The 220614-nt window shown below is 42.0% G+C and overlaps 1 protein-coding gene across 1 annotated transcript; it reads left to right on the forward strand.

Moving 5' to 3' along the window:
- Positions 1-6779: 6779 nt before the first annotated feature.
- ADAMTS17 (ADAM metallopeptidase with thrombospondin type 1 motif 17) lies at positions 6780-206317 on the forward strand. The gene is made up of 23 exons (XM_075044993.1): positions 6780-6892; positions 7614-7978; positions 18077-18242; positions 34265-34437; positions 45886-45969; positions 46567-46724; positions 53009-53052; positions 82566-82671; positions 103343-103483; positions 104806-104956; positions 119295-119396; positions 121032-121177; positions 126328-126494; positions 129713-129840; positions 140475-140595; positions 148726-148806; positions 158101-158258; positions 162549-162708; positions 164711-164846; positions 177860-178064; positions 182487-182639; positions 198342-198519; positions 201707-206317. The coding sequence occupies exons 1-23, from the start codon at positions 6823-6825 to the stop codon at positions 201856-201858; spliced, it is 3345 nt and encodes a 1114-aa protein (XP_074901094.1). The 5' UTR covers positions 6780-6822; the 3' UTR covers positions 201859-206317.
- The last annotated feature ends 14297 nt before the right edge of the window (positions 206318-220614 follow it).

The following is a 220614-nucleotide window of genomic DNA, read 5'->3' on the forward strand; positions in this document are numbered from 1 at the left end:
CCCTGCTCCTTTGTCTCCTGAGAACAAAGATGATTTTGGTGCTTGAGGTCAGCTCAAGAGCCCAAAATGTGGGGCTGTTTCCCCAGGTAGGTGCTCCAAGTGACCCTTGGCTAGACAACTAACATAGATATGCAACATCAGTTGATCAAACATCCCAGTTTGCATCTCCAGACTGTGGAGCTCATACTAAAGGCTGTGGGACAGCATATGCTGGAGGCTGAGTGGCCACAGCTCCCTTCCTGCTGGGGGTGTTTGTCCTCCTGGGACAGCACTGGGGAATTTGCTGACTCTGTTGGGGGTGATGGGAGGGAGTGTGAAGACTGAGTAGTTCGGAGAGCGGGAACTGCAGAGCAGCCAAGTCTGGGGAGAAGGCTAGCAAAACTGTACTGTTAATTTTTAAAAGCTCCAGGCAGACAGAGGGTTTGGGCTGTGAACTCTGTACTGCTTCTGACAGCAGCATTACAGTAATGCTTCTGCACAGCTTTGCATCCAAAATTGGAGCAACCAGGAAAATGTGCACAAATTTGAGTAAAGGATTGGTCCTGTGGGGAAAAGTAACTCTGAATACTGTTGCATTGTTGGTCCTATCACTGCTTATGGATAAAAGGTTGAGGTTTTTGATTGATGAATTTGTGTAAAAGGTAGTTCAAATGGTTTGACAAAGCTTTGAGGGCAGCTTGGGAACAGCTTGAATATGAGACAAAAGAAGGGTTAGACAACAAAAGTCCAGAGCAACGATTACCTGAGCACATGGGCTTGGGGCTGTTTCACTTCCACAAGAGAAAATGGGTGTTTACAGACCCCGGCTGGGGGGCCCAGTGGGGCTTGGCCTTGTTGGGACACAGTCCTTCCTCAGCTCTGCGCCACCATCCAGTGGTGCTTGTGCTTGGAGGACAGCCCTTTCCACTTCGGTGCAACCCCCCTGCCCCCACTCAGTCACGGCCCTGCAGCTCTGGTGGGCAGCAAGGAGGGGCACCCCAGCCCTGCAGTGCCTCTTTGTGGCCCCCCCTCTCTGGAGATGGGAAAGTGCCTTGCTGGCTGGAGAAGTGCAGGCTCCTGTGCCGTGACCCACCTTGCAGCCCCCACCACAGCGCTTGATGAGGGCCCCTGACCCCCGGCAATCCCTGCTCGTGGGGATATTGAGTTTTCTGTTTGCTTTGCAAGTGTAATTGGCCAAGACGCTGTGAAGGGAGGAGAGAGTGCTCAAGGGAGAGGTGTTAAAGAAATAGGAAAACATTATTAAGTGTGTTTTAAGTCAGCAGCTTCCCTTATTAGTACTTTCATGATGGAAAGAAGCCACTTTAGGTCTGTGCAGTTGCACTGGGCCACCACATCCAGGCCCCTGTAGACATGCACACAGACAGCTGTACTGTCTTATGCAACCCCTCAGTGTCACCTCTCTCTCTCTTCCAAGCCATGCACCACCTTCGTGGCTTACAAATCTCTTCCTCTGGCTTCTTGTGCCCTGTTGCAAAGAATATGCAGAGGAGGAGCCTTATATGAAATATTTGGTTTAGGGAGGTTATCCTTGTCCAAGGCAGGTGTTGGATGCAAAGGGAGATGTCTGAGAAAGAGAAGGGGAACACCAGATATGGGATATGACCAGCTGAAGGACAGTGTCAGGGAAAGAGGGAGATGGTGCCTGCACGAAGGGCTCTGCTGTTGTAAACTACAAGCATTCAGAACATCTGCCTCCACGCCAAAAAAGAAATCAACAGCATCATTTTTTTGAGAAAGGACTATTTTAAACAATCCTATCGTTGGGAACTTCATCATTTGCTCCTGGGCAATAAGTCTCTAGGCTTCGCGCAGCTTGCAATTCCCAGCCTGTCATGGGGTCAAACATGGAGTGATGGAGTTAAATGAGAAATCAGTCTCATGATTGCAGAAGCCAAGGCCCAGAAAGGAAAAACCCAAACAAACCATAAAACAGAACAAAAGAAAGTGCCAGCTATTCCCAGGTTCCTGATAACATCATCAAAGGTGGCAACTTTGGACTTCATAAAAAGCCTCACTGAACTTTAGGGTCAGCCTCAAACAACGACAGTTCTTTCCTTTGTCCATTTGTTCCTGCATGCCTGGGGAGTGACGTGTGACTGATTATTATTGCCTCGGTGATGGCTATCTATGTGCAGCTCTCAGATACCAAACAGACCTGGGACTAGCCTTGTCTGTGTTTAAAAATCACAGCATGGTCTGGATGGAGGTGGTGGTACATTTAATGCTTCTGATCTCTCTACACCATAGTGCTGCCTGCACTGGACAGAGCGGATTCTCCTGGCACCCTGCAGCTGTGTTATTCAATTGGGAGCATGTTCTTTTATATTCCTGGTTTTTCTCACCCACAGCAGCATGCGTGCGATGTCATCTTCTGTCCTGACAGTGTTGCAGCCTGATCTCCCCAAACACCTGCGCCAAGGCAGCAAGATACCTGGGAAAATTTGTACAGACAGTAGTGGCACGAGTGTGGGATTGTAGCCAGACCTCCACTCTCATGGGGGCAGGTGTGAAGTGACCTGGAATTTCAGGAGTCCATTCCTCGGCCCCTGTCCCACAGGAGTGTTTTTCTTCTCTTTCCTCTGTATTCCATGGAAATAGGATGTTTTTCCCCATTGCAGCTGGGTGAAGCTGTGAGGCCCCTGGAGATAGGCAAAGGGAAGTGTTTGGAGGGAAGATCTCTAGGGAAAGCCTCATGCAGTGCACTTGCTGTTTGTGAGACGCATCTCAACCAAAGCAAACTCCCTCTGACAAAAGGGAAAGCTTGTCAGCCCATGAATAAAGCTCCCTGCTAGGAGAAAGAAAGGGATAGGTCTCCTGCCATGGACTTACCTTAACTGAAGCAGGCTGTATGTTCCCTTGAGGACTCAGGTGCTGCTGGCTCGGCTCTGTCCCTGGATACCTCCAGTATCACAGTTGCTTTTCTTTCTGCTCCTTATCCCCAGGAGCTCAGGAACAGGCTGTCCATTTTCAGCCAGACCTGACAGAGATGTCCCAGAGGGAGTTTTTCTCTTGCAAGCTTGGGACAATTCAGGCTGCTGGAAGGAAAAAAACTTGTAAATGTCTCTGCTGTGGGCTGCCTCAATGGTACTAGACACTGGAGCTTCCATGTGAAGGAGCAAACCCTTAAACACCCTCTATCCAGGGAAGAAGCTTTAATCAAACCTCTGGCTCATTGTGAAAGACCAATTGGTAGGAAACCCACTTCTGGCACCTATAGAACTACTTATATTTACTTGGTTGATTGTTTTAAATGACAAAAGAGCTTTTCTTGGTACCTATTTGTCATTAAGCTGTCTCTGGCTTCTTTGGGGGAGCATTTGCATGAGTTAACCGCAACACCCACCAGGTCTGTGCCTGACCAGCCTGGCCAAACTCTGCAGCATTAGGGCAGGTGCAGCCTGCAGCAGGGAAGGAAATCCCGGCTGCCCAAAGATCACAGTGAGGCGAGGAGCTGCAGAGAGAGCAAGGAAGGCATCTGAGTGTCCTGGACAGGAGAGCATCACCTGTGAAGTTAGGATTGCCTGCTTAGGACCAGGACAGGAAGAGTTTGGAGAAGGGTGGTTGGAGAGAAGGGAGAAGGCTGAGTAATGGCCAAGTTAACCCTTTGCATGCTGGCATTTTCCAGGTGGTGAGCCAAATGACTGCACAGGAAGATGTATATAACACATGTCTGCAGTCTCCAAAGGGTTATTAAGTGTGCAATAATGGCCATGAAACTTGGCTTCCTCGACTTATATTTAAAATTGAAAAAAAAACCCCACAAGTTTCAGAGGGGGAGAGGGCTTGTTTCCTAGAAACTGCAGGGCCAAATCCACTCTCTGTGATGGTGAGACAAGGAGAAACAGCCCCCCCCATGGGCTGGGGGCAGGGGAGAAATGCAATCACCACAACAGGACCACAGCCCCCTCCTGCCACATGCATTATGCTTATCAGTAAAAACTTCAAGGCATTTCTGAAAAGCCCATGGTGTTAAATTAATAAAGAAAGCCCGTGTCTCACTGGAGCTTCGGGATTTGGATTCAATAAAAACACTGCTGGTCCTAGGACAGTTTCCTCTTGTTGTGTGGGTACCTCTTGGGGGATTGTCCCTTGCTCCTGGCTCCAGCCCTTGCCAACACCAAGGCCTGCCTGTGATGTTGCCCCTGTTGTGGGGTGTTGCAGCCTCTTGGGCCCCTGCCCAGATGCTCTGCAATTCTGCGATGCTCAGCAGGGACTAGCCCTACCCTGATGCAGTCCGTGCCGGCCAGCTCAGTCACTGAGAGAGTCCTTCCATGCAGTTAGACTTCTCTTTATTAGTGCCCATCTTCCCCCTCACTATTAAATTTATTCTTTCTCTGTATTGTTATTATTTTTTTTGGCAGAGGACTTTGGAAGGTGGGAGAAAGGATCTACTAAAAAGTTAAGCAAATCTAAGCCCCCTCATCAAACCTTTTTGGGGGAAGAGACGAGGCACCACCTTTGATCCCTTAGCAAATGAAGACGGCTGGTGGTCTGGGTTTAAACATGACTGTTTGGGGCTCAGGCCAGATTTGGCAGTCCACAAATCAAACTGACTCTTGGTTCTCAGGAGTGGAGGATTGCCACGGGTGGAAGATGTGTGGGGGAGCTGCTCCCCAGAGCTGCTGTGCCAGCCAGGGCCCTGGCCTTGGAGGAAGGCACTGAAATTTTTGGTTCACAACAGGTTCAGGAGAGAAATTCAGGATCTGAGGTTTTGTTTTAACCATGTAATGTTACACTATTGACATACAGCAAGGCAGTCAGTTCCAAACTGAGTTTTTGTCTCACTTGAATGGGTTCTAGGCCTGTCCTTTTGCTTTGGTAACTTACTTCTTGTTAGAGAGCAGACTGAGCCTTGAAAGAGACAGGAAAACACAGAGCTGTTAAATCTCACCTGATCTCATGTTAAGAAAGCAAATTTGAGCTATGGGTCCTGGCTTTGCCCAGACTTTGTCTGCTGGGAGCTGATTGCAGGTCCTCAGTTTCACTCTTGCTGCTGACTGCTGGTGACATCCTCCAAGTGCCACTGTACTGCAGAGACAAAGAGCTTCACTGAGACCGCAGTAGGAGGTGGAACATCTGCGTGTGCTCATGCTTGTATGGTGTTGCAGGGGCCCTGTGTAGGGTAGGTCTTTCCGAGGTGCTACACCAGCCTGCCATGTGCCACAGGGTGTACCTCGATGCCCAGGAAGAGCACAGCCAGCAGGGTGACGGGCTGGAGGCAGCCCTAATATTCCAGCTCTCAAACAGCCTCTTTACTTGTTCACAGGAGCAGATCTCAAAGAAAACATGGTTCTTGTTGCCTGTCCAATGCCTGAAAGTGAGAAAATGGTGTTAACCCACTCATCTCTCTTACCAGTCCTCTTCCTAGATTCAGTCAGCCCTTTTCTTAGCACTACCCCAGTTGCCTGCCCTCTCAGGGATGAGCATCCAAATCTAATTCCCCTTGCTTGCGACTTGGAGCCATTACCACTGTCAGTACAACTCCGGACAATTCTTGTGTAAGTGCTGCACTGAGATCTGCCGGAGTCATTCACACTGTTTTATGGGTCTTCCTTTGAATTCTTATACAATTTCAGTAACAAAGTTGCAGATTTTTGCAGAAGTTTAAACTCTAGGACACTGCTCTGTTGGGCAACAGCAATTTAAAGCTGCTAACGCATTGGGTCTTTACTGCTTTCTGTGACTCAAGCCATGCCAGGAGCACAGGATCTGATCCAAAGCCCACCGAAGACAGCGGAAATCTTTCTGCTCTTGGAAATCACCCTACTGCTCTCAATAACCCCTGGACCAAGCTGACTTTTCCTGACCCCTGGGCAGCTGAAGACATGCAGGATGAGACCCAACCATCAGGTAGGAAGGAGCTCTTGCAGCTGCAGGATCTCAGTGAAAATGGGAATTGGTTGCACCTGGGTGAGGATGTGAGTGTCCTCGGCACACAGAGGGAAAGGGAGCTGGCAGGTAGTTTCCTCCTTTCTCTCCCAAACAGCCCTCTTAACTAGCTTGAACAACCTGTCCTCCCTGCTTTAAGTTAGCATCCCCTTCTTGTCCTCCACTGTAAAAATAATTTTTTATATCTCCTGAGCTTTATGCACTCATTTCTTGTTTTCATCCATGTGATGAGTGCTTCCAGGAATATGCAAAAGCATTGCCTAAAATCTTTGTGTGCTCATATATTGCCAACCCCATTTTTTCCTGGTCTTCTGAGTCCTGGGATCAGTATTTCAGATGGGGGTGGCAAAGGCTTCAGGAAATGAAGGAATGGGTGAATTTTTCAAGACAGCTTTTGCAGCAGTGTCTAAATTCTTTTAGTAATGAAGAAAAGGATATGCAGAAAACGGGATGGAGATGACCACCAGTTGGCTGCTTTTTGTCAGCCCTCCCATGCCTCAAGCTAGGGTATATCCAACGGCTTCCTGGGCACCAAACCAGTTGCAGGCCTGGGAGAACTGGTTGCAGAAATGCCCACCGCAGGGCGCGGAGAAGTTGGGTACCGGCTCTGGCGGGGGGCGTCTGCCCGCCTGCGGGGCAGGAGAGGGCGCCCCCTGCCGGCCGCCCCCACCCACGTGCACCCCTCCCCGCGCAGCCCAGCCCTCCGCCCAGCGCGTTCAGCTCGCAGCCAATGGGGAAGCGAGGGGCGTGGCCCGGTGAGTGCCCGCGCCAATGAGAGCGCGGGGCCGCGGGGAGGGGCGTGGCCGGGCGCCCACCACGCCGGGGCTGTCGGCGGCGCTGATTACTTTTTCCGAGGGCGGGGAGGGCTCACTCCGGCCCGGGCTCCCGCCGCCGCCGCCTCCGCTCCGCGCTGGGCCCCGCCGCTGCCATAAAATGTTTGACGGCTGCCTCCTGCCTCTCGTGTTTCCCTGCCTGCTGCTTTGGGGACTGGACGCCGGCACAGGTAGCTCTTCCCTCCCCTGGCTCCCCGCGCCCGGCATCCCCTTCCCCGGCGGCGCTGACAGCCCTCGCCGCGGGCAGCCGCGGGTCCGGCGGGGCGGGCGGTGGGCGCCGGCCCTGGGCGGCAGCATGCCGGCGCAGACCACAGGGCATGCACCGGATCCCCTGCGTGGCCGCGGTCCCAGTCTGCAGGATGAATTGCTCCAGGCTTTTGTATTTTCTTTTCCTGTCCTCTCGCTGCTGCTGCTGTAACGTTTCATGTGGAAAGCTGCTGACTGTCCTTGGCTGCGGCTTCGGCTTGCTCTGCTTTTCCCCTTCTCCCTGCAGATTTTTATTGGGGTTGGTGAAATGCGATGCTTGTGTCTGAGCTATATATTTTTTTAATGATACAAGTAGCTTTAGCATTTGCTTTATTCCTCTCTTCCCTGCACATTTTTGTCTCTAATATATGCGTGTATATATATATAGAGAGAGAGAGAAATAAATCCCTTTCCTCCGCTGGCTCCATTGTCTCTGCAGCCTGTTCACAATTTCCAGTGCATGAGTATCTGCGCTGAAATCCGAGCGCAGGGCTGTCCTCGCCCCGGCAGGACGGGGCGTCCCCGCGGGGACGGGAGGGGGGGGACGGGGGCTGGCGGGGCGCAGCGCCCCCGGCCGCCCCGTCGGGCCGCGGGACCGGCCCGCGGGGGTGCGAGCGCCTGAGCCTCTCTCCTTCTCGCCTGCAGCTGGCGGAGCGGAGCTGGAAGTGGTGATCCCGGAGCGAGTGGTGCTGGAGAAGATCCACCTGCTGCCGCCCGCCCTGCGAGGTGATCGCGGCGGCCCCCGGCGCCGGCGGGCGCTGCCGCGGCAGCGGGCGGCGGCGGCGGAGGCCCTGCTGCTCCGCCTGCCCGCCGCCGGCGCCGAACTCTACCTGCACCTCCGCCGCGACCTGCGCTTCCTCGCCCGGGGCTTCGTGGTGGAGCAGCGGCGCGGGGAGGCGCGGCGGGCGCCCAGCCCCCGGCGGCCCCCGGAGGAGCGGCTCTGCTTCTACACGGGACACGTGTTGAACCGCAGCGACTCCTTCGCCTCCCTCAGCACCTGCGCCGGGCTGGTACTGCCACCCCGACCCGCCTCCCCTCAGCGCGGGCCGCCTCCCCGACCGTCCCCCCGGGCTGCGGCGAGTTTCTGCGCCGCCCCCGCGAGGCTTTTCCTGTCAGCCGCGGCTCCGCTCCCTGCCCGACCCACCCCCACCCCCCGCCCCGCTCCCTGCCCGGCGGAGGCGGGAAGCGGCCCTTGGGCCGTGCCCACACCTCACCTCAGCGCCGCGCACCTCCTGCTCGCTGTCCTGCCTGTCCCCTCGCCTCCCCGGGCCCTGGCGAGCCTCTCCGGTGTCCCCCGTGAAGACTTTCCTGTCAGCCCTGGCTCCGTGCGCCGGGAGCTGCCCCCAGCCGCCCTGCCCGGCGGAGGCGGGAAGCGGCCGTTGAGCCGTGCCCACACCTCACCTCAGCGCGGTGCACCTCCTGCCTGCTTCCCCGCTGTCCTGCCCGTCCCCTCACCTTCCGGGCCCTGGCGAGCACCGATGCTGTCCCAGTGTGGGTTTTCTGTCTGCCCCGGCTCTCCGCTGGGGGAGCTGCCCCAGCTTCAGCCATGCCTGAGGGGCTGAGGGCCTCAGCTACAGCATGTCCGCTGTGGGTGGGTGGCGAGGGCTGAGGATGCTGTGGAGGAGCATCCTGGCTGATGGACCGTCCTCTTGTCACTATACCCCTGCATCTATCTGGCTGGTGGCTGGGTCCCACTGGGAGAGATTTGGTCACCTGCCTGCCTGGCTCACTCCGCCAGCAGCTGTGCGTGGCCTCAGCAGTGCAGCCTGGGACAGCAGGCTCTTCTTCAGCTGGCCCTTTCCACTCAGCTCCTGCAATTGGTGTTGGTGTGTGAGGGTGTTTTGTGGGAGCTGTGGTGTAGGGACACCTGGTACTCTGGCATGGTTGGAGGAACCATCCCTCTCAGGGATACTTTTCACACCTCAGGTGTCAGGATTTCTCTACCTGAGGTTGTAGTGTTTTCAGGTGGCTTCACAGGGCCAGGGCTCTCCTCTGAGCGTCCTGGTAAGAAGAGGTGGTCTTGCGTGGAACATCCTTTCTGTTTCTCAGTGGTCAAGACTTAGACACTTAAGATGATGGCTAGTTTGTAATTATTGTTGATAACCTGAAACTACTTCAGAAAGTCACTGAGGTGTTAAGCATAGACTCCCAGTACATGGTCCTGGGATGTGTGCTTACCTTCTCAATACAGACCTTGTGATGGAGATTTAGTCTTAAACTTCGCAGTAGGAAGCGCTGCATGTGCTCTGCAGTTGGGGCTCCGGCCTTCAACCCTGAACCATATGAGGGCGCTGTGCCTCAGGTTTAAAAAAAACCAAAAAAAAAAAGGCTCTGAGATGCTGAGTGCTTGAGTGGCACTGTAAATTGAGCTGTATACCACTGACGGCTTTCTCAGAGTTTAAAACTGATATCTCTGGTTCAAGCTTTAAATCACTAACAGCTCTATGCTTTTGTCACTAGGCACGTTTTGTTAATCCTGTTCATGAAGTGCTGGGCTTCCAAAGCTACCTACTCCAGGAGAGCTGAAAAGCACAAACAGGCAGAGAAGGAACCTTTTTAAAAAGAGGAATGTAGTTGTAGGCACAGTATTAACTGCCTGAGATCAGGGAATGGAGGAGGGGGAGTGAAAAAGATTGGCGATATTCCCAGTAGAAAAGTTGGAAAAGAAACAGGACTTGTTAGTCTTTGTTCATTACTCCTCAAATATAAGCTGCAATATTGCAATATTTGTTTGTATCACATGAATTCTGAGCAACAACTAAACTGACCTAACTGAGCTAGATGAACTTGGGATCAAAAAGTGATCGGTGTCAAAGCTACTCGTTTGTGGCACCTTTTGGGGACCATAGCCCATACTGCCACATGCGTAAGTGGCAGTGTTGGTAAAGCTCGGTTTGCCTTTGCCTGTGGATCTGATCCTGGGAGTGATGAGAGTGGTGTGGGCAGATGTGTTGAGAGATATATTTCTGCGTGTTGGGGTACTCTTTTTGTATTAGAGGAATCCATTCATTTACTCTTCATTCAGATAATCACCAGGAACAGGAAAAGGGCTAAGAGCAGGCACATGATACATGTGAGCGAGTTAAGGTTTATAATGCCCTTGTGAACTGAAAACTAGAGAACAGAAGACTCAAGTGTCTTTAGGATCAACCCAAACTTAAGATGAACCTCGTTAAGTTTTGAAATGGTTTCATTAAATTGATCCACATCACCATGTAGATAGACCTTCTTATTCTAGCTAAATGGACATTTTGGCTTCTTAAATCTATTCTTAAACATGAAACGTATCGGATTTTAGCCCACTTACAGTGTTTATGCAGCCTTTTGCAGTGGTGGTGCTAAATCAGCATACTTGCAGTGAAAGCTGTGCAATTTAGTAGGAAGATGTTTTCTGGGATCAGAGGAATTAAGAGTTTGCTTCAAATTATCTCGGAATTCTTGAATCTGCTATGAGTGGAACTGAGATCAGGTGACTCCAGAGCCCAAATTTTTTGCCTCCTAGTCTGGCAATTTAAAATACCAAGACCATCACTACAGTGGGTTTTGTATTTTCCCACTGCTTCCTTAAGCCCTATTTGCAGCGGAAGGAATAAGACTGCCCTCAGCAGCAGCAGCACAGCCTCACGGGTGGGGATATGGACAAGGCCTGTACACTGAGCTAAAGACCTTGGTAGTGGAAACCTTGCAGCCTGTTTATCCTGGCATTTTTCTCCTGAGTAGTGCTAGTGCTGCAGTGGGAGATTTCCTGAAAACTCCAGTGTGGGAGTGCTTGTTGGACTTGAACTGGATGATCAGGACATCTCATTCAGAAAAGCTGGTTGCTAAGAAGTAGAGTAAGTAATAATACTGTATCCTGATCTCCAGCTGACTTAGACTTTGTGTAATCGTATTCCTCAACTATGCCATAAATCACACAAAAAGTGATATAAAATGATCAGGGCAAGTGGAGTTCTAATAAAAACAAAATCCCTGACACAGTGGCATGAAAACTGAGCTACAACCAGACCAACCAATTGCTTCCTGGTAATGATATCAGATTCCCAGTGTGGCATCTAAAGGTTATGTTTTGTTTTTTAAACTCTGCTCGCAGATGCTGCTGTTAACCAGTATGTGGTCTGTTGTAGTTTCCTCCTAAGCTTGCGATTGCATCAAGAAGGGTGGCCATACTCTTGTAGCTACATCAGGCCATAGCATGTTTAGGACTGGTGTACCTAAGGTCTCATCTGCACAGTTAAAGTACTGCATGTGAGGATATTCCAATTTGTTCCTCTTGACAACCTGGGAACTGCAGTGTAGACAAGAGGTACTGTGTTCCTGGAAAGTGCAACTGCCTTCAACTTGGTAGGACTGCATCCTATCTGGGGAATGCAGTTGTGTAAGCACTTGGATTCTGACCACACCGCAGGACTGAACTGTCCTTTCCTGGTGCTGGGAGACACAGGCAGGAGCAAAGTTCTGTAACTCTTCTGGCCAATGCTAGAAGACAGTAGGCAATACAGGAAGTTGCCTCTTCTTTGGAAAGTTCCAGCTTTGTAAGGCCATGGTGTGTGTTACCTTGAGTTGAGTTGCGTAGTAGACTAAAGTCTCTGCTTTTGAGATCAGTTCCTAGATGATGTATGTTAGGTCTCTCTCCAGCAAGGAAATTCCAGTTTGCTTGATACATCTCAGAACTACTTATCCATTGCTTTCAGGTGCAATTTCACAGTTACATTTTGACTATTGCTCTCAGTGTGCTGCCCTTACCCTCTCTAGCAAAGTTTGGCAGAGCAGTTTTACCTTCTGTAGAGCTTTTTCAATTGAAGCCTGGAGAGCACAGTAGAGGAGGCCCTTTCAGCACCACGTATTTGTGCTGTGACTGCAATGATGCTTTTTCTGAGTCCTAGCAGGGCTTTTCAGTCCTGCGGACCCAAGGTAAGAGAGATAGGCAGGGTCCTGTGCCGTTTGAGAAGACTTCTTCCCTGGTTGTACATGGCAAAATGCTGCCTCAAGCTTTCTGCAAAATTTGGGACTCCCAAAGGCTTCATTTAATATATTAATTTTTTACTTTTTTTTGGTACTAGGATCACTTTCACATGTTGAAGTGCTGGACTGCTATGCAGTCAGTTGGACTGCAACATCTGTACCTTAAAACTGTTGTAGGCTTTTCATATTTCTTGTACCTAAATTTTTGAAACAGTTACAGTTTTAAGAGGGTCACAGGTTCATGTTAAAATGAGCATTAGGTTTTGACTTACAAATGAACTTGAAAACTCTTGTCTGTTCAGGAACCATATCTGAAAGCTGAAAATCACTGGGATGCCTTTAGAGGCAGAGGTTTAATTCTAAGTAACTTCTCTTCCGTTTTGAAATCTGGAATCTTTGATTTTGGGTTCAGGACTGCTCTTTGGCCTGTCTCTAGTTAAAGTGGATTGTTCTTCTTGGTTGAGGTAAGAGAAGAGCTTGTGGATCCCTCCTGTTCAGGCTTGTTCATATAAAGTTTTCACACTACACCCTAAGAAATGCATGCTGAAAGTTGGGAAACCTTAAACATTTTGCAGTGCTGTCTCATACAATCTATGCAGAGAAGAAAAGGGCTTCTTTTCTTCCAAGCTTCATGTACATTTACCTTTGTTAAACCTCATGCAACTCCTGGTGGACAAATCTTCCAGCTTGTTAAAATATTTCTGAATGGTGGCTCTTCATTATGGTGTGTCCCCTTCACTTGGTACCATCCACAAACTTTGTGAAGGTGTAGATATAGACAAGCTTTGGCAAGTATGGGCAAGGAGAGATGATAGAGCATCCATCTGAACTCTGTGTCAGCCAAGTGTTTCCTTTTTTCAGGAAGGTTGGGCAGAGGTGCTGTAAGTCTGCTGGAGGTGATAAGGGAAAATGCTGATTTTTATAAAGTCCTGAGTGTGCATTTGGGTACTAAAGGTTAAATGCCAGAAATTTATTTCCTAGTTAGCTGCAGTACCTGGGAAATTCTGCCCCTGCTATTGCCCACATTGCTGTTCACAAGTGATGTTGTGGTGCCAGATACAAACACTGTTTGGATGCATAGCTTCTTCTAGGGTCTCTGAACCCCCACTGATTTTCAGGTGGGTGTAAGTGCCTATGCAGGAACTGGATGTCTGAGTGTGGTTTTGGATCCAATATGGAAGGCCAGTCAGGGCAAAGAGAACTGAGTAGGTTGAACTGCAGCCTCCAGGGAATGAGCAATCTCAGAGGACTCCTAGTGCAATGGTAAATCTGCACTGTCCTTGGGAAAAGAGGAAGAAGAATACAGAAGAGGCCATAGTCTGTTGGTTTTAAGCCTGACTGTAGTTACCTAGGGGAGAGCGAGTGATAAAGATGGGCACTTCCCCTGATGGTTTGTCCTGTTTCTTAGGTACTTTAAATTGGTGAATTGTCACTTTGAAGGTGATGGCCTTTCTTCGTTGACTGTAGAGAGAGATGATGCCTGGTTTAGAGCAGATGCCTGAAGCTTGGTGAGCTCAATCTCTGTCCAGTGGTAGTGAGTGTTTTCTGTGTGCAACAAGGCGGTGCTGCCCTTCAGGTGACTGCAAGAGCCTCTGCTGTTATGTGAAGCAGGGCAGTGGAGGCATGCTAGGATTATAAGAAGATACAATTTCCCCTGAGGAAAACTTCAGCTCTGCTGAATTCTCTTGTCTGGGAGAGGAGCTGTCTGGCATTCATCCATAGCTGGTCCATGAGCTGAAAAGTTAAATCTCTTAAAATTACTGTGCTGGGTTTCTTTGTGGTGAGATTTTTCTTTCCCCTTCCACAGTGGACAAAAGGGAGAGCACGTTGTGGTTTCCTTGTTTTAGCAGACTCAGAGGCTGGGGCAGGCTGGGACAGAGGTGCAGTCAGACATTCCTGGGTATGATCTGCTTTCATAACTGAGTGTAAACCTGAAATGACACTAGAGCAAGACCTAATTTAAAGCTCTTGTTTTAAATTTGCTTGAATTGCACTTGTAAATAATAACTAACTTAAAGCTGAAGCTTGGTTAATAAGGACAGGACTAAAAGCCACGTGTAGTTTATTAAACTGTATTTGTGTTGTTTTTTGTTCATCACTTCAAATATTAACTTCCTTTTAACTTTGAGGAAATGGTTAAACTAAGATTTACAGTGTAATGATTGAGAAATTGGGAAGGGGATGGAATTTGTCAGATGTTTAAAACTGTTCTCTTTTCAGCATGTTCATATGTATGTAACTAATGAACACATAGGAGCGAAAGAAAAATCTGTTAAAGATTCAGCATTTCGCAGATCTCGTTCAAAGATGTTGTGAAAATAAAAAGGGCTGGAAAATCAGTGTCACTGTTGGAGAGTATTAATGTGTGGGAAGGTCCAGAACCACGTGCAGACAACGCTGAAGATTTGGATTCCTGTCCCGAGTTAGCCCTCGAGCTGTTGTAGCTCCACCAGTACTACCAGGGGACAGAGACAGAATAGTGAAGCCAGCGAAGCAGGGCGATGTGATTACAAATGCTATTTGAGTGCCAGCACTAACAGTCCCGTTGTTACGGTTGTAATTTCAGTGATACGGTGTGAGGATCTTTCTCCTTTCCCTGCTGTCATTTAGCCTAAGAAAAGCTCCAGTGGCAGGGAAGATAATGTGTGGAAGAAGAGTGAACCACTGGTAGTACAAGAGTAGATTAGAGAGTGAGCAGATTGCTTGAGTGACCAATGTATGTGTAAAACTCTGGATAAAAGCATGTGAGAGTATTTTGGTGGTTTGAAGAACAGGGCCTTTTTTGCTAGTGAGCAATGTTGAGCTGACTTCTAAATTAAGGATATGAAATATCTGTAATATGAAAGATATAGCTACCATTAAGCACAGTGGTGAGTGGGGCTGTAGTGGGAAGTGTGGATTATTGTTTATTTTAATAAACTTGTCAGTTTGGTTGTCTGCCTTTTGAGGCCGAAATCATTTCAGCCTTTCCTTGTTAGCTGAGCTGCATGATTCTGTCAGCTATATGGCCCTGTCATACTAACTGTAAAATCCAGGTTAGATTAATAATGCAGATGATGATGAACTTCTGTGCCCCTATGAATTTTTGGGCTCTTGATGACTCCTGTGTCTCGGGTGCTCTGGGATGATGGGGCTGGGCAGCAGCTGCTTTCCTGGACACTAAGTGATACTGGGGTCTGGCACAGCGGCAGGTTCTGTTCATATGGGCTCTCACAGTGAAAGAAGGATGAGAGGGAGTATCCCAGCTTTTGATATGCATCTCCCCAGGCAAATGTGAATTGGCAGATCCAAAGCATTTTATTTAATTGGAATGATTTCCAGAGATGTGGGAAAAATAGCTCTGACAGTTACATGGTCTTCTGTTTTACTTCTTTGTCTTCAAAATCCAGCTTTCTGCAGTCCCTGAACATCATACAGACTAGAGAAGAAAAGCATAGAGTATCTGTCTAGTGCTGATGTCTGATATCTCATGCTGAGATTAGCACAGTATAGTATCTGGTAGTTGGAGGGTTTGAGGGAAGCAACATGAGGAATGCATTTCTTACAGAAAAAGCAAAATAATGACCAGAGTATTCAAGTTACCAGGTCCAAAAGATCTCATCTGGGCCAATAGGTTTGAGAACTCTTTAGAAACCAACTGGCAAGTTTGGGGAAAATTTTAACTCCCTAGGAATACTTTACAGGCCTGATCCTGCAAATCCTTCCTGCTTGAAACTCTACTTGGCTTGTCAGATTAAACTGGAGATTGCTTCTTAACCTATTCCAGGGTGAAGACGCATGGCTCTTTCCCTCCATAGGTTTCACAATTCCAAACCAAATGTGAAACATAAGTCCTTTCCAATGGTTTAAATTATTTTCACACTTGATGCCAGAAAGTTGGGATAATGTCGGGTGGTGATGAAACTGACTACTTCTTACATATTTTTGGCACCAACAAAAATGGTTGGCAGTCTTTCAGGAGCTCTGGTGTGGCTTTTAGTACCATGGTACCAGATTTACAACCCTTCTTCTAAATAATTAAAACCTGTATTAAAAAAGGGGGCTGGGGCTACCTCCCAGCTGGAAGATTGGAACAAGGAGGGGAAGTAGAGAGCATCGTAAAGGAAACTGGAAGAATAAGTCACTAGAGCTTTTGCTGTCTCTGAAACAATTCTAACAAAGCCCAACTTGTAATTTAAATGAAGAGGCAGCCCTTTTGGAAACTCCAGGGCAGAGTGGGTCTTGTAAACTGGTATGCATTCTGTGGGGCCAAGAAATAATGTCAATTTTTCTTAAAAAATGGGAGCCCTTCTGGGAGGTATCAAGGCATTTTATACTTAATCAGTATTGATCTTGGGGCAAGGTTTCTTTTGAAAGACCCCAAAAGAGGTGTCTCCTGTCCCTTTAGAGACAGGGGACTAATTGTTACTGTCGTGCTTTGCAGCCATGGCAAATAGAGAGACTGGGTTTTTTGTTTGTGGTTTTTTTTTTTTTCCTCCAAGTGCACTTTTGAAATTGGTGACCCTTTCTGAGAGATTCTGGTTTCCCTTGAATGTTGTTCAGTTAGTATGGCTGTCAAAAGAGGAGAGCTCTCATTTCTATTAGCAGAAATTTCTCTTGCTGGAAATACTAGGCCAAAGGGATTTCCTGGGTGTACGTGAAGACTGAATTTGGCAGGGAGGTGTGGAAATGTACAATATACAGTATGTATGTAATGTATATTATAAATCATATTAGTACAGTCAGCTGTTGGATATATAGTATTTGCATGTACGTGCAGAGCATTTATTTGGATGGTTGCCTGGCTGGCACAGAACATGGGGTGGGGAGTGGGGGGGAAGTCTGGTCTCTCTTTATATGTATAGAATGGGTGTTGTAGGCATGCAACCTAGCAGGACCACTTTGTAAGCTCCTTTACCTATAAGATGTACCATAGGCACAATCTGATGCCTCCTGGCAGGCCAAATGAGGCCTTCTGTTGCTAGCAGAAATTGGATCAGACCTAGAGAGTTTTCTCGGGGCTGTATGGTAAAGAGCTGTATTTCAAGACTTTTAATTGCAATACAAATAATCATTGGGTTAGTACAATGAAAAGTAAGTAAGAAACCCTCATTGTACATACTCACTTTCTCCAATGTGTTATAACCTCAGTGTTGATTACTAAACCTGGAGGCTTTGTTAAGTTTTAAGGTGATATCTTTGCTTTCACTGTCTTCGTGCCAGAAAAGGAGTGGAAAAGGCATAAAAGAACCTTAAAAACCCTGGGTTGCAAGCAGAGGAGGGCTTTCCTGTGGCAGAAGCTGCCTTCCAAAGATGTTCTTGCCAGCCCTGGTGTAAGGTCTGGACTTGGTGCAAGAAAGGTAGGGGTTTAGTGCTCTGACCTGTAGCCTATGGAGTCTACTGTTATTTAGACAGGGTCTTTGCCTTCCTTGTGTTTTACTTGTTCCAGGGATGGTGGAAAATCTCGTGACTGGGAAGGTACAACTGTCCATTCCCAGCTTGAGCTCTGAAACCCAACCCATGGCTTGCAGGGAGAGCAGTGCTTACTATGTGACCCCTATTGTAGTCAAGAAGAGGTATTTGATCCCCACACCAAAAAAATTAGGTGTCTCTACAAGTCATACTTAGGACATCAATTCACTTAGTGTTGTCTGCAACACTGATACACACAGGCGGTGTCCTGTTTGCAGGCAATCTCACCTCTTTGCTCTACTGAGATAGTAAATGCCATTTAATAACAATGCAATTCCAGCTGGCAATTAGAAAGGTGATTACGAATGCATTTTTGTTAATAGAATTTATTCGTCCTCATGTGAGCTGAGCATCTCAAGACATATGTACTTAGGCTTCCAGCTAGAGTGATGCTCTTGCTGGAGGGAGAGAAAAAAGGGAAAGGAAAGGTGTTGACAAGAACCCCCACCTTTTCTTTGTACATGTGCAGTGCACAATGTTTCTAAATAGTGCTCAGTGATACAAAAAATAAATATGAGAAGCAGATGAAGTTCTTCAGTCTGCATGATGCAGACTGAACACAATCATAATCACTTTTCATTTCCTCACACTGTAAATAATGATTGCAGTGAAATGGTCTAGGTTCAGACTGGGTTGATAGACAAGGTTAGGATACCAAACTGATGGGGTATTTTTTTGTTCTTTTTTGTGGACAGGTTGGCTATATCCAAATTGGATCAGAGCACATGCTAATACAACCAGTGAATACATCAGAGACCTCATTTAGTGGAAAAGAACACTTCATCAGGCGAAGACGATCCACTAAATCAAGCCATCCCATGAAGTCGCACATTCCTGATGAGCACTGCAAGGTTGTAGCAGGTGAGCTTGAAGTGGCTCAAGAGAGCAGCCATGAATATGCAATTATATTTTTAACTGTTGTTCTGCCAGATATGTCTGTATTTTGTAATTCAAGCATTCAGGCAGCTGGAGCTAGTGAAAAATGACATGCATTAATGAATCCTTCTGCTACTTCAAGCAGGAGTCACATCACAAGTATAAAAATTGTTAGGATATATGCTGTAACATTCAATTTGTGAGAACATAAACTGGATGATGGGTCAGAGTAAACTTCTGCTTTAACCATGCAATGTGACCACTGCTCAGGAAGGTATTCGCAATGTTTTTAGCAAAGGCCCAAATTTTGAAACTGTAGTCAGTGGTGAGGTGTGCTCTTTCATCTCGCCTTTCCACTAGGGTTGTGCCAAGTCAGCATGGATAGAATGCTGATACTTGCATTTCAGAATGTGGAAAGCGTCAATGCGGATACTTTCTTATAATTTAATCAGAAGTATCATCTGTGGAGTCCATTTCCAGGGATCCAGCTCATAACAGGATGAAAAGATATCTGGAGAGGGGAAGAGATGCACAGTTTCTTTTGTAAAACAACTTTCTTTCTTTTTCAGCTTCTCACATGTCCTCATTTTTACTTCTGTCTAGCAGAGCACACGATCCATAATAGAGTGTATCAGGGTACACAGTCAACTGGGCAGACTTTGTATTATTTTTTTTTTATTGCTTTTATATGGCCTTATATGCATTTGAAACTGCCAGATGTAGTTCCGAAAGGTAATTTTTTTTAACTAGGGACTTGATTTTGCTTTTTCTTTCTGGAGTTTGACCTGTCAAACTTAAGCTCTAGCTATCATGCTATAGGGCTTTTTGTTTCTTTCACTGGCAACTTTTAAACTGTTTGCTTTAAGGTTTTGTGAGATAAATGGAACTTTTTTTTCCCCCCCTCTTGCCTTGAGTTAGAGGGAATGAGCTCATAGAGATCGCAAAGAAACTTTTAAGGTGTTTGGCTTTCCTTGGAGATCTGTGAACCCAGGCTTGAGGTCTGGGAGTCCAAAATGTGATAGCAACTCATATAGGTATCCCTAGGTTAACTTTAATTTAGCTAGATTGGATATTGAAGGAGCTACAGCTGTGACAGCAGGGATCCTGTGTAAGTTAGGTGGTTGAGTGCTTGAGCAGTTTTTGTCTGCCATCCTGTTACACTGGCTGTGGATACAGATATGCCTCGTGTGTGAAGCTATTCTGGACCGAACAACAACCTCTCAAGCAATTTCTAGTGCTTTTCTGCTTAAATAATTTAGCAATATGAGATATATTGTTTCAGTGGGGTTTCTGTAATATAACAAGAGTTGGGAGATGAACCAACTTCCTGAGAAATGGCAATGATTTAGATTTTAATTGCATGTCTAGCAGTTGATAGTAGACATTCTCTAACGCTCTGGATTCAGTTCCCAGTGTCATGCTGACACACCTTGCCAGTGTTAGGATCCTGGACTTAACTCCTATGGGTCTCCATAGGTATGTGAGATGCTAGTGGTGTGTTCCAAATTGTCAGTCTTCAGTTGTGACCCAGCATGACAACGTTGAAGTTGGTTTTTAAATAAAATAAAAAAAAAAGTAATGATTGTGGATCTGATTTTAAGCCCTAGAGTCTCCATTGGAATGGGAGACTAACAGTAAGGAGATCCGGTTCTTTGGTGATGGTCCTCCTGGCAATATTTTTCTCCTGTCTTTCACCTTCCTCCAGCCAAGGCACAACAGAATGTCAGTAGCTTTACTATAATTTTGCACTTAGAGTGTGTGCCTGTGAACTGCTGCAAACCTTGCTGGTGTTCTAATGCTTACCACCTGAAATGCTGAAAAGATGCAGCTGTCTTCAGCCTTTTCATTTGAGTGGGGTTTTTTTTGTTTGTTTGGTGTTAATACTAAAACAGATGTTGATATTGTTATTTCCTATCACTTTTCAAGAGAAAATGGCTAACTGTATTCACTGATCATAGCAAGGCATCTATGCTGTCTTCTACTGGGCTGCCAAAGGGACAAAATGGGAAGCAGGACTGGCAGGTTTAATTGGTACAAGAGTAAGACTCGCTAGTATGGGAACAGTTAAGTGGTCAGGAACAAATGCTGTTGTGGGACGTAAAGGGACATGGCAGCAGCGGGAGGCACAAAAGTCTTCCTTATTGGGAACAGCAGTGGAAGAAGAGGTCTGAAGGAACTGACTGGAATAGGCAGCCATGAACTTAAAGTTTGCCTGTATCTCTCAGTTTTTGTATCTATCTTTTTTTTTTTTTTTTTTTTTTTTTATTTAACCAAGCCTATGTACCAGCAGAGATGACCTGTGCTGGCTCATAAGTTTGCCTTGTAGCTGGCACTGCCTATTGGTAAATCCTGTAGCCAGGACCTTTATTTTCTCCTCTGTGGAGTTGAGCTCTTAGTAGTTCAGCAGGTTTATCATTCTCATGGGTTCAGACTAAGCCAATCTTCTTGATTCTCTGAGTATGAAATCTTGGTTCTGGTTAGAGTTACAGATCCCCTATGTCTCTTTTTAGAGGAAACATCAGAATTCAGCACCACTCTGATTTCCTAGCCAAGTACTGTAGGTGTTGCAGCACTGTGTTCATAGAAAATGCATTCCAGAATTCTTACACTGTAAAATAAGACAGCCATTAGTTAAAAGCTGAACTGAACCAAAACCAGTCCAGGAAATCTGCCTCATCCTTTTGCCACTGAACCCTCTGACCTTCTGTCTAGAGGCAGGGTGCTGCCTGTCCTTGGCAGAACTGAAATTTCCTCCCTGAGAAGAGGGACTAAAGGAAAGGAAATTGGGGAGACACTGGGTAGTTATATGGGATCATAAATGGAAAGAGGAGGTGAGTGAGTACCAAGGTATCAGAACTGTAAAAATAAGACATTAAAAGGGGACACTGAAAAAAAGTGTTTCCGGTAGCACCTACTGCTTCCTAAAGGCTTCTGGGGACCCACTACATGCTGCTCTTCTCTGCTTTGTCCAAAAGGGAATATGAATAGACCCCACAGTTGCTGGGATCCTCCCTGCAAGCTTTGTCCTCCTCATATTGGCCCAGAGGTGATTGACAGGCAGGTCCTGAGCTTGGGGGACCTCATGGCACAGGCTAGGTGGACCCTTGGTCTTACATGATGTGATTGCACTTAACTCTGTGTGTCAGCAAAATTAATTACATATCTGTTAGGTTCCTAATCCATGGACAGCCTGAGGAACTAGAGTCCCTACTGCAAGGAAAGTCATTGAAGTTCTTATTTGTTGTGCTAAGAGCACACACATGCACACATGCACACACATTACTACCATAGCTCAGCTCAGGCAAACGTGGTGGCCAGGCCACATGGGCTGAGTGTGTTTCTGGGTTGAGGCAGAGGGAGATTAATAGTCTGATGTAAAATTTATTTAAGGCTATGGATCTTGTTCTGTGACTGGACTTTTTTCTAACTGGTGTTACTTGAGGGGCTAAGCTAGGACTGGGTTTGGGGAGAATGTGGGCTTCTCTCACTCTTGCGGGAGACCAGGATAGCCTTAGTCCCTCCCCCAGCAGGTAGGTGAGGAAAATCTGGGACTGTGTGATTCCCTGCCCTGCCCCAGGATCACACAGAAGTTTGCAGAACAGCTGAGAACAGAATTTGTATCCCTTGGGTGCTTATTCTTTGTGTTGACTGCAGGCTGGCTATGCTAAAAAAGGGAGGAAAGCACCTGACTGCTGCACAGTGGGGAGTGCTGCTTGCTCGTGCAAACAGCCACCGCTTCAAGTAGCCGTGTCATAAAATAATGAAATTGCTCATGGGCCTTGCCACTTAAAGGCAGACTCCTGAATGTTTTTCATTGTTGCGGGAAAGAAATGTAAGTCCTGGCTGTTAATAGGCTTAGCACGTTAATGACCTAATTGACTCCTGTCTGGTTTGGATTAACTTTTGTGCAGAAGGAGTTTAGAAACAAAAAAATTAATCCTCTCTGACACACAAAAGGTCCATTCCTAATGAAATTGTGTGGAAATGATGATCTAGGGGCATGCTTCCAGAGTTTCTCCTGGAAAAAGGTCTCTTTACTATGGTACGCACCAGCTGGCAGTGTGAAGGACTGTTCAGATTTGTACTAGAGGTTGTTTTTCAGTGGCTTGTAATTTGGGTCATCCAGGCTAAAACTTGGCAGGAAAGAATGGAGGTTGTAAATACGTGGGAAATATTCGCATGCTAGACATTTTAGATACACATCCTGTATTGTGCAACAACAGAAAAATACATGTCTGTGTAAATACAATATAAAATTAGTATTTTTCAAAGCTGCAGAATTGCAATGCTTGGGCATTTTCCAGTCCTTTGCTGTTCTTTTTGTATTTTCTGAACAGACAAGAATCACCTCTAAAGGTATTTTCTTCTTAAAATTTTGTAATTCAGCAGTAACTGGCATGATCTGGGGTTATTTGGAATTCATATAAAATACAAAGCATCAGATGCTGAATTTTTAATGTTAATTATTGATCTTGCCTTAAGAATTTAGACAGGGCTAAATTGCTCAATCACAAATTTCTGTTGTCAGTAGTGGTCCTGTGATATATGAACTTAATTGATTGTAAAAAAAGATGCATGGTGATATAATGACTTGTGTGAATATGTGTAGGGGGAGGAAGCAAGCATTTCAAGAAAGCAAAATGAACCTAATCAGTGTCAGTGCTACTGAGGCGATAGAGAGCACAGCTTTCCAAGGGCATTCCTCTTGCGTTCCACCCAGAAGCATGCTACTTACCTTGCAGACCCCAGCCATGGGAGAGGGAAACTGAGCTGAACAGTTCCTTGGGGCTAGGTAATGCTAGCAGTCTGGTTTGTAAGTGGTTGTTTAAATCTCTAAAACAACTCCTTTAGTCTAAGTGGCGTAACATGTCCTACAGCACTCGAAATTATTTTTAGAGCTGCAGGAGAACTTTGTAGGAGCCAAATTTCTCCTGGAATAATCTGTTTAAGAGGATTAATCTGGCTGTAGTCAGGAATGGGAAAGTACTTAGGGTCTTGCATGACTGGATCTTTGAGATTTGAATCTGAAAGTGCCTACTAATGGGTTAAAAAAAAATCCCAGATCTGTGGATTCAGGGCTGATGTTTTAATTCTTTTGTTTAAATTCTGAAGTGCTCCATCAGCAAAGGACAGATCCCATCACTGTGGGCCAGGTGCTATTGTTAGTCATATGATATGTGTATAAGTATTTTTTTATCACCTCTCATCCAGCAGGAGAAAGAGTTCAAGTCACAATGCACATTTCCACTCAGACATGAACATGAGCCCCTGTGAGGTAAACAGAAAACCTATTAAAAGGTTTCCAGGTGCATGTGCCGTGAGGGGGAAGGAAGGAATGGTTGGGTTTCATTTGCTCTGAAGCATGGCATCATTAGGAACATGGGAAATAGCTTCACACTAGTGATGTGAAACACTTCTTTGGTTCTCATCTCTAGACACTGGGCTGCATCTGGGGCACAAACCTGCTATCACACACTGTTCTGATTTTAAAGAACAAGTTTGATGACTTTCTTGTCGAAGGTCCTAGACTAGTGGTCTTTCTGGAGAGAGAATGGAGTCATAGGGAGTTTTGTTTGTAGGTTTTAATACATATAAATAAGAATTTCTCTACAGATAAGCCAGGTGGGAGAGAAAGAGATCTCTCTTAATGCATCATACATGATTTTTGCAGTGCCATCGGGTTTGGCCTAGACCTCCATGAATAGACTTCTCTATTTGTAGGGACAAGAGGTAGCTGCAGGGCTAATCTGTGTTTTGGCAGTATATGTGACTCCCACCAATCTCTGACCCCATAGGAATAGCTTAGGGTAGACATGAAATGGGCGGACCAGAGAGGACTGCAAGGGAGCTGTACTGTCTCCTTTATTAGCCACCTGTAGCTAAGAATGGGGGTAGAAAACACCTGAGATGATAGGGCTTCTTTCATTGCCCTGTCTCTCTGTGACCTTGTAATATAGTTATGTTAACTATCATGGAACAACAGTAGTTCAACTAATTTGCTGAGATCTGGTCACATATTTTGCATGTTTCCTACGCCATCAAAGTCTCTGGATGGGGAAAATTTTTCAGTTTTCCGTGGTGAGAGAAAATATTAATGTTAAAGACAGTATCAAACCATGTTATGAAAGCATAGGAATCTCTTCTAACCATGTCATAAAACTTTCTGTTTCTCTGGGAAATGTAAGTTCTGTTATAACTTTTCCAAAGGTCTCCAGTGATGTATTAAAGTCCCCTTACATAGAAGGGATTTGATATAAAATACAGTCCAGGAGCATGAGAGAGAGCAGCTTGTCTTTGGAGGGAAGGTTGTTATTTCATGTTTATGATATAGACCTCACAAATTACTCTTAAATGTGGGTTTGTTTTAAACCCTTTTGTCAGTTTAAATGAACCAGTTTTCATTTAATGCAAATGTCCTGCATGGAGAGAAGCATATAGTGAAAAAACAGTAAGATCAACCTTTTAATTCACAAAATAACAATGCATTGCTTCTTTGTATAGTTACTTCTCAATCTGTTTTAACAATTAATCAAAGCTGGTAATAATTTAAATAAGTGCTAATATGCAGGTATCAAATGTAGGGAACGCTATTCCCGAACAGGTATAAATCCTAAACACATGTTACTGCTATGTTGCATTTCCCCATCTTTAATCATTGTCTCTTAGCTGTGTTTTCTCTGCAGGTTTGACTTGGCCTGAAATAGCAGTTGTTATGGCCAAAAAACATGTGCACTAAAAATAGAAAGATGTAATGCAACCTGTATTAGTCCATATTAGGAAGCATCTGTTGAAGAATTAAACCAAGGATTTCAGCAATGGGCTAGTCAGGAGATGTAATGTGATTAAGTGTTTGCAAGCATAGAAGTATTCCTTGTATCAGAAATTCAGCACTTTACCCATGAGAGTATGTCTTACTTGTGTGGATAAATCCCTTGGTTTCTCCAGCTCCGTGGTCTTCCAAACAGGGAGTCTGGATTTTCCCTGTAAGTGTGTGATTGTTTCCTTATGGCTGGTAAATAGCAGCCTTTTAGAGCAGTCTACCATTCAGAAGTTGTCTTTTTCCATCACATGTGGCAAGTGAAGTTTTACTGCTGGTCTGTTCTGGTTGCAGCCCTCAGCATGAGGGCAGCATGGATAATGTGAAGCAGGAGGGAGTCCAGTTTCTTCTTCCTTCACTGTCAAGGTGCAACAGAGACCAAAAAAAAGGAGATGCAGATATGTGTAATGCATGGATTTCTTCCCCTTCCAGAGCAGCTGCACGCAGTAGAGCTGTATTACTCCTTCACTTGGTTCCTAATAAAACATAGTGCTAGTTCCCATTGGAACTTAATGAAATCTAAACTGGCAGGTGGTAGTGAGCTAGGTTGTCTGGTGTATGCCGTCCTTGTCTCATGATGTTCATGTGTATTCAAGTGGTCATTCTGGCTAGAAAGGCAGACAGGTGGCTCCAAGGAGACTAAGGTACATCAGTTACCTTTTAGCTGTCTCTGGTTTTTTTCCATATCATCATAAATCATATCTCGGGGTTAGAGCCAAGAGTTGGGAATTGGGCCTCTGTTGGTCTCAACTCCCAATTTATTTGACCTTTGAGCTTCAGTAGGTCCCTTGGGATCTTTCTTATAAAAGCTACCAAGTGTTGGGCACCTACATGTTTGTGTGGCCAAGATGGGAACACTTGGGGGCAGGTTTTGCCTCCATTCAAAACTCTAAGCTTCCTTTGAGGTAGTTTGTAATTATGAGTGATCAGTCATAGATGTCCCAGACTGTGAACCCAAGACTGAAGGCCCAGAAATTTAGAGGCCATTTAGACTGTAACCTCTAACTCTCAAACAGCTTCTTTATTTGCAAATTAGGGCTACTAACTCTGAGCTGGCAGTGGTACCAAGAGCCTTTGGACCTGAAAGTTGCTCTAAACTGCCAGTTTCTTTCTCAGCTGATCTGTTCCCTGTGTAGTTTGACATATCTGTAGACATTAGGGATTAAAAATAACTACTATGATGCTTTTTACTTCACTTTGACCTGCTGAGTCAGCGCCATTATGGGAGATGAACCTGTATTCTTCACTGGCTTTTGCAAATCACCAGAAGTAAATTGCCCGGCTTTCAAGGAGGTCTGTGCCACCTCTCTCAAGGTATAGGTGTAATGGTGAGGTCAGACTGTAGGTGGGGAGCCCTGGGTTTGGTGAGTCCCGGAGCTCTTCCAGCCTCAGCAGAAGCAATTGGAGTTCAGCTGCCAAAGCCCAGGATGGGTTGGTAAGGCTGGCAGTTGTAAAAACATTCTTTGCAAACTAAGCACGTTCACTAAAGACTCATTAAAATAAAATAAACCTGGAGGCCAATGATGCCATTTTTCACAGTATAACTGCAGCCAAGCATTTCGTAGTCTCTAAAGCCCTGAAGTGGGTTAGGGCTGTGCTTTGTGATTGGTCTCACATCTGCTGAGTTTAAGTGATCAAAACTGAGGAGTCTGAGTTCAGAGTCTTATGTACATCACTCCTTATCACTTGGACCAAGCAAGTTGGGATCATTGTGTGTCTGTCACAAACAAAGGAAGTCAATTCAGCTTCAGAGAATTTACAGCTACTAACAGAGAAAATCAAATACAGGATGAGAAATGGAGGCACAGAGGCTAAGAGGGGGTGACAGAGCAGATATTTCCATTCCCACTTTAACAGTATTACCATTAAGCCGTGCTCACTGTGCCTGCTTTCTGTAACATTAAATTGTCTTCTCTGTCTTACATCAGTGAGTCCTTGTTTCTAGCTGGATGGAAAGCCTACAATGAAGGTGTCCTTTTAAAAGGAGATGAGCGCACATAGTTCGGGAGGTGGCAATCTTTGAAATTCAGCTGACAATTTGAACCAGTGAGCAGACAGAGATCATAGTGCTTATCCTGTGCTGTCTTACAGGCCTGACATTAAAGACAAAGTCCTGATGCGTTATGTTGACGACTGAGCATGCTTTGCAGAAGAAAAAGGTTTTAACTGATGTGTCCAAGCCACAGACTAATTTGGATAACAATCTTTGCAATAAAAACTCTGGTGTTTTGAGATGCAGCACAGAGTTCATGACTTCTGTCTGAAATTCTTGTTTGCTGCTGTGCCAGACAAATAGTCATGAACTTGTGATTTGGTAAAAAACAAAAGAAACAAAAAAAAACCCCAAAACCAACCAAAACAAACAAAAAAACCAACCCAAACCCCCCAAACCAAAACAACAACAACAACAAACCCAAAACAAACAAAAACCCATCTAAATGTTTTTGGGAGGTGGATTAGGGAGCAATGGCTCATTCTGCTACACAATGATTTTTCCTACCAGTTGACACATGATTTTGTCTGCCATTCTAGTCAGAAAGAGATCGGGGGTGCATAATCATTTTGTAGGACAAGGCATTAAAAATGAGAGGACAGCTCTCAGTCTGTTATCAGCTGTGATTTGAATGAGCAATCATTTTTTAATCCCTGAACTTCAGACTACCCACTGGCATCAGCTAGCTGTGGTAAATCTGAAATCTCAAGCTTTTAATGGAGGTATAAAAGACCAGTGCACAGGGACAATTTTGTGCTGTGTCCTGGCAGAGGTGAAGGGGGCTCCATGTTCCCATGGCTGGAAATAGATTGGGTAGTGCTGGCTGTGGCAGAAACTCCAATGGTGTCTATTCTTCTTAGCTTCCTTCTTCAATCCTTGCTTGTGTCTACTCTGAGGTGGATGCTACAGGACAGATGTAAAGGAAGCAGCTGTGTGGAGCAAGGGCCCTGGAGCTGAAGTGTGGTGGGTTTTTTGGGTTTGTTTTGTTGTTTTTTTTTTTCTTCAGGAGATCAGTGTTTTGAAAAGAATCTCTCTGTTGTTGTATGGATGAAAGCGGCAGCTGCAAGGTAACCAATGCACAGAGCTGTGGGTGTAAAGACCACAGGAGGCAGTGAAGGGATGTTTCTGGTTGTGTTCATGAATTTTGAACTGGTCCCCTTTATGTGCCTGTGGTGATCTCACAGCTCTGAGCTCTCCCGTGATCTGTGGTTGCTCTTTCAGCTCAGGCTGTGTTAGCACATGTCCTTCAGTGGGCTGACTGCTGCAGCAAATGTTTTGTCATCCTGGAAGTCTCAAATCTCTAAGCCTGTTCAAATTTGTCTTGATTATAACCATGAGCAACTTGATCCTCAGGCTGAGCAAACAAGGTTGCTGACTTGTACAGCTTGTGGGCATCCACCATGGTGATGCCGTGCAGTCAGTCTTTTGAAGAAGCTGTTCAATACACAGTTTTGAAGCAGCTCTGCTGTCAGATTCAAAGAAGAGTAGTAGACTGATTTAACAGTAGCATATTTCTCTTGATGTGTTTTTAAATAATAAACACTCTTCTGTGTGTTTCAAACCACCACACTTTGATCTTAATTCAAACTAAAAAAGAAGCCTGCCTGTATTTTGTTCAGGTTTTTCTTTTGGTCTGGTCCTGGGATATAAATGCTGCTGCTGACTTCCAGTTTCTGTTTCACTTCCTTCCTGGGCTCCATTTACACCTTGTCTTCTGGATTTGCAGTGAAATCAAGTCATTATGCTAGATTTGAAAACTTCTTTGGAATTAGTGCAGTCTAGGTTAAATAGCAATGCCCAAGAGACACAGATGCAGTATAATGATCTTTTTAACACAGAATTGATAGCCTTTTGAGAGGTCTTTGTATCCTACTACTGGTACCAGAGAAACTTTGTGGCATCCTGTCCTTCTAATAATTCAGGAAACTTGTCCTTCCTCTGAGTGACATATTGTTTTAGGTTAACTAGTAAGCATATACCTCAAGAACTTGCTTTCTTTCATTTCTAGGCTTGGTTTGTGTGCAAGATCTCCTTTTTCTTCCCTCTGCTTTGCTTTGGAGAGGTGGTGATTTTTACTTCTAAGTGAAACTAATAAAGCTTGCCTAATGGGAGTACCAGTGAAAGATTCTCTAGAAACTCCTGGGAGAGCTAATGTTAGCTGTTTGCCCCACTTGCATACTCTCTCCTCCTTTTTATGTTGCTGAAGTAACAGCGTAAAGGAAAACAGAGATAGCTTTCCATGTGAGGGTATAGAGATGTTAAAGGGGTCATGGGTGGAGGGAAGTTAGCAGAGGGCTTCCTGAGGAAGAACTGGAGAGGATTTTTAAGGCAGCAATAGAGAAGAGCTTCTAGGGAGAAATCTGGCCTAGCAGAAAGGACTCTGCAATTTTACTTTTATTTGTGGCTTTTGTTGAACTGCATCCAGAAACTCTCAGTAGGTTTAACTAGAATGAGGTAGCTAAAATTACAAAGGGAAAGATTAGGGAGAAAAAAAGTGGAAGGCTATAGGAGGAGAAGTTGCTTTTCAGATGAGTCTGGGAAATACTGTTGGAAGGGAGGTAGGAGGAGCAGGACAGCACTCTGCAGTTACAGCAAGAATGTGCCAAAAACCAGACAGTGCTAGACAGGGCTTTTGGTGTGTAGTAGGAAAAGGTCATTTGGGGCGGTTCCATTGGAATTGTACATCTGTTGGGTTGCCATAAAAAGCACTGAACATAAGGAGTTTTCTACTGAGGCTTCAGAAGAACTCTGTTGTGCTCCTGATCGCAGTAGGGACTATGTTTTTTTGCCATTCTGAGGAAGATTTCAAAGACTGCTGGACAGCAGAAAGTGATATGATCATGTTGCTTTGCAGGTGACTAGCCAAGGAAAGGTAAGACCCTGTAAATAAAAGCCAGCTAATGAGCTTGTGCGATGTTACATCCCTTTTATACTGAAGATCTCGGAGTGTATCGTGCTTCTCCCATCACCTAACAGTTCTGAATTTTGTGGAATATTTGGCCAGATAGACTGTGTAACACACTGTCAAAGTGGCTGGCAAAAGAGTAATGTCCCTTGTGCCTAGTCACCCGCAGCATATACGTGGTGTGTTGTAGATTGACTGTTTCAGCTCATATTTCACATGAAATTCTCTGACCTCTTAAGCAGGGAACACCTGACTCCTAAAATAGCGTGCAGTTTGGTTATGTATGCTCCCCACAATGTAAACTCCTCTGACAGGCTCCTGCCCATGTTTTATGGCCTCTTATGCCTTCACAGTAACACTTAACATCTGCACCACAAAATTTGTAACATCAGTTTGTTCAAATAAAGAATCCACCGAGCATTTAATCCTTGTTTTAATGGCTGATGTTTATTTTAGTTTGGGGTTTCATGTACTCATGGAGAGATTCTCTGCCCATAGCCCATAAATCATGCAGGGCAGGAGTGAGACTTCTCCGTGCTGGCTTGTTGCTGAAGTGAGGCTCTAGAGATGGGGTTTTTCTGATTGACCTCCATAAAGTTGACTCACCTCAGGTATGAGTTGTGGATGTGTTTAAAGAGGGTTTTTACTATTGGTTTTGGATCTTTTTCTCCTCTTCATCAAATGTCTGTGATATGGGACGTGTGTATTTCCTTTGTTCTGTTTGGGATGGTTCGTACATGCAAAATGATAGTTACATTTTCGCCATGAGCTTGATTATCCTGGAAAATTGTTTGCATGTGTGGCAGGAAGGAAGGTGCAAATAGAGACCACTCTGAAAGTAGCCCTCTGCAAGGACAAAAAGGACAGAAAGAACAAAGAAAAATTATCCTGTAGAGGATCTACAAACTTGAAAACAGAAATCCAAAAGAAAAAAAAAGAGACACACACTCAGTCTTCTGTTCAAGTAGCTTGTGTTGCTTTGCCTTACTTCTTCTGTAGTGTATCATCGGTGACCAGCTGAGCTCTTTGTAGGCTCCCTTGAGTCCATTACATGTTGCCTGTTTTAAGTGCTTGGTAAGCTTACACTTGGACAATGTGAGGGAGAGGATGAGAGTAAGAGCCCAGATTCTCTAAGTTAGGTCAGTTTGGCTGTGTTTCTAGGCAAGTCTGTGGGGTGGTAGTTTTCCACACACAACCTCTAATCCCTACCACCCAGTGGAAAGCAGCCAATCCACAGCTTCAAGTAAAACTCATGGAGGAATGGGGGCCAGAGGCTTTGTGTGAACCAAGACTACCCAGCAATTTGCCAGGAGTCCCTTTACACTGCTGCTATCCAGAAATCACACCTTTCAGAGTTTTGTACAGCTGCCTTCTGCAAAGAGGGGCCGAGTGGAATCAGCAAAGCCTCGCCAATTCCTTCATCTGCCTCTGGAGAAGGGACCACGCTGGGCAAATGGCAAATGACCATGATGTGACCTCTTCTCCCTGGAGCGCAAGCTACAGTCTAGCAAATGACCATGATGTGACCTCTTCTCTCTGGAGCGCAAGCTACAGTCTAGCATCGTGGGTTCCTCCTCTGACACAAGTGGCTTCTTTTCCACCAGAAAGGAGTTTGTTTTTTTTTTTAAAAGTGAAAACCCAGAGTACTCCAGATTTATTTTCTTCCACTTAAGCGTTTTTACACAGCTCATTCAATGTCAGGCCCAGATTTCTGTGAGTCTAGGCCTAGCCCCCCAATAAGAGCAACTTTTCTATAGGCAGGAGATTTACACTAGCTGAAAACTTTTAATTTATCAGGGAATTACCAAAATAAGAATTTGATGGGGAATTGCTGTTACTTCTAGGAAGGTTCTGATTGCTAGCAGCAAGACCCAAAAAGTCAATGTTCTTACTGGAATGATTTACCTTCTCTTCCTTTTTCTCCGCTTTCTCCCCTGGCATTTAAATGATAACCTTCAAAGTACCACAGCTAAAGATGCGTGGCTATGCAGAGGGAGGGATGGGTAGTTGAATGGAATGAAATGGAATAAACAAACAGACAAACATAAGAGCTTTTTCACAGAAGTTTGGTGAAGTCATCTCCATTTCATAGTTGGCAAATCAAAGGTGCATTCATCTTTTGTTCCTTCTGGTATAGTCACTCCATTTTATTTCATTGCCTTTCTAAAGCACTTAGAAATATAGAGATCCCCTGCTCTGTGGCAGCTTTGTCGTGATTGCACACTTTTCTGCAGCCGTCCTGCAGTCCATGCGAAAACAAGCCTTGAAACTTGGTTATTTTCATCTTTGCTGCTGGCATGTAGCTTTCATTATTTATGAGCACCCCAAGTTTTCATTTTTTGCTTGTCCATGGGCTCCTGCCTGTCTTTTTAGACCCAGAGGGATATTTCCAAACTCTTAAAAAAGATTCAAATCAAATTTCATGGTTGTTTTCTCAGTTTAAAATATGAACCGAGTGTTTACAGTCAATGCCTTAGGCAGAAAAGCATGTGCAGAGCTATACTGGATGACTGCTAGACTACTCAGAATAGGAATATGGGATGGACATCTGCAAATATGCATATTGACAAGACAGAAAATGTATGAATGAGCAGAAGGCAAGGAGTCCATTTCAGGTGGGCTTTGGGGGACTTACAGCTGATGGAGTTTATCACCCTGAATACAAGAGGGTCAGTCAGGAAAACTGGTGATCTGGGTCTGAGTGCATTTACCAGCCTGGGAAAGAAGGGAAAGTCATGATGAATTATGTAAGGGAGCTGGTAAACAGTGTGGAAAAACAGGATGAGTGAATGCTAACTCAGATCTGCCTGCTGCAGAATGGTCCTTTGCTACGAGAGGGTCTCAAGTTTAAATCTACAGAAAATTAAAATGTGATTCTCTGCTCTGGGAAATGAGCAGCATGTGTAGTGTGATGTAAGAGGTATCTGTCTGATCATCCATTATGGTCTATCCCATGTCACTTTTGCATTGAATGTTGTGTTTAAGCTGTTTTGGGACCTGTTGTGTGTTTGGCTCCCTTCTTCATTGGAAGAAATCAGCATTAATACCAGTGTCAGTATCTTATGCATAGTATATTGCAGGCTGAGCAGTAAGTAGATGTAATTTCAGTGAATCTTGGCAGTTTGTTTCTTATTGGAAAATAAATTTGTTTTAATGACTTCATTTGCTTTTCTTTCACTTTACAATTGAAAACATGAATACATTTTTTGTGACTGCAACAAAGTGAGTAGATTCAATTTCAGATCTGAACTTAATTTTTCCTTTGTTCATGCCTCAGCTGCTTTGCACATCTGCCTTTGAGCTGTGAAACACATTTCACCTTTCAGTTTAGAAGAGGACAAATTACTAATACATTAGATCCTTAGTTTGGAAGAAGGAAGGTTTAACTTCTGTGTTTTATTTTTTGTGTTAATGGTAGCTGACCACTGCTTCACTTTCTAGTCCTTAGAATGGGTCCTTTTCACAGGTTCTTGTAACTTAAGTTCATTAAGGATCAGCTGGTCTAGGGAGTCCCCTGCTTTTGGTACACGTACCACAATAAAGAGGCATGTGAGCTCTGCATGTAGGTGGCCGGTGACTGCAGCTGCTGGTGCTGATGCTCATGCCAACAGCAATAAATGAGCAAAGAAAGCTTGAGAAGGACTTATCTACCCTGACCTTCTGCACTTCTGGGTTTCATCCAGAGACTTCTGCAGTTGGCAAATAATGCATGTTCCAAAACAGTCTGACTTAGCTTAAAATTTTTCAGACTCTATCTTGTGTTCTGTTACATTGCTCTAATAATGCTGGTAGCAAGTGAAAATGCAACTGATGGAAATACTGACTCCAGGAATATCTTACAACTTCCATGGCTAAGGAGAACCTGCAGAGTCTAGAGTGTACATTGCATCCCAAAGCATGGTCTTCTATCCTAAAGTTTTCTTCAACAGATTTTTCCTTAATTTGCATGTGTTTCATTATAGTGGAATGTTACTCCTTTCACAAGTCAGATTTCCAATTTCTGAGATTTTTGCAAAAGCATGACTTCTTGGTTTGAATTACAGTTAATCTTTTGCTTTTCTTGACTTCTCTTTTCCCATCCTTTTTCCTATTTGCATGTAATCTGGTGGTCTCATGAATCTGCACACAGAGGTACAGATGTATTTGCAATGGAACTTCTTGGTTGCTTCTTTTAATTGGCAAAGAACACTTTAAAGGTCATTGCAATCTGAATGTGCACAAGAATGTTTGTTGAAAAGAGTATAAATGTTTTATTATGATCTGCCAGCCTTAATAAGTATTTTGACTTTTAGAAAAGAAGAGACAAAAGAAAATGAAATCAACCAGTGACTGGAGGGAGAGAAGAAACGCCATTAGACTTACCAATGAGTACACAGTAGAAACTCTGGTGGTGGCAGATGCTGATATGGTCCAATACCATGGTGCAGAGGCTGCCCAAAGATTCATCCTCACAGTTATGAATATGGTAAGTAGGCACTTTACTCTCAAAAGAAGAAGCAAGAGTAAACAGATCATATCCAGTGTAGGTTAAAGCTGACTTCTTTGACAGCTGAAATGGGTAACTCTTTTGACCTTGAGGTGTGAGGAAAGGTTTTGGTTTTCTTGTGTTATGTGTTTCTTCTCCCCCATCTTTGTGATTCTCTGTATTTGCCTAAGGACATCACAATAAAAAGCTTCTTTGAAATTCAAATTGCAAGTTTTCAGTTAGGAAACATTCCATAATTGTTCTGGAGTAGTGTTTTCTACCATGTTTTTTGTACTGCTATGGTTTACCTTGGAAGAGAGTATCCTGGAATGGATAGGTGGTCTTGTCTGACATGATGTTTCTTGGGTTCCTAAAGATTTCCATGGCACACCTATTTCATAAGAGAGATGAATCTGTGGGTCATTGTAATAGGGGGCAGTCCAAGTGTTACTGAAGACAGGAGTCATGCTGATTTCCAGCAGAAAACCTGGCTTTAAGTCAGTTAGAAACACTTTTTATCTTTGATTTTTATATAATGAAAATGGCTGCCTTGCTTGCTGTAGAAAACATGGCAAACTTATCACCAAACTGCTAGCAGATCCCATCCTCTTTACCCCAGGACCTCTTGTGCTACATGAAGTGGCACTGATCATACCTCTGAATAGTTGATGGAGTGGGCCTTTAGAAGCATTCTAGAAATTCTGCAGACAATCTGCCAGGAGTGAGGAGAGCCTTTTGAAATTGCAAGCTCATATGAAGTGTGGGTGTTAATTTGTTAGCTGTCCTGGTAGTTAAGACTTCTGTCTCAGTTGATAAGGGAACACAAAGCCTCTCACAATGAATGCTCAATCACTCACTTGTTGGCAGTGCAATTAAAGAGATAATGGCTAAATTGGATGTGGACACTGAAAGCTCTGCTCAGAGATGGCAGGGGTTCTTCCAGAGGCATTTGCACAAGGAAGTCTTGGAGGAAGCTTGTATTCCTCTGCCCATGCTATTGTAATATCCAGGAACAGTTCATTCTGACTGCTGCTCTGTTGTTGTTCATGAGCAGCAAATTGGCTTGGAAAAAAATAACAGTTCTTAATGGTAATTGACTGGTCATGCTTCCCAGTGAAGAGCTGAGTGAGGGATGCTCAGTGCATAATCCGGCTATGGGACAACAGCTTTTTAAGAGGTCTTGTATTCCTTTGTCAAGCACTGGTGTGAGGGAGCTCTCCTGTAGTGAAATGCTTTGCTGATTAAGCAGGGAGTTTGTTTAACCAGTCTTTCCCATTAACAAGCTGCTTTTCTGTGTCCCTTCCTCTACCTTTTATTTTGCCTTCTGGCATGCTGTGACAATAGTCACTTAACAGGGCTTCATTGTGTCTCTACATTTATTTGGATTGGTTTGTAGGAAATGTCTTCCTTCAACAAAGCCATTCATGTCACCATCACTTCAGGGTCTACTTACTGGCTTTCCTGCATTTAAGGATGTGTTTGTTGGGGGCACCGAGAGCCTTTTTCTTCTCAAAGCTACACTCCTCTAACTTTAAATTCACATACCAGTTTTACAGTGAGCAAGCAGAACGTAAGTTCAGCTCTGAACGAATCTGCTTCTCAAGTCACTTTTTGAACTGACAGAAATGCATATTCAGATGTCAAGGCTGAGTTTCTTCCTTATGTCAGATGCTTGGGACCTCAAGAGGGGTGATTGATGCTTTTTGTTTGCAGTGGCAGCCCAGGGGTCCTCCTAAAATCTGTTCTGCACTGATTGATCAGTGAGATAATAAAAACCTGCCATTGTGCCCCACAGTTCTGCTGGGGCTGGGACAGGGCATTATGGTTGTGAGAGCTTTTAAAACACATGTCTAATGATCTGTCTTGATGATCCTCATCCCAAAAGGTCAATTATTTCAGTGTAGCCATTAGTGCATCTCTATGTTGTGTAGCTTTATCAGCCTGTGAAGATTGTTAGGGTTGAGTACACTGATAGACCAAGTCCTAAGCAAAAGATGACTGTGAATACTGTTGTCTGTCCAGGCTGAGGAGTACTGCAGAACATCTCGGCAACATCAGCTTGCCAGGTGTGAATATATATGTTTGGAGAGGTGCTGATAGATAGGTTGGGTTTTCTAAACTCATTTACTAAACGAATATTGAAGCTTAGTTTCCAGTGGATTTGGCTGATGGACTTTTAAGCTAGGTTCTGATGCTGTAGTGTGAGCTCACCCCCTTATTAGACACTAGAGAGTGCACATGGAAGTGGACTCTTGGCTGAGGAACACATCTGACATCTCTTAAGGTGTGAAGTCCAGCTGAAATGCTTCCCACTGTTAAGTCATTGCTCCTAGGGGCTCACCCATGTGGTTTTTCTGATTTCTGATGGGATTTGAATTTATGTTTCAGCTTTTCAGCCTTCAGAGGAGCACTGACAGAGTGTCTCTCCTTTGTCTGGCCACCTACATTCCCACACTTGTAGGAACATAATATTGTTCAGGCCTCTGCCTCCCTGAGGAAACTGGTTGTGAGTGGCTGGCAAGATCAGAAGATAACTGAGGAATAATAATAGGCAAACATATAGATGGCATCATTGCATAAATCCTTTATTCTGAAGCTATAAAACAAGGTGAAATTCACGGAAATCAAAGGGGATTTTAACATTCCATTTGCCATAATGAAAGCTGATCTTCATCCCAGCAAAAGAGGCTGAAGAATAATTCAGAAAATGTAGTCCAGGAAGAGAGATAGGATAATCATGTGGTTTTGGTCGGCCTTAGCTGAACTCTTCGCTTAGCCACTCTTTGGGTAGTGCCTGAACCAGCCACGGTGAATCTTTGTGTGGTAGTTTCTCATCTGTAAAACTGTGGTATGAGGAATAGCACAGCCCTAAGTCCTTTGGGCAACATCTGTTACATCCTTCTCTGATGCAGGATCAGTTGTGCTCTATGTAACCATGCAAATGAAGGCCTCCTGGCTGCTTGGGATGTTTGTTTCCTGCCTGCCTCGATACGACTTCTGTAAGTCTTCTGTGACTGTTAGTTGGGGGACAGGATTTGCCCCATGATATGAGGCAGTGCTTATTCAGCTACACTGCAGGATGGCGGGCTGCCTCTAAAAGAAACCAGAATGTTAATTTTGGCTTGGATGCTTGCATTTAAGCAAATAGAACGTTACTGGTCAGGGGTATATTAACTTAACTCCTCTCTGTAAGCCATTAAGTTTACTGTCAAACCACAAAACAAGCATTAAGAGGTCTTATTAATGCTTTTTATATTTATAGACATTTTAAATAAAGTGATCTGCCTTAAAGTATTTAATATCTATTTATGTTACAAGAATTTCTGAAGGGAAAAAAGTCAGCATTGCAAAATACCGGTTTATTGCTCCCTTGGTAAATGAGAATCTTAGAGAAAAAAAACCCACCACCGTCCTCTAGAGTAACAGCTAAGAAACACAGCAAACCCCTTTTGCAACCCAGAAATAACAGGTAGTACTTCATAATGCAAATGCTGTGTTTTTAATGATATTCAGTAGTTCTGACCATCCCCCTGAACAGAGAGTAGATTCACATTAAAGGTACGTATTTTTTCTGAATGTCATTGTAGAGGTGCTCTACAGCTATTCCATTTACTAATAGCTCAAGCTATTTCATTTACTAAACTAATATTTGAAGTTGTAAGACAGATTTTTCCAAGATCATGGAAGAATTTCCCTTTAAGGTACTCTATAATGTATGACTAGGAACAAGCATGGCTCCAGGACTTTTGAGTTGACTTTTTTTAAGTCACCACCTCTAAAATGAAATCTTTTCTTGTTTTCTGGCAAGGTATTTGATTCAGTATGATTTTCCTAACAGCCGATTCCTGATGGCTTTGTGATAATGTTAAAAAAACCAAGCTGATAAAGAACTTGTCAAATGCCACCATGTACATCTGCAGCCTTAGCAAGGCAGTGAGTTTATGGGCATGCTGGATATAATAAGGGCATGGACAGGAAGAGATATCAGCAGAATTATAGAAATGCAAAACCAGCTACTTAAATATAGGTGCTGATTTATTTTTTCTAAGTTAAACTCCCTTGTTATTGAGCTTTTGCACATTGCTGCAGTGTTTGCATATCAGTACTTGTCTCCCCTTTGCATACTTTGCCTTGAGTGCATCTATTCATACCCTTCTTCAGAAGCTGCCAGTGTTTAGAACTTCCTCTAAATTCCAAAACAAAGTGTTTTTGTGGTAAGACATGCTTATTTTGCTCACCCATTCTGTTAGTCTGCATCTGGCAACTATAATTTCTCATTGCATTTCATCCATGTGGAGGCTGTTTGGATGAATGTTCTGTTTCTTATGAAGTCCTGTGTTGCTCTTGTGACACTTCATGGCTTCATTTAAACTGAACTTCAGGTTTCTCAACCAGCAACTAGAAGACCAGTGGATTGGCTTTCTCTTTTCCTTTTCCCTGCGTATCTGCTTACGATAGCTGCCATTTTGGGCTTGGTTCAGGAGCAGGTACTAAAGCATGATGCATGCAGTGCTTTCTTGCAGGAGTTTCATGCTTTTGTTTCCTCTCGTGTTTTCTTTTCATCTGAGAGAAATGGCCAATAAGACAAAAAAGAGATTCCCTGTCCTCATAGAGAGGCAAACTGCACTGGCCTCTACTGTGGCTCATTTTCATGACTTATGCTTTCAGCTTCCTGGAGAAAACTCTGATTGAAATAATTCTGAAGCATATGATAAATGAGGTATGAGACCCTTTGGAGAGTTCTGTCTGTGGCCATAGTGTTTTTAATGACGAGGAGTGACTTGTTTCACCTAGTACCTGAACAGCAAGCTATGAATGTTGGCTCCTTGAATTGTGCAGAGCTTACTTTGCAAACCAAGTCCCACTCAGACTGACCCTCTGAGAATTTAGGGAAAGAGATGTCTGAATTTCCAAGACCACAATGTAGTGATTTAAAAGCTTCTTTCTCTGGGTTTGAAAACCTAAAAAAAGTTGTTTGGGGTTTTTTTCTCCCCTAAGTGCATTGGGGGTGTGTGTGTGTGTGTGGAATAAATTACAACTTACAGGCTTGGTTTTGAGCTTGCCTTTTTCTGAGAGAATACAGCATGCAGGGGTAAGTTACTGTAGTACATGTTAGTTCTCCTGCATCTGTTGTTAAGCCGTGCGATTAGTGTGGAAGCTCTTTGCAGCAGCAAGCAGTAACTTGAAGTTAGTGATCTTTTGGATGTCGTTAAGAGGGAAAAATTTTATGTTGTTCTTTAGGAATAATACTGGTTTACTCTCTGAAGCCTTATTTTACACTCTGCAGATCGTTTTTCATTTTGGGTTTTCCCTGTGAGAGTTTTTTCTATGTTAAAGAAGCAGATAAAATTATTTATATCATGCATGCATTGATGGATTTATACCTCTGTGCTCTTAGGGGCTGGCACATAAAGGCTCCAGAGCTGCCACTGATAATTGGCTCCCTTATCCTGATTTGGAATTTTCATGGTGGGAACAGGGACATAAGGGAAAAGGATATAAGTACTTGACCACTGTCTACAGATTTCTCTTTTCTCTCCAGCAGCCGCAGGAGAAAGAGTTATGTCAACTGTATCTTACAAAGAGCCATGAATATGTTCTTTTTCATAATGTTTAATGGGGTAATTTGAAAGCTTGGCTTTAGGTGGGCGTTAGAAATCCTATAGCACTTTTCAAAACAAGTGAAAGACAACCTCAGTAACCTGACTAATGCTTCTGCTGTCCAAACGTCGCCCAGCAGCCAAGGCAATGGGAAGGCCCTTGCTCAAGTTTAACACTTAGGGAAGAAAAAAGAAAAAAAAGTCAATTTGCCCTCAGGGTTGCTGTTCTGAACTCCAAAACATCTGAAACACACACGTCTCCCTCCTACCGTCCACCTGCAGAGGAAGCTCTTGAGAATTAAAAAAAATTAAACTGATGTAGTTTAGTTCCTCTCTTAGCCCAATTCCTCATGCGTAGGTTGTGCTTTCTGCATGCTGGGGCAGGCCTGGACAGCTCATGCCAAAGCTGCATTTATTCTGTCCCTTCCATGTCAAAGCTATAAGGAGAAAGAAAGGCAGGAGGAATGCAAACAGAGGAGGAGGAGAAGGATGGTTCAGGCTTCAAGCTTTTCTTTTTTCTCTAGGGCAGTCTGTGTAGTAAAGCTCTGTCAAGAAAATGCAGACGAAGAAGGGAGATGTCAGAGACAGGCTTTATTCTTCTTGTTCTTCTGCACTTCCTCTTCCATTTTTCTGTCTGTTTTGTATGACTCTTTACCATTTACTCTTTGTGTTTCCAAAGCTCAGTCTCTACTTTTGGTGACTTCTCACAGAATAGAAGTCAATACAGCATAGAAGTTTACCTGCAACAGGGCAACCAGTGATCATAACCACACTTCAGCCACATTGACAACTTTTCACAACCCTTTCGTTCAGCCTAGTGACCAAGAACCTACATTGCTTTTCCAGCCAAGCTGCTTTCTTGACACTGTGGTGATGTCCTAATACCTTTGCATTTTGTTCCACGGCAGCGTGTTAGCGGGTTTCCTGCGTCTGATGCTTATGTTCCCAGCTGCCGTATATTATTAAAAGGTTCTAAAATACCCCAAATAGTTTTATGTTTCCCCTGTTGAAGTGGTCACAGCAGCCTCAAGGGTGTGATGCAATTGCAGGCTTGGGGTAGAGTGGCCAACGGTATTGCAAGTGGGAAGGGAGGTGTCTCTGAGTCAGTCTCTCTATTAATGCATGCTGTCCATGCAGCAGGAAATCTGAGAACATCTGCACTAGGAAATCCCATTCCTCCTCCCCGTACCAATTATCTCAGCCACCTCACTTGGCACTGGTAGCTCATGTGCCGATGATAGCCAGTTGGACATGGTGTCTGAACAGCTTTGACACACCAAATCTATGGGTGATGGTTTCCTTGTAGGCTGGATGAGAAGGGCAGAAGGTGGTTGCTGCCATGATGGAATCCAAATCCTAGTGGGAAAGATCTATGGATTTGAATTCTTTTCTTTTAAGGACACGTGGGTTCCATGATAATGCTTCCTTTGGGTGCAACCTACCTTGCACAGTCTGGTTTAACAGTGGCTGTGTGCTGCCAAAATGGCTGTGAATAACCTGTGCTGAACTCAATCTCATATTTTTTTCACCAAGGCTTTTAAGGTCTGGTTGTCTTCTCACTGGGGTTCCTTCTAGCCTTAAAGACCATGATTTGAGACAGTTTGGGTTTTCATTTTAAAGGATAGTGTATTGGGTGCAGCTGGCAGTGGAGGGCTCCTGGGGCCTCTCTCAGGAGACACCCGGAGCTGCCCCATGCTGGACACAGCTGGTTCCAGACGGCACTGCAGTGGCCCCACCACAGGACACAGCAGAGCCCATCAGAAAAGCTCTTGGCACCTCTGTGAAAATGTATTCAAGAAAGGGCAAAAGGCTGCATTGGCAGTGAGGAAAAAAGTGTGAGGAAAAAATCTGTGTGGGCACCCAGGTCAGAGCAGGAGGAGGAGGTGCTGCAGGTGCCGGAGCAGAGGTTGCCCTGCAGCCTGTGGAGGGACCATGGCGGGGCAGGTGGCTATTCTCTGAAGAATATTGCGGCCTGTGGAGAGGAGCCGGCACTGGAGCAGGTTCTCCTGACAGGAGCTGTGGCCCATGGAGGGGATGCATGCTGCAGCAGGGGAAAATTGTGAGGAGGAAGGAGCAGCAGAGAGGAGCTGTTATAGACAGACTGCAATGCCCATTCCCCATCCCCCTGCACGGCTTGGGGTAAGGGGAAAGGAGGTAGAGGAGTCAGGAATGGAGGAGTGAAGTGGACCCTAGGAAAAAGTGGTGGGATGAGGTGAGGGGAAGGCATTGCTTTAACTTATCTTTGTTTCTCTATATACAAATTATTTTAATTGGCAGTAAATTAAATTTTCCCCAAGCCAAGTATGTTTTGCTTATGACAAATTGGTAAGTGATCTCCCTCTCTTTATCTCAACCCACAAACTTTTTCATCTTATTTTGTCCCCCTGTGCTGCTGAGGAGGGGTTGTGAGAGAGCAGCTGGGTGGGGTCTGGCAGGCATTTAGTCAGAGAAGCTCAAGTGCCATATGGCTGGTTGCCTCTCAATTTCAAACTCTGTGTCTCCATTTCACAGTCCTATGTCTGGGCTAAATGCAAGGGCAAATCGTTTGTGCAGAACTGTCTTGCACTCTTTTTAAATTGAGAAGGTCCTCTCAGTATAGTGATGAGAGTATACATCCTGTAGACACTTGGTTAATGAATAAGAGCTGTTTGGGTGGTGATGTTTGTTTGTGCAGACCAATTTGCAGGCACACTTTTAGGTCTGTTTTCTTGCTAATTTTCCTGCAGATCTTAGCTCATTTTGAAAGACAAGTTTATTTGTGGGTGGGTTGTGAACAGTTCCCAGCTAAATCTGTGTAGGCCTTACTGTATAATACAGGGGGCTTTTTGCTAACAGGGAAAGAAGTAGAAGAATCAGTGGAGGCAGATGAAGCTGGAGATGTCTCTTCACTCTTCAAATTGGTTCATGAAAGACGATGGGAAATTGTACATATAGTATTTTGACAGTGTCCTGCGGTTCTGGTGCTGGACCATCTTAAATCACAGTGCTAATGTCTTCTTCAGCTGAGCTTATTATGATCACACTTTAAATTCTGAGGAACAGTGCAGAGCTGTATGAGACAAACAAAAAATTACTGTTACTCTGGCAACTGTCTATCCACCTCTGAGAAAACTTTTTGAAATTTCATTAAGAAATTATTTACCTCAACATGTGGGTATTGTCAGCTATCGTACTTTCTTGCCTTTTGCCAGCAATAAATCATCTACTTAGAGATTTGTTCATGTAGTTAAACTCGTAAGCATGGTCAGAATATGTGCTGCTGCTTTTGCTTGCACCACATCTTCAAAATTCAGCACACTGTCTATCCTAAAACACCAGGAGAAACACTTCTTGCTAATACACCTGGATTTGTGCCACAGTGATAATCAGCAACCTGTCATTATCAGTCTGGTAGGCCAGCACTGTGGTGTCAGGCAAGTTACAGTATGTTTACCTGTACACACATTAAAGTACTGATTGCAGCGCAAAGGAACCGGTCTAACTGCATTGAAGCAAGCGTCTACCTTTTAATCCAGTCGGAGCTCATGGACTGAAAAGTCTGGTTCAGCCTCTGAGGCAGTCGCAGTGGGGGATGGAAGCAGAGCTAACTGGAGCAGATCTCTGATGAGAAGAGGTCTGTCTCTTCTCTAGGTGGGTTGTGTTTGAATGCTTTAGTTGTGCTGAAGTAGAACAGCCACTTGTACCAGTCAGGCTTATTTAGCAGAGAGAAAGGTTATTGTTCCTTCTAGGCAACACAAACTACCATCAATCTGGGGCTTCTTTGGGCTCCATTTAAGAAAATAAGCTAGCAAAGTAAAGCCTCTTTTGCATGCCTAGTGTCTTTTTGGATTAGTATCCAATTGTGGCTGTTGCTACCTAGGTTGAGCTCTTCTGAGGTGACTGACGGTTGCAAATACAAATGCAAAAATTGTTGCTGCTGCTGCTAGCTAGGTTGAGCTCTTCTGAGATGACTGATGGATGTAAATACAAGGACAGAGAGCACAAGAGAAAAGAAAGAAGGGCTGACAGCCTTCAAAAATGGTATGCTAAATTCTCCAGCAGCTGGCTCTTTCTATGCAAGTTTTGCCAGTGAAAACTACCTTTTCAAGTCAGTGGTGTTTGGATCTCTCTGTGCTGGGTCTGGAGGCAGGCAGCTTGTCTGCTCTGATAGAAAGGCAAGCACTATCATCCATTAGACTTAATGATAAGAACCTATTTGTTGTGCTCTCATTATATGAGTAGAAACTTTATGGGATGGTCAGAGCTAGCAGCGAGCTAGGCAAATCAAAGGCATTCGTTACAGGCAAATGTTCGTTAATGTCTATAATGGTACATGAGAGATTGACTTGATTAGCATGATGCCCCGTTGACCCTCTCAGCTGAATGTCCAGGTCTCCATTTACACATAGGTCAACTGTCAGAGCTCTTCTCTGCAAGTGTCAAGTTTATCCCCCCAGGTCTGTAGTGAGAGGCCTTAACTACTCTACCAACATACCCTGGAGCTAACCAAATAGTACCAGCACTTGTATGCATTTGTATACCAGCAGCAGGGAAGATAAATGGCTTATTGTGCTCATAGTGAAGGTCAGTAGGTCAAATACTGAGTAGCGTCTGTTTTGCAATCTGTGCCTAAATTATAGGAAACATTTACGTGTGTGCTTAAATCCAACCCCAAACACTAAAGAGCTTAAGAACACTCTTACATTGAGCACATTCCTGAATATTTGCACAAATAGGAAAAATACCAAGCATTGAAAACATGATATCCAAAATGTGTTCATGTCTTGGGTTTGTTGTAGGAAGTTAGCTGAGCCTGGGTGATATTTCTAGCCAAACGAACTGTGAGTAAGGAATATAGCTTACCTGGAGCCAAATCCTGCCTCCCATTAGTCAAGAGTCTCTCTTCAGTGGTCTTGATTTTATTTTTTTGACTGGGTAGGGAATACAGTATTCATCCAAAGGTTATTATGTGGTATTTTACACCTTTTTAAAATAAACCACTCCCTCACCTTTTTTGATATAGTCTAGTTAAAGCATTTGTACACAGAGAAATGAATGGAATAAAATTCTGGCATCAATTGAGTTCTTATGTTCTAACCTATAAAAATGAGGTGAAGTATCTGAGCTGGAATGCAAAATCTGGAGAAAGTAGTAAGGTAGTTTCCGGTGCTATTTTTGTATTTCCTGAGGCTTGTGTCATTATGTGCTGCCTTATTACTATTCTCTTATATAAGATATGAAAATAACAGAGGGAAATTGCTTTTCCATTCTATTTCCTGAAGTCTAAAACACACCATTATTTCATCTTGCATTCAGATACCTCTGATATTTAAATGCTGAAGATCCATATTAGATGGATGCTTCATAACGTATGTCCATGTTCCTGAGACTTTGGTTTATGTTTAGAGTTCCTTGGAAAATTTCTCTCCTTCCCTTTGTTGCTCCTTTGTTGTTTCTCTTGTTTACTACAGTTAAAAGTATTTTTCTTTCTCCAACTAGCTTGTGTATTTTTTATTTTGTTTTGTTTTCTAGTGTTTTCTGTCCCTGAATACTGAACCTAGCTCAGATTAGTCTGTGACAAATTGGTTACGTGGTGAAGCCCAGGGCCGTATGGTAGGAGCAAACCTACTCTGGTTTTGCAAGTATTTTAGCTACACTGTAGTATGTGGAACTCTTAGAGTGGTAACACAGTAGCTCTTAAAAATTCTTTGTTTTATTGAGTATAGTAGCGTAACTCATTTGAGTTTGTTTTGGGACAGTTTTTTGAAGGACAAATGTCTAACTTCAGTCACAATTAGTTCCTTCAACTATTACTAGGTCTTGGTGTTGTTATTGATGTACTATGGATGTTTTTGTTGCATTTTGACAGGTGTACAATATGTTTCAACATCAAAGTCTTGGAATTAAAGTCAGCATTCGAGTGACCAAACTAGTCCTCCTTCGCAACCGACCTGTGAGTTCCAACTCATTTTTACCTTGCTGCTGTGATTGTACTGTGGTAGTCTCACAAGCAGGGCAGGATCCCTGTGCTGGGGTGAGAGGCGGAAATGGGGCATGCCTGGCCACATGATCACAAACAAGTTGTAAGTAGTGCCTGCCACACTTCACCAGGCAGTATTAAATATGAAAAGTATAGAGGGCTGTGGGAGTGAAAGGAGCTACAGTCCTTTCATTTACCCTTCCTGGTAAATTTTCATCTGCTTATAGTTGCAAACCAGTCTCAAGAGTTAACTGTTACAAAAGTTAAATATTATATGGCTCTGGTATCAAATATATAACTTCCAGACTTACAAGACTTTTGAATGTAGTGCTGTATTAGAAGCTTATGACTGCTGCCAGGTGATGGAGTTTGTTCTGTAGATCAAATGACAGGAGTCAGTGTGGATTCCAAAGTCCCTAGTTTACCTGCTCAGATGAAGCTGGTTTTGCACTTTTTGTTCTATCACATCTATATCTTTGAGCCTCTGATTTTTCATCGGAGGTCTGATGCTTTATGTAGACTGTGACTGATATTTCTTCTTTTGTATCTGTTTGGTTTTTTTTCCAAAAGGCGAAGTTGTCTATTGGGCATCATGGAGAGAGGTCTCTGGAGAGCTTTTGTCAATGGCAAAATGAAGAATATGGTGGGGCAAAATACCTTGGTAACAACCAGGTTCCAGGCGCGAGGGATGACACCCCTCCTGTGGATGCTGCTGTTTTTGTAACCAGGTATAGTAAGGTCTGGTTTATCAGTTTACTTCAACCAATAATGGCCCATAGTCAATGATGGGGTTATCCGGTCTAGTAGTAATCTAAGAAAAAGATCTGTTGATTATGGTACATCTGCTACCTACATGCTGTTCAGATGCCTCAGATGAAAGTGATTTTTCTTGTTTCTGTTTATACTTAAAAAGGTTGTGCAAAAGCATCTCTCCTTTTGAACCAGAGCATTGTTGTAGCCATGGTCACTATATCATGTCGTAGTCAGGGTACAGGCAAGACATGGCTGTAGCACAGGTGATACTTTTTTCTCACACCAGTGGGTATAAATGGAAAAAAAATAGATGAGGTTTTAGAGCATAAGGCCTTCTTCCTAGAAGAAAGAAGCTGTGGAATTGAGAACGCAGATGAGAACAAGTGCTCTGTGTGTAAGTAGGTATGAATCAGCTGAACAGTCTGAGAGGAGCAGACAGTGTGTCAGTAGTGGGGAGGTCATGAGGGATTTATCTCCTAAAGAAAGTGAGAGATGAATACCATAAACTAAATTAATTTTCTCTCTTTTTGCCGCAGGAAATAGCCATTTTAACACCCCTCCTCTATCACAACTGAGATAGAGGAGGAGTGCCATTCTTAATTTGTTTGTATGTTTGAAAACTGCTGCATTTATTTCAGACGTGAAATGATTTGTGTATGAATACTTCAGCAAAATTCCTTGCAGCCTGCAGCTCTGTACCTATTGATGTATTAAACACATCAGGGTATGGCCCAGATAAATTAAGCAAAAAGGGTGTTGTCCCTATTAACCTGTAGTCCTTTTTCCTCTAAGTTTACACCACCTGAGCTCAACCTCACAATACAAGTCCCATGTTCCTCACAGTTACCATAAATTTTGAGTAGCAAATTCATGGTCTTTCAAATTGATTGCATATTTTAAGATGTCAATGAAGAATGCATTGTTATAGAAATGATCTCTAAATATGTAAAGTGAGCACAAAAATATAGTGTAAAATGGATGCTGTACGTGCTAGAAAAACACTACTTCCTACCCCCTTCTTCCCCAATTTGAGAAAAGAAATGTCTGTACTGCAGTTCAGTACTGCTCACCTCTTTCACCTTTTTTCTCTGCCAACAATGTAAGTAGAAATATATGTTTTTGCATAAACTGCCATTCTGATTGTAATAATCTATTGTGTTAATAGTCACATTGCAAACTCTCCATGGGATTTTGGTGAGTGTTCAGTAAAATAGCTGGTGAGGCGGGCATACGGCCAGCAAAGTGCCTAAGAATGCACCTTCACAGACATGTGTGCAGTTCCCCCAAATCCTTCCCTCTCATCTGTATTCAGTGTAGTCCAACCAAGCACTTAAGCAGATACTTAACATTTTAGACAGGGTGAATAGTTCTTTTGAAGTCAATGGGCTGCACATCCTGGTTATAGTTAAGCATGTGCTTCATTGGATCAGGGCCTAAATAAATAACTAACATTTTTGTTAAACTCATCTGGGCATCCAGTTGTCCTGCATGACAAGTGAAGCATACAGAATCTCTTCTGATGTGCTCTAAGCACAGGGTGGAGGGAATGAGCGGAGCATTTAATCTGTGCAGTCTCTCCGCAGCTTATAAAACTGAATGCATAATGTCAGGCTAAATGAGTTGGACTCAGGCATCTGAGGAAGAATTTGTAGGGTTTTGCAGTCAGAGTAGCTGGAGAAGTACAGGTTCAGTTGGGTTAGAAACTAGATTCAGATTTTGTGAGAAAGACTCAGGCCAGGGAGCATGCTACTGTGCATAAGAGCAGAGTTTTTCCTGTTTGATAGGCCAGCGTGTGTACTTGTAATCTTTTTCCTTCCTTCTTGCTATGTCTTGTCATCCTTAACCCATCCCGCTTCTGCTGCATAGAGGATGTCGCATTGCTTGGAAGACTTCTGGCCCAGCAGCCCGATTCCTGCATCAGGGAAATGAGGTTTTCTACTCTTGGCTTTGGATGGGGGTGTGTGTGTGTGTGTCCCTGGACCCTCCCCAGACTGTACAGATAGACCAGTGGTAGAGGATATGGGAGCAAGAGCATGTCCAGCAGAAGCAATTGCGCCAGAAAAAGCAGAAGCTGAATTTTCAGCAGCTGCAGCTGCTTTAGGAATAGAAACAGATTCTTTGGGGTCAACCTCTGAAGAAATCCCTCTGGTTCCAATCTGGCTGTGTTCATTTAAAACACCAAGGCATGCTTGCCTTTTGAAACTTCACCTCTAACTGATGTTCCCCATATACTCATTTGTATGCAAAAGTAGATTACCTAGGTGGCAAATATCCCCTCTGTTGGATTTTAATAGTATCCAGCCTATTGAGTTCCAGGTAAGAGGCATTCCGTGTCTGTGAAATAAGACGTACAATTGTCCAGTAAATAAATGAGACAGTGGGAATAATCTATTAAGAGCCCTGAAGGTCTGAGTATAGCGTTGTGGTCTCTATAGTCATCAGACTTTTCTTGTTCAAGTTCTGCTTTTGAACTTGCAGAAATTCAGATCTCTGGCATCTATGGATAATGTACTTCATGTTTTAATGGGCAGCTGACCAGAATAACTTCTGTCTGCAGAATCTGTATCTTAGTGATCTTAGAAGCATGTCTTATTTGAAACACATTCCCCCTCTTGATCTTCTGTCTTTTGCATTCCCTAGGAAATCTTCAGACATACTGATGTTCTCCCCACCTCCTGGCTGTAGGTGTTTGGGTCACTTTATAGGTAATGTGATAGTAGAGTGAAGAATGACAAAAAAGCTGATAGGAACAGAATTCAGAGCTGTCATTAAGCAAAGACTTGTTTTTTTCCTGACATACTGGTGTGGTTATTCCATTTGCAGCCTGCTCCTCCCTTCCACATCTCTCCAGCCCTTTGCCTTCCCATTAAATGGGCAAATGAAGCAATTCAATTTGCATCGAGGAAACTGGGCACATAGTGCTACTAAATGTATATATGGATGTGGAAAGTTTTTTTTGGCAGGTTTTTGACTGTACCAGTTTTCTCTGTCCTTTAGCTTTATGACCCTACAGGGTTAAACTGGTCAAAAGATGTCATTTGAAGGATGCTGGGAAGTGTCCATTAAACAGAATACTTCTTATTCATGTTGCACAGTTCAACTACTGTCCTCCTTTCTTACAGGAAGGACTTGAATTGCAGAATTTAGCTTAGCACCATTAGGTATTTTTTTCCAGTTCATGTGAGCCAGATGGAGGAGTGACTGTAGGAGGAGTTCTGAGCTCTTCTTTTCTGGCTATTTTTATTGAACAAAAGCAATTGACTTGTTGTCATTTTTTAAGAAGAATTGTTTAAGTCTGCTAATAGAAACACTCTGTTCAGTACCACAAGTGATAATGACAGAGAATTTCAAAGGTCCCTAGAAGGTGAGAACACATGTCCTGCTTGATTCAGTCAGTGGCTAAAAGTGAAGAGTAAAATTGCTTCACAGCTACAGCGTGTGATTTCAATATATTATCCAAGACTTAGTGTGATAAGGTCAGATCTTGGATTTGAACTGCAGCTCCTGGAGTAAGAGTTTTATTCCAACATAGCTCTATAAAGGATTCTGCTAACAAAACTATGTCTCTGTGGTAAGAGACCTCTGCACATGCAGTGAATATTAAGATATCATTTTTATATTCTTGGAGTGTCATTATAGTATCATCCATGTCAAGCTGTCCCTTCAAAAATACAGATGCAGTTAAGCTCAAAAACGTGCCAGAGACCTGTGATTGAAACCTTTGTAAAAGCAGATCAGTTTCAATGCCATGATGGGGCCATCTTACCTCACTGGTGTGACTGCTCCACAGGTGAGATAGATCTTTCTTACTGCCTTTTCAGTCTTTGGCTCCCCTCTGATTGCCAGGAAAGGACTGTAGGAGTTTCAGTATATAGGTTTTGTGATGGGGTGGCTGCTTGCCTTTGGAAGAAGACTGAGACCCACCAAGTTAATTTGTGCCTAAAGGTTTGGATGTGCTTTTCTGTTTGGCCACAGATTTGGGGGGTAAAAAGTTTACAATAGGTCTGGATGATTTAAATCCTAGCATTTTGGTATCCAATCTTTAAATAGAAGGATGGTGTTTCTTGGACTCGTGTTTATGACAGTTTAAAGGATGGGCTGAGGAGGTTTCATACATGCAGGCCTGCATGCTGTGAATTGGGCAGCTGCATTCAGTTCTTCTTGTTGACTTGTTTCAAGTCTTCCCTGACTAGATAGCATCACAACACTCTCTTTATAGACGAAGATTGTTCTACCTCTGTACGAGAGTCTGCAAGTTGTGCTGGATCATTTACGAGACCCCTCATTTTATGGCATGGTGGTAATTTCTCCAGGGAGCTGCCTGGAAGTGCCAGACAGCTTTCAGTGTACAACAGTGCAAGGAGCAAAATTGCTGTGCTTTATTTGCAGAGCTGGCCAGCCCCTGAAGAGAGATGCTTTTCTAGCAATGGCCTCCTGCCATTTACTAATAGTTTGGCTATCTGTTGTCACAAGAAAAGCATCTGTTTGATTTACCAGTTTATATAACATAATAAGTCCTTAAATAAACCTCTGTCAAGTTGGCTCTGGGAACTCAAGCAGGCATGCTTGTGCCAGCTCCGTCAGGAGACTGTCATTAGTCTTCTTTGGAAAGGCTGGAATGCCGAGGTGTCGAGACACAGTAAGGCTGTGGTGAAAAATGAAAGCTGGGGCTGGTGTGTGGTCGTAGCTTCCGATTTTGTTTTGTTCCTATCTGATTTTTTAACACTTTGATGGTTCTAATGGTTTTTTTCTGCATTGAAGTATGGTTAGTTTTCAGTGTCTGCTTAACAAGAGCTGGTAAATAGCTGCTGTTCCTCTCCTTTTAAGCCCTTGACAACTTGATTTGTGACTTTCAAAGGAGTTTGGTGTGAAGGATTTGGGTTCATCAGCTACAGTCCTGGGCCTTAAATCCCTTTTCCTATAAACCCTAGTTTCATATTTTTTCTTCAAGAAGAAAGTATTTTTAATATTTCTCTATTTTTATCTTTTTCTTAGTATTTATCTTTCTCTAAGTATTATCTTTCTCTAAGTATTTTTAATCTTCCCCTGCCAAACTCTTAACCTCAAAATCCCACTGGGGACTCAGGCATTTTAAATGACACACTCCAAATGTACTAATATGATTCTCTCACTAACCTCCCCACAGGGTGAGGAAAGCCATAAAGATAGAGATTATGGTTCCTCAGCTTCCCTTGGGTTAAGGAACTTCTGAAATGTTTTAGCACATGTGATGCTTTTCTCTAGCTCCTCTTCATAGCAGATTGCACTGCAAAGTAGGTCTGGTAAAGACAGCTCCTAAAAGTTTAGGTCTCAGTGCTTATTGAAATGTATTCAAACCATTAATTTAGTTATAAAATACTTTTCCTCCCCCACCTCTTTTTCTGTCATGAGGAATCTCATTTACAAAATCTTCTCACATAAAGTGTCATTGCTTAGATGGTGAGCTTCAAGGGTTTTTATTCTGTTTCTGTTTAATACAGCTCCATGGATCCCTGGTTGATTTGTGGGTGCCAGTGGCATATGTAGTATCTTTTCCTGCCTTGATGAGATCTGGGGAGACTGGATGAGATTTGGGGGAGTAACAGAGACCAAATGAAGTCTCTTGAACCTGTGTTGGATTCAAATCATAAAATGGCAAATCTGACTGTAATAAGTTTAGCTGAAGCCAATTCACCTAGCTGTTACCTGGCAAATCCTGAAAATCTCTTTCTTCTTCTTTGTCAACATCTGTTTTTCTCTGTTTAGTCCTGCTTCTTTCTTGTCCTTTTCTATTCTAGTGGAAGAAGAAAAAAACTGAAGAACTGAGAATTTCTGGGTATACCTGATCAGTTCTGTGTCTCCAGGCAGTGTCCCCACATATCTCCTCCTCCCACTTTTGATGGTGCTGTTGCATCACAGGGTGTCTGCTCCTTTTTGTTACAGTTCCCTTGTGAAAATAAGAGATACAGTTTTAATCCAGTGGCTGAAGAAGTCTGACATCATAGAGTGAGGCAGTACTCTTTTGCATGCTAAATCTTAAGTCTGTTAAATTGGACTGTAGTATGTGCAGCTGATTCACATAATTGCTTGTAATCTTGCAGTAGCAATCAATGCTGCTATCTGTGTTGTCATCGGGTAGACTGCACAGCAGTTTAAAAAAAACAAAACAAACCCCAAACCTCAATACCCATGATACGTGAGTCATGCATCACTGCTTTTTCCTAGCCTGAAGTCTGGAGGCACAGGATACATTTCACTTCTGTTCTCTTTTTCTTTTTAGGACAGATTTCTGCGTACACAAAGACGAGCCTTGTGACACTGTGGGTAAGTCAAAGAAGTAAGGGAGAGTATTTTGATAGCCAACTCTATGCTAAGAGGAGGTTTCTGTGCAATCTTTCATTTTTTGGTTTGCTGTGATGTTACTTTTGCTATTCTGTATAACTCTGTGATGCAAATATGGATTAGTTAAGCAAGGTATGAACTATAAATAAGCCATTAAATATTAACCCCTTCTAAGCACTGGAGGTCTCTGAGTTCAGGAAGTAATCTTAGTATTTCTACTTTGGAGCGGATGTAGAATTAGATAAGTGGAGGTTAAGAAACTGTCTTTCGGTGTGTCTGTACGATGCTCCTTTCAGTGTTCTCTCACCTAAACCAAGAATTTGCTAACTAATGAATGTATTTCCCATTGTAAGAACCTGTCTAACACTCCCATATCAAACTGGCACTCAGACGTCAGAGAAGAATACCTCATTGTAGGATAGCCAAGTTAAATCTGCTTTTCTGCCTCCTACTCCTCCTACTTCCTAACTGCTTTTAGTCTTATTGAAACCCTGGATACACACGGTCCTTACATCCCACAAATTAAATACTTTTTTTATTTATGTATTTAACTTAGGTTAGCAGTTACCTTCACTGTATCTGTTCTCCTGGTATTTTTTTTTTTAATCACCACAGTAGCAGCAGTGTTTGGAGGCATAGCTCATCATCCTCTCTATGATGATTACGTGATTTTTTTTTTTAGGCTTGCCTCAAAGTCAAGTGGCCCCTTTACATTCTATGTAAACTTGGAATGGATCCTGGTTTTCAGCTGATCTTACACTCCAGTGTTCAGGGAGACACTTGCAGACCAGGGGTTGCTATGCTGACAATAGTGGATGATGAGGAAAGAGCATGGGAGAAAGTGCCTTCAGTAGGAGCTCTGAAACTACCTACAGAAGTCTCATCTCAGAATGCAGGTCCTTCCCTCTCTGTGTTGTGGAGACTGATCAGGTGAAAGGAGGAAATACAGAGCTGAAAAATACATACATTTTGTTTTCAAACATGAACAAGGACAGGCCTCTATGTCCAAGTTTTCTTTCCAGTCGGAATCCCTCACAATGCATTTATTCTGTGTCCAATGGAAAGCACACTTGCACTGAGGAAAGTTTTTATACTGTGTACCTGCATCTGAACATGACTGTGGTAAGATACAATAAAGAAGTTTAAAAAAAAAAAAAAAAAAAAAAGCTGATGGAAGACACATGCTGACTAAGGTCAGAGCTCTTTCCATTTTTAAAGACAGTATTGTTGAAGAACTCTATTCAGGGAATTATATTACCATAGACAGCATGACTAAGGAAATATTTTTATGACTTCTCTTCTGTTCTTACAATACCCAAGTACTTTCCTGTGCTGCAACTTGCTGCAGGCTGTGGCTGCAGTGGAGAAAGTGGAAGATCAGAGCAATAAAGATTAAACTTATTTGTTAGTCTTTTCAGTGTAGTTTTTCCAAGATATTTAGAAGGTGATTGTTCCTGGGATAAAACCAGTCTGGCCTCTTCGCTCTCTTCAATCCTACTTTTCCTTTCTTCTCCCCTGACAGTTTCATTATGTGGCAGCAAAGCACTAGCATCTTCACTTATGCATTTTCTATGCCCCACTGTTTCTGTTGCCTGAACCCAGAGGCAGCGTGCCTTATCCCTGAGTACAGATGAAATACTCCATCATATGATACCATCTTTTCTTAAATACTGTTGAAATAAGTAAATATTTTCATAACATCAATTTTCAAGCATTATTGCCTGTACCCAAGCTGGCAAGTTACTGCAGTTGTTTCAGATCATCTACAATTTAGGCCATTAACTCTGTGTTGTATATACTGTTAGCATATTTTGTAAGTTTTCTTCAAAACCATAAAACAAGGAACTATTCCGCTAGGGCTGCAATCTGAATGAAGTCCACTCAAGTTATACTGCACTCTGATATCTCATCTGTCCCTGCCTTGAGAAATACTTCTTATGCATAGTGGCTGGAGGTAGAGCCTGAAAAAGAGAACCAATTCCTTTGTTCATCAGCTTGCTAAGGAGTAATGCGATGGTGCAGTATGAAATTGGAATGCTGGATTTTAATGGATTCCTATCCATAAACCAGATATTTCATGTTTCTGCGTCCTTATGTGTGACCTAAGCCCAGAGGACAGTATCTGTTAATTATGGACAATGTGTCTGATGCCTTGAATATATTATATACTTGTGATTTATATAGAGATCATTGCCTTCTGTGGATGAATGTAGCACTGTATTAGCTTCATTCTTCTTTCTCTGCCAAAGGTATTGTATTGGTGATATAACTGTGATTTTTCTTTACTGATGAAAGTTAGCCCATATGTAATCCATTCATATTACAGATATTAGATCAGAAGGGAATTTGGCGTTGTTGTGTCATTTGCATATGTCTCACAGCAGAGGAAGAATAAATTAAGGAATGTACATCTGTGGCATGCATCTGGTTTGAGAAAGTCGTTGGTGTTGGTAGTACTAAATTTTAACTGTGTGAAAGATCCTCCGGTTTTCTTCCTTAGTCAGAACAGGGAAAAAGAGGTGTCGGTTGTAGAAAAGTAGGTTTTTAGTAGCCAGCATTCTGTGCCCTATATATATGCAATGTAACATGGCCTTTACTTGGGCTTAATATCAGTGCAACAATCGAAGTAGGCTGATGCCCATTCGTATACCATACTGGTTTATGAAGAATTATGTTGATGTTTCAGCCATCTCTATTGTTGCCAAATTCCTGTTCCTCACTCCAGCTGCCAGATTGTCCCCTCCAAATCAGCAAGACCGCCTGCAAAAGCAAGAAGCTAGTCCAAAGAGTGACATTCATTTGGTCTTGATGGTGATGCTGAGGTTATAGCACTCCCCAAAATTCTCTAGAACAGCAACTTGCTTTCATTTCTCGTCTTATACTTCGCCTTTATAGATGAAGAACATGGTCTCAGCAGATGCATATCTGTTTTCATACCTGCTTATGGATAAAGTTGGCCATTGCAATGTGGTACACTGCCATCCTGTAAAGGAAGAAACATCTTTCTGGTGAGCAGGCACTCTCCTAAACTAGGAGACTGGGGCTACTGCGCTATATAAGGCAGAGAATCTGGACTCTAGACTCCTGATTTCTATTCCCAGCTCTGGCATTGACTCATTGTGTGTCATTTGGCAAGTCACTTACATACTGAATGCTTCTGTCTTCCTCTGTGAAATGAGGATTTTGAGTGCAAAGCTACAGGAGATTGCATGGCTTAAGAAGTTCTCATACAAAGCAGTGTGATGTCCTTGAGTATATGATGCAATACAAGTCCAGAATCTAATGTTGCTTAGTCATGTTTAAGAGACTATAAAGAATCTGTTAGATTATGTGTACTGAAATAAGAGGACTCAGAATGCTGTAGGTAATGTTTTTTTTTAGTGACAGTGCCTTGATTTTCTTTATCTTGTAAGAAATATGGAAGCAAAACTTTCCCTGGTGGAAGTATTGAGGCCCAGCTGTTGTTCGGAAGTGAGATTATGAAGTTTAAATGGCTTATAAGAGGTGTTCATTTGTGCTCAAAAAGATCCATATTGAAAAACCTGTCTGGAATCTTTGCCTGCCATGCAGACACAGAGAGAAAACAGCAGCAGGAGGTTTGTATTTGTATTCTGGCAGGGGCCCCTCACTGAAACCAGTTGCTCTGGGGACTTCGTTCAAATTTTCTTGGCCCAGCTGCCAAGGTAGTGTGGAAGGTTACATAATGGCTGAAACAAGCTCAAAAATGGTGAAAATATGTAGGTATGTCTTTGTGGGGTGATACCCCACTGGCTGCATCAAGAAACAGAACCACATTTGTTTAAGAAATAATTTGTTAATGCTTATTGCCCCATTTGGTTGTCTAAGTTAAGAACGAATGAATTCAAAAGGAGGTGGACAGAAGGAAAACAATATGCCTGTGTGCAATACATTAGCAACAACTGTGTTTCAACAGCCTCAGTTGCGGCACCTCCAATATGCTGTGCAGTTTGAACAGGGTTGGTTTGCTTTGCGGGACACAGCCTTGTCACATGCTGGTCAAAAAGTTTGCAGTCTGCTGCTGCTTCAGACTCATCTCTCGTGATGTGACTCTAACCAGATCTGCCGTTTCCTGCAGAAAAATCTTTGTTCCAATTGAGCTGCATCTAAGCCAGCCAAATTGAGAGTTTAATGTCTAGCTATTAATATCAGGCTGCAGCTTGGAGCCTTGCACGTTGTCAGAATCCAACCTTTCTGTGACATAAGCAGATTGAGAATGCCCCTTTCGTTCAATATTTCCACTGCTAGTGCCAAATAAGCAGCTTTATGGTTAGTTAGGAATGATCCTGCATATTTCAAGGCAAAGCTTGGCCTTGATTCCTCAGTGTACATGTTACCCCAGATGCAAGCTGAAGCTTCCCTGTATTCAGCTAATAATAAAAGTGGGGGCAGTGTGGAATTGGGAAATGGAAAATGAGAATGTGTCTTAAATATCCTTAAATTGCCCTGGTTAAAAATGTCTTTACCTCTGCTGCAGTCACATGTGCTTTTCTGTGTCTTGATGTTGGGGAAGAGAAAGCAGAGTATAGTGTACATACTGCAGATGGGCAGGTTTAGTAGAAGGAATAGCTGCCTGGAGAAAACTGAGCATCAGAGCGGAGGTGATTGAGAAACATAGTTTTCCAGACTGTTTCCACAAGTGAATCAATGTTTTGTGAAAAACATTCCCATCTCCTGGCTGGCTTTAATTAAAGGGCTCAGAGATAACTTACTGAGAGTCCTGAAGATTATAAATCCTTCCATAATTTGTGTCCTTTTTCTTGAGCCTTCCAAACACTGATACGTGAATGGGGAAGTTGGGTTTTGGTTCTGCCACTGCACTGCTGGATGACTGCAAAGATGACATCCTTCTGCTGTACCAGTGTGTTCATTTCTTAGTCCTTTCCTTCTTTCAAGTGTGTAGAGAGCTATGGGTGAAAAGTACCATAGAGAGCAGTATATTATGATGCTATTAGCCAATTTCCCTCCCTTTGTAGCTACACCCTGCTTTCTTCTTATGAGTTTATCATAGTAAAGTGTTTCCAAATATGCCGACATTTTGCAAACAAAGCATTTGGTCTATGTCTCCAAGTAGATTTCAACCCTTTTTTATTCCACATAGAACACCTGAATAAAGGACTGCATATTTTTACCTTTTCCTTGGCCATTTGCTTCTGCAGTTGGGTGGTGTCCTGTCCACAGCAAGTAACTGGTCGGTCCTGCCTGTAATGTGTACTGTTCATTTAAATCTTCCTCCCTATGTAATATTGATTCCAGTCTCCTAACAGTGTCACAACAAAGAATTAATCCCCAAGGAAAGGGAAAAGACTAGCTGGTTTGCTGTGAGTGGAAAAGAAAAGGAATTTTCTCACATTAAAAACATTTTCCATAGTGGTTCGTGTTGAATGTTTCTGTATATTCCAGGGCGGGTTTTTACTTGATGCCAGAATAAATAGAAATACCTGCTGCTTAAAACAATTCATTAGAGAAGCAGTGCCTGGCTTTAGCAAAAGCCTTGCTGGGACTGTCCTTCAGACTAAAATCAAACACACTTTAATGCATTGAAATGAACATACTGTAGGTTAAAATGTCCCTTAAAGAAACACTGTCATGTTGATTTGGTGTTTGTGAAAGGAAGGGACCTCGCAGCATTGCAAATTTTTATGTCACTTGTGGCTGTGTAGGGCAATGGAGACTCAGGCTGCTAGCTTTATGAAACTAAAGGGAGCCATGGTACAGTGCAGTGGAAGACTTTTTCCCTTGCCTTTTGGTTGCTAGGGAATAAATGCTCGTCTGCACAACCCAGACAGTGCAGAACTGTGCTATTGGGCATATTCATCACTACCATCTCTCAGGCCCCACCCTACCCACAACGGCCTTCCAATTTCTTTTCACCAGCTAGCAATCTCTCCTCTTCCAAATTCCCACTAAAAAAATTTGTCTGCCAAGTGAGTGTAATATAAGATTGCATAAATTTTAATAGAAGCACTGGGATGAGCACAGCCACTCAAGTAATCAGGAATTCCTGCTGCCGTAACCCTTGCTCTTCCTCACTTCAGTGTCCTGTGTGCGCCTTTTCCTTCTTGTTTCAGGGACATGGCTTCAGCCAGGCTGCTTCACGTTTGCCCAGCTGTTCGCAGGCTCACAGCTAAAGAGTTTTGTTAGTGATTTCAGTGGGGTCAGGATCCCGGTCTTGTTCTTACATGTTGTCTGAGACATGCAACCCTCCTTTAGGCCTTTGTCAAAAAACTGGCTGAGGTTTTTTCTAGAGAGACTAGTTGGTTTGGGGTACCTGAGACAACTTTGGAAAGCCTGATATCCTGAGGATGGTCCTTTGTACTTTCTGAAAATCAGTTGACATGTCTATTAAGCTATTTGAGCATTCAAAATCACTGAAATATTTTAAAATCTTGCAAAGAAACAATAGTCTGTGATAGTCAGAAAACGAAACCCAGTAGAAACTACGGTGAAGCTGACCAGTTTGCTTTTGGAAAGACAAGTAAAACAGAAAATACAAACAAAGGCCATATATACACAATCCATTCCCTTCCATCCAGTCTGTAAAAAATAAAAAAGCTGGGCATGCCAGTTTTAACAGACTACATATTTATTTTTAAATACATCAACTTTCTCACTGATTTATGTGAAAACTTAAAATGTGTGCAATGTAGTTGGTTGAGCGAAGTGCTGATATTGTTTTATAGAGACTTATTTTCTGTTTATTGTTATGGAAAGTAGAACATTGAATTTCATTTGCCTTTGGGTTTGTTTTGCAGCTCAGTAGTCTTGTTTAGGTTTGTCTTTATTCATTCCATATAGTAAGGACAGTGGTGGAGTCTTGGTCTCCTTAGCTGAAAAATGACTGTCTTTCTGGAAGAGACGCAGTAGCCAAACACAAGATACTGTCCTTAGTTCGGAGCTTATATGGTCCCTTTGCAAGGCCTTTTTGTAGAAAAGAAGAGATTGATCAGTCTGTTCTGTTCTTAAAATTTATTAAACTGTGAGAGTTATGGACTGAATTTCTAGTTATCTCAACACATTGTTTTGTGTCTTGGGGGCAAGAATTAACTTGCATAATTTAAATAAATGAAAGTGTTTAGTGGAGGGAGGGTTAGTGACAGATGTTCTGTATGTTTGTCATTGTTCTCTCTTCCATGTGTTTCCAGTCCCTAGCTCTAAAGTATCACAGACCCTCAGTTGCTCTCATGATTAACCCCCTTCCCTTGCCTTTTTGCCAAGGGTCTATTTCTATTTGGTAGTAGTTCAGAGCTCTTAGAAGCTCTTGCTCAATTTTGTTCCTTCATCTTCTCTTTGTTCAGCTGGGCCTGGACACCAAGAGGCTGCTCTCCCTGGAGAAGCCTGGATGGTCTGTCTTCCATCACGCTAACCGCATGGCTTGCCCACTGAGGTCATAGAATTTCCCTACGTTTACTACACTTTGTTCTTCGTAAACCTCCAGCAGTTCCTTATTAGTTCCCCTCCATACATCATTCTCCTTTTGTAGCCCCAAAATGTGTTTCAAGCACTTTTATTTTCCAATTATTTATCTGTCTGACATGTTAGTAAGCACCCATCCCACAAGATAAAACAATGGGCCTCACAGTGGTGGTGTATGTTTGAAGCTAGCTTGTTCTTAGTAATTTGGAACTAAACACTGCCGGGGGGGAGGACTAACACACTCCTGTACCTGGCCTTTCATTTCCTCCACCATCAAACTGCTATTGGTAATTAATGCTCATAGATATTTAAGCTGGCTTGCTGAAATGTGTACATAGTCTTTGTCAGCTGTAAGGCAGCATGTCCAAAATCTTCTTATCAGTTTACCACCCTGCTTTTGTTTGTTTGCATATCTTCGCTGATCTTAAATCTTGGTTTGCTGATCTTAAATCTTGCTTTTCTGTTTTCTTGACCCTCCAGTAAGGCTTTAAGCCAGAGTTTTTGTCTTCCTTATTGTGACTTGACCCAAAGTTGGTGCAGGATGTTTGAGCTTATCTTAGCTTGAAAACTTTACCTTCTCCCATGGTTTTATTAATGGCTCATGGTAATGAACAAGAGAACAACTGTCTAAAACGCTGTGGAAAGGAACCATAGTATTGCTTTACTGCGCAACATTTTTTCTGAGTAAATATCCTTCAGGCCATCACATCTTGTCGTTGTACAAGGTGGGTGCTGATTACTATTTGAATGAAAGATATCTTCAGAAAACACACTGGCTACAAGAATTTTGTTATGGTACTTTCCCATCAGGCACCCAGGACTCCAAACCAAATCTTAGCGTAATGTCAAATTGGTGTGTAACTAAGCTCCTCTCTGTTGCCTTTATTAAAAGGAGTATGTCACAAGGGAAAATATTTGCCACAACTTTGTTGATATTTATTCTGATACTCTGACTTTATTCTTTCATTTCAACTCCATGTCATAACTCACTTTATGTGCTAAATCATTGTGCAGTTTGACTGGTACGGGTGCAAACATGTGCTGCATTCCACTCCAGGGCCATTTATGTCTGTGTGAAATTACATTGACATGTACACAAAGCACCTGGGAATTTCAGTCTCCTGGCTTAAAGGGCAGATACCTGCATAAGACATTCCCTTCCCCATCTTTTTACCCCTCACCCCCTTCCTACATCTGGGGCTTTGACATGCAATCATTGTGGGGAAAAGGACTAGTTATTACTGTTTTAACTAATAGTTCCCAATAAATTTATGTGATAGTGTGCCACAGAAGAAATTCAGTAAATTTTCCTGCTAGCATGGAGTAAAAAACAATCAGAAACATAATTTTTTAGTGTTTCTTTTTCTTTTGCCTGACAGGCAGTTCTTATGGTTTTGGTTTACCTAAATATACTATGCTAGAACTTCTGAATTATAGTTTTATCTCCTAGGCAGTTTTCTGCCCCTATTATTTTCTAAATTAGAGATGATTTGTGACACACTGCCTAAGAACCAAGGCTTTGCTTATGGCTAAATACTATTTAATCACGATCTAAAGGTATCTCCGCTGTTTATCTCTAAAAGTGGTCATTGTGTTTGCAAACAGACAAGCTGACGGCAGAAGCCTAATTGATGTCCAGCTAAGCACACACTGCCAAACAACTGTCAAGAAAAGCTCTGGAACTGCTCCTTGCCACTGTGTGTGTGAAGCTGAGAAGCCTTTGAGGCAGACATGAGCAGAACAATCTCATTATATTAGGTCTGTGGACAGACTATGTCTGTCTTTTGGGGTTTATAGTATTTCTGCTGTTGTCTCTTGCCTCATCCATGTAAATGGAGACTTGCAGATTGCAGATTTTACATACTTTCTGCACTGCTTCACCAGCTTCACACCCCAGTTCCATCACTTCCCCTTGCTGAGGATTTGTTTCTCTGGGGGATTCTCGCAAGAATGAACATAAATAAAATCATCTCTTCTGCTTGCATAGCGCGTCCTGCTTCCTCCTTTCTCTTTTATAATATAAGGCTGTGGAAAGAGAAATAATGTTTGTTTCCTACAGTGTCAAACCTGCTGTCGGTATGTTACAAATAACCCATTGCTTGCTATTGTTATCTGTGCTAGAAATGCCAACCCAAGGTTCTCTGCAGCAGAAAGCAGAATTTGCTGCTGTAACATGTTTCAAACCAGGTGGACAGGGAAAACATGGAAGTCATAAAAGCAGTTGCTCATTGTTTCTTATCCAAGAGCAGGGAACAGATTTTGCACATCCTGACTTCCAATCCAGTGCCGTACCTGTTAATTCACGGTGCCTCCCTGATAGAACTGTGCCATTAAACAATACATTGAGGGTTTTTTGCATTTTATTTTATTTGTAGAAAAGAATTTATTGAGAGGAGAAGGAAATGAGTTTGTAAATAGGGCTTTTCCTCAGTAAAATTCAAAGCTCTTTACCAAAGATTTCAGAACTGTTATCCCCATTGTACTGAGTGAGGAAATGAAGCCTGGAGATGTGAAGGGACATGCCAAAGGACAGAGCTGGCTGGGGGTTAAGCCACAGCTCTTAAGTCTCAGTCCAGGCCCCTCAGCTGGAGGCAATGCTACCTCTTCTCAGGCCTTCCCAGTGGAAGCTCAGCTTCTTTGGGCAGCAGCCAGTTCTTCAGGTCAGTAAAGTAATGATTCAACCCTTCAACAGGCCAGAGGTTTGTGTTTCTTCTTTCCACTGCTTGAGTCTTTATTTTTACTTCTGTTTACACGTTCCAGCCTGGTCAGTTTGCTGCAGACTGCAGCCACATATTGTTTAAGAAAGCTGACGCATTTATAATTGAGAAACCTCTGAGGTTTTTCTTCTCCTCCTGTCAGACATAAGATGGCTTTTATCCAGTTGACTGCTTTACAGTGCCTTTATCCTTTGCTGGCTTGAAAACATTTCAGATAGTTTCTATTGTTTTATAGACCCTGTAGCTAAAAAAACAAGCTGTGTAAAAACATCTGTACATAGCTGTGCAATAGGCTACAGACAAGTAGGGTAATAAGGCATGATTGCATTCATTGTAGCATTTGCTCCACTGGATAATCAAATAGAAGCATTCCAGTTGCACACAGGATATGTAAGAGTAAAGGAAGGAAATGAAGGACAGTTGCCTACTGTACTTCTACATTTCTTTCGTCTTGCAGCTGCCAAGACTAAATGCAATTTTGAGAGCAAATTTTAAATAACATAGAGATGAGATTTTACTAGTGATAACCAAGAAAACAGCACTGACAAGTGTGCATAAAACTTCCCCCCACACTGTCCCCAAGAAGGAAGCTTGACCTGCACTGATTTCCATTTGGTTTTTTTCAACTTTGGTTAACCATCTGGTAACATGACCTAGTATAATACCTAGCCTGTTTTGTGGGGTGTCTGATCCTGGACGGATTTTGCTACACCAAGTTCACTCAGTAGATTGAAAGTCAGTTTTAGTCCTTGGAATATTGTTCGTTTTTATTTAACAGTTCTCCTACTTCTACTGCCTCAGCACAAGCTCCAAGTCTTTCAGTTGTGATTGTGCTACACATAATGCAAATAGGAATTGGGCATGTAACAGGACTTTGCACCACTGAAAATCTTCGCTGTGTTTACCAGCATGCTGAAAATGCAGTAGGAAGTGTGCTCCAGCTATGATCCCATACAAGATCAATGTTAATGGCAGGTGCTGTGGGAGAGGTGATGAAATTTTGAGCTGACCCAAGAATGCACAGACTATGGCTTGCCATCACGTGTTAGAGAGAAGCACCTACACTTTGTTGGTAAAATCAGTATTTTACAGGGACACCCCACTTCATAGTTAATTTGCACTGTATTCACAGTTCAGCAAAATTGAGGGGCTAAAGAAGATGACTGCTTCATGATCTGTGGTCACAGCTGTATTTAAGCATCTAAAAATACAGTCTTATTTTTAGAGGTTCTGTCCCACACTTGAGTAATGGTTCCAATGCAGCAAACTGTAAGTGATATAATTGTATTTAATAGTTTCCTGACTCCAAGCTGATCAGCTGTGACTGTTTTGTGCTATAGTTGTGAATGAAAAAGTGAGCAAATTTCACCTACTTGGAGGTCTCAACTAGGCCGTTAGAAGTGGTATAAATACTCTGTTGCCGACAGTGGAAGTGAATTTAAATGTTAAATGCAAATTTGTCTGGATACCCTACACCTGAAAAATCATGCCATCTAAATAAAAATCCAACATATTTCAGCATTCTCTCTTTTTAATCCTTTATATTTGACTGTTGGACAAGGATTCTGTATTTCAACACTGTGAATCTTGCGGTTTATTAAATAGTAGGTCATAAAAAGTGAGTGATTGAGGAGCTAAACTTCCTTCAGTAGTTGTTGCTTGTAGAAGTGGAAAAGATTTAGAGAAGCACCAAGGAAGCTGAGAAAAACAATGAAGCAGTTAGAGAAGACTAAGATGATTTATCATATAATTTTGCACTAACATGTAGGATTGTGAACCATGGCAGTTCAGGGGGATACAGGATGCATTTGCATTATGGGGATGGCAAATGTCAGGGCCCTGAGTGCTTCCCCAGCCCTCCTGGGAATTTGGCTGCCTGGGCCAACTTAGGTAGTGGTTCAGGTGTCAGCTTTGAGGAAAGCACTTCAAGAAAGCTCTGCTAAGAACCTCTCTGCTCACCTTGCTTGGGTGCAGTGGTACTGCGCCTTTGTCAGTGAGGCCACTGCCTCTACCTGCCTTATCATGCTTGACTTCAGCTCCCCTTCCCTTTTGGAGCAGCACCTGCCTTTGCTGCTCCCTGACAACAAACTCTAGAGAAGGATGATGCAGAAAACAGGCAGTAATCATGTCAGCCATCCCAGCTGATTCTTTTACTCCCCAGTAAACTTATCTGTTTCCAAAGATAAGACGGTAACTTCATAATTTGCTCCGAATTGATGTCTTTTGGATAATTTTGGTCATCTTTTGGCCTCACGTTAGAACATCTGGTGTGGAGATAATGCTCAGCTAAGGATTGGCCTGCTGAATCAGCAAATTTGCATTTTTCTGTTTAATGCCCAGAAAATCCAGAGCAATTCTTTTAACCTCATTTCTTGGGAAAGCTTAAATGAGTAGAGGTGAGCAAATGGGGCTAACAGATAAAAAGAGATAAAAGAAAGCCAACATAGTTTCTGGGAAAGGAAGCAAGATCATGGCTCAGTGACTTGCTGGAATTCTTGAAGACTCCTCCTGCCAGAACAGACAAGAAGGGGGAGATGCAGTGGGCTTCACATTCTTAGCTTTTTCTAAAAGAATATGATGGAGTTTCATTGCAGTAGTTAGTGTCTGACATTTGTGGTCATGGAACGTGAGAAATAATTGGTTTCAGTGGCCTGAAGAGTAAGTAGGGAAAAGTACTGATAAAAGGCCCATTATATTTCTGCCAATTCAAAATTTTTAGTTAGATACTTCAGGGAACAAAGGTTACTTCTGGGCTTGTGTCTTTTGAGAAATGGATAGGCTGATGAGGTCAAAAATAAGATTTTGCATTTTTGCACATCTTAGGGAGAGAGAAGGCATTAATAATCAACAGCACTGGTATACAGTGAAAGATTTAGATTTGTAGGATCTTTTGGCTTTTTGGCTGTCTTGCAGATTGCGTGGGTTTCTAGATGGGAAATTACACCCATCTTCATTAACCCTGAGTGACTAAAACATGGCACTTCTGATCAGTAGCTCTGATAGGCGTAACATTTAGTTTTCTGTTTCCTCTGAGCAATTATCTATTTTGAAGAGGTATAATGATTCTCTGGGTTGGGATACCGATTAGAGAGAAATTGGTCCTCTTTCTTTTTTTATTGTTGCTTCCTGGTTAGATCAATGCAAAAATAAGTAAATATATCTGTGCATGTGTTTGCACTTCTGTATCTATTTGTGTGATTGTATACATCTTTTGATAATGCCCATTCTGGAAAAATATTACTGCCTCTCAGTGCATGGCAGAGTACTTTGAATTTTACATACCTGAATTTGACCAGATCTTCCTTGTAGAAAATACTTGGGTTTCCTTATCAAGTTCTTGCCAATTTAGATAGGAAGGTGACTGTAGGAGATCGTGAAATTTTAGCTTAGTTCTCACTGAGGTGTATATGTGTATATGTATGTGTATATATAAATTGTCCTTTGAACCCCTGGAATTTTAATTGGACATGGGGGTTCAGCTATATACACTTTTAAGTTTCAGGTTCAGAAACCTATAATCTGCAAGGTGTTTATCTGAATTAGTTTGACAAATCTTTTTACCTTTTAGATCAGCTGATAGAAACATGTTGAACTTCTTAAAATAAAAAATAAAAAATAAAAAATCCTAGACCCAACCACTCAAATATCTTTCTCCTTCTGTACTCTTTCAGCATGATTTGCAGAATGCTAAGGATTTCTGTGTTTGCTTAACTTGGAATTAGCCTTGTATTTCTACTTTAGTTAGTGGTCATGAGCAGTCAGCAGGTTGAAGATATTTGTTGGTTTTGTGTAGTTGTGTCATACATTTTTGTGTAGCCATTTTGCCTGATCTGTTTGCATTAAGGCTCTGCCTGACCATAATTAGACTGCTGGGTACACATTAATGTTCTGCTGAGGATTTACTTCTTGGTTTTAATAATGTCATCCATCAAGCTCTAGCAAGTACAGCAATATTTGCACTGTAGTAGACAAACAGAGTAAACACTGCAGTTATTTATAAGAAAACTGGCCGGTAAGTTAAGAAACTCTGTGTGGATGTTTTTATTTGTTGGAACATTAAACTGATGCTCTGCAATGAATCCATCAGTCTAATCAGACTTTGTTGTTCTTGAAATGAGAGAAAAGTAAAAGACTGAAGTTAGATTTCTATTTAGAATTTATATTTTATATCTCTTTTTAAGAAACCTGTAGACTCATGTTTCCTATCTTCTATGCCCTAGTTTGTGTGCTTTTCTAGCTATTGATTTCCTAGTCTGTTGGTCAGAGAGAAAGTACTATCTCCACCTTGGTCTTGTCTGGGTCCAAGTATGGATGAAATTCCTGACTATACCTCTCTTAATGTCTTGACTCCTGATCAGTTCTGGGGAAGTACTGGTGCTCCTTCTAATCCCTTTGATGACCTCTTACAAGTGTCTGTTGACTTGGACTTAAGAAAAGCAGCTTTGTTCACTGGAGTTGCTCTGTCCTTCCAGATGGTTTTCCCTGTGATTCTTGCCTGACCTTTTGTATCTGGACACATACTTAAGCAGCATCTGAAGTAGAGATGCTTTCCTGAACCTGGGCCTCAGATCCTGCAACACAAACATACTGCTTAGGACTATTGAAGTCCTAAGCTTTGTCGTTTTCTTTCAGAGATGTCAGTTACTTCATGACAGTCTGATAGTTATGTTTCAGTTTTGTGTCTCTTCTTCCCTGTGTCTCACTTCCTTCTTCCATAATGTTCTCTGATTTGCCCCAGATTTCTTTCTATGAGTTTATCTGTCTCACTTGGATCTTCCCATTTCCCTTCTCCCTCTGTGGAGCAAAGTGAGGAGACGAGGTTCTTGGCACAGCCCTCTCGCATGTTTGCATTCTCTGGGATGTCTCTTTGAAACTGAGAAATGGAAAAGGGTGCAATGCTCTCAGCTCAGAGCAAAGGTCCTGGATTCTGAGAGCATTTGGTCCCTTCCATGATGGGCCCCAACTCTTGACTGCTGCAGTTTGTGTTGCAGTGCAGACGTGTTTGCTGTGATGGTTAGATCCTTGGGATTTTCTTGTTTGAATGACAGATTTAAAAGAGATAACTTTTGACTGACTGTCTTAGAACAACCCCTCTCTTTTCTATTTTTAACTTTATCTGTGTTGCTTGTTGCATTTTCAAACATGGGAAAACCGTAGTCCATATTTGTTCAATGAACTGGTGTGTTTTCAGAGATGCAGAATATCCACTCAGGCAGCAGTGTCTGTGAGCCACAACATGGTCTAAACACTGAGTCTAAATACAGTTTTTTGGCTTTATACTGAAGTGAAAAAGACAAAGACCAGCCTTCCGGGGGTGGGAACTAAGTAAAAGAAGCCAGGAAATGGCTTAATGTGCCTTTTCCAAAGTCAGTGGTAATACTCCTATTGATTTCAGTAAGATTTTGATCAAGCCCATGGTGATTATGATAGCTGGTACAATTAGATCGGATGTAATACATATTCAGCTTGTTTTCTGTGAATGCCATGAAACTGTTTATGCTGTCATTAATCAGGAGGCTTTGTTGGAAATGCATGTCATTACATGGCAGCTGACAGGAAGCCACTGCCACTGGGCACCAAAGCAAGCTTGTACAAAAATATCCTATCTGTGTAGCTGGAAAGTACAGCTGCTACCGTTGCAAATTCTCTCCACGAGCCACCTACTGACTGGGGCTTGACAGCTGAGAAAACCCCTACAAACCATGGTGCTGACTCAGCACGTAGTTTTCAGTCAGGGACACACAGATTTGATTCAGAACTGGAAATTTCACCTACGCAGCGTACAAGTATATAGGAGCTTCTGCACTTCCCAGGGTTGTTTTATTTAGAAGCACGTGAGACTAGAAGAGGCAGTTCTCCCCTTGTTGGTCCTGATACTTTAGCACAAAGACTTAGAGCAATAACATGAAAATGCATGCATGAAAATGTCCCACTGGCGTCTGCAGGATACTATGACAGTAAGTTTCTTTAGTGCTGCCTGCAGGTGCAGTCCCCCTGTGAGCCTCACGTGCTGTCATTTCTGAATTCAGACTATAAAGGCCTCAGGACTGGGACTGTGCCTTGACTTGTGTCTGTGAGGCACCGGGGACTCTTCTGGCTGCTGTCAGTCATTGCAAGGAGCTCAGTGGTATTCATCCAAATTTGTGTTTTCTTTCACAGAAGCTCAGGTTTGAACCTGAGAGATTTCTTTTTATTAAGTGTGAGAAAAGCTCACACTGGGCTTTTTCTTAGTGAAAATTTCTCTGTAGCTTGTGTTACTTTATATGTGACACTTTATTTTTGAGTAATTTAGAGAAAGAGGTACTAAAGAAAGTAGATTCAGGACATATTAAAATTATCTCCAGCTACATTACCTCTGAAATTAGCCATTACTTATCTTCTGTCAGGCTGGTGCTGTGATTTATTTATGTCTGTGTAAAGTACCATGCGGGTCCTTCCCTTCCTGTGGGGTGGAAGTCAGAACGGACAGCTCTGGGAACCCAGAGGAGGGCCCTTTAGGTTAATAGTCATTTTAACCTGATTTGGTGAGTGTGTGTACGCAATGTGTGTGCTTTGTGCTTATGTCTGTCTACCCCAATGACAGTCTTTCCCTAACAGCTTTTTAACCCATTGGCCAATTTGAGTCAAATTTGAGGGTACAGATCTCAGAAATATTAGGCCTTTGAAAGTTTTCAGAAAACTAGGAAACTGAGTAGAGGAGAAAGCCCTCTCCCTTTGATGCTGCCACTGAGGGAAAAATTGCATCACCCACATTTACATCAGAAAGCCTAAGTGGAAGTGCAAATGCGTAGGAAATCAAGCCACTAATTTTACAGTAAGTTTAGGGTTTGGGTTTTTTTTATTGTCACCTCTCCTTCCGCCATGCTGTCATGCTCTGCCAGAACAAATGTGCTGACTGTGGTACTGCATGAGGAGGGAAACAGAGCCATGGCACTGCCTTAGTCTCCTCTTTCTGCCTGCCGACGTGGAAGGATCATTTTTACTCCCTACTCCTGGCAGCAGAGGTAGTAGCCAGTGCTGAGGTATTGGGGACCAGCTTCATTCTCTTGCATGATACAAGCTTTTCAACCCAAGTTCTGACTTCAACAGAGTAGCTTAACCCTATTAATATTATCAGGCACAAACCCCAGGTTTGTCAGTTTTCTCAAGTCAGGCAGGCTGTGAGGTTAAATCAGCACTCAGCAAAGAATTAAAACAGAACGGCTGAATCAAGAATTGCTAAATAAGTTTATCAGTGCGTGTGTTGGCTGGCAGCTTGACAAAGTGAAGCCAGGAGCTTAGACAGCCCTGTAAGTCAGATGTAGGAGGTGTAATTGAGAAGTATCACAGAAGCAATTTGGAAAAGCATCTGTTCAAAGTTTGATTACTGTGAATCATCCCATTCTGCTGGCCTGCTCTGCTAGTCGCCTGAGCTGCTCTTATTTTGCCAAGAGAACAGCTTGACACACATAACAGTGCCTAAAAATAAAATACACTTTAAATATTAACATGTTTCAAAAGTATAGATTAATTCACTTTTTGGGAGTAAGAATTGCTTAGTCATCCTTTAAGAACATGGAAAGAATTTAATTGAGAGCTGTGGAAGAATGCCATTCATCAGCAGCACAGGTGTTCGGCCATCTCCAAAACTCTCCGGTTCAGCAGCCTGTGCTGAAACTCTCCAGACACTGAAACATTGTTCATTATACATCGCTGAATGTTGTTTAACAATTGCAGGACTGATCCTTGCTCATGAACCCACCCCCGACCAACACCATGGCAGGCTGAGATAGGCATGGCTCAGTAAAGTGTTGCAACTGTTAAAAGAATCTTTTAATTTATTTTAATAGCTTCATGAGTTTCTTAGTGTTTGCAAGTACAAGAAAGAAAAACTGGGAACTGAATGCTGGACCCTGACTGTTTGCTCTTAAAGCAGATGCTGTTTGGTACAGAGACTCCAAATATTTTTTCTGATTTATTGCCAAGTTTGACCTTGTCTCTTCATTCTGGAAGGGAGATACTGGAGGAATTTGAAGGCTCCAGGATCCCTGCTGCTGAATTCCATGTTCCTCTTTGTTTAGCAGTCTCATCAAAAGCTCTGATTTGATCTTTTTTTTCGGTCCCCTTCATTCTCTCTGAACTCAGGCCCTCTGTTGAAGCAGATGGCTCAGATGAGTTGCAGGGACAAACTGACAAATTTAAAACTGGAAGTCACAGAATAACTAATCCGAAAAAGCAAGACGATAATAGTCTCAAAGCTGGTTTTGGAAAGCTACACAGTTTGCCAAGCTGCAGCTATTGCAGGCAATGCCAGGGTTGTATTTCCATTTCTGGGAAGATTACAACCTTCAGATGGGAACCCATCCTGAGAACAGGATGGGTGTTAGCAGACTAACATAGGTATGTGGCAGAATGGTGAACATGGGACATAGTATCCCTCAAGGACTTTCCCTTCTGATGGTAGAGTTGTTTTTTTTTTCTTTTGGTGAGTTATTTATTTCCTGAATGATGCAGCTTAGGGGACACTGAAGCAATTATTGAGTTCAGGCCTATTCCACAAAATATGACCGGTCAAAATGAAAATACTGAAATGTTGAAATAATTTTGATTTTTAATAACATCTGAGAAAGTGAAGGGTGAGATTCATGAAGGCTATTTAGAGAAGGAACAGGTGAAGCTCTCTCCTCTTGTCAAGCCATCTAGCAGGGGAGAGAGGTGGATCAATTTCTATCCTGTGTCTCTCTGCTTCAGCTACTGAAGTGAAAGACAGTTATTCACACAGCTCCACAAATCCTGAATCCAGTGCTGAGTACTCCTGTTGCCTTGGTAGATTGCCTGTCTTTTACATATTATCATGCCAATATTTGCATGCATGTGAGAAGGTAAGATCCTGCTTAATTCTACAACAGTTTGTAGAAAGGACCAGCCAGTTCATCTCTGCAGTGCAGTCTACATCCACTTAACAAAATGAGGCCAAGAGAAGACACTCAAATCCAAGTGTCTTTGAGCCCCAGGCAAAGGTGACTTTCAAGGTCCAGAATCCAAATCCTGATTCACGGTTTGGTTTCACAGTTGTTGGTGATTTCTTTGATTTCACAGTCACATGTTCCTGTAGTCTTTCAAAAGCATCAGATCTCTCCTGAGTTCTGCTGGATCTGATTCCTTTTTGGTGTAAGATACCCTTGAACAACCTGACTGTCTCTTTTTCTTTCAATAGCTTGTATCCCACTGATTTCCATTGCTTGTTTCTATACTAGTTCTAACAGCTGTCCTTTCCTTAAGCTAAGTGCCATTTTTTTGCCCAAACTAGGGCACAGGCCCTCCTGCCTGAATACTTCCATGTTCTCATCACGCCTTGTTGTAGTCCAGCTCCTATCTTTCCTCAGGTGAACCCATGATGCCAGAGACCTATGACCCAGGGCTGTAGATCCACTTTTCTCCAGCAGTAGGTACAGAGAGCTCATCTTCCCTTCTGATCTTATCTCCTGCCCTCCTTGACCCCTGCCTCTCACAGAAGTGACTCCCTGCTGCTTACCGAGATCAAAGTCATGTTTCTTGAAGACTTCTGGAAAACCCATATTATCTCCATTTGCTACATTAATGTCCTTGTCTCTTCTCATTCCCTAATCTCTTCCCATCTGTCTTTCTCCCTTGTTCAATAAATTTGAATTATGTCAGGCTTCTGTATACTTCCCAGCACTATGTGTTGACTCATCCAGTCCATCAGTGCCTCCCCAACTGAATCCAATCTGGATTCTCTCCGATCCACCTAGCTAGCTCTTCCCCTGCCTCTCTTAACAGGATTACAGCTGTTCTAATATATCTTACTTTGAGTAATTAAGCCCATGTATTTCCATGTGTGTGCATGAGCATGGAGACTTTCAGCACTGTGTAATGATGTCTATAAACAGATGGTGAATTAGCTGCCAGGGTCTGGGAGTCTACATTCAGGAATGGTGGTTTGATTTGGACTAAATATCCAAACCTTCATATTTAACTAGAGAAACAGGAATGCAGAGAGGAACTGTGTTTTTGCCTGTTTTGAGATCTGCATTCAGCAGCAGCCTGGGCTCCTGTTGCTGGGGCGTGTTCAGGAGAAGCTCTTTGGAATGTGGCTGTTAGCATATCAAAGTAGAGTAAACATGTAGATGATACCCGGCTTCCTCTGCTCCAGTTAATTAAGCCACTCCTCATGTCAGGTTAGATGGAGAGGATTTATTAATGTGCTGTCATCTAGGGAAGCAATGTTTTGCTGAAAGGGAGGAGCCATGTTAATGGTACAGAAGATGTCACGCTGAACAAAGAGCAGATGTCAAATAAACAGGGTATTTCTTTTTATCTCCTTTGCTGAGGTCTTAGATCACAGTGGTTTATCATAGAAGCTTAGAAAATTCAGGCTAGAAAGAACTTCAGGTGGTCTTTTAATGCATTCCCTTGCTCCAAGGCAAGATCCATGATACCTGTGTCACTCCTGATGGATATCTGCTCTATGAGGCTAACCAGTATACTTGTTTCCAGCTTTCTTTGAATTACTGTGAATGCCATACCTCTCCTCAGGTGTGGTCAGTGTAGTGAATGTTTATGCTTGTGATCACAAATCGTTGTTGAATGGCATCAGAAAGGAATGTGGTTTTCAAAGATGCCCATGCCAAACCTATGAGGTTTTCCAAAGGTGGTCTGCTCTTTGCTGGCATAATGCAGTGTTAATAGCCTGTCTGGCATGTTCTTGTAGGCCTTGGTTAAAGCCTCTTCTAGGCCAAAAAGATGTTAGAACATGTCAGCTTTCTTCATCTCAATGCATTTTCTGTCTGAAGCAACCTTTTACTAGCTTAGGTGAGGACAATTATCCCTAAAGTCATGAGAGGTCTCGATTTCTAGTGCTTTTCAACTGTCTGGGCAGCCCCTTGTACACTGGGAGAGGCTCTGCTTAAATCAGCGAATTAGCACAGTGTAAATCCAACGCAAGTAGCATTAGAATAATTCTCTTGACATCTTGGGGAATGTCTGTGTGTGGGCAAGTTAGTAAAGGAACAGATAAATGATTCATCCATTAAGCTTAGAAAACCACAGGATGGTTCCCAGAAAACATAAAAGCCCTGCAGAAAGACTGAAAACTAAAGCTGAGAGTTGGCCATGCTGGGGAAGGGAAGGGATTCCACATGTTCCATTAATTGCTGTTCTGCAGGGTAATTAAACAAAAGGAAAAAGAAGATAGCAAAAGCACTCCTTTGAGTTCTAATGATTTGCAGAATCATAGAATCATTTAGGTTGGAAAAGACCTTCAAGATCATTGAGTCCAACCATCAAACTTGCCCACTAAACCATGTCCTGGAGTGCCTTGTCTACGCGCTTTTTGAATACCTCCAGGGATTGTGACTCAACCACTTCCCTGAGCAGCCTGTTCCAATACCTGACAACCCTTTCAGTAAAGACATTTTTCCTAATATCCAACCGAAACCTCCCCGGCCGCAACTTGAGGCCATTTCCTTTCGTCCTATCTCCAGCCACCTGACAGAAGAGACCAGCACCCACCTCACTACAGCCTCCTTTCAGGTAGTTGTAGAGTGTGATAAGGTCTCCCCTCAGCCTCCTTTTCTCCGGACTAAACAACCCCAGTTCCCTCAGCTACTCCTCATAAGACTTGTGCTCCAGGCCCCTTGAATCTTGCCTTCTTTGCAGGTTTACAGACATGAAGAGGTCTAGCCTCACAAAAGCCTTTTTATCAGAAAGGTACAGAGTAGGGCAACTTGCATAGACAAACCCTGGTTAGATGTCAGCTAATCTGTTTGAAAATCAGGGCAGTGAATTCCTGCACAGAGTTCAGTGTGGTCTGAAAGAGTCGATGAGAAGTTCTGTTGAGCTTCAGTGGTGCCATGGCTAAGATTTGGGTGTATCTGCATGAATCTGTCATTTCACAAAGACTAAGGCACGTGGTTGAATCTGGCTCTCACAGTTAGAGCCCTGGTCTTGTGAAATGTTATCCAGGGCCAGCCACTAGACCCTTGGGTGCCGTAGCAGTATTTCAGTACCAAGTATCTTTAAGTATTCTCAGTGGTCAGAAAACTATCCCCTATAAAAGGTATTGCGTATTTCATTCATTTGTGCTATTAGGACCTTGTGTTCTGAGGAGTATTACATTTGCTCTAGAAACATCACAGCTAGTATTATGAATATCAGGGAGAGATTTTATTTGTTAGTCTTTCAGGGTGTGTACAATGAAAATCAAGAGATTCAGAAAGTAACTATGCTCTGAGTTTCAGCTATTTATTTTTCTTGCTGGCCTTTTGGGATTCTGACAGCAGTTGTGTATACTGGAAGTGACAGTGTTTTCAGACTTACAAGGAAGAAGAGATTTTATTGGGCACTACAGGGCAACAGTCAGTCCCGTAGGGGAGGTGTCCAGCTGCAGAGTACACTGAGTTCTGGGAAAGCATTCTGCATCTCTGCAGGTCATGCTGGTTTGGAGGCAAAGAACAGAGTTTTATAGGGGTCATGTTGAAATTTGGGATAGGGTAGATTCTCCAAAGTAAGAAAAGGATTCTGTGATGATGGGCACATTTGTAACAAGTTGTCTAGGTACCGAAAGTCAGGGTCTGATGTGTATTCTCAGAAGTAGTGGTGGCTTCTTGTGTGATCTTACCAGTTATTTGAATGTTGTGTCTTAGCTCACTTTTCTGTAAAGTTGGTGTAGTACTTGCCAGTTTCTCAGTGAGACAGGGAGGAATATATATGGGGACTTAGATACCAGTTTGACAACCTTGTATGAAAAAAATGTGTGCTGTGGAGTTGGAGGAGTGAACCTCATGTGCCTTTAGCTAGAGGTTTCTTGGGATTCCCAGGAATCCAGATCATCTTCTGCCTTCAGAAGTGGCATAGGCTTACCAATGCTCAAAAAATTAGTGCTGGAAACTACTTCCACTACTTTCCTCCACCAGCTAAGAGTAGGGGAGTCGTATACACAGTACACCTGCCTGGATGGTGTTCTAGCTTAAATTCTGTGGAATCACAAACTGCTTTTGAGGACTTTTACTTTGACTATTCCCTTGTTACCTGGGTGACTACCCAGTCCTGCGTAGAGGGTTGTATTTGGACCAGTCCTGTGTTGCTTTATTTCCTTGATATGGTTCAACCACCTCCCACCCTGGAGGGAATTTTAAGTCCTCAGCAGGGAGTGGATGTTCTGCCACTCAACAAGGTCAAGTGAATTCTGAACTGATTTATTCCCTGGACTCATTTTTGTCTCTTGCATAGCATCAAGAGAATGAGGCAGACAATGGGCTATATTCTTTGTCCTTTGATTAAGTACAAACAGAGGAAAAATGGTGTCCCTATTGTCAGTGTAGATTTCTTTCTCAGGCACATAAAGATTGAGTTTACTTCATATTTCCCACTCCCTTTAAGGGTAAAGGCATACTTATGGGGAGGCCTATTTGAAGTAGGCTATAGCTGACTTCTTGCAGTGCCTGGGAGCCCTTTCCATCAGATGGTCCGTGGCATCAGAAGCTCTTCCTATAGAAATACTTGAGTTCAAAATATTTTGACTTACACTGGGTACAGCACTTTGCATGATTGTTGACTTGTATTTGTACCTGACTGTAGCTGTCTCTTGTGCATTGGATGGTTGTACTATAATTCCTGTACTTGTGATTCATAATGAGTGTATTGTTTCCAGAGTGGTTTTCATTCAATACAGTGACAATGAAAACTATTGCGAAGGAAAACAGTTTCCATACATGAATATTAAACTTTAATGGAAACCATGTTGTTATTGCAAGATTAACAGAAATTGGCATCTAGATGACTATCCAGCATTAAGCCAAATTAATCTGTGCCACTAAAATTGCTTGTCTGGCTTTGAATTAGCACATTCTCATAAAATGAAGGAACAACTCACCCTGTTAGCTTCTTCTGGATGATCCCTGTTAACTGAACTTGGAACTGGAGGCTCAGTAGGACGGTGATGGTAACAACCTTAGCCTCTCTGTGTTGTACATGCTGGAGAGGGTCCTTCCGTGGATACTGTTCTTTTTCACCACTACTGCTGACTTCTTGGGACCTCTGTTTATTCAGCTGTAGAACAGGGTTTGTGTTTTTACCTATCTTGGAGGCAGTTTAGTGGGTACTTCTTTAATGTTTTTTTAATTTTGGAACCTTTTATATGCAGGCTTTATAAAAAGGAAAAGTATTTTTAATGTGTAAGTATCAAAAGCACTGAAAGATTCCCTTGGTGACAGACTTGATGTGTAAATACAGGCAGGGCTTCTCTGTCAAACATATCATTGCTATTGAACAGAAAGGCAGAACATGAGTCACTTCTAGGGTTTCCTGATTTTACTTATGTAGGATGTTAAGAGAGGCTACAAGAGTGTATTTGATGGCAACGTGTGAGGTGCACAAATTGAAAATCATGGAAGGATGAGAAAAACATCAGCTCAACACCAAACTAGTAATGGTGGGTAATGGGAGGTTTGCTCTGTGCATGTGGATATGCAGTGAGTCTCCATCTGTGCCAAGCAGACTTCAGGACTTCAAGTTTGGCTCACTTCCCAACAGCAAATACATTGAGAAGAGGAAAGCTAGCCAAGTTCTAATCAAGTAAAAGTTCTGTATCCAGAGGTGGCTGGCAAAAGAAGAGATTAAAGTATTAGGAGTGCAAGGAAAACAAGACATTAGAGAGTTGAAAGCTGGAGTACCTGGACAAACCACTTGCTGAGTGAATATTCCACAGTCATCAGAAGGAAGCCCCGGGTGTTTCGAATAGGATGAAATGTGAACCCATGCACCAGAACTTGTCTTCTTCCAGCTTTGGCTATCGCTGTGGCAAGTATGTAATATCCTAATGCCTAGCTGAGCTGGTAGGATAAATGTAATCACTCCCCTTAGAGATATTGCTAGTAGAGGACTCATTAGCTGGCAGAAAGGCCAACAGCTGCAAACTGTTTATGTATGACAACTTTTTGGATAAATCTGAGTTTACACAGTTGCCTGTGTCCTAAGGTTTGCTGTGGAAGTGCAGATAGCTTTGCGTGTTCAAACCCAAGCACACAAGTTATGGATTGTAATTATGCAATTTCTCATGAGAGAAAGGAAAAAACCCTCACACTTGGTAATAGTCAAAATAGTAATTGGCTTTCCTTTCCCTCTACCACTGATGCTCCTGCTTGACCTTTTTTGATATTAAAATAGAATTGTGGTAATTGCTGACAGTTAGTAGTGTATCTGGAATGATAAGAACTTTTTTTCCCTGAAGAAAGCTACTGTCTGTGTATTTGCATGAGCACGGGAGAAGTGTGGGGGTTTTTAAAACAAAATAAAACAAGCCCCCAAAACCCCAAACCAACCAGTTCAACTTTCTTCCCTATTTTTCATTTTCACACACCTGTCTCCCAGACAGGGCCAGAAGCAAAATTACCAAATAAGAGAAGTTCCTCTTATATTATTCCCAGCCTGGTAGAACCACAGCATGCCAGGATTTTCACAAACAAGACTGATTTCATGAAGTTTCTATTCCATTTCCACAGACTTGAAAGGCTCAGGTAAAATTCTGGAATTTTAAGAGGCAAACAGCAGTTTCCATTCATCCCAATGAAGAAAATAAATCATATCAATGCAGCTACCAAGGCATTGTACTACAATCATTGTTGGTTAAAGGTGTATTTTTCTCTGTGTATCAATTATATGGATCATTATATTGGGTTACAAAAAAGTTGCATTTATCTTAAGGGTTCAGATATATTTACTAAAGAACTGTATTATGTTTGCAGATCAATAGCATATTTGCTATTTATATTCTTTCATTAGAATTAATGGTAAAATATATTGGTCCAAAAGAAAATTATAGTCTTAGGAAATAGTTTGATAGAACTATAGTTTGATATTTCAAAAACAAGCATGCTTTTTCAGGCTTAAAATTTGTTGTAACTGGCTTGCTGTTCCAGAATGACTCTTATTAATAACCACTCAGCAGTTCATGAGCTGGAATTCTTACTGGGTTAATTTCATGTACTGCAAAGTTTTCTGCTGTCTGCTCTTCTAGAATTATGAGTTTCTTTGCCCAGTCCACTTCTGTTCCTATACTGTCTGATCCCTGGGCTCCACCGCAACAGAAGTCTTTAGTAATTGTAATAATAAACTAATTTTAGATGTCTACATTTTTAAATGGGTCACTGCAAATATTATAATATGGCCACACAGGATTCACATTAAGCATTGAAAATAACTAATAAAAATAAGGTGACTGGGAGTCTGTAACTGAGCCACAGTCACTTCTTTTTCAGCCACTGATGGATGTACAAGTCTTTAATTGTTAGTTTTCCACCTTTGAATAATGAGGCTTTTAGCACAGACCAGTGTTACTGCCAGTCAGTTTCAGTGGGGGATTAGAACCACTAAACAAAGACTTCAGAAGAATTACCATTTGAGATAATGTATTTGACATTTTAGTTGATATTTAACCTCTTTTAATATGTGGACAGAACTCTAGACTGGTTTGCTATACCACAGCTCCCAAACATGGAAATATTGCCCCCTTCCATCTCCAAGTGACATCAAACATTAACTCAGCCTCATTTTATGAAATTTATCAGAAGGAAATTAGCATGAATCATTTCAAGCTAAACTGGCTTGCCTCATTGACTACTGATCTTGAGATGCAATACTGTTTTGTTGCTTCTCAATTAAAACCTCATGTGTCAGATACAACTGAGATATATACTGGCACTGATTAAATGGAAGATAAAGGCGGAATAATCAGCTTTAGTAGTAGGAATGAAACACTTCCAGTTAGAATCCTGCTGTGGTGTTAGCTCTACCTAAAACTGCTGAAAGGTAACTAAGATATCCCTCCCTATTCAGTAAAAGTGTATTTCAGCCTAGTTGGGTCAGTTGATTACAGAGCTACATTTGCCTCATCCCCAGAAGGCAGAAGGATCTCTGGGAGTGACTTTTGAGTAGATGGTGGTTGTGCCACAGAGTCATAGCACACCGTTGTGGGAAGAGCCTGCGCTGGGCAAGCTAGTGAGTGAAGGTGAACTCAACAGCCCTCACTAGTTTTCCTCTGTCACAGCTGGGGATCAGGATTACCAGCAGCTGACGGGCCATCACAGTTTTGTCTCCTGTGACAGCACAGTATGCTCCAGTGGAGAGGCAGCTACGGAGTGGATTAGCAATTTGGCATGAAGCATTCTTCATGTACGCATGCTGGGAGAGGATTTAAGAATTCAAAAATGTACAAAGGCACAAATCTAAAGAGGGTTTGCTGAGTCCCCTAATTGTTGTAGCTTCTGTGACTCAAATATTCAATTTTTGCTTCCTTTTAACCAAAATCTGGCAGTTCCTCTTAATCTCAGACATTCTGCTGTTGGTTTTACAATAAACTAACATTTTTCCAAACAGTTTTTTTCTTCTGCCAAAAGTATTCCCAGAAATTGCTGATCCCAAATAGGGTTGAAAGCAAAAGACTTATTGGTGAGGGCATTATTGTAAGTCACCATAAGGGTGCATAGTAGCAGATATAAATCAGGAGAAATATCTAATTCCCTTTCAGAAATCAAGCAGAAATGTTTTGTGATCTTTAAAAGAAACAGAAGACATGTTTATAGCCCAAGACACACTGCAGACACCTACAGTTGAAATTCTGTTCTATGACCCATTCATTAGGCCATCAGGTGTGTGGACTGAGGTTGCAATCTCTTTCTCAAAGTAACATATTACTTCCTGAGCAATTCCTTGACATCCTTATGACTATGCTGCGAGTAAAAAGCAAGTCAGTTGAAGAAGAGTACTGAAATCCAGCCTTCTATGGTCATGAATTTAAAAAGATTAAATCTTGATTTCATTTTTTTCCATGTGGTATGAATCTGGCCTTTACACTCAGCACTTTTAAAGTAAGCAAGTGTTAGTGTCTGATTTCTGCACTGCCTTCACTCTCTGCTGCTCGTGCTGAATTAAAAGGCTATTGCCTATCCTTCATTCCATGCAGGATCCCCCGGCAGCAAATATCCATAGCCATATTGTTGTCAAAACTCATAAAACAGAACTGGACTTCTTCCAGGCCTAAAGTTTTATACCATTTGCACCCTGATAAACAGAGCTTTGTCAACTCTGACGGAAGGGCGGAAAAAAAGAGATCATGTCTCCATTGTATAGTTGTGGTCTACTCATTAAAGGCAGCTAGATCCTACCTAACCCTCTGTGAGAACAGCAGTACAGCAAGGAAATAGATTTCTTGTTTTCTGTTAAATGTAAGCAAATTTATCTGCTGTGAAAAAAATTGAAAGGCATTTGTGGAAGGTCTTTACACTTCCCTTTCTTCCAGCATGGCAGAAGGATGTGTGAAGTGGCAGGATGAACTTGGCATTTAGGTTGCTGCATGCTGTCTGGAAATCTTGTTTTGTATGCACACTTGAACTGTTTGTGTGGCTTTTGAGAGGTGCTTATTTAGCAGTGGAGGACTTGTATAAATAGAGACATCCTTAGGTTCTGTCTTTAACTCTTGTGCGTAACTCCCAATGGCTTAACTGTGGTTTCTAGGTGGCAGATGGAACAAAATCTCATCAGCAAATTGCCCTGTGTGTGGCCTGTGATTCCATCACAGCATTTCCAAGTACAATGGCACTTTCTGCAGGGCACAGTCTGGATGCAGGAAGGGCATATGAGGACTATTGTTTTTCCATAGCAGAAGTTTCATGCCATAACTTCTGAATTCCTTTTTTGACTCTGGCCTACAACTGTTTGTGGTGCCCACACAAACAGGCCTAGAGAGTACTGTGCAATTGTCCATGGGATCAAATCCTGAATTCTACTAAGTCATAGAAGACTTCTGCCACCTACGTTGGCTTTGTGAGTCACCATCAGGAGTTTGCCAGCTTTTCTGACTCTTCCACTCTTGCTTTAAGTATGAAAATCAGGGAAAATGTAAGATCTTTTCAGGGAGTTTCTGCTTTTATTGTTTTATTCCTTCTCCCCAGCTTTATTCTGAAAATTGGGAGAACTCCATTTAAATGCTTGTTAAGGCTACTTCACTGCATCTTCTATCATTGTAGTAGAAGGCATTAATAGCCAAGCTTAGATGAATTTTTGAGTCAGTGAAATATATTTTTGAGACAGTGAAATATATTTTCCAATGAAAGCAGTGGTGAGTGTGTTTAACTTGTTTGCTGTCTAACAAAATTCTGGACTGATTTTTCAATAGGATGATGAACAAAATACTCAGATGGTTTTGTGCGCAAACTCTGCACTCAAATGCTCTAGTATTTTGCATACTGGGCACATTTCTTACCATTTTGGTTGAGTTACTGCTGTATATTTTGAGTGAATGAACTGTTTCACTGATTCTGATGGGAGCATTCTCTGTTTCTGTTGCAGGAATTGCTTACCTGGGAGGTGTCTGCAGTGCCAAGAGAAAGTGTGTTCTAGCTGAAGACAATGGTCTCAATCTGGCATTTACAATTGCACATGAACTGGGGCACAAGTAAGAACTTGTCCTTCTGTTTCTTTCTTTACTGATGCCACTGTAGCATACTTCCATTTAAAGCCATACAAGTTAAATTACTAGTGTGGCATGTTTGTTATGATTTCATAAATCTAGCAGATTGATAAATAACTTGATTTTTAGGAGGCTTATGTAAATATTCATTTCAGCACACATAAATCTTTCTATTTGATCTTCCCCTATTTTCCACTCTATGTTTTGATTTTGAGTAGCACAAAGAAGCCTCGTTCTCTTAAATGGTTCATGGTAGTAGAGACAAATTCTGCTTTTGTTTATGCTGTAGAATAGGTCCACAAAAACAACATCAACTGCAAAATCTTTGAACTTGCTCAATTTTCTCGGAAGTCCAGGTGTCTATGTCAAGAATTTTAATAGTTAAATACTTCGGTAATGGTTTCATCTCTGTATGTGAAGTAATCTACTGTGGCAAAATTGTAAACATCAGTATTTTTGAAATGCCTTTAAGCTGTATTTTTTGATCAACAGAAAGAAATTATATAACTTGATTTATCAGCTCAATCACAGCTAACTATTACACTTTGAACACTGACTGGAAAAAACAACAAAGAACGTGATAATTCCTAGTCAGACAGAAATTTGCAGAATGGGATTACTGAGTACTTTCTGCAGGTGACTTTGAAGACTTTTTAAAGCTATCTGTAAATATCCCATGGACAGAAGAAATCAAAATTTACTGGAAGAGCCACCTGCATTGTCTTAGGGAAGTTAATGAGTTAACCCAAAGGTCAGCATCCACATCCACTGCTTTCCAGGCTAAGTGTAATACTCACTTACTCATAATACGTATGAGCTTTTTTCCCTTTCCATTGCCATCACTCTGGTTGCACCGTGTCACAGTTAGACTGTGTAAGGTATAGAATTAGACCAGGAACAAATTTATCCAGGGGCAAGGGCTGTACCTATGGGATTTTCAAGTATTCCTTCCTTTAGCCTCTCTGGATGGAAGGTGCGAAATACCATCATTGTTCCTTTAGTAAGAAGTTGTGCATAAATTTTATCTGCACCCTTCTGGACTCCTACAGTTTATGTGTCTGTTGTATCTTCCTTTCCTACAGTAACAAGTAGTTGACAGCTAAGTCAGAGCCAATGTATCGTGCTCAGATTCTGGCCAGTCTCATTCCATGACAAATAATTATTTTATGGGAATGTGTTTCAAAGTTGCATGGAGGATATTTAGGTTACTACCAAAAATGACAAGACAAAAATGAATCTCCTGTTCACCCTCCAGTGACACCAAAGGCAGCCGAGCCAAACCAAGGGTGGTTTCAGCAGAAATGAAGGACATTTGGTTTTGGTTTTATTTAAATTGCATGCCAAGATGTTAAACTGAGCCTCAACTTAATAACAAATTAACCTGTGGGTAATGTTAAGGGAAATTCAGCACTCATCTTTGGATGGGCCAAGAGCAAGAGGGAAAAATACTTGAGCTGCAGAAAATCCAGCTGTGTAAAAGAGTGAGACTGGTCTGTCCTGGTGCTTGCCAAGTTTCTCAGCAGAGCTGTCAAGCTTCCTTCTAATAATGCCTTGCAAAAAATCCACAACATAAATAGGGGATGTAATGCTTTTGGATACAGCTCTCCATCTGTGCAGAAATTAGCAAACTCCATTTTCTTTTCTGAGTACAATTTTGGTGGTAAGACCATAATGTCCTTTCTCTGCTGGTTGTCTTTCTTTGGCTCCATCTTGGAAAACTATTTCAAGAGGTGGGTATGAGATGTCTAAAGGACTTGACAGAGGGTGGCTTGGGTTCAGTACACTGGAGGATTTGGACAGGAAGTGTGCTATTGTGCAGAGAATCTTCGGCTTCAGAAGAGTCATAGATCCCATTGTGGGGCGAGATGGAGAGCTTAAATGAAGATTGCAGGTGAAGAAGGACAAATGACAAAGGAGACTGCATTTTCTAACAGAGCTGCCTCATGAGCCACTTTACTGAGAGAGAAGAGACTAGAACAGGCTCAGGCAAGAGAGACTGGGAAGAGTACTTGAGTACTCGAGGGGCGTGGAGGGGGTGTGAGAGCTAGTCTAGGGACCAAAGGTGTCTGGGTCTGGGCAATGTAGCTCTCAGAAGGCACGTTAACCAGGAAGGCTCCAACTGAAGCAGCCAGCTGGATTAGGTTAGAGAAGCTGCTGGCAGGATTCTGCTGCCACAGGTGTTTTGGGGACACGTTCCAGGTTAGCCTGTTTCACAATGAGTTGCAATTCTCTATCACACACTGGTGCAAGCCCTCTGGCCCTTCTGCCCCCTCTTCCCTTGCTTAAGCCCAGCTGTAAGCATGCATAATCAAACCCCAGTGTGCCAAATCAAAACAGAGGGGAAAAAATGCCATGTCTCTCTCACCACCCAACCTGAACATCAAAATCATCCCTCTATACTGTCACCCACCAGTGGCCTAGTTACTTATTTCAAAGTCTGGTCAATTTACTGGTGCCCTTCTGGCCTTGAAGTCAACAGGACTCTTTTCATTGACCTTACTAGGTGTCAGGCCTCTCCTTATTCTTCTGGATTTGAACTGCAACAGGATGCTCTGACCAGTCCTGTTTCAGCACTTCTTGTGCCAATAGAAGGACTGTTTGCAGACTTTACCTACAAACTCATAGTTTTTAAGTGAAATGTAAGGAAACCCATTGCAGAGATGAAGACAGAGAAGCTGACATGAGCTTCAGGTTTAAAAATGAAAACCAAGGAAAACTAGGTGCAAGTTTCTTAATTTAAAAAAAAAACCACAAAAAAACCTTACATCCATATTGGCAAAAATATAAATTTTGGAGAGCCATAATTGTGAGCTTTATTGAAGGCTGATTTCCTTATGAGTGTAGAAAAGCTGAGATTTATGACTTCTTGCCCTAAGACTAACAAATGTCTGTGGAGATCACAAGCCCAATTTGGCATTCACAGATAGTTTCTGATGTAGACTTTGGAAAAAGTGAATGGATTACTAATTGATGTGTCAGATTCTAATCTGACACTAATGTCATTTGGACTCACTGCAAGAAACACAATTATGGACAGCTGCACTGTGAAAACATGGAGACATCATTAAATAGGTCCATTAGGGTGACGCTTATAGGTCTTATAAAAGTTCATCTTCAGTTTTAACCTATAGAGTTGTTGTTGCTTGATGATGGGGTGAGTGATATAACTTTTGTCTGTTGTATTTATATCTTCAAATCTGGAATAATAATTTTGATCCATGGACACAAAGGGAGCATCCATTTGTATTTAGATACAATTTTTCCTACAAAGAGTCCAGGAGATGAATTTTGCTGTTACAAACAGGCAACAGGCAAGGTAGAGACCACTGAATATGTCATGAGGCTGCAAATCATAAACTTCTTACTATACAAGTCAGGACCCTCAGCAAGCCTCATTCCTTCATTCAGCATGGTCAGTAGTGGGTGTCTTTTAAACTAACACACTTTAATGTAACCACAGTTGGTTTTTATCCAGGGATTACTGGGTGGAGTACTGTGTTCTGACCTACACAAAAGGGAAGACACAGAGATCACAGTGGTCCCTGAAGTCTTAAAAAGTGTAAGTCCAAGGTCTTCATATTATAAACAACGTAATATGCTGAACACTTTCTTACTCTCATCTTTCCTCAGGCTAGCAGGGCAACTCCATCAGTAAGAGCTTGAAAATGCCCTACTGTTGTCAACAGGTCCAGAATGGTGCTTCCCTCCTCCTCCATGAACCACACCAGTGGGAAGTTGATCTGAGATTCATACCCCAAAGACCACCCTGAACAACTATGACTTTTAGAAAAATAGCACCGCTTCCCACTCCCTTGGTTCTCATTTTGCCTACAGCAGTGACATTGTTACCATTTTCAAGTCATTCTCCAAAGAAAAAGGCAAATAAGTTTTTTAAACAAAAGCTGGGATTCATCCTTATATCCGTTATCCCCTAAATGAAGCGGGTGGGCTGTAGCCAGTGGTTTTTCAGGACAACAATGCCAGCTTTGTTGCCATTCCTGTTTCTTTCAACAGCCTCTGCTTTCCTGTTGTGGGATGGGGGGGCAGGCTTGGGTGCGGAGGGAAGATTCCCATTCATGAGCTAGCGGAACCTGGCACTGCCTAGATGGTGAGAGAATAGCCGGAGGTGGTATGGCTGAAAGCCACGCCGTGTCAGATGCCCTTAAGAAAGTGAATCAAAATCAACTGACAATAAGCAAGATGCAGTCTGTTGCCAGCAGTCTGAAACCGCATGGCCTCAAACTTGAAGCTGAAACAGATGAGGACAAAAATGAGTCCAAAGGTAAAAAGCTTATAGTGCACAAATCAAACAGCTCTGGATTTGGAATCAGACAAGATAAGAGTTTAGAACTGGCAGGTTTCTGTCCAGTATGATTATTTGCTTTAGGTGTTAAGTATTGATAGATGTAGCTTGGTTAAAATTACTTTAGGGTGCATACTTACTTGCTGCATAATTAAGTATGGCCTTTGTGGTGTATCTCAAGCCATAGTGGTGTTGCAGGTGAGGGAAAAGCACTCTCTGGGTGTTCCTTTTGTGGCTTGATATTTATGCTAATAGACTTGTGAATAAACTTACTTCCCTGATCTGTCTAGTGCAGCACCCAGCAGAGAGATTCTGTCATGCGAATAGTTGTAAGGCAGAATGTGAAAATGTTGTATGCTGAAGGGGAACATGTCTTGAGCAGATCCAAAAGGTACAGGATAACGCCATGACAACTTACACTGGCAAAACCAGGTCAGTGTGGTGCAGACATACAAGCTTAATTCCTAAAACAAACAGTAAATTAACAGTCCCCCCTCTTCCCCACCCTGCAATTTATAAAGATTTGGTCATAATGCGTTTTAAAAATGCAAAGTTTCACATGGAAGCTGAGGACCACCACAGTAAATGGGACACAGATCTGAGCAGTCAGGTAGTGCTGCAGAGTGCACACTGTGCTGATATAAAACTACTTTTTTTCTTAAGCAGTCTGTATTGTTTTGTGATTCCAGTCAGCGTAGTGCTGGCAGCAATGCAACCAGCCAGCCAAATCATGGTGGTGGTGTAAGGGGAGTGGTTCTGGAAACAATATAAAAATGGAGGGACCTTTGCTACAAATTCTCTCATTTTATCCTGGGATTGTAACATTTAGGTGCAGGATGTGGGAGCTGAGAAGCTGTTTCGAAAGAAAAAAACCAACCCCCTCTGTCTTTTTTAGAGTGGCTCACTTAGCATTGAATGCACGGCTCTACCAATGTAGGCAGCAGAGTGTAGTTTCTATCCTGGCTGACTTTAAACCCTATTTTTCAAAAAAGCTCCCATCTGAGCTTCTTTTTCTGCTCTGTGTTGCTCTTTTGACCACCTGCATTATAATGATGGCAAATGCAAGGTTTTCTTCATAGCATTTGTAAAGAGCTGGTTTTTAGAAGTATGAGCAAAGCAACCAGTTGGATCCTTGAATGTTATGGTGCTGACAGCAAGATCAATCACAGAAAAGAAGGCAGACCTTGCAACTGCTGTATGAAGAGTAGCAGAGGCATGAGTTAGTCCCACATTTATCAGGTAGGTTCTGCCTGACCTGAATTTCTATGGAATGTTTTTCTTCATTGCTATTGCAAAAGTACACCAATTAATTGCCAGGAAGCAATCTGTCCTCAGATTACTTCTTACATCCCAAAAGGCATTAAAACCAACATTATTAAAGTTGCAGAATCAAACATGTAGAAGCACCAAAGTCTCAGTTTCTGGTTTATCTTAACAACTTCAATTTTCACTCTAGTCCCTCTGTCCTCCAAATGAGGCCAAACTTCTCTGCCTAGGGTAGTATTTCAGCATATAGTTAAAGACTCTAGCTTAACACATGCCCACAGGCATCTTATTCACTCCTGTGCATGAATGTTTTACCATAGAGAGACCTTGCAAAAAGGTGCCCATCTTGTGGGCCTGTAAGGTAGGATCCATTTATGTGATGGCTCAGGGATGCAGCCTGTGGCTGACAGGATCTGTCCTGTGAATGGATAAACCTCTCCAATGGCACTGCTGGCAGTTTGGATGTAGATTCTGTCTTGTGGTGGAGAGCTGTGGCACAGTTCCCTCTGTCCTTCTGTAAAACCCTCTGTGGCTGTTTTGACCATGCTGCAAAAGACAATGTGTTGGAACTCGCATGTCTGCATTTGTAGGGGTTGAAAATCAAGGTCAGTTGGATCCCAATGAGGACTGGAGCCAGAGGCAATCACATGCAAGCTTTACTGTAGCAAGCTCAGGTGCTAGTCACTTTGTTGCTGCACCAAGACTTCCTGCATAGCTGGGTAGTTTGATTCAGGCAGTTACTGCCCCAGCTATATTCTACTAGTGCCAGCACTCTTCATTTTAAATCTCACAGGAGTATGTCGCTGTTACAGTATATTGCAGTCTCAGGATTACTGGGAGTGACTGACTGCCGTGTAGACATACCCTGAGGCTGCCCAAAAATGCTGGCAACAGTCCGTACCCACCCTGGAGTTGCTAATTTTATTTTCTGCCATTTGTGTTGTAAATCTGTTGTGGAATGTCTCTCTCTGTTCCCAGGCTCCCTTTTCTTGTTCCCCTCCTCCCAGGTTTCATTCTTCTTCCGCAGATAATTGCAAGCACATTTTCACAGTTAAGTTGCCCTTCTCTGTACAACTCCAAAAGGACATAATGGAGCACTGCGTATTTCATCATATATGTTTGTACATCAGAATCAGTATGATCTAGTCAAAGCAATTATTTAATAACATATTCTGGTTTTGAGAGAGAACTAGATATAGCCTAACATTTCAGGAGATGCTTCTTCCACTTTTGGTAACACACCAAGGGGTCTGTTTTAGAGAAAAAAAATTATATACCTAAGTAGTTTGATATTAGTGGCTTTGTAACAGCTTTCTGAAAACTGTGTCCTAAATTAGTCAAAAGAAAGCAGAGATCAAAGACAGATATAGATCTAAACATACTTAAATAAAAAAAATCAGGGGAGACTTCTGCAAGCATGGATGGTTTGACCTGAGGAAGAGGTAGTGAGGAGCACCACTAAACAGAAGGTGTGTTTGCCCAACATAATACAGTACATGATACCTGCGTAAGTTAATTTGAATCCCAGAAGTAGAATATCCCTGTTGTATTAACCTTGTTTGGGCAAGTTGTTTTTGCAATGACAGTAGGATATCACATAGAGAAAAATCAGATAAAGAAAATCACATAGAGAAATCACATAGAGAAAAAGAAGATTGGGAAGGAGAAATTGAGATGTTCAAGTAGTATCATGTGCCAGACTCTGGATAATACGCCTGGTTTTAGGTGGGGTTTTTTAGTTTTATGTAAAACTGCAAGATATGTACAGGTGTGGTTACTGAACCTGCTAATCCTAGTGTGGTGGTGGTATACCTTCCCTCTGCCATGCGTATCTTTTCTTACCCTTGTATCTTCCAAGTTTGATAGTTATTTACAGTATTGGACTGTAACCACATTGGAACTGGGCGTGGGAATGTCCGCCTCCCATTGCTTTCTGGACTCTTGTGGCAAGCATTAGTGTGGTTTTGGGCAAGGGTTTCTATGGTTTTACTCTATGCTTTGTGAAGGATCTCTATGTAATCCCTAGTGAAGCAACATTCTCTTGCAGGCCCTCCAATTTCTCTGTTTTTGAGCATCTTGTACAGCTTTACTTAATAAAACTGCACCAAACAGGCAAACGACAGTCATTTAGAAACTCTCAGACAACACAATTTTCGTTTAATCAATAGCTTTGTGGCTTTGCCAGCTATGTCTTTCTTTTTGAAGCCTTATTCTGCTGAGTAAGCCAAGGCCATGTTAAATAGCTGGGCTGTAATGATTTGGCAAATCTTGTATATGCTTCCTGCTACAAGGGTTCTAGTTTCATACTTCATTGGCTTTGCTGGCAACAGCCTCGTGTACCCAGTGACCCAAAACACAGGGACAGTGCAAGTCCCCATTGTGCAACCTCTACAGTACATACCAACACAGGAAATATTAGGTTTGCAAGTGCCATTTACCAAATAATCATTTGTTATTTACTTTTCCACTAGCAGTTGGGTTCCAATAGCCTGTAACCCATGCTGTCTGCCTGGCCAGCTGAGTTCAACAGGTTCCAGGCGAAAATGGCTGCAGAGCTGGGGAAGGTGATAAATCCCAGACTGTAACTTGGAAAAGCCTTCAGTAGTAACTCAGCAGCAGCGACACCACTGGAAATGTTGTTGCCTCTAAAAATGTGGTTCCCTTTACTGTTATGTCAGTGAAAGGCTGCACTGTAGTGGAACAAGGTTGGCTGCCTCTTGGCCAACAGTTGTGTTGGGGAATAAAATTCAGCAAAAAGAGTTTACTAGACAAGTGAAATAGAGGGGCCGCCTTTGTTCTCAATGATCCCTTTCCAGTTGCAAAATCCTCCCCACATCAGATGCTGGGCCTCTTTCCATTGCTGGATCCAACCCAGGAGGGAGTTTTGTCATCTATGTCTTTACTTGAACCCCAGTTTCCAAAACTGAGAAGAATAATCCACAGTTTTCACAGTTTTCTCAGTTTTCTGCCTTTGCTCTTGTTTAGGTAAAACAAAGCAAAGCAAAAGGAGTCTGATCATAATGATTTGTTCTCACTTGCTTGAAAAGTTTCCTTCCTGCTGGGTTCTAATTAGCTTAGGGTGTTGAGCCTTAAAAATGAGTATTTTTTTATTATACCTTCTTTCTCTGCTCCAGAGTCCACTGAGACACTCATTTTGTATGCCAGATCTTATCCACATATGGGACAGTTTGGCCTTTTGGAAATTTCTGATGTCCGCCCACTGGTAGCTGACTCTCACATGCCAGTGAGAGTCCAAAGCCTGCCTGTCTCTTCACCTGCTACCAGCTGAGCTCCCTTCCTGCCACCCTGCTGTTTGCTGGCATCACTTTGGAGATAGCTAATGAAGTGGCATGTTTCTAATCTAGCATTTTAAATATTCATTTTAATTATATACATTAAAACTAGACAGCATAAAGAAATGCTCCTTAGAAACAGTTTGCTTCTTAGTTTAGGTAGTCTTTATTCTTAGGAAAAGTATCTTAACTTCAGAGGAAAAGCACAGCTTCCTTTCTTCCTCTCAAAAACACAGCCACTAGCACCTTTCAATGGGTAAATTCTTTCCTGTCTAGTGCCTCCTTTATCTCAAGTAAAGCTGCTTGCTATGTAATGTGGGATAGATTTAGCCCAAGAGGGCAGAGCTCTTCCCTAGTATCCATCATGAGCCACCGTGGTCATCGATGGTCAATTTTTGATAAAAATGCAGATTGCCTGGGTTTAGTATCTTTAAAGAAATGTGGCAAACTGGGTTTTCCTACAGGATCATTATAATAATGAGTTTATCTTCTGCTTTTCTGCTTGTGTGCACAAGTATCAACTCCCATCTACTCATTTTAAGTGTCATCCTCTCCATTTGGTATATTTTTTTTACGGCTTCCTCCATTATTTCACTCTGTTATTGACATTTTTTCAATACTAATTCAGATATGATCCTGAGGCTTCTCTCCATTTGAAGAAAAAACTTGTTTGTTTAGAAAAATGTATTCATATTTTCTTCTTATACCTTAAGTACTACAATACATACCTTCAGCTCATGCTGATATTTTTATGGTGTTTATTGGAGTAACCTTACACGGTTTGCCAAATGCGTTATTGCAAGCAGCATCTCTGAGTATAATGAACAGAACCACATGAGAAAAACTGCTGTGCGGTCTCCAGAAAGCTGTCATCAGTTAAATGACATGCATGCTGCACCTCTTATCAGCTAAAGACCCTCTAAAGAGTTATCTTCATATGAAGATAACAGACTTTTTTGTTTCTCTGTAATTTGTCTTCACATTAACATGTTCAAGCCAAAGTTATTCAAAGCAAGAGTATCTCTTTTCAAGTTGCTTTTTACTTTTCTTCATATGGCATTCTTAGACAATATGAAAGCAAACTCGGCGGCTTCATTAGCCTTGAGGTTTGTAGGCAACCAGGCACGCCTACTTCCCAAAGAATCCCACTTCAGAATTGGTCTGAACATATCATTTCAAAATTGCTTTGATACCAAGCCATAATTTGCAACGTTCCTGTTTGATATCAAGTCTCTCCCTGCTGATCAAATGAGTGAGACTAAGTGAGATAGCATGCTGAGCTTTTAAAATCATTTATGAACAGCCAAGGCCAGATGGTTCTGGGATTACGAATTATTTTCCCAGCTGCACCACTATGAAAAATCCCAAGAGTTTAGGGAGCTGGTATATAGGAGGAGCATTACCGGAAACAAAGTTTCCGTAAGGATGGGGAGCACTCCTGAGTGATGGAAGTGGCTGTGACAAGGATACCACTGAAAATGCCACGTCCTTATAGCAAATGTCTTCAGCTGAAGCAAATGTCTTCAGCTAAACTACTGGAGACCAATCCATTGCTAGATTATAACTGCAACTAACAGAATTGGATCATGCATTTCCTGTGCAACTTTTTTTCATTCTTGCAAGCAAAAGAGAGCACGCAGGTTTGTTACTGTCCACTACAGTCACCTGTCATTTTGGTGAACCAGTGTAAGAGGGTCACACAGGATGGATTTCTTCTTGCACTGAATCTGCAAGCCCATAGTGATTTGCAACATAAACCAAGAAAGAAGAATAAAGGAAAGAGGCTGAAAAATATTTCTTACTTTGAAAAGGACCTCTGCTGCTCTGGGAACCATAAAGCATGTATCCACTGGCTTGTCTGGTGACTTCAGAAGACTTGATGCTGGTAGAATTATATATATTCCAGTTACTTCACACCTCTTTGTCTTTTGATGTTGGCCTTCTTCTCATTCCCACCTCCAGGAATGGAGAATTCATCCCCCATTGTGGGGAAGGCAGCCAGCATTCCTGACTCCTACAGTGCATTCCCCAGGCTGCCCCACTTCCCCCAGTGCTCGGCAGTGTGTGGCTTCCTGGTGGGGTAGAGTGTGGGACATTTGTGGTTACTTGTGTTGCATATTTGGCAAATATGCTCCACCATCTCTCCCTTCTCCTTGCATTTCTTTTAAGGGTGTCTCATGCTGCATCTCTTCATTCAGGTTTGACTCTCAGTCATTAATGTACTTGACTGGAGGCTTTCACTGGTTTCACAGGAGTTTTGGAAAAGTTCACTCAAATGATTGCATGCAAGAGCTTCCCCTTAGGTTGCTAACATTTTGAGTGACAGACCTGTCAGCCGTTCTTACTAAGCTTTTGTCTTTCTTCCCTAGTGGGTGGGAAATCCCACCCAGCTATCCCAGGGTTGTGTCTTTTTTCCACTCTACAATTTATATTCCCTTTTCATCTTCTGAGGAAATGTATGTCACATTTTCTGAGGCCTTGTTCTCACCCACTTCAGGCAGTGCGGAAAGCAAACAGCTTGTTACCCTTCAGCATGTTACTTCCATGATGCACCAGGGTGCTTTCTGCATACAAGGAGCTACAGATGCAGCACAGCAGCCTCTGCTCACCCAAAAAGAGAAACGAGCGATCTTTCTATGCCCCACCACTGTTTCATTCCTAGTCACTGTGCTCCTTCTGCAACAATTCCCTGTTTTCTGAAACCAGGCTGAAGGAAGTGAGAGAGAGAGCATTTTTTATGTCCAAGAAGTGGATTAAATCTTTTGGAGGGCAAGGAAACAGCTTAGTGCATACATTTTCATGGGGTCGTTATCCATTGGCCCTCAGATAACTTTATTTTTCCTTTGGAGTCACAGCTCAGCTGTGGTCATGTGAAGTAGCCAGTGTGTCTTCACTGATAGCTTGAGAGAAGTGACTCCCAGTAAAGAGTCACTGACGCACGTTTTACAATTAGTGTTTTTTGATATATCTGTGTTCAACTCTTCAACAGGGATTGGACTGTTAAAACAGTCCTTGACTCTTACTGATGTTGTGTCAGAAACCTGTTGCCTCTGTGTGTTGTTGGCACATATCAAAGCATGTGAAAGGGTTTAGAAATGGTAAGCATCTGGTTGGATGAGTGCTGCGGAGATGGGGTAGTGCTCTAGGGATGTGAAGGGGCCAGGAATCTACATGTTGTGTGATGTTAAGGCCCATAGGGCCAAAAAAGAAAGGCTGGAATGGAAGCCTCTGATCAACATGAAAGATAGTGCAATTTTTACTGTAAGTGTGCAGAGCTCCTCATCCTGTTGGGAGGGTGTGAGGGCAGAGAAGGAGCATTTTTAGCCCTGGGCAGTCATTCCCATGTGATGTTGGGCAGTGGTCATGTGATTGGATTCATTGCATGAGCCTTTCCCACATCTCCATTGCCTGTGTAGGTTCAGGTGAGTCCCTGCTGCATCAGCATGATCAGACTGGACCACTACAGCCACTTTTGAGTCCTTATGCAGTATGGGAGTAGGCTGTTTCTTCTATTACACGCTCACCCCTGATAACTGAGAGTTGTACCTTACTTTGCACCTTTAAAAGTCTTCTTTCAGAGAGATGGATTCTAAGCAGGACAGGACCCCGCCTGTGCTGAGAGAGTTGGTACTGAATGGTTTACACTATGCTGTGTCATCACACTCCTTTCTGAGTCTGAATGCATACTGCTGGAACTACTCTGCTTGACAGCTCTCATGTTTAAAGATTTGTATTAGATACTACATGGGACTTGGAAAGGAGTGAGCATTAAGCTCAGAAGGAAGAAAGGTGTTTTCCTGAGGTAATGCTACCTCTTCAGTGTGGAGTTTCTGCCAAGTTTATTTATACATATATCGATCAGCTTTAGCTTTTTCTCGGACTTTGTATTCAGTGGAGCAGTCCTTTTTCTGCCACAAGGTACACTACCCCCTGCAGTCTCAGAACCTGCTGATTCTTACCAGAAACACTGTGAAGCCTTTTCATGAAAATATTGCTATGCTGGGACCACATCCTACAAACTTGATGCAGTGGAGGCAGGCCATCGGAACAGTTAAGTGTTGAGTTGCATCGCAACTGGGTTCCTTCATCTTACCAAATATCTTTGAATACGTCAGGCAATGCCTGCCCTGCTGTGAATCAGCCACTCTGCAAAAGAGGCAAGGATTCTCAAGAGAGAATTGCATGAGCAAATGTCTGCTGGAAAAAGTCATCAATAGTGTGAGCATGTGATAATATTACTGGGTAGAAGATCATAAGATGATTCACCCTGTTCTTCATGGCCTTGGTCTAACTTCAGTCAAACCATATAAAAGGACTGTCGTTGATGTCAGTAGGGTTTGGCCAGCTCTGTTACAGGTATCTAGGACCACGTGGACAGCAAGCTTTTAGATGAAATGCTTGAGCGAGTAAAAGGCCACACTGCCTGCCTGTTCCTGCCATGTCAGTCTCTCATGTGTGCTATCTGTCCCTTGCGGCACAAGCTCATACTTGCTGCCTTCCAGATTCCATGGCAAAAGAACTAATTCTTTTTAAATGAAAACCATATCATAAAGGGCTGGATCTGTCATGCAGCTGAATAAACCACAGCTTTCCACACTGTTATTCACCATAGGCATTCGTGTGTTCTCACTCGCTGTTGTTGACTTCTTGGCTGTTTGATGAGTAGATAACCATACAAAATATCTTGTTATTTCATTATTGGAGAGTGACATAAATTTGGTTATGAAAACGACAGTCCAGTAGTCATGGCTCCCTTTTAATGTTGTCTCTCCTGATTAAAAAAAAAAATCAATAGCTCAGCACCCATCCTGAACACCTCTGTTCTGGATAACATTATGTACACAATGACCATCTTTGATTACTTCAAATGCTTTAAGTAGGGTCATCTTCCTCTCTTCATCACAGCTTCCCAAAATCCCTCCTGACAGCTTCTGAAGTAGTCAAGTTATATTTAAGCGACTGTGTTTACATGTTTGAAAAGCACAAGGTGAAAAATCCTGTTTTCCATTAAGCCAACAAGCTTAGTGACTGTTGTTTTTGTAAGAAGGTTATACAAGCTGTTTCATTGCCTCCTCCCCAGCTCAGCTCACCTCAGCGTTTCCCCAGCATTTGTTAGTTTGCCCTCCATCCAAGCCTCACTTGGACTCCCTTCTGACCCCTCTGGCTGCCTCTGCCTCTCTTCGGTTGCTTTGCAGATGCATCACCTTCCTAGGTCACTCTCTTAAACTTACTGTCCTCATTTTGCACTGTAGCTCCAATTACAATTCCAGCTCTAATGAGCAACCCATTTCACTTCTGCCTCTGTTAAGCCTTTATTCCCAACTGGTTGGAAACCTCATAACTTGCAAGATATCAGCATTTTATATTGAAATGTTAAACATGTTGAACCAGTTCAGAAGTAGGCATCTTTCCAGTGATGCAGCTTCAATTTCAAATGTTAATAAAAATTCCTAACATTGAACTCGATTTGGGACTGGATGGCTCACAGGCTTGATTATGTGATATACTGTCTCCCACTTCTAAGTTACTGGTTCAAATCCAGCCCAAGTCAGTAGCTGCTGAGAACTGTTGACGTACATTCTCTGCTTAGTGACCTATATTGATTTGAGTTTAATGGCCATGTTCAATGTTCTCAGCTGTCAGCCACACACCCTGTATAACCTCCTTCCATACCAGCATCTTCCTTTGTGGCTGAAATTGGATGGACTATAGAGACAGGACTCCCCTCTCAACCATTCATGGAGATACAATAGGAAGTGGGAAGGGAGAGGAATTATGTCCTTCAGTTATGTCCTTCATATGGATTAACAGATGACATTTGTGCCCACAGAGTGTCTAAATAGCAGGCTTTCCATGGGGCACTGTCATCCTGCCCACACTGAAATGCCAGCACAGATAAATTACAGCTCCCCATCTCCCTTCCCTCTCACACTATGCAAGGATGTTTTCCAGTCAGCCCTCCCTTTGCATTTATATTTCTCTAGTGGGGTTTAGAAGGAAGTCTTGTGCTTAATCCTGGCTCTGCACCTAATGCTGGATTACCTCTGGGTGAGTCATGGCAAGCTGGGTCAGAGAATGACTTCTCTCATATGCTCTTTTGAGAAGGTCAGTAGTGACCTACCCTGCTGTGATGTGCAACTCCTGGTACTGCACATAGCTCTTAGCAATTCACTGTTGCCTTGCAGAAACCGAGCCTTTCAGAGAACATCCGCAGACTAAGGCATCTGTTATAAACACAGGTAGAAAAAACAGGCTTTGCAGCAAAGATCAGCCAAGAGTGTAAAAACCTTAGTGGCCCCACTGAGCTTTTCACTTGGAGCAAGAGATATCATTGCCTTTTCCTGTCCCTCTCTGCATTTGAGACATTGCTGGAGCAGGACCTTTGCTCAATTCTTTGAGTCCATGTTGGTCTGCAGGGCAAGTGGCCCCAAGGAGCTTTTCTTTTTAATGTCTTGCCGAGCTTACACAGTTGCAGCTGATAGTGAGTTGTTTCTTCAGGAGGAGAGAGACTCTACCTTGGATTTCTCTGTCTGTAGAAGTGAGAGACAGACCACTGTCCTCATTTCCTCCTTGGTAGCTGGACGGCCTCGCTATCCTTTGGAGAAATGGTGACTTTGAGGTTAGTGCCAGTGGAGAGCAATCAATTGTGTGTTGTGCAGATGTTTAATAAGCAGCTGGGGTGACAGCCAGCTCAACTTGGGTAGCCTTGCTAGTCCTGAGTGTCACTCATTTCTAAAGTGAACCAGCGTTTGACTCACCATGAATTATTTGCAGACAAATGGAATGGCTTGGCTTTCACAGGGAAGCTGTGGAGAAGCTCTTAGTAACAGCCAGCTGAAGTGCTTGCTTGAAACAGAGGGATTGTAGAAGCTCATGGTGTTTCCACTTCTGGGTGTGGTTTTTTCAGGCTTCCCTTCTTCATAATTCTTTCTTTCTCTTGCTACCCTCTCTGCCTTTTTATGAAGAAAACCTCTTCTCTTACTGCTGATGGTATTTTCTATCAAAGTTGCCTCTTGCCCCTACTTCATAATCTCTCCCCACGAGAGGTGGAGTGTATGATAATAATGCTAGGGATTTCTCAAGTGGTCTGTTACCAGCCACAAAGTTGCAGCTGTTGAAAAAATTTAAAGCATCTCCTAAATAAGTTTCCCCTAGCCCTTGGTGTTATCCTTTAACTCAGATTTAGGATGTTTAATAGGAAACCTGTTGAGAGTCATAGTGGTTCTGATGAATATTTGTATACATGACCTTAAGAACTTGGAGGTGCAACACACAGTGTATTGAAGGCAGTAGGAGACTTTCCACAGGCTTTGGTGCGCCTTGGCTCAGTCTTTTAAAGAATAACAGGAAACACTGGAAAACGCACCAAGGGTAAACAGAGCAGTTTAGTTACATTAACTGTCTAAAGGAGAAGCTCCACTAATGACTGAAACAAACAAAGCAAGAGCATTTATTTGGCATTGCTGTGGGAAAACAAATGGCTGTTAATTGCATTTAGCTAAGAAGGGTTACACAAGAAATTGGCCAGCTCAGGCCCAGAGTGTAATTCTGGTGTCCTGACCCAGTTCTGATTGCTGCATAGACTCCGATGGAGAACAGTGTCCTGGAAAGGAGCACAGACTTCAGAGAGGCCAGGGCTTTGAGAGACTGCGTACTATTTTTTATTCATAGCAATGCTACTTTAAAATCTTGTTCTACAAAAAACAGCATCAAAGAGATCTGTTGTTGCTGCCTCCCTGTGACTCCTGATAAAATTTGCCTTGCTGTGATTATGTTAACAGTCAGAACTCAAACTGGTCAGTCAGCTTGTTTCTGGACTCACATATGATAAGCAACAATAAATATGCCGCAGGACTCCTTCAGTGACGCCTTAGTGTCTTTGATAGCCAATGTATTATTTATGTTAGAAAAGAAGCTGGGGTGTGAAACCAGAGTCCTGTTGTGCTTACTCTGAATGAATAGAATGAAAGGAGTTTAAGAGCTGACAGTCTAAGCTGTTCTTGCTTGCCTTTGTGGAATCTCATTGTCTTCAGGACAAGAATGTGATGAACCAAAGGCTGGAATTTACCCTGTGTTTAGAATGGAGCTAGTGACTGTGGTAGTAATAGCACAAAGGGAAATCGAGTCCTGCTCATCTGCAGTGGCTCTGCTGGCTTTGCGGTGTAAAGGATGACAGGCAGCATGTGTTTGTGGCTCCTGATAAAATGGACAGTTATGACTCCTAGAGTACAGAGGGCAGTGGGTTTGCAGGGTAATATAGTGCCGTTTTGACATTCCTACTTCTAATCTAAGAGCCATTTTTATCAGCTCTTTTTTCAAGATCTGTTCATGTAAGAATAGAACTCCTTCTCAGGGCAGAATATTTCAAGAGACTGATTATCTGCTTCTAATTCCATGTGAACTTCTGAATAGCAGGTAAGATTAGGTGATCACAAAGAAAATACAAAGTACTGGATCAGCGCTTGCACTGCTGTTTAGTACAAACACATAATGCTCTGTCCAATTTATTTCTGTAAAAAGGAGAGGGACTATTCATTAGTGAAAAGAATCAGCATGGCATTACATTTACTATGTGTTTAGGAAAAACTGATCCCTTTGATGTAGCTGGAGACCCTTGAACTTCAGAAAAGAATGTGTTAGCATGCTAGGGTATGCCTTAGTCCTGCAGGTCATTTAATCCTTTCCTCAATTGAGTCATTGTAAGGTAAAGTAGATGCTGGGAAAAATTCTGTACTGCCAATTAAAACAGGCTCTAAAGGTGTTGCTGGTTTCATTCTACCAGAAACTCATCACAGAGAGGCCGGCAGAGGTTGCCTGTGTACCTTAAGACCAGATCCCAAGCTAATATAAACCGACATGGTTCTTTTTACTTAGCAGAGCTCCTTTGCTTTATACCAATAGCTCAGGCTCAATTCCTATATGCTTATGACTTTTTAAAGAATTTCTGTTAAGAAATCAGGAATTTTTCAGAAAGGGGCCAATTTCCACACATAAGAATTGCATGAATTTCAGAGGAAGCGTGTAAGTAACTCTGAGATGTGAGTTCTGACTCAGTCTTTATAGAGAATACATTCTATCTGCCTCAAACACCCCTGCAGAATCAAAGCTGAGTAATGAATGTTAGCCTCAGCATTTCTCCTAGGCAGACATCTTTCATGAGGTCAGGTTTAAAATAAAGTTAAGGACAGGAACGTACTAATTAGTAACTGTTGCCCTTGTTGTTTGCCAACAAAAACCATCCCACTTCCAACAAATTTAACAAAGAATAGATGAAGTTAATCAGAAAGCTAATGCATTTCTTAATTAACAACTCTAGGCCAAACACTAGACTTTGGTGGAAGAGGTAAAGTCAGGGAGCCTAAACCACTTGGAAAATCAGGAAGATGGTTTGTTTTCACCCTTTTCAAGTAGAAGAGCTGAGGTGTCTACCAGGAGGTGGTTCAGGAAGCTGCCAGAATGGGATGGCTGCCAAGTCCCATCCCACAGAAGCCCTGGCAGAGTAGAAACCTGAAGGACCCAACTCTGAGTCTCAGCAGTGTGGCAGTGATAAGGCAGGCAAGCTGAAAGAAACCTTGGAAACCTGCCTTGTTTCCATTAGAAAAGTTAACTCAATTGCAGCATGCCCACAAGTGTTCTAAACTGGCATTTCTGGGCAAACTTTCCTCTGGAAGATTTCCAGCAAGTTTACATACCTTGCTTCATGGTACTTAGCTCTTCCTTTCCTAACTGTTAGGAATACGAACTTTAGATAGGCTTATTTGCATTGGAGGAATACTGCTGGAACTTTCTTCCTAGCATGTGAAGAGTTTTCTCTGTGTGTAGAAACAACATGGGTAAAATATTTGGAGTGAAATCCAGGCTCCATTGAAGTCAATGGCAAAACTCCCATTCACTTCAGTGGATCAGGAATTTCACTCTTTATTGTTTTGAAGTTACAGTTACTAATAGACTGTTACATTATTCCTGCGTGCATCAAACAAAATGTGCTTGATGTTAATGTTTCTGCTGTGTTCAAAACCCACAAAGGTTTAAAAACAAGAATAACTATGAACTTCTGAGTCTAAAAATTATGTTAAATGTAGTTTCGCTAGAAATAACAATGTCCCTGGAGATAAACCTAAAATAATAGACTCCACCATATAATCTTCACTTTAAACTAAAAATAGCATAGATGGCAGTTTAATCTAAGCCATAATTATCAAACTTCTGAAGCCGGTTTTGGTTCTTTGCAACTAGAAATATATGTTGTGTTTAGGCTTTGAACAGTTGAGTCCCAAAACTGGAGAGAAGCAAAGCCAAGAGCATAGTCAGAAAGCAAACGGGAGCCTCTGATTTGTAGAGAAATAGCATGCATTAAAGAGTCCAACACCATATTTAAAGGGACTGCTCCTGGCTTGCTCAGTCCAGCCAGCTGGAGACCTAGTGAGTTCCTATTAATCTGTGTTTTCAGCCCCAAATTGGTGACTGTTATTTTGCTAGAAAGTGACACTGGCCATACAAGGCACCTTTTGTCTGAAAGCCATTTTCCATTTCATGTTGGAATTGAAGGAGGAATGTTAACGTTTCAAAATGTTATTATTCCGTATGAGTTTAAAAAATGGTTTTAATGATCATTTCAAAGTAGGATGGAAAACCCTTAACTCACTTTTGCTGAGTTTTGCAGGGAGCATGGTACGATGGACTGAGTGTAGGACTGCCAGTCAGGACTTCTGACATTTCACTGATGTAGCAGGTGAACTTGGTCACATCATTTATCCCTTCTTTGCCACCATGAAGGCTGTTCACAAAGGCTTGCCTCCAGCAGAGGAGCCTCATCTTTCTATAGTGGCAACAGGGATTTATTCTGAACAGTCATTTACTGTAACAGCCCAATGGTAGAGACTCCACTAATGATAGAAGGGTCCTGAGTGGGAAGTTGAATGGAGGATAAAGTAATACTTTTCTGTTTCTGAATACTTTTTGAAATCCTCACAGAATGTGTTTGAATTCCTACATGTATGTTTATACTACACAATCTGCTGTTTGTTTAATGGCTTGTTTTGCTGAGGAGGTCTCATTCTGTTCTTGCTGAGACTGGCATGGGGCAGTCTTGATGCTTGTTTGGACAGTGCTTGCCAAGTGAGGGCTTGGTTCTGCCTCAGGCTCTTATCTGGGCACTGCTGTTATAGAGTCATAGAGTAATTTATGTTGGAAGGGCCGCTGGAGGTCATCTGATCCAACCTACCACTCAAAGAAGTATCAGCTTCAAAGTTAGGTGAGAGAGAGATTGTACAATACCACAAATTTAGAGAGACGTTTTTCCCAACAGTAGAGTTATTTGTCCTGGTTTCAGCTGTTTAAATTCACACTGACACAACAACAGAATTGGTCCATCTCTAGTATTAATTTGTTGACCATTCTGTCAGTATGATTATAGGGACCATAACCACTAGATTTGGGAAAGCAATCCAAAATTTTCAGTAAATACTACCTTTGATACTCTAGCAGATATCGTTCGGCTGTGCTACATCACTTCTCCAGGTTCACATCTCATGAACCCTCAAATAGTTACATTTCCTGGTAGGAAAGTCCGTAAGAAGCACATTTTAAAGTTTCAAACACACAAAGGCAATGGATAAATTAAAGGAACCTACAGTTTATTCATGAAGCAGGTGCCCAGAGCAGTAGGTGAATGATTCTGTGTTATATGTGCAGCCTGTTTTTGACTTGTTAAGAGTATCATTACTAAGTCCAATGAGAAACCCATATCATAACTTGATACGTTTTTCTGTCTTGTTTTGTTTTAATCAAATAGCATGGGAATGAGCCATGATGATGACCATCAACCCTGCGCGGGGAGGTCTCATATTATGTCTGGAGAATGGGTGAAGGGCAGGAACCCAAGTGACCTTTCCTGGTCTTCATGCAGCCGCGATGACCTTGAAAACTTCCTAAAGTAAGGATTGTGCTGATTACCAAAAATCTTATCAGGCAAGAATCCAATATGTTATTTGAAAGTGAAAGTCTAAACAATTTTCCTTAAGAAAAAGTGTGTGCATGTGTCATTAGGGTGTGCAAGTTCGAATCTGTCTCCATTACAGTAGTCCCTTTGAAACTGAGGTTTGCAGAGAGGTAGAAGAATTATGTGCAGTTGTCAGTGTACTGATAGCTTCTTAAAAACAATCCCAGATCACCTTCATTTTACAAAAAATGCCCTTCATGTTTGCAATGATAGAAATCTGTGTGTAGGTGGCCTGAAAAAAGCTCCGCTGAAGGATGCTGCCAGCTTGGTGCTGTAGCTTTTACTGTCATTATTGTTATTAAATAGCTTTTATTTTATGGAAACTTTACTTTGCCCAGAGGTAATGCTGACGTGTTGTCTCACTCCTCAGTAAGTGTTGGTCTTAAACAGTTCACTATGAACTTCTTTCCCACTGCACCCATATTTCAGTTCATCATATTCAACAGCTGAGGAAGGATTTCTGTCCTGCTGCTTGTTAACTCTCATGTACTCTAGCAAGCACTGGAATTGTCTGAACTTTGTAACTGTGGTCTTAAACCTACAGTGCAGCTCTCTGACAAACAGTGTCTGTCACAGTGGCCAGTGTTTTGTTGCTAGAAGTGGGTTCAGCATGGAAAATTCCCCACTCTGGGAATTAGAGGTGGGAGAGAAAGGAAAATAATGAAAGAAAATGGGATATCTACTGTTATGTTAAAAGCATGAAGTTGAAAAAGAAGTTTCATCTGAACTCACTCTGGTCCCTGATAGAGGGGAGATGACAAAGTGATACTCCAATTTGTAAAAGACTGTTGTGAAGGCAAAGGGAAAAATCTTTCCTTTGTGTCTGTGATGGTTAAGAAAAGAAGTCAAGGGCTTAAAATTCAGCTAGGGGGATTCAGGCAAGACATGATAGAAGACTTTCTAGCTGTCATTGTAAGGTTCTTGAAGCTTCGGACTAGATAGCCTAAGGGCAGAATTGAGTCTCCATTAGATTTTTAGGAATAGTTTAGACAAATATTTAAGCCAGAATGATGTGAATAGTCGATTCTGCTTTAAGGCCTGGGGCCAAGGATGAGTTCCCAAGGACCTTTCTATCCATAGTTTTCAATCATTTAGAAGGCTTCCAGATATATACTGGGAAAAATGACCACTGTTTCACATGAGGTCATCAGATTCCCTGTTAAAGAGAGGACAACAGCTTCTCTACAGCAGTGATCTAACACTCGAGTTCAAAGGTGCTTTCCCTTAAAGGCATATTTAATTCTTACACTCCACAGGTCCAAGGTCAGCACCTGTTTGCTGGTAACAGACCCCCGAAGCCAATACGCGGTGCGGCTCCCTCACAAGCTGCCTGGAATGCACTACAGTGCTGATGAACAATGCCAGATACTTTTTGGGACCAATGCTACATTCTGTAAGAATATGGAGGTAAGAGCTCATGGGGTCTACCTGGGAACAAGGTGGGAGGTGGAAATAACGCTGTCAAGCACTGGGGAAGCAAAGGAGTCTGTACTTTCCTCAGAACTAGTCCATGGGATTTTCAGTGTGTTCAGCACTGCTGATACAAAATCAGTAGTCAAACTCCCATTGACCTTTATGTCAACAGCACATACTTAGGCGGTCCTCCTCCTTTCCCCATACTGGTCTTGTTAATCTCCTAGAGCAGACCCAGAAAAACTTTTGTTTGTACTTGGTCTTAATTTAGGGACAGTTCCCTTTTGACACTGTTTTGCTGAAATGCTCAGTAGAGATTGTTTTGCTGGAAGTTCAGCTGAGGTGAAAGTCTCTTCTCACAAGAGTGCTTGCCTACTTCGACAGAGCCAGCTTAAATGACTGTCTGGCTCTTTCAATACACGTCACCTTCAGACCGCTACAATGTTCTTAGGAGCTGACTCTAGCTCTGTGCTAAGGAAATATAAATGACTGCTTGTTTGATGAGGCCATTTAGAGATTTGTGCAGAATTAGGCCCCTTCCTGTGTGTTTTCTAAGCAACATGATATTTTGTCAGGATTTGGGTGCAAAATGGCTTATATCACATGGTTGGTTGGCAAAACGGAAACACTGATTTTTGGTGTCTCTAGAAGTAGGTCATATTTGAGATGAGGCTGTCTGACTTGTCCTCTGGAATTTAGACAGCTAAACTTTTCCTAAGGTCTTACACAATTAGATGTCTTCATTCTGACCTGAGCTTGTCTGCATCCCACTTTAGATAGGGACTGGAGAAATGCTTACTTCCATTGTGGCCTCGGAGATATCCAGAAGAAAGTCATGAGGCGCTGAGTCCTGTCACCAGCACCAGCTGGCAGCATTCTGTCCTATATAAACAGGCATGAAGCAGCCAGCTTTCTTGCTGTCATTAAGTAGCCATTTGTATTTTTTAGTTGTCCTTTGTTCCCATTCTGAACAATCTTGGGATCTTAAATCAGTGTTAACAAAGAAAATAATGATCAGTGATAACTGAGGTTTCTAAGTGCCAAATTACTAAAACTGTTGAACACATGCAAGTCCTGGGAACATGCTCTTAGTTTCACATTTGCTGTTTTATTTACTTTGGATTTGGAAACTAGCTAATATAAAACAATAAGAAAAGAATCTGGGTAGGTCGTATTTTCCAGCTCCATCAAGAAAATGCAGACCACCAGGACTACTGTACTGGAAGCAAAGTTTTAGAATATAGGTCTGTAAAGAAAAGCCCAGATCTACCCAGGATGATTCAAGTTCTTCCACTTGTGTGGGTGTCACCCAGCTTGACTGCTGTTGGAATAGATATTTGCTATTTCCCTTGTTGTGATAAAAAACATTCTGTTTCTGGATTGTCCAGTGCCTAATGAGAATGTCAGCCTACTGGTAGGTGGTCAGCATTTCTCATGCAGAAATTGCATGTCCAGTCTGGAATTGCTTCAGGGACAAGTTGCTTGCCAGAATAACAAGCCAACAGGCACTGTTCTTTTCTGTAAGATACAGACAGCAGGTGTTTGTGTCCCCCAAGATTTTTCACCAGTCTTACTATTTGCCTTTTTTAGAACACAATGAAAACTGTGCTCTTCCTCCATCGCTCCTTTAGTATCTCCCAAAGAAAAGCATATTTTGTGAGGACTTCAGTGCTTTCTAATGAAAAGTCTTGTAGAATTTCAGCAGATTAAAACCAATTTGCAATCACTTATTTAGAAATATTTTTCTGTTACAAATATGTGTTAAGAGTTAGCATTCACACTGTAATAATATTTAAGTAAATATTTGCATCCTGTTATGCTACTCTAAATTGGCGTTTGAAGGCAATGAAAGGAAATTCTTTAGAGGAAATGATCAGCTTTAATTTTTAAACCTTCAAAGTTTGTGTTCTTGTCACCTTCGTGTTTCTGATGCCTCATCTGCAGAATGCTTGTATCGTTAAGTCTCAAAGCTGTCTACAAAAATATGAACCAAAAAAAAAATTGGCACTAGTCACTGGCATTAGCTGTAGAAATTATTGGCAAATATAGCTGTCTCCTCTTTTAGCCAATGGTAATGTGGTATTTTTAATTCAATAAAGTATTAAAAAATCCAAATGTAAAAGTAATAAACATTTGACAGTAAATATTTGTTACAAAAAGGAAATAAACTTCGGGAAATGAGCCTGCTCAATCTTTTTATGATTACATGAATCTACTGTCTATTTTCTTATTTAATAAAAGAGTTACATTATAACATTTCATTGGAGATAGTTGAGCTACATAATTATATCAGGCAAACTAGAGGACCTATATTCAAAAATGCCATACAATTTGGTTGTAGAGCAAATTTCAGAGATTAGATGAATCTAAAATTTTGACATTTTTAGAAACTGCAGAAACTTTCTGTGCAGTAATCTCTTTGAAGGCATCAAAGCCCAAATTTGTCAAGGAATGTAATCTCCTTTGCCTTCAGAGATTCAGGTGCCTAAATGCTTGGCAGTGGCTGGACCTCAGACACTGGTCCAACTAGATAGTTGATGCATGAATATTCAACCTTATCTGGATATTTCAGATTGCATCTCCAACGTTGTTGTCCATGTTTGTTTTTAATAACTCAGATGCCCTAGTACAATATACTAGCTCTTAGAATTGTAAGTTTGCCAAACCAGCTATCCTGCAGCTATTCTGCTGCAAATTTGCAGAACAAAAATGGAAACATATGAGGTAGGCTCAGCTTTACATATACTATACCTCTTGACGTTCCTTTTTAATTTGCTTGGACACTGCGTCTACATTTTAATATACTAAAATTTAAAAATATTAACTAATTAACAGCATGAGTATATGATAATCAGCTTAATTATAGCCTATTGTTGTAATCTATGGCCTCCAAGATGTATAATTTAGGATCTTTATGTAAGATTTACTAGTGCATGTCACCTGTTTAAGGAGCTGTGGAACCAGGCTTTTAGGCTGGATGCTTGTTAGGCAGGGAACGATCAATTTCTATTTATTTGAAAAGCACCGTTTCTGTTATGATACTGTATGAATAATAAATGGCAAGATTACCTGCCAGCCCCCTGAGGGAATGCAAGTCCATTTTGGTGCGTCCTCTGCTCGTAGTTTTATTGGTTTGAGATACATCCAGGTGGCTGCTTTTGGGTTAACTTTAACCTGAGTGTTAGATGGGTGAGTCCTTGCTCATCATCAGGCAAATAAATTTTTTCATGGCTCCATGGAAGAATTAGTTTTGATCTGAGGAACTGAATAAGAAAATAGAAGTTGGACAGTTCTCAAGTGAGATGATTTCACATATGATAATGAATATCTCAAGACCCTTCAGTAGTTCCCCCTTTGTGTCTAAGTTACATAGTTTTCTCTGGTAATATGAAAGAGATCAAAAGTGCTTTCACGTGGTGCTTTCTGTTAATATTTCTCATTGCACATGCTAGGCATTGTCTCATCAATGAGAATGCTTACCTAGCGGGACATACAAATGTGCTTCTAGCATACCAGACATGCTGCCTGTTCTCACGTGGGAGGCTGTACAGTCATGCCCCTTGCAGTGCTGGAAGAGCTTTTGGCCCACCTAAGAGTTTGCACAGTGATCTTTACTTTGAGGGAGATAAGCTGCTTTTAGCAGAAATTAGATTACTGTCATTCTCAATTTCTGAGCAAAATCATATGAGTTGTAGAAAAAACTAAACAGCAATGCACCTTCGACTCTGCATAGTGCATTATCAGTGTACCCCAAACACAGAGATCTTTTGGGATTCTCATTGCTAATGTTGACATGATTCCAGGGCTAACATGCTAGGTTGTGCAAACTACTGGAAATTCAACCTGTCTGACCTCTGTTCTTCAGATCCACACTGTGCTCTGAATCAAGTATTGTGAATTTGCTTGACCCCTACACAAGAGGAAGCAAAAAAGCTTCAACCCCACTCAAGTGATGAAAACTTCTGCAGAGAGCAGACTTTAACTCTTTGCTGTCCCCTTTATTTAGCAGTGCTGTCAGTGAAAGGAAAAGCACAGATGGTTTATGCTTAATCTCTCACAAAGCAGAGATGGTATTTCTCCACCAGAAATGCGTAAAAATGCATTGTTCATAAACTCACATGAAAATATGCTGTGTATTTAATCAGAACACTGGCTTTATTTTTCAGACTGGCATGCCTACTAACAGAGGCTTTTGCACTGAAATTATATTTATGGAAAATATGTGATTTCTATCTCTTGTATCCAGTGTTTGGCTTTTTGTTTTATATGCTTTTTGGCTTATTTATTATTAACACATTTTTGCGGGTTTTTACATAACCACTATCTTTCAGTATTGTTTTGAGTCAAAACTGTGCTTAGGCTAAAATGGCATGTGGAAAGAGATTAGCATTGCTACAAATTGATTTTTTTTCTGAAAAAGGGACACTGTCAAGTCAGAGGTAACTGGGAATGTACATTTTGACATGACACTGCTTTTAGAAAAATTAAAACAGCAGGAATTGGCTCTATTGTTTTTTCATAAGTTCAAGTTGTTTTTTAACAGATATTGGTATCTCCCAGTATCTACAAGCCATGGAGCAGCAGCACAGAACAAGAGGGCAAAGGTGATTGCAAGCCAAAGGAGACAGACTAGATTTCGGGGCTAAAATGAAAAAGGAGAGGAACCACAAAACAAAGTAAAGGAAAAGGAACAATTGTAATAATCAAGTGGATTTTATGTATCCCTTCAGTTTTCATATTTGATGGTATGGTGGTGAATATAATTAAGCAATTGTGAGTCTCTCTGTGGTCTTGATCTTGCACAGAGACTTGTGGAATGGACTCTAGGACTCCATGCATGGGAATCAATGGGCCTCTGTCTGTTTTTTCTTTGCAGAGTCATTTGCAAGATCCAGACAAGGATAGTAAGCCCTATTATTTAGTAATGTATAGAATATTTACAAGAACATGGTAATTAGATTGAGAGCTGATTTATCCTGAAAATAATAGGTTGCATTGTCATTTTGTGTACAACCAGGGACTTTGTCTGCATAATTTTCCATTACACACTTCAACTTGTGTGTAAATATAATAATAATAATAATAGATCTGGAAAAGGATGGGTTTGGTTTTCTTGAGGCTTGCAGGATAAAAGCCTGGCAATTCTAAAATAAAATGAGAATATTTTCTTTTTTAGAGGTAAAGGTAACAATTTACTTAATTGCCATGCTATATTTTATAGTTTTCCTAATGTAGGTTGTTAAAATTCAGACTATTTTCACGTTGCCTGTTTCATATGAAACTGAAGTGTCCTATTTCACTGCTTCTGTATGTTGCAAAAAGACCTTTTTTTCTTTATTTTCAGTGGAAGTACTTTTTGTTTGAGGGAGAGAAAGAAAGAGAGAGAAGCAGAGTTCCTGCCTGGGCAGCACAGCCCAGTTTACAATTATTGGAATGCTTCAGAAATTTTTGTATGTGTTTCAGTTTGGAAGATGGTCAAAACACATTCTGGTGCAGTGGTTTAAAGAAAAATAAAAAGAGAGAGTGGAATCAAAATAAAATTATAAAAATACAATGTGGAAATTTAAGAATATAAAAATAATAAACTCTTTAAAATAATACAGAGTGCCTATTAAGAATCAAGCACTTGAACTTGGAAATCCTACATTTCTTATTAAGACATAAGGGGAGGGAGAAAGAATTAGTGTAGCCTTGTGATGTGGCATCTACAGCTGAAGTTTGAACTTAACAAAATTAGCCAAAATATGATTGAGTATCAGCCTGAAAATAGTGTATAACAAGCTTGAAGGGCATTCAGACCTCTCCCATTGGCCTTCTGGGAACTTCCCATCTGCAAAACGCTTCAAGAGAAAACTCCCATAATCTTCACAACCACATCTGAACAGTGTGTGTACATATCTATATTTATTTTACTGTCCCTTTCTTCTCTTTTCCCATGGCCCAGAAACACAATCTGTGATTTCATTCTTTTAATTTCTCTTTTTTTTTTTTCTTTTTTTTTTAATGGACAACACTGCCTGTTGTTTAAAAGATCAATACTTATCCTGCAATCAGGTGTTAAGGCCTGAGGAGTTCACTGGAAGTTACTGAGTGAACATTACTTTCACTGAAGACAATAAGAGGTGGATGTTGCAAAGTGCAAGGTCAGAATTTCAGGCTTTTAAGTTGCTCTGTGGTTGTGATATAGTTGATTAGCTACAGCTCTTTTAATCATACTGAGGTAGAAATTGATAATAAGTCAAAGTACAAAATTTCTAACATTTAATTCAAAGCAGTGACTCTGTTTCAGTGCCTTGTACCACATGTCTCTACTTCTTCCAGGTTTGACCACATAAAGATGCTTCCATGATTTCTTCTGCTGATGTAACATGTGCAGTTGAATTGTCTCATTTCAGATGGTGAAAATTGGGCTCAGCAGAGCTGAAAAACACATAGAGCAAGAAAGAATTCTGTGTTGGTAGGAAGGTAGATAAAGCTTATCTTCTTCTACTTTAATTTCTATGTGTCTATGAATCATAGACCCACAGGAGCTGGTTTCATGAATGCTGTAAAGGCACTGAAAAGATTAGTATTTAGCATAGGCTGCTTTGCTGTAAAATTAGTTTGTGGTCTCATTAATACTACCTTTCCAATCTCTTTATTTTGACTACTACTTTAATTCCAGGTATATGAAAAAATGAAATAGAACTGGTGCTCTGCAAAGAAATACTTCAGACAGTGGAGAAAGCATTTACTTTGCCTTGAGAGCACCAGAAATTGCTAAAACTGGAGACAGTGTTTTTCTGTTTCATTGTTTGCTTCCCAATGTACAGTTAAAAAGAAGTATTTCTACTCACTTGTGCCTTCTCTGGCAGTATGGGAGTCTTCCACTCCTTGTCTGGCAGGATCCATTTTTGTTTATTGAACTCCTTGTGACCACCTTCATTACTATCCTTTCATACTTGCATTTCTGTGCAGTGACCCTGCCATTGCTGCTTTTGGCAGTTTTTTTTTGATCCTGATGCATGTTCAGGAGGTTCAATCACAGCCTAAATTTTCAAATGAAGTAATGGGTTTGAATGTATCCATTTTTTAGCATCTGATTTTGAGTCTCAGGGAAGCTGCGTGGTTTTCCAGAAGCCCTGCGCTTCTTTCAGCTTTGAAAGGTTGCCCTCCTTGAATATTTCCAGTCACGCATCTCAAACCACTCTTCACTTCTCAAAACACTGCTTTCTTCTATCTCCCCCAGATTGGAACAGTTTCTGGATACAGCATTGCACATTTCCAGTGTCAAAGTAATTAATTCCAGTTTAACTTCCTCACAGGAAAGGGTGAAGAGCTTGCAGTAGGCAAAATGCCTCTCAAAAGAAGAATTTTTACATTTCTCTGTCTCTTATCATCTATCATGAGCCATCAGAGCCATTCATAGAGCCTTAGGAGCAGTTTTACTATGAGAGATGATGGCACACTTGGCAAAAGATCCCTGCTGCATCCACTCTAGAGGGGTCAGGGCTCATCTTCCTGTCTGTAAGTGTGTTTTGGGCAGCTCTTGAACAGCCTGGTTTTCCCTTTGCTAACTTTGTCAAAACATGGGAGTTCTGGATTTTTCTAATCCTTTGGCTTTCATCTGCTGTTAGAAAGGCTGTTTGACTGAAGATTATATCCAGTTAATTTCATTCAGACCTTATACATCCAAATCTGTCTGTGGTGAGCAGTGTGTCACGGTAAGTTACTGTTTTGGGAGCTGACAGATATTTTGTCTTTCTCCCTGAAAGGCAAAGAGGAAACATTCTTGTGTTTTAGTTGTAGATCAGAAAAGCTCTTGGTATCGCTCCATATATATATAAGGGTACATTTCATATGGGATCCATGTGTTGGTAGTTGGAGTGATGCATATCAGGCCATCTAGCTCAGAGAACCAAACCTAGTGTGACACCCTTCATGTTTGCTGGGTTCAGTTTGTTTTGTTTTCTCTGATACAGAACATTAACAAATTTCAGAAATGACTGTTGAATTTTTTGTACTGTTCTACAAGCTAAAGGGTAGCACTGGAAAGCAGTTAACTCTCAAGGACCATTTCCTTAAGAGTTCTTTAACTGTCAGGGACTATTTCCTCAAGAGTTAAACCAGTCTTATTGATTTTATACACTTGTGTCTGATGTTGGTGAGTTTCCACTCACACAAGTTTTGATGAAGAGGCTGTTCATTGAGTTAATGGAGTTACACCAATGAAAAACCTAATATAAAGGGGAATCAACTCTATATTTGTTTGTTGGCTCTAAGCAGGCAGGTTATTGGTCCTGTTCATCCAAAAAGCATAACGTGCACAAGTGTTTCTGTGTGTTCTGAAGAAACAAGGTGATCACTAGGTAGTGAAAATAGGGAAATGTTTTTTAAGAAACCTTTTCTGTTTGTATCTAAGATGATTGTATGATTAGTTTTTATAATACAGTCTGAGATACTTTCTGTCCAACAGTAAATAAATCAATTCTACTTTGTCATTAATGAATAAAATTACACATTATGAATTTGTGGGATTGTTGCCCTGTTTTGTTAAAATGAGAAGTTAGTGGATATTGACCGTTGCCTGAATATTCTAGGATAGTCCTTGTGATTCTTTACCAAGCCTTCCTTTGACTTTTGGATCAGGTCTGTCATTTGGACAGATAGATACTTCCACTGTTGGACGTAGCACTTGTTCCTTGGAATGTAAGCTCTAGAGAAAGGTCAGCAGCTGGCCACTGATAGGTGTATCCAAGCTTCACAGTTACCTTGTCTGGGGCAGCACATGGCTCCTTTTCAAAAGTGCCTTCCAATTTACAGGATTCTGATTTTGAATACTTTTCAGTTAGTTTTCAACAGCAAGAAGCTTGATCTAATAGCAGTGGCAAACACCATTACTCACCTCCCTTGTGATCCATTATAGATTGTCAGTTGTTTATGCACCCAAAATTAAAGGCAGCAACAGTGTAGAAATTGGAGGTATTGTTTTTCTCACCTCGTTGTGTAAAGAATTCCTCCTCAGAAGCATACTGTGAGGCTTCAAGAACATATACATAGTGTTTTGAACAGGAAAACGTGTGTAAATTGTGTGTTTATTGTACTTAATAGGTGTTAATTAGGATTCTGTTTATGAGTATGTTTTCTTTCATGGTTAGCTATATGCCAAGCCAAAACCTTGGCAAAAGAAAAGAGATCTGATACTTCATTGAAAGCCAGCCTATTTATAAGCATGCCTGTGTGTTATGTGGTCTCTTGCTCCTCTTCCTTAAGGATATTTACTCTTTCTAAGTCCTTCTTCATAATCCCCTCATTTTGACAGCAAAATTGGTTTCATGGTGTTTTAACTCTGCTGCTAGAAATAAGAGGTTCCTCTTTCCAGTGGGCTATAGGCATCAGGAACAAATTAATTCTTAGGAGAAATAAGTGTTTCTTTTTTTTGGATTAATCCAAGGTGAGGGAGTGAATCTGTAGGGAATGAACAAGCTTCGGTAGAGTAGTTCCTTGGTGGGAAGGACATCTTTACTCTTTGGATTCTCTTTACGCTTTGGAGGTTTGGAAGCTCCCCCTTTGTAGGTAATAATCTGAGGCTTTGAGACAGGGAAGTATTGTGAGCCCTTTTTTCTCACTGAGACCGTATGAGGTCATTGGGCAGAATCATGCTGATTTTAGTATCAGTGGTGATGCAATAGCTAACCCAGAAACTAGGAGACTCTAGACTTAGTGCCTGTGGGCAAATAGCTGGCTGAATTATTTCTGGCTTCTCATTTCCAGCTGCAGCACTGAGTAAAAGAACCTAAAATAGATTACTTTCCTAGAGCTACATGTGAGTGGTCGTAGCACTTCACACGCTGCAAGTCTGTTCTGGCACACATATGGGATGGAGTTACATGTAAGGTAAACACCATCTTCAGAAACAGTATTTGTTGTGAAAAAGTATGAAAAGCTGTGAAAGGTGGGAAGGCCCACAGGCAGACATGTTGCTGGGAGTATCCCGGGACTTGTTTCTGGTTTTACCCTGAAGTTTAGCTAGATCAGGCAGTGTGAGCCTGTGGCTCTGACACTGAGCGGAGGACTGCAGAGCCCTGAGAAGCGGTTTTGCTTGTGTCCCAGCAGACTTTCAGCAAGACATTTAATCCTTTTCTGTTCCTCATCTTCCCACCTATAACAGAGGGATAAAGCTTCCTTTATTTCCCAGCTCCCAGGAGTCTGTTTAGATTGCAAGTTCTCTGAGGAAGAGAAAACACCTGGCACAGTAAGGCCCCTTTCTCAAATAGATGCCATTATAATACCTGTAATTGGAAGCGTCATTCACCTGCCAAGCAGATAGATAGCTTCTAGTTTGGGAGTTTCCAGACTGTGACCTCTCTCAGGACTGGTTTCTAACAGCTGTGCAGACAAGTTTTCCTATCTTCCAGGATTTTTTGAGAGTCTAAAATTTGCACCTTTATAAAAATTCCATTTTTATTTAGTTTTTAATTTTTTTTTCCTGCCTGTATAAATTCCTTAAGGGTTCAGTTGAACAACCATTTCAATTTAAGAAAAAAAATATTAAATTTTTATTGAAAAATTACTTTTCAGCAGCCAACTCATTTTTTTTTATTTTATTTTGCTCTTGGAAATATTTCAGACTGGGAGCTGATCCAAAGATGACCTTTCCCTACAGACAGTTTCAACAAATCAATATTTTTCCAGTGAAAAATATCTATCATTGGAAAATCCTAACTGGCACTTTTCGAATGCTGTAGGGAAGACTTTGCAGGCAGAGACCTGCTGTCTAAAAGCTGGCTGCTGAATTTACAATTAGCAGTAATACAGCTCTTTTGATGGCTGCTTCTATATCGGTGTAAGCTCTGAACTGCCACTCATATACAAGCAACTTCCTTTCAAGTCCTGCCATTTCTCACTTTGATATTTCCCCACAAAGCTGGCTATTTAACTATTAAAAAGTCAGTCACTGCAACTGGTTAGCTATAGGACTGTTTAATGGGGATTTCTGTTTGGGTTTCTATTGTAGCTGAGGAGGATATATGATCTCTTTTGAAATGAGCTATTAACATAATAATATATCTTGGGAACATATAATACCAAAGCTGATGGTTTAATCTTTGCTGGGGTATCTGAATGCTGTATTACAGGGGACTGCACTAATGAGTGTTTGAGCTTTGTAGTGGTATGGCACTAGAACACAGAGCTGAAGCGCAGTTACCAGATTTTTCTGTAACTGTTTCCTGAAATATAATTGCATTTAGTATTCTGAGTCAAACACAGGGATACTATAAAAATCCTATGCTTTCCATACCTCAAAGATGGGGAATTTCAGAAAGGTTGGTGTTGCTAAGAGGGATTTTTCCTTTTGTTATCTCCCTATAAACATATGTGTGTGTGCGTGGCTGTGTATACATGTATGTATACACAAAAACATATACATATATGTAGACACACATATACATGAATATTTGCACCTGCTGTATCCATAGGCTGGGCTCAGTTCTGTAGTTCTGCTGGTACAGACACACCTGTTGGAGGTTAGCTGTGCCTGTTTTTTCCCCCAGGCCATGGCTCATACCTGGGCATGTTAGCTGGCTTTATCACCTTCCACATTCTTGTGGCCTGTGGAGAAATTCTGGTTGGCAACCAAAATTGTACAGAAAGCTGCTTCATTTTTATGACTTTCTGTTTCTACTCCCCCCCTCCCCCCCTTCCTCCTCCCAGTTTTACATCAAAGAGGAGAATTTAACCCTGACTAATTTACATGCAGCTTAAGATCCAGGGACTTGAAAATGAAGCTTAACAAATACTGGCCTTGCATAATGCACAGATGTTTATCAATGGTGTTCATATGCACCTAGAACAACTTTAGGGATGTAGTTAATTCCATTACATCTTCAGCCAGGATGTCTTTCTGAGAGAAAGCAGAAACAGAGGGTTTCCTTCTGGAACCACAGGGCAAAATGTCTGTCTGGGTCATTCAAGAGATCAGGCTGGAGGGTCTCTCATCACATTCTGCTCTGAAGTTTTGTGGTTATATGTAAGAGAGGGGCTGAAGCCTAGAAAAGTGGAAATACTTGCTATCTGCACTGTTCATCTCTGAAGCTTCCCTTCATCTTACGTATTGGTATTCCCCAGCCACAGTTTGAAAGGAGGCATTGCTCGTAGCGCCTTCACAAGGTCACTGTCCACAATCATCGAGGGAGAGTCCAGATTGTCAGCTAATTCCTGAACTTGGCTTAACAGTAACAACATTTATAGGTCACCAATACAATTATTCGTAATGGCAAAGAAGCTGTTAGTTTAGCAAGTCTATTGTGTTCATAGACTGCATTTAGTTGTGTCCTTAGCTACATGTAGCACGTCCTGCCACCGTGGCTAGAACCTTCTATGATACCTTCCACTTAGGTCTGTGACATGCTTTTAACATATCTTAACCATTTTTTAGTCCTTTTAAATCATTCATATGTGTACTCTTAATACAAAGAATAACCCATCACCTTTAGATCCCAGTGAGTTAAACCAGATGCAAGGGTACTGTAGATTTACAACTAGGAAAACAAGCATCCTCCAGAGCTGTAAGTTTGGTATTTTGGGGAAAAGCTTTTTCAGTTTAAATGGTTTATTGCCTAGATTAGTGTTCTTTCTGTAACACTTATGGACAGTTAATTGATGTACTTTTTGATTTTAGTCCTCTCCAGGGAAGGCAGGGTTTTGAGAATCTGGGAGTTGCAGTGTGGCACAAGTGATTTCTCAGTAAGCTCTGAAAACTCTGGGTTGCCAATTCTTCTGCCTCAGTATACCTATCTGTAAAACAATATGTGATGCTCTTGTGGTTAATTGGTGCTTAAGTGCTTTCAGAGCTGTGGGTAAAGCACTAATTATTCACAGTCATTTAGTCAAAATTACTAAAGTCTGATATTTTCCCATATGCTCTATTAGTTCAGGGAAAATGTCTTGAAAATTCATTGATTTAGGCTTCCCTGGTGTATTTGCTGTTGTTTGTTTGTTTGACAATGACTTTCTGTGTTGTGGTTAATACAGATGTTGCTGAATTGTGCTGTCTGCTTCTAGTTTTTGTGAATGTTCTTTTGATTTAAATAGTGCAAAATCCTTTTTCCAGAAAGAAGTGTGGAAATAAAACAGGATGCAGATACTGCTGCTATTTTGTTTCAGTATGTTCTACATCATCACTCTTGGTATTGGGATTTCTCTCGTCTGCAACCTCTGCCATACAGATCCAGATCTATTTTATATAGACATACCAACATGCATGTACACAAAACACACATGCACCCACAGTCTCTTACATTACGTTGTGAAAGAACCATAAGGTTGAAGTGTGTTGACTCAACTATTTAATGAGGTGCAATAAATCTTGACAAGACCAGCTGGCACTAGAGTCAGGCTTCTCATCTTTTTACCATTACATTGAAATGTGAACAATAGTGGAAAGAAATGTAACTCTTCTTTCTCTTTTTTTGGTACTCAGATCTGTAGAACTGTATTGAAATCATCCACTTTCATAGAATGCAAAGCACAGTGGATGCTGTGGAAAATGTTAACAATGTAAAGCCCCTTTTCCTGGTTCTTTTTCTCAAATTCTGAAAACGTATTGACCTGACAGATCACGCAAGTGTGGTCAGCATTAATATCCTTGCAACACACATTGACTGAGCAGAGCAGCAATGTTGAGTAATGATACCCAGAATGTGTTTCAAGTCTGGTAGCGGGATGTGCCATACCTCTTGCTGTGCTTGCCCTCACATCTCACTTTTCACCTTCTCTAGCACATTGGTCTCTAGCAGCTACTTCTCACCACCAAACCATTACTAATTTTGCCTCTGCCTGTCACCAAGCTCCTCTTCTGCTGCATGGCACACCATGAAATCCTTTCCTGTTTCTCGTTCTGCCTTAAGATCTTCTCTCAAGAGGCATTGTTGGCTGATTATAGCTACCACCAGGTCCAGCAGGGCTGACTGTGTTACTTGAGTAACTTTTTAAAAAATACAAGTAATTGAGCAGCTTGGACATCTAAGCATGTGGCATGGTTCCAAAGCACCCATCTTGGCCTCCCATATAGGATTCTTTTTTAATGGCCCAGATTTATTTTTGTGAAAAGAAATCTGTTTAAAAAATGCACTTCTTGTTTTGGGTGGGTTTTGTTCCTGACAATGGCATCCATCAATCGCTTTTATGTTTCCAACCCCACCACTTAATGCCAATCTATCCTTAAAAATTAATTGCTCCCAAACCAACTAGATGCTTCTGGTTTCACTTGAGAAAGACTGCCTGAGCTTTGAAGTGTATCCCATAATGATAGCTGACATCTCCAAAAGTAATAACTACTTTGTGATTACAGCATTTGATGTGTGCTGGGCTCTGGTGCCTGGTGGAAGGAGATACATCCTGTAAAACAAAGTTGGACCCCCCTCTGGATGGCACTGAATGTGGTGCAGACAAGGTAATCAAAATGCTCAGTAGCAGTCACTTTGTTTTTTCCAGCATTGTCTGTGGAATAATGTTTCCAAGATGTTCAGTATTTGCCATAAACCCATATTTTATACTGATTCTGTTACAGAAACTGCTCAATTAACAGCTGGATTGGGTTAAGTCTTTCTGATTTTGTTACGTGTATTCAGTAGGCTCTGGAGACCTCAGTAGTCAAGTTCTTGTGGTCTAGGCATTCTACAAACACTGCAGGAAAACCCCTGCCTCAGTCTGCTAAGTGCACAGACTGAGTACCCTGTGAGTCATATTAGGTAGTAGCTCACTCCTGTCACTTCTGTTCATTGCTGCCAGTGGTGTTTCATGAGTGAGCGTTCTTTCAGTGTAAGCTAAGGTAGTAGTGTTCTCGGCTATATTTGAGGTAGAAAGTGTGGAGAGAATTTAGGCTGACATTTGGGGAGTGGAGAAAGACAGTGAAAGAAAAAGAAGCTACTTTAAAACTTTATAGTTTCTAAAAGTAGCTCAAAATGTGTTGAGCTCAAATTCAGCGATGTTATATTTGAAGTATCATTTGCTGTACTGTATGTATATACTCAGATGATTAAGGCATATGTGGACTTTCTAGAGTCCAGGTCGATGTAGAAAATTGTTACAAGAAACACAAGATAAATTCTCGGATTAGTGGATCTCCTTCCGGTGAAAATCACCATTCCAGTAACTGGCTTCAGTGCCGTAAGGGTGAGAATTACTGAGACTCAGCTGCTGCCTCCCAGCTGACCTAGAGTGTGAACAGAATTTGACTCAGGTGAGCATGTTTAACCTCTGAGACTGGCTGTGCTAGGTGCTATGTGGTTCACAAATGTATGTGGTTGATTCTCCCAGTGCAGCTGCTAACTTCTTAGGCTACAAAGAAACTTGACTGGTTTCATAACTGCCAGCCCCATACTTACTCGTTTTGGATTCTAATATTTTTTGTATGTTGTATGGTTGGGAAGGTAAGAAAGGGTAAAATTAAAAAGTTTATTGCTAAAATCAAAGATGAGAGACCTTTTCTTTGCTTCCAAATAAAGATAAACAGTGACAAGAAAAGCTGGGCCCTGGAAAGCATGACAAGGAACCTGAGACAGAATATTTTTAGATATATGTTTTTCTAACTACAGGAGTCCTGGTGATTCTTTTGTAAGACTTCTTAGCAGTGCTTACTGTATTATATCCTGGACAGAGCAGAATAGGCCAAGTTTACTTCTTGGTCAGGAGCCAGGGCAACCTAGTAGAATCAAAGGTTGTTTGGGGCTTTAGCCAAGTTAGGTCCAAAATACCTCAATTATTTTGTACATACTGGGAATACTGCTGATGAAGACATTGCTTTGGGGTATAATTTCTTGGACTCAGTTTCTGTGAAGAGTGTGGCTTTAACTCTTAGCACTTAGATTATTATCTGCTTTATAAAGCAAAGGGCTCAATTCTGTGACTATTTTTTTTAATGAGAGAACTCCCTTCAGGGGTTTGTTGAGGGTGACACTTAAATTTCTATGTTTCACTTGTCCCTTTCACCTCCTCCCACCTCCACCTCACTGAAGCCTTGAATCTCTAGGAATGTTTGCAAGATCAGGGCTTCTTTCCAGCCTGTGCTAACACAATTGCATTTCAGTGGTGCCGAGCTGGGGAGTGTGTCAGTAAAACTCCCATCCCTGAGCACGTTGATGGAGACTGGAGCATGTGGAGTCAGTGGAGCATGTGCAGCCGGACGTGTGGCACAGGAGTGCGGTTCAGACAGCGGAAATGCGACAATCCCCCGTAAGTCTTAACATCATGCTGATTTCTTTTTGCATGTAGGACTTAGACAACCCTTGCTGCAAGAGTACAAGGAAGAAACAGGCAGCAGAGCTGTGCAGAGGACATGAGAGGTTTCATATTCACAAGCAGCAAGGACCGGGTCAAAATCCTGGAGTGCCTCAGATTGAAGTAGGTTCTGTGGAAGTGGCTTGAAGGGTTACCATTGGAAGTGCCCCAGTGCAACAATTCAAACATAGATACAATTGAATTAAAAACATGCAGTTTGGCAGAAAAAAATGATACTGTATTTCCTCTCCAGCACTGCAGTCAATGAGGAGGAGTTGATCTCGATCTACAGACCAAACTGAGCCAGTATGTCTTAGAGATCAGTTTTGCAGGGAGTGCTGGCTCTGGGCTTGGGAAGTGAAAGAGTGGCTGACAGTGATCCTAGTGTCATATAGCCGTGTTGGTAAAGCACCTTGAGATATACTGTACATCAAGATGTGCTGCATATGAACAGGAAAGTTCTGCACAGAGAGCTGTTTAGCTCCTGCACAGTGACTACAAATAAGCCTATGATCTCTGCGTGGGCTTGGATTTTTTTCTGATTCAGGAAGAAATTTAAGTGTTATCATCTCCCATGTGCCATCCTTCAGATCAATTGAGGCACATCTGGAAGTCTTTTCTTCTTATGGGAGGCCTGAACAGGTTACCATGGTGGTCATTTAACTGACCACCCCTGTTTGTGTGCATTATAGCTTCTGAGATGAGTGAGGGTGCTCACAGAGAGCAGCCCTCCAAGTTTTGTGGGTGCTCACAGAGAGCAGCCCTCCAAGTTTTGTATCTCTAACTTTATTCATATTTTAAGGTTTTCACCACAAAGCACAGGAAACTTTTTAAATAGAGGCTGAAATTCTGGCTAGCTACATAGTCACTTTGAAGACTGATGATGGATAGGCACACAGTGGCTGCTGCTGAGCTGTATTCATGTGAAAGGGATGTTTTTGTTTATTCCTCTCATTAAATAATGCTGAACTGCAATTGCATGTCTATAATGTCAAGGCTTGATTTTTACCAGCTCATTTCCCTGAACAAGGAACTGAGCTGATTTCTTTGCTGTCAGCTACAAAAAGTCTCTTTAACCACAGTGCTGACCAAACCTAAATCCATTCATCATCATTCCTTAAATTACAGGAAATGCTCCCTCCAAGATTGCACACTGATTTTAAAATTCTCTTGCTCATATACATTCTTGGCTGGGAATACACGCGTGATCTTCTTTTACTTCAAATTCCTGGCATCAGTCCACTTCTGCAGCTGGTTTATTCACTGTCCAAAAATATTGGCTAAGGCATTTATCTTTTATTTTATATATATTTGGTCTTGGGATTATTTTTTTTTAACTGAGGTCTCTATTCCTGCCAGCTGACTTTTGAGCCTGTGGGACTATCAGTATTTTTAAACCAGTTGCTTCACTGTTTGACTTGTTTTTTTCTCTCTATAATTTCTCCGAGTATTTGCATGCATTGCCTCCAAATGATTGTAAGGCAGTGTGTCATGAGCCAGTTTGCACATGCAGACTTTTGAGTTGTACTGCATCGTGTTCTTGTCTAGGCTTTGGACTATTGTTATACAGTGGGATTGAAGAGAAAACCACTGGCTTAAACAGAACACCAGAATGAGATCTCCACCCCTTCTCCAGTCCCCTCTTGTCATGTAAAAGGGTCACAGTAGTATAAATGGGCTTTGATTTCTTCAGTTCCATTAGTGGGTGTATTCTCTTGGCATAAATACAGTGGAAGATGGCCGTGAAGTTGTCTACCAGGAGATCTCGCACGGTCACTGTTTCAGGCATGTGTCATTGATTGAATTATACTGTTTATTGGAAATCCCAGGCAGTGCTAGAGCCCATATTATACAGGGCTTGGGACCTGGGATTACAAGGATCTTTTCCTTTGGATTCTTTGGCAGAATCTGTTAGAGATGATGCCCAAAATCTTGGCCTTAGCATTTGGAGAGGTGGAAGGGACACAAAGATGAAGCTGCAAAAATGGAGTGAAGCAGGAAAAGAAAGGTGTATGAACAAGTGCTATGTAACTGTGGGAGACCAGAGAGAGTGACTGTCATTGGTTGTCTTCATCTTGCATGATGAAAACCCTCAGTATCCTGTTTAAATGTGCCAATAGGCCTGTAATACTGAAATACTATTACATAGGTAGTTAAGTAAAAGATTAGTCAGTAATTCCGCATTCCCTACCCAAACAGTAACAGAGCAGAACATAATTGGCATGGCAGAGCTATGTCTTGTCCATTTCTCTGACTGCCTGTCCATGTCTGTTTATCTGGTTGTTCCTGAACCCCTTGAATAGATGCTGTATATTCTACTAGTGTTTTACTAGAATTAGTTTAGCAGAAAGCAGCAACATACTGTGAAATAAAGTATGATGCTGTTGGACAGAGGGGAGCTGAGGTGGGAAGATCTTGTTGGGTATATTGGTTTTTGTTGGATTACTGGGAGTAGAAACATCCCCCAGATCTGTGGGATGCTCTGTTGTTTTGTGGCTGATGAGATGAGTGCATCCAACTCTTTAAATTTGGGAGAAACTACATCAGGAGGAGGCAGTTCACTTTACTCCTTAATTACAAAGGGAAGACAACTCAGGCTGCTGAAGAGCTGAGCAGAGGAGAGCAGGCCAAAAGGCACTATGTTCTTGCGGCTCCCACTGACTGGGAGTGGTGGGTGCTCAGGAAGTCTGTGTCTCCTAATGGATTTGGCTATTACTTTGGTATTGCCAGTGACCATTATTACCAACAGTGAGAGCTGCTTGCTTCCAGTCTGCAGTGGCAAACTCATAGTAAGTCCCTCACAAGTTAATGACATTTCAAGATTAAAGCCAAAGCAACTGCTGATGAGCACAGTAAATAGTAGTCCTGCTGTGTCTCCTGTTCCATGGCCATCAGCTTGATACCCTGCTCTCAAGAGAGTGCTCTGTTACTCTTTGGGTATTCTGACTTCTTTCTTTTTTTTTTTTTCTCTTCATTTTCCTGTGCATGTACATGCAAACATGCACAGAGTCACTTACGTTCAATGACTACATCTCTTTTGTTGCAGCCAGAGATGGTGCTGAAACCAAAGTTCCTGTATCTAAAGTCTTTATATAAGTGCAGGGTTCATGTGCAAAGAAGCTTGTGTCGTGCTTCTAGTCATATGGACCGAGTGTCTGTCTCATCCAGTCTAAGGCAGCAGACAGAATCCTCCTGAAAGATTTCTGGGTTAGCCTCAGCACATCTGCTGCCTTGCACGTATCCATGGCAGAAAAGAGGTGTTAGCAGTGCAAGCAGGCTTTTGTTCAAGCTGTTCTTCTGGTGACTCTCTGTGATGTTACAGTGTCATTGGAGATCAGCATTTCCATTAAAAAAAAAAAAAAACAAAACCAAAACACTCTGGGATTAATGGAGCTACTGTAAAAATCTGATCTAGGCTGAAATTCAGTGTAAAGCTTTTCTGTGCAGAATCACGTTTCTGTTGCACCGAATGCTGAATTCATCAAGTCCAGAACAGCTAGGAAATCAAAGACCCAGTCCTGCAGCCAGTGTGTAAATGAACAGGGCAAATGATATACAGTGAGGGCCTTGGTTTCTAATTAGCTGAGTGATATAGCCTGATGTTCATTGGTCTTCCGGGAGGGAGGGGGGAAGAAGCTTTTGGAATGAACTGTCATACTGCTAAAATCTGGAATTTGGCTGGAGTTGCTTTTTATAGCCATCTGTTAAAGAAAAGTAAGAACATTACTTTATCCGTCTTTGCTGATTACAGCTGGGGAGATAGGTGTGTGACAAATTCAGGAGAATATGAGCAAGTGGCTAAAGAAATTGTCTGTTAGGATGGCTAAGTCTTTTGCTTACTTGGGTTTTTTGTTTGTGTTTTGTTTTGCAAAGAAAATATAGGCTATTGTTGAGAGTTTGAGTTTTCCTTCTTTAGGGAATCATAAATAAGAATAAATAGATTTTGCAGGTGCTTAATCCTGATGTTGGATTAGTGGCCTTTCCTGCATGTTTAAAAAACAAATGTGTAAAATGGCATGGTTTTCATGGATGGAGTTTATCTGCTGCACAGATTTGTTTCTGGACACCCTACGGCACAAGTTATAGCTACTTCTATGTTATTTTCTTTTCAAACTGTTCAAGGCAGAACCTTAGAGGACGTGTGCTGAAGAGATGTTTGCTGTCTCTCCATTGTTAAGAGTGTTTGAAGCAGGGTCAAAGCAAATGGTGAGAAGAGAAAGGTGAAATATTTTGGGTTGCCTGCCTCTGCCTTGGGTATTTGGTGTGATTCTGGGCACAGTAACATAACCTTGGTGCCTCTAGGTTCCCCATTAAGAATGTAAATACTTAGCTTTGGTATTTGTGATGGAACCACAGATTATCTTCTGAACTGCCTGACTGTGCAAATATAAATAATACTTAGACTTTAGGTGTCATGCTCAGTGCACCTTCCAAAGCCTAACCCTCACAAGTCACCATCAGTTAAGGAACTTGTCCCAGGTCACAGGAAGAGTTAGTCAGAGCTCAGGCCTGATGTCACGGTAGAACCCAAAGTTTGGGAGTGCCTTACTTCAAGTCCTGTTCTGAAACTCCTGGTACACATACACACATTCTTTTCACTCTTTCTCAGTCATTTACCTGCTCCATCTGAAAACAGGCTAGGACAGGAATTGAAGTCAAAGAAGAAATTTAGATCAGCAGTGCAAAATTAGTCACATCCCTTGGTTTGTGACCAGAATACAAACAGTTAAACACTCTGTATCTTCTAAGAAGGCTGCTTAGTCCTCACAGGTGAGTAGCATTTTGGATTACCTCTTATCTGAGGTGTGCAATGTGTAAGCAGCTCCTGTTTATTGATCTGTGTGTAGGTTACTACAAAAGAACATGCTTCTGAAGTACTCCAGAGCATCTGTTATAATAAGCCAATTATAGATCCAGAATGGAACTTGAATAATTTTCTGTCAGAGCCACTGAGAGCAGGATTTGCCCTCCAGCGAGGAACATCTGAGAGGAAGGATCCTTCCTGCTATTTCAAGAGTTGCCTTGGACAGGGAAAATTAGGTGAAGGTGTGCCTGTAAGAAGCTGTGCTGTTCCTGCTGACCCTGGTTTGTCTTTCCTGCGACAGCCCGGGGCCAGGCGGGAAGAACTGCCGGGGAGCCAGTGTGGAGCACACTGTGTGTGAGAACTTGCCCTGCCCTAAAGGTGTGCCAAGCTTCAGGGACCAACAGTGCCAGGCCCATGACAGATACACCAACAAGAAGAAAAGCCTCCTGACAGCTGTCATCATTGATGGTAAGTTTTTTCATCTTCCTCTGTAATTCCTTGCTGTTCTTTCACTGCAGCTTCCCAACCCATCTTGATTTCATCTGCAATACTCCCATTTGTTGGTGAGAAGGCTACAGTATGTTCCGCTTAGCTCGAGCTGAAAGACTAAGTACAATTAGTTGTTCTTGGTGCTGCCCTGCTATCCTTTTAGCATTCTTAACAAAGATAGAGCTGTCAGTTCTTCACTCATCTTTTTGTAATGCTGGGGGAGAAGTGCCTTGACTTGATTCTCAGTCTGAACATGCAGGTATTTGGGAATGGGAATTTAAACATTAGATAGTTCAAAATAATTTGGAACTGAAAAAAAGAAGGATTCCCTGGGACATTTTGGATGTGTTAATTCTGGGCATTTCAGCATGATTTGCCTATCCTACCTACATTCTTTTAATGCTTCCTTAGCTGGATCTTGCTGTTCATCTACTATTCAACCAGATGTTGGGGAGATATGAAAAAGGATCATAATAATGTCCTTTCTGCAGGAACAAACATCTTTTGCTGCACTCTGCTGAAAAACAGATAAGGCTAGTTTCATTTGGTCATCTTGAAGACATGCTTGAACAGAGGAGGGTGGTGTTGGAACTGATACCAGAAGACCAGACACTGGATAAGCCCTTTCCTGTGCTAGCACTGACAAATTAAGTCTGACACCAGGACAAGCGTACAGACAGCATTTCAGTTCCCATAGCAGACCCTCCAAGAGCACAATTCCTTCAGATGCCCCAGGAGACAGGCTGGTTTTGCTTGTTGTTCCCCTCTTCCCGGCTCCCCAGGTAGTTTTGCTGCGTGAATGTATACTGCAGAGCGACTTCCCTGACTAATTTCAGTCACAGAAAACTCTCCCAGTTTTTTCCAGGAGTGAGCTGTTTTACTCCTTTCTCCATTTCCTATCATGAACTATGGGTTGCTGAGGGATCTGTAAACAGGAGAGAAAAGAAAAAAACCCAGATGATTCAGTGATCTTCTCTGATCAGTGCTGCTCGAATTAGTAGCATATTGCAGTGGGAACTTCATTCAGCCACAGAAAGGGAATATGCCATTTTTTGGCCACCTGAAGACTGAACAAGCTATTGCTAAAAGATAGTAGCTAACATTGTTCCTACTGTCTAGCAAAGCCTCACTCACCTGAGCCATGTTGCCCCAGTTTCCGTGAATGCAAAATAGAAACCTCTCCTGCCCTGTTGCAGATCTCACAGCTGCAGAAAGAGAGGCTGTCCAGAGGCAGTCAGACTAGCAGTTTCCTGCACAAGCTGCACTTTCAACAGCTTTCCCAGCTCCTCTGTTCATTCTGCAAATGAAATAAAAATCCAGCCTCTGTGAATTTGCTTTGCATCAGACACATGGCAGGGAGTTTGAACATCCACAGAAAATGCCTGTAGTTCCTCTGTCAAGCAAGACAGATGGACAGAGGGCAGCTCAGCTTCACATCTCAATATCACTGTTTCTTGAAGCATGTTAGAGCACCCATGCAATGTTCTCAAGTACCTTTTTCCAGCATATCAAAGCATGACATCCAGAAGCATTTAAATAGACACAGATCCAAATCAACCTTGAGCTAATCTCCACTGTGCTTGAACTCTACTTACATATATTAGTCAGGTGGGAGCTGACTGCAGGTTTTTGATTGCACTGGAAACTTAGAAAAGGCCTATGCCACTTAGCTTAATGTATTGGCAAGCCTTCTCTCTTTCGTCTGATGAGCGGAGGTACTTGACTATCCAGAACAAAACATGTTTCCATTTGAATGTCTATAGGTTCTTCCTTGGATCAAGTCCGTGAGTAGCAGAGTCAGCTCCAAAGGAAAAACATTACATTGCCTAAATATCTGTTACTTAAACATATGGCAAATGCAGTCAGCAAACCCTGACATCTGCTGTATGCTGCCAGTTAATAAAATAAATATTTGAAAAAGCTTTTTTACTGAACTCCTCTAGTTAAACACAATAGTAGCTTTTCTAAAGTGAGGTCTAAATATATAATATAACTATTGCCATTAACATGGATGAAAAATGCAACTTTACTGATGCATTTCAAATCAGTTTGGGGGTTCTTTCTCTAGATATTCTAGCAGCATAGTTACTGACAGAAATATTGATAGGACCACAAATATCAGTTTAAGGAAATAGCAGGTAACATGTATGCAAGAATGCTTTAAATTTATGTATACAAGTGTTCTTACTGGCAAACTGATGCAAAAAGTCAGTCCATCAAGTGTAGAAATGGACTGGAGAGCTTGCTCTTCTAAAATCACTGGCTGTAGTGTCCTAGTTTCAGCTGGGATAGAGTTAACTGTCTTCCTAATAGCTGGTACAGTGCTATGTTTTGAGTTCAGCATGTGAAAAATGTTGATAACACTGATGTTTTCAGTTGTTGCTAAGTAGTGTTTAGACTAAAGTCAAGGATTTTTCAGCTTCTCATGCCCAGCCAGCGAGAAAGCTGGAGGGGCACAAGAAGTTGGCACAGGACACGGCCAGGGTACCTGACCCAAACTGGCCAACAGGGTATTCCATACCATGGGACGCCCCATCTAGTATAGGAACTGGGAAGTGGGGGCAGGGAATCACCGCTCCGGGACTAACTGGGTGTCGATCAGCGGGTGGTGAGCAATTGCACTGTGCATCATTTGTACATTGCAATCCTTTTATTACTACTGTTGTCATTTTATTAGTGTTGTCATTATCATTATTAGTGTCTTCTTTTCTGTTCTATTAAACCGTTCTTTTCTCAACCCACGAGCTTTACTTCTTTTCCCAATTTTCTCCCCCATCCCACTGGTTGGGGGGGGAGTGAGTGAGTAGCTGCGTGCTGCTTAGTTGCTGGCTGGGGTTAAACCATGACACTAGCCTGAATTTAGTCTGAGATGCTCACACAGTGACTTGGTCATTCATATCAGGCTGCTGAATCTTCCCTGTAATGAACATATCCTGTTCAAAAACAGGTACATAGAAGCATACTGACTAAATGGTTTTCTGTGTCTTAAAAAATCTCATCAGTGTAACCCTTTGAATATTGATATTTTAAAATGGGGAAATGACAGGCCTTAAATTGAAAGGTTCATGTTCCTTTAAAGATGACAATATCAACAGATACCTTTCCAAATCAATTAATGTAGAGACTGCATCACCATTGCCTCAAACACTTGTTTGTCCTGTTCCTAAAGGCAGTTGCTTTTGTATTTCTTTTCCCAGATAAACCATGTGAGCTCTTCTGCTCTCCATTGGGAAAGGATTCCCCCGTGCTGGTGGCAGACAGAGTCCTCGATGGTACTCCATGTGGGCCTTATGAGACCGACCTCTGTGTACATGGCAAGTGCCAGGTGGAGTGACTTTCTCTTGTTTTATTTCTAGTGTTATGTGTAGTCTGGGGCAGCTGTATGTATCCTAGAAGAACACGCATCCATGTGGGTGGCTGGGAGGCTGTCTCTGAGGTGAGAGGGCAACCCTATTTTATAAGACCCATTACAAGCGCTCCACAACCCTGTGTCTTGGTCCAAGAATTATGATAAATGCCCAAGGTATGAGATTATTACTGAACAGCTGGGAATGCTCAATGATCACATTTGCATGTGTGTAGTCATCACATGGCTTGGGTGGGAAGGGACTTCTGTGAGGGGAGCAGATGGGAGTGGAAATCTGGCTTGCTTAACTGCTCCGTTTTGGCTAATAGAGGAATCACTGAAAAAAACAGTAATGCTTCAAACTGGATTACAAATTGTCACTAGCCTGTTACAGAAGTTACATTGCCAGCATCATAATGCTTTTCAGGTTTACCTGGTTCCTGCCTAGAAATATTGAAGAAGCTTTTCAATACCAGTTGCTCCTTGGCTTCTGCAGCTGCATGAGCCAGTAGCTTCCCCTGTGTGATTTTTGTTGGCTGTATTGCTATGTAATGCCAAGGTGAGTTACTGTAGGGGCCCATCAAAACTGTTTGAAAGGCCTGTTTCCCTTGCAGTAAGAAAAGGTTCCCTTCCTCCCACAAACTAGGTTTTAAAGCTCTACACAATAAAGAGTACAGGTTTAAAGGAGCAGATCCTGCAGCCCAGAGCACAGCCCAAGCCAGTTTTCTTCTGCCTCTCATCTGCATTGTCTTGCTTGGGTCACATAAAGAGCAAACCAGAGAGAATGTAGGGTAGGCTTCCTTCTGCTGTACTGCAGTGGGACAGTTAATGTCCCCTTGGTTGTCCCTGGATGGACTGGCCAAACCTTGAACATGCTTGTTTCCTTCTGTCTCTGGTCAGACAAGTAAAGAATGGAAATGAAGATGACTGTTCAAGAGTCTTTGGATTTGATTCCCTTTTCCTGGAGTAAAGGTGTGATGGCCTATACCATTGCAATGATGATTACTTCTCTAGCCAAATTACATATGGAACCAAAATTAGGTGTGGGAGATCTTTGTTACACAACTGTTCATGGTTTGCTGGGCAGTGAGACAGTTCATAATGCAGTACATTGAATGCTTAGGGAGGCCATCTCTTAAAGCTGCTATTTCAGATTCCTTGAAAACTTAGTGGAGTTGTGTAGACCCCTACTAACTGGAGATTTAAGGTTTGGACAAGGGAAAGGAGAGAAGAAAGTGTCTATTTAAAGATCATAAATTACAGGAAGTCATTCGGAATGGGTGCTCCTAGCAATGAGTTGCAGTTGGATTCAAGTCATTTGTCACGGACACTATGTCAGGGCAGACAGACGCTTAGTGGTTTTTCTCTCTCCTAATCATGTAGCGTGTGTTCAGAATTTGCTGCATACACGTTAGTGATGTGAAAGACACTTTAGTTGGCTATGCAACCTTGCCAGTGCTGGATTCTTCCTGGCAGTTCTTCCTCTAAGTTTATCCTCATCTAGATTTGTATTGTATGCTAGGAGTCCCTCTTTTCAGTATTAACCAGCCTGTTGTATCCATCAGAACAGCTTTCTAGCATCACCCTTTACTTCCACTAACTTCAGTGGAGATATGCTGGTTTGCCCTGGGGGCACAAGACACACCAAATTTGGCGTTATTTCTGTTTTCGGTGAGTGGTGATTAAGAACTACCAATTTTTATTGCTTTGAGCCTTCCAGGCAGGGAGATAGATGAACACAATCAATATTCACCTGGGTATAAGAGAGGTTTTGGGGGCATAATGCAGCTTTACTAATAGCAATGTGACGAGATAAGTGAAAAATCTTTGTCCGGATTGAACTTTGCACTGCTGCAGGAGACACTTCCCACTGTTTCCTGCCAAATGCTGCTGAAGAGGCGTTTTTAATTCAGTCCTTCTAATTTATTCAGATGAAGAATCTAAACAGCAGGTTGCTGGGGAGCCAGCATGAGTTTGATTCTTTTTATGCTCTTTAATACAAAGTGCCTTGCATAGAGCCAGGTTCATGGTGCATCCCAAGTTACTTAATTTTTCCCTGTTTTCAGCTGTATCTGAAAAAACTAAAAAATCCATTAATAAACTTTTATAGTAAGGCCAGCTGTGCATCTCCAGCTGTCTGCTGTTGACCATTACACTGGGCTGGCCAGCTTTAGTGCTCCAAACATTCACATCAGCCACAAACGGTACATCAGACTTTATGGCAATGTACGTTTTCTTCTTCCAGTGAGAGGCAGTAGCCAGCTCCCCTCCAAATGAAAACCTTTATGAGCACAGAGCTTTGGAGGTACAACATGAAAAGCAAATTGCACTCTAAGTTGGGTGCAACTGCCTTTAACTATGTAAAGAGGTGATGACAGCTGCAGAACATTCAGTCCATTTGCATGTGGCTGAGAGAAAATGCAAAATGATCAATTCAAGCCGAGCAAATTTGAAAGCCTTGTGAACTCATTTATAATACTCTTCTGCCTTATATGCAGTTTAGCGCTGAGAATTGCCATATGTGTCAGTGTACCCCGTTTGCCGCAGATACTTGTCTAACTAGCTGCCTATTAAACCAATTTAATTGGCATATTTATTTAATTACTCTTCTCCTTATTCCTTTACCCAGTGTAGACAAAGCCTGGCAACAAGCATTGCAGGGGGCCTGGAGAAGAGAATAAGTGCTGAAATCAGAGGGTGGTATTACTGTTATTTATTTTCTTGTGTATTCCTTCTAGTTCAAGTCTCTCAAAGGCAGGAATGACACATTGCCAGTGTAACAGACAAATTAGCAGTAACCATTGCCTGTGAACATCTAGTCAAGAAAATGTAATAGCTCTTTCCCCTTCAGCAGTAGATGCTCTTAAATGAAACTCATGCATCATTGTTCCATGGTGAATGAATGTAGATGAATATGGCAAAGAAAAAAGCTGTTCTTGCGAGTAGAGGGGGGGGGTTGAGAAGGCAAGCAGGAAAAAATATCCTAACTGCATTTGGACACTAAGGGACGAGAGTTTTCCTTCAATTGTACTTTGTGAACTTGCTAGTTTCATTTTAAAAAGCCGTGAGCTGAGCTCCAGTCTAAACAGTGTGAATGAAGCCTTTTGGTGTCAGCCTCACTATCCCTGAAGCAAAATCTTCATAAGCAGCAGCATCCCTGTATTTATCACTTAGACCTGAAGGCAGCTGGAGTAAATAAACCTGGTTAATACTTTGGTCATGCATAGAAGCACCAGAGAGGAAAGTCAGCCCTAAGTTTAGCATAGGGGTTCATGAGTCACCTAGACTTTTTATAATCTTACTCCTTGCCTTTGAGACAAATCGTAAGGCCTTCATTCAATCTTGTCCTGTCCTTGTTTATTAGAGTTGGTTTTGATGCTGAACATTTCATTCTTGATAGTGATAGAATTTTGCCAGAATGAGGATGAAATAAAAGCTATTTAAGAGCTTCAGGAGTTGGTCTCAAAAATTGAAGGGAGTTTTATAAAGTTATGCCTTTAGAAGAAACATTGTAATGACAAACGCACTTATCCTTACCATCTTCTGAGCAAACTAGATGCCTTGTTCAATGTGTATATAGGTCTTTGACCTTTTCTTCTTGAAATGCACATAGTCTCCTAGCAAGGAGAATTTCTTTTCTCCTGAGATTTTTCAGAGACAAAATATCCATAGCAAGCTAGAGAACAAGAGCAGTCTGATGCATCTGAGGAGGAGGAGAGTGAGTGCCCATCTAGTCTTTGCAGCCTGTCCCTCACCTGCTTCTACCGTTTGCTTTCTCTAGCATGAACATAGCGGTCATGGAGTAGGGCAGTGCAACCTGCAACTCAGATTGCTTTTATCTTCTCATATTTCTCTTCAAGTGACAAGTGGCTTTCAAAGAGAAGATTCCCCAAGGGTTTTGTTCTTCCTCAAGACTGTTCAGTGTGTATTTCATGAGTCAACATTCATGGAAGCAGTGCACTTTCTAACCTCTTACAGTTCTTTACTCTGTTTGTGCTGCTAATGTTAATAGAAAACTGCTGGCAGAAGTAGAGCTAAAAAAGGTGTCACATGTCATACAGCAGTGGTGTGGGGAGAAGACAAGGTGCTCAGCCGACTGTTATGATGCACATGACTTTGTGCTGGCTTTTCTCAAAGGAGGATTAGTCTGAGACTCATGATAGCATGAGAACTTTCCAGTGGGGGCTACAGGTTGTACTTCAGCAGGTAATCTAAGGTCTCTTTGAAAAGACAGACCTCCTGTATAGCGGAACCAGGCTAGAGATCAAGGGCAGTCTTTGCCGTGATTTAACAATTTAAGAGGTGAAGAGGTTTTGGCTCTATCTACAGTTTTCTTATGAATGTTTTGTCATGTCATGCCTACTTTTAACTTGCTGGCGAATCCCCAGTACACTCAATGATGACAAGCCACACATTAGGCTGTCCTGGAACAATAAAAATATTATAGAATGACTTCCTTCCAAAAGCAATTGTCATACTGTATGAAAGGAGAGCACAAATTTGAAAACTGACACATTTTCAGAAATAGTTTTTGCTAATTGGATAGGCAGAGTGTCAGGAGAGGACTACAGGTGGCAGAGGATAAATTGCAGTTGTCTACTGGACCTGTTGCTGGCAAACACTTTTCTGCGTAATCAGTACCCAATTTTGGCATTTGATTGATGCATGCAGTTCTGGCTTTGCATCATCACTTGAGTATTTTCCATATATTATTCATATTCCTGCATTACAAACTGTGGTACAAGATGTTCCAGACTGGGTAGATTGTCTCCATAGAACAACTTGGCTTAGCACTGTACTTTGATAAATGAGTTAGTGTATGTGCACAAAATCCAGAAAGACTGTTTGAACTACAGAAACCTGTTGTATAGTTGCCTTTTTTTCAATTTCTGGGTCTGTAGCATTTTCTGTAATCTGAGGCCTAAAAAGAGTATTGGGGCTTTTGGTGAGTAAGGCATAGAGAAAAGAAACAAGACTTTGTTGATATCTTACTACTTTTTTAGTGTACTTTACAGTGGCAAATGAAAAAAAAAATCCTGCTGTTTCCCCCTCTTTTTCTTCTATGTTAACCCACAGAGAGCATATAATAGACAATTCATTGTGTTATCTACCTTGGAGGCTTTAGATTTTGTGTGTGGCTTGAGCAGCCAAGAATTGACCGGAAGGGAGGCTACAGATATATCATATACCGATAAATAAATATTATCTTTAAATCCAGAACCGACATGATAGATGCCTCTTTTAAAGAATAGGCATTTGATATAAAATCCTCTGGTATCTGCAGCCTATTGGCATTTCTACAAACCAGGGCATAGGCAGGGTGGAATCAGGTCAAAGGTGTCAAATCAGATGAAGCTGGTTTGGAAGGATCAGAAAGGGGTAACTACAGAAAGTGAACAAAGAACAGAGGCAAAGGAGTTCCTGGGATGGGAAAAGGTTTTGTATTACTTGCATGTTCGCTCATATAGCCTGCTCTGCTGCCAGAACACAGTGGTTTTGACACATAACCTTCACACTCTATATATGAAAAAGTGGTTATCAAGAATAATTGTATCTAGCAACCCCATGAACTGCTAAGGGATCTAAACACAAAGTCAATGGGCAAGTGTAATTGCGTATCTAATGCAGATAAGATAATGCTCATTTAAAACAGGCGGTGCATATCTCCTGTTCCAGCAGAGCTGCTCCGATTCAGGTAAAATCTGAAGGCTTGGGAAATGACAGGAGGATATTTGCATGGACTTCAATGCATCACACGAAATTTGTTGTGGAACAGAAATAGAAGTAACTTGCAGATGAACTGCTTGATTAGGGATCTAGGCTCACCCTTCTGTACAAGTCCTGACAGACACCCATAATCCTCCACAAGTGCAGTTGTGTTTAAAACAAAGAAATAAGAATTCTCTTACCCTCAGATCTGAATGTCAGTTGCTCACATATGTACATTCCTGTTTCATGTGGTCCCTCCCTGGAGGTATCAATGGACACTGGATATTATGGACAAAAAATTGGCAGTGTAGATGAGTCTGTCATAACCAGCATGCTCTGTACATGATTAATCTGTAAAATGGCACATGTTGCATCAATATTTATATTTGATCCATTGAGACAGCTAGTTAGTTCAGCATATGGGAAGCATTACATTTTTGTGAGCCTACAATGTCATTTCTTACACAGGGTGGGTGTATATAACAAAAATAATTGTGTTTATGTAGCAAAACATACTCACGCAGGCTGTATCAATTGAGGTCTTACACAGCCATTGAAAACACAAATAAAAATATCATTAAAAAATACCGAAGCAATACAGAAAATAGTTCACACAGAAGAATCCAAATGATGTGTATTCAGAAGAGTTTTCCTATGCTGGAGCCAGCAATGACTGAAGCTGGAAATACCACCCAACAAGCAGTATTTTCAGATGTTTAATTATAAAAATGAGAAGAAGAGGGAGGGAGAGAAGGAAGGGTGGACTGAGATATCAGCTCAGAGAGAATGAATTTCAGGCCTTGGCTCAGCAAACATGCAGTTACCTGCCAATTTAAAGGTCAATGAATAGTTCCAAAACATGGTGTCAGAGTAGGAGACTGCCTGGGTTGAAGATCATTAAGAAACCTGTGGATATAGTTGTGACTGTCCATGCTGAGGACTTGAAGCCCCAAAAAACTATCTTTAAGTTTCTTGCCAGCATTTCGATGTTTTAATATGGGTAAAGGACTGGCTTTGGTTAAAATCTGCTTCCTCTTTGTCCAATTGATGCTGTGAATAGCAGTACTGCAGCACTGCAGGCTTTCAACAGCTAGTACAGGCAGGAGGTGGAACTCCTGGGTGGTGTCAACATCAGTACCTTTGCCAAAGTTATGGATATTATTGTCCAAGTCCATGTTGGATGGTGCAGGGAAGCTCCAAGAGTCCAAGAACATGGCTGACAGTGGCAAATGCTCCCACAGACTACTGAACAGATGGTGGTTACAGCAGGCTGGCTTTTTACTTTTTATTCTTCCTTCTGAACACAGATGAGCTCCAAGTGCCCTGCTGACTCCTTAGTTGATCATCTTGGTAAGAATACAAAACTGCTTCCCTTCTTACCAGTCCATTCAAGACTGATGGAACTGAAAGTATCCAGCTATTGCTGGATGGACTGGTTCATGAACTCAGTCTGCTCACCTGCAGGATAACTCTTGGGTCAGAAAACACACAGCATGTTATTTACAAGGTCTGTCTTTCTTCAGAATGTAAAGCTTCCCCTTTCTGCCTTTGTGCTTCTTAATTAAAAAAATCACCTTACCTTGGTGTGCTGACTGTACAGGAAGCAGCGCAAAACAAGTTAGAGGTGGTAAAGATCAAATAAATCCCTTGAACTATTTGGGTTTTAAGGGATTGTTTCTTCACTATGAAAACATGACTTTTCAGCAGTAAAATTTGGGATTTTTCTTTTGCATACAGTTAATTAAGCCCTCACTTTTTGGAAAGATTTCTGCAGGTTGAGGACAGCTCTATCTATTTTAACAATTGACAGTAGTATACAGCATAATGTCAGCAAGTAGCTGATGATGTGCAGATTCCATAAATCTTCCCCCTGGTCTGGTGGGGTTCAGGCGTAAGCCTCTGGTCCCCAGTGCTGGAATCTCAGGAGCTTTCTCACCTTGGAGAAAGCTGGACATATCTCCCAATTAACAGTCCAAGGACTGCTGGCTGATACTTTCCTCCAAGGAAGGGTAATGCTCACTGTGTTTTGCTTCCTCGCCCTTCCAGCTCTGTCTCTTCCCCTTTGCACTTGTTTGAAGAATGGCAGTATTTTCAATGTGGGGAGGTTTCAAAGGATCTAAGTGACCAAGGTGGTCACTGTAATGTGTTTCTAAATGACTTTGCAGCTTTTGGAATCCATTGTCAAATCTTAACAAAAGCTGTTTCATTATGTACTGTTATTAAATGCACTTTTACTTTGGAAATGATTGGAAGGCTTAGGGAGGGAGAAATGGGCTCTAATGTTTATGTTGACAAGACTAAAGTGCTTCCAAGGTATTTTTCCCTCATAAAGTAGCAAGAATGCACCAATTTTCATCTTGAAGCCAAGAAAGAAAACTGTTTTGTTCTCTTAAAGATTTTCCTGTGTAAGAAGCCATTTCCTGGCCCAAATCTGATGGGGGCTTTAATTCTCAAGCCCTGGATTGAAAGGAAAGTCTGTCCTGTCAATGGGAGGGATGGTGCCATTGAAGGGAAGGCTGCAAGGGCTATTCCCGGTTCCTCCACTCACAGGGAATTAGGGTGAAGATGAAAGGTAAAAAACAGCGAAGGTTTTGGGAGGTATATTTGTGGAATCAGTGGGTGCTCTTTCCATGCCTTCAGAGAGGGTCTCTCAAGTCAAAGTGTGTCAGTGACCCAGTAAATGTGGGAGGAAATGCCTTGTCTTGAGCCCCAGTGTCAGAAGAGGGGGGGACTTACTCTTTCAGAGGCTTTACTGGCTTGCACTGGTTTACATTATCTGGGAAACTACAGCGTAAATGCAAAGCATGTGATTGCTAACTCCCCATTCTTTGCCTGCCTCTGTTATAGTCCTACAGACTCCTTGCATAGCACTGGGAATAAGTGTGGTTCAAGACTCAGTATATTCCCTTTATTCATTTGTGTGCTCGCATAGTGCTAATAACAATGCAGTACCATAAAAGATAGCACTAGAGTCTTAAATTAAATGCAGCCTTTCCAGTATCTCAGCAGGGTGGCAGGCAGGCATATATTTCCAACTGCCTTTCAGCAACCCCATTAATAAATCATATTTATTTTCCTGGAGGGAGAATTGCTGGGACATCCTTCTGTTTTGGGGGCAGAATCACATTCAATATCCCAAAATTATTTGTTGGACAGGAGTGTGAAGTTTAGACTTGAGAATTGCAACTGCCAGAAACTCCATGGTCTTCTTCCTACCTTACTTTAACTCCCATTTATATAGTTTTTTTCCTGTAGTTCTTGTCCACCAACTCACATGCTGTTCTAGTTAATAAGCAGCATTTCCCTTGTATGTGTTTAGGATGATCATCCTTTCTCAGCATGTGTCTGTCTCTAATGATTTACCCAGACAAACACTGCATTGGAACACATCTGAACGCTGGCAATCTTTGGTCCCTGCAATACATCTGGACTTCAGCAGTGGCCAGTGTCTTCTGAAACGAGAAACGTTTGAGTTCAGGTCCAAATTACATTGCTTACATGCAGACAGTCTTAGATAAACAGCCCAAGTTCTCTTAATATTTCCCTGCTTACACTATTTTTCAAAATGGTTGTTGTTTTGATTGTTCCCTAAGATATCTCTCCAACTTTCCTCTGGCTTTATTGTAAGGCAAGGAAGGGAGAGACCCAACAGCCTTATTCAAATAAGTATTATTAGTGACAGTCCTGCTAACTCATTTGCCAAGAAACTGTTTATCTACAGAGAATAAATCTTTAACTTATTTTTAATAGTAGAAGCTCTGCTAGTAACTTGCATAATGGCAACTCTTGTTTCAGTAGAATTTTATGTTGTAAGAGTAAATTGCTGACTACTTTGAGGGTCTTACATGGACAGAAAACAATTTACGTAGAGACTAATGACAGCAAGTCTTATCAACCTCAAGATCTACAAATGTGCAGTCTTCACCATCATAACCTGTAAATGGTTTGTGAATAAGGAACATTACCATCACAGTCTCTATAGCTACAGGGAGAACACTGTGATTATTGTAGTAATACCTGTCTGTGGAAGCAAGGCTACAGATTGTTATTCAAAAAAGTTTAGGTAGGTATAGAAAATTATGAAAATACCATTTAAAGTGAAGCTCTAGGTGAAAGTGTTAGGGTTTGGGTGTTTTTTTTTTTACAGTTGAATGTCTAAGCTTAATACAGTGCAAGCATATGGAAAATTTCATAATTGTGTAAGCAATCTTATGGTACGGATTGGCCAAATATGAACTTGACCGGCTTTCATTGAACTACTTTTGCATTGCAGGTATCTTGAGCCATCTGATTAATGAGGTCTTTTTAAAGGTATTGCAAAAGTGTATTCAGAACTGAATGTTACACTCCCTGTTAAGATCTCAATCCGAAGCAGAGCTCATTCAGTGAGCAGCGCACTGGAGCTTGTAACAGCACTCTGAATTTTTGTGTAGTGAAGGGCTATGACCAGGATTCAGGTTACTTGAGTTAATTTTCATTTAAGGAAATCACATTTTTCTCTTCTCTAAACTAATTATCACAGTAGTGGTCCATTTCTCTGGGATGTCTTTGAGCTCCTCAGATGGAAATTGCTATACAAACATGAAACATTGTTTTAATCTGTTGTGTTTGAAGGAAGTTAGAGTGGGTTAGTATGGAATCTGTGATAATATCTGGAATAACTAGTGTTTGTGAAACTCTCTTCAGTTAAATCTTCTGAATCAAAGTTCATGCTCTTAGTGTTAGAGAAGGGGGTTACTGAATAACAAAATCAACACCATTCCAAACAAGTGCTCCCCTGATTCACAGTGTTCTCTTCCCATTCAGGTTTTCAGTCAGATGTCTACCTTAGTTTTGACCTCAATGTTTAGAGATACTTTAACCTTGCAAACAAAATAATGGGGACCTCTGGTTGTTGTCGTTAGAAAATTGGCTGCGATGGAATCATTGGCTCAGCTGCCAAAGAGGATCGCTGTGGAATCTGCAGTGGTGATGGCAAAACCTGTAAAGTGGTGAAAGGCGACTTCAACCACACCAAGGGGATGGGTGAGTAACCCTCAGCAGCATTTTAGTGGAGTGGAGGTTCTCTTAACTGCTTGAGGAGACTTAAAGAGTGGTAGTAATAGCTCTTCTTCTTGGATAGCATTGGACTCATCTGCTCTAGTAAACACATAAGAAACACAAAACAAAACCCAACTCAATTCAAATGTGATATTCTGTCTGCTTCTTATTCAGTTGCCCGGATGCCAGCCATTGCCTCTGTCTGAAATTCAGAATGAAGAAGTTGTGTTTCTCATTTTGAAAGCTACCAGTGCTGCTGATTTTAAATAAGAAACAAAATCACACAATCTTTTCCAGTGGGAGAGAAGTCTGATTTCAGCACCATCTTTGAGCTCTTTAAGAGCTCAGTGATGCATGTTGCATGTTGCAGATGATTCATGTTATAATCAGGATATCTCAGCTAAATGAAAGAGCACTCCCCTCTGAATATTTTTACTGATTCCCTGCCAGCAACAGTATCCAGTATAGGATACAAGAGCTTCGGTCAGAGTTAAGACTTTCCCCTCTCTTGTTAAACATTAATTTATATACAGCTTGGTGTTTGGTTTAGTCTTTGTTCCAGAGTTTCTGTATTGTGCTTCTGAGAAACCTGAGAAATCACACATCCTCATCAGGCAAAGGGAGGAAAAGGCAGATTCAGGACTTGCAAGCTGCTCCAAGAGGAAGGAATTGTCCAGAAAAAATTATTTCGCGTTCAGTGAATACAGAATTGCCATTTCTGTGTGGAGCAATACATTCAACATGTGCTACTCCAGGACTGAGTTCAGCAAAGCACATAAAGATTCCCTTTAAGCACACACTTCCATTCTGTTTAGTTACTAAAGCAGCACCAGTGCTTAGCAGCTTCCTTTAATCAAAGTCTCAGCACTGAAGTCTGAGGCTCTGATTTTGTTCATTGACCTCTTCCTCTGCACCCTCCTCCTCCTTATCTGTGGAGCCAGCTGTGATCTGTCACCTCCTCTGAGATGCAGGTAGGATTTCCCACCTGCACCACATCTTTCTGGAGCCCATTTGTGCTGTTGCATTGCTAGGCCAACCTGTTGAATGATTTCCTACATTATTGCTTTTGACTCTTTTGTCCCAGTTATTTTCCACCTACTTATGTCAAGGTATTTGCATTTGATGCAAATGGTGGGAAAATTTTCTCATATACATTGAAAAAAGCTATTCTCCATTTCTGTAGCAGATTTTATAGCTGCTCAGGAACTTCTTAATTGCTCCTGAAGAGTAACTATCTTTTATCTTTTCCAATGAAAGTACAAAACATCTTGTGCAGATAAATAAGAAATTTCTGGGTCACTGCCAGGAGGTTGCACCCGCTTCCAACTAGACAGACTGCTTGAGGGTGGTAACTTTACAAGGCTGTAGGAACAGAACAGTTTCAGCCTTGACTGGTTGTCTGGCTGCCAGGAAACTACAGGAGGCTTTTAGCCCCAGCACCCTGCAATCTAATAAGAAGAGATGTCTGACTGAGTCATGGTCAGTGTTCAAGCTTTTATTGATCTTTATTCTTTGCTGATCATCTCAGAAGTGCAAACCTATCAAAATGTTGCTTTGTCAATGCAATTTTTCCACCTTTTCCCATCTCACATAATCTGTAAGATAACTGTTTTTACAATTATAATCTCATAAACATTTATTAGATGTTTTGATTTATTACTTTCAAAGGGAATTAAATTTTATGTGGGAATAGTTTTAAAAAGTGACATCCACAATATGCCAAACAATCTTCTTCTAGGTTGAAAATTATCTTTGCTTTCAACATTTTAATTACACTCTTCTAATGAGCATCCCAGCCTACTAGAATGGAAAGAATATTTACAGTTTTTTAATTGTTCACTGTTCATGTTTTCCTGCTTTTGGATTTCTTTTATGTTAGACACTGAAAACAGACTTGTTGGTTTCACTTATGATTCCCAGCACTGATTCTCCAAACGTTTTATGCATTGTGAGTTACTCCCACCAATTTCTATTCATATACTGCTGTTTTGCAGAATCAGGTCCTCAGGTTAACTTACTGAATCTCATGCAGTAGGCAAAGCTCCAGGGTTGGGCCTGAGGTATCACAAGTGAATATGAGGTTACTCAAGAAAAATTAGCTTTTTTTCTTTAAATTGACATTTAAGCAAATATGTACTAAAAAATCTGACAAAAATTGGGGCAAAGGAGAATACACAATATGACTATGGTAACAGATTCAGGGTTGGGATGTGTAAATGATTGCACAGGTCAGTGGCAAATCCCCATGAATTTGCTGCGATCCAAGTCAAGGCCAACACACTGAGTCAAGTATGCTGATCTATTATTTCAGAAGAGGATACACTTCAAACATCAAGACACTGATTGTTTTGGAATGGTATCTGTTTGGGGAATTGCAGCTGCAACGTTTGGGCCAGATCCTCAGCTGCTCTGCATGTGGGACTCCATTGACTGCAGCGTTGGTCCCTATAAGTCCTGTGATTGCAAATTGTGTTGTCAAGCCCTATTAACTGAACTAAATCCATGCCAACTCCTTTCTGTTTCTTAGTAACCAATAGTCATTGTAAGAAGGTTTCCACATGTGTGATGGCAAAGGCAAAGGCTGTTCCCAAGTGTTTCTCGTGTAAGATACTTGAATGCTGTTTGCAGTGTCAATGGGTGTCGGTGGCATTCTTTGGTGTTGGTTCTTTGTCTTCTTTTGGTTGGATTACATGGGGAGATTGGTATCAAAAGCCATGGATAAACTTCAAGTCTTTTTACTATTTAGCATGGTTTGTCAAAGATCGAGTACAGATCCTTTCTTTTAGAAAACATATCTGCATGAAAGAAAGCCAAAATTTTCATTACCCAAGTAAAAAGAACTTGACCTATTTCTTTTTTTTCCAACCTTAATGTCCCAGATGAGGTTCTGCCACCCTGGTGGGCCATGATGATGGAACATTCGAAGTGCCTCATAGGAGGCCCAGCAGTTCAGATCTTGCCACCAGATCCAAGGTGATGCAGTGGGAAATGGATTCCATTTCTCTTTTGGGAAGGAGGTCAAAAGCCTTTTTTTGTGATGCTAAACATCACATACACTTGTGTGCAGCTGGCTGTCTTCAGTAGGCCAACTGAATGCACTGTTTAGACTGAGGTTTACTTTTGGCTGGCAGCATGCCCTGTACCTATTTTCACAAAGCAAGTTTTCGAAACCAAACTCAGACTTGTTCCGAAGTCCATCTCTGTCTTCCTGCCACTGTACAGGGAACCTAGAAATGAATGACAGCTCTTTGGCTCATATCTGTTGGGTAGATGATTTATCACTGACTACTTCTGCCCAGACTCCAAGGCTGTGCTTGTAATGCTTAGAGACCTGCACTGAGAATGAGGCCTGCATCTGTCTCTCTTGATTCTTCTCAGCCATATCAAGATTTTCATTGCTGCCCTTTGCTTGTGATCCAAGAGAAGGACCACAGATATTTGGATATTTTTTTTAATGGCAGAACATAAAAAGGTGAGATATGCCAGTTGTTGTAACTATCATTTTGGGAAATGAAGACTGTAGCTTTGCTAGCAATTTTTTTTTTTTTTAACATGGTAAAAAAGCAGGCTTTTATTGTGTGCATTACTTGTCCAGCACATATTTAAAAGAAAGAAAGGATATTTGAACAGTAGTGCTGTAGTGCTGGCTAGGAGCATCTTTAGCCAACACAAGAAACTTTTTTTGTCCATAGGGTGTACATCTAAATGATGAGAAAATAGAGCCCTAGGGCTAGCTCTGGGGTGTCTTACAAGGGTTTAGGCAGAACATGCAAGTTAGAAATCCCAGCAGCCAGCTTCACAGCAATAGTAGGAGGCTTTGAAATCTATCCATGGCTCTCCAGTGAACTGATTTTCTTCCAAATGAGCTATCCCATGGCTGGAAGTGGACAGGTGCCGATGGAGGAATTACTCTCAAGCTAATAGCAATGGAGAATCGTCACAACTATTCAGAAAATGGAGACGTAGTTACCACTGGACATATTTCCACTCCACTGCAACAACCAGCATTTAGCAAAAGGTGCAAGGTGGGAAGGGTCATGGAAACTGAGACGCCCAGCTGGTACTTATCCCTAAAATATTACAGAAGCTGTGCTGGCCATGACCAGCAGGTAGGCAGGGCAGTCTTATTTCCTTGGCTTCTACCCTGAGATCTTTGTTCAAAGCACTTTTGGAAAGTTTGATAATGGGATGAGTACTGTTGACTTTCTCACACCTAATTTTCATGTGTGTACAGGGCTAAAATATGAAAGTACAGTACCCAGAGATCAGTATTTTCAGCCATGGGATAATTTTTCCTTTACCTCAGAGTCCATCTTTCATTGCAATGTGAACTCGGAGAACAGTTTTGTAGCAGATCAGTGACATTCTGAAGTTCACACTAAACTTTCTGTTCTTTCTGGGAATAATAACAATGGCTAACAATGGATTTTCCTGTGTGAGCTGCTTTCCTCTTGCAAATCTCTCCAGCATTTAAATGAAGATACAGTAGCCACTGTTCACATATTAATCTCCTTGATGACAAAGCCACCGCTTTGTTCTGGTGTCTCTCCTAATGCGAGTTACACCATATAATTTGTATCTAGGATTTGCTTCAATCACAGTCTTACATTCCTGAGACACTGATGTAATGCAGATTATCCAGAAAGATTGGTGCGTGCCAAAGTAACTGTTCCCAAGGTGGAGTATACTACATACAGCACTATAAATTACCAAATAATGAAGTTCTCCTGTTGTACTTTCAAAGCTTCATCTTAACAGGCTGATTTATGGGTGAAATTACTAGAAATACTGCCTGATAGTTGCCAAATCTCATCAGTCTTTAACCAGTTCCTCATTTAAAGCAGAACTTTAAGCCCAACCTTGCAAACCCCTGCATTGCAGACAATTGTCCTAAGACCTAACAGATCTTTGAGAGTCCTTGATTCAGGGCCAACTCACACTTTTTTTGGCCTTACTGGCTGACATTTGATAATCTTTCTGGCAATCTACAGTTACAGTTTGCTTAATAAAATTTGCCTGGAAAACATTGGAGGTGTTTTCTGGTGCAGTTATCTCAAAGATCAGAGAGGCTGTGACCAGAAGCCTCACATTAGCTCTAAGGATCAGACTGGAGTGGTGGTAGCGATCTGAGTTTGTACCTGTGGCAAATTTGCATGGATGTTATATAGTATGTTTGCAATAGGATTTGACCACTAACTCACACAGTATTGCTGGAAATAATGAATGAGGGTGTCAAGACGCCCCCGATGGGACATGCCCAAGAATTCTGCTTCATCTCTGAAAGGACAGGTCAGATCTATACAACTGCAAAGCGGTTCAAAGTTCACTAACAGAAGAGTAAAGGTCAGCAGTCAGGTTTGTGCCACATGATCTCAGTGAGTTAAAACAGTATGTTTCTTCTTATTCAGGAGCTGTGAATACAACCCCCCAAAGCCATTAATCAGGATTAGAAATTACATGAGGAGAAAAATCTGGTGTAAGACCAAACTAAACAGTCTCCAGAACTAATACGCTATTAATAGCTTACACTCCACTATTTACTATTGTGAAAAGTAACATAAAAGTCAACTTTTCCACGTGGTGTTTCTCTCATGGCACAGTGATGAAATGAGAGCGTATTTATGGCACTAGCTGAACCTCAAGCACAGCTCCACAGCTCACTCACCTCCAAACCAGTGTGACACACACCTGGCTGCTGCTAGGTCAGGGGACAGATCCAAAGTTCACTGAAGTTAGTGACTGGCTTTCCACTAAACTCGGTGTAACTTTGTATCCAACCTCTGCATGATTTAGCTCTGGGCATTTGTATCTGGCATGTGATTTAAAAAATAAATAAGTAAATAGTACCCCAGTAGGTACATTCAATTACCTGAAACTTGGGCATGTTCCAAACTGGCTTCCTAACAGGGGTGTTCAGGTGTGTCATAAAGCCTATTTCCCCATGACAGACTGTCATTAATCACACCTTTGCTGTGTGCTTGTGTCTGATGGTAATTGTTGGTTGGGTTTATATGCAGATGCATGGGGTGCAGTGAGGATGTTTGATTTCTGAAACACTCTGTTTTGACTGTAATTTGGTATCTCAGCTGATGAAAAACCAACTCCTGGCAATGTCTAGAATAAAATCCAACATCTGTTTGCTTTGATTTCATAACAGATTTCAATATTGCCTTTAAAAAATTGACCCTGGAAGTAATGATTTTTCCCAGTGAAACTCACTCTGTAATAGCAGATGGGAGAGCCGCTGCTCTGGCTTCTGTACACAGACATGGTTTGCAGCTCTGCTGTCTCTCTTTCTGTTTTTCCTGCAAGGGATGACTGAGATATCCTGAGTAAGGGAGAAGTAAGTAAGGAGGAACAAGTGCAAAAACAACTGAGCTGAAGGGTCAAATGGAAAGTGTCATTCACATACAGTGATCAAGGAAAGAGGAGGGAGTGTGTCTGGCCCAAATCAGCTATCCATCCAATGCACCTCATGAAACCCAAGAGCTAAAGCCTTATTCATAGCACAACAAAGGGGCTGGGCACTCTGCTGGTTCAGACAGGTAGAAATGAATCCACAGTCTGAGACCCAAACTCCCTGTCCATCTCACTCCATGTCATAGCGGTAAAAAAATCACTTAGTCCTCATGCATGAGGCTGTCAGCATCCTCCTTTGAGGCCCCCCATATCAGCGCAGCAGAAGCATGGCCATTCAGCTCCACTTGTCCCTAAAATAGCTCACCAAACATTGCTGAATGCTAGAGGAGTCACTGTTCCAGCACTTCTCCAAGTCATTGCTCTAGACTGCCCACAATTTCCGTGAAGGCAGGGCTGACACAGAACAGATTCACACAGTCCTTTAAAGGAAAAAAGGGGATGAGGGAACATACAGGATAAGCTACTTAACATCTAAAATAAGGGAGAGAGCAATAACCCAAAAGAGGTGCCAAGTTATACACTGCAAAGTAAACTGGGTGGCCAATTAGAAGGAATCAAGTCATGGTTTTGATGAGATTAGTGTCATCTACAGGGGCCTGATTCAGAGTCCAGTGAAGCCAGTGGAGAAACTCTGCCTGGCTCCCTGACCTTTGAAATGGGCCCTAATGTTCCTCAGCTTTATAGTTTAAAGGCACCACTTCCACCCCATGGAACAAGTCTGTAACTCCACACGACTCCATGGTGGGGGAAAATAGGCTACATTTCCTTGTAGATCTTAATTATTCTTACTGTTATGCTGTTAGTCAAAAGTGGTATAATTGTGTTGTATTGCTGGTTGTTGAAGAAAGCATGAAAAGGCCAAGAGAGTTTCAGAAAGATAAAAACCAAGAGAATTCTATAAAAATATGATGGGGCACTGTGAAAACTTCCCTACCACGTCAGATGCTCAGAAGGTCTAATCTGGCATGTGTGTCTGCTGGCAGTGTTCAGAGGTGACTGGTGGTCAGTCCTTGAGAAACTTTCAGCTCTGTTGTTGCATTAAACCTGAGCTGTGGAATTCTGTTTAGCAGCCCAATGCAAGGAGACCATTACCATTATATCCTCCAGAATTTTTGTATAAAGCTGAAGTGTAAGTGAAAACACATTTTTTTCCCCTAGTTGTCCCACTAATTCCTGCTGTTTACTTTTCGCATCATCAGAATGTTTTGTGGAAGTGAATACCTTCTGATACTGATCACAGCCTCGAGCAGGGTATTTTTTGGATGGGGAAGCACGAGCATCTATTGGAAACTTCATTTCAAAACACAGCCATCTGTTCTGTGATGTGCAGTGTTGCTCCTGACAGTGACACTTTGCATCAGCTCAGGAACAATCTTCATGCATCCCTGTCAGTACTCCAGGAGAGCCGGGGTGATTCAAAGGGACCAAATCTAATTAGGCCCAAGCACAAACCTGAAGTCACAATTAAGCAGCACATGTGCATTTCTCTCCCTCTTCTCAGGCTGAAATGTTAGTCATAACCATGCATGTCACAGCAGTGAAACTTGGCTGCCAATGCAGGGATCTCATTTGAAGTGTTTCCCACCATTCCCCTACCTGGGCAGGAGCTGTTTTTTTCGTGGTGAGATACTGAATGATTGATGCCTCTGGCTGTCTGTGGCATGCTCTCATCCATCTGCTCTTCTGTTGCCATAGGTTACATCGAAGCAGCTGTGATCCCTGCAGGTGCCCGGCGGATCAGAGTGGTTGAGGATAAACCTGCTCACAGTTTTCTGGGTAAAAAGACAAAAGGAAAGAATGTTTTGATTCAAAACTCAACTCTGTTTTCTGTTAAATGACCCTTCTCTAAATGACCTGTAAGATGACAGGTTTGTTGTTGCCAGGAAGCAGCTGTTGATTTCATTCTCGTTGCAATCTCTCTCTGCTTTCCTGGCATGGTTTCATGATGTTTGCTTGATGTGATAGTGTATGACAGTTACAGGCCCTATGCAACCTGAAAGGACCAGAGAATACTTTTATACAGACAGAAGAGTTCCTGAACAGAACTTGGCACTGGGTTGAACATAGCTGCCAGGAGCACACAATACTTTGGGAGGGAGTGGGAAAGAGAACAGTGCATTTAGAGAAAGGAATGACAGAGAGACAGATAGGAAGGCGCCCAGCTCATACTGAAGCAGAGGCAGGACACAGCAGCTGATATCCCTCAGTAACCTGACCATGAGGTTGCCTGTGCCATTTCCTGCAGCAGCAGGTTCTCACTTGATGCTGTACCCAAGACCTGAGCCTGCACTCTGAGGTGGGCTAGCTGCAGCCTCTAGTCCACTTGCCTCTATTTTCTCAGGCCAAACCATTTGTTTAATCCTCTTCTCATTTCTACTTCTGCATTCCTTTTGAGGGGAACAGACTTCCTTTCCTCTTTTCCCTGTTGGAAACAAAGTTTTAGATGTGGGTGATGGGTCAGATTTGTATGTGAGGTTGTTGTAGGGCAGAGACTGTCAACAAATTTGTTGTCCAGTTACTAATTGCTTAGATTAAAGATTGGAAGGACCTTTGTAAAATGCAACCAGTCAACTGCAATATACACCTGTCAATCTGGTCTTCTGCGTCTTCTCTCCAATGTTAGGGGTGTTTCTTTTTGTGTCATTACTGTGCAACAGATGAAGGGCTTTATCCCCCCTCTACTTCTAGGGAGACCAAGTCACAGAAACGCTAATGCCCCATTAACCTGCTTTCACACAGGAAGCCTGAGGCAGAGCAGGAAGTTGAAGGAAAATTGTCCAAGGCCCAAAAGAACACCCAGCACATTGAAACCTCCTTTGCATACTCAGAGCTGCATGGCCATGCATAAATGGGGGAATTATTCTGTCTCTCTTAAGTTGTTTATGCTGTGTGGGAAAACAAAAGGATAAGAGAAAATCCCAAACTTCCTCCTTTGTTCAGTGAACTTTTGCAGCTTATAGGTCCCTGCATTGTCAAACCTAAGCTCTGCTTGCAGTTGATGAGCTCATTAACACATGATTCTTGTCCTTCCATATCAAACTGTGTTTCAGCCCTTCCACATGCTGATATTCTCATTGCAGTGGTTGGAACTGATGCATGTTCCAGCTGTCCCTTAGCCTGGAAAGTATTAGGTACTCTTTTCACTAGTGCGTGTTCTGGTTCTCTCAAAGTGAGCTTCTCACAACAGAGACACTGCAAGGTTTTAGGATAGAAAAGCACTCTGAAAGATGTAATTGCTTCCAGAGATATATCAAGCCTGTGAGGAACTCTGAGAGGATTATGAAGCTTGTTGCTCTCTGTTTTGTGGAAGGGGAAACTGAGGTGTTGCAACTTGCTCATGGCTATGCAGTGAGTCAATAGCAAAGCTCAGACTAGGACCCTTGCCTTGGTTTCTGATTTCAATGCCTTTTGCTTATATGTGATGGGTTGACCCTGGCTGAACGCCAGGTGCCCACCAAAGCCGTTCTATCACTCCCCCATCCTCAGCTGGACAGGGGAGAGAAAAATATAACAAAAACTTGCGGGTCGAGATAAGGACAGGAGAGATCATTCACTAATTACCGTCACGGGCAAAACAGACTCAACTTAGGGAAAATTAGCTCAATTTATTACAAATCAGCCAGAGTAAGGTAATGAGAAATAAAACCAAATCTCAGAACACCTTCCCACCACCCCTCCCTTCTTCCCGGGCACAACTTCACTCCTGGATTTCTCCACCAAGCCCCCCCAGCGGCACAAGGGGGACAGGGATGGGGTTTACGGTCATCACACGTTATTTTCTGCCGCTTCACCTCCTCAGGGTGAGGGCTGATCACACTCTTCCCCCGCTCCAGCGTGGGGTCCCACCCACGGGGTCAGTCCTCCACGAACTTCTCCAACGTGGGCCATTCCCACGGGCTGCAGCTCTTCACGAACTGCTCCAGCATGGGTCCTTTCCACGGTGTGCAGTCCTTCAGGAGCACACTGCTCCAGCGCGGGTCCCCCACGGGGTCACAAGTCCTGCCAGAAAACCTGCTCCACGGGCTCCTCTCTCCGCAGATCCGCAGGTCCTGCCAGGAACCTGCTCCAGCGCGGGGTTCCCACGGGGTCACAGCCTCCTTCGGGAACCCACCTGCTCCGGCGTGGGGTCCTCCACGGGCTGCAGGTGGAGATCTGCTCCACCGTGGACCTCCCTGGGCTGCAGGGGGACAGCCTGCCTCACCAGGGTCTTCACCATGGGCTGCAGGGGAATCTTTGCTCCGGCGCCTGGAGCATCTCCTCCCCCTCCTTCTTCACTGACCTTGGTGTCCGCAGGCTTGTTTCTCTTACATGTTCTCACTCCTCTCTCCAGCGGCTATTTCCTCACTCTCCCAACTTTTTTCCTTCTTAAAAATGTTATCACAGAGGCGTTACCACTATTACTGATTGGCTCGGCCTTGGCCGGCGGCGGGTCCGTCTCAGAGCCGACTGTATGGGCTCGCTCTCTCTCGAACACAGGGGAAGCTTCCAGCAGCTTCTTACAGAAGCCACCCCTGTAACCCCCCTCGCTACCAAAACCTTGCCACATAAAACCAATACATTATAATTGTCCATCTTTGCCACCAAAAGGAGATGTTAATATCCAGCACTGGGATATAGTATGCCGCTGAAAACATTTACATCGTGATCGTGTCTTAGGATTTCAGGTCCAGTGCCATTGGTTTTCTGTCTTGAGATGCTACCAAAGTTGGCAATATCACTGGGAAAGATACTTCTGTTCTCTGTCTTTCATTCCACATTCAGGGGAAAAAAGAGGGCAAATCATGTCATTCATCTGTCCTTAGGTCAAAAGCATTGGCATTTGTGCCACTTCTTGGTAGGAAGCACATATCACTACTGCTAGTATTTCCATTAATGCTGCAGCCAGCTTGCTGGGAGAGGATTACGCCTACACGTAAGATGTTTGACATAGCAAAGCACTGGTGGAACAATGAGAACCAGTGTTTCCTTGGGTTTTGCAAATACTGTGCTTTCTGGAAGCCAGCCTTTTTGTTTCTCTTGGTGGGATTTGCAAAGGGTATTTGTCCGGGGCTTGGGCTTTGGCAGATAGCTGCAGTCTTATGTGGAGCTAGCAACTGCCCTTCATTGTGACCACATAACCTTGACTAAAGCAAGTATTTCCCCACTGGGTGGTGAAGATTAGGATTGTGTGTATTTGAAAGCAGGACTTGCCCCTGTGTGCATCACATAAAGGTAGATAAAAATCTGCCTATTTTAAAGCTTCTAATGCTTTTAGCTCTTTGGTTCATGGTCAGGAGCCAGGAGAACCTCTCAAAGCTTTCCAGGACACAAAGGAACACTGGACACAAAGAAAAGATACCCAAAGTCTTGCTAACCTAAGCTGAAGAATAGCAGCAGGACAAAAAAGATAACCAAGAAAATAAAATCCAATCACTCTGATAGGCCTCGTAATGCGTGGTAAATCCAGGTCTGAGTATGGAAGGATTTTCTATTTCAATTACACTGACAAAGTTGAGTCCAGTCAGGTCCTATTTCTACTCAGAACCGGGTACAGCACTTTGGAAATGAGCCCAGCATAATTTGGAATCATTTTTGCATGTGCTGGGAGCAGTGCCTGAAGAATTTCCCTCCACCTACAGGCAACCCACGCTGGCTGCCTTGGCTGGCTGTAATGGTTAAAAACTACCTTGAACAGGAAATGCCTCGGCAGTTTGTGTCCACAGGCTGGGAAGCAAGCTGGAGGGACCCAAGGTGGAAATAAAGATCTGACTAGATGCCAGGTTTAGAAATAGATTGGTCAGTTCTTGTCTTCCAGCCAACAAGAAAAAAAAGTTATGGGTTGTCGCTGGGGTTCCTTTCTCTTTTGCTCTTCTGTACAACTTTGAGCCAGAAAAAGCTTAGAGATGTAACAGTAGATTCTTGCTACTGCCTAAATGCACCCACAGTGGGGAGAAGAGAAAGAGCTGTGCTTCGCTACCCTATTTAAGGCATAGGGTCCCAGGAGAACTGCAGCCATCTGTCCAAGGCAGAATAAATCCTGTGGGTGCTAGCTTAAATCAGTGAAAACTCCTTGGCAAAAAGGGCTCACAGCTGCTTTCCTGTTTGGGATTTTCCACCAGTCAGATAAGTTTTGTCAGAGAAGACTGCGTATATCCTGGTCTCCTCAGCTCCTGCCACTTAGCTCTCAAGGAGGCTGGTCAAGTGTTCTTTGTTGCATGCTTTGCTTTTTCTCTAACATGGCAGTAAAGATACTTGCTGTCTTGCAAAGTGCTTCTGCAATGCTTGGATGAAAAGCACAGCATTCAATAAGAACAAAAGGCCCTATTCAGCCCACTGAATTTAGTACTATCACCTCTGGGGCTAGGCAGAGCCAGGACTGCAATAATTGTGTGCGACAAAAGCCATTGGAGTAAGAGCAGTACTCTGTGTCTAAGAGACGTGGAGGTTTTATAGCTGCAGCATTGATCCCTACTGATGGTGCAATGAAGACAGACAGTGGCAAAAACACTTTGGCCCAAATACTCTGCTGAGTCTCCAGTGCAATTCCTGCAAACCTCAAGGAGTACCTTTAGGAACAGGGCTGTTTCCAAACTCTCCATCTCCTCAGTCACTGAGGGAGCAGTGCCTGCAGCAATCAAAATCAAATCTTACCCAGAAAAGAGGTCCACAAAGATTAACATTTTGTTTTTCGTCAGCAAGCTATCTTCCTCTGATGATGAGCTGGAACCAAAGCATAGTGTTAGTCATTCAAGCTCTTGTACACTGTTTTGAGCATGTGCCATATCTTTACTAGTCAGCCATACTGCATGGAGATAGTTTTATCTCATCCACAGCTTTGATTAGTCATGTTCATGGCTCCTCAAGGCCAGTGTGATGGCTGCTTTGATCTGCCTGGAAGCTGCTAGGCTTTGGCAGAGGAAAGCAATCCTGCTTCAGAATTTTGTCTGAAGTTTGCAGAAGGTACTTTGTAGATCAAGGAACAAAGCAGGAAGAGAAGTAAGCCGCAGACAGAGTTACATTGCTGTAGCATGCAAATACCAGGACATCATCATACCCCTAGTCTATGTGCCAAAGAGAGCTTTCCTCAGAAAACACATTCCCCCGAAATACATCCCACTCCTCTTGGGGAAGCCATACCTGCAGCTTGCCTTCACCCTGATTTTGGAGCCTTTAATGGGACCATGAGAGCTGTCAGGAAGATTGTGTGCAGCAGGACAGAAAGATATTCCACCTTTCTCCAGTAACTCCCCAGGATGCACATCCTCAGAAAGGCACACACAGGTGCAGGCACACACAGACTTCCCCAGAGGTTAGATGCTACAAATGATACTCAGTTGGCAAATTGAATGTGCCCTGAAATATTCCTGGGCACTGAGGCCAGCAGTCATGGACCATCTTGTGTATGGACTCTCAGCCCCCAGTGAGAAGAGGCTGCCTGTATGCTGCTTATTGAGAAGGCACCCTGGATAGTACTGGATTCTGATCCACACTATGAATTGTTTGGGAGAGCTCAAGTTGACCTGGGACATAAGATATGCTAGGGACCATTTTAACAACACAGAGGTTCCCAGGTGCCTGGGAACATGTCTGTGCACTGTATGTGGAATAATTCAAAAATGGGTTTCCACTGTGAGATAGTGCCCTGTGCTGGAATCACTTCAGGTATCTCCTCTTACCTTTGGCAGAATCTCTGGGATCTATGGAGCCAGGCACTTTCCCTGTTGAGCCAAGCAGAACAGTTCTTCAGGAACCCCCCTAAAGAGAAAACTAACAGGGATTTCCTTCCTCTCAAACCTCATTTGAGGAAGAGGTTTGCTGGCCCCTCATTTTTTGAGGGAACCTTCATTGTAATAGCTACATAAAAGGTGTTAGACATGGCCAACTAGGATAAAAGGAAGGTCTATGTAGAATAGTCCAGTATCTCCACAAATGCTCCCACAGTAAATTAGACCCAACTGGTAAGTCAGCTGTGTTGTGCAGTTGACAGAAGCCCAGTTCTTTGTCTCGTAAGCGTATTAGATAATTATATATAACCTAAGCACACCTAGAAGGGTTTGCTGGCTATGGGGACTTGATCCAAGGAGATGACAATGGGAGATTTTCCTATTGACTTGAAAAGGCTTTAAATCAGCTCCTCTTACCTTCTTGCAACACACCTAGTTAAGTGAAAGCCAAGGTTGTGTTCTTTACTGGAAGAGAATAAAATAAGCATGAAATGCTGGAGGTTAAGAAAACATCTTGTTAAAGGCTTAGCCAAAAGAGACAGTTAACCTTGAACTAAGGAAGCCCAGTAACACACAGGCTATTCTATTTGTCTGACATCAGGGCAAATTTGATCATGGTGCATGGATCTCCACAAAGGGGCCTGGGACTTTCTGTTAGAACAGGGTCTGCCAATTTTCTCGTCCCTCAATGCATCACACCAACATCTGGATAACTGTGCTTCCATTCTAACATAGAAAACACATAAACCCCTAAATCAACTTGCACTGATGACTCAACAGTAATGTGATGTCCTTACGGCTGGAGTTGTCTTTCAGCGTTTGAAGGATATCAGTGATCCTGATGCAATAGGTTATGCTGGAAGAAAGGACATATTACTCCAAGTATCTTTTCTCAATATTCATCTTACGGGACTCCATTCTTCAGTGGAGCTTTCTACGTTGTCCTTACTGATGCATAGAGGCACTTCCTGACAGGACGGATGCGATCCTACAGCACCTGATCTTATACATGTGTGTCCAGCTCATGGACTCTGAAAGGAGGGTGGCTGTGGCAGGCTGTTCCTTGCCTGCTGATGTTTTTTATTTATGGCCTGGTTTCCATCAAACCCAGGGGTAGATAGTATCTCACCTGCTTCTGCCTTTTGAGAGCAAAGAAGGCATCAGGAAGAGTCCTGACCCTAAGTTCTGCTTATTTCCAATGCTGGAGCTTTATAATGCCTGTCCAGTTGCAAAAAAGCCTCTGGAGCAATGTAGAACAACCTAAGGGCCACTCTAAATTATGCTTGTAGCTAGTGCTTGCACTTTGGAATATTCTGCCCTCTAGGCTTGAGCACAAGGGGCTATTAAGCTGATCTGCCAAGTTCACATTCTGTCCACTGACCAGTCTCTGCTTTGTAACTTGACTTCTCTTTACAACTATGACAGCTAAATGTTAATTTGTTCAATGTTTGCATTGTGGACCACACACAAACTCAGGAGCAGCTTTATTTTGCACTTGCAAATCTTCACATGTGTATCAACACAGAGATTCAATTGATCTTTTTCTCAAGGAAAATTTAGGAAAATACAGTTTCAAAAGCTGGTTCTGTTTGGAAACTGAAAAAAATGCAGAGTTGTCTTGCTACATTTGAAAGGAGAGTTTAAATAATAGATAAATGATAAAATGATAAATAATCTATGAATTTTATGTTAATGTTTGAAGATCAGAATAGGTTTCCTTACATACTATCTGAATGAGAATCTCTGAAACCAACTGCTGCCAGACTTTAGTCAGTATCAGGATGGGCAGTGTTGTGGTTTAATCGCAGCCAGCAGCTAAGCACCACACAGCCACTCACTCACTCCCCCCCACCCAGTGGGATGGGGGAGACAATTGGAAGGAAAAAGGTAAAACTTGTGGGTTAAGATAAGAACAGTTTAATAGAGCAGAAAGGAAGAAAATAATAATGATAATGATAATAATAACAATAATAAAATGACAATAATAATAACAAAAGCATTGGAATATACAAGTGATGCACAATGCCATTGCTCACCACTTGCCGACCGATGCCCAGTTAGTTCCCAAGCGGCTATTCCCCCCAGCCAACTCCCCCCATTTATATACTAGACATGATGTCCCATGGTATGGAATACCCCTTTGGCCAGTTTGAGTCAGGTGTCCTGGCTGTGTCCCCTCCCAACTTCTTGTGCCCCTCCAGCCTTCTTGCTGGCTGGGCATCAGAAGCTGAAAAACCCTTGACTTAGTCTAAATGATACTTAGCAACAACTGAAAACATCAGTGTGTTATCAACATTCTTCTCATACTGAACCCAAAACATAGCACTATACCAACTACTAGAAAGAAAATTAACTCTATCCCAGCTGAAACCAGGACAGCAGTCTACATAAAAATATACAGATCTTGCCTTGCAAACCAGACTTCGGTTTACAGCCACTGGTGCTCTCATACTCTTTTACTTCAAGTACCAGTTTTAATAGCTGTATAACACTGCAAGTGTGTAAGTGTTTTACCAGAAGTATCTTCAGGTCATACTCAAGCAGCTACTCTGTGTATTAGATTCTTACATCACATCTGCCAATTTGGTATATGTGTCCGAATTTATGGTACCATCCATTTTTCTAAGATCAAAATCTAAATAGTTAGATTTGAGAATAATCCCTAAAGTGATCTAAGTTTTGATTTCCAATATACCAGCTATTCCAGGCGTGTTAATTTTACATACATGTCTACATGATTCCCATGTAACCCTTGACAAATTATTTTGAGATTATTCCAGGAAGAATTACGGCTGTAACTGATTGTTCTCTCATTATGTTCTCTGTTTACAATCTGCACTCTGCTCAGCTTGGATAAGGAAAATGGGCTAGTCAGTCGCTTCTACTTTGTGGTTCTTGCTTGTTAGCACAATGCTGTAGTATTTTAGTATTAATTTTAAATCCAAATTAAATCTCTCTTCACTGAAAATCAAAGAAAAACATTTCAGTTTGCAAGCTTTCTTTTGCAAAAGCAGGGCTGTATCCCTAACTGAGTTCAACATCAACTATGTGTGATTTTTGGATGCTCATTCAGAAAGCAGAACATAATAACTTTGGGTAGTAAAACCTTAGCAACACCAGTTTATATGACATTATTGTTACTTAATAGCAATGTTAATATAATTAGAAATGCCTTCATCACCTGAAAGACGGAATATGCCCGAGTTAGAAACATTATGACAAGTCAGCTAAAAGTATACTTTAAACTCAAGTCTGTTACACGCTACTGCATCTTGTACTTCAGGTGGGCTGAGACAGAAGCTCAATAGTCTATATTGTAATTACAAATTCACTTACATATCATTCCATGGTGTTTGATTCATTCCAGCTTTAAAAGATTCCAGTAAGAGATCCATTAACAGCGACTGGAAAATTGAGCTTCCTGGTGAGTTTCAGATCGCAGGCACTACTGTCCGGTACGTGCGAAGGGGTCTATGGGAGAAAATCTCTGCCAAAGGACCAACTAAAATACCACTGCACTTGATGGTAACTTTATATCCTTTGTTTGTGTTTCTTAAGTGATGCAACATAAGGGGTTTATATCCTAGCTGAAAGTATAATTTTGATTGTTTGCTTCCTCACCAGAGTTTTTTAAAGGTATGCTGTAGTGCCTGTCTTTGCATTCTTTTGCAGCATTGCAAGGGCTGGAGAAACCCAACTTCCTACTTAAAAATAAATGATGCTCTATTCTCAGAGAACATGCAGTGTCCCAGTAAGCTCATGTCCAGTACAGGATACTCCTGTAAAGTGTTGCAGACAATATGACAGGTCCATTCTATGAGGATGTAGGTTTCCAGGGACCTTCTTTATTTCATGGACATACTCGCTCACACACATGAAAGGATATTTGATGAAATATTTTCTCAGCTAATGTCAGAATGTATTCTGTGTTTAGATACACTGTTGGTCTAAAAGAAGAGTTGCAGATTTGGCATGTATAGATGGTACATGTGAATTAGACCCTCTGTAGTGTCTTAGTTACAGACAGAAATTTTCCTTGCTTTCTTTATATTGTTTTTTCAATTTTCTGTATTTTAAGGTCTTCTTGAAAGTTTTTCCTAATGTTCAACAGAGTCCTTCTGTTAACCAGGCATGTTATTTTATAAACAGTCATATGGCTACTATATGAGAACATGAGTAAGAAGTCCACAGGGGTGAGAAGAACAGGAATGTAGTCACGGTCCTGTCACTAATAGGTGATGGGGTGACTCGTGGGCTAGTCCCTTAATGTTGGTGGTAACCTTAACGTTTCTACCTGTAAGATATCTGTAATAATGCCTGTCTCATATGTGTTACTAGTTGAAAGTCTGCAGGAAGCTTTACAGTTCCTATAGTGAGGTTTGCATAGAAACAGATGTATGCATTGTTTCCTGTAATTTTTTTATCCAATTACATTTTTCTGTGTGCTGTTTTTGCCACGTTTGTTCACTGAAGGCTATCTATAAGCACTGTTAAAAATCCGAAGTCTCTCCCTTTCCTCACCTGAATTTTTTGGCTTGCTGGTGTTCATTGTGCAACATTTCATGGCCCAGTTTGAAAAGCTCAAAAGTTGCTTGAACTTTTCACACACACACAAAAGATAATACTACTACTCCACTTTGTCAGTACTTTCTCTGTGTCAAAATATGCTGCATAGGAACATGAGGTGTTTCGTCTCTGCTTTCTCAGACAGATTAGTGAGTTTACCAGGTTCACATACAGACCAGCGTAAAGCTGGATTCAAAGAGGTTAGTACTGAAATAGTCAGTGGTGCAGGTTTGGGCACACCAGAACCTTCCTGACTCAGCCATGTAATTCAAGCTCTGCCCACACAAAGGAGGTGTATACAGGAGCCTTCTTCATCATCAGAAAAATTAGTTTCTGCTTGACTTTGGCCTTAACACAAGTCTTCCCTCCTGAAACCAGGACTCTGACAAAGTATCTTGTGCTGCCAAGGTCTTCCTAACCTCATGTAAGAAAAAGGAGTTGCACAGGTATCATTTGTGAAGATGCTGTGCAGGGTTCCTTTGCCAGCTCTTGGAACCTCCCAGGGCATTACTTGGTTGAGGTGTACTGCAGTAAAATCTGGTAGCAGCATTTTGTGAACTTCAGCATCAGTAGAGCTTTGGTTTTAAAGAAATACTCATTTTCCCTTCATTAACAGTAACTAACACAGGAAACTAGTGATTATTAGGTTCTCCATGAGCATCCTTTCCAGGTACAGACTGGCATTTTCAGCAGATATGAGCAGAGAAAATTGTCCTTCTTCACCTTTCCCCCTCCAAATGATTAAAAAGGAGGAAAGTAAAAGTTACCAGACCATTAAAAAAACATGTGGCTTAAAATCACTGCCAGTCATAAACAAAGCACACGTGAAGTCTTTTCTTCAAATCAGATATTAATCTTTTCCTTGATACAGGGTAGTGGGTTTCATTCTTTCAAAGCAAGAAAGGCAGGATGGTTACCAGTTACCTCTAAATAGAAAACTGTTGTTCAAACAGTGGTGGAATACACTGAACTGACAAAGAGCCAGAAGCTTCAGTCAATCCATTGTGACCTGCATTTGAAACCAATTATACACACATACACACACACCCCAATTATATATGGCTACGAAATTGCATTAAATTGGTTTCATATGGGTCTTTAGATTCACTAGTCTTGCACCCATATTGAGATAATAAGGATTTCTTTTTAGGAGCTGGTTTTTAATACTTGAGGCACTTCTCCAAGTGCATTGCTGTAAGTGTATTTCTTGGAGGAATTAATGTTTGTGTAACTAGGCCTGTGCTAGACCTCCTCTCAGCAACAGAGGACAACCAAACACTTCCAGAGCATAAAGATGCTTTAGACAAGACTGACTGATCAATTCTGTAGAACAAGCTGTTCATATCTCATGCACTTAAAGAAAGCCAGAGGAGGACTTGAATTCTCTGCCTCTGACTGCCTGGTAATTGGAATTGTGTTTGAAAAAAAAACATTCATCTTTGAAACTGTAATGATGACTGGCTAGTTTCAACCTTGGTATTCAGTTCTGGTAGTAAGGCTTCCTCTGTAGCTGAAGCAAAATCATATCTTTGTTCCCCACATCCTCTGGAAGATGGTTTTCTGCCCAGGTTTATGCACTGTGCAGAGCAACTCATGGGTGCTCAGTTTGTGTAGCCCCACAGTATTCACTGCACAGACCTCCAGGATGTCGGTGGCTGCAAGCTGGACCCCTTCTTTTAGCACATATGGTTATTTTGGGGGTTAAATGAGCTATTTTGGGGGTTAAATGAGCTTGTGACAGCTTTAGTGAGATTATTGGTTAAGTAGGAGTGATTTCTGCAAATCTGAATGGGAAACAATTATTGTTGGGAGAAAATAGCATTTGCAAATTTTCTTTTTTTATTTGGGCAGCTGCTTGCTTCACTTATGATAGCCCTACTTAAAATATCTTATTTGATAAGGTGCTGCTCCTATTTCAGTAGGTGACAAGAGACAGCAGAATTCACCTGTCTAATGTTGCTGAGATTATGGGATAAGAAGTATAAGTAAGTCTAAAGCCACACCATAAGCATTACAGTAGTACTTCTATGGCATTTGTTAATAGTGTGGTAACTCAGATTCCATGGAGCTTGTACTCCATTAGGTATCTTCTAGTCACTTCTGACTCAAGCCAGTGGAAGTGAGAGCCAAATGAAGCCCAACATGTAAATCAAAACAGGACCAGAACTGTCATCTGCCTGTGGTGAAAAAATAAGTATTTTTCTCTGTTCCTCTGTCTTTGTTAATAGTCAGTGAATTTTGGAGTAATAACACTAGAAACATCACCTGTAACTCCATGGGAAATATCAGCCTACTATTGAAAGCAGGTTTCACCTTCCTCTAGCATTATGCTGGGTATGAAAATATATATGTTGCCAGCCGCTGTATGATATGGCTTTTCCTTGTCATCCTGAGGTTTCTGAGACAATAAAATCCTGCTCCTACAGCTTGTCAGCAGGAATAGTCATGCTCACTTTGAGTGCCACGTTTCCCAGGAGGCATGTGACTTCTTTTTTGCATTAGTTGTATTTGCTTTGAGAAGGATCACCTTGTTCCTTCAGATGTGTTAATAAACTTTTCTGCCTTCAAACTATGGACTGCTGCAGCCCAACTCAAATGCAACAGTAAATGCTGCAGCTCACAGAATTACAGAACGGTTGAAGTTGAAAGGGACCTCTGGAGGTTGTCTCATCCAAAACCCTGGCTCAAGCAGGGTAGCGTAGAGCAGGGTGCCCAGGACCATGATCCATAAACAGTACAGTGTTAACCCAGAACTTCCCCATTCTTTACAAAGGTCCCCAACCGTAAGCCTGAGTGTCTGCATGAGGCTTGCAAACAACTTGCTTTCTAGAAAACAAGGGTAGGACAAGTATGATGAGTGACTTTTTAACTCTAGATGCTCATTGAGATAGCTATTATATGAAAACTGCTGATTTAATGCTTCCTGTTGTCTTACTATTTCTGTTCAGATAGCCAGTGGCCTGCTGATCACATTTGAGGCTTAAACAAATTTATGCACTGAATTCCAGGTTTAGACATCTCCATGACTGTTTTAAATATTCACAAATCATAAGCAGTTATTGCTCCTACAGATACCCTGTTTTACCAATACTACTGTAATTTCAAGTTTCTAGATAAAGATTAGGTTGCCTTTCATGAGGTACTTGGTATTGGCTGAAGACAGCATTTCCAGCATCACTGTCTCTGCAGTCTGTTGGCTTTTCCAGAACACGGTGTGTTGTAACAGCCTTTCTTTTCCTGCTGAACCAGGTGCTGTTATTTCATGACCAGAATTATGGAATTCATTATGAATACACCATTCCTGTAAACTATACTGCTGAAAACAGAAGCGAGCCAGAAAAGCAGCAGGATTCTTTGTACATCTGGACACACAGTGGATGGGAAGGGTGCAGCGTGCAGTGCGGAGGAGGTAAGGCCATTCGTTGGAAGCTTGGTGGGACTGGCTGTATGGTGTTTGCTGACACCAGCCATTAGAGAGGTGCCTGCAGAAGACAGTGTTGCCAAAGCATGAAGGAAACTGGCCATGGGAATGGATGTTGCCATAATGAACTCAAATGAGAGCTCATTCTCACCAGCTCTCCCAGCTATCATCCACATCCCCACAGTTAATTTTCACCCCGTGTTTTGGCAGGGACACTGCTTTGTCGGCTCATTACCGTAGGCTGGAACTGCACCTGGATTAGTGCTCCATGGATGGCTCAAGGCACCGTGTGCAGCCCCATATCTCAAGCCTCCGTCACATTCTTGGAGCAGAGTTTTCACAGGTGTTCAGGCATGTTCACTGAAAGATACTTCCTTCCCCATGGTTGAAACAGGGGCAGTGTTGCTGTGACAACTCCTGGAGATTGCATCAGACGCTCTTAATGTGGGGTGGACTTTCTGGGAGTACATGAGCACATTGCAGATCACACTTTTGAGATGATCCCTAGGATGTGCTGCGGCAGATTTGCTGAAACCCTGGGGGGAATTGATGCCTGTGAAACCAGAGACTGGTTTGTCAGCCACTGTCCATTGAATTTTCAGTGCTGGAAGGTGTAGGTTTTTCCCTGAGGAAAATGGATCGTTTCCATGCATTCTGGCCAGTCTTTCTTCACTAGCAAATCCAATTATTTATCATATTGTATGACACAAAGAAAGAGTGCTCATCTTCACGTTTGAAGGCTCACTGCTTTCTGTGTACTGAATTCACGGATTATTTTTTTTTCTGTACATAGAACTCATTTTAAAATGGACACTTACTTTGCTCATGTTTTAAAACAATAATTTCTTAGAGCCATTAAACCCTTACATGAATGAGTAGGAAATTTGTTTGTGGCTCTTTTGATTTGTGTTGCAAGCCTGCCACATATTTGAATCAAATCAGTACCTGGCAACATGGCTCCCAACAGTAGTAGCTTGGATGGCAATTGATCTCTTATATTTTGGTTGTCAGATGCTTTTACTACTTATCCAAGCTATGAAGGGCCTTTTCCCTTCCATGCAGACCTTTACAATTTTTTTATTAACAGAATTTGAGTTATTTTTTATTATCTGCTGCAGATCATGAATAAACTTAAGCTGATGCAGACTCAGTGTTAAGAAGAGGATCTGAGAAACCAGAATAATTAGCAGTAAAGCAAAGTCACATGGTGCAGGGATGGCATTTTCCTTGTCACATCTGGTCATTGTCATGCCACCCTGCAGCACAGCTTTCCTGATGTCACACAGTGGAAGGCTGAACCCTGAGGACCACACTGCTGCAGTGAAACTCCTGATGCACAAACAGTTTATGTCAGAAAAGCTGACTACTGAGATGTCTCCCACTGGCAGCGTTTTTAAAGTAGTATATCTGGAAGACCAAAAGATAGAAATAATTTATTTTGGTGGCTTAATTTCACCTCTTTGTGAAATATGAACAAGCCCAGTTTATCACTCTTGAACCTGGCCACTCCTTTTCAAACTGACTCTTCCTGAATGGGAAACAGCAAGAGGCAGCTGTCCTGTCATTATCAGTCACGGAGGGGTGGATGGTTGTGGGGCTTCAGCTTACATAGCTGGAGCATCTGTCCTAGCTGATTACAGGGCACAGCTACACGTGGAGGAGGAACCAGAAATGAAAGCAAATTGTTTTCCAGATTGTTTCCATCCTAAACACTAGAAGGAGAAAGCCCAACATGTTGTTCCCATGAAGCAGTCAATTTCACAATTATTGGGGAAAGATTTGTAGCTTTTCTGAAAAAACCCAGAACAGTACAAAGGTAAGACAGAAGCGGGAAATAAGATTGCTTGCAGAGATGGTAGGTCTGTGTAGGTTACATCTTGTAGAGATAGTAGGGAGCTCCTAGCTTTTGAGGTTTTGTTAACGAGTTGACATGGTTTTGATCTTAGCCACTGGTTTCCTTTTTCAGAGTTGTTTTTTATTTGACTTGTAGGTGAACGGAAAACCATTGTGTCCTGTACTCGAATTATTAACAAGACCATGACACTGGTGAATGACAGCGACTGCCAACGAGTGAATCGCCCTGAGCCCCAGGTCAGGAAATGTAACACACACCCCTGCCAATCACGGTAAGGAGTTAAAAAATAATATAACCCAGTATCCTTTTCCTTCACAAATTGCCCATTTCCAAAGCCTCCATGTGGTGAACATGGTGAAAATGTCTAAAAGTATTGGGACACATTGTTAGCCACAGTAACCCGCTGTAATATTAATTTCCTTTTGTTGAGCAGGTCAGATTTTCATTACCTCAGACCCCGTATAATTTGTGGCCAGTAAGGCCAGATTCCATACAAGCTGCCTTCATGCATTGTTTGAGGATGGTTTTCTTTTCCCCTTGTCTGCCTCCTGGGTGACAGAGCAACTTGCAGTATAAAGTTAGGCAAGAGTGCAATGACTGCATATCTAACCTTTTTTTTTTTAATCAGCACTGAGTAGGGTCTGATTAATTGTCAAACAGTGCTGCAAAAAAACTCAGAAACAACCACAACCTTTAAGCTACTATATCTGACCTGCTGTGTTGCATGCCTGATCTGTATTAGCATAGTTCAGACTGCGAGTCTCTGGGCAAGGAGTGTCTGTTCTTCACGTGAACTTTGTACAGCTTCTAGCAATATCTGCATAGTTTTGGAAACATACCTGAATCTTGCTGAAGTCAAGAAATTATGATAAACACATTTTAGATGCTTTCCTCAGTAAGGGTGCTTTTCTGCATCAGTAGGGGTAAGTAGAGATCTAATAATAAAAGTTCTAAAAATAATAAAAAGCTCACTTTTTAATTTGGCAAGCACTTTCAGCTGAATTAATTTTGATCTGCGTTGTATAAAAAAGACCTTTCTGGCCAAAATGAAGGCAAATTAATTTGTTCCATTCATTTGCTAACAAAAAAGTTCACTCTTGCTCTGCCGAAATGTTTAGCATTGTGGAGTAGTGTGGATGCTCCACTTTTGATAGTAGTTAGAACATAAAATCAATTTAGGATAAAGCTCAGCAATATCTAAAAAAGCATATTCAAAACAACCTGCTAGCTGTTGCATCATGTATAATCAGACAAGCCAGGGAAATGTGCCTACAAAGCTAATCCTGCTGGCAGAAACAATAGGGAAAATGAGAAACAGCAAAATTCCTTCTAATTAGACCTGCACTCTGATTAAAGTGCCCTGAAGCAGGGAAATCCAGTGTCAGGTAATCCATCAATATGGCTAGGCTGTTTCAGGTTTCATTTTCTGTCTGCACTGCCTATTATTGCTGCTGTACAATATTGTGGCCATGCCGCTTTCAGTGGTACTGAAAGGTATAATGAGATACCCCTTGTGCTTCTAGGTGTGTAAGGAGAGCCAAACTCCCAATGACTTCAAGGAAAAAACTGTCATTTCCATGAGGAAGTTTCCTAAATTCAGTGATGCTGGCATTTCTGTCATGCCATTCTCTCAGAAAGATAGAAACAGGGAACACCTGCTTGTGTTTCTTCCCTGGCATTAAATATTTCTTCTAGACTTTTTGTGAAGCCATTGGGAGGAGAATGGAGTGATCCTAGACAGGTACGTGGAGAGGTTCCAGGTGGTAGAGATGAAGAAAAGCAACTTAGAAAGCTCTGGAAGAAGTGGAGAGCTTCTGCCTCTACTAGCTGAGAGCAACAAAGGGAGGTCTTGGCCATCAGTTCTATTAGAGCTGTAAGACCTACAGTGCTGTTTCTCAGGGGGATCTCCATGATCCTGAGCCTTTGGTGAAGTCTCCTCTTTGTTGCGCACTTTCACCATGGCATTGCTGCCTGTCCAGGGCAGTGACAGTGGGTTAGGTCAAATCACACAAAACGTCCTGAGAAAATCTGTTCCTATATCCAGATTGTGTTCCTTTGGGGATTCAGATCCAGCCCTTAATGCTATTGCAAGGTATCTCTTCTTCTTTATGGAGTTACCAGGCAATTTATAGCCCCAATTTAGCAGTTATACCCAGGAGCAATTAGCACTGGCACAGTGACACTCTTATTGGTCCATTTTTTTCAGAGCAATGACAGCAAACACCAAATGTGCTTAGTACCCGGAAAGGCCACAAAATCCTTGCTGATGATCTGACAGACCACACTCCCTCACTCCCTCCGTGTGGACTACACTTTCACACTTAACATGCTTTTAACTGGAAACATTTTCAGAAGCACATTCCCTGTGCCTCTGTAGAATTTAAATTTCCACTTGCGTTTGCCCACCCAGATATTAGAAATGCATGCTTAGCATATTCTCTAACCAAGAACATCTTAAAGAAACCATTCTCTTTCACCATGTCAATGCTTTTTTATGAGCCCTGAATTTGTTTTAGGGTTTCAAGTAAAATTATTGTAGCATCTTGTTACAATAAGGTCCTTTCCCTTTCCACTCAGACCTAAGCCCTTTACCTGAGTTCAGAAGAAGGAACAATGCTTTCCTTTCTATAGTAAACCTGTTCTGTTTTGTGCATTTTAAACTGCACTTACACTTCTACTCAAAATTTAAGAGAATCACCTTACTGAGAATTTATCTCTAGGGAAGGGTCTTATGGCCAGCACAGGACTGGGTCATAGGACACCCACTCTCTTATTCCTCTTTTGGATATGCTGTGTGACTTTAATTCGCTATCCCACACTGTCTCTTTGCTTCCTCTCTCAATCCATGTATAATCTGGATTGCAAACTCTTTGGGATGGGGTGAGATCATGTTGTATAAATGGAGGAAGAAGAATAGGCTACTGCTGTTGAGATTGTAATAAAAATAAAAAAAAAATAACCCACATTATATATATAAAGTGATCTAGAGAAAAAAAGGGTATGATACTAATAACAGTGTCTTTCTTCCAGCACAATCCCAAAGTGCTTTGCAAATTATATATCCCTTTGAACTTCAGCCACCTCTTGGGAGAGCCAAATAATCTGGGGCAGGGGACAGTAGTTTCATGAGGCCAAGGAGAAGATTAGAGCTCTGCAACTGCAACACAGCATCTGAAAAAAACAAAGCAGGATTGAAAAAAGGATTGGATACACTGACATGTTTTAAAATTAAACGTCAGAGAAGAGAATTTTCTTAAGGGTTTTGTTGAAACTGGCAAAAATAAAAGAATCTTTCATTCTTTATTATTGTTACTCTTTCACCTTTTAAAAAAATGCCTCTTTTTCTTCCTATTTTATTTTTTATGTTCCTTGACCCTCTTTTTCCATTAAATTCTTTACAGCTTCCTTTCCTGTCCCAACTGCACCCTATTAGCACCTCTTTATTCTAATCCTTTGCCTAGCTCTTTAGATATTTTTTACAAAACCCTGCTGTAACCAGATGGAATCTGGATTCTTGCATGCGGTGCGTATGGGTTGTTTCCAGCACACTGAACACCAACCCAAATATATAGGCAAACCCAGCACTCATGTTGGCACAAGACTCAGAAATCACAGATCACATCAGCTGTTATTACTGAAAACATAGGTCGGCCAGTGGCCACACACTTCAACATGCATGGTTGGGTCTATGAATATGAAACTGCTCCCCTCTAATGCAGGAAAAGAACCAAAACCACATGAAATTTCCCAACTGTTAGACTTGTAATGGCCTGTATGCAAACACTGTTAATTTTCCTCCTCTTTGCTGTAATAGGTTTTAATAGAGGTTGAGTTCTTTCAGGGACCTGCTGAATATGTGGTGTTCCTACACAGATGCTTAACAGCAGCATAAAAGCCAGAAATCCCTGCATTCATCTACAGAAAACCACAGGAGACCTGAGCCCTTATTTTCACTGTTTAGGACTTGAAAGTTTCTCCTGAGTCCAAGGGTTAGTTTTCTGCTACTACTGGCAGCTTGTCATAGACTCCTTTCCATAAACTGATTTTGCTCCACAGTCTCCTTCCATCACTGGAAGGCTATACCATGACCTTGCTGTTCGTGTGGGTCAGGATCTTTTATTTCCAGCCTTAATTATTCATTGTCATTTTTCAGCCATTTGTTCTTGCATCAGCTCTGCTCCTTTGCTTATACAGTATTTTCCCTCCCCAGCTCTTTGCCTTGGGCCAAGTGCCATATGATACAGCAAACCAGTGGATCTCCTCCTTCCATTGTTTTGCTGGGCTAAGTCCATTACTTTTCTTTAACTTCTTATTGGATCAGAGACTGTGTATCAATTCTTCATTCCCTTGGTCACCTTGGTTACCTTCTCTACTAGTGCTCTAATTTACATTATTTAAATTCATAATTTGAGTGCATAGGTGACCAGGATTGTATGGAGAATCCCAGTTCCAGTCTCAGTCCAATCTAGCCCTTACACAGTTGCATTCGTACTCTCCTGTCTTCGTTGGCAGTAACTGTCCTAATACATGCTTTGCTTTTTTCATGGCTGCATCATATTTATGGCTTACAGTCATTCTAGATGTTATCCTCCTCATTTGTGTCAACATATGAATCCTACTTTAACACAGAAATGCTTGTTATTAGTCCCTAAGCACACAACCTTGCACTGTATGCTGTTAATTTTCATTCTGTCTCTGTTATTGCAGTACTCAAGGTTATTCAGTTCTTCCTGTATGACATCCTAATCCTCTGTTGCATTGACAATGCTTCTAGACTTTGTATTGTCAGCATTTTCCTTAATTTTTCAGCAGTTTTCTTCTTTTTGTGCCAAGGTCACTAATGAACATACTGAATTAGATCAAATGCAGGACAGATCTTTCAGGAAGTCCACTGGTAACTAATCTAAATTCCCTTCATACCTGATACTCATTTACAGCACTACATTGTGGCCAGCTTTCACCTTCCATACAAATTAAGCATTGATATCCATGTTTCCCAGCATATCACCAGTTTCTCTGACTTACATAAGCATTTCCAGTGCAGAAAAAGCAGTTCTTTACTGATAACCAAATAGATTAAATCTACCACATTTCCTTTGTCTGGAAAAGCAGCTATTTTAATCGAAGAAATACAGCCAGTGAGTTTTGCCTGGAGGAAACCTGTGTTGCATCCATTTACCACTATGTCCTTGATTTTTGTTTCCTTCCAAATCCGCTCTAAAAACTGGCATGCTGCTGAGGTCAGTTCTGTGGTTACATGGATCACTTCTTTCTTTCTTCTGTTGCCCTTTCGCTTTTCCATCCATGGACTGGAATCCAACACCATGCTCTCCAAGGGCTCATGCAACACAGTGATGCCCGCTGAAGAAAAAATGAAGCCAGTTATAAGAGTCAGCCAAGGCCCCAGCTGGCTCAGCACCTTGCCGACCTGCCCAAAAGGCTAGTGACCACTCAAAGCATAGTGCTTCAGTGTGCAATGGTTGATAGTCCCCATTACTTTGATTCCTGGTCTGATTTAAGCTCATGGTGCTTATCTGTATGACCCTTGCTGTCTGAGAGTCGACCTCTCCCTTTAGACTCCACGATATACCTGTGACAGTGCTCTGTTTAACAGTCTAAGAATACAGAACTCAGTCTGTCTCCCTGATTCTGGTCTGTTTTACCATGTTTGTTTGCGTTATCATCACAGGTAGATGGGGAGCAGAACAGTTTTGAATTTATTTTATGAGGTGAAAGTCTTGCAAATAGTAGAATTTGGGGGGGGGAGCACTATGATGGAAAACTCCTTGAGAATGTTAACAAATTACTTGCAGGGCTGTATGGAAATTATACTAAACTGGAGGGACATATTGGGAGTGTCTGTTAACTGGAGGGACATATTGGGAGTGTCTGTTAACTGAAGGGACTGAGCTAGACTTTTAATGATTCCAAATGGGTATGTTCTTTCATTAATGCAGTCAGACTCTTTTGGAACCTGTACAAATGTTTATCATCCATAATGGTCAATGGCAACAAGTTCAAAACCTTATCTGTGCCTTGTGCTAAGAAACATCTCCTTTGGTGTGTTTTGAATTTGGTTACATGAAAAAAGAAAAGAAGGAACAGCCATGGGGAGGGTTTCAAATCATTTTAGCCTGGAAATCTGGCATAAATAGTAATGTTAGCACCCTCTGATCCAAGGAGGCACCACGTAAGAGCTCATTTTGAAGTACTTCCCAAAACTGGAGTTGGGATCTCTAGAATCGGTTTGAGCCTAATGAATTTGCCAGGACTGTGCTGGACACTGTGCAAGACACGGTGGCTGCAGGCGGCTGAGCGAGCGGGCAATGCTGCGCCCTGGTGGCTGCTCTTCAGGGAAACCATCCTCTGTGGTGGGCAGCTGTAGTAGGTCTCTGGCAGGTCTTGCAGGACTAGAAGGCAAATGCTGTAGACCAGAAAGCCTGAGACACTTCTGGGCACCTTTGTGAGTGGGTAGCTGATGTCCTGTTCTGGGCACATCTGGTTATCACCATCCACTAGAAGGAGACAAAATCACATGTGTTCTGAGTTGTAGGCAGTTCATGAAGTACAGCAACAGGCGATTAGTACTTAAATAGCTACTGAAAGACAAAAAAGATATTTTCAAGCAAATCCAGCAACTCAACTCAAGAAAGAAATTCTGGAAGAGAAGTAAAAGAAGGCTTGGAAACAGACAGAGAGTAGAATGAGGAGGGCTTATTTGCTACTGCTAAATGCATTTACATCAAATAATTCAAGATGACTTGCTAGAACAGAAGTTAATTTGGCATAAATTTTCACATGGAGTCATGAGACAGGTTTCTTACCTTTCATGTAAACACCCAGGCTGGCTTACATCACAGTTTTTTCCATTATAATGTTTGACTCAACAACTTTATGGTTGAACATTGCCTTGTTTTAAAATGTTAAATGGTCTGTGCTTCTTTGGCTTGAGGTTGTTCAGGCCAAGTGCACTCTTTACCCACAAAAAAAGGATTAGCAAGGTAATCTAGCAAAATATTTAATTGTGAAATTCAGTCCTACTGCTGCCTGCTGTAATGCTCTTCACACTGTTTGCATCCTGTGGTGTGAGCTGAGGAAAAGGCACTGCCTTCCTTGAAAGGCAGGGAACGGAGCTGGACACCAGTTGCCCCATCAAAGATAGACCAGCCATGGATCAGGGTAGGGGTCACTTGCTACAAAAAGGCTCTGAGAGTGCTGATATTCTGTGCCTTAGTGTAGTGAGGCAGCTGCCAGCAAGAAGGACACCTACTCACACCAGTGCCACACTGAGTCCTCCAAAACTGAGTGATCTGCTCAATTTGGGGAAGGGAGGAGGGAGAATACAATGTCTTCCATTTAAAAAACTTCCCGAGATGCATGTAAATTATAAAACATTGTCCGATGGCTAATCTTATAATTGGTGGGAAATTAAAAAAAAATAAAGCTGTCAAAATGATAATCACTAAAGAAAAAAAAGAAACCTGTGTGAGTGAAAGTTGGCAAGTCTGTTAGCAGAATGACTACTGTACTGGAAAATTACTGAGCACTGTTTATAAAGGCAATCAGACAGGAATGTTAGTCTTGGAGTCCTACTTTCGACATCAGCAGCTGTATTATTCTACTAGATTCCTTGTACTTTTTCCCAAAAAAAAACCCCTTCTAGTGACTGGGTGTGGCACAACCTGTTCCCAAAAGTCAAGATTCACCTGATCATTTTGACCCCAGTAATGCAGAGATATGGTGGAGAGTTTCAGAAGTGTGTAGGGAGAGAAAGGTACAATAGCAGAGTATGCATATTTCATGGAAATCACGAGTCCATTTGTAAACAGTGTTTTCTTGCTTCTACATATTCAAGCATGAACTTACTTAGATAGCTGTAAGCAAAAAATATCTGACTGTCAATTCCATGTGACTGATTCTCAGAAATCTTTTCCAATTCTCCATGCTAAAATTATCCAGTGTGAAATCCTGGCCCTACTGCAAGTTGGTCTGAGTTTTGCCTAACACCAATAGAGCCACAGTTTCACCCAGGTGCCTCAGAAAATGAAGAGCGACTTTGACATGATTTTGCATCACAAACTGGTGCTAAAGACAACCAGTGCTAACTAGACATGGAGTTATCCTCAGCTGTACATTAGTGCAACAATGTATGTTAAACCACAAGGTATGCAATAAAATCTATTAGAAATAGAACCCTCAGATTACACTGCTTTACATCAGTTTCTGTCACAAGTGCTTTTTCAGACTAGCTATGTCTTGTTTAGTAGCAAATTTCCTCTGATACTTTATTCAGCACTAGTACAGGCTCTTAACCAGTTGTAGTAAAGAGCCAGTTCTAAAAAAAAGGTTTAATAAAAATAGAAAAATTTGTGTTATTGCAAATGTGTCTTTGGTCACATCCAAGCTATTATTGTGAAAGCAGGGAAATTAATTTCACTGTACCATTGGGGAGGGAACAAAAGTATCACAGTCCCTGTAGATAGTGAGTGCATGTGTGAATATGTCATGGATGTTTAGTTAGCAGAACAGAACCATGTTTGCAGGCACGGGTCTTCTGCAGGGCTCGAGACAGAAATAACCAGGGGAATTTTAATGGGCTGCAATATTTGCCCTAGAATATGTAATGGCTTTATGTTATAAGAGGCTACAAATCTCTTAAAAGTGACCTCACGTCTTTTGATTGTACTCCTCCACCCCATCCTTCAGCCTTGACCCATTTTATCTTCATAGTATTTTTTCCCAAATCCTTAGCTACAAGTCTTCATTTGCAGACATTCATCTCCCCTGGGTTTATGTACATAGCACTGTAGACAATTTTTTTTCCTAGAAAATGTGTGAGTCTTAGGCAAGTAGGTAGAGTGGATAATTCAAGGTTAATGACTAATCCAGACTATAGAAAGATCAAATGATGAACTGAACCTCCGAAAGATATTTCAAGTTTGCTCCAGGGGCCTGCCAGATGAGTGTTGCCAAAGCAGATTAGAAGAAGAACTCCCAATTCCTCAGCAGAGATAGTGAGAGGTCAGAGGTTGAGGAACACTCAGAAGACAAAGATTTAAAACAGCCCTCACAGACTGCATGTCGTGCCCATCCCAGCTTTTTGAGGCTATAGAAAAACACACCTTTCTGGGCATTCTTTAACTAGAAAGCCAGCCACTGACTAGGTTAAAAAATCTGTGCTTAAGAATTCATCACTTTCTTCCTAATTCTAACCACCAGCAGGGATCATCTAGCTCTTGATTCGTTTATAGAGGTAAGATTACAAAAAATAATACCATGGATAAAGCCATCCCTGTGATTGTGAGAAAGATAAGTGTGTTTGTCACATAAATCAGTGCTTGTTGGTAAAATGAGAGGCTCTCCAGGGACTCCAGCTAGAGCACTCACATGGTCCAACAGAAGATAGATTATAACCTGGGAGGGAAAGACCAAACTGAAAAGAACTGTGGTGTCAAGGAATCCTTAAATCAGTTTACAGGCTTAAAACATCACTGGAAGCCAAATGCTCTATATGATATACACAGGGCTTAGTGTAGTTAATTGGCTTAGTTAATAATACAGAGCTAGCTTGGTGTTTTGAGTTAGAACACTGGAATTATTTTTTAAATTGTCATAAGGAAAATACCATTTTTTTAAAAAATGAAAAGTAAGTCTCATTCTTAAACACATCCAGGTGTGTTCAAAAGGTGTAATGGCAGTGTAGAGAGGGAAGTCTGTCTGTAGTGTAATTTAATAGTAACCATAATGTGATACTATTTGTACATCACATTTTTCTTCCCTGTGTGTATATTACTTGCAGATAGCAATTATGCTAATACTTTGCTGTGCATTCCTTTACGAAATATGAAACTGGCAGGAATTTTTTTATTTAATCACTTTATCCATAAATCCCTTGTCTTTCCACTTTGGTTGTGAACGGTGTTGAAATATAGTTGCCATGATTCTGTGTCTTACAGGCACTAGAGTAATATTTTCAGCTGCCTGTGAAGGGGCCTTTGGGAGAACTGTGGGGGAAGATCAGGGCACTGCCAGTACTGCATGTAGGACTCACATTTACTTGTTTGCCAGGTTATTTTTACAAGCCATTGAACCAAGCAGAGATTTCACTGAGAGGATGAAATTTTGTGGTCAAAGTGATCATGCCCTTGATGCCTTTGAAAATAGCCTACTTTACTGATATTATTATTATTAAAACATTTAATCTGTTACTTGTCTGTTGGATATGAAACTAAAACCACCACTTTAAAATAGCCTTTAATTTCTAAGTATTTTGATTCCATGTTAGCAGCAGTTGTCGCAAGTAGGATGGTGTGGGCTGTGAGGTTTCAGAGATCCCTTACAGCATAGCCCCACCTTATTTGTAACCATTGGCCTTGGATCAGGGATCAGGGATATAGTGGATCGGTAGCTGGAGCTTGCCATACAGATGCTACTCTGACAAAAAAGCTGGAGATTGCATTTTCACCACAGGCACAGCTTTGTATTGATTCCCTGGGTTTTGGCTCATGCCCTGTGCAATCATTCTTCTCATGATGATGATAATATTTGTTTTTTCTGTGCCAGTTTTCCAGTTACACTCTGTTGTATCTGTGCTAGAGTGGCACTAACTAGCGACCACTGAACAAGATAGAAACAAGGTAATTTCTCCCCTCCACAAGAGCAACAACAAAAAAAAAAAAATAAGGAAAGGAATTTTCCTTCCTGAAAGGAAAGTTATAACTTTACTTCTTAAGGCATCTTGGAAATAGTTGGCACGCTGCGTGCTGCCCATCCTAAATGCAAGCTCACAAGACAGCCTCTGCCAAGAATGTATTTTTATCTTTCTCCTTTGCTTTCAGTCCCTTTCCCTTCTTCTTTTGCCAGTAGCTGTAGATCACAGTGAGAGTACAGTGCTGAAGTGAATATTGGTTCAGTGGAGCCTGTACAGAAACTGTTGCTGGCACCGTGAGTCACATTCATCTCATAAAGCAAAGTCACTCTTTCCCCCTCCATGCCCTTGTTGAGCAGTTCCTTCACCCAGATAGATAACTCCCTCCACATTTGCTCTGACAGGACAGAACCCAGCTGATATCAAGGGAGCCTGGCTATTAATTTTCAGGAACACTGATTTTTGCACTTCAAGGCTATTTTTGTCAGTCTTTCAGCCCTAGTATTCGATTACCCAGCTGGCATTTTCCCATTCCATAAGCAAAATACCAAGCACTCAGCCATAGAGATGCACCAGAACTACTGTCTAGAGAAACATGTTTGGTGTCTTGCCAGCTGTTTTAGCCAATGGAAATTCGCAGATGTGTCAACTGCTTTAATACACAGAAACATTTGAGTGGGGCCCTGTTCCACAAAAGACAGGTGGCCAGCCTGCCCAATCCTGTCCTGCTCAAACCAAATGGCTTCTGTCTTCACTGTCAATGCAGTCATCAGTGCTCACACCAGATCATCAGTCATAGCATTTGACAAATGGATTCATGGCAATTGCACTAAGTGAAGATGTTTCTACAAATTGCGCTGAACCGATTTTTCCCCGTTCAGGAATGGGAACATGGGAAACAGTTGTTTGGTTTGTTTAGGAGAACTTACACGGCAACTTGAAAAGAAACATGGTTAATAAGTTGTCAAGTATGGTGCTCTACGCGGACTATGGGAGCCTTCAGCAAAATGAAATAGTTTTTCTGAGCAGACTTGGTTTTGAGAAGTCTTATTTGAGCCACTTATCATAATAGATACCCCAGGATTTGGTGACAAGTAAAAGATTCATGGTATAAGGATACTAATCTACATGACAGTCCTAAATAACAGGCTAGAAGGTCAATTACCTGGTGAGAAAGGCACGATAGCCTTCCGGTGCACAGCACCTACACAGCTATTGTTCCAGTCTTTCACTTCATATAGGAATGCCTGTAATTACAGAGAGCATGTTCCTCATTGACAGATTGCAGGAAATGTAAAGATCGATGCTGCTTGTCTTTAGGAAAAAATTGTCTCTCCCTACATACCTCCTAATTGACATTCTTCTTAGATATTTTATTCACTGCCTTGTAGCCTGGCTCTAAGCACAGTGGTCCTTCCAGCACTTGCTGGAGTCAGTGGGAGCCTTTCAGTTGGCCTTACACTGAGCTGGAAGACAGAGGGGTGAGGACACCTCATTTCCCTTGCATGCCCACAGCTGGAGACTGCTCACAGCAGCAATGCGTTCCTTACTTCGGAGGAACCTGAACACCTCACAATGTTGTGCTGGGTGTTTGCCAAATAGCCTTTAAAGACATAACAAAGCAAACAACAAAAAAAAGGCCATATATTTGTTTCCAGCACACTTTGATCAAAGGGGAAGGAAATGGCAACTGAAATGTGCTTACAAAGTAAATGAATCCCAAAGGCTCACAGAAACGATGGGTATAGGTAAATGCCCCTGCCCCCTTCCAGACTGTGTTATGGCACATCCTTGTGAGCTACAGGAGCTTTGAAACAATATTGTAGGATCCTTTCTATAGGGAAAATCTTGTCTTTGTAAGTACTTGAGCCTTGGCAGTTAAATGCAATTCAGATTTTCTAAGAATGAACATGGCCAGTTATTCTCCATTTTTGAGGTCCCTACTGCCATGAACTTCAAACAGATGAGATTCCAATTAAACATCCTGGAAAGCCCAACTATGACAAGTGAAATCTCACCAGCGGCTTTGAGAGGGTGAACTAAAAGTGAGGCAGGAGATATCTTTGCATTCGAATAGTCTGGGATCTAGAGGATTTGTATGCTTTGAGGTCATATAATGTAGGGCTAGAGAATCTGACTCTGGTGCTGGATGCAGGAAAGCTGTGTTGGGCTAGGCATCTGGCCATAGCACCATCCCAGTTTGTACACAGTAAGTACAGGTTCTCTGCACAGCTCCACTGCACAGTGAAGATGTGCATGCAGACATAGCAGTGGTTTTCCCAAGTACCTCTCAAAGGCAACAACATTTGTGGGATAGGATGGTCTCCAGACAAGTCTGTCTTTACCTGGGCGAAAAATGCAGCCACACTGTAGAGACTGAGGGTTAAAGGGAGCTATACAGAGTTTGTGTTTCTGTCTAGTGTGGAAACAGAAGCGGATATTCACTTGTATACCTACCCTTTTCTGCTTTACACATTTCAGCTTCCAAAGGCACCTGATCTCAGTGTGATGGCAATACAGCACCACTGAAAACCCCACAAATCTAGGAAGAGTTGCACATTTCTCAGTGTTTTTAAGTGAAGCATAATGTTTTATCCCAGCAGTTTTTTAACATTCTTTCTCTGTCTCCTTCCCAGGTGGGTGACTGGCCATTGGAGTCCCTGCTCTGCTACTTGTGAGAAAGGTGTCCAGCACCGGGAAGTGACTTGTGTTTATCAGTTGCAAAATGGCACCTACGTTAACACGAGAGACCTCTACTGCCTTGGCAATAAACCAACAACAGTACAAAGCTGTGAAGGACGGGACTGCCTTTCTATCTGGGAAGCATCAGAGTGGTCAAAGGTAGGAATTTGATTCAAGAAAGAAGCCAGACTGCGTGCAGCTCTGGATACACTGGCCCTTAATCCAGCTAAGTGCTTAAAATTAAGCATGTTCTCATGGTCAGCATACCTAGTGCCTCATGGTGTTGGGACACTGGGTAGGACTGTCTTTTGTTGAGATGATCAGTTTGGAACTGAGGTTTGTATTCCTTACCAGATGAGTTATTAAGGTAGGTTTTAGATACCGTGCTATATTAACTATATCTTTCCATCTGAAAACTCTGACCAGCAAGGAAAAACATTTCACTGACCTGAGGCCAGAAGTGTAGTAACCCACCAGGGCTTCTGCCTCCATTTAAATGCAGTATGAAACAAATACCAGATTTATCAAGCATCTGCATGTTACAGAGAATGTACAATCTTTGGGCCTTATCCACCTTTCTTTCCTGTAATTCCAAGAACATGGAAAAGCTGGTTATACTTTCTATAAAAGGTACATCTTCACATGGTTGCAGAGTTAAAAAATTATTCTCAGATATTATAAATGCATTTCAGATATAAAAAATGTGTGGTCTAGACAGTTAGTCTGTGTTCTGTTTAGCAAGAGTGAACTGGGAGTATGCCTACAGTTCACGACCAGGACTCAGCTAATACAGAGCAACTTTGTCTGTACCTTGTGAGTAACAGTCCTAATAGCATGTCCATGTTGGTTTTGACATGATATCTGTTAGGCTCATCTGAATGATGAGAAGATCCTTTCACTCTTGATGTAGTGCTTATAGCTCTACCAGTCTCATTCCAGACTGGCTGTGTTATGGGACTGTCCAGCAACAGTAATTTCTGTGAAAAGGATCTTTCCTTGTTATTCATCTCTATTTTGAAACAGTGAGTTACTGTTTAAAACATTGTCAAAGAGCTTTTGCAAAATATTATTGTTAGAAATGTGCTTAAAAGTTGCAGAAGCTCAGGATACAAGGGATCTTGCACTGAGGAACAGTGTCTCTTAACAAACACAATGTGATTCTATTGTCTACCTTTTGAACAGGAAATCTTTGGCAAGTGAGATGACGGTTAAGTGAGAGTAGTGTTTGCTTTCATTAGGACACTGTATCTGCTCACTAATGCATGAGATCTGTTTTCTTTCTGAGTTCTTTCATTTCAAATGTGGAGAAACACACCAAAGTTTTAGTAAGTTGTCTTATTTGTGTGTTATAGAAGCAACCGTTTCAGATTATGCCCTCTTTATTTCTTACAGCTGAACCAGCTGAACTGTTTATAGCTGAGACTATTCTTATGATGCAGTTCCTACCTGTTTTATATGCGGAGTTTTTACTTGGGCTTTTTGTTAACAGTCCTAGGTTCTCTGTCCTTTTTATGAAATGGAGTAAGTCAAGTTACAGAAGACTTTTTCCAGAGTGGAAATCTTCCATATTTGTGACCACATAACTCATTTGCAAATACATAATATTTTTAGATCACTTTTTCAATAACTGGTTTACTTTTCCTTTGTTAAATTTATTTACCTTTTGTCGTGTCTGTAATTGCCCACTCATGATTTTAAATTCATTCTTGTTCTGGCACATTTCTGCTATTATGTAGCACAGTTGACTCCGGGACACATTTGATGCTCTGCCAGTTTGAACACTTCTCATAACTAGGACTTTCTTTAGTGGTAATCACTTTAATCCTTAAAATTTTAATCTGATGTTGTGGACTAAATATCACAGTAGTGGTATCATTTTATAAATCAATTTTCTCACGTATGTTTTTGAACTTTTTGGTTATACAACAAAAAACAGTTGACCACATTGATGTCTGGTCCCCAGTCAAAAATGTGTGTTTTCAAAGCAAATTCCAATGCAATCTTCATTGTGGAAAAAATTACGTTCCCCTTTTATTGCCAAACACTTGAGATTGTTTTGGACAAAGTACTGCTCAACCCATTTTTAATGACAAAAATAGAGACTGTCAGAAAAAGGTGAATGTTTCTACTATTAGGGAACTAGAGTAGGAAAAAATATGGATTTCCTTCAAATAAAGGAGCTGTGTCTTAAATGCAAAGTTGTGCTGCTCCTTTACAAAACCTCTCTTGATTTGACTAAGTAATTTGTTAATAAAATAAGACCTTATGACCTCAACTGGACACTCAGGGACTGCGCATATTAATTTGTAGACTGCTCTGTTGTGGAATTTCTGTAAAATCTGTACTTTAAGAAATTCTTCATGAAAACAGAGGACTTGAGGAAAGAAAAAAACTCTTGAAGAGGGTGATTTATATGTGACCACCAAAGATCCGTTGGAAACCTTTTGCAAATGCTGTTTTGTCTAGGAAAGTATATGCAGTATTAATCTGTGAATGACTTAAAAGCTTGTGGGAAGAACAAACAGTTGGTGTTTTTCCCAGACTTGCTTGTAAAACCCACCTAGAGATTTCTCCCACTGTGAAAAATACTCCCACTTCAGTTTGATTTACTTTGAGTAAATTGGACCATTTGAAAGATTTTATATATTGTGCTTTGTAGTTTGAGATGAACAAGTGCAACCCTGAGGAGTCCACCCTGAGGACTAAGGAAAATTATATATAATTTGGAAAAGTCTATACAACTTGGGGCAAATTCATGGCTTTAAGGTACCATTTAGGGAGCTCCAGCCTGGGATCTCTGGCAAGTCTTGCGCTCTGAGGAGTCCAGCAAAGCAGTTTCTGGAATTCTGCAAAGCCTGGAAGAATTAATCCCCGTATCTAGCAGAACTATACAATTGTGCTTGTTACAAAGATGTTACATCCGTAAGGAGGTCATGCCATGAGCAGCACATAGTAAATTAAGTGGAAGGTTTCCCAGATTTTCAAGAAGTCACTTTGTAGTGCTCTGAAGTATTTAAAGGCATGTCTGTTTGCTTGCCAGCTCATAAACGCTTGTCATTCATGTCCTTAACAAGGCCAGCAGGTCAGCACTGCCTGGATTGTGTTTTTAAGATGGTTAGACAGGCATGCTGAGATTTGTCCATTTGATGTAATTTATATCAAGCTGACGCTTGTTTCCAGCATAGACCCCCTGGATGGAGAAGCTTCTTGGAATATGTTCAAAAGACCTCACAGAATATCTCATATCTTCACTATTTATTCAGTGTCAAATCAACTGTCTTTTCCATGCTGATCCCCTGAAGGGGAGAACTTGACATGCTAGAGGAGGTTAGTTTTTATCTCAGTTGGTACATATATCATTTTTCCACCCACCTGTCCCCAGTGGCTCTTCAAGAAAATTTCTCACTCTTAACCACTGCAGTGGCATGAAAATGAAGAGCAGAGAGACTAGCTATGCTGTTGTGTAGTGGCATGCACTTAGGTGGCTGTGACAGCATCAGCAGATCTGTTACTCTATTACCGAACTGGTTATTTAAACCAAATTCTGTTTCAGTTCATGCCAGTGTCCTTTTCCCACCTAGTACAGTCAATGAGATCAAGACAAATTCTTCAGTAAAACAGAATTTCCAGCCAACCATTGGCAGAAATAACAAATGGGTAACCAGATATCCCTGCTCTTTAGAAGCTACCTTCACAGTGCCCAGGCACAAAAACATTTGTGGGTAATTTGTGCTCACTTGCATTAATGTTTGTTAGAGTGCCCAAATGTTTGAATCAAGTCTTCGTTCAGCAACTGATTCTAGCAGCTTTTGTAGCCTGCTGCTTTCTCAGAGGACTTCAAACAGTCCCTGCTGATGCCTTTGGTGTTGAGAAGTCTGTCTTTCATCCCTGCTGATGTCTGTGGCTAGCTTGCTGGCCATGGTTGGAAGCTGATCACAACACTGTGGCTTACTGAGTAGTGCCTCTCCTGAGCTATCCCCTTTGTACATTTGAAGTTCTTCAGAACTAACGTAGGGATGAGCAGATGGCAAATCAAAGAGTGAAGGTCATGTATGTATTTCACATGAGAACATGTATGAGAACTGTGACTTTGCCATGATATGTACAAACTTTACTGCAGAAATGTGTTTGTAACAGTGGTCTCATGCTAGGGTGATTTAAAAATGCATTTATCACCATTGTTTTACTCCCATGATACATCAAGGGATGTGGCAGTTCTGTGTTGTAAATCTCAGTGTGCCTCTTTTCAGTATGAATGATGAGCTCTTAAACACAAGAATTAGTGTTTTTTTCATCTGTAACACCAATTCTAGCAAAATGCCAGCTGATATTTTTCAAGGAAAGTTGATTTTCAGAATTACCATTTTTTGTAAGTAAAATACTTCACAACCAGATATCATGCTTTTCAAATTACTCTTTTATGTTTGAGATGGACTTAGATTATTGGGAGAAAAATCTTACGGGTTATCTGTTTTCCTCTGTGTTCATAAAACCAGCTTTTCCTTTTAGCTATGTTACTAAGATAAAAGTTATCATTTCTAGGCATCATGTAACAGAAAACAAATACCTGTTTTTTTGCAGTGCTCAGCAGACTGTGGCAAGGGGATTCAGAAAAGAACAGTGACATGCACAAATTCTCAAGGAAAATGTGATGCAGCCACCAGGCCAAGAGATGAGGAAGAGTGCGAGGATCACACAGGCTGTTACGAATGGAAAACAGGCGATTGGTCTAAGGTAACAGTGAACACTACATGGTATTTTCTTTCTGAGCGCAAAGGTGTTCAGAGTGCTATGCTTCCGTGTGCTGTCCCCATTAGTTTGCACTTTAAATATTTGGAAAGGAACGGTTTAACTGGTTTTTATTGGAGGTTTTGCTGGGATTTAAACTTTCCCCTTATGCCATTTATATCCCAAACATTGCAACACAGGCTTGTGGATATGACCCAGCAAGTTTTAGAGAAGTGTATTCCAAACAGGATAGAAATGAGTATTAATTGACAGCTCAACCATCCAAAGGCAAAACCTACACAAGACTCCCACCACAGGTGGACTCTTGTTGTCAAAAAGCTACTTTATAAACAATGTTGAAACTGCTTTCCCTATTTCAAAAAGCAAACTCTGAACAGTTCTGGCTAGCAGACTGAATTCTACAGAAAAGAGTTCATTAGCAGTATCTTCCAGGCGTGCAGGGAACTAAGGATGTGTCCCATGCCCAGCCTGGGCAAGCTAAAAAGAAAATAGCAGAAGGTTGGTTTCCTTGAGTGTAAATATGTGTTAAAAATTTGCACTTTGGGTTAGGAAGCTAGTCACTGAGAAAAAGGGAAATCTGACAAGGGGGCTGTGGTGAGAGTTTTGTCTCCCTCAAAGCATCAGTATGGAGCTGAGAAGAGAGCTGGACCTTAGTCTTCTTATCCCACAGGTGATAAATCTGAAGGTTTGGCAGAACTGTTGTTAAACTGAATACTACTGGGAGGAAGCCCTAGCAGACTCACACAGAAACAGAGGTTAACTGAGCACTCACAGCTGAATTCTATTCCTCTGCCTCATGCAGGTCCTGCATGCAGAGTCAGACAGTACACTATCTTATTACCACAGATGCAAGACTAGAGCTGTGCAGCTGAATTTCATGCTAGTCTGGGACCTACACATCATAGTCCAGTCCTAGACTTATTCCAACCACCTGAAATGAAAGAAAGCCATGAATTTAAAGGCAGAGCCAAAACCATCAGTCCCTTCCTCAGGGCTGGATTTTACCTTCACTTAGGCTTGTCTGAACTTAGTTTCTCCAGTGACATCAGTGGAATTAATTCCTGAATGCAGTGGATTAAACCAGAGCAGAGTCTGCTCTGTATTTACATTCTGATCTTAAAGAATAGGTAGTTTTGCTTGGGAAGGAGGCCTGGCAGTGTGAGAAACTCAGCCTTTGCCAGTGTTGTTCATAAAGCATCCTTTACATTACTGACTTCATGTTTGCATAAAGAACTAAAATTTCCCAGGAATATTATATTCCAGTTTGGTTTTATCTTATCTTTGTAACTGTACTGTTCTTTAAACAGAAAGTCTACTTTGTGTTCTGGAATGTACAGCATGTGCAGAAACCACTGGGATACAGTAGTTGCATTTTGCTTTCCAAAAACCCAAACTCCAACAAGCAAAATCCAGTGAAATAGAGGGCCATGATGGGCAAATTGGCTTATCTGCAATCACTTTTTTTTTACATTGTGATTAGGAATTACAAATATTTATAGATATACCCTCTCATAGATACCTGAATTTAATGGTGTCAGTGCTGGAGAATGCATTAAGAACCTGCCACATACAAAAAGTCTGTATTTGTGCTGAGCCAGGAATTTGTATCACAGAATGTTTAGAGTATTGAACTTTATTTTATTCATAACCTGGCACACAGAGTCCATGCAAGCTGGCCAAAACAAACAGTTCCCGTGTGTTAACAGGTGGAATAACATTATTTATTTATTTGTGGAATTTTAAAACATTTTGGCATGCAAATTGACCCGGATTCTCTTTATAGGGAGGAATATGAAATAATTGTGTAATCACATTATATGGATTGAAATTCAGTATTGTATGAATGGTTCCAATCTGATAAAGATATTGGCTCACTGCTAGAAAGGCTGCAATCATACATTGGTCACAGTAAATAGTGTTGTTGATGGATTTACTGTCTGCATGTGAGCAGGAGAGGATCAGTGCAAAATCACTTGTTATTTGCAATTCTTAACTCAGGATCAGGGTCCTCCCTGTGCAGAAGGGCACAAAAGCTTATGTGCTGCATATGTGGCCTGCTTCTGTCTGCAGAGAGCTTGTGCCAACTCTCTGCTTCCCAGGAATTTCACCCTGTGTGAGTCCAGCAGGATGTTCTTGGACTTAGATGTGGTTTATAATGAGCATTTAAAATTCTAGACATATTGGTTAATTCTGACTGGACGCTTCGGTCGCACAATTAGATTCTTATTCTCTGAGTAGAGGGGTAAACAGAAGACACCACTGGATTGCTAGAAAAGGATATGGTAGATACAGTTCTTTGAAGAAAATGTATTGTCCCTGAAACCCAGATAGCTGAAATGTTTGGTGTGGAATTCAATTCTTCGCAAATCCTGAGCAAAGTATTTTCATCATGAGGATCCAGAAGCTTTATTGCAGGGCTTAGACTTGGGAGGAGAGCTTTTACAGCTATCAACAACTCCTCTTTGGTGTTCTCCAGCTTAAAACAGTTCCTCCTTTAAGGAGAAACACAGAGTCTGTAGCAGTTAGATTATAGTGAACTCTTTAAAATTCATACTTCCAGGGCAAAATTCCATTGTAAAACATTTGTTCCCAGTGCTGTAAAAATCGCTGTGAGAGATCTTTGTGCTGACTAAGATGGAAACTTTTTCTATTACTACAAATTGATCTCAGAACAAGCAACAAATTTTTGCAATTAATGCCTTGTACATTTGTTATTTATTGTTAAGAGTCATCAGGGAAGCAAGATTTAACTAACAGTAGTAATTATCACAGATTAAAATAAGGGGCTTTGATGCTTTATGTGCAAACAGTTTGCATGGTGACTTGGCCTCCAATCCTGAATTTCCCAAACCAAGATCATTTGAAGATACCAGGAAGCCATGTAAGAAAGAGGCAAAACCTCATTAAAAAGTCAAGTCCAACTTGTAAATAGAACAGGCCATTTGGGTGGTAATGACAGACTGTTATTTTTATACATGAATACATGGACTCTGCATGAGAAGACAGATCACTTCCTAAGGAGCTCCCAGCCCTATATAAATAACTTACCTCGTGTCTGACAGCAATGACTGTGGTTATCCTATATCAGATCTTGGATCCTGTTGCATTCAGAAGGTGCAAGAGTGGGGTGGGCAGCGGTAAAATCTCCAAATCTGTGCCAAGCAGGTTGTGGTTTTATGTTCTCAGACCCTGGATCCACTTCTATGTAGAAGAGGTGAGGGCTGGGGGCATGGCCATGCTGATCTTCAACCTGCACCTACCAGGCAATACCTTGTCCACTGGCCTTAGTAATGGCTCTGCAGCCATTGACTGTCCATGCTCTGAAGAAGAGGAATTTTATTCCGTTTTCTGTCAGGTTTATTTGCAGATGGTCCTTGCTGCGTATTATAGCTGTGGAAAGCATTTGGAGCTAATTGAGCAGATTCAGCAAGCAGTCTTGGCTGTGAAATTTGTGTGTTCCCAATGTACGTGCAGCATACTTCAAGTGTTGCATGAGGAACTATCTAGTTCACTTTGCAAACACATAGGGCCAGGTCTGTAAAGTTATTTTAAATGTCTTTGAGGTTACCTTTGTTAGTCCAGTGCTTGAGATTAACAGACTGTGTACCATAATTCTAAAGACAGAGTATTGTTCTGTTACTAGGAACCATGTGTAACCTCCATTACCACTGCTATTAAACTTGCAACTTCTCTGCACTACTGCAACTTCTCTTTTAAACCCCTTATCTTAAACGGATATAATAATTTTTAGCATTTAACACCAATGCAGCATTATGAGTTACATAACTAAACTGTTACTGGCCCAAAAGTCTTTGAACCTAGTTGAAAGATAGATAGCACAGTAAGAGACCCACTGAAGGTATTATCCTGAAATAATTTTTTATTGTCGCCTGGATTCTTCAGAATTGCAATTCATTATAACATCCTTTTTAATATATGATGCAATATACAAATGGGAATCCAAGCCATCTCCTATTCAATCGTTTCTTCCAAAAGGAAATTCCACATCCAGTTTGCATTCAGTTAAGGAAATAAATATCTCATACACTCTTTCTACTTTGAAATAGTTCCTCCTTGTTTGAAATCTGAGCTGTTAAATGTTCTAGCACTCAAAGCATTTTTACATTTTTGTTGTAGTTGTGCTAGTCAAAAGAACAAATATAAGTTGTTCAGTTTCCCAACATTTGCCTCAGACTCCTAGGCTGCTGAAAATATGCCTCTTGATGCTTCAGCAAGACAGTAGTTCATTCTTTCATGATTAATTGTATTTTGCTGACAAACTTTATGTCAAGGATTACATTCCTGTGAAGAATGCGGGCAGCTAGTGAACAGAATGTGTCTTTATGTATGTGTCTCTCTGGAAAGCTTAGCAGGACACACAGCCTGAGTCTGTACTGTTCGCGTGCTCTAGGCTGCACTTGAAGGGAGCAGCTGCAGGACTCTGACTTTGTGTAGAAGTCTACCTTGACTCATGTGGTCGAAAACATATGTCCCAAATGATGTGGGGGTGCGCTGCTGGCCTGCTGCAGGGAGATACAGGCTTAATGTATTGGCTAGCTATGGTGGTGACAACGATCAGTTGTGCTTGAAGGTGAACAGCACTAGGGACTACTTTTTAGCTACCCAAGGCTCCCGCCATGTCCTAAGCTCTCTCCCCTTCTACTCTAGTAATAATGTAGCAGGGAATGCATTCAGGTGCATAGGTACAGGCCAAGGCTGTATTTTTCGAGTTCCTTTTCTCCAGTTGGCTTTGGGACTCTTCTAGGGTATAACTGAAGAGGCAAGATTATATAGCAGGAGCAATTCTCTGCAAGATTTTTATGGATTTTTCTCCATTTCCAGTTTTACTTAATTGTTTCACTATTTTATGTGCCTCAACATAGTCTATTTCTGTCCTGTGACTGAAGTACTGTATTTCGAGCCGATAGCACAGAATGGTTCATGGTTCCCAGTTTCATTTTTTTGACTATTCTCCTTTTAACTGGTATTATATCAAGGAAGGTAGAATTACAAGCAAGATACACTAGCTCCATCATTAGTGCTGAAATTCACAAGGGTGCATTTTCAGCTTTGTGGGTATAAGTTTAAACATGCAACTTCTGTCCCTCAGGCAACAGTTTAGCTCGTTAACCTATTATATTACATAGCCCAATGAAAAGATTTTTAGAAGAAGAAAGATACATAGAAGCCTTGTAATATATTGGCTTTGCCGTATTTTTTTTCACAGTTACAGTAGGTGCTCTGTAAATACTAAGGCCTATATTAATCTCGGATAACCCAATGTAAATCCAGGGTAACTGTCCTTCATTCTTCCCCATTGGCCACAAGCCAAGGATCTTACTCAGCACAGTGTGTTAGATATCAGTCTCCCTTACATTAGTGTAAATCCAGATTAACTGACCAGTTAATTTAATGCAGGCTTATGCCAATGCCATGCAGATCAGCATCTGACCTGACAGACAGTACAAGATCTTTGGGTCTTCTGTAGGAACCATCACAGATTCATGCTCTCAGGTGAAAACAGAAATATATGATATGTCAAGCTGGGTTTCAACTAGGAGAGAAAGTAGAGGAGAAATCTTTTTCTACCACTTTACATCTCATATAACCACCTGGTACAACTTTCATGAACTCAGAAAGATTGTACACTCTAGAAACTGGAAAGCACTAGCTTGGCAAAGTGTGATGTTAAACAATATTCTTGTTGCCAAATAGTGTCAGTAGCAATAAAGCACATCTGAAAAATTACCTATAGCCACCTGCCCTCCCTGGACATCAAGAGTTGCCAATTTCTTTACAGTATGTTGCTCAGCCTATGAAATGCTGGCTATGGGTTCTCATCCCAGGAGAATATTAACAATAGGGAGGAAAAAAATCTAATTTCCTATAACAAAAATACTGGGTTTGTGCCAGACATTGAGGTGTTTCATACCAAAGATCAGCAGTCATTCATCACAATGGGTGGTAACAAGGAGTTTGTAATTGCAAATTAATTGTTTTGGCAGGATTATAGTAGGTTGTATTCTCTAAGAGATAAAACCCCTAGCCTTGCAGTATACCAAAAAAACATGTTGGGGTTGGGGTTGGGGTTTGGTTTGGGTTTGGGTTTTTTTCAAAAAAACACTGTACAATCTTCCAGTGCCAGGAAGGCATGTTTACTGAGTTCCAAATGTTTGTGAACATCAACAAAATCCTCTATATGCCTCACTTTTAATGATTAATTCATATTACATGATAAGAAGAGTAAATCAAGGACAGCTGTGGTTTGAGAGGTATATTCAAAGATGTTATAAATATAGAAGAAAACTGTCCTTTGTTCTAACTTTCATTACAAATTCATGGCTTGACCTGCCATCTGTTTATGATAAACTATGGACAACTTGTTAATTCTTCATAAAGATCATAACCAAGTTAATCTTCTTCTACCTTGGAGAAAATAACTTTTCTTGTTGAATTGAGAGAAAACTCCGTGGGAGGAATGGTGGCTTAAAACTGCAGTCGCACATCGCAACTGACAGACCCTTTTGTGCTGCTTATTCACTTTGGCTCAGCAAACAGCTTCAGGATTTATGGCTGCTCGTGTGCATTCAGCACCATACCTAGGAACCAATGTTAGAAGATTGTCTACAGGCCTCACTGTTGCAAATCAGTTGTTCTCCAGAAAGTGATACAGCTGGATGTGACAGTAGAAGACCCAACAAGCTTCAGTATTCAAACACTCTGCTTCTTTGGTCCTAGGCATGAACCAGGAGCCAGAGTATCACAGTGTCCTAAACCTAACTACTGCCCCTATGGACTGCTCTAAGTTGTACTGCTAGTTGTGGTTCCCCACGGTTTGTTCCTCTGGCACATGATCACTGATGTGCAAACCACAGCCTTTCTTGCCAACAGCTTATCTCAAAATACCCCATGCTACAGAGGAGAGCAAATGGCCCAAAATTGGTTATATCAGCCAGGGACACTCCTCAATTTGGGAAAGTTGTTGCCAGTATCCTAGTAAAAATTTCATGCAGCCCTTTAGAAAGGAAGATGGAAAGCCATTGCTCTGCATTTCTGAAGTAGAATGGTACCCTTCTGAGTTGTGATGAGTTAAAAACATCACTTTTAATTTAACCTTCATTGAGAAAATGCATGGAATAGAATAGATCTCTGTGTGAGAGAAAGCTAGTGTTTGTTGTAAAAAGGAGAAAACACGCCTCTCTTCTGCTGCAGTGAAATCAGTTTTGTTTATAGTACTATGGGCCAAATCACTGATGCACCAAAATCAATGGCCAACTCCCAGTGACTTCAGTGAGCTAAAGATTTCAGCATAAAATGAAGAATTCTGGCACATGGCTTGCAGTCTACATATGACAGAGCTCCAAGGCTATTGGTTATTTTTTTTTTGTCATCTTCACTGTCAGTGCAGGGTGTGCTGGAGTTTTCTCTGTTCCCTTTATGATTTTATTCCACAAGGAGACATGAGGGGAGACATCTCTGTGTTCCTGCTGCCATTTCACAAATCTCTCACCTTGGCTGCTTAAAGCCCAGCCCAAGGTCCTTCTGCTGCCTTGTACCACCAAGTAGAACTGATTGCTCTGTTGTGGACAAACTTAGAAATATAGTTTTCATACCTCCACTGGAAACACACAGTTTAGGAAAGAAGGGAAAGTTCATATGAGTTCAGCTCGTGTTATTAACTACAGACTCCTGTATGATCATGGGTCCATCACTTAATTGAATTCACATCACTGAGTCCTAGCCATCTGACAGTTAGGTGCTGTGTTTGAGCTAGTTGTTAGGCTCTGTTTAGTCATTGCAAGACAGGCAGCTCCAGGTAATAGTTTTATCTCCTTTTCTTAGTAAAGGCTGAATTGCCCTTTGAAGCCGTGATGTCTCTCTGCTAACTGCGAAGAGAACATAAACAGAGCTAGTTTAGTAAGGTGAATCCCACCCCTTTTGCTCTTGGATTCTCTGTCCCCTCATCTGTGAAACGTCTTTAGGTCAGAGGTGTAAATATTGTATAATGGCACTAAAACAAGGTTGAGCCTCTATCTAGACTTGTGCTAACTGCCAGCCCCGGTCGATGCAGCTGTAGTTAGAAACCTAGGCATGGAAAGTGAAGAGATGCCGACTACAATGCTGGCTGGCTATGTCATTTCCCTGGGGACTGTAAGCTACAGAAACCAAGTCCTTCTCACACCTTTGAGGCAATGGCTGCTCCTTATTTGCACAGCTCATCTCTGCTGGAGTTTCTGGGAACATCCATAGTACAAATTATTTTGATGGTTCCTTAGTGAAGGAGAATGTACTACAAAAAGACCATATTCATCAGAGTTTTGTTTGAAGTGGAGCACGTTCTGTCACAGTGTTATTGTCTCATGTTCCAATGCAGCCTCCAGTGATCCTATTAATTGGAAGAATAACTTTTCCTTTTTGATACTTTTTATTTAAAAGCCTGGTTCATTAAGTGCATTTTTTTTGAAGGAGAATTAAAGCCTCCCACCAAGATCAGTGGATTGGAAATAGAATTCCATCGTGACTTTTTTACTCTTTTTTTAATGTGAAAAAGAAGAAAGCATGAAAGACAAGCCTGTTCAAATCTCAGCATTCTTTTTCTCTGAGTTACTCTGAGATGTTACAGTGTCTAGGATCATGTTTTTAAAAATACGAACAGCAGGTAATTCACCATTTAAAGTTTGTACTACTCATCTGAAGAGAGTTTTGCCCCTCAAATCCTTACAGCACGCAATATGTATCACTAGCAGGGACTGCTATAATTTTGCAGTCTTTTCAATAACCTTTTGAGATTTATGATGACTACCGAGGCATTAAGGTGACAATCTTCCAGAACATCTTTAAAGAGCAATTAGAATCAGCCTGCTGGTGATCCCTTGTTTGACTGTGCAAAGAGGTGAAATACAGTGTTAGTTCAGCATCATACATTTCAAAGCTGAGTAGCTCCTTGCCTAGAGAATGCTCAGGCAGGACTGAGATGACAGAGATGAGCAGCCTCTTGCTGAAGTTAAGTAATCCTAATGGAGTCCTTAGTTTAATTACTTTTTTAAATAAATTGCATTTAGGTAGCATTGATCATTAACTGATGAAGAACTAAAATATGTGTTCAGTGGAGCTTCCGTTCCCAAGATATTCTTTCAGGCTAACATCTGCAACAGGAGTCAGTGTAGGGCTATAGCTCACGTAGCCCATAAAAACATTGCTCAGCATAAGTAGCACACACTGCTGTAGAAGCAGTGTAAATTCTCAAGCAGTCAGCCTGAGGTGAGTTATGTGATCCCATGGTTACATAGTTGTCCATTACTATCTAATTTACTTAAAATTAGCTTGATTATGCCTTTTACATAAGGTGTTTTTCAGCATCATTTCCTTGCAGTTTTTCAGGTGGAATAAGCTAGGGAATATTTCCACGTTGTACCTGCCACAGGTCAAAACATTGCACACGCGCTATAGGTGGCGTGCTAGAATATGGTACTCTATAGGCAATACCATACCTTTTCACATCTGTGCTTGATCCTGTTCTTGAAATCCAGTTTGAAAGCTTGTGAGAAGTAAATCCTGCCTGATTGGTATAAAGAATTAAATGACATTTCCTCATTAGCATGCACCTGGGCTGCATTGTACAAGTACTTAGGGGCACTGTCACTATCCAGAATATTCATGTATTCAGCTCTTAATCTCTGAACTCTCTGTACACAATGGAACTTTTCAGAATAGCAAAGCCAAGCTTAATTATGCAGTGAGACATGCTGGATGTACTGGTCAGGTCTTGTTCCTTAGGGTCATGCAGTTTGAAAGCACAGCTGTAGGCAGTTTGCAAAGATTGCTTCTCTCTTTTCCTTCTAAGATACTGTCACATCAGCCATGAGCATTTTCTGCTATAATTTATTGTTTCTTCCCATACTGAAGGGTATACATTTTTTCTTGACTAAATTAAACAAATCAGTCATTTCACAAAAGTTTCCAAATGAAAGATGGTTGTAAGCAAGACCAGATATGTTCTCTTTACAGACTGGGGTTCAAAAAGAAGAAAAAAAGAAAAAAAAAGAAAGAAAGAAAAGAAAATAACAAGGAAGCCTGAAAAACAGCTTACATTTTGCTTTGGGCTAATTAGATCTTATCGGTGAAAAGACAGAGATTTCTTTCTTTAGCATGATGCCATGGTCAAAGTTGACCTGGTGTTTATGAAAGCATATTGCATGCTGCTTTTCAGCTATAACTATAGAGTTTAAATTAGTGATACTCATAAAAAGCCTGATGTTAGGGTGTGTGGAGCACTGACTTTCAGAGCACACACATGTATACTATTAAGGTCTCAGGAATGGAGCAATCACAGGACATTTGTCATTCATCTCTGATGCCGTGTTAGAATGTTATTAATAGGAATTTGTCTTGCTTTCTTTCTGACTTTCATAGAGGCAAGAAATAAGACCCCTGGGGGGAAAAACACCCTACCCCATCCTAGCGCCTTGAAATACTTGAACTCTAAAGTCAGTAAAGCACAACTCTATCTCTGAATATTGGAGCTTTAGCCATAGTGTTATCCTTGGCTTCGGCAACTTTCAGCAAATTGGGGACAAACCAGTATTTTTAAACATCAGATGACTGCAGTCTGATTAATAAAGAAAAAAAAAATCTTCCCTTCAGCTTAGTTATAACAGTCATCTTGAACTATATCTCCCTCCAACAGATCAGCCTTCTAATATTGGAGTACGTTCAGGATTGGCTGAAGGGATGCTATGACCTTTCTGCTAGAAAAAACAAGTCTCTTACAAAAAAGACAAATATCTATCTCTCAGAGGCTAGAAAAGTGACATTTTTAAAGGTGACGTGTGGTCTGAATGCATCCCTGCCTAGTAGGCAGCCCTCAGCTAAGCCATAAGCAATGCTTCATTATCCCATTCAGTCCTGAACAGATCACAGCCTGTCCTCTGTAGTGGTAAACCTGTACCTTTTTCTGTCGCCATTAAGCCTCAACACAGGGATTCTCTGGACTGGTCTGTCTTATGCATTCCTCCAGCTGCCCAACAGCAGCCCTGCCCTGGCTTCATTCATTCTTATTCCTCTGTCTTTCTCTGGATATCTTTTGCAGATCAGGAGTTGAAGTCCCTGACTGATCTCAGCACTTACTGTAAATTCATTCTATTTTAATACCTAATATTCTCCTGAGGCATTTGCTTTCAAAGCAATTAGACATCTGTCAGCACCTTTGGTAGATTTCAAGCTTTCGTATCAGTATCCTAAGGTGGAAATAGCATTCCAGTTGAAAAATCATAGCTTGGTCTTAAGGTTGGAGTTTTTCAGTGAGTAAATCTTCTTTAAGCTGATGAATGCAGCTGCTGCCTTGACAATTTGTGAGTTTATTTCCTTCTGGATATCCCCACTGGCTTGCATGTTACTGCCAAAGAATGTCAATGGAGGCATTTTTGTATTCCTTTTGCCTTCTCAAGCAGTGTTTGAACTGGGAGTTACAAGGGCTCTCATTAGGTTTGCTTTTTGTAACTGTTCATTAAACCCCTCTTTTTTACAGTGCTGAACAATCCTTTGATCTTTGCATGTGGGTGGATTTCCAATTTACAATGGCTGTATTGTCAGTTTAGTGCATTATGGTTAAACTACATGAATTTTGCATATGCATTTTTCTGATAGTGGTATCACTGGCAATGCCTGGTGGAAGGAAAAAAACACTTCTTTGTTTGACACCAGCATCTCTATTCAACCACTTGTCGAAGTCCCCAGCTTCCTAGAGTAGGCAAGTTGCTTGTGGGTTTTCTCTCAGTACTTGCATAGTAGCTCAGGTGGCAGGCAGAGATCGATACACCTCCGAACCAGGTTCCAAAACCAGTCCTCCACATTCACAGATCACTTTACTCCATCATACATCAAAACATTTGTGTTTCTTGAGAGTTACACCAACACTTGTAAAGGCTTTTCCAATTTTGACAGTATATTTGTTACTACCAGTGTTAGAACTCAATATTTGCCCAAAAAGTCCAGTGTCCAATCAACCGCATTTTAAATATGATCAGCGCAGTTAGACTGTGCAGCGCTGGAGCCTCCCAGCGTTCTGCACAGTGGGACTGTACCAGCTCTACAGAAGCTGGATCAAGTGCTGGGCTGTAATGCTACTTTTACCCCTGCAGCCCAGGGCACACACTGCCACAAGCGAGATGCTCTCTCTGGCAGCTGTTGGCTGCCTGGAAATTCTTCTGTTTGCAGAAGGCCACAGCACCTTTCCTTACTCAGACTCCTCATGACCTGTGTCCAAGTCTGAGCATCCTGTATCAGAGGGCACAGAGTGAATCTAGCCCTGAAAACTGTTCTGTGGATATGCTCACTTGCTCTATAAGTATTTGGGAACAGAGAGACTGTAGCAGTGCATTTAGCTGTCCAGAGTAGGAGGGAAGGTATTTATGGGAATTTGCTGTTCAGTTGGAATTTGATTTTTATGCCTCTTTTAATGATGTCCTCTTTTCATAGTGCAGCATGAGTAACAATTCCCCCTTTGTATGTATTTTGTATCTATTCCTATTTCCTATTGAAATTCCTAGGAAAGAGACTATCCAAGTACAGAGTTGAAAATTTCGTCTTAAAATAAGCCAGATGTCCAACCTTCCTTTAGCTGCCAAGCCCAAAAGAGTTCAAGAAAGATGTTAAAATCTGTCTTCCTGGCTGTGAAAAACTAATTGCATAGCATAGGTGATGATCCCAGTCTCCCAGGAGAAGGAATAAAACTGCTTCGGGCAAAAACTCTGCTGTTATTTGTCTAAGGATTGGAGTTGGCAGTGTCTGTGGAAAAAGTTTCATTGCTTGCCCTCCTTGCTGGTTAACAAATGCAGAGACAGGAACACAGACAAAGGTAGGTGAGTGTTTGTATGTTGGTATCTGAAAACCTTATTCACCTTATGAGAAAAATGCTTTTTTCTTTCTTTCTTTCTGCGCCCCCCACTCCCCCTTCCCCCCTCCGTTAAGAGCATTCATAAGCACAGGGAGCGCCTAAAAGCCAGAGACAGAGGTTTCAGACTCACTATGTTACAATCATGTGAAGGAACCCCATGGCCTGGATGAGTTATTTTATGCCTGAGTGGTAACAGCTATTCTGTTTGTAAAATGGATGTACAATTCACTCCCCTTGCAAAGGATTTTGTGAGGATTAAGATTAGTAAAGCACTCTGAAGACTGAAAGTGCCATTGAAATCCTGAGGATTAGAGGTTGCATATGACTAGTGAAGTGGAAGGGCCTAATAGTTGCATTTATCAGGATAAAAATTGTTAACTTTAAATCCAAATGTAATGGCCATGCCTGACTGGCCTCCAGACTGGTAGAAATCACTGAAGGCACACAGTGCTGGGGAAGAGCAGAGGGACACCAAAGACTAATGTAATACCTAGATCTCACTGCAGAAGCTCAAGTTATGAAGGGGGTTTAAATAAAGGACTTAAATGATTGCTTTTTGGAAGAGCTCACTGTAGGGCATACAAAGGAAGGGCTCATTCAGCATCATCCTAAATACCATAACCATGGTTGAGGTATTAATAGGCAGTGACCAAATTTTGATGTAAATTCAACCTTTGAAAATCTAAGTGCAAACAAATCTGTCGTAAACTAGTGTGTTGACCCTAAATTGAAATAAGAAGGATGTAAAGGGAAAAAACCCCAACAATTATTTATTATAAAAAAAAAAAAAAGAAGTTCCAAAATATATGTACAATTTTAATATAGTACAACTGCTACCTTCAGAATACAATAATCAGGTCGTGGAGGGGGCTGCATAGCTGGAAACACAGAGGTAAGCTGCACACCAGGATGGCTTAATGGCAAAGTACAGAAGGGATCTGAGCCAGAGATTGTTCTGAATGGAGAAATTCAGTCCTAGAGAAAGGCACTAGGAATAAATAGGCTAATAGGAATAAAGAGCAGGTGAAATATAGGGGGAAAATTAAGAGAAAAGCAAATACAAATTCAGTAAGTACACCAAATACAAGAAACCTGTTTAATAAAGTCATTAATGTGAGTGACTAAAGAAGAAAATTAGATAAACAGTCTATGTTATTTTTGACAACAGGCTTCACTGATCCTACAAGTCCTCCTACCCAGAAATAAATTGTTCACATTGTGTAAACGTATTTCTGCACTGGATTGTCTGAAGCAGGACTACATCAGACCTATTTTACGTGATCCTGTTCATCTGAGGCCATTTTTTCTCAGGCCTTTTAGTGATCCACATGGGAAGGAAAAGCTCCCTGTGCTCTACCCAGAACAAAGCTATACTTCTTGTATCAGATGGTCTTTGAGAAGCAGCAGGGGTTTCTTGTGATACTTCCAGAACAAAATGACCACAGCTTTGCTCTGCTCTCCCCCATAGATGGGGGAGGTGGAGGCCTACATATATTCCATATGTTCTTTTGCCCCTACGTCCTAGCCTTACAAGCATCCACACTGCATAGATATCCTTCATATTTGGACTTCAGTCCAGCCCAATGGTGCTCATCTTTTGAGCTTCTTCAATGATTGGCATGCTGTTTCTAAGAAGTAACACTCTGAGGCGATAGTGTTTTTGAGGGAGAGAGCTCCATTGCACTGACTTTGTTCAGAAACAGCAGAGGACAGAAAACATGATCTTTTTGACATCATCCTAATTATATCTCCTGAGTTTTCCCCCACCTCCTCCTCTCCCCCATCGTTTGCTTGTGTGTGGCTTTAGCAGAAGTAGGAATGTTACCAAAGTCCTGCAACCCATTGTTTCTTTATTTTAAATACAAGGTTCTTTTATTAACTCCAGCTGGTGCACCTCACTGTGCTCACTGTGTTTGCTTTATTAAAATTGAACAGCGTGCAAGTAGGACATTGTAAATCACAAGTGACTGGGCCAGAGGAAGAGGGAGGGAGGGGTAGGGACTCCAACTGTATGACAACAAAGAGAGCGTATAAACAGGCTGGGCCTCCTGGCTAATAGAAGCCAAAACTCGTGGAGTACAATTTGCAATTGCTCCCAGGAGGACAGACAAGTGCCAGACAGTTAGCAGGGATAGATGAGAGTGAATACTTGAATACCTGATGTGTTCTCTCGTATACTGGAACAGAGCTTCTCTAGAAGCCTGGGCATGCAGTAGGAGCTGCCTGCCTCTGCTGTAATCCTTGGTTTTATCTTATATCAGTGCCTGGCAGTGGTCATCTTGTCTGTGGAGGAAGCCTTGTTAGGCCATCCAAGTCTTGGAGAGGGCCTTTAAACCAAGACAACCAGTACTACTGGGTCCCTCATGGAGAGGGAGGTGGAAGCTGCTCGTCCATAATTAAGCAGTATACGTTTTCCAACTTTGCCTCTTTGTGGCTGGTGGAAGGAATTGCATCTCTGCCTGCTTGAATGTCATGGGCATCCACAGGGGCAGTCAGCGTAGATGGACTCGGAGCAAGTTCAGACAGAAAGACAACAGCTTCCTTCCCTGTGCCAGGACAGTTCCTCTGCTCATAGTACTCCCTGAAGCTGCAAAATCGTCATGTACAAATGCAACAGCTGTATGAAGGGTCCCTCGCTGACACAATGACCCTGTTGTTGAGTCCATAGCACCATAGTGAGCTGCCAGTATGCTGCACACTTCAGCTCTGGCAGTGATTTTTCTGGTGTATGTGTGTATGCGATTTGGAAGCCACTCTGCTTGGACCATATCTCACTGCCTTCTCTTCTCCAGTGCTCCTCAACCTGTGGGAAAGGCCTCCAGTCACGCGTGGTCCAGTGTATGCACAAAGTCACCGGGCGCCATGGCAATGAGTGCCCTGTCCTGTCCAAGCCAGCAGCCTACAGGCAGTGCCACCAAGAGGTCTGCAATGAGAAGATAAACGTCAACACAATTACCTCGCCCAGACTTGGTAAGTGAAGAGGTGTTGGGGGAAAGATGCCATCTGTGAAGGACCAGACAAAGCCCAGGGTCCCAGTGTGCCCAGCGTGATAAAAGTGGGGCTTTAGAGGATTGCCCAGGGCCAGAAATTAGGAGAAGGCCCCCCCAGTCAGGCTCTAGACTGAAGGTCTAGTGTGGATAGGTCCTCTCTTATCCATTGATCCCTGCCTCAGGCTTTGCCTAAGCTGGAGTGCTCAGCAGTGGATAGACCTGAGAGACCAACAGGAGCACACAAATGGTGGGTAATTGACTGACACAGAGGTGGGGGAGCTGACAGGCATATCTTTCTCCATCACAAACACCTTCAACACCCCGCTTTTGCTACAGTGAGTGTAAAGTATGATAATTTATTCATCCATGCCCCAAGAAAAGTACATGACCTTGAAAAGTAGAGCATCACAGGGGTTTTTTTCCTTTTCATTTGCTGCCATGGGGATGTGGTTTGATGAATTGATTTGCCCAGTGAGGCAAGAGAGCATCCAGCTTCTTTCCATGAACCCTTTGATTTTCTGCCACTGTCCTTCTCACCCCACCTGCATCTCCTGTGTACCTTGCTGAAATGAGAATATGGTGATAAGCCATCTGTCTCCCAAAACACCTTAACACTGTATGTAAGAAATGTCTCTAGTTAAGAATGCTTCTGTTAATACAAAATTGTGGGAATCCATGATTTTCCATGTCATATTTGCTCTGTTTATAAGGGGATAAAAGTATATTTTTCCAAACTTCAGCCCTGTGTGTTCAGCCACAGCTCCAAGAACCAAGCTGGTTTCTTTGCATTTCACACATCGTCACTAGTAAGATGAAGTTAAACTGAGCCATCAGCTATACTGACACAGCCTCATCCGTGCCTCAGTACAAGAGGCTGGGTTGTAAACAATGCTGCTAAGAGCTTACCAGAAAGAACAGCCTCCACCCTCTCAGCAGAGCTAGTCTTGTAGGCTAAGAAGCCTCTAATACATGTGAAAAGGCAGAGCTGCTAAGTAATAGAGAACCATTTTCTAATAGCATTGTCCAGTATTAAATAACACTTAAACTAGGACTGGACTTGAAGCTTCTGAACTGAAATGTGTTTCCCAAAAGTTTAACAGATGTTTAAAAGAATATTGGAAATTTTATCCTTGCAAATGCAGACATACTGAGGAGCTTCTAACCTCTTTTGTTTAAGAACATATGAGAGTACTTCCCAGATATTTTAGCACTAAGAGCATAGTGAAAGGAAAACATTTCATTTGAAAAGTAAGCCCTTGATACACTGATGAGACAAGAAATCCATCCTAATTCACATTTTAGGACAAAGCAATAAAAAAGTCACGTGTTTAGAAGACTGAGGCGGCTCAAGTTCCTGCTGAAAGTAATCTGCAAGTAATTTGGGATGCTTTTGTTTCTCAACCGGGCTTGGAATCACCAGGGCCAGAAACAATGATATTTGATATTAGCAGAAAGATATGTCATTGAGTGTTTTGCTCTTCCTACTTATACACAATTCGCATTCAATTATCTTTAAACAAGATTTTCTGTTTTCTGAAATGGAAATCTCACCAAAAGAAATTATACAGAAAAAAAATTTCAGTAGTCTACAAAACCCATGCTGCCTTATCCCCACTCCAGAATGTTTTTCATCCCAGGTAACATTTTCAGAAGTATCTAAGTGTGGAATTCACCTCACCTGACTTTTACATCTGTGTCCAGTGTCCCTCAGTGGAGACACATTCGGAGGGGGTTTTTTCTGTCCCTCAGACACCTGACCCACATCACTTCCTCAACATGCTTTCTGTCTTACTTCACAACGTATGAGGGACCTTGGACCTCTAAAATATTACACTCCTAGCTTTGTTTGTGGCTCAGTGTCTTTCTATTATATAAAGTCTCTTATCTCAGATTTATAAGGTCTATCTCAGGTGTTCTTGCAAGATGTGTAATTTGTTCAGCTACATCATGTTTTCTATGCCTGGTTGGAACCATAGCTAGTGGGGAGTGCTGCAGATCTAACCCTCTCAAAAAGCCCCTCCACTGCTGGCAGACTCAGAAATAGCTCTACCCTCCCACTGTCTAGGATGGTGACTTCCACTCTATTTTTTTCTCACAATAAGGTTTTTTTTAAATTGGCTTCATGTTCCTTTTTTTTTCTGGGACAGCGCAACTTCATTTCGTCAGATTCTGTCAAACTTTTGCTTCTTGTCCAACTGAACAAAGCTTCAGTGAAACATTCCTACCAGTTTTGCTGCCATTGTTTTCTGGTGCTTGGCACTGAGACTCACAGCTAAATACAGGATAAGACCCTTTCCTGGTTTCATCCAGCAGAGATGAGGAACAAGGGACTCAAGATGCTGCTGGGTCAGCACCTTTTAATGTTCTTTAATCAGACCATTTTTTCCCAAGCTTAGAGGCCACAATATTTGTTTAGAAGATTTTCCAGTCATCACAGAATTTGTAAGAATGCTACATACAATTTATAAATCACATACCGTAAAAAGCACTCACTATACGTGTGCATTTTTATCCAGTGTACAGTTTTGCTACCATTACTTTTTTATAAAAGCACATATGACCCTTTAATGATATTGTCAACAGATTCAGCAACAGTGTCTTTCCCCCCTGTACAAACCTTTTGTCAGTCTGAGGGAGCTTCTGCTGTCCACCCCCCCTAATAGTTAATTGTTGTCCTACTGTTTTTACTACACTAAGAAGTATTATTTTTTACTTCCTATTAATTTATCTTTACATCCATCAAATTGGGTTTGATTGTGCTCCTCTGTAAAAATGTTTTCCACCAAGAGGATGATGGCCACTGCTGAAAATGTGCCTTAGCAAAGCACTCTCCCTGGGAGCACACAGCTTCCCATTGACTGCTGTGCCGTGTTCATGGACTTAAATCTAGGCCAATGCTTTAGGCATTTTGTTCATCTAGGCCTATTTGTCACTGAGACAAAATAGGTACAATGTGAGGAGGCTTGCGCTCCCCAGTCATGTCCAGCTGCACCCTTGCAGTGAGCATTTCTAAGAGCCTGATATTTTGGTAGAAAGATCATCATCTGATCTCCAGTGCTAACAGCAAGATCGGCCCTTTCTTCCCTCATATGCAGTGATTTTGATCACACCTGCAATGCTGTTCTCTGGCTAATCTGCTAGTTTCTCCTTTCTTTTCTTGTCCAAAGCTGCTCTCACGTACAAGTGCACAGGCGACCAGTGGACAGTGTACTGCAGGGTGATCCGGGAGAAGAATCTGTGCCAAGACATGCGGTGGTATCAGCGCTGTTGCCAGACTTGCAGAGACTTTTATGCAAACAAGATGCAGCAGAAGAGTTAATGAACCTGTGCTACTTCTTAGAGTATTACAGCTATTTGTATGTAAATCACGGACTAGTAGGTCTGAGTACTGGAACTTCATGAGTTGCTACAATGTGGTGGATTCCAAAGCATACCTAATAAGACTTGAAACTAATTCTGCAGACTGGATACCAAAGTAATCCACTCATCCACCTTAAAAAAACAAACAGAAAGAGTCATCTCAAGGAGCCAATCATTTTATCGTATTTTGACATCCTTACATTTTTCATTAATACTTTTTACTTTAATATATTAAATCACCAGCCACTGGATGGCTTGCTACCATTAAAGAAAAGGACAAGAGTTGCAAAGTGATTACATTGACTAAGGCTATGGGTACCTCCATGAAGGAAGGCCTCTGGCAAAATAATTCAGCAAAGGTAGAGACATTACTTAATCTTTTAATCTTGGCTTTCATCTGATGTTTTCAATTCCCAACAGTTATCCCATTGTGGAGTGGGCTTGGAGGGACACACATAAATGAAAGGCTTAATTTAAAGAGAGGATTTGCTGTAAAAGCTTATGAAAACTGATAGCAGAGGATGGACATCTCTGAAATTCCTGCAGAAAACTCAGTACAATTATATCCAACATTCCAAGTCATATTTTTTTAGAGCAACTAATAGGGACTGCTCTTCTTTCTAATTTTAAAAAACAATCCTCTCTCCCTTTTCCCCAGAATAATATTGTTTCTTTTATGAAACTTAATTTTTCTCTGAGCTTAATGAAATGGAAGCTTACTAACAGCAGTAGATAGTTATTTTTAAGCAAGAACCATTTACATGAGATGGGAGAAGCCAGAAATCATTTCATCCAGTAGAGCTCACTGAGGGATTGCTTGGCCTAATCTCTCTCCAGTTTTTACAAGTCAATCAGATAATGAGACTGAATGTTGGTTTTTTTTAAGAGGACCGTGAAACTGGATAGGGTTGGTACAGAAACAGGATTTGGAACAACCTTTGTGTGAAGGATGGAGTGGAGAGCAGAAGAGGTGTTTCCTATCACTTGGCTCTTGTATACATCTGAGGTTATGTAGCCTTTTGAGTCAAAAGTAGTCAGGGATCCAAGACATTCAAAGTGTAATCTTGAGCTTGTTGAAGCCCTAAGGCTAAGACTTCCATTGCCTTCAGTAAGGGTTAGGATTTTGCTCACTGTATTTTAATGCTTCCTGTCTTACTTTTGTGGTGCTATCAGGTTTGGTGCTATCATATTGGTGCTATCAGAGCACTTAGCAAGTGCTGCATATATGATACTCTCTTCCATGTCTCTGCACTTTAAACCAAACTCCTCTCTGAGATGTGAGACTTGAAACAGGAGCTCTACCCAGGGCAGAGTTTGTCCCCTCCGTTAGTCCTACAGATCAATGTCTCCCTATCATATATTGCTCCAACATGTATCATTTCCCTTGCCAGGGTCCAAGGTCAGTTGTGCAGTAGTTAAATTACAGCCCACTCTTCATGATATGAACAGAGCCGTTTGGATGAATTACAGCTTTGTACTCGCTCTAGAACTGCGTGTTACTGTTTTATTCTTTGGAGATGAGTGCAGAACTAAGCCCAGCTACTACCCCCAGCCCCTGGGCCAGTCTGAATTTCCAGCTCACACCTGTCCTCAAGTTGTCTTTGTTGCTGTTGTCTCATTTTTTTGAATGCAAGGAGGGATAAAGACTCTTAGTACCTAACAAATCTTTAAACCAACTTTTTTCTTCCTTATTACAATCCTTTCAGTATCCAGGACCTCACTGGAATAACTCATTGGTTATTTTATTAGGGGCTAAGTTTTACAAGCACAAGGAGCTAATGTTCATCAGCAGACTAATACTGTGTGGGCTTCACATTCTCATCTGTGCTTATTAGTGCAAATGAGCGTATGTGCACACAAGAGCTGGCCTGTATGCACAATGGCACATTTGCACACAATTTTTTCTCAAGTGCCTGTCTCAAACAGATCTGCTTTCCAATGCCTCAGATGATTTTCTCTATCAGGGAAATGATTCCAACTTGTTTTTTGTTATACTGGGTGTTCTTTTGGCATCTTAAAGTCAGGATCAGACCTCCTTCTGTTATCCCCACCCTGTAGCCCAAACGCTGATGTTCTGTAACTATTTAGCAAGTAATCAATGGAAAATGTTGCTGGCAGGGGCGACAGGGAAGATTTAGGCAATACCACAGTGATGTTCAGTTAGGCAAATTAATAGGTAGATGAACTGCTAATGAGAAAGTTCCAAGAGATCAGACAAAGCCCAGAGGACCTGATTTATATTGGTAATTCACAGTGGTAGTTTCCCCCCTTGCCTGCTATCATACCCTGCAGTAACACATCTCTGCCTGTACATCAGGGCTGTGAGCGTCCTTGCTGCCTCCCTACCACCACAGCCACCTACAGCAGTTTGGTTGAGATAGGTCCCCTTACATCCTTCACTTGGTTTGGAGTTTCCCATTTTTCTTTTAATGGACAACATTAGCACATGAAGTGGCCTGGCCCAATGAACACCACCCCCTTGATGATCATTTTTGGCATTACCAACAGTCCTGTTGGGCTGTTGAAGAATTTGCCATCGGGCTTCTCTGTTATCTTGGAAGAATAGCATGTGCATTTATTATGAATGGGAATCAAAGGTGCTTTTAATTAGCAGGGGTCATTTTTCCTTCCAGTGCTGATCTGTCATCCTCTCTAGGCAAAAGGTGGGCTCCTAGAAAGGTGCATAGGAGAGGAAGGATTTTAATTCTTATGTTTTTCACTAATAATTCACTACTGGCCCCTGTCCAGAACAGGATACTAGGCTAGTTAGACCTGTGGCCTCTCCCAGTATGCTAGGTCCTGGACTTCAAAGGATGCTTGGGTCCAATTTCTGGGTTCTACATAAGGAAACATGAATTTACAAGGAATTCTTTCGAATGTCTGAGCACTGAAAAAAACACCTCACTTGCTCCCACAGCCCACAGAATAGCGTGCATCAACCTTTTTTTTTTAATAATCAGAAACCAACATTAATTAAAAACTGATGGCACAACACAGCTCCATTTTATTACATTCTCTTACTTCATATGGTGACAACCTTCCCATTTTATAATAGCCAGAAAAATAATAATAATAAAAAAGTTTAACTCTGCTCAATACTCCTGCACTTCTGTTTTGTATCATTTTATAGGAGCTTTACTATGAATTTACAGCTATGCTCTGCCCTCAGTTACTACATACTGGTGAAAAGCAAGCTGTTTGTTTCAGTGTATCTATGACAATACTTTTTTTAGTTGTTCGTAAGAGATTGACGCTCTTTTGATTACAGTGGTGGTATTTCCATATTGTAAACAATACTCTGTACTGTTACTAAAGTACTGTACATTTCTAGTTGCACAATTGCGTTATTGAGTGTAGATTCTCACTATCTCATGTATGGTGCTATTTTTTGTTGGTGGAAAAGAATCTTAGCAGTCGATTATTGCTTGATATTTTATTATAATACAGGGATATATTCTCCATGGCAATAATATCATTTAAGTTTTTCATTACAGAGTGAAATGTATATATTTTTCCATTAGCTAATTTGCATATGTACTGTATCCATGGTAATTTTCTTTTTGGTGCTGGTTATAAATAGAAAAGATAAAAACAGTCAAACTGAATGGAACCAGTTGTAAATGAAAACAAAAAAAAAGAAGAGAGGATCGTTCCATTTTGAAAAAATTGAGTATGTTGAATAATAAATTTATTTTTTCCATAACAACTTTAATAAGGTTTCTGAACTTGAAAAAAAAAACAAAGCAAACCAAATAGCTAACATGAAAATTAAAAGAAAGGAGTGAAGCTCTACGTAGTACATTATGTATCTGTCTAATACTGGACTGAGACTAGGATTCGGTTAAGTATAGGCCATCTGTTTGATAGCTGTGGTAGGTGTAAAAGGTCATTTGTCAGTAAAATTCTGGCATCTCAGAGTTCCCAGTGTGCTAACTAATCAAGAAATTATGGGTCTTGTCCCGGTCGCATTGCAAAATAAATCACAGGGAATGTTAATACCTGATTAATGCCTTGCAAGGCCTGTGGTCAGTGACACAACAGTAGAAAATGCCTGTCTGGAAAAAGTGAGCCAGGCTCCGTTTGGGGTATTGCTGTGTATGCCTGAGCAGGCTGCAGGGAAACTAAAGCATGGTGGGGGCGGGGGGACACGACATTTTGCAAGTGCTTTTGAGAAAGGTTGCTTTCAATGTATGTCGGAGCTGAGATAAGTGGCAGCTTGCTGTATGTTTAATGGTGGCTGCTCCACAGGCGCAACCTGATAATGAAGACTGCTGAGCATGTGGAAATTTATACTGGAGCAAAACTGTCCCATCCATTGGAAAGGTATCTACATAACCTAGCTGCACACTTCCCTGGTGTGAAATAAACAGAATTACTTCAGTGCCAAGTGTTTTGGATGTCTTTGTTGTAGGCACTAGCCAGAATCTTTGTACTATTTAACTCCCCCCTCAGCATGGTGAAGATGTTTTTTGCAGACAGCTGCACACAGATAACCTGTAGGATCCTCTCCCATCCTGTTGTACAAAGATGCCATCACCGGTATCCATATTCCATACTTGATAAAAGGACACTTCTTGGAGATAGGAGCAGCACCTTTCTAAAGCAGCCTTAAAAACAAAACGAAGTATGGCTGATGTGAGAGTCCGCCTCCTAAAATGATTTCCAGGAATGGAGTTTATATTTATATTAAAAATAGAGCTCATTTACTGATCTCACGCTGGCTTCTTGGTGATGGCACAACACTGATAGGCTTCCTAGTCTTCAGAGGAGATACCAGCCCAGCTGCCATCATAGATATGACTGTTAACAGCAGCAAAATTGTAGAAACTCCATCCAAGTGTTGCTGTATATTAACACATCATCGTGTTTGTGTATTGCCTGGAGTCAACATATGATTGCAATTGTTGACCTGTTTAAACAATAAAACATAGCTATAAGCCTTTGGAAGCCAAAAGGCTTTACATTAAGCTGGGATATGGCAATGGGTGGGAGGGGTGTAAGGAATGCTGTCATACATTTGGCTTGAAGTTTTCCTGGTATGTGCCAATATCTCTTCTATAAATCCAGTAGGCTTATATACTTAGTTTGCCTATTTTGCATGTAGCAGTTTGCTGTTTTTCTCTTATTCCTAATCCCCACCTTCTAACCATGAAACCAAATGATTTGAAGCCATTGTCCTTCCCTGTGATCTCGGTTGTCTTTTTATTTAAGACACCTCAGCCAAGATCATTAAAGGCAGGTGGGGTCAGATGGCTCTGGTGCTCTGACATAAAAGTACCAGGAAGAAAGTACAATCTCTCCCCAGCTGCTTGGAGCTCAGTTCTGCCTCCACCAACTCCACCTGTTTCCTTCAGTCTCTTGCAAGTCCTGCTATACACGGCAGCCTTAGCTGCCTCTTGGTCCTTTGCAGCAAGCTGGCAGGACCCTGCTTTCTCTGGAAGGACATTTCTTTCCAAAAATCTCAATATGGATCACCTTACCCTGGCATCAGCCCCAGGCATCACCCAGAGTACTGCTGTTGGAGGACTTTGCTCTGTTGGTAGACTGAAAACCACGTGTTCCTTTGTGCTTTCTCCAACTCTGCATGGTCCATTGGGAAAGGTATGTTTTCTTCTTATTGAAGAGTGTTGGCACAAACACCAATATGCTGTGGAGTTTCAAGCAGAGAAGAACAGTGCTGGATGCAGTCATGTTCAATGCACTCACACTTCTGATGGTGTAAGAAAAGAAGCCCTGGTAACCTCCTTGCTGGCAAGTTACTGGCTTCACTTGTTGTCCTGCTGCTGTATGAATATAGTGCACCCAGAAACAGGCAGGCTGTGGGAACTGCTCCTGAACTGCGTTTCTTCTTCAGGTACTTGGACCTGCGCTGAACATGTTTGGTAATACTTCTCCATAACACTTGCACTTCAGCATCCTTCTGTTTATCTTGATTTGAAGGCAGGTCAGTAAGAAGACAGGAGTTCCTCAAATGCTGCTAATGCACAAAGACCAGTTATCTTTTCTGTATGCATTTTTTTTGTCCTTTTATCATGTCTCTGGCTTCTCTTCACAGTCTTTAGAAATGGGTTGGTCTTCCTGGAGAGACACTTTCCAACAACGTAACTGCCTTGGACAAGCAGGACTGAAGCATCTTCACTTTGGATGGGAAGAATTATCTGTTTATAAAAGGAGAGTTTAAATGAGAGAGTATATAAGCAGAGGGGGACCACAAACTCCCCTTAGTAGTAACTACCCAGAAGGTAATCGGAGAGTCTCCAAAGCTGACCTCCATGTGTCTTGCATCACCTCGTCTCCTTTCATGCCACTTTCATGTGACAGACCCCACAAAGAATGCCTGGAGGCTGCACTGTACCACATTTATTATTTTGTCAGAGCTGCCGTGTCTGCCAAATAGTGGCCAGACACTCAGACAGACTTTCCCAATTAGCAGAGTCCTGCAGCTGATGTCTGGGGCTTGCATATGTGTTCCCTGCATGTTACCACAGCTAAGACGCTGGCTGGGTCCACATGCCCTGGGGTAGGTATCCACCTTGGCCGCTGGGCTGGAGAGGAGCAGCTGGGCTTTCTTGAAAGTTGTGGTTTCCCTCGGCTCCTCTTGTTTGACTGTGAAAGGCTCCTGTTTGAGTGTTTCATCCTTTCATCCCTCTGTGGCCAGGGTGGAGCTGGAGCCTCCAGTGTGACTTGTCTGGGTCATGTCACAGGCCTTGGCATCCACCTCGAGAGAGAGCAACTCTGCATGCTCACCATGGTGGAACCTACAGGACATCGGCGTGTGGGGCCAGCTCCTGGCACAACTCAGTCTTCAGGTGAGCCCTTGCATCCTCAGTGTCTCCAGCCTCTCCCGAGCCTCAGGGGAGTAGCAGTCTCAGTGTAACTCCATAGATGCTTGCTTTGTCCTTCCTCCTCCATTTCCCACAGACACACTTTGTGGCCTTGCCCTCTCTGCATGATCTTTGTCCTTTTCCCCTCCTGTTCTGCTTGCAGCTGCTTTGTCCCCCACAAACTTGCTTTGCACCCACCAGAAAATTCACCGCCTTTGCTGTCTAAATACCTTCCCTCATCTGCTCAAGTGCATTTAATCTCCTCTCTCAGCCCTCTGAAGAAAAATATTTTTCTCATTGTACTCCTGCAGTAGCCTTATGACTCCCCTCAGTGTTGCTTTCTGGGTGGTTTTTATTCTGAGGCCTTTTATAATGATTCAATGTTCTTTGTGCAATGGCACTTTGAATCTACACCCAGACATGTGGATGCTGGAAGGGCATGCCCGATGAAATGGTCCTTCTCTCAAGAGCTTGCAGACCACAGGTGGTCCTGGGGAAAAGGCAGATTCCCAAAGCAGCTAGCTGGGGTTATTGGCAGCAGCAATCTGACAAGTCATGGAGATGAGCATAGGCCGCTTCTGAATCGAGTGAGTGAGCCTGTACTGCGGTTACTGCACTGGCAGAGGAGGGAAAGGGATATTCCCCACTGGTTTTCTATCCTCAGACACATTTTGTGCTATTGGAAGTAGCAAAGAGTAAAATTCACATCGCTTCAGAGATGCCCCTTACAGAAACTGGGCTGCAAGATCCAGCCCCAAGCCTGGATACTGCTCAAAATGTTGGCTGGCAGAGAGGGAAATGCTCATTTGTTCAGCAGGAGGAGAGCGCTGGTAGCATGCCAGTCTGTACGGCTGGCTCTGCTACCCCGAAAAACATCAGCTGTTGAAAGATCACTGACAGTTTCTGTAAGGTCACTGCATACTACAACATCATTGTGCAGCCATCCTGGAGACAGGCAGAGAAACTATTCAGACTGTTGATGAATCAGTGAAAAAGGGGTGTCCTCTAACAGGATCTTTAGGTTGCACAAAGATCAGTGCAGCCACGGCTTGGCCAGCAAAGCCAGACAAGCCATTCTTGGGTTTGTTTTTTTTTTCATTTTCTTGGAAAAGACATTATTTGAACATTTTGCAGCTTCCATGTATTTCCCCAGCTCTGTATTTTTCCCCTTGATTTTGTCTCTAATGGCAAAAGACCCAACCAGACTGCAGCTTTGTTTGGCACCAAACTTTCCTCCTGAGATGATTGCACAAGAGGTCTTTTATCACTTTGGTGGCTCTGAGCCAGAGCTGCTTGTGGTGGAAGTCGCTGGGACTGTAACCCTGGGCTGTCGTGGGACAAGAGTCAAGCTTGGGCTGTCAGCAAGGCGAGTTGCAGCAGTTGGAGCCCCTGCCAGGACACGTCAGTACTTCTGACCGTGCTTCCCCCAGTGCTGCTCTCATTAAAGAAAAGGTATGAAATCCACATCTAGACTGAATTAGTCCTTTAAAAAAATTAAGTGTTGTTTAAAATATAAATCCTGTCCACAATCATGGTCTAATTCCTTAGGAAATCACTATAAATTGAACCTCCCCTGCTCCCCACTGCCTAGTAACAACATATCACATCTTGGTTTTCTCACAGAGCTGATTCACCTTCTGTGCCACTTGCACTGTGTTGGCTTCAGCTCCATCCCCTCTGCTTTATGCCCAGGTTTGTGTCAAGGAAGGAGGGTCCTGCTGAACTACCAGACCGCTGGTGTCTTCAGCCGCTTTTGCTCATGGCTTCATCCCCTCATCATTTCACAACAGTGGCCAACAATACCTTGAGGACAGGACTGTGACACTGAGACCAAGAAATGCTGTTAGTCACATTTCCCAGAGGGTAAGGAAGGTTCCAGCTGGGTTTTTTTTTCCCAACCATGTTTTGCTGAAGAAACAATTTTAAAGGGGAAAAAGAAAAACCACATTATTGTGTAAGCAAGATCGAAAACAGCTTTCTGTGTGTTTGCAGGTATTTATGTGCCATTCTCTCTGCAATGTTATTAGCAACAACATTCCCTGTGTCTGGCAGACTATTAAGTACGGATGGTTTTGCAACAGCTGTGGGCACAGTACCTTCCTTTGCAAGCAGTGCCTTTTCCCTTGCTGTCCCCATGGCTCAGTTTATTTGTATGCAAGGCAACTGTGAGGTTATGAAGGCTTTCCATCAGCTGTACAAACTCACAACAGAATCAGCTCTGTGTGTGTGTCTTTCTGAGAATTACAGCTTTTGGGTAATAGGCTCTTGGGCAGCTCCTATGAGAGATCTGGTCTTTCTTATGTATCTCTTCTAGAGGAACTGCTGCCTATGCTTATACTATAAACTGTGGAGTATCTGTAGCCATATGTATAAGAGAGAAAAAGCATATATGCTTGCTTGTTTTCCAGCCTCCCCATAGAATGGTTCTAAAAGCAGAAGTATCTTTCACTGTGGAAAAAATTGACAAAAACATCCTCTTATTCGTCAAAATTTTCTCAGATGTTTTTCAGGGTATTGCTAAGATCTGCCAGTCTTCTCTCCTTTCCTCCCCTGCCTTACCCCAAATACTTCCATTTTTGACTAAAAAATCTTAAGTTTGGGATTTTTTTGACCAACGATGTCAGCCAAAACCCAGGGTCCTTTCTCTAATTTTTCCACTTAATTTTTAAACTATCTTCTGGCAAAACAGAAATATTGTTTTGATGGAAAATTTTCAACCAGCTCTGCTCATTAGCTTCTGCCAACAGTCATACAGGCAGAACAGTGCATCTTGCAAGAGAGGAGACTGTCCAAAGGGCCGAACGTGAGGCAGGCGATGACTAACGCTTCTCTCCCCAGCTCTGTGCCCCAGCCAGCATTGTGCTCTTTTGCAGGCCTCAGCCCTTAATGAGAGCCATCTTTCTAGAGATGTTTCCAGCCTAAATCTCTCTTGGCAAGTCAGCTCAGTAATTCAGGTACTTTGCCAGGTTAAAGGAAGATGTGGGTGGCACAGAAGGATCTCCTCTGACCGAAGGACCACAGGACTCAGAGGAGCCATGTTGTGCATCTCTTACCCTGTGTTGACTAATATTTGGATCGCTCCAGGCAAGTACCAGTTCACAGGGAAGGGTGGGGAGATGGGGCTAGTCCAGCTCACTTTAAAAGCAAGCTTCAGTGCGCTGTTGTTTCACGGACATGTTTAGATACACCAGCAACTGAGCCATGCACAGCCATGAGCAGTCTCCATGTAACCCTGAGGACCTCCAAGAACAAGATCCTAAAGTGGCTGATGGGCTGAAATGACACCAACCACATCACTGCTGTGTATCTATTCCCCATCTGTCCATGGGGAAGGCATTTTTCACACTGAATCTGGAGCGTGGATTCAAGGGGAGTCCAGCTCATCTCATTTCCTGGGTTCCTGTGCTGAACTGGGAGACAAAGAAGGAAGATGTTCTTGCAGAGTGGGGCAGAAGCCAAATTTCAGTGTTTGGCCTCTGCAGCCAAAGGAGCATCTGCCCACTGGCTACATGGGCAGTTTTGTCAGGGGTTAGCCATCCCTCAGCAGTCCCTAATATTTGCAAAGTGCTGTGAGATCTTTCACTGAAAGACCTTTTAGATGTGCAAAAATTTATAGCTCTTCTCTGACCATTGCTGATTTTAGAGGGTTAAGTTAGGAACAGGAAATACAGTGACTAAAGGAAAGCCATTAATATTAAATTCTACCCTTTGCCAGATAGTGTTGTGTTATCTTTACTCTTTCATGAAATATTTTCCAGTTTTCCTTGCAGGGCATTCTTCACAGGGGTAGCAACTGAGGAGCTGTAATTTGGCACATCTCCACCTGCTTTTCTGTAGCAGTGCACATTTGTGCTCTGGGATTTGAAGAATTTCCTTTGCCTCTAGAATTGATATGCAAACAGTCAGCTGTACAGACATCAATCTGTCCAGTAGACATGCTGCATGGCCTAAGAAATAATACAGGTGGTCAGCACCATGCTGGTGACTCCTGAATTTCTGGAGCAAACAGACTCATTTTACTATGTCTAGAAGATGGGAGGTCCTGTATACACCCTCCAGTAACGTAATCTGCTGTGCTTGACTGATCACAAAACACCCACCAAGATTTCCCTAACAAAATTCTTGATTTTTGCCAAGGAAAGCAAAGATTTGCAGGAAATGAGAGCCGTGACCTTGCCACCTCACAAATAGCTTGGAGATTTCAAGATGCTCATCTCAGCAGAGAGATGCTCGTGCCAGAACAAACGTAGAGCCCTGTGTGGTCAGCAAACAGCTCTTCCAGCATCCCTTTCTTTACCTCCTCCAATAGGCATTAACTCTGTCATGAAAGAAGCAGAAATGGGCCAACTTAGTCTTCTCCTGCCTGTTTGCTGTGTTGCTGTATGTCACACTATGTATAGGTACTGCTATGTGAGCAGGTATGGAACGAGGGATGTTAAGACTGGGAGAGGTGAGTGTTGCTAGCTACATAACCCAGGTCATACCATTTCTCCCACTAGTGATTTCATCACAGCCAAAAGCTGTGTGCTTGAGCTGCTGTGCACCCTGGGGGCAGTTAAAGCCTAGGGGAAAATAGGCAGTTAAAGACTAAGGGAAACATTTCAGAGAGAAAGAAATGGCACTCCAGAGAACCCCATAACTCTGAGCAAGTTGTTCTCTAGGGCAATCACCACTTCTGTTAAAAAGAAGTCTTTTGTTTCCCATTGATACTTCTCAGGTTGCAAGGAGAGCCATACTTCTGCTCCTGAAGGCCCTAGCTGCAGACACAGCCTTGGAAGGGAAGCTTGCTCTCACGGCTACAGCAAAGGAATGGGAAGCACGAGATCTGGCATGAAGTCCTGCTCCCATTGAAGCCAGTGGGATGTTTGCCATTGGCTTCAGGGGAAGCCAAAATTTCAGTCTGCAGCCAGATTTGCTGGTGTGTAGAGCTATGCTGAGAACAGAACCAGAAAGGGTTCTTGGTTTCCTGATAAAGCTGTTACTGCCTCAGCTCCTCTGCTGCAAATAGCTGGTTTCACACCTCACGTTGCCCCCTGCTTGCTTTCATGTTTTCAAATTTTATTCTTAGGCCAGAAACTCTTTGAGGAAGAGACTGGCTGCATGGTTTATGCCTGTCGTGTTGTCCCATAACCGGAGCTCCTGGACATCCCCACCAGCAAAATCGTCCCCTCCATTGTGGATTACGGACAGTGCAAGAAAATAGCATAAAGCAATTAGCACGGGGCTGGGATAGGTGGCTTAAATGAATTAAAACATAAAGGATTTGCTCCAAGTAAATAACTGCCTTTTGCTTCAGGCAGTGGCTTGAATCAGCTCTAGAATTAACTCTGAGTGGTTCAAGGGAGTCTGAAGGGATTGTAAAGGTGGTCCAGGGATGGGCTTCCCTGCTTCATACCTTCACACCAACATGAACTGTTGGGAATCTTGGTATTATAAGCACCCCTTTTTCTCTTGTCTCCTCTCTTTCAAGGTTAGGTGGAAGCCAAATTGCGTTAGTGACGAGCTGTGGTATAAGTACTCGTAAGCCTGATAATAAACCTTTCCCAAATTATTATTGTTCCCCCTGCTAATAAGCCAACTCAAAGGTCGCCATGCTGCTGTAGTGACGTGTTAAGTAGTGCATTATATAGTGCATTAGGGCATTATTAGGCATATAGGGCATTACACACCCTTGTGCCAGCTCTTGCAACCCACACAGCATCCACGTTTGGGCAGGATTAGTGCCCTTCTCCAAAAAACAGGTGAAGGAAGCGATCTCAGAGTAGATTGAGATTGTTGTGTTATAACAAGCAGCCCCATTTTGGCCTATACAGGTCCCGTTGTTTTTATTTGAATGGACACATGGTGGAGCCTCTGTATGCCAAGAAAAAGAAACATTGCAAATAATTCTCGCTCTTTATTTATAGTTCTCCCTGATCAGGACGTCTCTTTCTATTCATCGTGTGGGTTTGGTCTCTACTGCCCCTTTCTGGGAACATCTGTAAACGCATCACATCTATAAAAAAAGGCATGAAGAGTAGCTGGTGAGAGCAGCTTTCTGGTGAGTGGAAAACCATTGTGAAATATCTTTTTCTCACAAGCAAGGAGTTTGTAAGTGTTGACACTTAAAGTCGAGGTAATGTTGATCATATAGAGATCCATAGCTAATAGTTTTACTATGATTTTCTCCAGCAAGTTGAAGCAAAGCTTCAGCAAAGATGAACCCAGAAGTTCAGCACCGTGCAGGAGTACACACCAGTGTTATGTCTTTAGGCACAAAGATTTTTACAGGCAAAACTACTCTTTATTCTAGTAATAAATGGGGAAGAATGGGGAGGAAAGCAAAGAAAAAACCCAAATGATGCAGTATTCTCTCCTGATGGCTTAGCCTAGTTCTGCAGCACCATTTCCCATCTATCTTTCACATCATTCTGAGATTGTTCCCCAAGAGTATCTTATCAGTAGATCCTTTCTCAACTTAGTGACGGCCTCTGACCCAACTTTTTATTTTCTGGTTCAGTGACTGGCACCATGTTTGCATGAACTCTAAACTGTCAACTTGTTGCTCTTCTATTCTCTTTGCTAATATGTTCCCCACCAGCTTTCATGTTTCCTAGGGCAAGCACAATCAATCAAAATGAATTAGAATAAACACAGAGAATTAGTGCTCATTCTTTCTTAACAACATGCCTGTAATTTTTTTCTCTGTTAGCAAATTCAGTCCAGCTACTTTTACTCATGTTAATTCACTGTAGCTGCTATCCACAGGCTCTGGGTTACACATAACGATGAGATGAGGGGACAGTGCTTTGCTTTTAGCAAGACCTCAGCATTTGTGTGTTTTGAATTTTAAGGAAGGGGGGGGGGGGGGGTATCTGATCCACTGCTGCCTGGTTCTCTGTAGTATTCATTCTGTTGCTGGTAAAGTCCCACCTGCGAGCACAAAAGAAAGATGACACTTTACCTTTCATCTGCTCATTTGTCACTTTAATTCTCCTAATAGTTCATCTTCCTCCTTCTTTTTTTTTTTCCTCTTGTATTTGTTCTGATTTTAGCACTCCAAGAGGCAGCGCAGGGTCCTGGCATGGCTTCCCCAGGATCCTGGCAGATCTAAAGGCCAAGCATCATGGCCAGCATTCTCCCATGCACCCACATGCCATGTTGACAGTCTTCTCATGGGCATGACCCCGGAGCCAACTTCTCATGGAGGAGACCATGGTGAAACTCCCTTCTTGCATCCAGGCCTTGGACCTACAAACTCTTTCCTGCAAGGTTGATGTCTACATGGTGAGACTGGACTGTGGGCCCGTGAGCCCGGCCCCCACCTCCACAGCTCCCCAGGCTGCCTGCCCACCAGCTGTGTGGGCATGCAAAGGGCGAGGGCTCCTGCAGCCGTGAAGGGTCAGCTCTGTCCTTGAGCCCTTCATCCTGGTCTCCTGGCTGCCTGGGCACTGTGCCTGGGCTGGAGATTGACTGCAGGAGAGTCCTTAGCTCACAGCTCAGCTCTGTACAGAGGGCTGCTCGCTTGTGCAGAGTGAGGTGTATGCAGGCATCGCTGCAGGATGGGGCCTTTCTGTTATACATGAGATGTGAGCTGTGCTTGCAGCTGGCAACTGCTTTGTCTTTGACTCATTCCCTGGGACTGTTTCTTGAAGAGAAAGATCAGCATTTGGCCTTTGGCTTTTAGGAGACTTTCCTAGCCCTAGCCTCAAAACAAGTGGAAACACTGCCCTCCCACTTTGGACCAGTACCCTATGCCAGAACAAGGGCTACGAGTGGGATTTTTCTGCTTATGAAGCTTTTGGTGTGTCTTTTTTTTCCTCCTATCATCTGAGAACATCCCTGGCACTATGATAAAAGCCCCCACTGACAACTGGCGCCCTGCTCCTCATGGGAAATGTGGTCCAGAAGGAAGGTGAGGGCTTCCCCAGAAGCACATACCCATTCCATGGCTCCAATTAGAGAAGATTTGTCTGTGTTTATTGCTAACAATGTTCTTCCTTGCATTCAGCTCAGCTGGGAGCCCGATTTGTGACTTCCCAGTAGCCTTGGAGCCCAAGACCCATGTTTCTTTAATTTTGTCCAATCTGTTGGATACTTAGGGAAACGGCTAAGAATATTGTAAAGCAGCTTCTGGCAGCAAAGAGTCCCAGCAAAGGATTGCATAGACTCCTCGTAATTATTCTCAGCCTGTCCATCTAAGGCCTGCCTGCACAGGGAGCTGCAGCATTAACCATCAGGGACACAGCCCATATAGTAAAAGACATTGTTCTGCTCTTCTTCCTTTTCCTTACAAGAAACTGATTTGGTTAGCTGTGCTTTGTTTGGTACCTGGTGGTCATGCTGCTAATGTTTGTGTCACTTTGTTACTGTACAGTTTGCAACTGCAGCTTTTCTAAGTCTTTATTGACAGCCAGACACATCTTTCATTGCTTAATGCATGCTCGCCCCAGCTTTCCAGAAAGCTGGGATCTGCGTTGTGCTGACATACTAACATGTTGTGCAGCCGTGGGTAAATCAGTTTACTTCCCTGTAGCTCAGGGAACCACTGTGCAATAGCAGAGGTACCACTACAGCATTGCTTGGCTGCAGCTTTGTGAAGCACTTTGAGCTCCTTGGAAGAACAAGGGTAAGCACAAACCTGTCCTGTTACTCTGTGGTTAAAGGTTGCCTGAGATTATGGTTTGAAGTGAATAGAAAGCAACAGCCAACAGAGCAGCTCATATGTGCTTAATGGTGGTCAGTCTGTGGGTTCGGGCATTTTCAGGGGCTACTTCACAGCCCAATTACTGGAAGGGCAGAGCCAGCTTGGGGCTGGGACCCCTCTGTTGGGCTGTGTGCAGGACAGAGGAGTTCTATCAGGGCCATGCTTAGCCTTAGTTTTTGCTGTAACAATTACAAGTGATAAAATGTCAGTTTTCCCAACTTTCCTCCCCACAAGTTGGTTTAAAGGGAATGAAGGCAGATCCTGCTATAGCTTAGTACATTACTAGCCAACTCAAATGACTCCCCACTGTCTTTTCATCTACATGAGACTCTTAATGCCCTAAGTCTTTGCATGTCCTGGCACATAGCCCAACTGAAGCATGAGCTCCAACAGAAGTTTTAAATTTAAAGCTGTTCTTTTGGCTTCGGAAATTTGCAGATTGAAGCTGAGAGATGCAATTCAGCTGGTTACTTGCAGATCTGCAACAGCCCTGCTGTGCTATTGCACTCGCCTTGGTCAGGCAGTTGTGTTAACAGCACTTTCCAATTAAAGTAGCAGCCTCAGCTACAGAAAATGCTTTTCCTAACTGGGCATTTATCTGATTTTTTTTTTTTTTTTAATTACCGATGAAGCACAGGGCTGTTTTGTTTGCCAACCCTTATTATAATTAATCCATCATAATTTCTGGTGACTGGGCTGGCTTTTGCTGGATTTTTTATTTCTTGCCATTTTCAGCATCAGCTTGGGCCAATAACACTCAGATGCCACATTACTCACACAATGGGGAGCACTGATGTGAGCAATCAGACAAATATCAGGTGCACAAGCAACTCCTGAAGTTCTGCTCACCCAGAGCAGGGAAAAAGACACCCTGTTCCGGGAATAGCCCTGCCAGAAAAACCCAGAGCCTTACTATGTAAATTGTGGCCACTTCCCTGACTGAAATGTTCCTACTCTGAAAACTTGGCTTTTAAGACCTTCACAGCCAAGATCAAGGCATTTTCCCATTACCTGAACATTCAGAGTCTCCAAGAGAATAAATGGTATCAGATGAACCCTGCATCTTTCTTCACAGTGCAGTCAGATGAGAGCATCTTTTTTTTCATTTCACCTCACTGAAAGGGACATGCTGGGCTCCATCCTGCCTGTAGTGCAACAAGCTCAGCAAGGCTTGTCTGGTGGGATGCAGTGGGATCTGAACTGAGACCTGGGATTTTCACTCCAGACGTATTTGCCATTGCAGACAATGCTGTAACTGTCTGCTGGTTTAATGTGCTTTGTAACATGAGTGCAGAACTGCTTAGGCTGGGACTGCACGAACTTGAGAAGGACCAGATGCAATGACGAAAGCAGAGGTTTCAGTGCTGACATCCTGTCCCGTGAGGCCATAAAGCCCCTCTCTCCTACGACATGCTTTTCCCATAGTTTGATCAGCTGTAGCTGTCACTCTGGGCCCAGCACAGCGACCCTCAAATCTTGGAGCACCTCAGTTCTGCAAGACCCTTGCAAGGATGCTAAAACCACAGATTGACAAGAAAGCAAAGCCTCCTGCTGCCCCCACGTGTTACTTGCTCATTATTGTTGCCACACACCAGTAAAGACATGGGAACCCTATTGGCAAGCATGAAGGAGAGCCAGGCTAAGCACAGTATAGCCTCTCAGCTACTGAGGTCAAAGCTCTTGCTTTGGAAGATTCTTCTGTTTCTTCTGTTCCTCGCGCAAGCTCAGGGCCTTCCCTGGGGCACCTTATATTCAAAAAACTGAAAAGTTAGATTGGACATGTTTGGAAGTGAGACGAGCTGGAGACAGCATGGAGGCATGCGATACACAGCAAAGCACAGAGATGTCATCATCCCATTCTGAAAGGATGCATGTGCAACACTGAGACTGCCACGCAATGCTGAATGATATCAGATATCAGCACAGTGCGTTCAGGCTTGTTGGCTCAGACCACGAGGAGTGCAGAGCGAGAGACAGCTCTTGGCAGGCTGAGCTCACATGATAAGGTCATTGAAAAGACAGTTGATGCTTTCATCAACCTGCCTTTCCCCAGTATCAGCACCAGTTTGAGCAAGGACTCACTTTGTGCTCCTGTAATATACAGTGCTCCGCATGGTGCCAAGGACAAAATCTTCCTCGCAAATTCATTGAAGCTGTGTTTTTCCAACCAGTGTCTCAGCCCCCCACTCTCATCCTTCTTGGCCCTGTCAGGTTCCAGTTTTGAACCATTAAATGGCACCTCTTGGAAGAGTTACATTCCTTCTGGATCAGTGGCACCTCTCAAGCAGAAGGGAGAACAGGCTGTAGTTACTGGCTATCTATCTGCTGCTTCCCAACAGTCGTAATTTACCTTTTGGACATCCATTAGGGATCTCAGGGTTTTGTCCTTCTCTGTTGAGCAGTACTTGTCAGGGCTGCACATGCTAATTATTCTGGAGACCATCAATCCCAGAAGCTGCCTGAAGCCTGGGGTGATAGGTTGGTAGCAGCAGCCAAACTCTTACTGGCCCAAATGGAGCCAGTTTGTGGCTCAGGGGGGTCATGTAGACCAGTGGTTCTGACCATCACTAACACAGCTTCTTGGAAAGGTAGGCTTGGCTGTTTGCCGTCCTTTCACTGAGAGCCTTTTTGGCCCTGGCACCATTAACAGGTGGGCCAAGGAGCAATGCCTCAGCTAAAGATTGTCCACAGACTACCCTGGACACTGCCTAGAGCTCTCTGAGAACATCTGAAGGGAACAACACGCGCTGGCAGGGCTTACGTGCTCCGGCAATTGGGGATTGCAAACACATGCTTCAGCTATGCAAGAAATCTTTGACTTGTTCTGAATGCGATTCTGCCTGGGTTTCTTCCCAGGAACATTCCTGTTCTTCACAATTTACCAGTTGCAGGAAGGGAGAAGTGGGGGGGAGGGATTTCAAGAGTAAAGGAGAGGAAAGGGAACAAATCTTACAGTGCTTTCCCTAGCCAAATTCCTCCAGAAGGACAGGGTGTGGAGTATGGACTCCAGAATTTGGCACAATCCCAAGAAAATATGAACTACAAAATTAAAACCACTTTTAATTAGTCATTTGTTTTTATATAAAGAATAAGTCTCTGTTTTTCTGAAGTAATTCAGTGTCTGCTCTCACATAAACCAGGCAGCCCCTGCCAAATGGTGCTGCGTGATAGAAAGCAAGCACAGAACTAGGTCTCTGAGCAAAGA

Source organism: Buteo buteo, chromosome 13 (assembly GCF_964188355.1).
Source record: "Buteo buteo chromosome 13, bButBut1.hap1.1, whole genome shotgun sequence".
Lineage (NCBI taxonomy): Eukaryota > Metazoa > Chordata > Aves > Accipitriformes > Accipitridae > Buteo > Buteo buteo.

Bases quoted from the DNA above. Each gene is read 5' to 3' on its own strand.
- ADAMTS17 (XM_075044993.1), top strand. From the start codon at position 6,823: ATGTTTGACGGCTGCCTCCTGCCTCTCGTGTTTCCCTGCCTGCTGCTT. The intron at 34,438-45,885 runs GTAAGTAGGCAC...GCATTTTGACAG, and splicing joins TCCTCACAGTTATGAATATG to GTGTACAATATGTTTCAACA. The intron at 198,520-201,706 runs GTAAGTGAAGAG...TCTTGTCCAAAG, and splicing joins AATTACCTCGCCCAGACTTG to CTGCTCTCACGTACAAGTGC.